This window comes from Fundulus heteroclitus, chromosome 20 (genome assembly GCF_011125445.2).
Source record: "Fundulus heteroclitus isolate FHET01 chromosome 20, MU-UCD_Fhet_4.1, whole genome shotgun sequence".
NCBI classification, from domain to species: domain Eukaryota; kingdom Metazoa; phylum Chordata; class Actinopteri; order Cyprinodontiformes; family Fundulidae; genus Fundulus; species Fundulus heteroclitus.
In genome coordinates, this window is record NC_046380.1 from 21,925,378 (window position 1) to 22,209,329 (window position 283,952).

The following is a 283,952-nucleotide window of genomic DNA, read 5'->3' on the forward strand; positions in this document are numbered from 1 at the left end:
TTTGCCTCTGTTGCTGCAGGGCGACAAAGCCGACTGTTTCTACATCGTGGAGTCAGGGGAGGTGAAGATACTGATCAAGAGCAAGGTGAATGTTCTCTGATAATCTCAGCAGGAACAGACCTGTTTTCGGTCTCTTTTAGCAGTCTGACTCACGTGTTTCTCTGCGTCTGCTGCAGACCAAGGCGGGCCGGCAGGACAACGCAGAGGTGGAAGTGGCTCGCTGCTCCAGAGGGCAGTATTTCGGAGAGCTGGCGCTGGTCACCAATAAACCTCGAGCAGCCTCTGTCTACGCCGTGGGAGAGACCAAATGTTTAGGTGTGTTAAACGTCCACCTTTTTTTTATTTTTATTTATTTATTTATTATTATTTTATTTTTATTTTTTTAATCATAATGCATGAATGGATCTTCACCGCACTGTCAGGCATGGTAGGACGCCGCCACACCTGTGTTTCTATAATATATAGGTTTCTGGAACATCAAATTATAAATGCAGGGGTATGAAAATTTAACACAAATAGTTCATCCGTTCCCAAAAAAATAAATACATTTTGAAGGTGGATTTTGAGAAAACTTAAATTTTTTTAGACAAAAAACTAAAAAGGAGCACATGTGTTAGCACTGTAAGTGGATTCAAGCTGCCAACTCGGCCCATCAATGATGAAACTTTTTATATTAGCTCCCTTTAAAGCCCCAGACTTTGGTTTCTCAGGGTGAAACAAAGTCTGGGGCTTTTTGGGCTGTCGTGTTTTCATTTGCTTAATGAACCGCTGAGCTTAACTTTTAGACCCAATGAATCGGCTCCGTTTCTGCATCTTGTGCTTTTCGCTGCGTGGTGGAGTGTTAACGCTGAGCTGTGATTTCCAGAAGGAGCCTCCTAGAAAGAGAATGGTTGGTTGGTTGCAGGAGATGTGGAGAGTGTTACAGCAGAGTTAGGTTATAAAACAATATTCCAAGCTTTTCCACATTCAGTAAAGGTTGAACTGCTACAGACCCATCAAGACACGGCCCCCCACCAGAGCTGACGAGCTGGACAAGTCGCCAGTGGTAATGCTGGAGGAGCTGCAGAGGTCCTCTGCTCACAGGAGACCTTTTTAGTCTTTTACTTTAAAATCCTGTTGTTAGCCTTCAATTCTCAGTGAGATCAAGCTTCAAATTACATCTCTGACCTGTTAAAGCTGCACAAATCACCAGCACCTCAGACCAGCTACCCTGAGACTAATGTTAGTTCCTCAAACCCTTGGAAATTTCAGCGGAAAACACAGAGACACACCGGAAACAAACAACCACACTCACGCACGCCTACGGGCAATTTGGAGACCTAACAATCCTGTTTTTGGAAGCCTGTGTACCCAGAAAGTACACGCAAACTGCATGTAGAAAACTCTTCAACTCCAAACGCAACAGTGCTGCTAACTGCGCCACTTAGTTAATGGGAAGGGAGGGCTGAAAACTGATGAATACTGGGAGAAAACCTGCAAAAGGAGACTTGAGACTGGAGCAGAGGTTCACCTTCCAGCAGGACAGCAACCCCAGACATAGAGCTAGAGCAACTATGGCTTAGATCAGCACACATTCACGTGTTAGAGTGGCCCAATCAAAGAGACTCAAGAACTGATCTCCACACATGCTCTTTAAATCTGTCTGAGATTAGCTAGTTTGAAAACAACAATGAGCCAAAAATATAGATAATCTGGTAGAAACGTACCAAAAAAAAAAAAGACTTGCAGCTGAAACTGAAAAGCAGCTGTACAATCAACTGAGTCTGGACAGCTAGATACAAATCACACAGATTATCTGTTGATCCATCACATATAATCCCAATAAATTATACAATTTTCAAGGCTATTTTTATCAAATCGGAGGTTATTTTCATGCTGATGTTCAAACTCTAAACCGGCGGCCCTTTTCGCTCGTCACATAACTGAATTTCATCCATAAAACTGAATGGGGGGGGGGGGGGCTCTACTGTCCTACAAATCAATGTTTCAACAGGCAACAAGGTCAAAATCTAGCACAGCCACTACCATCCAACCCGACCGGACGCTTTCATAGCAAAGCCAGGGTTAGTGTTGTGACATCGTGTTTTAAAAGGTAACATTTCAGCACCTTCACTCTATTTCAACTCAAGGCAGGTACAGAAATACAAAAAGAGAAAATCCTCCTATTTTAAATAAACAAAAGGTCAAAAATAGAAAAGGTTACATCTTTTTTTCTCTCTTATTTCAAAAAGTTGAAACTCATGATTTCACACAGTGACACCTCTCTTATCCTACAATTTTAAAGATTATGGCTTAGATATAATGAAAATTTAATGTCCTAGAAAATTAAAACATTACAAAAGTTTAATGAAAAGGATATTTTACACAGAAATGTCAGGCTTCTGAAAAGTATGTTCATCTCTATGCTCTCCATACTTGGTTGGGATCTCCTCTTGCATGAGTTACTGCATCAATATGGCATTAATGGCTAATTAAGGCTGAGTAACATGTTGGTCGTTGAGGCAGTGTTTGGTACCTCTGTCGGTAAAAGATTATGAATCGACATGAGTTTCAGGGTCTGAAATCACTCACAATATTGATCTTTATCATGATTATTCTAGATTATTTTTATGTTTAAATGTATCTGTACTCAATATGACCATAGTTTGATGTCTTTGTTTTGCTAGTAGGTTTTCTAAATGGACAGAATCAGGTATTGTTTGAAGAAAAACACGGCAGCTGCACAAATCTGATTTAAAAATCAAATCCAATTCTCTTCCAGTGATCGACATCCAGGCGTTTGAGCGCCTCTTGGGGCCCTGCATGGACATCATGAAGAGGAACATCTCGCAGTACGAGGACCAGCTGGTGGCGCTGTTTGGCTGCAGTGATGATTTAAAACATCAGGACTCTGTTTCTGAACCAGCATGTGAATAATAAGCATATGGCTAAGGTGCATTCAATGCACCAAATGTTTTAAACTGTATGCTGACATACACAGCAAGGCCGTAAGTCTGCGTATGCATCTGTCAACCCAAAGTTTTACGGAGATCCTCTTGTTGATATAAAACTTAGTGTGAAACCAAGGTTGTGGTGAAGAAAACGAAGTGATTCAGGAGTTACCATGAGTGTGAACTCATGGTAAAAGCTCATACATTGTAACTATTCAGATAATAAGGCTGGGATTTTATTTAATTTTAAACATTTATTGTTTTTGCTTCTTTCATTTTATGTTAGAGCTGCCTTTGAAGCAAATACTTAACATGAAGCAGGGCAAAGAGAATGATTTTGAGATTTTTCAAGAAGACGCCACTGTTGAGGTTTCTTTTTTTCTTTTTTTTTTTTAGAAATCCGTTTTTAGGGTATAGTTAAAAAACCGACAACACATATGGACTCATCTCAGTTGGAGGATGCTTCGCTCTTCTTTTTTTGCAAACCACTCATATGACACAAAGCAATATTATTCAATATAACACCTGAGCATTCCACCTTTGTAGATCAGTGTCCAACATGTGGCCCGCGGGCCATATGCTGCCCTTTAGTACTCTTTTGTGGTACAAACAACGGCAGTTATGTCTTTATTAACATTGGTTTATAATCTATTTTGATTTTATAGTAATTAGGAGCACAAACCTTTAACCAGAAGAAGCCTTTCACCCTACATACAGTAATGGTTATAGAAAGATTGGCCTGTTCTTGTTGATGAGAATGGGCTAAAAGGTTTCTACACTTGGGTCACAAAAAAAAACAAAAAAAAAAAAACAGTCATTGCTGGATAGCTGCAGCAAATACTGCCAATCACTCCTATTAAGGTAAATTACTGGCTCACAAACTAACCAGCTGATGTCAGCTGGATAAACAAATGTTAGTCTCCAACAAACATTGTGCAGAATATGCTCATGAAAACTGGTCCTAAATTAAGCAGGTGGTTGTTTTAATCCATATTTTAGCTTGTGTCAAAAGTCAAAATCTTACAGAAACCATGTAAAGTCAATATGTAATATTATTTTAGCATCAGTATTAACTGTACTCTTTCTGTTTCCAATGAAAACCATTAGATCATGTTATAGATGTCTGTGCTGAAGGTTATCAGACTCAACACAACCAAGAGCTGCTTTCCTGTAACTTGTAATGATTTTTTTTTTCTCCAACACAACTAAATCAAAGTAGCGTCTCATTTCCAGACCTCTGCAGAGTAGAATAACAGCAGAAGAGGAAATCCAGCCCTTTGATTCAGGTGTGTTGGACAAGAGATGCATCTAAGAGATGCAGGAGAGGAGCTCTGTAGGACTGGGCTTGATCACCACAGTCTGTGTGCAACACCCACGCCCCCTTGTGGGAGGAAGTAGAACCTGCAGTTTGAATGGCAGTCAATGCAACTTCTGGGGTGCTTTTCTTGCCTTTTTTTGGAAAGAGTAAGGCTGTATGTTGTAATTCATTAAATCTGAGTTAATCGTTGATTTATTTTAAATTGTTGCATAAAATAAAATCAGATATGATACAATGGTCTTCTTGCTGAGGGTGTTTATCCTGATTACATTGAATAGCATTTTTTTTTCACCCCATCCAAATGTTTTTCATTAGTGTTGAAAATCAATGAATTAAAAGCAATGTCTCGTTATTGTTCAACTTATCTGCATCGTAATCTCTTAAAACATGTTTTCCTGCTTACTTTAGGGAGTTCAAATGACAGGCTTTCCTTTCCCCCACAAAAAAAAAAAAAAAACACCACCGCCAGACCAACTACCCAGATTACTTAAGATACTTAAAGTATCTGTTATTCTCTTAAATGTACCATGAAGCCAGAGGTTGTGAGAAACGACTCAAAGGAGCTTCACAGCAGTTTCCCTGGGTCTGAGCAACATGATGCAACTACATTCCTCAGCTGAATCAGGGTGTATCGTGCTAAACAACACTATGAGTTTACCTTGGAGTTCCCCAGACAGCAGACAGGTTTTATTATCTAAATCAGTGGTTCTCAACCCTGGTGCCGCTTTAGATTCAAACGATCACCTCCTCAGCACGCCAAGTTAATCATGAAGGTATTTACATTAGGTGCAGCAAGCAGGGAAACGCGGAAAACATGCAGGACCAGAGCTGAGAAACACCAATCTAAAGGTTTCCCCAAAATAAAATAATGGGAAGCTGAAGGTGGATTCTGATTGGATTTTAAAAAAAGCAGTTTTTTTTTTTGTCATGTGACCATAGATCAGAGGTGATTTAAAATCTCTCGACACCTTTATTCTTGCAGTGTGGCTTCTTGGCATCTGAACTGAACCCACTGTAATAAGATTAAAACCAGACATCTATTTCAAACTCTGATTTAAAGACTAGAGGCCAGAAAAGGTTGTTAAATTGTTATTTTGTTTGTTAATGGTTGCTGTCAGCCAGAGACTTAAAGAAAAAATAAACACAGGGCGAAGAGATTTAAGCAAAATTGTGATGAGGCTATTCCAAGAAAGTGCATTTCTAAAAAGGTTCACTGAAAAAAAGCCAAAATTTTGAACTTTTTAAATAATTAACGAACTCCCTTTTTTCTGCAAACTAATCCAGAACCAAAATGTGAAAGCAGACTGTTCTAAACTCTGTAAAAAAAAAACCCTCATGATAAATAAACCTTGATTTTGGTTAAAACACAAAAGAATGCAACGGTGAGATAAAAACAACAAAACTAAAAGCTTAATCTTAAAATCATGTTTTCTGGAGGTTGTTTTTATTTGAGTTACAAAATATGAAGTGCCATCAGCAGACTCCACACAAGAGTTTGCCAATTTTCTTTGTGTTACAAGTATTTACATCAGAACAAAAAAAAAAAAAAAAAAAAAAGTAAAGATCCATCTAAGTTTCCACACTCTGCGTTCTCGTATGTCCCGGAAGGGTAAAGTCTCTGTTAAGTCGTCATTTTGTCCACTGACGTTTAAATATTTAAAATATTTACAATGTTCTGTACTGAAAAGAAAACTCCTAATGAAGCGTGTTCAAGGTGAGGGCCCCGTGCCAAAAAAAAAAGTGTGACCGCCTCAGTAGTGAGAACAATGAGCAGAGATGGTGGGTGAGAAGTCGCTGTTAAATGAAGGTGGTCCTCATCAGGGTCTCCGTAGATTTACAAGTCCATACTTCCTCTGATAAAAGGCCGAGCGAGGAAGTCTGTACATGATTTATTTTTAAAAAAATAATAGTAATCACACCATGAAATGTCCTGCCAGCCGCCGCTAGGTTCAACAGCTTTTAACGATCCGCCTGTGAAGAAAAGAGCCAAAACAACACCAACAAAAGACGGCAGCCAGATAATCACCTGTTCTTATTTTACCATCGGGTTTTTTTTTTTCTTCTTCTTCTTCTTCTTCTTCGGTGCATCTCCAAAACATTAGAATAAAACTTCAATAAATATAAATACAGCAGAAAAAAAAAATGGTCAAGTAAGACTCGTTCTGGTTTGATCCATCCCTGAGTTTTTTTTTTTGTTGTTTTTTTTTTCATTTGTTTGTTTTTTTGAGAAGGACAAATATACCAGACAGGAGTGACAAAAGAAAAATCTGATGTTAAAAAAAAAAAAAAAAGAAAATGTTTATAAAGGTACATCCAACCCAACCCTCTCCCCTTCTCCCTAAACTGTATCCAGGAACAAAAACTTGGTTGAAGATCCTCTGGTCTCCTGAGGCTGGTGGGCCAGAGCGTCCCAGCGGGGGGGGGGGGGGGGGGGGGGGGTCCCAGCAGCAACGGCAGCGCTTACACAGAGGTGATGACAATCATGAGGTGTGGCGAGATGCTGGAGATCCTGTTCAGAAGGTCGGGGGCAAGCTGTGACAAGTGGCTCTCGGAAAACTCACAGGGCGGGAAAATCTGGAGCACATAGGCGGGCTGAAATAATAATAATAAAAAAAAAAACAAGGATTCAGACAGTTTATACTTGAAGAAATTAGGGCTGGGCGACATGGATTAAAAAATAAATCATACCAAATCTGATTAATTGATTTTTTTCCCCTCCTTTTTGTTTCATAAAAAGAAATTAAAGAAATTATTTTAAAACCTTGCTTTTTATGTCAAGTATTTTGTCAGGGAGTTGACCTGAATTCAAAGTGCAACTAAAACAAGCTGTGAAACATGCTTGTAAAACAAGATGGCAGCCGTGCCATTATAAACAATGAAAATATAACAAAACATTTGCTGCTATAGTGGTATTACACATTGAGCTAAGAACAGGCTTCACTGCACTTGTGAACTTCAAACTAAGTTAAAAAAAAAAAGTAAATAAGTAAATGAAGTACCTCGTATTATGGTAAAAAAAAAAGTTTCCACTTAATATTTTGACAATACATTTGCCTAAACATATATTCAGCATCACATGCTGTTCTCTTGATGGAAACCCAATGAGTGTATTGATTAAATAAAATCCAGATTTTCCAAAAATGAAATCTTACAAAATTGTAAATTCGAATTATTCGATTAAATCGATTTATCGCCCAGCCCTAGAAGAAATGCACTAAAACTTTGTTCACAGAACGAGCCACGCAGCGGCTTAAAATTCACAGCTTCAGAGCACAGACTGAAGCCATAACAATAAAACGATACGATAAAGGCCCAGCCCTACCACGGTTCCTCTGGTTCAATAGGGTTTTTAATGAGTCAGTAAAAATGGCCGACTGACTGAAGTTGACACGAAATTTTTGGTTATTTTCCAATAACGATTACGGTTACAAAAAACAAAAAAAACAAAACATGGAGACTCATATTGCAGTCACTCTAATTAAGGTACATTAATTTAAACTAACCGGTGCTGGCTGCTGGAGCAGAGAGCTCAGCTAACTAACCAGCCGGTCATACTGCACAGCAAAAATGGAACTAAAAATAAGTAAAATTTTCTTAAAATTAGTGTATCTGTCCTTGATTTGAAAGGGTAAATAAGATTATCTGCCAATGGAATAAGATTTCTGCACTTAAAATACGAACAATCCATCTCCATCATCTTATTTCAAGTGCAGGATATCTAATTATCTTATTTTATGGGGTCAAAATACTCATTCCGTTGGCAGATAATCTTATTTATCTGCTCAAATCTAGGACAAAAACACAAATTTTAAGAACATTTTACTCATTTTCATGTTTTTGCATTGTGGCGTTACACCAGGAAGAGCAAACGGCTAAACGGGACAATATTCTGAATAATTAAACATTTAAAGCCACAAATACTTTAGCTGGTGGTTATAATTGATAGTCTGTTTATCCAGAATAAAAAAAAAACATTAAGAATGTTAAACCATTACAGAGTCATGCCTGGCACGCATGTTGATAAAAGGACAAAGGAACCTGAAAACAATACAACGGCTGCAGCACACATACCTGTATTTAGTTTTATTTGGTGTATTTGCCTTTTACTTTTAACTTAATTGCCTCATAAAAGCTATTAAAGTTTTTTTTTTTTTTTAAAGTGCTATTTCTTCTACTGGCTCACCGTCGACTATTGAGGCATGCCCCATTTCTCCCCTATAAAAGGACATTTTATAAATAAAACCATGTTTTACCCCTCATCACTTCTTAAAAATAAATCCAAACCTTTAACGTCTCACCTGATTGGAACCCGGATTGGGGATATTGATGATACCAGCTGCTAGTTTGGCCTGCAAGTAGTTGATGAAGGCAGATTTAAGAGCTTGGGTTTGGTTTATGACATCTTCTTGATCTCGTCCGCATGGCAGAGCAAGCAGAAGACAGTAATCACTGTCGCCCTGCAGAGAGAAAGGTGACAAGATTTAGTGTCAGCATGTAGAGCGGATACTTCCTGCTTTTTTTTGGACACGCAACAGGACCTGTCTGACAACACGAAGCAGGCTAAAAGAAACCTCAAGCATCACATAGCGCCCCGATCTAAAGCAATTCAACAAGATGAGAAACAAAATCATTAATATCTTCCAGCCTGGAAAGGGTTATAAGGCCTTCCATGTTTCCATAAATGGAGAAAACATTGAATGCGCTTTAAAAAAAAAGAAGCAAAATTCAGACAAAGTACACAGGGTTCCTACATCATAAGGAAAGTTAAATTCAAGACTTTTTAATGCCACTTGAAATAAAAAGTTAAGACCAACTTCACGATAAACAAGATAAACCTGGTTGCGACAACTTCACCCAAATGTTTATTTTAACATAAACCATTACTTTCTGGCTCAGTAGACATGTTAAAAATTTTGAAAAACATTCCATATAGGAAGAAAGCTAAAAAAAACACACAAATTACAGATATATTTTTAACAACTACTGAACTGAATTCACAAACTTTGTTTTGTTCCCTACTAAAATAAACTATAAATCAGTTTTAAAAATCACAACATAACCAGCGCCAACTCTTTTTACTGTTTGGTAAGGATTACAAAAATAAAATCCTATTTATGACCTGGTAACAATTTTAAGACCTAAGAAAGACTGATTTAAGACATTTTAATGCCAATTAAGGCCTTAGTTTTATATTACAGAATTTAATGCCTTTTAAGACTTTTTAAGGATCCGCAGGAAACCCTGACACGCACCGTCATTCTTCTGGCTACGCTCTCCAACTGAGAGGCCTCCAGCCTCATCCTCTGGACGATCCTCAGCAGAGCGCCTCCTTCTTGCACCGGCAGCGATCGATGAGTCAGGGCTTGGTTGCCGCAGACAAAATGCAGCTGGACGGCGGCGGTGTCGTTCTTCAGCGCCAGGAGGCCTTGCCACACGATGGGGTACTTCTGTTTGAGGCGGGCGGAGAGAGAGGACAGCGTGTGAGACGGGAGGCCGTCCTGGATTCAGACCGGCGGGTCTGAAGGAAAGCAGGAGCGACGTTTGTCTTACCGTGAGCAGCTGCACCATGTTGGCAGGCTGGGTCATCTTGCCGTCCGGTTTAGGCTGGAGATTTGCACCCTTTAAAAAAACAGGAAGAGAATCCTTAGAGAAGCCATAAAATTAAACTGGACCGTTTGGCTGTCGCTCTCACAGCTCAGCAGGCTTACCATGCTGGGCGTGACGTTCAGCGGCGGCTGGCCGTGCCCCACGGAGGTGTCGGGGATCTGAGCGTGCATGCGGTTGGGGTACATGGAAGAGTACTCGGAGAAGGAGCCGCCGGGCTGCATCAGGGAGACCCTCTGGGGGGACGCGATCGCGGCGCCGGACTGTCGGATCCCCATCATGCCGTCCTTCGGGAGAGGAGAGTGCGGCCGCTTCGCGTCCAGCGACTTCATGTCCTTCTCGGAGACGCTTTTGGCCAGAATGTGAGGTCTCGGAGACAAAGCGGGCGGCAGGGTTTCCCCGTGCTGGTGCAGGTGCACGTGCATCTCCCTCTGAGCCATGAGGGTCTCCAACGGCACGTTCGTCCTCAAAGGTCCCCGCGTCTCCGACGGCAGGGCGGCGGAGGGCCTCGCCGCTTGGTGGAAGTGTCTGGACTCGTCCTGCTCGCCCTCGTGAGTCCGCATCGACCCGTGGTTGACTTTGAGGACCTTGTCCCTGCCGACCGCCTGCGGGGAGGAGGAACGCTGCTGCATGGAGCCGGACCAGGGGGAGGCCAGCTGCTCGCCGTGCACGTAGTTCATCACGGACAGCGGCGGCGTGTTCACCCGGACGTCCCCCTGGACGAGATGTCCCACCGGGATGGACTGGGAGACGCAGTGAGGGGACATGCGGCCCAGGCCGCCCGGCACGTTGTGAGGCGGCATGATGACGGACTGCTCCGGGTGGTGCACGCCGGAGATGTACTGCTGCATGGGGTTGAGCGCGGACGACAGCATCACGGGGATCCCCTTTGGCGACGAGGAGCCGAGGGGCGACGACACCTTGGAGAACGTCGGGTGCGGGTGGCCCGACTTACGCGGCGACCGCGGCTCTTGTTTGATGCCGCCGAGATGCGACGGCGCTCTCTCGCCGGCCGCCGTGACGAACGCCACGTGGTTGCCGGGGGGCGAGGGCAGGTGTGGGCTGATGGCCGGGCTTATGGCCGACGTCCAGGGCGGCTTGGCGCCGTCGTTGCCGTGAGGATCAACGCTCTCCATCTTCTTCTGGTGTTTTAACGACAGGTAGTCCTGGTGATAAGCCATCCCCTGCTGGTTGCCCTGCGGGAGACGCTTCACAACCCCCTGGGACTGGTAGCCTGGATCCATCTTCTCCAAACCGCTGCTCTCCTGCTTGATGGAGGACAGGGGTTTCCCCGGATGGCCGTGGTCGGCCTGCGAAGCCCCCTTCTGGTGTCCCGACTGAGCGTGGCCGTACACGTCTTGCTTAATCTGGGGGATCGACACCAGCTGCTGGGACTCGATGTCGCCCGCAGTCGCTTGAGGGATCTGGCTAATCTTGGCGCTGATCCTCAGGGGTCCCTCTGTTTTCTGGCCCGAGTGGCTCAGCACCACCACGCCCTCAGACGTGTTCACCCTGAGACCCGAGCAAGAGCCGGCGCTGAAGGCGGGCCCGCCGTCGTCTTTGCAGGGCCTGTAGGCCGTCTTCTGCACAGCCACGTCCATGGGGGGGTTCCCGCTGTTCAGCATCGCCTTCTCCTCGGACTCGGGCGGGTTGCACACGCGACTGATGACAGACGTGGCCGTGGACGCGATGACGGAGATCACAGATTTGGCCTCGGCGGGGGGCGTCCGGACGACGGGAGCCGGCGGGTGCGTCTTACCGTCGGCGGTGAGCGGGGAGCTACTCTGGATCGCAGCCGTGATGGCGGGATTGCTCTCAGAGGGATTCTGCTCTCGGAGGCCCGGCAGACTGGAGGGAGCCGAGCTGCCTCCTGGATTTGAAATGCTTTTAGGTTTCATGAGGATCTGCCTCAGGTCACTCGTGCCGTGGTCGAGCTCTTTGCTGTTGGAGTCCGCGGCGGCGGCGGCGGCCGGCTGGCCTTCCTTGGCTGCCGCTGACACTATATGAGCCGAGGGAACGCACGCATCCTTCGGCGGGTGCCGCCAGTCGGGCGGAGAAGCCGGCGCTCTACTCGTCTGAACGGCCCGCAGGTTTTGCCGGTTCGACGCCGGAGACGGAGAGGCGCAGTCAGCCGGCAGCTGCTGGGGCTTCGGGTAGACGGGGCTCTTAGCCTGGGGGGGTGCGGGTTTCACGGCCGCCGTTTGCTCCTCCACAGACGACGCCGACTCCATTTGCGCTGCCGCTTTGACCGCCGGAGGTTCAGCCTCGGGTTTCCAGGTCGTGGGAGTGATGACGGCAGCAGCCGCGGCGGACGGCGGCTTCTCACACGTCGTCTTCACGTCAGAAGCTGCGCTCTCAGCTAAGGGCGCCGGCAGCTCCTCGCTTAACGGCGGGTCTTCTTTTACGTCCTTTCTGGCGTGCTTTGGGGCTTTGGATCGTTTCGGTGTTCTGGGTCTTCCCTTGTTGCCCTTTTTGGGTGTATTAGAGAGCACCGGCTCCTCCTGCGTCGCGGTTTCGGGTTCTTCCGCCTTGCCCGGCTGGACGAACTCGTGGATCTCAGGCTGTGGGCAGAGCGGAGCCGCCGCGGGGAGCGCCTCGCCCGGATCCTCGGTCTTTATCGAGTCTATAGCGGCCATCAGCTCCGTCTCGCTGGCGGGGTTACAAGGCTTCTCCTCCTCTGGATGCCCCTTTACCTCGGCGGGAGGGACGGGCGGGGTCGACGGCTCCGTCGGGAACGCCGGCTCGGTGAGTTTGGCGATGTTCTCCACCGCCTGCTCCAACTCCCGCTCCTGTGAGAAGGAGCTCTTTGCGGGTTCTGCGTCCTGCTTCTCCTCGTCGGGGCACTCGTTGAGCTCCTCTGGCTCACCGGCTCTGGCCTCCTTCGACGAGTCCTCCTGATTGCCGAACTCCTCGTCGCCTAGTTGCAGGAGCTCTTTGACCTCGGCGATGTTTATTCTGATCTGCAGGTCTTTGAGGACCGGTGACGACCTGATCTTTCCTCTCGGGGTCTTGTCTTTCTCTGGGAGAAGTTTCTCCTCAGCGACCGGAGCGTCGGCCTCTCTCCCGTTCGATTTCCCCTCGCACGTCTTGTCGTCCTTGTCTGTGCTCGGTTCGGCGCCTAGTTTCTCCTTTTCACCTTTCTTTGCATCAGATTTCGCTGAGGAATCTTTGCCTGAATCTGAGGAATGCTGTGAGGACAAACCGTCTGCGTCCGTCGCCTTCCTCTGACTCTCATCACCGGCTTCAGCTTTGTCTCCTTTCTTGCCGCCTGGAGCTGAGGGTACTGGATTCGAGGAACCCTTCATGAGATGAGGGGATGTTTTCCCTTTAGCGACTCTTGAAATGCGTTCGCCGCTCTCCGAGTCATTCGAGTCCGCGTCCTTGTTGTCCGTTTTCATCTTCTCCGCTTTTGCGGCGGAGATCTCTTCGGGCTGCTTGCGGTTCTTCGGAGGACGGCCGCGCTGCTTCGCCGGCGCCGGAGCAGGCGCGTCCGGCTCGGTGCCGTGCGCCGCGGCTTCTTTCTCCGTGGCCCGCTTTCTGCCGGACCGCGGCGACTCGGTGACGTCCTTCCCGCGGCCCGGCGCGTCGTCGTCGACCGGCGTGGCGTAAACGGACTTCACGTTCCTTCGCGTCCGCGCCCTACTGATCGGCAGGCTCTGCTCCAGATGATCGAGCTCGGACCCGGGAGTGGGCGACTTGGCGGTGGACTTGGTTTCGGCTCTTGGGGACGAGCCGCGCTTCAGCTTGTCTTTGTCGATGCGCTCGCTCTTGCGCGTGGCTTGCTTCTCGGAAACGGAGATGGGCGTTAGAGGGACCTGAGCGGGAGACTGCCGGCCTTTTTTAGCCTTCGTCTCTTTCGTCTTGTTTTCTTTCTGGAAGGAGATCTGCTCGTCAACGGCGTCGCCAGCAACAGATGGTTGCTCTTTGCCAACTTCAACTTTCTTCTCTCCTTCTGACTCTTCGGCGGTCTGACACGTGGAGAGAGGCTCTTCCTTGGCCACGTCCGCCTCCTCGGCGAGGCGGGCCTGAATCTGACCGCTGGCTGCAGCAGGCACTTCTGGTTGCGACGCCTCTGGTTCCAGCTCTGGCTCTGGACCGCTGGCCGACTCTTCGTGAGGAACCGGGCCGTGTGTTTGTTCTGCAACCTGAGGTTTTGCCTCCTCAGCAAGAAACTCCAGCTTCTCCCCAGAAAGCTTCGTTTCAGGAACCGCTTCAGGCGCCGGTTCAGGTTTTAGGGCCTCGGTTGGTGGGTGAGGCGTCGGTGAGACGGCTTCACTTTCTTTTACCTCCTCCTTTATCTCCTCTTTTGTAAAAGACACAGGCGGGCTTACGTCGGCGGGCGGATTTGGCAACGTGCATTTTTGATCTATAGGAGGCGTGTCTTTGATCACAGACGGAGTAACAGGATTAGGAGGGAGTCTTGGCTCAGGAACAACCTGTTCGACGGGACTGACGGGTTTGATTTCTGCCTCCATGCCACATTCTGGCTTGTCGTTTGACCGTGGAGCCGGTTGTTCCGGATCGGACGGTTTTTCCTCTTTAATTTCGTCCGTGCACGCCGCGCTCGCTTTGTCCTCCTGCAGCTGCTGGCTCTTGTTTTTTTGCTGCTGCAGCTGCGTGAGCTCCAGGAAGCGACTGTGAAAGAGGACGACCGGGCCGGTCTCGGGTTCCCCCTCGGCCCCCTGCTGACCGGCCTGCTGGTTCAGCATGTGCTCCAGCTCTTCGTATTTGCGCTCCAGGTGCTGGAGCCGCCTGGAGTCCAGCTCGAACACGGCGCTGTGAAGGAACCGCGAGGCGAACAGCTCCCGGCGTTCGTGTTCCTCCGGCTTGGGCTCCTCCTTCCTGTCATCCAGCTTGTCCTCGGACCCGCTCCGTATCTTCTTCTTCTTCATGTACCAGGAGGGAGTGGGCCGCGGCGCCGACTCCACTTTCTCCGTGTCTTTCTGGCTCCGGAAGTTCACAAAGTGGGAATCGTAATCCAAGAAGGACCAGTTGTCCTCGCGAGACGACGAGAGAGACTTGGCCCGCTCGAGGAGAGCCTTCGTGTCCGGCGTGATGGTCTGGTCCAGAGCGAAGGAGTAGAACTTGTTTCTTTCGAGGTGCGCCAGCTTGGGGTCTGAGAACCTATCGAGCCTCGGCCTCTCGGAAAAAGGCACGGACGTGGAGGGAGCAGGGGAGAGAGGTTTGTTCTCTCTGTCCTCCTCGGAGTCCGACCTCACCTCCCCGGGCTCCAAGTCGTGCCAAAGGCCCAAATCCGAAGGCTTGCGGCTGTGAAGGTTTTTACTTAAGCCTCTGGGAAAGTTCAGGTTGGGCAGTAAGTCTTGTTTAACTCTGCTCTCCCACCTCCTCTGCTGATCATCCTCCACAATGTTTACAGGCGTGTTGGTTTTGTTCGCCTGCGTGTTGTGAGTCTTTTTCACCAAAAGCTCGAGCTCTGGGTGGATCTTCTGATTGTTGCGACTCAGCTCCTTCAGGGAGGCGTCGATGAAGTCCTCGTCGGCGTGCTGAGGGAAGACCTGGTGCCCCGGTGAGGGCGTGCCGCTCCAGTCGGGATCTTCGCTTTTCTGCCTCCTGTAGACGCGCTCTCTCTTTATCCCGGGCTCCACTTCGAACTGGTCGGAGAGCTTGTGGGAGGGGAAATTATCCGTGACGTCCTCGGGGGGTTTGCCCACTTCGTGCACGAGACTCCGATGTTCCAGGTCCTCCGCTTCGCTCCTTTGGAGACTTTCTGCCCGTTTGAGTTTGTCGGACTCCCGCTGCTGTTGCTGCTGCAGGTGCAGACGTCTGTTCTGCTCCATCTGCTTGCGGTAGCTCTGAGAGAGGTCGATGTCAACGTGGTCCTCCTTACCTTTGCCGCTTTTATTAGTTTCCGCATTCTGGCTGGGTTTGAACGCAGCATTTTGCTCTTGCTCTCTAGCGACGCTCTGCTCTGGATTCCCCTCCAGCGAGACCCTTCTGGACGAGGCGCCTCCTTGCTGCCGTTTTGACTCCGCCGGGTCTGCAGACCCTTCGGATTTCTCCCTTTGTCCTCTGAGATCCTCTAGTCCGTCCTTTTGAGCGGCACTTTTTTCTGCTTTGAGTCGTGCATCTCGTCGCTGAGGATCTTTGTGCTTCTCTGCGTCCGGCTCTTTCGCACAAGCGCTACTCGGCCCAAACTCCGACGTCACACTGCCGTCCTCCTCCTCGTGTCGGCTCCTTTTCTGACGAACAGTCTTGCCACCTAGATCCCCGAAGCGCCTCTTTCTCGCAGCGAGGCGGTCCGAATCCACCGATGACTCTTTCCCGTCGCTCCCAATGACAGACTTGGGGTGTTTTTTGATTTTGGGTTTTCCGTCCGGCTCTGCGACATCCCCTTTGTTTGTTTCGCCTTTAGCAGAGTCCTGCAGAGCGGCTGATAACTGGCCTCCAGGCAGACCGTCTCCTTCCACCTTACATTTCTGTTTCTCCTGAACGTCTTGGTCGGATCCCCTCCCTCGTCCAGACCCTCCGTCAAAACCGGCGTCCGGCTCCGTTTCTGGGACTTGGCTGGCCGGCGACTGAGCCTTTGCTTTCCTCGATTTACTCTTTTCGGCCTTTTCTTTGTCGGTTTTATCTTTCCGCCTCGGACGCTTGGTTTTCTCGGCCCCTGCCGGGCGATCGGGCTGCGCGCTCTTCTCGCTCTTCGCGGCGTGGTCGAGCAGGGTCTTTTCGGACTTGTCGAAATGCAGGGGCGACGTGGAGCTCACGCTGCCGCTCCTCTCGGAGGACTGGCTGTAAACGCGTCGCTCCGAGTCTCTGGTGGCACGCTCGGACGAAGACGGGGATATCGTGGGAGTGATGGCTCGCCGCGGATGAGACGGGCTCCACCTGCTGCGGTCAGCCTCGAATCGCTCCCGCTCTCGTTCTCGCTCTCTCTGAATGTAGGTGTATTTCCTGATGTCTTGCTCGAACGGGTCTCTGTAGTCCCTGTAGTCCCGTGGATCTTCGTGATAACGCGGATCAAAGTGTTCCCCCTGATAATGTTCCAGCTCGGGAAAGCGCTCTCTGCTGCGTGCAGCGTACTCCCTGCGAGCATCTTCTGGATAAAGGCCCGTGGTTCTTATGTTCTCGTAGTAAGCCCTCTCTGCTGTAAACTCGTGATAAGGAGGTCTGCGGTCCTCCCTGGAAATTGGAAAGATCATAAAATCACATTAGAAATGTTAAAAATACACTTTTTTTTCCATAAATCTAATATTATCTTATACATATATGGTTGATTCACTTCCTTAAAACTACTAATGTTGTTTTAAACAGGTTTCCCACACCTTGGTGAACATTAAATTCAAGGACCTTTTAATGACTTTCCAGGACTAATTTCCTCAAATTCAAGGACCACACGTGGCGGCATTTACCTACTGTGACCGCTGAATAGGTTATCATATTTTAATACAATGCAAATTCAATAAAAGACTAAACGGCATAGAAGTTGTTGGGTCAGAAGCAATGCAAGAAAGTGGACTTAATTTATAGCCTACATTGATATTGATCATATTCATAGCCTACATTTATATCCACAGTACATGGCTATGCCATACTACATTAAATATAAAATGTACATTAGCCTACCGTTTCATGGAATTTTATGGAAAAAAGTGCAGCATTGAGATGTTCAGAATTATATCAATTTGTTTCACTTACTTTCATCTTTGATTAAGCTAGTTTTTGACTTTGACTCTGAAAAGTCGCTAAATATAGCGACAAAGTCGCTGAGTTGGCAACGCTGCGTGAATGTAACCTATTGGACGCACGTAGGCCTAAACCGTAGCCTACCAACTAACGAAGAAGAGCGAACGTACTTTTGCAAATTAAAAGTCTGTGGAATCAACATAATTTTAAAAGATTGTGTGGTAGTAAAATAATGACACGAGTTGTCATCCGTGTGAACTTTCAACCCCACAAAAACATTCAAGGACTTTCAAGGACAAGGGTTTTTTTTTTGGCTGTTCTCAAGAACTTTCAAGGGCCTTGAATTTATTTTTTCAGATTCACAAACTTTCAAGGATTTCAAGGACCCGTGGGAACCCTGTTTAAATCCCAAAGGAAATGAGAGTAAAATTACCGCCGTTCTGTTGGAACTTCATAGAAGTCTCTGATGTCTTGACCGGAGGCCTGCATTGAGCGGTAAAATGCATTCTGGCTTTCCTGACTCGCAAAATCAACCTATAAAACGACCGGAAAATACCAATTAAGCATCAAAACACATTTAAAAACATTTAAAAAAAAATAGAAAATTATATATGTAATCTTCACCTTAATTTTATTACCGCCAATCTTCCAGCCTTTGGTCTCCCTCACAGCTGCCTGAGCAAAATCCGTGTTATTGTACAAGATGAGGGCCATTCCTTTTAGTCGATCAAATACAACCTGTGAAAAGGTATAAATCGCACAGTTACGACAAGGAGAACTAAAACCGAGAACAAAAAAAAAAAAACAAAAAAAAAAGAGGAAAAGAGGCGCTCACTTTAACTACATGCCCATAGCGCATGAAATGCCGTGTGAGATACTGCTCTGTGATGTTGGGGGCCAGACCATCCAGCCAAACGCATGTGGTTGGTATACTCTTTCCAAACCCGAGCTACACATAAAAGCAGAGAAAACATTGTATTCACAAAAACTTAAATAAGTATTAAACACAGAATAAATAGTTATGGTCTTTACTGGGAATAAAATCACTACCTTAAGTCTGTTGTTGCCCAGATATTCTGCATCCATTTTCTTTATGGCTTTGCAAACGCTGCTAATGTCAGAATACTGGACAAAGGCATACTGAGGAATCCCATTTGCTTTCTTGATGTCAATATCCTTGAAAAAGAATTTTAAAAAAATAAAAATAATTACAAGAACGCTCACTGTAAAGTGGGGAATATGTTGGACAGTAGACAACTGCGATGGGAACATACAACAATTTCTCCAAAGCGCTGAAAAATGTCAAGAAGTTGCTGATAGCTGGTGGTCTTTTCCAGATTGCCTATGAACAGCGTCCTCGTAGCCTTGGGGTGGAACTCGTCTAGGCGTCCGTCTAAAGGCCTGTAGTCGTTTTCATTCTCAGTTTCTGACGGAGGGGGGGGGGGAAAAAAGGGGGTTTACTAATACTTCAATCCTACCAGTCGATCTTAACGACTGACTCGACATCAGATCAGGTTTGTGGTAATCCAGTCGTGTCAGGCGGTCTTCATTTGCCCCCACTTACCAGGACCATTCCAGGCAGTAACCTCGATAAGCATCCCAAAGAACAGCTTCCCCTTGGAGACACTGAGGGCTTTCTCCTGATCCTCCTGCTGCCTGAAGAACACTAAGCCATAGCGGTCCTCTGATGCGCCGTGGATCTGCACCGAATTCACTTTCCCGTATTTCTTGAATTCGTGGAAGAGTCCATCTTTTAGACTTGTATCTGCAGAAGGAAAATCAAACTGTAATTGTCTAATTCAGACAAGAAATCTGCAGCAATTAAGAATACTGATTCTCCAAATATGGCACCAGTCGATCTGGAACGACCATCACCCTTTTTGTTTCACGATGCTCTTGGACACATTTTACATGATTTATTGTGTATCTAAATGATTAGCCTTTAATGGTTGTTTTCTCAAATTAAATACAGAATGTCTTTAAAAAGCAGTTCTTCTGTTTACTGGTCTGTTATCGGATATCTTTTGCTGTCATTTAGTGGCTGGGTGTGAAACGATGTGTTTGCAAACAGAAAAACGGATTACTCCTGTTTTAAAAATTCTAAGCTAAAAGACAATATGAACTGAGGAAAAAAAATGATGTGAATATTGAAAAAGTGAAAAAATGTGGAGCACCAAAAAAAAAAAAAAACCCTATAGTTTAGGGTCTCTCAAAAAAGTACTACTTTCCAACCACAGTTATATCTGGGGTAGATTTCTACAACTATCACCCTACTTCCAGCAATAATAACAAGAGTAAAAAAAAAAAATGGCCACAGGAAAAAATATATCCAGCAAAGGAAATGCTCCTTAAATTGATGCAATCTGCAATCTGAGTTTTTCCCCAGTGTTTTGTGCCACAATCTTAATGTAACGGTCAAAAATGGTACCTGAGCCTTAAAGAATAAAATAAAAATCAAGCCTCTGGCATTTTAAAACAACTAGAGAACCAGATTTTCTCTCCCTAAAAACAAATTTGAATCCAGCTGAAAATCCAAGAGCTCCTCATACAAAACTAACCTGTGGAGCGAACTGGTAAGTTTTGCACTTTTATTCCAAAGCTCCTCCGTGGCTCTTCAGAATCCATCACCATGCATGGCTGGGTCGCATGCGTCGCCGATGACTGAACGGAGCGCGCCCGGGAACCATCGCTGGAGCTGCTGTTTGAATCGCTGTCGTTTCAAAAAAATAAGGAGAGGAAAAAATAAATGAGCTGCAGAAACAGAGAAATGAAGCTAATAGGTGCAGATTTTAATGTGCATACCTGCCGCTGCCTGTGCTGCTGGTGCTGCTCACTGAGTCCGAGCTCGAAGATCTGCTGTGAGATCTCGATCTGGGGCCTCTTCCAGGGGACAAAGGCGTTCTTTTAGGAGAATGGGGCGTTTTTGAGGTCTGCCCTGCTGTCCGTTGGGGAGACGGGTGCCTCGACTGGGAGGAATGAGACGACCTGCTTCGACGGTGGTGGTGATAAGCCCGATCGACCCGCCGCCCTCTATCGTCTCTGTAGAGGTCGCGCCGTGTCGAATTGGTAAGAGTAAACGGGTCTCGTATTCTAGAGTCAAAATGTGGGTCTGCTGCCTCAAAGCTCCCTCCGATGGCACTGCTGCCGGGGCCGGCGGTGGCAAAGACGGAGCGATCGCGGTAATATTCGGCGTTGTAGTGACGTGGTCTGTCAAAAGTCCCACTGCGCTCGTGGTGGCCATATGGGCTGTGATCGTATGCACGTTCACGGCTTTCTGAGCTACTGTGAATCAAGAACAGGGTGGAGAGATTTACAAAGAAAAGGAGAATTAGTGAAATCTTAAATTAAAAAAATGGCCCATCACAAAACAACCTGCAGAGCACAGATGCAACAAAGCAACTTGTTTATAAAAGTTAGAAAACAACCAAGTACGCCACAACTACACAAACAGGCTCACTATTCATCGTCTTCAGAGCTAGCTTTACATCTAGAGCGTCTAAAGTGAAAATATATATATATATATATATATATATATATAGATATATATATATATATATATATATATATATATATATATATATATATATATATATATATATATATATATATATATATATATATATTAAACAATACCTTGCAATGATACTTAAATTTACTGCATCTTGTCATGTTAAAACCACCAACATCACTGTAATTTTGTGGGAGATTGTGATAAACTAGCACACGTTTGTGTAGCGCAATTAAAATTACAAACAATTTGTAAACTTCTTGAATACAAATCTGAAAAGTGTGACCTGAATTTGTTAAATCCTGTGTTACTAAACAATTTAATTAGTAAGTAAGAGTCTACCTGTGTATAATCACACCTGAGCATCAATACAGGTGAACCACTAACACCTTGTTGCGGAGAGCCTGAGTTTCTTTAAATCGAGATTAAAAACACATTTGTTTAAAATTGCCTTTGAATGTTCCAGTTAAACTGTTTTACTGTTTTTAATTTTCTTTTTTGTTTCTACATTCTATCCCTACTTGCTTTTATTCCTATATTTTAATCATGTAAAGCACTTTGCATTGTCTCTGTACTGAATTGTGCTATATAAAGAAATTTGCCTTGCCTTGCCGGAGAGACAGTAAACGTGCGAAAGAAGGCGCTCTCATCAGAGGAGACCAAAATTACATTTTCTGGCTTATAATGACAGTAAAACAGGGAGGTGGCAGCATTATGCTGTGGGGACGCTTTGCTTCAGCAGGCACAAGCAAGCTGGTCAAGGTCAGTCAGAAGATGGATGCCAAAAACAAGACAATACGAGAAATGAAAAAAAACGCTGGAGGGTGCAAAACACGACTATAGCCGTGTTTCCATCCAATTCTCACACGAATTTTAAGCGAAAAAAAAAAAAAATCATATCCGACCCGTTTCCAATTTACTGGTTCGTAGCGCATTAACCAGGAGACGCACGGCGTAACGTCGTCATACGTTGGCTGTAATAAACAGGAAGTAGATGTAGCTAGCTAGCACGGACTACAGATCAGTAATGGAGCGAGGCTTTAATGCCGCTGTTGCTTCCAGACCTGTTTTTGAGCGTTAGGGGGAAAATCCAAGAAGACGTTGGCAGCAGAAACAGCTAATCAGTCATGTGAGGTAAACGTTCGCTACGTCAGAACTGATTCGACAAATGTGTTTCAATCTCTTTAGCGCATCTACTGTTTTTCGAAAAAACGCAAAAAACGCCTCAAGGCAGCGTTACAGCTTTTCTTGCGAAATTTAGCGAATTAATTTGAACTTTTCCGTTTCCATAAACTCTTACTAATGCGATACTTCAAATTGTGCATTAGAAAACATTGATGAGTTGGAGGCTCAGCTTCCGGCAAAAGGGGTAAACCTGCAGCCTCTGAATGTGCAAAGACATGTTCTGAACATTTGCGGCGATAATTGCTGTGAAAGTTGCTTCAGAAAAAAAAAAACATTTTATTGTGTGGGAGGAGGGGCTAAAAATAAATGCACGCCACACTTTTCAGATTTTGAACTGCAAAAAGCAATTTGAAAGCCATTTATATATTTTTTGTTTCTTTACCGCTACTACTACACTACTTTATGCTTAAAGTATTGAGTCTTCAGGCAAGAAATATAGTGAAGTTGGTGCTTATAACATGGGATATGTGGAAAAGACTAAAGGGTAGGAATACTTTTGCAAGGCACTGTTACTAGCCATAAATTTGCTGCTTAAGCAACAACAGGCAGAGGCATCAATGGCATACGCTTTTTCTACGATGTAACTATGACAAATTACTCTGGCCTTACAAGGTGACAGAAGACCTGTTGTAACTTTTATATCTGAAGAAGAAAAAACACTTTGTGTTTCTATGTCCAGATTTCAGAGGCTGGTGAAATTTTCAACTTTAAAATCCTATGAAGACTCGAGGTGGAAGAAATTTTTCACAGGTTGTGCATGCTGTTCAGATTACATGACTTAATATGTAAATGACACACAAAAAAAAAAAACACATATTGATATGCTGGGGGGGGAAAAAACGATTCACCTCCTGCATCAAATTACACAACTTTCTCTGAAAGCAGCAGAAAACTAAACTTTCACAAAGCACTAGGGAAGCAGAAAGATAAAAAATATGGCCAGAGAAATACCAACCTTTTAGGCAAGAAGTTACCAAAATTTATCCAAATAAAATCTAGGTGGCCAGAATGTGAATGCCCCAATGAAAAATTGAAGGAGAAAAACAAAAACAAAAAAAACATCAATTGCTCCAATTAAGGGGGGAAAAAAAACACTGTATGTCCTGAATTGTACTTTGAGTTATCTTCAAGGACCAGGTCAGGATTCTTGTATATTCCAGTTTGGTATTTAGTAACTAAAATCTCTCCATAGGATGAGGACACAAAAAGGAAAAGCAAAACAATTTCAGAAATATGCTCCTTGACACATTTGAGGAAATGGAGTGGGGGGAAAAAAATAACAATAACTGGATAACATGGTAAAAAAAAAAAAAAAAATGATGATGAACTTAATCTGCATATCCAGGTCAACTAGCTAGTATGTTTGAAGGCAGGATGGCAAATATATCCAAATGGATCAGTCTTGGTGGCAAAGGTAGTATAAGGAAGAATGATGTCCCAAAAATTGAGCATTTAATTTGAGGACAAAAAAAAACGCCTAATGGATCAATAAAAAAAAAAAAATCCCAGTGGATTACATCCCTTTACTTAACTTGTGGAAGAATCAGAATAATAAATCCTTATCGAACCTTGGCATCGGATAATTCCACAGTCCAGCGATCCCATTAGGTATGTTTCCTGACAATTGTCTCGGTCGGAAAAGCACACAACTTTTTTTTTTTTTAAGACTTATCCTGTCTCCTATAACATCCTTGGAGGACTTCTTGGACGTCGCACATACAGATACAGTAAATCCACGCCTCAGTATTCCGAATAAACGGTAACAATACACCTAGCCACCGTAGGATCCACATCACCGTGTCCAGTATGACGCGTTGCACGGAGTACATCCAGGAAGTTGATCACCTCCATGCGTCTTCAGATACAGAGTTACTCCATAACCTGTTGGAGGTCGGTTGTTCGGATCCGGAGTTTTTCTGTTGCTGCCTTCTGAATATAACTTCCTTATTTTGGGCCATGCCGTACGGCATGTAGTTACACTTTTGTTCTAAAGTAACTTGGAGAACTTGGGACATACTCTTAGTCTTTCTTCTGACGCGTAATCTCTAAATTCTTCCATCCAGCTGCTTCACAGTTAAAATCCAAAAATGGGGTACATCCACATATTAGGGAGGGAGGGGGAAAAAAGTAGTCCAACAATCAAGTCTTGGGTCAAAATAATAGGCCGATGGTGGGACATTGATAACCCTCAATAAATCCTTCAGGCAAAAAAAACTTAAAATAAAAAATAAATCCTTTATATTTGGGGATTTATCTCCAGCTTCAGGCAAATCCGCGTACAAATCAGGGTTACACTCCGTGTTGATTAAAATATATCCAACAGGTAGTATCCCACACAATAAATCCACAGCTCACCAGGATATTCCTCATGGATGTAAAATCCAAACCAGATGTGAAAAAAAAAAACCTTTGAAATAGTTACCTTTGCAAATGATTAAGTGAAATTAATTTACTTAAATCCCACGGGCAAGGCGAGTCAGGTGTGATGACGAGTGGAGTGATCCCTAGATTACCCCTTTGTGTGACCCCCCTTTGAGGTACCACTCCCTGACGAATAACCCCCCCGGCTACGTGTACAGGTTTCTACGCTTAAACGACACCTAGAGCACTCTGGATTTTTTTTTTTTTTTCAGAGGGACACCGTGTCCACTTACCCATCTATTCTCCGTTCATAACGTCCCTCTCGGGTGTGTAGGGACACAGGCGGGCCAAACACTGGGCCAACTGTCCCCCTAGAGAATCCCGCAACGTCTCGGCTGCTGGAGGGGGAGCTGTCTTCGAGGCCCCGCACAGCACTGGGGACTGACCCCGGCTCATTGTAGTCAGTCCGAAGGTCTCTGTCTCCCATCTTATTGACGGCATTGTGAGCCTTCTGTGCACTTTTGATATCCACAAAATCCACAAAGGCGGCCACGCCGCCCTCTGACCCTCGCTTTCGCAGCACCTTGACGCTCTCCACACGGCCATACCTGACAGGAAATTAGAGAATAAAAAAAAACAACATAACAAAAAAAAAAAAAAAAAAAAAAAGAGGGAAGTTACATTCAGATCCAAACACAGTCTACTGTTTTTTTTTTTTTTTTTTTTTTTGTATGACATAAACTTGAGATGTAAGAGCAGAGAAGGCAACATGCTAGTAGGGAAATTGCATGAAAAAAGTTATATATTTACTTTTAGGTTACAAAAAAAATATCTGTTACAGTCAGGATCGATGGCACTTTGAGTTGTAAATACTTTTAAAACAAACTGAGCTAATCAAAACAAAAACCTTCAGTGACCAGGGCTGATTTAAGGATAATCGCAAACGGATGGGTTTGTTTGCTTTAGATTAGTTTCTCGGTGAGAATGGCCTCTTCGTTGCGATGCAAACATTAAAAAAAAAAGCTTGCTTCCAGTAACCTTAGTGATGACAAGTGGGAGAAACACGACGACTCGCAAGTCCGCAGCGCCACAATTTTAAGTAGTTTCAGTGACAGCAACCTACTCTGCAGCCAGACAACTTGCTAACATCGGCTCCATAGTGCAGAAAGCTAAATAAAATCATTCAGAGATTAGCTTTCTTTAAATATATATACTTCTAGAACGTATTAGACCGGTAGCGAAAAGAAAAGTCTAATTTGAGTGAATAATACAAGAAAAGTGCTCCACATCATGTCTTGGCTCGCACAGATCACGAAAACCCTGTCGACTTCCCACAAAATGGTTGGCTGGGTGGTAGCTCGGTGGCTAGCAGCTAACTGCCTTCTTTGCGTTAGCAAAAAGTTAGCGGAAGACTCCAAAATATCAACACGTACGGCTGGACGGCTCCGTTTCGTTCAATTGTCTTAAAACAAACGCCGACGTGTGGCAATGGAGAAACGCGCGCCGCAAAAGAAACCCCCCACGAGGAGTAAAAGTTAATAATGCTAACGTTAGCAGGGCTAGCGACGCAGAAAAGGTTAGTGCTGCAGCCAGGGCGCGTAGCTCCGCAAACACGGTCTCGTTCTTGCGTAACATACCTTTTAAAATGCTCCACGATTTTCTCCTCGCGAACATGTTCGGGTAAATTGCCCACCCAGAGGTGTCTGGTTTCCCGAACCATCTTGCGATCGTCTTTCCCCCTTCAAACACATATGATCTAGCACGTTTCTAATCCCCTGCCGGTCGGAGGTCCGCCTGAACAAAATGACCGACGGTTGATTCCGTGAACGAAGTGGGCCCGACAGCCTGCTCCCCGTGTAGCTTTAGCTGTTGTTGGCTGGCTGGCTGGGCTGCTGCGTCCTCGATCAGAGCGCGTGCACGCGCGTCAGCCTCGCTCGCTCTCGGTGGTTTCGGATCGCGAGCCGGCGGAGTTCTCGCGTGAACTGCGAGCACGCGGTTTCATGACGAAAACAAATCAACAGCCCCGGAAGCATGTTATGTAGTTCGTTATGTTGAAAGAAAACATCGCTTATCTGTAAGGACAGAAGAAGCTATCTATAAATCACTAAAAGAAGGTTTTTAAATCAAGTTTAATAAATAATTTAGATGTGTATTAAATTAATCTTAAATTTTTAATGTAGGCTACAGCATGGTTTATTGATATCAATTTAATGAGACAACTTTAGCATTAAAAGTTTCTAAGAATGAAGCAACTCCAATCACTTGTATGTATGTTAGCTTGTGGGTCAAATTTATTTTTAATATTTAATGTTTTAATACCCAAAACTTTATTTGCAGACAATATACATCGTTACACTAAATGTTGAATGCAGTTACTCTAAACCAGGGGTCACCAACATGGTGCCCACGGGCATCAGGTAGCCCCCAAGGACCACATGTTGAGCCCTCAAGCCCGTTCTAAAACTAGCAAAACGCTCCAGAGAGCTGCGTCTAAAATGTTATTCTAATCTGTTGCTCTACTCTTGTAATCACACTTGCATTTATATAGATTTAAAAATGACAATATCTAAAGAAATAAAAGACCATATGTTTATCGGTGCTGACTCTTCTAAGGTCCGTACTGGTAGCCCTTCGGTAGACCCAATACCGATGAAGTAGCTCTCAGTTTCAAAAAGGTTTGTGGTGACCCCTGCTCTAAATGGTGATGTTAATGTTTTTTATTTATTTTTTGTACTTACAGCAAACATTTTTATTTATTAATTATTAAGAAGGGATGATTTGTTGTTGCCATATCACATCAAAGGCCTAAATATGAAGTTGGTTCTATTTTTATTTATTTGGTTACATTTTTTACTAATGGAACTGAACCCCTTTTTTACACATGTTGAGTTAAAAAGGTGTGACTTCTCCTGTTTTTGTTCATGTTAACTGTGTGTTTGGACAGTCAGCTAAGATTGTAAATAAAAGAAAAATAGATGGCAGGTATTATAAAGATGTTTCAAGTTTGTACAAAACAACTAGTAATAATAATAAAAAAAATCAGAATCTGGTACAGAATCACAAATGAGTTTGCTATCTTGTTTCAGTGTAATTAGACTGAATAGAATAGAATACAACCACCTTTATTGTCCCACAGTGGGGAGAAAAACAAAAACAAGTGGACAGAAGACACAAGACTTATACACGAGATAAAAAATATGAAAAAAGCTAAATATAAAGTCAGGCAGTACAACAGAAGAGAAAGAAAACATCAGAAAGGAAGAAAATACTATGCAATTATTAATAAATAAGTCACATATACATAAAAATGTGAAAATGTTCAAGTAAAAAAAAAGCCAACAATTTACAAAACGATGGGAAAAGCTGTGCAATATGCATGACTGTAGAAACAAACACTCCTAGAGAAGTTAAAAAGTGTGCATATGGTCATTAGCATCTGAGAGACAAATATTTCACAGATGTGCACTAGTGTCAGTGAGGTGGGTCTGCGCCTGCGAAAGTCCACCACCAGCTCCTTTGCTTTCTCTGTATTTGACATTTGCTGGTTCTGCTGGCACTAGCCTACAAAACCATGAAGTCAGATTTCTTGTGCTTTATACTAGTGTTGCACCGATACCGATACCAGTATCGGACGGGGTCCCGATCCAGCGCTAAAATGGTGGTATTGGTACCGGCAAGTACCAACAAATAGGGCGCCGATACCATTTTTATGTTTGTATGTCAGTTGAACGCAGCCTTCTCTCTCCTGACTACTATTATACATGTTATAATTTCACGAATGTTGCACTATTTTGGCCTTTGAAAACCAAAAGTTTATTCAACTATTGTCACCCATTCCAGGTAGGCAATAAAAAGTTCTACTACCCTAAATAGTATGCAGTTCTTCATATATACACACACACATCAATTTCAAACAGATGGTATCTGTGTCGGCCAATACTGCACAGCCAGGTATCGGGTATCGGTATCGGGGCCAGAAAATGGCATCAGCGCAACACTACTTTATACACTGTTTGGACATTTTCAAGAAGTAGACCATCTATGCTGAGTCCCACATGGATCCGATTAAGAAAGACAGATGGACAGGTCACAATCAGAGAGGAAACCCGAGACCCCAGATGACAACATGAGAGAGCACAGCTTCAAGAGTGACTAGTAAATCCACAAGATAGTGTTCACAGTTTTCGCTGCAACATTCGCACTGGGATTATTTTATTTTGGGAAGAAATAAAGGGGTAAATAAAGTTTTAAGTCAAATGTTGGAAAATATTGAACATGAGGATCATTTCAGAACCTGAACTGACTTCTATGTACAGTGTTGCCTCTTTTTCTACTATTCAATTCTATGCAAAATCCAATAAATATTTATTATTTTCTGTTAGTTTAGTCCTTCTGAGGTAACTGGTGGGCCTAATTATATGTGGGCCCCAAAATTAAATTTTCGTTATATAATTGCAGTCTTGGCCTGTTTCCGCCTGTTAAGGTATACACTTGAATACTCACTATAATACTACTTCACATAAAAATTCAACCATCAATATTTAAGTTTGTTTGAGAAAAATTTGCTTTTTTAAATTCTTACTCATATTCTCATATACCAAGTTTTAGTTTTTGTTTACTCTCATAATAATAAACTTTAATATCTGTCTTCCTATTTGCAACTTTGTAGAGCTCAGTTTGTCTTTTATTTTGGTAGTTTGGTACATGTTCAATGCTGTGTTCTTTGTGAGATTTTGGTTTGATACTTTAAATCATTCTTGAGCTGTATTGCGCTTTGTTTTGGGTTTGTTTGCTTTTCCAAGAGCCCTATGTATTTATTTGTTTTATTAGTTGTTCTCCCTCAGCACCTCATTGTGGCATTCCTCACACATCTGCACCACACTCGCTTAATTGGACTCAAATAGCTTCCGTGCCACTAATCACCTCCCAATATTTAAGCCAGCTGTTTTCCATCAATCTTTGTCAGATCCTTCTTTTTCCCCATCCTGTCCCCATGTGCTCATCGGTGTGCTCTGCTTTACTTCTGTATCTTCTTGTGTGTCTGTATGGTTTGTTTTTCTCAATAGCTTCTCTGAAAATTCTGTGATCATGCCTGCCTTTGGGTGTTTTGCAAATAAGAGTTAACAGAATTTTAAACGTTTAAGTTATATACACACAACAAATTCTGATTTAAAAACCCTTTTCAATTCTGATTTTGGAACAGATACTAAAGAAGAGGGAAATCAAGTGACTAAAGTTACTTGTTATGCAGAAACATACTGACTATAAACTGTGACCTCAACTCAAAACATTGGGTTTAAAGTAGAGATGCATGATATATTCTTATTAACATTTGCAATGGCTAATGTTCAGGTTTCCACATATCGGTATTGGCCCAATAAGTAAAAGTGGGCTAGTAGTATTAACCAATGTTTATTTTAAAATTACAAATTACATTCATTTTGCTGTTTGTGTATGTGTTTCAGGAGGTGGCGATTGGCCATGTGGGCGTGTGACAGCGATAGTGATATACACATCAGTCATCGGCCATAACAGCAATGTTCATATTGGATGTTGATACTGACCCAAATTTCCATATTGATGCATCCCTATTTAAAAGGTACATATAAAACATACACAATTCTTGCATTTGTGAAAGCAGCACAATCAAACAAAAAACTTTGGTTCACAGGTGGTTAAGGAATCAAAACAGCAAGACAGATTTCTTAGAAAAAAGATTTTATAAGTTGTTCCAACATATTTCAACAAATCTGTAATTTACAGAAGTCATTTTGAGATATGGACTGTAAAAAATAAAGCAATTTAGTTGAAAAGCTGAAAAGTTTGACAAATCATGTTTAGTATTGCAGAAAATAATGCTGGCTCTGATGTTCACCTATTTGCCTCTAATTTTTCCTCTTTTGATTTTTTTTATTTGTGCTTTGTCATAACCAGTTATATGATTATGGCTAAATACACTTATATACCATATGTGCAACGTTTTCCAATGACTATGTGCTTTAGAATCTGATATAACAGGCTATATATATTATTTACTTATTTTTTTTTCTATAAATGCTTAAAATATGTTGATTCTATTTTGTACAAAGCTGACTAAGAGCATCTTGATCCAGATTCTACTAGTTTGATACAAATAGTTTTCGCAAAGCCAGTTGCATAAATATGTTCAATGCATTTTCGTCTAGAACGCAGAGTGCAAAATTATCAAGTATAAAAGAAAAGCTGATTCTCATTTTTCAGAAAGCCTGATATATTGGAAAGTGATTAAATGCTCTCTTGGAGGAAGCATTGTGACGCATGACCTCCTGAAAAGGCACATGTGTATCATGTATTTTTTTTTGTTCTTGCTTGCAGTTAGTACAGCTGATTTTACTGCTGCCCAGAAACCAGGTTCACGTGGCACGCTTTGCACAACAATTTCCCCTCCAAAGGATGGCATCCGTTCTCGTTTGGTTCAGGGGAGAGCTGGATGTCGCAGACCTGCACACAAGATGAAAGACATGCCAACTGCAGAATAATGTACATCATTGGGTTTACTTTTTCTTCTTTTTTTTTTTTTTACCAGTCAATCCATACAGGAGACAAGCTAAATACCCACCTCACATCTGTAGCAGTTCTCATGGTAAGAGCGCCCCAGACACTCAACAGTGTAGCTATCAGTACCATCTTCCATAGGAATGATGAGCTGGTCACAGGCGCTACACTTTGGAGCATATTTCCTGTATACATATAAAATATAAACAAAAAATATACATGTGAATTAGAGACAATGGCGTGTTCTATATGTTGAAATGCAAACAGTTAGTTCAAAAGACCAACACAAAGCTGTGCATATTTGCGACCTTTTTCAATGACCCTAAAAAGTCTGGAGCATGTTTGTGTTCAGATTCTCTCAGCTGGAAATAAAAAATAAAATCTTAATTTTATCCCAACACTAAAACTCAAGGTCCGTCAGACTGAATGTCAAACATTTTTGAACATCAGTTTTCAAGTCTTCACCGTCCTGAGTCAATACTTTGTGTAAAAACCTTTCTGGTCTTTTGGGGGTTTTCACTGCAAGCTTTTAACATCTAAAGAAAAAAAACCTTTAGCTACAAACCAAGCTCAGATGGGAAACGTTTGTGAACGTCAACTTTAAAGTCTTACCACAGATTCTCAATTGGCTTGCAGTCTGAAACTTTGACTAGGCCATGTAACACATAATTTAAAACGCTTTGATCTAAACCATCCTATTGATGTAGCTCTTGCTGTAGCTTTGTGGTTCCTGCCCTGCTAGGTGAACCTTCACCTCAGTCTGAAGCCTTTCGTAGCCTCTTACAGGTTTTCTTTCAGGATAGTCTTGTACTTAGCTTCATGCATCTTCCCATCAAATCTGAGTAGCTTCCCTGTACCTGCTGTAAAAAAAAACATGATTCTCTAGTTTCCATGTTTCTTGCTGACATGGTGTGTTATTAAAATATTCAGTTAGTTTAGTTTTTTCCCTGCTACACATAGTATGTTGCATGTGGGTCAAAAGGTCCAGTGGTTAATGTTCACACCTGACCAGAACAATTTCCTCCACATGCTTGCTGTGTCCAGCATTGGTGTAGAACGGTAAAAGGACATCCTGTGGCTTTCTTACAACGATGGCTTCTTTCCTGCTACTCGACCATAAAAGCAAGATTTATGGAGTACCAATAACAACTGTTCCACCTGAGCTGGGGATTTCTGCTTGATTAACGCTCTCCCTTCTTCAGGCTGTCACTTTAGGCGACCATTTCTTCTTAGGTTTGCATTTGTGCCGTCCTCTTTCCATTCATTGTCAAACAGTGCACCTTTAAATGTTTTCCTCTAGGTACGGTGCTTTAAAACCTTGCTTTAAACTTCTACACAACATCTTCCCAGACCTTTCTGGTGTGTTCCTTGGTCTTTAAAATGCTGTTTGTAGCGTATGCACTAGTTTGTGCTGGTCAATAAAAAAATAAAAATAAACAACAACACTAAAATTCATTATGACATTATGTAAAATTATGTTTACAGCGAATATGTTTACAGGGTACAGTTGTCAGTGTGCAATACATTTTTTGCCATCATTGGTTATACCTGTAGTAGTCCTGCAGGCAGTAAACTTCACCAACCTCCCCTTGAGCAAACGCTTGCGCTCCAATTTGCTGTTTACATGTTGTGCAGGTGAAACAGGAGGGGTGGTACGTTCGCTCTATTGCACGGATTATCTGGTCTGTGATAACCTCCCCGCACGTCCAACAGAGCTCCAAACTGGCCTAAAAAACAGAAGTGGATGAAGCACTGACTTATTTTGAAGGCCTACTGACATACTTACACTTTACCACTATTGTCATACTGCACTTGTTTGGTTATTCCTCATACCTGAAAGGCCTTCTGAACCAAATAGCAAAGATGGATATATGAGTATCTTTCTTAAAGTACAGCACTCAAAGGTTTATAATAGTCTAATAACTTTATGCTTTGTTTTCTTTTGGCATTTTAAACTCTGGATCAATAGATTAAAGGTTCTTTTAATGTTTTTCTTTTAGACTTTGGCTGCTTTTTCACATTTTCTGTTCCTGTCCTTATCTCTGACCACAACAGCATTATCACGCAGCACGAAATGTCTTAGGCCTGAAACACCGTCTACAACAGATGGAAAGAGTCTGAAAGCTATGTCATTAGGAGATAAGAAAAAAATCCAGCAAAGATTTGAAACAGGACCTGAGAGGGGCGTCACCCCTCACCCAGTCTTCTCGTATAAGCCAAGTCTCCAGCTGTGCTCTTTAGGTATCACTGTGATCAGTAGTCTGATCTATTTACACAACACAATTTAAATCCCTTGAGTTCAAAGAAAATTTTTTCTATGCCTGAAAAATTTACAGATCAGAATTAAGCTGCAAAGATGAGTTAGAAAACAGCCAAAGTCCACCCCCCCCCAGAAAAAAAAAACAACTTTGAAATATTTTCAGAAAACTTCAAAAAGCAATGTCACGATTCACAGGTTTCTTTATTGATTATTTTTCAATATTCATAAATTTTTCAGTTTTCTCATCCTTAAGTGTTTATTTTAATCAGTAAGTAGACTATATTAGTTAATTGTATTTTGTTTCTGTTAGATCTCTGTTTCCCCGTCTGCCTTTCTTCAGTCTTCCCCTTCATGTCATTTGCGTGTTAAATACTTTCACCTGCCCTCTGGTCACTTTTTGCCCATTTACCACTGAAACAGCCACGCTGCCATCCCATCCCTTACAAATTAATCCTGGTTCATTTGTAGGGCAGGCGGTGTGGCTGCAGGTGTAGAAAGTAAAAGATGACCTACCTGATAGCAGCCTTCACAAAGTGGGATTCCTGCCTTATTGTAGTACTGTTTCCCAGCCAGGGGAAGGTGGCAGGATCTGCACTGGAAGCAGCCCTCGTGGTAAATCCTGTTCAGGGCTTCAATCGCAGGCTCAGAAAGAGCCACGAGTTTCCGACAGAAGCCGCACAAGTCTGCAGTGCGCGCAAATGTTAAACGTCATGGTCAGGTGATGATGCACATTAAACAGAGAGTGTAAATAGAAATGGTGCTTACCTTTGCTCTCTGCGGTCACGTCTTGGCCGTTTCTGTGAATCCCGTTGGTTTCTTTATCGTGGGTCGAGCCTCTGGGTGAGGAGAATGCTTCTGGCTGAAAATTAAATACGTTTTAACCACAAATGGAGACAAAACCTGAACACAAAGGTTGCATAACAGGAGTCACTAACAACACAATAGGAAAATTGATAAAACAAAAGCATCAGTCAGTGGCCTTATCAAGTCAAGATGCCCTAATTTTAGACCGAACAAAGACCAAAACCAAAGCAGTGTGAAACTTTTCTCAAGGCTATTGCTGCAATCATAATGATGTAGTTGCTGCTATCGATGTTTAAAGAAAAACCTATTTGCGGTTGCTCATGAACAAGTTGACCAATAAGAGGGCTCCAGACTAATTGGTTGCACTGGGGTGCCTTACTGTCTCAGTTAGCTGCACCGCCACAACATTCGACTGAATCCAAACTAGTATGTAAGCAGAGGCTGGACTACATGCCACCTGCCCAATAAAGCATCCAGCTTAACGTTCGCTGACTCAGTATCAGCTGCAGGCAGAGAGAGTGGAGGCGACAGGAACAGATAGAGGACTCAAGTCACTTGTTCTTGCCCTCTGCATGTTGCACAAGACAGGAAAAAACATCCAAATATCTGTACTGGAAGATGTTTCTCCATTGTTTTTGCTTTCCTCTCATCATCTGGACATGAAGACATGGGAGTCTGTGTTTATATTTTACTTGGAGCTTCCCAGTAAGTTGCAAAAAAAAAAAAAAAAAGATGATGCAGATGTGAGTCTAGCAAGTCGTCGACTGAAAAAAGGAGCAATACTTCAACAATGTTGTCTTAAGACCGTATTATAGACCAGGACCAGTCTGAAGTACCAACAGTATTAATCAACTAATGATATGAATCCCCCTTTCTCCATTCTCTTTCAAATTTCCCTTTAAGTGGTTAGCTTTTATGTTTGTCTGTTTTATGCATTTACTTGGTTGATCAAAATCTTTAATCTGATTACTAATGGGTGTTTTTTATTCTTTCAGTTATTAGGTTCAATTTAGTTATTCAGTTTCCAGTTGAAGTGGTAATATTGTGATCCTGGGAATAAATATAATTTCATAATATATTTCTTCCTGAGTTGTGCAATTTAGGCTCCCTGACAAAGAGAATTTATCCTACAGACAGACAGATTTTTAAGGGTTTTATTCAACTGGACTATGTCTTTTTAGGCACTTTGGTGCTTCTCTCTGTGCTTAATGTGAACTTTAGTTCAACATATCTGTTTACTACAGACACTTCAGTTTGGTTACTTGATATATCTGCAATGCCCTGAACAACAAATCAAATCAAAATTATTCTGAATCACTGAAGAGTGATTTTATTTCAGAATCGAATCATACATTGCAAATGTTTTTTTTTTATTTTCCCTGTAAGACTTTCCAAATATAAATGACAAAAACAATGAATTCTTCTAATGTCTTGGGTCTATAAATTGTGTAAATGGTGATTTTTAGATCTTGTGCATCCATCTTAGTGTGCAGGAAAAAACCCCGACAAGAATAAAATTGCAGGAAGACTTTGAAAGAAAAACATTCTGACCAGTGAAAACAATGGATATTCTGTCACAATCCCTCCCCTGTTGATTGTCGTTTGTTTAATTTTATTGAGTTTTGACTATAATAGAACAAAGGGTTTCCTATTGAAACAGAAATAGTTTTGAATATACAATTGTAGACAATAATTTCATAATTTTTTTGTCTTTCCTTCTCAGTTTTCTGTTTCTACAGGACATTAGTTTCTCATTTAATTCAGGCTTCGCAATTTGTACAAGTCTATTCTTGAACACCATTGGTGTTGAAAACGGTAAGTTATGAGACAGGATATACCTCTTTGTTGGAAAATGACGGCAGGTCGGCACTCTGTGGATGAAGGGTAGATGGCAGGCATGGAGGAGGTGGCGGAAGGGTTGAATCTTCAGAGAATGATGAAGGTAGCATGTCAGGAGGAGGAGGAGGAGGAGGAAGAAGCTCTGTTTGAGTGAGGAAAAACTCTTTTTAGTTTGCTTTACGGATGAAACACCAAACAAAAATATATTTTTTTACCTTTTGGGCATTTTTGAGCCTTTGCAGATTTTAAATATTCACAATGTCCTTTTTGCTCTTGTTTGTATTTATGTATGTCTTTCAATCTTAAAAGGGACTTGTTATACAAAATTCACTTTTTGTGTAGTTTTGCACTTCCATTTGGGACTCTATTGCTTCTAAAACCAGTCCAAGCATGAACAATAACCATCAAGCTGTTTTTTGGCAATAAGTACATTTTGTTTGTGTCTGGAGGTTTCCAAAACCTCTGTACATGGTCCAAATCATGTTCAGCATGAACATGATTTGTCTTTTACCACCAGCAAACACTAACAATAGGCTGCTGACAGAATAGGCAGCCAAAATAGGTGGAACCGAGAAGGTGAAATCTCATTATCTGAGAAGGATTTGGTGCAAAAAAAATGTCATGAACATGTTTTTGAACATGTTCATGAGCCCACAGACTAATCTAACTTGTTTAAAAGAAAGCACAACAGGTCCCCTTTAAATATTAAAGCTTGAAACTTGAATTTTATGTTTTTTAAAGCTTATAGGGTGCTAAGACGTCTTAAAACACTGAATGACATAAATAAAAGCACCTAAGTCAAAACAGATGTGCTACACATACATTTGCATATTAATGCAGAGTTCCATAAATGTCTGCTTTTCCCCAAAATCTAAACACTGACAAGAATAAAAATCAAAGAGCTAAAAAAGAGCAAAGGCAGGTGATGAACTGAATCTAATTGGGGTTTCTGATTTATTTGCACTTTGCTTCCCTTTTCTTAGCAAACTAAATTTACTGTTTTAATGTCATTCTGTAAGCAACAAACCTGAACACATTTTTAAATTTGTTTTTAAAACGTCACATGTTTATCACGCTGCAACTCTAAACATCAAGTTGGGGATTTAATGTGATAGACCAAAGAAAAGAGGTGTATAAGTGTGAAGAGGGCGGAAGGGGTTAAACAAAAAAATGTAAATATCTAAAAAGTGTGGCATGGATTTGTATACAGCCCCACTTACTCTGAAACCTCTAAATAAAACCCTATACAATCAATTAACTTGAGATGTTACCTAATTGGTAAACAGAGTCCACCAGTGTGTGATTTAACTTCAGTATACATCCAGCTGCTCTTTGAAAGCCTCAAACGGCATCATGAAGGCGAAGGAACACAGCAGACAGATCAGAGGTAAAACTGGATAAATGTAAAGCCTTGACTGAAGCCTTGGAGTATTCAGTCAATCATCTGAATCATAATAATAGATTATTATACACCTACAATAAATGGCCCTCCGCCTAAACTGACAGGTCGGACAGTGAGAGCTATTAGGAAAGCTCCAGACATGTAAACTCTGGAGGAGCTGCAGAGATCCTCAGTCCAGGTCACAAATAATAATAAAAAAAACTACACAAAAATAACCGTTATAGAAAAGCAGTTGAAAGAAAGCAATTTGAAATCCTGTTTGCTGTGTGCCACAGGCCATGCAGGAAACCCAACAAACGTGTGGAAGAGGGTGCTCTGGTCAGCCGATACAAAAACTGTGGAGGAAAACTAACACTGCACATGACCTTGAACAAACCCTCCTCTCGGTGAAATATAGTGGTGGCAGCATCGTGCTGCGGGGGAGGCTTTTCTTCAGCGAGGGCAGGAAAGCTGTTCAGTGTTGATGGAAAGACGAATGGAGTCAAAAACAGACCGACCCTGGCAGAAAACATGCAAGAGGCTGCAAAAGACCAGAATCTGGGGCGGAGGTTGAACCATCCTGCAGGAAAACAGTCCTGTCCCACAGCCAGAGACACCAGGGAATGGGTTAGATCAGAACGTACTCATGAGCTAGCATGGCTTTTTCAAAGTCCAGACCTAAATCCAAAACACTTGCAGCTATATAACAGCAGTGAAAGGTGCTTTTGATTCAGCGGGGCTGAATGCTATAAGCACGCCACACTCTTTAGATTTTTATATATGCAAAAACTGCATACGCATCTTTGCCTTCTACATGACAATTATGCAACCCTTTGTGTTGGTCTGTCACAGACAGTCCCAAAAAAAAATACACTGCAGTTCACAGTTGTAACATAAGAAAACATGGAAAGAGTTCAGGGAGCGTGTAATAGCAAAGAGAAAGGCTAAACTTAGTGGTTTCCTCTTCATCCTCTGCTCTAACCACCTGGCTTCAGAAACCTCAACGGATACTTGATGTGATTGCTTACAGCTCCCTCTGCAGCCAAGAGTTGTTTTGGATCGAGCTTGAACATCCCTCATATTGTGATAAATGTCTGTAAAGTTAGTTTTTTTTTCTGTGGAGGACACCATTGGACTAGAAATCTCGGCATTTTAACCTGAAATTTTAAAGCAACCCGTTACATAAAAACATGGGATACAACAAAGGCCCACAGTGAGATGAGTTTAAAACAAGCTTGATCATGAATACCTGTGGAGCTCCTGTTTTTCTCCTGCACGTCTACTTTGGCGGGTCCTGCTTTGGCAGGCTGGGGTTGACTCTGAGGGTCTGACGCTGTGGCCCGGGGCCCGGCCTGAGTCCACTTTTTGCTGTTCCCAGGGCCGTGGGCGCTGGACGGCGTTCGGTCCTCCGCTTTACGCCTGAGGTTGTCACCTGCGGGGCTGACTCTGGCCGCGGCGTGCTGTCTGTCCGCAGCCGGGCCGCTCTGGGTGTGGAGGGCAGGCTGCTGCCGCTGCTGTGTCACGGTGGCTCGGTGAGGGGCCGACAGCGTGATGAAGACGGAGGAGACCATCCTTTTCTGGGGAGCCGCTGATGCCATGGTTGAGCGAAAGCCTCACACGAGCCTGACTGAAGCACAGGGGTTAACAGTTATGACAGTGAGAAATGGGTTCCTCTCCAGACTAAAAGTGTGAACGCCCTCGGTCAACATTGCGAGACGGTTCACTTTCCTCCTGAGGAGGATAATCACACACCTTCAGCTTTTATCAGCCACAATGAATGGTTCAAAGGAAGGAATCTAAATCGTCTGGTTCCTGCTTACCTGGAACAAAAGGAGGCTTTAAGTCGGGGCTTTATCTTCTTCTTTTCTTCTCGCCCCCCCCCACCCACGGGTCCGTGTGTCAGAATGTCTGTTTTATTTTCACTCCCATGAGCTGCCTCTGAGGAGAAGACTTTACTCTGGTGGAGAGGGGCGCCTATCTGCAGAAAGCCACTCCTTTTTCCTCCTCTATCTCCCTCCCCTCCCCGTCTCTGCCTGTCTACCGACCCCTCCTCCTTTCTCTGGCTGAATGACAATCCAGCCTCCCCTTCTGACCATAAAAAGTGAACAGCTAATCTCTGGCAAAATGCAGTAACAAAAAAAAAAGAGAGAGAGAGAGAGAGAGAAGAAAAAAAAAATCATGACACATTCATCCACTATGAACATTTGGCAGACGCTGCAGCTCTCATGCACCTACTCAGATGCACACACGCCCACGCAAAGTTGTGCAATGTGAGGTTACACCAACAGCGCTGTTTTTACAGTGCCATAAAGGTTTTTTTTTCACCCTGACGTGGACAAGCAGAGACATACGGCCAACTCCCATCTTGTTATCTATCTGCGTGTCATCAGGATTTGACCGTACCTGCCTTTTGTGAGCAGCTCTCCACCTCACAGCTCTGCCTTATTGTCCTGTTAACCTTATTTTCACCACCTCCCTCACAGGGTCTGCCTCCTTTTTTTCTCTCTCTCTTCTTCTCCCTCTTTCCTTCTTCCCTTCCCCCACATTATATCACTTTTGGTCTTGACTCACTATCAGTATCCTGTGGCATATAGGCTGCATTTTGGGCCCCCGCAGAGCTCCAAATTGGGACACGTCGTTTGATAACGGTGTGCGGCGGACTTTCTGGTGCGGAGGAAGTTTCTGGGGATCAGCATCTCCGCTACGGCGCGATGAATCACGGCTTTGTGACTCATTAGTTTAGGAGAAGTTGTGGAGAGTGATCAAAAAGTCCGCGGTTCTCCACCGGACCGGATCCGTCGTATCAGGCTTTCTGATCAGCAAATATTATGATTACTCTCAGGAGCCTCTGGGGTCCATTACTCTCCTTTAAAGCTATAGGAGGGACACTGGAAACCGAGCTTTCCTGATGCACATGCCAAAATGGGGCCGTGCTGAGAGGGTTAACGTGAGATGGCGATGAGGAGAGTGATGGGGGTCTCTGTTGTTCCAGCTCTGTGGAAAGGAATGCTGCAGTGATGTCACGGCTGCAGGAGGGAGCATGCCCACCGATGATACAATCCCAGGACCTACACACTCCTCCCCCTTACAGCCCAAATCCTCATTAAACCCCGTGAACCTCCTTCTTGTGCCTTCGGCTCCATGACTTTTCATTTCTGACCTACCTTCAGCACGGCGTAGCTTTTGCTTTTTTCCCCCTTTTTGCTCAACATGCACATAAAACTACAACGAAGAAAAGGAAAAAGAAAATAAGATTCCCAGGAAACACAAAAGGAGGACCTAAGATTGTTTTTGGTGGAGTTAGAAAATGTGTACGATGCAGTTAGAAAAAGTTGAGAAAAGTTGTCTTTTGAAAAAGTTCTTTGACTATTTTAACACCACTAGTGGAGGAAAAAGAGCATGGAAGAAGCAAGGAGTTTGTTTTTGGTTTCTGTTGAGGGAAAGGTTTTCCCAGTAGATTTTATTCCACAAACACAGGGACATAATTATGTCTGCGGTTCATCAAACAGAATTGAAAGCTCAGACTTACAGTAATAAAGAGAGTTTGGAAACGTTTAAAGTTGTGCCCCAGATTCTTAATTGCATTTTTCATGTGGACTTTGACTAGGCCGTGTTAAAACATGCATGTTGTGATTGCACCGTGGCTGTAGGTGCATGTTCATGCTGAAAGGTGAACCTCTGTTCCAGTCTCAGGTCTTTTGCTGCCTCTAACAGGCTTTCTTCCCTCCCTCCTAAAGGATCCACACAGCATGAGGCTGCCACTGCCATGTGTCACAGTCTAAATGCTGTGTTCAGGGTCATGTGCAGTGAAGGGTTTCTGACACACTTGTAGGTCAGAAATGTCTGTTTTGGTCTCACCTGACCGGGACAGTTTCTTCTTTGTGTTTATCGTTTGGCATGGCTTGTAGTAGACATTAAACGAGATTTTCTATTGCTTTCGTTTAAAGGTTGACTTCTTCTCGTCACTTTTTAGCCTACCAGTAATTTTCCAGTTCACTCTTTTTGCAATTTTTAATTTTTCTGTTAAGTTTTACATGTTTTCAGGGCAGTAATTAAAGTACATCTTCTCTTGTGTTATTTGTCTTCCTGAATCCTGCATTTGGCGCTGTGAGCTAAGTCTCCCAGGTTACTGTTTTAGATTTAGAGAGCATTACTGTTTTAGTTGAGGTTTTTTCTTCAGTTCAGTGACACACATCTCTAGTGACAAATATCAATATTTAGTGCCAATATAAATGAGTCAGCTCTTTCCAAATGAAAATCTTTGACATTTTTCAAACTGCTGGTCGAGTTGCATCCATCTTTCATTATAATATTGATTTGTCCAAGGAAGGTTGTTATACCTCCTTTGGATGTTTAACTCTTAGTTTCTCTCATCAAAAATCTAAACAGCCCAGCAGGACTTTATTTTAAACTCTCAAACCAAACTAAACCTTTCCATTAGATTTTGCATTAAGTACATATAAAACCAGCATAGTGCTGGAAGTTAACATTGATGAGGTCGATGACAGCTTATATGCAGATCTTAATGCTATCTCAGACTCAAATGCCTTAAGGTTCACAGATCTGCTCACTCTTTTTTATCATATATATGCATTGATGCTATATAATAGGACAACAGAGTGTAAGTAATACACTTTATTGGCTCTTTATGTCTTGTAGGTCTTCACACGTATTTGAACTTGAGTGGCTTCCCATTTTTAATCCTTAACCTCCTTTTTTTATGATGTTGACCCACCAATTGCAGCTTTAACTACTTTACCTCTTCTGGGAAGGCTTTCCTCAAGTCATAAAAAAGGTTGTATGAGAAATTTTTACCCGTTCTTTCAGAAGCCCATTTGTGGGGTCAGACATTGATGTTGGGAAGGGCTGGCTCGCTGCCTCCACAGGTATTCATTGCAATTGTTTTCGACTGGGTTGAAGTCAGGACTCGCGTGGGAGCAATAAGGAGCCATCTCCAAACTGTTACAGCAAAGTTAAGAGCATGAAATTGTCCAAAATGTCTTGCTTTGCTGAAGCAGTGAGATGTTATTTCACTACAACTGAGGGATCGAGCATGACTCCTACAACACAGAGCCACACCATTTTCCGCTCTTAACAAAACTTTACACTTGATACAGTAACCCACACTCATCTGTTGGATTAAAAGACAGAGAGGCAAACATTTTTTTTTACACGAGAGAACACGTCAGACCAATAAAGGTTGACTGTGGGATATTTAGTAACAAGTAAATTGCATATGTGGGTTTATTGCTCAGATGGCATCCTATTACTGAACCGTGCTCCTGGGTGCGACCGGTTCCTCCACAAATGTCCATTGAAGCCGCCTGCATGCTGGATTTTATGCACTTGTAGCAATGGAAGTGATTGAAACACCTGACTTCTGTGATGTGGATGGGTGACTCAGTATTTTAGGCAGAAAATTGTAGGTTCTCAGAGTATTTATTTATTTCCTCATAGACAAGATGGAGTTAGTGGTGCAACTACAGATAACCATAAGAGCTTGATCAGTTGAATAATATGATGTATATTACCTTGGATATTTATGTACATTTGTCATTTAATGCTTCTGAGTGGAAGTTTGCAATTTATTATTATTCTTCGTGTTTGTTCTTCATTTTTATTTACATATATTACTATCAAGCAGATACATTATTTTGATCAAAAATAGATTCCCACTTTGCTCAATGTGATTTTCTCATAATCTTTAGTTGATCTCAGATTCAACATGAACTCTTCGTCTGTTTAAATGTAAGAAAATTATTGTTCCTAGGAAGGTAAAGTATTAATGGCAGATCAATAATAGCTTAACTGACTGAATGAATATCCAGCAGCATAGTTTAATGCAGCGCCAACATCTGCTACTCTTAGAAAGACAGAACAAGCCTTTGAACTCTTGTTATTTTTATTGCTCTAAAACTTTAGGAAATTGTTATTTTTATGAGGAAATGTCTCGTTAGAACTCATACAAGCAACTGGGCCAAGGCTCCCTACAAGAAGCTGCATACTGTATCAGAGGAGCCTTTAAAAATGAAATAAAGGGCAAGAAGTAAGATTAAATTGTTTTCACATGAGCTCATATTGTGGAGGAAAAAACTGGTGGAGAAGCACCAAAACTGATAACACGTGGTAGCAATCAATGGACAACAGACGCTGAGTGTGGCCTCTGTGACGATCATCTTAAAAATGTCCCTTTTCTGCAGAAACATGCTAAGAGGCCTTGTGTAAGACAGCCCCAGAGTTAAATGAAATAAAGCTGCGTATTAAAGTAACAGTTACACACACTGACTCTGCCGCTTTCTAAATGCCTCTGTGATAAGAGTTTACTGTCCACTTTTAAAACGCTTTAAAAAAAAAAAAAGGATTTATTTTTAATTTTTTTTGGCCATTGGCATTGCATGAGACTTTTTGTTTTTACTCTTTTTATTGTTTTATTGATTCTATTGTTATTTTTAACCGTCTGTACTTCTTGTTCTTTCCTTGTTTTATGTTTTAGATGCTTCTTCCTTTTACATGTGCGGCACTTTGTCGCAGCTGTGGTTACTGTAAAGTGCTTTATAGATAAATAAAATGAGTAAGTAAGAAGCATTAAAAAGTATTTTATCAGTTTTTGTCTCTCCATAAGGAGACTTCTGGGACTTCTCGAAACTATGTTGACGGGGACGTAACAAATAACAGATTTGCAGCTAGTCTTTTTTCATAGCTTTGCCTTTATTCTTTGTCTCTGCATAAAACACTATTTAACAATAGCAAGGTTTGCTTTTAGCCAGCAAATACAACTCAAAACTGTTGTCCCAGCTTTACTTCTAACACCACTCACTAACATTTTCTAAAAACATCCACTCTAACCCATGACGTTTTGTTTGGATAGCATGTTAGCTGTCATCTACTTTTCTTTCCTCATCCTTGACACGTGGGAGGACTTCTGTTTGTCTTTGCCGCTTTCCTCTTCTTCCTAAAAATGCAAAACACAAGGTCGATGAGTCACTTTGACATTTCTCATGTCAAATAATCAGCTGTTTAGTTGTAACCAGAAAGGACCTGTAGCGCAGCCTGCAGCAGATCCTGAGAAGACAGCAGACAGACTCCTTCTCCCAGAAAGGCGATGAGGACATGAAGAACATCCGACCAGTATCCCACCGCCAGCATCAGCACCAGCAAGCCTCCCAGTCGCAGCGCTACGGTGCGCAGCAGGGTCTCTGTTACCGTCAGTCGATGCTGTTCCTCTGCAAATTAAAAGAAAACGGGGTTGAGATGTCAAGTTATTTTTTTGTTACCTTTAAAATACAGATTCTATATGATTTATCAACAATGTATTTTTTTCCTGAAGGAATACATTGTGTTGGCAAATTTGAAGAATCAGGTGCATCATGTTTGTTTAATCGTTTCTTTCTCTGCACAAGGGTACATTACCTCTATAGGTATTAACTATTTAGATAGGGATTTTTAGGTTTTCTGTAACATCATCATGGCCACCAGCTAATCTTTTTACTGCATAACACCATTTCTATTTTTAATTTTCAGTGTCTAACACATTCAGAAGGTCAGCTTTGAGCCAGTCAGCACTGCTAAAGTTTGACAAGGACAATGTGGCAAACTGTCCTGGGAGATGCCTGGAGCACTAAAAAAAAAAGTGTGAGCACACCTTTGTATTATACACTGTCTGCACTTTATAATGTGGAATAGCAGCAGAATTTTTAGCTGAAATTAAATAGCTGAAACTGGTTTTTGGTAAAAAGTTAAAGGATTATTTCACTTTTTCAAGAGTAGTTGTCTTACAATTGGAAGGTTGTGGCTTCACGTTTTCATTTGTTAGCATTCTAATGCCAGACATTTTTTTATAAAATGTTTTATAGATAAAAAGCTCAGCATACAAAACAAAGATGACAAAGATTTTGTCTTAAAAAGTTTGACTCCTATCTTTAAAAGCAGTCCATTTACCTTTTGCAAATGAAGCTAGCTAAGCAATAATACTATATATGCTTACTGTTATACTTTATTTTGAATAAAGCTTCCAACTGTTAGTACAGTGATAAACTTAAATTAATAACATCTAAGGTTTACTTCTTATTACATCTCATTAATCTTGTTCTCAACTAGTAATTATCCATTTCAATGGTTTTCACTGCTTTGTAGCTCCTTGAGCTTTTACTTTTTCTTTTAATATTTTGATAGCTTCAAGTCTTATCATAATTTTTTTTTTCTTAATTGACTTTTTTTGCTGGTTTAATTTTCATTGTACAACCAAGAACAGGGGTCTACCACTTTTATAATTAATAGAGTCATATTTGCTTTTGCTGCTACTACATCTAACCTATCTAGCGCTAGAAAACCTACAGGAACGTTGAAAAACATGCTTACCTAAATGTTTCTTTAATAGTTAAGTGAACCAAAGTTTTATTCCTAATTTTAGCTTTTAGAAGACAGAAGAACAGTATTTTTATTTTATTTTATAGGGAATGCATTACATTTCTCAACTAGAATATTCCATGTCTATGCAAAAGTGGAAAAAAGTGTTGTTTTAACAACCTACTGACAAAGAAAAGGACCGAATAAAAGAAAAATCCTCATACGATTGGTGTCATTCTGCTGTGGAAATTTTATGCAGGTATTGGATTATTAAAACACTTTAAAGTGTAAACTAAAACTACCCTGTTTAGATATCTTTATTTTTAAAAACACTGCTCAGCTCTACCCCATTTTTGACCGCAGCTAATGAGAGCCACTGTGAAGGGCCTAAAGAGCCACATGTGGCTCTAGAGCTGCAGATTACAGACCCAGGCTCGAGAACCACCCTGCTGTGCCTGTGATTGAAAAATCATTGCCTTAATCAGCTGCTTTGAGTATCACCTTGATTATAGGCCACCAGCATGGTGTAGCAGAGTGTCAGCGGAGTCCAGAACTTCAGAGCATCCTTCTGGGATAAGAAATGCTCGTAAACCGTGGTGGTGGAAGCCACAGCTGCTGCGGCAAAGGCCAGGATGACCACTCTTTGCAGTGAAGCCAGCATGGTGTGTCCAGAGGTCAGGAGGCCGGTGCACTTCCCGCAGTCACGCTCGGTGCTGTGCAGCGGGAACAGTGTGGCCACATGTCTCCACAGGCTGCTGCAGTAGTCCGCCACTGCCCAGCTGAGCGCAGCTGCCAGGAGCAGGCCGAAGGAGCTGTGTGGAGCCCCCTGATGGATGAAGGCCAGAGTACAGGTGAGGCTGCAGCCCAGAGAGAACTGACTCTGGATTAGGAGCAGCTCCAGGCCTCTGGGGCCATCGTCCTGTTTTCAAAGACAGAAGCAATGACTCAAAATGCATCCACAAGAGCGAAAAAAAAAAAAAAAAAACGTGAGACAAACCAAAAGCGTCACGTTCTGTTTGTGAATTTATTCCACTCACCAGGCCGGCTGAGGTGAACGCAGAAACGGCTCTGAGTGAGAACTCCAGCACAACGAGAGAGGAAACCCTCAATCCCACCAAAGAGAGGACCCCAGTCAGGAACCAGAACTGGAGACCTGCTCTCAGTTTTCTTATCAAAGGGTTTCTTGATGAGGACGACCTCTGCTCACGTCCACTTTGGGTGTCGGAATCACTGCGTGAAGGAAAAAATAAAGAATAATATTATACTAAAAACCATGCAGAGATTTCCCCCTTTTTTTATGATAAACTCACCTGCATGCTTGAAAGAAGTGGTAAACTCTCATCTGATTATACAAGACTGAAACTCCACATGCTCCTATAAGTCCTTTAAAAGACAAAACAATATTTGTAAAAACATGTTAAAAGAAAAAAAAATACACTAGAACAAAAACGGGCAATAAAATCAGAAAAAAAAATTGTTGCAAACTGACCTTTAAAAAAGCAATCAACGGGATTTGGATCAAAAGGCGTCCACTGAAAAATTTCCAGGATCCAGGAGAAAGGAGAAAAGATCGTCATTTTTGTTCCTCCTAATTGCTCAACAATTACACTCAAAATAGGGTTTTCCTCTCATGCTGCCGCCATCTGAAATCTTGTAGGACACCAACATAAAGACTGCTTTCCAGCTCGCAGCTGCAAAAACTGACACTTGTTTGGTTTTTTCCTACTGATGAGCCAAGTTTCTGACCGTTCAAAGGTCACACGAATTGACTCCAGTTGTCACTCTAGACAGTTCTCTACGAAGAAGGCAAAAAGTCCTCTGCAGAGATAAGATTGTTTTTAAGCAAATAAACCCTTTTCACAAGATATAACTTAATCTCCACATCCATTTAAATAAATATGATTAGGTCTGAATAAGAGTCGAAGATTTCATTCCACAGAGGTCTATAATTTCACCATGTCTAATGAAATCTTTTAACACTTTGAGCAAAGTTTTCCCTTATAATCTAATTTGCTTATAATGGCAACTGCACTAATATTATCAGAACTTCCACGTTCAACTTCAGGATCCAGGGTAGAGGTCAGGGGTCAATTATTTACCTCAAATGTTTTCAATACATCCACCAGGGTAAAAGCAGATTTTACGGAGGAAATTTATTTTATTCCAGAAAAAAGACCAATAGAAAGGAAGTATTTTTTTTAATGTTACATCAAACCTTCCAGGCAGAGCTTTTTGGAGGCAGGGGGCCAAGCATTTACAACTTTAAGAGTATTCTCAGCATCATTTAATTCCAGTTTAAAGCTTTTCTTTTGCTCATATAATACAGCACCTTGCAAAAGTATCAATACCTATCTAACTAAAGCAAAACATCTCACAACAACCAAAATAAATCCATTTCATTTGGATTTTATGTAAGACAAGTAATAGACCAACTGGGGTGCATATCTGTGTATTAGAGAAAAAAATACATCGTTTTATAAATTATTTTTCAAGTAAAAAACATGATTGCCCTAAATTTGTATTTCACCCTTTGAATCCAAAACATTATATATTCTGCAAAACCGGCTTCAAGGCTTTGGGGTATGACTCTATTAGCTTTGAGCATATGGAGACTAAAATTAGCACAAACATTTCAACCAATTTTTCTTGAGCTCAGACTGAATGGGGAAGCAGATAAACCATGCCGTTGTAAGCTCTGTGTAACAATGAGGCCTTTGTGGCTAGATTTACAGCGTAGTTTAGGTGTGTCCAAAGTTTTCGGTACCTGGGCCAAAATGTCAAGTCAAAGGAACTCAAGGAACTCAAAAAACGAATAGAAAAATTTTAAACCAAAAAAATGATGTTACGTTTTTTACCTTCTCTACAAAATATGATAATTTTAAATAAATTAGTCCGATCCTCTGTAGGAAACAAATGTGTTAATCACTGTAGATTCAAAGGTAAAAAAAAAAGGGGGTTTGCACATTTGTCGTATTAAAATGATGGTCATCCAGTTTGCTAATTACTTTGAATAATTTAATTTAACTCTTTAACAATAATAAACTAAGCTCCTTTTGGTCTAGGAATTAAGAACAATATTTTAAAACACTTGCCGTAATTAGCCAATTTTAATAATTGAATTCAAAGCAGATTTTAATGCACCAAAGTCTGCAATTAGGTTAACAAATGTCATTGGAGAGATTTGGTCCTATTTACTATGAAACTAAAGAGAATGTCAAAAGTGTGGTTAGTAAAAGATGAATACATTGTGTTGTACTTAACATTTTCAATTGTAAGATTTTAACTTTTCTGTTATAATTTAGCCCTAATTTAAAACTAAACTCTTCCATCTGCATTAGCCACACGTGCTAATGGACCAAATTGTTCTTGAAATTCAATTTGGGGGGGGGGGGGGGGGACCCAAAATTAGTACAGGGGCCACAAATGGCTCCCGGGCCGCACTTTTGGCATGCCTGGTGGAGATGAAGGCTGAGGTGAAGTGTGAATGGAAGCAGCAGCAGGTTATTTGTCCATGTGACACAGCTTTAAAGGACAATCTGTGGCATGTTAAGCCTTCCAACATGCAACAAAAATCTCTCTCGCCTGACATGTTGCAGCCTTAAATAGTCTCATCTGTCCAAGGACCAAACCATTATTCACTCACAGGTGAGTTTACTAAATTTCCCCATCCATCCATTAAACAAATACAAATAGATACATTTTACAATTTACTATCAAGAATTAAATAATCAGCAGCATTATGAAAACCCAAGTACAGAAGTTCCCCCCACACCTTCTCAGTACATGGCCTTTAAATAATGTATCTACATGGCATTTGACCAAACCCCCTTGGAGAGGACACAGATTAGACAGGTGAGTACTCACATCGTAACGACTTTTTCCACACACGTTTACCTCCAGAATTTACCTGCTGTTTACTTAACTGTAGATGTGATTTACTCCAAATAAGTCTTTTCTCAGAATTCCTAATGAGGAGCAGCCGTGCAGGGCCTGGAACAAAAGGCTACATGCTAACTGATAAAATACTCAATAAATATTCAAAAAGTTAATGGGAAAGAAAAACTTCCCGTTAATGGGGAGTTTTTCTTTCCACTGTCGCTCCATGCTTGCTCAGTATGAGGGATTGCTGCAAAGCCATGGACAATGCAGACGACTCTCCCTGTGGCTCTACGGTTCTCCAGGAGTGAATGCTGCTTGTCAAGACTTTGATGCAATCAACTGGTTTCCTTGTATAGGAAATAATTGACCAATCTGTATATGATTGAATTTGACTTTGTAAAGTGCCTTGAGAGGACATGTGTCATGAATTGGTGCTATATAAATAAAATTGAATTGATTAAAACTTATTGTGTGCCAAGCTGTGCCTAAAGTTCAGTTCTGAATAAAATGCTGGTTAAAGTGCTTTTAATGAAGGACAAAGGTCTTCCAGAAGCAGCGCAGTAAAAAATGGCGGCAGCAACAAAGACCTCTTCATTAAACTCTGGCTGCACATTCAGGGATGTTGTCCTGCTGGGAGGTGAACATTCATCTCAGTCTCAAGTCTTCTGAACGTATTCTTCACTCCGTTCATCTTCCCATCAACTCTAAGCAGGTTGCCTGTCCCTGCTACAGAAAAGCATCCCCGCAGCATGATGCTGCCACCACCATGTGTCACTTTGAGGGCGGGGCTTTCAGTGTCACTGGTGCTACTTGTCCACATGTAAGAATTAGCATGCAGGTCAAAAAGCTACATTTTGTTCTTCCACATGTTTGCTGTGTCTCCTACATGAGTTATTGCACACTATAAACAGGACCTCTTACTGTAAGGCTTTCTTTCTTACAGTAGTTGTCATGAGCACAATTAGAAGGTTGGGGGTTTGAATCCAGCATCCCACTGCCACATGTCAATGTGCCCCTGGGCAAGGCACTTAACCCCAATTTGCCTACTTGGGTGAATGTGGCTGTGGTGTAAAGTGCTTTCAGTGGTCATCATGACTAGAAAAGCGCTATATAAGTTCAAACCATTTCAACAAGAGCTTTCTTTCTTTTGGTTTTATTTGGGTGGTTAGGATAAACAGGGCTGAATACAAAGACACGCCACATTTGAGTTTTCACGTGTATTTGAAAACCATATATGGTTTTCTTTTCACCTAAGAACGGTGCACTACTTTGTGTTTGTCTATGACATAAAATCCCCATGAGATACCTTGAAGCTTGCGGTTGTAATGTAACAAAATAGTGAAAAAAAAAACTTACAATGACATTCATACATTGGTAAGTCACTGTATGTTACTGGTATTCGTAATAGACTTTAGTTCATCTTGGAGTAACGTTACATAGGTTTCAATAGATTCAGTGGTTCTACTGTTGTTTCTGAAAATTAACCTTATATTTTCGCTACAGGATCCTTTTTCTGTTCTCCAGAAAGTGGTAAGCTGAGGAGTAAGTTGAACAACACCGTCAGTGTCACCAGACGTAAATTTAATAATTAACACCGGCAGTCAAAATGCAAACAATAAGCCCGCATGAGGCCCAAGGTTCTGGGTAATTACATTTTTAGGGATAAATGTTGAAGTTAGCATAAATAAAACCGTTTTTGTTGCAAAGTTTATTCAAAAGACAAAACTCCAGATCATCTTTAGTCTGTATTTACAAAAAAAATATGTGTTTATTGCTATTATTTACCACAGTTAAGGGGGCTTAAAGCACCCAGTGTTAAAAAGCTTTGATAAAAAATAACCTTGAATGCAATTAGGTTCTCTGCTTTGCAGGTCAGAAAAGAGAAATAATCTCAACAGATTTTCTTTTCCTGTCATCCAAACAAAAAAGGCAAGAGCAACACACATTAAAACACGACAAATCCAGGCGTGGTTGTGGACTCTGAAAATGGAAGACAGCTTGTGTTGCTCTGTGAGCAAGCAGCTCCGCTTCGTGAAACCTGATCAACAGCTCTGCATTAAGAGGTTTAACAAAATCTCATATTAAACACAACGGTTGACACGTCCCATTCTTGTTTTATAGAGTCTGAACCTCTGAGATTCCTGACTCAGAACACATTTCATTAAAAGACAACTATCAGATTAGTCATATTTGATTCTTCGCTCCATTTTTTAAATCAAATATGAAGCTACAGCTAACAGATGCTAGTCTGAGAACGTAGAGGCTTGCAGCCCTGGTTTGTCAGATTGTCATTAGATTTTTGCCTCCCAGTGTGTTTTGTAGTGGTTGCTTAATTAGTGCAAATAGCCTGAGTATCTCAGATATTTTATCCAAGAGAGAAACTTCAGAGTCACTTGTTGCAGCCAAGCAGCTGTCATCCCTTAATTGTTGGTATCAACCTTCACTGATTACTCGAAGCCAGAATCCGAACAGGTAGATTGTTAGAAATGTCAAGTTTTGCATGAAGTTCTGAGTCATTTAGAGACACAGTCCAACTCAGATGCTTCTTTGCTTCTACTTGTCTTTGACTGCGTGTTGCCTCATCAGATCCCAGAACAGCATGCTGAGCACTGTGTGCGGGGCCAGCCGCAGGAACACAGGGCCCATGCCTTTATATAAACCCAGGGGACCTTCGGCTTGGCACACTTTCAGCAAGCAGTCTGTAAATCCGTGGTACAGGCGCCCCTGCAAAGCAGATGAAAACGAGATAAGTTCTCACACACTTTAGTCTTCAGACGGCTCCACTCTAACAAACACCTGTCTTTGAAACTCACTTTGCGAGACTCGTCCACTGGCTGGTTGTAGAGCCGCGTGCTAATCACGTCAAATGGAGTCATGGTGATGGCCACGGCTACGCCACTGATGGCGGCAGCGATCAACGCAGTGAGCCAGCCGTTGCCACTAACCCACTGCATCGGCAGAAGGAGACTGATGGTAATCTGCAGCGAAGGATTTGCAACACGTACTGGAAAAATGTTGGTTGTCCATTTCATCTACCTGAGAGTGAGACACCCGGTCCTTGGCCGAGGTGAAGGTGGCCAGCTGAGCGGCCGATCCCACCATGACTCGAGGAACGGCTCCGTTGACCCCCCTCCAGAGACCACTCAGGCCCTCTCTTCTATAGATGGTAACAAAGGCATCGGAAACACTCTGAAAACAAAAAAGAGCAACGCGTGAGCAAAAGGTAGTGCTTGGCTTGTCTTTTCATCAATTTGTTTTTTATTTGTGGAGGATATATTCTCAACTAGCCTGTGAACCCTGCAACTTGGCCTTTAGTTAGTTATTTTTGAAGTGTTGGAACAGTTCCCGTTTGTTTTTACTTTGCAGAAATGTTACAGAACGACTGAGAGAAACCAGAGAAACATTGATAGAAATAACATCTTTATAAAAACCAGTCTGAACAATGGTCTAGATCACAGGTACATGTAAAAAAAAAAAAATAGAATATAATGAAAAAGCTCAACAATGTTTGTCACTCATTTCAGAAAGTGGAACTATATATATATATATATATATATATATATATATATATATATATATATATATATATATATATATATATATATATATATATATATATATATATATATATAGTTGTCTATATATAGACTATTATATATATATATATATATATATATATATATATATAATAGAATCATTACACAAAAAGAGTGAAATATTTCAAGCCATTATTTCTTGTAATTTTGATGATTGTGGCTCACAGATATAATGAAAACCCAAAATACAATCTCAGAAATTTTTTATATTGTAAAACAGTTAAATATTGTAAAGTCATGGTGTCTCACCCCAATCAGCCAATTAACTTAAAAAAAACCTTGCAAAGGTTTCCTGAACCCATAAATGGTCTGTGAGGGTCAGTAGACGACACAATCATGGGGAGGACTGCTGACTGAACTGAAGTCACGTCAACCAGCTGAAGAAGCTGGTTGTACAGAGTGTTGCATCCAAGTATGTCCATAGAAAGTTGAGTGGAGGGAAAAAGTGTGGTAGAAAAAGGTGCACCAGCAACAAAGATAACTTCAGCCTTGAAGTGGAGGACTGTCAAGCAAACCCGATTAAAGATGGAAGACCAGATTATTTATACGTATGCTAAAAAGCTACAATGTCTTTTATTTACACCCTCAGATTTGACAGATTGTGTACTTTTATTACTTTTATTGACTGGAGGTTACCTGCAGAGCTGCAAAACAGTGACAATCCACATTCTGCCTAGCAGCTCACAGAGAAAGAAAACAGGAACTGAGTGGATTACAGATACCCAGAGCTCATAGAAAAGGGAAACATTTGTTGCATTATGAAAATTTAAGTATCCGAAGCAGGTAAAGTCCTCTACCAAGAAAAAAGCAGGTAAATCTTTTTTTAGATATTTTGCTTTCAAAATATTTTGCAGTCATACAGACTGGTCAAAAAATGTCCTATATATATATATATATAATATTATAATTATATATATAAGGGAACCCAGTTGATTGCGTCCAAGTCCCGACAAGCAGAAAAGAAACCCCAGGAAATAAAAGAACCCGGCCACAGGAATGAGGATGTACATACTCCCTTTTTCCTTGCAAAATGTCACCTCATTTATAAAGAATAATTTTACAAACAGATTATATAAACTGAAAAATGTCTAACTCTTAAAATCTGCATGAATAAAGGAGCTCCCTTCGTTCAAAAGGGTTGGCTGCATAACTTTCACCGCTCCCAATAAACCCAATGAGCTGTTTACATTCCTGCACAGGTTGCCATATAATTGTTAATAGTCTACTACTAAAAAGTACAAATTGTTCCATATTTATATTATCCTTATACACATCAAAAATTTTTTCATAAATGTAGAGTTTTCTGCATGGTAAATTTGACCTCACTGTTCAGTCAGTTTTGTTTTTATCAGACCAGAGAGCTCATTACTATCGAATGTTTTTCTTACCAGATGGTTATGTTGGTGACCAACAGCTATAGTGTCCACTGTCTGGGCTTGAAGATGAGTCTTTACCTGTGGAGGAAACACAGTTGAAAAGTCTGAGAGTTCTTTATTCTCCCATCAGGCAATACATTTATCGCTGTGCTGGCAAATTTGATTTTTTGACATAACAAGGGCTGTCATGTTTTGCAAGGACTACAGTGCAATTCTCCCAATGAGTTACACAACACGCACCTTTACAGGAAGGAAGGAGACAAGCAATCTGATGGTAAGGATGGTAAGGTAAATAAGCCCTAGACCAAAGGAAATTAAATTATTCACCGGTCTTACTTGGACAAAGCCATGGGGAATACATAATGTTAGATTTCCTGTTTGGCATGCCCTCTGCTAAGTAAACAGAAAAGACTTAGAGAGTAGATAACTTTAAAAGTCCTCGTTTGTTTATTTCTAGCAAAACACAGCATGAACTATATATATATATATATATATATCCTGTGGACCGAGAGAGAGAGAGAGAGAGAGAGAGAGAGAGAGAACTGGCCAAAAGAAAAGTCACCAACGAATAGGAAAGCTTGCATGCAAATATTTTGTTGGATCGCCTCTATTTTTAATTGCAGCACACGTTTGCTGTGGTGTTGTTTTAATAAGCTTCTACAATGTCACAAGATTTATTTAAATCAAGTGTTGGATTCATTTTACACTAACATCCTGTGCTGATGGGAGAGTCTGACCACTGTACAAAATCTTTTCAAGCACATCTCAAAGATTCTCAGTGGGATTAAGGTCTGGACTCTGTGGAGGCCACGCCATGTGTGAAAATGATGCTCCCTGAACCACTCTTTCAGCATTAGACCTCCATAAATCCTGGTATTGTCATCTTGGAACATGCCCGCGCCGTCAGGGAAGAAAAAAAAAAATCCAGTCATGGAATAACCTGGTCATTCAGTACACTCGGCTGACCTCATTCTTTGAGCACATGCTGAACCTGGACCTGACCAGCTGCAGCAACCCCAGATCAGAGCGCTGCCCCCCACAGGATGGAACAGGAGACACTAGGCATGATGGGAGCATCACTCTGGAACAGGTTATATCAGGACTCATCAGAACATATGACCTTCCTTTGCTCCAGAGTCCAATCTTTATGCTCCCTAGCAAACTGTAGCCTTTTTTCTGGTTAGCCTCACTGATTGTTGGTTTTCTTAAAGCTGCACAGCTGTTCAGTCCCAATCCCTGAGTTCTCTTCGCATTGTGCGAGTGGAAATTCTCTTACTTTCACTATTAAGTTAAGCATACCCCTCAGTTCTACTGTTTTTTTACTTCAGTTTGATTTGACCAAACGTTTAAGTGATCGCTGTTCACGATCCATCCATCCATCATCTTCTGCTTATCTGAGATCAGGTCGCGGGAGCAACTGCCTGTAACATCCAGCAGCTCATTCTGGGGAACCCCGAGGTATTCCCAGGAATTGACAGCATATATGTTCCCTCCAGAGTGTTCTGGGTTTCCCCCAGGATCTCCTCCTAGTGGGAGGGCAGGCGCCCGTGTGGCATCCTGATCAGATGCCCAAACCACCTCAACTGGCTCCTTTTGATGCAGAGAATCAGCAGCTCTACTTTGAGCTCCTCGCCTCATCTCTAAGGCTGTGTCCGGCCACCAGGAAGCTTATTTTGGCCGCTTGCATCCGGGATCTCATTCTTTCGGTCATGATCTATATCTCATGACCACAGGTGGGGGTCGGAATGTAAGCAGACCGGTATATTGAGAGCTTTGCTTTTTGCAGCATACCGGAGCAGCGTCCGCATTACTGCAGATGGAGCCGCAATCCGTCCGACCATCTCTCTTGTCCAAGACACCAAGATGCTTCAACTCCTGCGCTTGAGGCGATCACAATCACCCAGGACCTTTTTCCGAAGATGAAGGCTCCCCACCATCCTTCCGGCTTTTAATAACGTGTCAGACAGTTCCCAACCCAATTTTAGTAATTTCTGCAATCTCCGCCTACGATTTGACCCTACTTAAAAACATCCAACATGTTTGCAACAACCAAAAGATGTGTCTTTCGAACATGTTAAAGAAATGAGAAGCTTTCTCGTTGCATCAGATGGGGTTAAATATCTCGATGATCACCCATGCAGTAATTATCCAATAGGAGGCTCATACCTACTGGCTTAATTAAATCAAGTTGGTGACTTTTTTTTTTTTGGTCAGGCTGTGAATATATATATATCTCTATCTATCTATCTATCTATCTATCTATATCTATCTATATATATATATATCTATATATATATATATATATATATATATATATATATATATATATATATATATATATATATATATATATATATATATATATATATATATATAAATAAAACTTAAAGGTTATATTTAATAAAGGGATGCATGATTTCATCTCAGAATAGATTAAGTGAAAGCTGAGGCGCAGCAACAACAGAAACCCGATCGTGATGTACAGCGAATGCTTGCGCAAAGGGCAGCAGGTATAAAGGGCAGCAACATTTGAGGAAGTTGTTAATGTGGAAACAAATCATAAAACAAACATGAGGAGATTTTAAATCCAAGGATAGATGAAACGGGGGAGGTAGGTTGGATGATATGAAGAACTCTATTAAAGTAAATGTCAAAAAAGACACATCAAGCAAACACAAATACGTTCCTACAGCCCTGCTCTGCTCCGCTGAGGCAAAAATAGAACAAAGACATCTGAGATGACTTTAAACTTGATCGGACACCCCTTGTTGTGACTTCTCAGGTCAAAAGCAGATGGTTTTACGAAACCAACTTGGACAGAAGTTGTTTTGTCAGGTTTTTTTTTTCCTTTGCTAAACTTTAAAACCCTTTTTTTATCTGTTGAGCTGCAATAAAATTAGAATACACAATGGGTTTGTAATGTGTTAACCCCGTTAAAAACAATCCTTACAACAAGCCTGTTCATGCATAGACAGATATAGTTTGCATAACCAGTTTTCAAAGAATGCTTTCTAGCATTACCCTTCAAGACATGAGACACTTAATGTAACTAATCCAACAGAGAAACAAATAAGGAACATAAACTGGGCAAAATACACATTAGCTGAAATGAAAATGTTTCAGATGCAGAGTTTTATTGTTAGTGTCACGGCTTCTGATAAAAAAGAAAAAAATGTAACATTGTATTATCACAGTTAGCCACAAAAGTAGCACTCTGCTTCATGTAAACGTGTCCAAGTGTGGCCTGTGTGGTAGAAAAGGCAACAGATTAACCTCTGGTGGTTTTCTATGGATGTTTTAAATGGAAAGTTTCTACTTTTATCCTGTCCTTCTGTCTGTTATGACAAAAACATGCCCTTAAAGCACAGCATCGTGTTTTGGTCTCTGCATTTACTGATACTATTGATAAAGATGTAAAAAAAAAAATAATAGTCTGGCCAAATTAAAGAATCTCAGAAAGTTTTTAAATAAAATCCAACGTTTAATGAGGCTGCCTTTAGTCTGACAATCATCTTATGTCAGGAGATAATTGCTTTTTTTCTTTAAAAATAAAGTTTTGCGGCGTTAATTGCCTTCAGTGATGAAGGGTAGACGGGGGGAAGTTACGCAGTAAATGGACTGGTTTCAGGGAACCGTGCCCAGAACAGCTGCATCGACGAGAGCTCCACCATCTGAGCCGTGCGGCATGCAGATAACTGCTTTTAACAGAGACCGGCGCCATATTTAGTGACACCCCCTAACAATTCCTATAAAATACATGTAAGAAAATCTTTTTTCAATTATATATTTCACTGTTTTGAAGTTGATCAGTAAATTAGCCATTAGAATTATGAACTATTATTTGTAATCCATGACTTCCTGGTTCTCTAAAGCATGAATGATGTCATCCTTTTACTCTTAGTCACGCTTCAAAATTGAAAAGATTAGAGAACAGGACACTCAGGGAAGGCACATGAGGGTAGATCACCACAACTGAAGAAATGTTTACCAGAAAATACTAAACTTGCCCCATTCTAGATTTCGTACAATACTAAAACAAACATTTAAAATAACAGAAATTTTAGAAAACAGGAATTCTGTACACGTCCTGAACCTGCATGTCAATATTTGTCGACGCTGCATTTTAATCATGTCTGGGGGATAATTACCTGTGGCCTTTTTCTTATTAGCCCTCTGTTCGCTGGTTCTGCCATGTTAGTTGTTGATTAACTAATTTGGTTTTCTGTAACACGTATGTGTATGTGTGTGTGTTGAGGGTAATTTAATGATTTAGTCCGCCTCGCACATGCTTTTAACTTCCTTTCAGGGTTAATTTTTGACCTGCTGGCCTCCTTGCACAGACTGTATGTAACAGATAAGGACATAATGAGCTCACGTGCTCACAAGCGTTCAAAGGATGCACGTGAAATACTTAAAAAGAGCAGAAACCTGCCACAGTCCAACAAATAATATGTCAAATGAATATCTAAAGATTTTATAGATTTAGTAAAACTCTGACAAATCCAATAGCTTTAAAAAAATTGAGCAACATCTTAAACACACAAAAAGTGCAACTGTTTAATGAAACTTGAATTTGACATGTTAAAATTATACACATTTCAACAATTTTAATTAACTGAAGTTCCCTTTTTTTACTGCCACTTTTTTCTGACTTGTCAAATAGACCCTAACATGTGATTATTATTATTTTTTTAATCATTTTTACTTGTATCTCATTGTGTATTTTTAAGGGATTAAAACATAATCAATACTTATTTAGCAATTTGACTTTTTACTTTTGACCCTCAATAGAAACCTGCTGTACTCTGATAGGCTTTGATGCTAAAATCTCAGCCAATCCCAGAATATTATGGACGGAGAAAAAAAAAAAAAAGAATAAACTAAAGGCTATAAAACAAAACCAGAACAATTTCAAGTTTGTTGTTTGACATTTTCTCTTGTGTTCTGTTGTTTTATTGTAAAGCTCCACTAGAATAAACCCATAAAGAGATGCAGAGCAGAGCAGCAGTAAACGCACTCTTTGGAAATAAAATAAAAACACAACTCTTGGCGCTATAACAAGGATGAGCTCGACTTTACTAACCAAATAAGCAGGAGAGGCGATGAGGGCTCCCAGGGCCCCGGCCCCTGCACCTGACAGCAGGCTGCCTCCGTGAAACGCGGTGATGCCCAGAGCTTCACACCAGGAGTAAGAGCCCAGCCGCACTCCATTCATCACGCCCTGGTAGATGAGCCCCGCTGAGAGCCCCTTCTGCAGGCCCCGGAGCCCGTCTGTGCGCCCCACCACCAGGAGGGCCTGCAGGACTCCCCTGTAGTGGATCTGGTAGGATCCCCGAGCACGGAGCTCGCCCTGAAGCTGCAGACGTGTCTTCACAACCTCCAGGGGATTGGTGAACACGCAGGCTGCACAGCAGGCCAGAGCGCCCAGCGCAAAGTCCAGAGGGGGCCAGACGGCCGGAGGGGGTCCCAAAACGCTGCGGGGGACGGCGGGAGAAGCCATCCTGTGGGAATGTTTGCTGGCAGAATGGAGACTCTGTGGGTGAAGCTTTCAGCAGCAGGGCGCTGGTCATCCCCGGTTGGTGCACACAGTTTGTCTATCTGATGTATAACTTAGTGAAGAGGGGAGCGAGCGTGTGCCAGTCATCGGCTGCAGGGATGAGTCGCTGTCAGTCCTCCGTTTTAGAAAGGTACAGCGCCACTCTGCTGCCCTCTTCGTTGTGAGTGTTGTTCACTTCCGTGTCTGCGGGACAGCAGGAAGGAGCCACCGTGTCCAAGAGAAAGTGTTCATTGTCAAGTGAACACTTGCTCAGTTCTGAGTTTGGGCTTGTTTACAAAAAAAAAAAACCATTAAGGCTGAAACGACAAGAAATCAGACTTCTGCTTAGATCAGGTCACAGCACTTTCCTCTTTTTTCACTTTCTGAACATGAGCTGAACTCTGAGCCTAAAGCTCTACGACACAGCAGCTTGATCAGAGGACAAACTCACAGCAAGCGTGCATGTCTTACCTGCAGGCAGGAGACAGGAGGAGGAGAGGTTGTCTGCTTATCTCCTCAATGTGCCCGCTCTTCTCTGAAGCCCACAGTGCTGCTGTGCACCTCCATTCTGCCTCCTCTCATTGTAAACATGTGTTTCCCTCAGCACATTCATTGTTGGAGTGCCCTCCTCCTGCTCCACGTCAGAGCCAATGCAGTCCCAGAGCCGGCTGCCACCTCACCGCTGTCCTCGGCCAGCACGAATCAGGGAGCTCTGCTGCGCACTGCCCCAGATCTGCTCCTATAGGAGCTCTCTGGGTAAAAGGTTAGTGATTCTCAGAGAGCTGGGATGAGGGGGGGGGGGTCTGAGAGAAAGCAGAGCAGTCAGTGTCAGGCCAGCCGGCCACAAGAATTATAATCTGGATAATCCCAGACATAAACATTCTTTTTATCAGGCGCATTTCTTTCGATTTAGGTATTAGTTTTCCTGTTGTTGAGTATTTTCGAACAGCTTAATCTTTTTTTTCTTTCCTTGTCATGTCCAACTTCATGGCAAGCAGAATGGCGTTCTTGCTGCCACAGTGATGCCATACATATTTGCTTTAGCAAGGGAGGCTTTATACCAAGAAATTAACCCCTTGACGCCAAACCCTTTCTGATTTATTTTAATGCTGTTAAGGTATTATGGACATTCTTCTGAACCATAATGTGGACGGGACTCATAACACTGATGCTCTTTACAGGAAGGGTCAGATCAGACTCTACCTGCTGAGGAGGCTGAGGTCTTTAAGAGTGCAGGGAGCGCTCCTGAAGACCTTCTTTGACTCAGTGGTGCCATCAGCCATCTTCTGTGGAGTGGTTTGTTGGAGCAGCTGCTGATTTGTAGCTGAGAGGAAGTGGCTGAATAAACTCACGAGGAAGGCCAGATGTGTCCTGAGAAACTAAAGGACTGTAAGAAAAATATATAATTGATAGACAACATCTCCCACCACATGTATGGAGCTGTTGAGAGCCTCAGAAGAGCGTTTCCACAGGTCCTTCATCCCAGCTGTTGTTTAAAATCTCTGCTGCTCACAACAGACTCCATAGGTGTTTACAGCATGCTCATTCATGGTTGCAGGTTTCTGATCTGGTCATGAATCGTTTACACGGTCTCTCAGATGCTAATGCCCATTTGCACACGCTTTTGCTACTCTGTGTGTAACTTGTGCAATCATGCATATTACATATTTTTCTCACATCGTCGTGTAAATCAGCTGCTGTTTTTCACTCTGTTAAACTTGAACACGAACACGCCATGTTTTCAATGATTATGCAATACTTCCTCTCGTTTTTATTTATTTTTTTAACATTTGTTTTGGCCTTTCTGATAAAGCTCCTTGCAGAGGGCCGCCGCCATCCACCCAGGGTTCATAAACGAGCAGAGAGGACACAGCACACACACACAAACACTCCATTTAATCTGTGCATTTGTGTGTGAACAACTTTCTACTAAAATCCAGATTGTGGTTTGTGGATTATTTTTAACGCAAAGGCTAATTTCAAAAGATGTTTGATAGCTTTAAAGCGTTTGTAATGAAACTTGACAATGAAACTTAGATGACTCATCTTTTCCCATCTTTCCCGCAGGTCGTAAAGCAGCCACTAGATGTCGCTGTTTCCCACACACACCATACACAGACACACACTGGAGAACTTTGAGGTTCTATTTCATCCCTACTGACCGCCAGAGGCGGTGCTTAAAGCACTGAATGATCACTCTTGCGCATGCACAGGTCGAGAATCTTATACCAACATAGTCACGTGTGACCCCCGGTGACTCCGGAGCCCATATAGTCACGTGACAGCGACAGCTCAGTCCCTTTCAATCTTCTCGCATGCAGGTTGTGCAGGTGGTAAGTCACTGATTGTTGCTTGTCGCTGGTAGCCTCGAGACTACGGTCGGGGCTGCGAGGATTTTCTCGCCCTCCAGAGGCTGCGCAAGCTATTCTTATTACAACTCTTTCTTCAATTGGTAAGTTGTTTTCCTTTATTCGACGGGAAGCGGGACGCGTTCGCTCCCTGCGTCGATTTCCTTTGCCTTTTTGGCGACTCCGACCAACCTGTTGCTTGCCGTTTGGTTTTTGGTTGGTGCATATTTTGTTAATCGCTCCCGCTTTCGGGCGTGCGTTTCTTATTTACTCTACAGCCGTTTTTGCGGCTTGCCTTTATCTTGGCAAATTGCAGCCGTGTTGGCTTACATATACTGATTGAGCTTGCGTCTCATTACCGTGCAGCCGTTTTCGGGCTTGCCTCCTTCATTTACCGTGCAGCCGTTTTCGGGCTTGCCTCCTTCATTTACCGTGCAGCCGTTTTCGGGCTTGCCTCCTTCATTTACCGTGCAGCCGTTTTCGGGCTTGCCTCCTCCGTTTACCGGGCAGCCGTTTTCGGGCTTGCCTCCTCCGTTTACCGGGCAGCCGTTTTCGGGCTTGCCTCCTTCATTTACAGTGCAGCCGTTTTCGGGCTTGCCTCCTCCGTTTACCGGGCAGCCGTTTTCGGGCTTGCCTCCTCCGTTTACCGTGCAGCCGTTTTCGGGCTTGCCTCCTTTATTTGCCGGGCAGCCGTTCCCGAGCTTGCCTCATTTATTTACCGGGCAGCCGTTCCCGAGCTTGCCTCCTTCATTTACCGGGCAGCCGTTCCCGAGCTTGCCTATTAAGTTAATTGCGGCCGTTTTCGGGCTCGCCTTCTCATTGTGAGCAGCCGTGTTCGGCTTCCCTCACAGTGCTCTTTGCAGCTTTTCCACTGCTGGGGAACCCCTGGTGGCGTGTTCTGCTCGACCGGGTTTCCTGGCCTATTTGCTCGTCTGCTAGTGTCAAGAGTAGCGTTTTCAGCTCGACCTGACCTAGTCCTGCGAGCACATGATGTTGGACGTGCCGTGCTGCAGAGCTTGTTTGGCCCCTCTCCAGTTAGAGGATGGGCATGACCTCTGTCCCTCTTGTTTGGGACCGGATCACCTGAGGGAGGCCTTGACTGAAGCGGCCTGCCCTAATTGTTCTGTTCTTCCCTTGTCCCTGCGTAATGCTCGCTTAGCTGACTGTCAGGGCACCGGCCAGCCTAGGAAGCGTACGGTTCCTGAGGCTGCGGGGGCCCCCCGGAAGAGGACCAAGAGAAGCCCTACGGATTCCGAGGGCTTATCTGGGCAGGTGGCTCATCTTACTTCTGAGTTGAAGGAGATGAAAGCGCTGCTGGAGTCCCTCAGGGACGGACGTGGCACGGGCTTGGTTGAAGACCCTGACCCGGTGCAGAGCATGGGTTCAGGACTCTCTGCCTTGGAGGACGATGCTATTTCCCTAGCAGCATCGGGTACTGATTTTCAGGATCAGCTTGACTCCGGCTCGCATCTGTCGGATGCCGGTTCGCATATCTCTTCCGATTCTCGGTCGGAAGAGGACGATTCTATAGTGGGTGCGTTAAAAACTGCTTTTGCCCGGTTGCAGCTGGATGCTCCGCAGAACCAACCTGTGACTTCCAGTGCGTTCTTTCGACGTCCTCCTGCTAGGTCGTCCTTTATGGTTCCCCCATCAGCCGAATATGTTAAAGAGGTTCATACCTGTTGGGCAGACACTAAGGTCTTCTCACGGCCGACCTCTGATGGCAGGGTTCTGGCGGCCATGCAAGATGCGCCCAAGTTTGGCTTGGGCCATATGCCTTCTGTTGAGCCCGCAATAGCATCCCTCATTGTGGCGCCAGATGAGGCTTTGAGAGCTAACGCCAGGTGTCCTCGTCCTCAGTGCCGGGTGACTGATGACCTGCTGTGCAGGGCCTATGATGCGGGGTCTCGTTTAGGGCGGCTTGGTAACTCGTTGTCTCATTTGTTACTAGGTCTCTCAGCCTCCTTGGAAGGCTTTGCAATTGACGCCCCCACTCGGGGGCTGTTGGACGCATCGCTTCATGCCTTTGCCCTTTTGTCAAGGGAAATCGGCCGTGTCCTGTCCACCCTGGTTCAGGCACGCCGTCAAGTGTGGCTGGCTCAGTCTCCTTTGACTGAAGCCTGTAGACGGACCCTGATGAGCCTTCCAGTGGTTCCGGGGGAGTTGTTTGGCTCTGCTGCACTTGCAGCCTTGGAGCGGTCGGCCCAGGCTTCCCGTACCAAGCAGCAGTTGGCTGGCCTTCATCGCAGACCATCGCGGCATCCTGCTGCGGGTGCCTCGGCATCCCTTTCACGCACATATGTTGCTCGGACTACACCCCCCATGGGGCCGCCGCGACCTGCTGCGGCACCTACTGCAGCGCCTACTGCAGGACCTGCTCGGGTCGCTTCCCGACCCGGACAGTTTCCTCGGCGGCCCTCCCGCCCTCTTAAGGGCAGGGGGTCTCGGAAATGACATCACCGAGCTGGCGGTGGGACACTTTACCCCGGACCAGCTCAGTTGTTGGGCCGCTCTCGTTCCCGATCCGTGGGTGGTGTCTACAATTACCCGGGGTTATGCGCTACAGTTCCGCCGCCGCCCCCCAGTTCCTGGTCGAGTCAGGAAGACGGTGATTCACGGCCTGGAAATGGCTCAGACTCTGAGCCAAGAGATAGTCGCCTTGCTGGCCAAGGGTGCTATATTGCCTGTCGACCCCCTGCAGGATCCAGGGGGCTTTTACTCAAAATATTTTTTAGTCCCAAAAAAGACTGGCGGACTCCGCCCAATTTTGGACCTGAGAGGTCTGAATGTTTTCTTGAAGGCTATCCCCTTCCACATGTTGAGCGTCAGGGATGTGCTTCAGGCAGTCTCCCCAGGCGACTGGTTCACCTTGGTCGACTTGAAGGACGCATACTTTCATGTCCCGATTGCACCGCATCATCAGCAGTTCCTCCGCTTTGCGTTTCAGGGCAAGCATTTTCAGTTCAGAGTCCTTCCGTTCGGCCTCTCCCTGTCCCCACGTGTGTTCACGCGGTGCGTAGCTGCGGCCCTGTGTCCTCTGCAGGCCAAGGGGTTGAAGATCCTGCCCTACTTGGACGACTGGCTCATCTGTGCGCCCACAGAAGCTCAAGCCGCTGCAGACACACGCACGCTGCTCGATCATATAGAGCTGTTGGGTCTTCATGTGAACTGGCAGAAGAGCAACTTGGTTCCATCTCAGGTGGTCACGTTTCTCGGCATCACGATGGACTCCTTAACCATGACTGCTCGACCATCGCCTCAGCGTGTCGAGAGCATTCTGCAGATGCTGCCCGCTTTTCTGCCCGGCCATGCACCCCCCTTTATTCTCTATCTTCGTCTATTGGGCATGCTGACTGCGGCTGCTGCGGTAACACCCCTGGGGCTGCTGTCTCTGCGACCACTGCAAATGTGGCTCAACAGCCAGAGGCTGGACCCTTCTCTTACGCCGCACCGCCGCAAGAGGCTGCGGGTGTCCTCTTATTGCCTCGCGTCACTGGCTCAGTGGCGGGATGCAGCATTTATGACCCGGGGGGTTCCACTGGGCTCTCTGCCGTCTCGACGGGAGGTCGTCTCTACCGACGCATCCACCACAGGGTGGGGGGCGTCGTGGCAGCGGCAGATTGCCCGAGGGACATGGTCTCCGCAGGAAAAGCGGCAGCACATCAACGTCCTGGAGCTAGAGGCTGTGCGGCGGGCGTTGCAACACTTCCTCCCAGGCCTGCGCCACAGGCATGTCCTGGTGCGGTCGGACAATACTTCTGTGGTGTTTCATATCAACCATCAGGGGGGAACACGGTCGATAGCCCTGCTGAGGCTGACCCAGAAGCTCTTGACTTGGGCGGCCCCTCTTTTCACCAGCCTCAGAGCAGCCCACATTCCAGGGGTCCAGAATGTTCCGGCCGATATTCTCTCTCGGGGACGCCCACCACCGGGGGAGTGGAGGCTCCATCCGGAGGTAGTGGAGATCATTTGGCAGAGGTACGGAAGGGCGGCTGTAGATCTGTTCGCATCCAAGGAGACAACACATTGCCCCCTGTGGTTCTCCCTGGCAGACAGTGCCAGTCCCCTGGGTCAGGATGCGCTGGCACACGACTGGCCCAGGGTGCTGCTCTATGCGTTTCCGCCACTTCCCCTGATAGGCCCAACACTCCTGAGGGTCCTTCAGGAAGGGCATCAGGTCGTTCTGGTAGCCCCCCGGTGGCCGGGGAGGACCTGGTTTCCACTGCTGCACAGGCTCTGTTGCAGCTCTCCGATGCCTCTTCCCCGCAGGAAGGACCTCCTGTCACAACTGGGTGGTCAGATCCTGCATCCCAACCCCAGTCGCCTCCATCTCTGGGTTTGGCCGCTACAGGGCCCGGCGTGTCCTTCTCTGAGTATGACGGAGACATCGGGCATACAATGACTAATGCCAGGGCCCCTTCCACACGACTGGTGTACACTCATAAGTGGAAAGTTTTTAGCAGCTGGTGTCAGGCAAGACACGAGGACCCGGTGCACTGCCCTGTTTCTGTTATTTTGACCTTCCTTCAAGGACTGCTCTCCCAAGGTCGGTCTCCTTCCACTCTGAAAGTTTATGTTGCTGCCATCTCTTGCTGGCATTCAGGGATGAGTGGGGAAACGGTTGGCCGTAACAAAGATATTTCTTTGTTTCTGAGAGGCGCCCGTCGCTTGCGCCCTCCCACACGCCCTGTTGTGCCCGTGTGGGACCTCTCCCTTGTCCTCGCCGCCCTGCGATCTCCTCCATTTGAACCATTGGCGGAGGCGAGTCTTGAGTGCGTGTCAAAAAAGACAGCTTTTCTCCTCGCCATGGCTTCAGCAAAACGGGTGGGTGAGCTCCATGCGTTGTCTGTTCATGAGTCCTGTTGCCGCTGGAACCCGGCTGGTTCTGGCGTCACACTCTGGCCTGACGCTGCTTTTCTTCCCAAAGTGGCCTCTACTGCGAGCCATGCTGTGCCCCTCCAGCTTGCTCGCCTTGATGCAGGTGGGGCCGATGAGCCTCTCTGCCCTGTTCGGGCACTAGAGGCATATGTCAGACTCACAGCTTCCCTCCGGCAGTCTAATAGTCTGTTTGTTTGCTATGCTGGGCCCCGCAAGGGGCAGGCCCTTTCTAAACAGCGTCTGGCACGTTGGATTGTGGACGTGGTAGAACAAGCTTACGTTCTACAGGGCCGACAGCCCCCTGCTGGTGTACGATGCCATTCCACCAGGAGCATTAGTGTGTCATGGGCCGCCATGACTGGGGTTTCTCTGGAGGCTATTTGTGCAGCAGCCTCTTGGTCATCCCCGAATACCTTTGCTAGGTTTTACAGGGTTAACCTGGCTGCCCTTCACCCAATGGAGGCGATCCTATCCCAAGGACCACCATCATCCCAGTGAGGTGGGCATGTTTTTTTTCTGGGGTCCTCTCTTTTCCATGTGTGATTCCTCAGGACTCTGTTGGTAATCGTCATCCAGTGCTTTAAGCACCGCCTCTGGCGGTCAGTAGGGATGAAATAGAACGGAAGTTACGACTGTAACTACGGTTCTATGAATCCCGGATGACCGCCAGAGCGCTCGGTCCCTCGGAATCATCGTGTTGTTCGCGAGAAGATTAAGGGACTGAGCTGTCGCTGTCACGTGACTATATGGGCTCCGGAGTCACCGGGGGTCACACGTGACTATGTTGGTATAAGATTCTCGACCTGTGCATGCGCAAGAGTGATCATTCAGTGCTTTAAGCACCGCCTCTGGCGGTCATCCGGGATTCATAGAACCGTAGTTACAGTCGTAACTTCCGTTTTGCACGCAGTTCAGGATTTTATACCGACTTTTTATTTGTTTTTATGTAATTACACGACAGACAATGCACCTAATAAAGAACTCGACTAAATATTAAAGGGTAATATCTTATGTTGGAGTTCACCCTTTTCTCTTTAACCCTGTTTGGTGTCAAAGCTCATGAACATACGTGTATGGAACATTAAACAATAAATAAAAATAAACCGAAACATGTAACACATGAAATGTCTTTCACAAGTGTTCATTCCCTTTGAACTTTTTAGTACATTTTGCCAGGTTGCAAACAAAAAATGTGATTTTGTGCCATTTACTAACATAACTGTCTTCACATGGAGGATTTTATTAAAATAATGGATATTAAACATACATTTTAACATGTCACAAACACCCTTTTTTAAGATTCGTGCAACTTGTTTTGGTCAGCAAACATTTTTATGTATCATCTTTGCCTATAAAGATTGTTACTAATGAAATGCTAGCCCTTAATCATCATACAAAGAGGATTATTAAAAATAACGTATGCCGTGTTCCTGAATATTAACCCGTTGTCATGAGAAAAGACAATAGCATGAGATCAATAATGAGAGTTTGTCTAAAGCGAGCTCTCTTGGGACATACTCATGCTCGTGGTATTGTTTTTTATTGCTTCTACCATATTATGTTGCTGTTTTATATGTGAAGCACTTTGGTCACTCTCTTGTAATAGTGCTATAAAGATGATTTGATGCCTCTTCTGTCTTACTTTCCACTAGTAGTACTTTCTAGAATGTACCCCCAGTATAGACCCAGCATGTATAAGATGCCATGCAGATCAAGCTACATTAGGTCATGCTTTGGAAAAACTTCAAGGTCATCTCCCACGTGTGGGAGAACTTTGCCAACCTCTCCCCATGTTGCCATCTTTCCTCCAGAGGACAAAGTCTTTAAAACTCTGGCTAAAGCAACAATGTTTGCCTCATTGATAGCTTGCAGAATTGTCCTTCTCCAGCAGAAGTCTGACAACCCCCCCCCCTGCTTTTGATAAGTTGGGTCAAAGAGATGCCGTCCATGCTCCACAATGGATGTCGTGAAGAATTTACTGAGGCCTGGTCGTCAGATTATGTAAAAAAAACATTATACAATAAGAGTAATTTGTAACCTTGCTCAACTGACTGCAGACATTCATGCAATATGGAGTTACCTTCCCCATCTCTTTCTCACTTCAAACAAAGAAATACGTGTGAAAAAATCAAAAGCCTCTTCTAGGTAGAAACTCCCATTATCGTACCAAAGGTCTATACGTTTGTTTTGTGGACATTTTATTCTTTTTTTTTTTTTGTCTGCAAGCTAAATTGGAAAAAATATAAAGAAAAACATCAGATTCTTTTTTCTGTTTGCTTGTGCTTTTGGACTTATTTGGACTTTTGTCTTGCTCTTTCTGTATGTTTGTTAATGTATGAAAGAATTCCAGTCAAGGATTCATTTACCCTATTCCTGTTTTTCCAATGTATGTCTGTCCAAAAACACCAACTTTCTTTTCCTTTTTGGCCTACATGCATAATATGTGAGGTAAACTAACTCTATACACATTACTTTCAGGGTGAAACACGGTGGTGACAGCATCATGCTGTGCGGAGGGTTTTCTTCAGCCTGAGTTGGGAAGATATTTACGCTTAGAAGGTTAGGTTAGGTTCAATACCCCGCTAGTGGTGTCCTTGATAAAGCGCTGTACAAGTACAAGCCATTTCCCATGGGATTAAAGCTTGTACAAGTTTCTACTGTCAAAAGTCTAAAATGAATCCATCAAAGTTAACAGCATGGCATTTTCACAGAGGAGCAAGTCATCAAGATCTATAACAGATCTTGATAACGCTATAACCTGATTATTTTTATTAATAAAATAGTAAAGAATGCCAACTTTCCTGTATATAAACAGGAAAAACAAACATGAAATGTGGGTGAGAAAGCCTTTCTGAACGGCTTTGGATCCGCTTGTGCAACTTTGTCAACTTGTATTGCGTATAACTGAAATAAAAAAATAAAGGGAACACTTGGAGTTACATTGTGTTAAATATTCCCATTATTTATATATATATATATATATATATATATATATATATATATATATATATATATATATATATATATATATATATATATATATATATATATATTTTTTTTTTTTTTGAAGTTTTGACATGCCCTGCTTCGAGCTTAATATAATAGCAGAGTGCTTGCTCAGGGGGAGGGAGCACTGCACCTAGATAACTTTTTAACTATAAAGATTTTCTAAAATTAATGATTACAGTTTGGGTTAAATAGGATATGTAACTGGATCTGATTCTATGTTATTTAACTACACTGCACTGAACTGGACTCATCTGAACCATAGTTGATAAACCTGGATGTGAAGTGGAACCAGTCGTTGGTTTTAAAGAATGTGCCTTGAGATGAAAGCTGTCAAAAACAGGATAAAGGAAATCACGTCTCTGGTAAAGTGCACTGTGTAAAATCTAGCAGCTCAAGAAACGTAAGAAAGCAAAAAGACGGTGACGGACGGCGTCAGCCACAATCTCTCTGCTCTGGCAGACCGTCGACGATTGTCGCGGCGCCCAACAACGAGGCCGTCTGTTTGGTCGATGAACAGCTGCGTTTTCTCCCCCCCCACCAGACAAGAACAAACACCGGCACAGAGCAGACATGGAGGCCTTTATTGTTCAACTATGTTTATAGTACAGTGCCACGTCGCTCAGCCGGCGTAGCCGCCCCGACGCGCGTTAGTCAACAACTTTTCACCACCATCATGCACACAAACACACTCACGCCGTTTCTATGTAAACATTGCAGGCTTTTTAGAGAGATAGAAAAAGCAAGGTAGTCATCAATACTTCCATTTTCTCTCTTAAGAGTTCAGAAGAGGTGACACACACACACACACACACACAAATAAACGTTTTGCTAGGTTGTTCGCCTTCTGGGGGGCGGTAAAAATGTCCGGTCCTCTCTAAACATACGCGCACACAGACAACTCTCATTCGAGCAGATATTTTGTCAAAGTGTAGTTAAAGTGTTTCCTGTTCAGTAGGCAGAAGGGACAATAGTGAAATTCAAGTGAAACATCGATCTCTTCTTATAATCCTTCCTACAGGTAAAAGGCCTTGTGTGTTAGTTCCCTTATGGTGTTGGGGAGGACAGCGTCCCGTCTTCCCAGTCCAGCCTGAAGACGCATTACCTTTTAGCGCGTACAAAGTACAAAGCGTTGGTCTTAGGGTAGTACTTCGCATTCTGCTTCTTGTCCATGAGGCCCCCGAAAATGATGAGCTCCCCGCGGCCCTGCACCACGGTGTGAAGGCTGGTCTCCGGCGGGCCCGTGACTGCTGCGGGGGTCCCGTTGCCGTAAACTTTCCAGGACACGACCCCCGCGGATTTGGCCCGGGAAACGTCCAGCACGTACATCTGCATGGGCTTGCAGTTCAGCGAGTGGTACAGAGGCTTGCCCACGTTCAGGCTCTGGGGCGGGTGGTGGCCGAGGCGCCGCGCTATCGGCGGGATGGCGTGTCCGTCGGGCACGGCGGCCTGCGGGGGGCTGGACGAGGACGACGGAGGGGTTCCTGAGGGCCCGGTTCCTCCTCCGCCCCCGCCGCTGCCGCCCATAGGAGAAGCCCCCTGTGTTGGAAGGGAAGACGACGGTAAAGATGAGGAAGATCTGTTTTTCACTGCCTCCAGTCCTCGTCGTAGGGCAGCGGGGGACACCGCTCCTGGGGGCGTGAGAGGGGAGCCTGAGGGGGGGGTGTGCAGGCCATTGGTATTTGGGAGCTCTTGGTGAGGAGCGGCAGAGGGAGGAGAGTCCCACCCATAGTCTGTGGAACCAGGCAGATGAGGACGGGAGGGAGGAGAGCAGCCCTGGGCCGGGCTGGTCCGAGGAGAAGGGGAGGAGCCATTTATGAGGGAGGGAAGCGGAGGGAGAGGGGGGCTGTCGGGGCCTTGCGAAGGAGACGGCTGCTGAGACGAGGACGGGCTCCCGTCTCTGGCACTTCCTCTGGCTGAGGGCCGAGGTCTCAGCGTGCCCCATCGGCCGTTTACACACGGCGCCTCCTCGGCGGCTCCCAGGACGACACCGGCGGCCCCGCTCCGGATCGGGGACTGAGACCGCAGGGAGGGCGGCTCCGGCCCCAAGGGGGCGGGAGTGGCACTTATGGGGGAAGGTCGCGAGTTAAGACTTGGACTAAGAGGCGCGCGGCCGGACGGAGCCTGTGAGAAAACCACCACACACTGGCCCACCTAGCAGCGAAAAACACAAAGCAGGACAATCACAGATTAGAGATCAGTGAACAGAGATGGCAGGACTGACAGCTGAAGGTCATTTCACTCCTGAACCATTTCATTACCTTCATTAAGGTCGTTTTACACTGCAAAAACGCAACTAAAAATAAGTTAAATGTTCTTAAAATTAGTGTATTTGTCCTGGATTTGAACAAGTAAATAGGATGATTTGCCAATGGAATAAGATTTTTGCACTTAAAATAGGAACAATTCATCTCCATCATCCTATTTCAAATTCAGGATGTCTAATTATCTTATTTTAGGGGTCAAAATACTCGTTCCAGTGGCAGATAACCTTATTTACCTGCTCAAATCAAGGATAAATACACTAACTTTAAGGACATTTTACTTATTTTTAGATCTGTTTTTGCAGTGTATATCCAACTTTTACAGGTAAGAAATGGAGCCATCAACACAAAGATGTTTTGTACCAACCATAAACATATTTCATAGCCAACATGGCAACAGAAAATTAAGAGTAGTATACTATAACCTACTCAGAGTACAATAAAAACGCTGTCATCCAACTACGATAAGAAATATCTACCAGCAGGAGGTCACTCTGTAATTTTAGATCGAAGGTCATAGCCACAATAAATGGAAAAGTCGTCTAATTAAAGAAAATAATGAAAGCTGATTTGACCGGGAGCCTACGTAGGCGTCAAAGACTCACTTTACAAGCTGGGTGGCACCACAACTCCGGGGCCCCGTGGTCCTCATTCTCCACCTGCAGCTGCTGCCACTTCCACGCGGGGCCGTCCATGTGGAGGAGCCAGGCGTCTTTAAGAAGCTGGGATTCACAACGAGAATCAGAATCATTTTAAATATGAACCGTCAGGAGCTGAAAATAATTATTCTAATATTAACACAACGACTTAAAACCAAAAACAAGACTGCATGAAGTGATTTAACTCCTTTTGTTTAAAGCTACTATCCAGACCTTTCTGCTAAAAATCAGTGAACTTGAGTTCATTTTAATTTACACAGAACATAGCAAAGGCAAATGGGTGCATCTGTTTTGCAATTTTTGTTGCAAATCCTATTCAACCTGAGATAAAATTATTCACATTTAATTGATTGATATTTAGCATTTAGGATCTAAAGAGCTGCAACAAAATATCTGAGCCACATGTGTGAATTTCAGGAAATTTTGTAGAGAATAAAACTGCTGAAAGTGTTTTGTGAAGAAGACCGTGGCAGATCATTTCAAACCAAGTTCCAGAAAAATGCTTCCAGCAAAAACCTCGCCAGAGAAGCTATGAGATTTTTTTATATCAAGATAGAGATTTTTTTTTTTAAAGAGATAAGATGAGAGTACCATTTATATCAAGATGGTCTATGTTGCGTTAGAATTATACTTTTGTTTCTCATATTTATCTACAACTGTTTGTTAAATCATGTGCCTGCGAGAGATTTGGGATGAAGCTTTGATTCAGAGTTTCCTTTTTATAATTCATGAATACAAAAACATATCAAGATAAATATTGCATATCGGCATTCAGTCTAAAAACATCAAGATTTTTTTGCTCCATATCGCCCAGCCCTACTTAACAAGTAAATATGTTTTTTGTCGTTAAATAACCAGGCAGCTGAAAAGGACTGGACTTTCTACTCAGCTGTGAAACTTTTATAGAGTTACAGTGGAAAGCATTTTGTGTGTCATGGGAGCAGGAAGGATTTAGCACGGGTGGTGAGGACAGCACAGGGGATTGTGGGATGTCTTCTACAGCATCTGAACAGGGTTTATTCTACTCAAAGGTTGTCAGACACACAGTCGCCACCCATCCGGGAAATGCACTGTTTGACCCACTTTCACCAGGTTAACGCTTCAGAAACACCAACTCAAAAACTAAGACTCAAAAACAGCTTCTTCCCGAAAGTTGTAAGAGCCATCGCCCACTGCTGAGACTCAAACCACCAGCCCAGTACATAGTCTGTTCCATCTTAAAGCACTGCTGGTAATGTCCATTTGTACATTCTAGTTTTTCAGGGAATGTCTGGCTGGACATCCAGTTCTCTAACCTGACGGTTTAAAATTAATACACAGTATTTACTGCAGACGTGAAGGTATTAATGGAGCATTCAGGTGATTAATTCATGCAACAGCACAGTACTCTATTACGCCTGTAAAGGGGCTGCTTTCTGACTTTTTGGACTTAGATACAAGTCTTAGAGACCCTAAAGACTATTTGCACGCTTTAAGCTTTTCAGGAATTGTGTTATATGTAATCCCTGTGCTTCCTGAGCCGGTGTCTCATGAAAAATGTTATCACGGTAACACATGGTGACAATAAAGAGCCGTGATCTATACAATGACCTTTACCCAAAAGCTGCTTTTAAATCTTTTGCTAGATACTATATTTAGCCAAAAGATCATGGGCTAAATACAGCAAATGTTTTCAGACAAACACTGACCTAAATGTTTTCTCTTTATATTAATTCGAAGAAACTTACCGCATTGGGACCACCACAGCCACCCAATATCAGCAAAGTCTTTTCATCAATGACAATCTAAAAGATTAAAAAAAAGCAGTTTGTATAATTCATTAATAAAATATACACAAAAATAAATAAAAACAATAATAAACTACTGTATTTTTCGGACTATAAGGCAGATTTAAAATCCTTACATTTTCTCAAAAATTGACGGTGCGCCTAATTATCTGGTGGGCCTTATATATAATTACTGTTGTTCTTACTGACTGACTTTATATGGTATAGTGTGCTCAAAAATCTGTTAAAATGTTTAAATACGACTTTGGTAAACAACGAAGCCGCTACACTCAATGGATATTCAGAGCATTACGGTACACTGTGTCACTGCCTGATCGGACCCCTGAGTTGTCTACAAGACTGCCTGACTGTAATGTCTAAACTAGAAGTGTTCCCGGAGTTCACGTTAGCAACAATCAACCAAGTAAGTTAATTCAATATAAAAATTACGTTTATTTTGGCCTTATGTTAGAAACAGGGCAGCGTAGTCCAACTACTCTGTCCTCCCAACACCTTATGGTCCAAAAAATATGGTAAATACTAAATAAGAACCAAAAGAATAAAACTAGCATAAAAAACTCCGTACTTGTGACTGGCCTCCTCGTGGGTGAGGTGACGGACATGATGTTGCCGGTTTGGACCAGGACCACTGCTCCAGATCCAGAACCCAGACTTCATTGCTCCTGATCACAGTAAGTGAATAAATACACAACATGAAAAATATTGACTGCAAATAGTTTCATTTCCACTCATCCTGGACATTTCCTACAGGACGTTTTAAGGGCAGCTTGTGAGAGCATTTGAGAGAGCTCCCTTCTCTCTGAAATCAGCGCACTGATAAAGTCAGGATGCATCTCTGCAAAGCAACAGATGAACCAGCAGCTTTATTTCCCCACTGACGGGACAATAAGGGAGATTTCTATTCTTCTATTGTATTAGATTTATTTGCTGCCCTTTCTGTGTAAACTAGAGGTGCTATGAGGGTGGACAGAACTAAGGGTTTGTGTGTAAAACCGGTTTACACAGAACAAAAAGCAGAGCTTAATGTTATCTGGCTAATGTGATTATTTACATTTTAATGCAGCCAGATTAGTTCTTTTAAGTGGAAAAATTAGATTTACCAGGGATTCTTATTTGACTCCTAATAGTGCATCTTTATTGCTTGAGTTGAGCCATTTAGCTTGAGTTTCAACATTTCTCTCCATCCACCTCTTTTTCACTACAATTTTACCTCCGAGCTGCCTAAAACATTTAAACTAAACACAGTGTATTAGAGTAAAACCCATCAAATAATCATACATCTGACGCGCTCCCAACGATCCCCCGAACACTATCATGGTGTTCCCGATCACAGACGACGAGTGGCCCGCCATGGGTGGAGGTCCATGTGTTGTAACTATACAGTTCCACCTGCGGAAACATAAGAGGGGAAAAAACCCACAAGAGAACATAACGATGAGTATTTCAGCTAAGGTTTCAACTTTCCCGTCCTTTTGTCTGAAGCACGCCCTCTAAGGGACTCTGGAATCCATCTCACCAGTTTTTTGAGGGTGAATAGGTGTGGATTTCGTCAAAAAACCTCTCTGGTTGGTGAAGTGGATACGGGCTGGGACGCGTCCAGCCTCCAAACAGCACCAGCAGATCCTTGTGCATCACCAGAGTCGCTCCAGCTTTTGGAGACGGATAGGAGCCTGCAGAAAATAAGACGGTAACTAAAATTATCATTGCCCTCATGACGATGCGAGGCTGTAAATAGAAAATAGTACAACACATACGAATATTTCAGAAGGATACAATATGTTTGATGGGCTGCTTTTAACTTCGTTACATAGCACAATGGCAAAAACAGCTGGTACACAGTTCCTGTTCAGTCAAGTGTAAAGTTCTCACCTGAGGCTAAAGGGCGGATCCACTCTTTACTGTTTAGGTCCAGTCTCCACAGATCATTAAAGGCAGCATTGCAGCTACTCTGGGTGCACCCCCCGAAAACGTACATGGACTGATTTGAGTCGTAGTAGCACGCACCTGCATCATGCAAACACAAGAGCGTTATGCTACACAACTAAGCGATAATCAGGGAATCACTGCATACAGCTCTTTGCAAAAGTATACAAGTCCCTTTTCATAGTTTGTTAGATTACAACCATAAAGCTATATGTGATAGACCAACACAGCTTAGTGCAGAACAGGGAAGTTGAAGGAAAATGACACACGGATCTCCATCATGGGCATTTAAAAACAAAGATCAAAAATGTTAAGTGTGTGCTTTATATTCAACCGACTATACTCTGACGCCCGTAGACAAAAACCTATGCAAATAGGTGACTTCGGTGTGATTTAATGTCAGTATAAATCCAGCTGCCATGGAAGGGCCTCCAGTGTTTGTTAGAGAACATTTATGAACAAAAAAAAAAAACATCAAAAGACAAAGGAATACAGCAGGCAGGACATGGATAAGGCTGTGGGGGAGTTTAAAGCGGGGTACTTTTATAAAACAGCATCTCAAATGTTAATGTTCTGTTCAATTAGCCGAATAATAAAATAAAACTACTAAGACGGGCCGTCTACCTAAGCTGACAGGCCGGGCAAAGAGATTATTAATCAGAGAAAGAGGCGAGGGGTACATGTAGACATGTAGGGGACACAGCAAACAGGCAGAAGAAGGTGATCTGGTTGAATTAGACCAAAATGTTTTTGTTTTTTTCGGAAGCCTTACACATGTGAACACACCACCTGTCACTTAGGAGATCTTATCCCTAACAGAGACAAGGAAACTGCTCAGAGTTGACTGGAAGAAGGATGGGAAGAACAGAATAGAGATCTGCTTTTGTTGTCTCACAGTGGGGGAAATGCAGGTGTACCAGCTGTTAGGTGAAAGGCAAATGGAAGCATGCAGACACACACTAAGGTAAAAAATATAAAAACTAAATAAAATAGACTGTACAGTATCAGCAAATTTACAACATAAGAAAAATAATACTGTACAGTTAATAAAACTAGCATAACACAAAGGGCTATCCAGGGAGAAAACTTGCTGAGGCTCAAGATGCCTGAAACCAGAGTGCCTGATGGGGAGGATGAGCTCAAAGCAGATTCAGGTGTTAGATTGTCCCAGCTGTAGTCTGGACCTAAATCTAAATAGGAGAAAACCATTACACGACAATTTTCTATTACCTTCCTGGGAAATCTGAATAATCCCGGTAGCTCCTTAAATAAATATATTTTTGTCTGATTTTGACAGCGGCAGCCAGAAAGGCAATTACAACACGGTGGCTCCTTCCTGACAATTTGTCTCAAAAAGGGTACTTTTGTTAAGTTATGGAGCAAGTGGGTCAGATATATTAAACCTTTACGACCAGACTTTACTAAGGTCTCTCGTGTGTAGAAAAGAATGTTATTAAATCGACCCTATTCCCTGTTCTTATTTATGAAAATGGCTGCATTTTTACGGTTTTCGTTCTCTCTCTCCTACTGGGACATTTTGCACTGTTTGCCCCACCCTGTCTACTTTCTGTGCGGATTGTCATGTTGCATTTATCCCACTTAACTTTGTAATGTACACCACTTTTTCAAGAAAAGAAAAAAAAAAAACTTTTCCAAAAAAAAAAAAATCCCTTTGCTTTTGCTTGACAAATATAGATTACTCTATGTTGGATTATCACATGTATTCCTGAAGATAATAGACTGAGGTTTGTGGCTGTAACGTGACACAATTTGAAACAGTTCCAGGGCTATGAATAGACAATTGTCCGCTGGAAAGTCCACAAATCGACTTCAGTCTATCAAGACCATAAGTTTGTCGCGTCTTTTTGATACGGTGACCTTTGTACGCTTAATGACGAGAGGGAAGTGAGAAATAGATTTCGTGAATGACGTAAAGCAGAGTGGTGTATACTGACTGTGTGAAAAGCGCTGAGTGATGGGGGTCCCGGGATATGGATACGTCCGGCTCTCCCACTGGATATTTCCCTCCTGGACCGCTCTCAAAAAACCATGGTAACACTGATAGGCGACGCCTGTTTCAGGAAGAAAACAAAAACTGAATAAGTCAACAGAGCAAAAGAAAAGTGTCCCAACTGGCATAACACACCTTAATGACGTTTTATCAAAACTACACAAAACACTGCTAAAACGAACGACATCAAAACACATCTGTACAATATTACGTAGATCAGACGGCCGTACCTTTAATTAGGCGATACCACTGCTTGCACACCAGTGCGGCGGTCTTGTGCTCCTGGTAAGGTGAGAGGAAGGATAAAATGTATTCAAGGACTTCCTCTGGCAGCTCCACCATGGTTCTCCCCTTCCCTTTGGCACCGGTGTCCATGTTCGCTTCTTGACCACAGGACCTCATCTTCGCCTCCGCCTCGCCTCCTCAACGCAGCACCCTCTGCGCCCTCATCCTCTGTATCCATGGCAACAAAGCATCCATCCTCATTGTCGGGGGAAAGGGACATTATTTTCTGTTGAGACATTGGGAAGACACGTTGACGGCCTACGTACAAATAAATAAAGCTCCTGAAGATGACCGGCACTGACACAGATCACACCGCGATAGGTCACCTTATCAGTTGCCCTCGTGACATCGGGGGGGATTTACCTGCTTTGTTGGCTTCTTTCTACCGAATCATAATGACGATGAAGCCTCGCATGAAAGTGGAAGATATGCTATCGCTTAAAAAAAGCCTAAGGGTGCTACAAAAAAGCGCGACAAGCGACCACGTTTTGTGAAACCACAAGCATCTCTCATCAAATTATTAAAAATCCGTAACGGTCTTTCTTCATACTGTTCGGCTTCGTCCCAGTTTCATTCCGTTAGCCACGTCTAGCTAGCTATCTTTAGCCTCCACATAAATGAATCAGTGGATTGCTAAGGCTAACTCTTTCTAAACGCTACCCACCTCAATGTTTAATGTTTTTTTTTAAGTCTTAATAAGAAGAGGAGAGCTTGTTTGTGTTTCTTCGTACATAAAAACGTTATTTTAGAGTTTGAAACCGACCAGTTGACTCGACGAATGTCACGTTTGATCCGGGCTTGCTAGCACATGCTAACGCTAGCTAACCTACCAGCAACATCCTGGCTAACAGTGGTTACACGTACCAGTGCATCTTCAGCTGACACGCTTGTTTTAATCGTATCTCTTCGCCGGGTGACACTTTTCTGACAGGTTATAGAAATCTATACATTCTTCCGTGTCTTGCCGATATGACATTAACAATCAGCATCAGCTAGATTATTGTCTTCTGTTGGTAGTCTTTGCTAATATTAGCCTCACCGGAGGGACTGCGTGCTGCCGCCTTTGGTGTGTCAGGGCTCTCCGCCGGGATGTGGTTAATTTCGCAGTGGAAAAGCCCGGTTCATACCCTTGCTTCAGCTTAGGTGTCTTCGGGGTTCAGGGTATGTATATGTCCTCTCCTCCTCCACGGTTATCAGCTCTGCCGACTCCTTCGCAGTCTCCATGCAATCGCCATCTTCCGCTGTGTGATCAGCTTCCTCCCTCCGCAGCAGAGCTCCACTTCGGCACAGCCTCTGAAAGGAGCATGGGTGGGTGGGGGTGTTGGATGTGGAACCAGGGGGGATCTCTCTCTCTCACACACACACACACATATATATATATATATATATATATATATATATATATATATATATATATATATAGATATATATATATATATATATATATATATATATACATATATATATATATATATATATATATATATATATATATATATATATATATATGTGTATATATATATATATATATATATATATATATATATACATATATATATATATATATATATATATATATATATTTATATACATATAGCATACAATTTGTTTAGGAAAATAAATTGTCAAAATATTGTAAAGAGGAAATCTTTTTTTTTTTTTTACCATAATACGAGACACTTTCATTTACTATTTTTTTTTATTCAATTTGAAGTTACACAAGTGGAAAAAAAAAAAGCCTGTTCTTAGCTCATTGTTTAATACCACTAGCAGCAAACTAGCAGTTATATTATTCAATATTGTTTACAATGACAGGGCCTGCCATCTTCTTTTAGTAGCATTTTTCAAAGCTTGGATTTAGTTGCACTTTGAATGCAGGTCAACTCTCAGACGATATGTTTGACATGAAAGCAAGTTTTTAAAAATAATCGTTACGTTGTTTATGGCAAATGAAAAGGAGGGGGGTCAGATTTGGTATAATAAAATCGGAGATTTCATTTTTAAGCCATATCGCCCAGCCTAGATAGATAGATAGATAGATAGATAGATAGATAGATAGATAGATAGATAGATAGATAGATAGATAGATAGATAGATAGATAGATGAGACTTAAAATGTTACCTTAGCAATAACACTTACCAATAGCATTAAAGTTAAACGTAAAACCTTTATTGCATAGCATGTTAAACTGCTTCCATGACTAAATATTATTGGCTGATTGATAAGGAAGTCTGCCTTTTTTCTGCTAACCTTCCTCCAGGTTTCAACCAAAAGCACCACAGAGGAAGTTGGAGACTCTACATAAATCTGCTGTGAATAGTGCATCTGATTTGCAATCATACATTAGGCCTGTAAATAAAAAATAAAATAAAATAAAATAAAGTTTAAAAAAAGTTGCCAAAGAGCCTTCTGGCTTTCTGGAGCCTTCAGAGCTGATTTTGCAAAGGATGGTTCATTGAGGAGAAACATTATCCTGTTCTCAAGACAGCAGCGTTTCCTCACTCAGAGGCCTCTTCAGATCCACTGCAAAACAAATTGCAAAAGGATATTCCTCCCACCACCACTTGAGTTTTCTATGAAGACACATGGCTGACAAATTAAATCAGTAATGGAAAAAACAAGCTTATCTAATCTACAGTTAGTTCCAAATCAACAGAAAATTTTTGCCTTTCTTATCAGTAAGGCAAAAAAAGTAAAAATAAAACCAGAGTGAGAATTGCACAATTATTGATAATATGGCATATTCAGGTAAATAAAATTATTCAAGTTAAACAGAGGAAAAACAGCATCTGATTTACACAATGATGTGAGAAAAATATGCATGATTGCAAAAGTTACACCCAGAGTAGCCAAAAGAAGTTCAGAACGACATCAGCATCTGAGACACAGTGTAAACGATTCATGACCAGATGAGAGTACGTGCAACAATTATGTAACATATTGTAAACACCTATGGAGTTTGTTGTGAGGAGCAGAGATTATAAAGTCTGACAGCAGCTGGGATGAAGGGACCTGTGGAAGCGCTCCTTTGAGCATCTGGGATGCAGCAGTCTGTCACTGAAAGAGCTCTGCAGCTCTGCAAAAGTTCCATGCATGGGGTGAGACATTGAGACATTGTCCATCAATTATGTAATTTTTCTTACATTCCTTTAATCTCCCACTACTTGCATTGGGTCCAGGGGGCATCCCAGGACAGAACTAGCCCTCCTAATGAGTTTATTCAGCTGCTTCCTCTCAGCTACAGATCAGCTGCTGCTCCAACAAACCACACCGTAGAAGATGGCTGATGCCACCACAGAGTCAAAGAAGGTCTTCAGGAGCGCTCCCTGCACTATAAACAACCTCAGTCTCCTCAGCAGGTAGAGTCTGCTCTGCCCCTAAAGAGCATCATTATTATGAGTCCAGTCCAGTTTATGGTTCAGGTGAACACCCAGGTACTTAGAAGAGTCCACCATCTCCACATCAGTTCCCTGAATGTTCACCTGTGTCAGTGAGGTGCGTCTGCAAAAGTCCACCTCCAGCTCCTTCGTTTTCCCTGCATTTAACCTGAGGTGGTTCTGCTGGCACCGGTCTACAAAGCTCTCTATCCACTGTCTGTACTCTGAGTCGTCCTGATCTGTGATGAAATCAGCTGTGGCAAAGTTATCAGAGAACCTCTGAAGGTGGCAGCCTGATGAGCTGATGGAGAAGTCTGCGGTGTAGAGGGTGAACAGAAGCGGTGCCAGCACAGTTTAATGCGGTGCTCCCATAGTGCAGATCAACCTGCAAGAAACAACCCTGTGTCCTTACATACTGTGGTCGACCAGTGAGGTAATCCAGCATCTACTGTGACAGGTAGTGGTCCACTCCTGACCGCTCCAGTTTGTCCTTCAGGAGTCGTGGTTGGATGGTGCTGATAGCACGTATAGAAGGAGAACATGAAGAGGGCAGCAGGAGCTCAGCAGATGTCCCCCTCTGGAACTGTTTCACAGGTACCCAGAACAACATGCCGGAGAAGGCTACTATGAAGAAAGAATGAAAAAAAAAAAACCAGACAAAATAAATTTAAAGTTAAAATAACAGCAACAAATACAATATTGAAGAGTAGCATGAGAATGTAGCAGAGGGAATGTGGTCATTATGTCCCTCAGCAATCTAAGCCTATCTAAGCCATATAGCTTGATATAAAAGGGAAGCTAAACTAGGAGACATGTGCTCTCTCGCTTTTCATTTTTTAACTTAATTTTTTATTGCGTGAGATACAAATAAGCTGTTTATTATAAAGATATAGAATCAAATGGCCAGAGGCTGAAATCAGCAATTTGTCTTTTGTCACAATTTAAAAAAAGAAGGATTCATCAAAACTAAGCTCTAACGTCAGTTTTGGTCAGTAAAGACTTCAACTATATACTTTTAGGAACTTTTGAGTTTAATAAAATCCAGATATAAAGTCATTACAAAAATATTTCCTATTTATTAATCAAAAAAGACACATAGGGATAGGATGATGGTTTTATGTGATCTTTTTAAGTATGTTGTTTTTCATTTTACTTTTTTTTTTTTTTTTTTTACAATATAAACCAGTTTGTCTGAAATAAAGATGAATATGTAAAATGCAATTTGGCCAAATTATGCATAGTAGGGCTTCACTGTTTTATTTATTTATTTGTTCTTCTTCTTTTTCGTGTCACTTGTTGAAATACGACGCCATCTTCAATAGGTCAACGTCCGTGATGTAGCTAACCGACGTAACTGCGTCATTTCCGTTCCCCAGTCTAAACGGTTGCATTAGCTTAGCGGCGGGTCTTGTCCGGCTGAATCTGTCGGGTGTTTGGTGAATATTTCACACCTTTTCCTCGCTGATAAAATTGGCTCGGCTTCGTTTGAAAGGGGCCCTGACGCAGGGCTGAAAGCGACCGGAAGTCGGGTTGAGATTGTCACTTCGGCTGTGAGCGTCAGGCTAACAGGCTAACACGCGGCTAAAGAAAGGTTTACGGATTTGCTCCTTCTGCTTGCATCAGACCAGAAAAAAAACAAGTGAAACCCGAGTCCCCGGCAGGCCTGTCCGCTGTAGCGCCACCGTCCCATGCCCTCAGGCGGGACTGGGTACAGTTTGCCGGAGGAGCGCACAGACATCCTGCCGGAGTCCTATTAAAAACATGGAGGATGAGGAGGTCGCTGAGAGCTGGGAAGAGGCAGCGGACAGTGGGGTGAGCTGGACACGACAGCTTTCGCTAGAAAAAAAAAATGCTTTTAGACAAGTGCGCGGTTTATTTTGCTCTCCTTTCCTCATCCAGGTTTTCTGGGTCAAAGTTACATTTTTTCGTGCCCGAAACCGTCCGAGCTGAACGTGTTGTCCGGTCACTCCTGTTATATATTTTTTATTTAAAATTGTTTTTCAACATATGGCACTGAGCGAGTTGGGGTTGAAAAAACAGTTCTAAATCATATTAACTAACTTTTTGCCCCCCCCCCCCCCGAACTATGTTAGATCCGCCCATTGCGGAAATGTCAGAAACTGAAACTGTAAACAAAGCCGTCAATCATGGCTCTCTCTTCATTTATTCACTTTTCACAAACAGGTTCTCCAATACTAGGAAGCTTTACACGCAATCTCTGCCCACACCGTCTCAGTGAGGACTAGCAGACAGGGATCCTAGGCAGGCTGCAAAGTATGGGACATGGTTTTATATATTTTCCCCGTCTAGATTAGAGAAGAAAACTATAACTTCACCCCTCCATGCTGTTTTCACAGTTTCCACCATTTGAGCCTGGCCAACATAGCAATGTATGGCAACTTTCACAGTGATATGTTAAGTTCAAAAGAAATATCAAAGAAATACAAAACAAACACTAAGAGCTCTGGAAAATTGAGTCTGAAGTTCAGACATGAAATCTGCTAGTTATTTATATATATATATATATATATATATATATATATATATATATATATATATATATATATATATAAAGGAAAATTTGAATGTTACCATGAATTAATTTAGGTTTGGGTTATAAGCTGCTTTACCCAACAGCCAGTTCTTCAGACAACGGTATGATGCTAATTACTGTTCCCAATGTAAATATTTGTGACTTTGATTTTGTTGATGGATAAAAGCTTTGATCTGACCTCCATCTAATGAAAAAAAAACAGTTTTATTATAACCAAAAAATGTATTTTAACAAATTTTAGTTCAATACCTCCTATTTCCAATCCTTAAGAAAAATAAGGTTTGTTTTAAGACCCTAATTATAATTGTGAGGATGTGATTGTAACATTGTATGACCACTGGACCACTTGTGGCTAATTGAAACATCGGATCCTTTGTTTTGTTTTTTTTTGTTTTTTTTTAAGTTGTAATCCAGTATAAACCCCTTTTTGGAGAGCTTCCCAATGCTGGGACTCACTGAGGATCATTATTTTTGCCTCAACACAAAAGACCATAGAGGATGGTTTTCAAATTAAAAATCTAAAAAGTTTAGAAATAATAATACAGATGAAAAGGACTTTTATTGCATGCATGTTTCTTTTTTTTAAATTAAATGTATCCCTCATTCTAATGTATTTATGAGAAAAATAATGTTTAAAAACAAAAGTTTGAAAAGGCCAGCTCCTGTGTGATTACACTACCAATGTGCCATGTGAATATCCCTCTCACCACCCTGTTCTATGTTCTTCTTTTATTTGTTAATTTCTAGCAGCAAAATATATTAGAGATCGACCGATGCAGGTTTTCTTGAGGCAGATACCGATTATTTTCACATCAGTCAGGTCGATACCCGATACTTGCTGCCAATTTTCTGATTTTGGATTAGATTCTTGAAGCCCATATTACTTTTTCTTCCTCCATTTACATGGTAAAAAAAATAATACAATGATAACAAACATTATAAAAGGCTTGAAACTTGTGTTCAAACCAGCTAATATTAAAAGTTAGCTTCAGGCCGCGGTTTGAAAGGTACACCAAGAAAAAAACCTGCGTCACGACTCGTACGGCAGTGGTTTGCTCGCTGTTAATGAACGCGCCACAGCGAGAAAAGGACTCCTTTAGTTCAATGGGGGGAGGAGAGAAAAAACTCTGACCACCACTGCTGTGTATGGGCATTATTTTATGTAAAGTCAGAAGCTGTACACGTGATTGGTAATGCTCTATGGGAACGAACACGCGCACGGCGGTGGCAGCTCGCCAGCCGGGGATCAGGTAGAGCTGGACAAAAAAAGCAAAATCATATTGATTGATAGCGATAATTAATTAAAAACATATATTTTAGGTGCAGCCTTGGTCTTTTTATGCTGTTGCTTAATGACCTATTTTTAGATAAAGAACACACAAACACTAAATTCAAACTCAACCCTTTAGTCAACCAACTTTTTACCAAAACTACAAGTTTAAAAAAAAAAAAAAGAAAGCGTGTTCTCTGAACTCTTTGAAGGGGGCGGAGCGTTCCTGGGTCTGTGTTGTGATTGGTTGAGAGGATGTAATGACTGTAATATTTACCTACATGGCTAAAATGCATAATCAAGGAAAACCTTTATTCTATTGAACTTTTTATTGACCCTTTTTTCTATCATGGATAGACGTCTATCGATCGATATATATATTGTTATTGAATTATCGTCCAGCCCTATCAGGTGTGTTTTTTTTGTTTTTTAGATAATTGATCGGTGAACGGACGCATGTATCGGCCGGGCGATGTCAGTCGACCTCTAAAATATAAACCTACCTATTATGGCTCAGTTGTGCACAAATCTATGAATGCAGTTGTCCTGAAACCTGGGTTCTTTTTAATATGAAACCGATTTCATTTTTAATAAACGAAAACTTTGTTAGCCTGGCGTCGTTTAATCGTGTATATTCTTCTATATTTCTAAATTGTTGTTCTCTGGAAATTAAAATGATAAAACAGTGATTCATCTTTAAGTGTTCATGAATTGTATTAAAGCTAACCACGCTGTGTTTGCGATGGCCTTGGATGGAAACCTGTGTGATATAGTTTTCACTTTCCGAGAGGTGTCTCTTGACAAAAGTATTATATAAAGTAATATATTATATAAAGTAATAAATAAAGGTATTAGACGAAGTCGATGTTGCGCTGTTTGCATAACTCGAACAAAAAAAGTATGTAAATGTCTCTGCTTCATGTTTCTTAGATCATGCAGGTATTTAAATTATATTTTACAGCTCACCTAACTGTCTCTGTTTTTTTTTTTTCTCATTAGGAAATTGAGAGAAGACTTGAGGCCAAACTAAAGATAAACCAGGAAGCAAAGTAAGTAACCAGCCCCCAAAGTTCCAGATTTTTCTTTAAAAATAAAAACACTCAAGTGGCTTTATTTTTGCAGGAAGAGCAGTTTAAAGTCTGCTAGCTCCCCGGTGCGAACAGCAATTGTAGTCCAAGATGACTCTCTGCCTGCGGCTCCTCCGCCTCAAATTCGAATTTTAAAGCGTCCTTCCAATAATGGTACCACAGGGAACTCTGCGTCCTCGTCTCGTCCCTCACAGCAGATGAAGTCTTTGGCCCAACGCGAGGCAGAGTATGCAGAGGCCCGAAGGAGGATTTTGGGCAGCGCTTCATCAGAGGAAACGCCTCAGGACAATCCAAGCCAGGACCGGTAACGCGTCATATCAGTAGCAGGAAATATACACGTCTTTATTAGTAGATTTTTAAAAAAAGATACATTTATATTTTTCTGAATTTATGTCATGATTATAGCTTACAGCTAATGGAAACCTCAAACTCTTGTGTCTCTGAAATCTCCAGTATTGCACTGGAGCAATTAAAGGATTTTTAGGACAGGAATGTTGGACTAGCTCCATGTACTGTGAGGTATAAGCATTTGCCCTTTGGTCAGCGCTCATTTTCCATGAATTAGTGCATCAGTGCAGAGCGACACGGAGCTTCAGCAGCTCGTGGCTCCGCTGATGTGTTCAGGAAGTACCGGGTGCTTTAATATTAAAGTACCGGGTGCTTTAATAGCGGCCTTCAGCCCGTCTACATTGTTTGTTGTCTCTCATCTTCCTCTTGACAATAGTCCATGTGTTGTGTGTGGGATTCGGGTCAGTGTGCTGGCCAGTCAAGCACAGCAGCGCCACGGTCACCAAACCGGGCATTGGTACTTCTGACAATGTAAGCGGACTTGATAAACCCCGGAGAACCCACACCACCAGGTGACATGGCTCTCAGAGTCATCACAGACGGTGAAAACTTCACACTGAAGCTGACGCAGCGTGGATTCTGCGCCTCTCCGCTCCTCCTCCAGACTCTGGGGGCTTTGATTTCCAAATTAGATGCTACATTTCATCTGAAAGCATCAGTCTGGTAGCCTCGTGAGACCATCCAGATCTCGCGAGCTTTCAAGGTTTCACTCGCAGATCAGTCTGGCTACTTTCCGTCAAAGAAAATTTGGAGCCGTTCACCAAACGAACGTCCAATCAGCGTTGGCTTTGAGGCGGGTTGAGGTGTGACGCAACGAGAAGATTGACAGTTCAGTCTAAAGAACATGGCGGCTTCAGCCGATGAAACTAGCGTTAGCGTGGCTATCGAGCAAGTTTTATCGGAATTACAGAGTATTTCTTTGCTGAGCTAACGAGCCTTTACCTGCAGCAGCAAGAGTAGTTTGGCTTGTGGTTGGTTTATTTGGCCCATCTATCACCAACATAGGCCAATCAGCTAACCAGTATTTTCGCCCCTTCCCAAAATTACTTCAACGGAAGGTTTCCAGATTGATATGCGGAGTCAGATAATCAGTCTGGCCCAGAGAAGAAATGTCTGGTGTCTCCGCTTCAGAAGAGGTTTAACACAAGTGAAATGCGTTTGTAGCCCATGTCCTGAATCTGTCGGGCTCTGTCTCCAGGTGTCCTCCTCACCTTGTGCATCTCTCCCAAATTCCTGGTGAGAATCCACCTTCTCCCCCACATTCTCCCTCCACTCAACCTTCCAGTAATATGCTGAGAAAACACACTCTGCACTGCCCGCTTCTTTTGCTGTGAACTTTTTTTGACTCTCGCTGATACTGGAGCATTTCTGACTGTCAAGAGACCAAGAAAGTTTAGGCCCCAACGTAACTTTTATGGCAAACAAACGTTTTATCCACCCTCGGTAATAAGAACAACATAATATTGTATTTCCATTAGCTGTAAGCCACCATTATCAACACTAACCAAAATAAACACTTGAAATAGATCACCCTGTGTGAGGAATGTATAAGAGTTTCACCCTTTAGGGTTGAATTGCTCAGAGAAATGAACAAATATTTTTTTAATTTATTGGGATGCACCGGTAGAGTCATGACCAATGATGTTTTTTTTTGTCTTTCCGTGTCAACAGGGCTTCACGTATGAATGTGCAGCAACCCTCGGACGCAGTCCGTCCAAACAATCAGGTGATCCGCCAGCCCAGCGGTCCCGACGGCACCTCCGGCTTCCGCCTCTGCAGATAAGCTGAAGCCGCCCTACTGCAAGGAAAACCGCCGCTTTCTCCGGAGCGAGGCAGAGTAGGGGGAGAAATTAAAGGGGTGTTTTTTGCGTGGGGGGTTTTTAAAGAGCAGAGTGGCGGGAGGACACCAAATTTGACTAAAACAGGGAGTCAGATCTACTTGTCTACCACCTCTCTGCTCCGCACGCTCTGATTTGACCTTTGCCTTTTGCCTTGTCTTTTTTCCCCTCTGTTGAACCTTCCGAGGTGGCCGGCAGAGGTCGAGGATTTAAAAGCCCTCCGGTTCCACATTGGGAACAGGCTTTAACCGCGTACCCCCACCCCCACCCCCCCAACACACTGTGATACTCCGATGCGCTCTCCGCATTTAAAATCCGCGAAGTGCTCGTCACTTCAGGGAGAAATGAGGAGGACTTGCTTATCTGGGGGCGGGGGAGACCTGCGAGGCGTGCAAGCAGAGCCCGTTTCTCCCTGGCGTAGCGTGGGGACGTTGCCGGGTGTCCAGCGAGAGGACTTTAGCGCGTCGAGAGGAAATGTGCAGAGCGCAGTGCCAAGAACGGAGAGTTTAGCCGATTGAGGGAAAGACGGCTGAACGTGGGACCTACTCAGTGAAAGTGCACAGTGCCGAATAATGTGTCTTAGCGCTGCAGACGGCGGCCCCGAGCAGAACGTCGCACAGTCCATGGGACGCTACTGTAGGAAGGCTGGCACGCAACCTCTGGCCAAAAAAAAAAAAAAAAACACCCTCACGATCTGAACGACGGAGTCGCTTAAATCTGTTTCTACAAGCAATAACGACAAAAATCACTTCCTGGATTATTTTTCTGTGCGTGTGTGTTTTGGTTTAAAAAAATGTTAACATTGTTTCTCCCATGTTTTTTTTTTTCTCTTTTCTTTCTTTCTGTGACATTCTATTTTTTAATTAGAAGATTTGTAGGCTGTTTAGATAATAGGTCGCAATAGAAACGTTTATTCGTAATGTTGGTTTTGATCAAGTCTGCAGAAATTGTGAATTAGGATTTCCAAAGTTTCCCCCGGTTCATTGTCCCCCCTGTGTGTGCCGCATCAGCAGAAAGAGCGCTGGAGCTGAAGCTCACTGCTTGATTGTGGAAATGATCCAAAAGGTGTCAGCATCAAGCCCAAAAGGATGCCAGGCTTCAGTTTGGCAAGGAAATATCAGAGAACGTACCTTTTTTTTTTTTTTTTTTATCAGCACTCTGTGGGACGAAGCCAGATTTATCTTCCTGGTTTTGACGAATGTCTTCCTGCCGTGTTTCTTTTTAACACAACAGGGTTTTATCACATTGTCCGCTCATTTTTCCACAGACTGAAAATAAGGGGTTTACAAACTACAAAATCAATTATATCATCGGTTACAAGTACTGACGGCTGGTATCAGAGTATTAAACTTAAGTAGGTCTGAACAACTGACCGAAGTAACTTTCTGTATTGTTCTCAATGAGTACTACAAAGATATGTTATGACGCAAATAATAATAAAATATGTGTTTGGAGATCCTAATCTCTCATTTCATAAGTAAATTGGCCCAAATAGTGATAAAAAACCTTAATTGTAATAATAAGTTATAATAATAAACCATCACAGTGTTCAGAAAATATTTAGAATATTAAATTATATGTGAGATTTGAGCATTTTTTTTTGTCTATTTCATTCATGGAAACACTGATGTGTAATGTTTTGAGTACAAGCTCACGAAATGGAAGTAGGAATGGACCTGGAGGCTTTGAACCTTTTGGGACTTTATGCCTTAAATTAACCCCCGCCTGCCAACAAACACTTACTGCTGGTTATTTTTGGCTTACCTTTGAAGCTGTTTTAGTGCTTAGAGTTTTTTTTTTCTGTCAGCTGCACTCTGCAGGGTTTTTTGTTGTTGTTGTTTTTTTTTGTTGTTGTAGGAAACTCATGGCTGCACCAAGTCGTGTTTTATGTTTCTCTTGCCGTACCGCTACATGACTCTGCTTTGAGTTTATCCGAACAGTTTTCAATGTATCGATGTGAAGCCCCTTTCTGGGACTTGTTTGCGGTGTGAGATCAGCCGTGCAGCCGGCCTAGTGTCTGAAACTTCTGCATCTTAGACTTCAGGTGTCACTAAAGCCTCAGTATTTTTAGCTGCACATTTACTCTGTTAAAGGCAACGTGGATTTGGACCCATCGTCTGAAGCTCGGCATCGGGTCGTACTCTGTGACAAAGGTGTATGTTCAGTCTGGCTTTGAGACGGAAAGGATTCAGTGAGGAATTCAAGCCGATACGGCGTCTGTGCAATTAACTCATGATGCTTTATGGCAGACCTTCACAGCCAGTTGTCTAGTTTGATGCCCATTTTGATGTCATTGTTTTAAAACTTGAAGAATCCAAATGAAATTCGAATACCCTTTAATAAACGTTTAAAGACACTGCCTGGGATGTTGTTTTTTTTTGTGTGTGTTTTGCTCTGAAATAAATGAAGATCATGAGCCATTTAAAATTTGCATGAAGTCAAACATTATTTATTCACTTTGAATGCTCGGTGCAGACTTTTTGTTTTATATTACAGAGAGTAGACTGGCTGTAATTCATCACATTAGCAGATGTGAAAAGCCAAATTTGTCTTTTATTGTAGTTGCATAATGTCACCCTGGAAAATGTACCAACATCTCACCTTTATGTGAGGAAGGAAATGCCATGTACAGAAATAATCATGGTTACTGGGAGCGCAATATTTATACAACTATTTGCTAACAGGACAGCTTCAAGTTCTCTATCATAACGTTCAGTGTTGGAGTTTAGATGAAGATGAATCTTTATGAATCATAATCTTTATTGACCAGAGTCCAGGCTGGCCTGTTATGCTTCTCTTTCTTCTGGAGACTGAGGTGGACGTGGAAGGAGGGTAAACTTTGTACTTAGTGGGAACCATTTCTTCATTGGTTTGAACATGGTGGATCATTATACTGCAAAAAAGATCCAATTTAAAAAAAATTTCTGTTTACTGGACGAGTTCCCTGATTTGTATTAAGATCTCTCGGTTAATTAAGGAGTCGTGCGCTTTAAAAACCTTTGCCGGGCCTTTGAAAGAGAATAACCCCGTAAGTCCACATCATCCGTTCCAGACTACCTCTGTGGGTCCGTGAAAAGCAACACCTACTACACCCACGGTTAATCGGTCGAGCTGCGCTCCAAAGTTTCTTGCAGCCCGAGGAGAGCAGACCATCGTTCTTACAACCAGAATGCAAATCTATTTGGAGAAGATGTTGAAATGACAAATTTGCTTCCAAATGGTGCAAAAAGAGTGGTTTACCTCCATTATTTAAATAAAATAGTCAATTTAATTTTGAATATTAAAAGAAAAAATTTTTTTATCTCTATTTACACTATTTAACTTTGACAAACCTGTCCTGTTTGCGACGATTGTGGAGCTTGACGCACCGGAACGGAGCAGACAATTGGACTTGTTCCTAATTTAGACGGTGAATGGCGGAGAGTGGGTCAGCTAAAGTAGTCACAGAGAATGTGGAACCGTCCTCATTAATTAAAACAACGCAGTTGCTCCGTCTGTCGGGCGTGATCGCACATGAACGTAACGGAGCAGTCACGGAGGACGTGGAATAAGGGGGTATGGCCCACAGCATCACAGGACCTCCACCATACTCAACGGTGAGCATCTTCATCCTTTGTTTCACCACAAACCCCCTTGGGAGTGTCCATCCATCGTCTTCCTCTTATCCGGGGTCGGGTCGTGGGGTTAGCAGCTTCAGTAGGGAGGCCCAGACGTCCCTCACCCCAGCCACTTGGGCCAGCTCCTCAGGAGGAATCCCAAGGCGTTCCCAGGCCAGTCGGGAGACATAGTCCCTCCAGCGTGTCCTGGGTCTTCCTCTGGGCCTCCTCCCGGTGGGACGTGCCCGGAACACCTCACCAGGGAGGCGTCCAGGAGGCATCCTGACCAGATGCCCGAGCCACCTCAACTGGCTCCTCTCGACGTGGAGGCTCTACTCTGAGTCCTCCCCGGATGACTGAGCTCCTCACCCTATCTCTAAGGGAGAGCCCAGACACACTACGGAGAAAACTCATTTCAGCCGCTTGTATCCGGGATCTCGTTCTTTCGGTCACGACCCAAAGCTCGTGACCATAGATGAGGGTAGGAACGTAGATCGACCGGTAAATCGAGAGCTTCGTCTTTTGGCTCAGCTCTCTCTTCACCACAACGGATCGGTACAGACGCTGCACCAATCCCCCTGTCGATCTCCCGCTCCATCTTCCCCTCATTTGTGAAGTGGGAGTGTTTTGATGTTGAAAAGCTCAATATTAATCTCATCAGACTAAAGCCCACAATTCAGGTTAAAGTAAACCTGTGGATTTACAAACGTTCACGTTTGTCATGGTAGGAGAGAAAGACGCTTTTTCCTGACATCGGTTCCTTACAAGGAATATGGGTCCTCATCAAACCTAATGGCTAAAAGAGAAGAGCTATGATCAACTTAAAATAGTAAAATATAAATAAAAATGCATCGTTTAAGTTTATTTTAAATTGAATGAGGGCCTCTAAATATAACTCATTATTGATTCACCACTCCACACACTGAATAAATGTAGTCAAATTAAAGGTTTGACTTATGTTTTTCTGCCTTAAATCAATATTTACGTTTTTTTTTGTTAATCAGGCATGACCATAAATGTACCCGGCACTTAGTATAGCGTACTTCCTGCTGTAGCTTCAAATAATGGGGCCTACTGGTGTTTCATGCTTCTTGATCAAAAAAAAAAAGTGAAATAATTGGTCGTATTTGGAAGACGTGTTTGACTTTGTAATAAAGATTTACACACTTATTCTATGAAAACACGTTAAATGTTCAAATTATATAGTTAAATTACAGAAGGGGGGAATTTATGTTTTGAATTTACCTTTCAAAACATAAATTCATAGAAAGATTGAGCTTATAAAACTGAGCAACCAAGATTTACATCACATCGATCATTCAGAACTAGGATACTTGTGTGTTAAGCTGGAGAAATACATGATGATGGGCTTACCTGCTGCCTAGACATAAAACATTTGACAGGCACAAGCTTACTCCGCAGGTGGCAACATCGCTCTGAGTGATGATTATAAGGAACATCTCCAAGGAACCCTCACCTCTGTAATACCGGGCCCAGCAAATAGGTAAAATAATAATGTGTGGCATAAACTGTTTAATTGCTGAACAAATTGTTTGCATGTCTTGTTGATCGATTTTTATTCTCCATTTTTTTACAAACACATTTGCTTTTTAAACCAGTGAGAAGGAGACTTTTTATTCTGGGCTGTTTCCCCCGCAGGCACAGTGGTTACTGTCTGTCATCTGCACTTTTCCTCCTGTAGCCGTTGAGGTCTAAAATCTCACACATTGTGCAGCTTGCACATAATTCAGGGGTGGCACCGGTGTGCAAGAAACTGATAAAGCCTCATATATGGAGGATCGTTATGTTTGTCTATCTCACAATCAAATTATGTTTCATGTTAAACTAGATTCTGACCAATCTCACAATCTAGCCGAAATCATCCTGATGGACAAGTCTGTTTTCAGGCAAATGGGAGGAATATATTCTAAAACTCAAAATCACCACATAGACCAGGGATTCCCAAAGTGGGGGTCGCAAGATGATTCAAATGATGATCAAGATATACTTGTTTTAAATATAGCACATTTATGCTTTTAATCACAGAAAATATTTTTTTTGCTCAAAATTCATGACTAATTCATGACTATTCAACATAAAATAACAAAAAAGTTTCCCACAAATATGAGAAATTAATCAAAATGTTTTTGTGGAAATTTCCTCCTCTATGGCCAGCAATTAATTTTCTTTAATCAGCAATGGGCTTAATAAAATGTTTCGGGGTTTTTGGAAGGGGGAATTATGTGAATAAAGTTATAAAAGTCGTAGTACAACAATATGAGAATAAACATAGGGGTAAGACTGAGATTCTTTTGTAAAAATTTTCACAAAATGACCACTATATTATCAAAATGTTATGACTTTACGATCAAAATTTCCAAAAAGTAGAAAAAGAAAACACCGTCATCTCACCATAAGAGCGTCACGGGTCTCTGGTGCTGTTATTTTGAGGGTCACAGGCTGATAAGTGTGGGAACCCCTGGACAGAGACTAATAAAACTGAAAAAATAACATTGAAACTTGTCACTTCATCTATAGAATAAAGGGAAGGGAAGTGAGAATAACTGTTTAGAGTATCTTTGGCTGATTAAAGATTAAAGTTTCTCCCTGAAAAATAAACTTAATGTTTTTGCATTTAGTTTTAACTTGAATACCTGACTGAAGTCTGAGGGAAAGAGTGAAAGTGTGTTGCATGGTGAATTCAAAGGGAGGAAGGCCTTTGAGGGCTGCCAGGTTCAGCCTCGCTCTTGTTGTGTCATTTCTCGATAAACTCAGCTGGATCCCCGGTCCTGTGGTTCTGAACGTCCCGTTTCTCAGCTCGGCGGACGGGTTGAATCTCAGGACACGTGCTCGACCCAACCTTAAGGTCATCTCCTCGGGGAGGCGCCAGCTGTTTTCATCTGGCAACGGCGTCGGACTGGTTTGTTTCCTTTCTGTGGAATTCAGAGCAGAATCATAAACAATACCAAACTAATCTCGCTGGAAAGACTGGGCTCTGGTTGTGGTGTTCACCGGCAAATAAATAAAAATCAAACACAGCTGACTAGATTTTTAAATCATACTGTGACCAAAACACATCTGGCTTTTAACCAATGGGATTAGTCTTGATACATTCGATTGGGTCTTTTCTTTTATGGCTCTGTCCTGTGCCTCTTTAGGGTTAGGCTCTCTTCATGCATTCTTCATATCTCTCCCTGCACCCATCTGGCATTAGAGCAAACAGAAGCCAAGCCACCTCTCCGTGATGACATCAAACACTAATAGAGGAGTGCTGCCACCATCATTAGCTGTCCCGGGATCATCTTCTGAGGTATAAAAGATTATTTCAGCTCCATGTAATTTGATGATTAAGGCCTTTTGCGTTGGTCAGAGTGCAACACGTCTGCAGAGCGTCAGATCCCTGGACGTCTAGACCTACAACTTAGAGCTTAATATGCGACTACAGGGACGTGGCAGCCGTCACATGGTGCGATGAGAGCTTCCTGGATCTAAACATGTCAAAGCTAAAGAAATGGTTGTAGATTTAATGAAGTCCAGTGTCGAGCCAAGAGCAAGCACCATCTATGGTGAAGAAAGACAAATTGTACAAATGTATGAATATATGGGCGCTGTTTAGGGCCTGCCCAAGGCATAAGCAAACTAAGCAGCTGCTTGGGGCCCCCTTCTAGCATAGGTGATTCTGCACACTGTTTTTCCTCCTGCACTGTTACATCTGATCACTGCTGCACTTTATATTGTATTGTAATGCTGTCTTATTCCACCTGAAATCCCATTACACTGTCGTAAGATGTATGCAACGAAATTCTGTTGTGTATGCACTCTGTACATACAAAACGACAATAAAGTTGTCTCAGTCTAAGTCTGCATGGTGGACCCCCCAAATCAAATTCTGCTTAGGGCCCCCAAGAGTATTGGGCCGGCACTGGCGCTGTTTGATGCCCAACTAAAATTCACTCAGAACACTAAAGTGAGCAAATCAAAGAAAACATCTGTGGAGGAAACTCAGCTCCTTTGACATGCTTTACATGTTGATGTGCCCCTGAGCAAGGCACTCAATCCCAAGTTGCCTACCAACCTGCATATTAGTGTGTGAATATGTGCGCATCAGAGAGTCGGATCGAGGGAAAGTGGCTGCAGTGTAAAGCGCTTTGAGCGCTCAGCATGACTAGGAAAGCTAAATATAAATTCAGTCTATTTACCATTTAACATTGACACACAGATCCCACCACACAGTCTGCGGCACATTGAATAATTCAGGAACTGTCCTCTACTAACAAAGATGCTTGTCATGAAGGAGTTGAACAAGTTTCAGACCGCATTAGCCATGAAAAGAGACATTTTGAATTTTATTTGGAGAAACAACTTCTAACCTTAGGCAAGGCAAGAGAGACTTTAATTTCCGTGTCTGGACAGGTCTCTCTGGCCGAGGAGCCGACTAACCTGCTGCTGCGTTCTGACCCTGAAGGAGCAGTTCCACGAGACCAGCAGATGCTGAGCTCTTTATGATCCCGTTTTTGAGAATGAGTCAAACATGCTTGGAAAATCTTGAACTAAAGAAATTACTATTACTGTTCCAGTTTGTAGAAAAATATTCAGTACCAGTACCAGTAGAAAGGAGCCCTGAAAGAGGATCGTCCTGCAGGACACAACGGACAACGCCATAGGATGTCTTCACATGCAGCGTGTCTTCTGTGCTTTATTCTTGAGAATTCAAGTTATGGTCCAGGCTAGACTCCCACAGGTTTAAAAGCATAAACTGTTTATGTGCACGAAGACAGACGAGAAAATATTTTGGGGAGCTTAGTATATTATAATTGATAGTGTGATGTAAGAAAACCTGTTTGTATGATACTTCCAAAAAAAAGTTGAAAAACAAAACAACTGGACTTCGCTTCCCATCCAGAAAGCTTTCTCAATTGAGAAAGCTTTCTGGATGGGAAGCGAAACGTCTTCAAACTTCGAAAAAAAGTCCAGTTGTTATGTTTTTTTACCTTTTTTTTTGGAATGATCATGACCTGGATGACTGAGAATCTTCACTAGCTTATATGATACTTATTTGCACCAATCACCATGTCTTACTTTTTTTTTTTTTTTCGAAACATACATATTTACAAGATACATATTTCTATTTTCCTTTTTTGTATATTTGTACCAAATGCCTTCATTGAGAGCAAAGTGTAACTGGAGTAAAATCCCTTGTTGTGTATCCCAATTTGCCGATTAAAGCTAATTCTGACATTAGAAGAAGTGTGGTCAATGTGTGTCAGAACCACACTCAGTAAAACGGGGTGAAATATAAATCCTTTAGAAAATAATATCTAGTCACATGAAATTATATGAAAGATTTGAGAAATGTTATAATCAATCATCACCCAAATTATTTAAAAAAAAAACGAATTACAAGGCAAGTTTATGCAATGATTGAATTCACCAGTCAAAGGAGTGAATTGTAACGGAATCATTAAAAGACAGATTCAAAACACTTTGAATTCCATCAATCTACAATAAAAAAGACTGGAAAGTGAAAAACATCTAACCCCCAGTCGGTCGAGGCAGATGACCGTTCATACTGAGCCCGGTTCTGCTGGAGGTTTTTCCTTCCTGTTAAAGGGGAGTTTTTCTTTCCACTGTCACTTCATGCTTGCTCAGTATGAGGGATTGCTGCAAAGCCATGGACAATGCAGATGACTCTCCCTGTGGCTCTATGCTCCTTCATGAGGAGAGAATGCTGCTTGTCAAGACTTTGATGCAATCTGGCTTTCCTTAGGAATTTTTTTTTACCAATCTGTATAATCTGATTGAATTTGGCTTTGGAAAGTGCGTTGAGGTGACACGTTTCATGAATTGGCGCTATAATCGAATTTAATCTTCTCAAAAGCAGACAGTTGCCGCTATTTTCCCTGTCCAGCTCATACTAACGCAGTTCTCCCAGTCAGTGGCCGCTGTCCTGAAACATCCAGACCGGAGGGGGGCGCTGTTCGGATCCAGCTCTGCGTCTTCAACTCCAGTCGAGCAGCAGCAGCAGAGTGGAGGCCCGTCCATTGAAAGGCGGAAGTTGTCTTTTGGGTTACTGAAACTTTACAAAATGGCAGAGGACAACACTTATGAGTCGATGCTGTGCGTGAAGCCAGAGGTTCATGTTTATCGAATCCCGCCGCGGGCCTCCAACCGCGGATATCGGTAAGAAAGTTTGTCTCTGAGGACTCGGAGAAAGTGCAGCTTAGCGAGCTAATTTGTTTCTGACTGGTTCCATTATCGGACAGCCGAGCTGTCAGCGATGCTTAAAAGTAATTTTTTTCACCTGCTACTCAGTAGATTTTTACTCAAAAGTGTATACGCTGACTGCATTGGCTGTTATACGACATTACGTAGAAATTAAACAGGATGTTTTTGCTAAACTACCTGGCAAATGTGTTTTGAAGTTACAAACACTAGTTCAAGGAAATGTGACACCGACATCCTGACGTGTTTTAGCCTCCCTGCGTTCAACGACTAGTTTCATTAGAAAGCAACGTTTTCTGCGTGAGACGGTGTTTTTATTTTTCCTATTTTTTTATATTAAGTTTCTCGCCTTAAATGTTTGTCCGATAATGGGTGGAAGGAGTTCAGCGTTTGTTTTTCTGATCAAGCTGCACGACTCCGGATCTACACCTAGGAGTTGGTCTGTAGACTTGAATTAAACTTGTTTATTTTTAAATTTTTTGGCTTGTTTATAAGTTAAATTGTTTGATTAAAATACAGCTGTTTTGGGAGGGAGAAAAAAAAAGAGTTTTGAATGCATTTGCAATTTGTCGCCTTACAACGGCAAACTTCAAATACTATGATAAACCAGCAGTCGAAGGTTAAAAAAAATAAAAATACCTGATTCTCAAGTTTAAAATATTTAAAAAAAAAAATTAAATTTAGAAAATCGATTCATCCAGGTGTCCTGAGGAACCTTCAGATGTTAGTTAGAGAATGTTGGTGAACAAAAACATCCTCAAGACCGAGAAAAACACATCAGACAGGTCAGCGATAGCGTTGTGGAGAGTGTGGCGCGACTACCAAGATCTGTTTGTTCTCTTAAACCGAGAACCCAGTGTGTGATGGCATTAATTAAAGGAATTAAAAAGCTGTCAGCAGCGTCAGGACAGCTGGTTGGGTTCGACAAGAAGATGGATGAAGCAGAGGACAGGCTAGGACTTGAAGAAAAACCTGACAGAGGCATCAGAGGGCCCGGTGATCGGGGAATCACCTGCCAGCAGTTGTGCGATAATGGACTGGTCTGCATATTCATGGGTCTGTCACAGTCCAGCTATCTACTTGTTTATGGGAAACCTTGAAAGATCTGTGCCACGGTTTCAGTTCAGGGCCTGATTATCATTTTAAAGGACCCACAGATGTTCTTAATCCCCACCAGCCTGTCCTGCTGGAGTGTAAATCCCAGCGAATGGCGTTCAAATGATCCAGTAGATGGATCAAGACTGTTTCTCAAATCCGTCTGCGAGGTTACTTTGAGAATATTACTGCTAATCGAAGCCGTAAACCCTACTTGCAGATCCTAATTTCACTTCCTTCTGATGTGATCGGGTAAAGCTGCTGAAGCAGACGCTGGATCACATGAACCAGAGAAATCAGGATTACACAAACCGCTTTCCTTTTCTGACGACGAGTGTTTCCTGTGTTCTGTTTTTCCGTTTCTTTTTAGCGCCGCTGACTGGAAGCTGGATGAACCGGCATGGAGCGGAAGGCTGAAAATCACCGCCAAAGGCAAGATGGCCTTCATCAAGCTGGAGGACAGGAACACAGGCGAGTACTTTTTAACCTGACAGCACATTAGCAGGAAGGAGGAGCTCTTTACTGCTTCTTTTGATTGTAGAGCAGCCAGGATTCGTGTCGACAAAAACACGTTTAAGGGATCTTTTTTTCTTTTTTTCCGTACTAAATCACTTTGCCATTTTTCGTGTGTATACTGCAGCAATAGTTCTGCGCTTTGGACAAGAATCTGAGAATCACCGTTGGTCATTATTATCAGGGAGATTTTATGTGATGTGAATATCTGCTGCTTAGATTTTTGTTAGATTTTGCGAACCATCTTGCACAAAATTAAATGACGTAAGTCACAGTTGCTCTCTAAAAGTGATACAAGTAAAACTGTAAAAACAGTAAAATTCTGTTTTTATAATAGTATCCATCTCTATATGTATTCAGTAATAACCCATGTCCTGTACTTATGGAACCATTGTTTATCCTGCACTTGCTGCTATTGCACTTCTGGTTAGACCTAAACTGCATTTCGTTGCCTTGTACCTGTACCTGTGTAATGACAATAAATGTCATGGTAACACTGGGGGATCTGCAGACATCCACAGCTCAGGTGGAGAACCTGTTAAGTGACTTACTAGTTGTGTAAACCACAAATCAACCTTTTGCGGAAGAATGGCATTAAGAAAAACTGCTGCTGAAATGAAGCCAAAGAAGATTTTCATTTACAGTTTGCCACAAGGCATTCTGGGGGAGCAGGAAGGTTATTGCAGAAGGAACTCTGGTCAGATGAGACCTAAAGCGAACCTTTTGTCTTGTATGTGTGTGTGTGTGCGTGGAGGAAAACCAACTTTTCTCTGAACACTGTAGTCATGACAGCATCACACTGTTGGGACGCCTTTCTTGAACACAGACAGGATGGTCAGAGTTCATGAGAAGATGGATGAATGGAGTGAAATAAGGCTGGAGCAGAAGCTAGCCTTCAAGCAGAACGATGAGTCTAGACATGCAGCCAGAGCTGCAATGGAAAGGCTTAGATCAAATTGTATTCCTGTTATAACGGCCTAGTCAAAGTCCCGATCTGAACCCAATAGAGAATCTGGAACGAGACTTGAAAATCGGCGTTGAGGACATTCTCCATCTAGTCTGACGTACATTTGAGACAAACCGCTATAAGCCTTCCCTGCCGCGACTACAGTGGAAGGTGGTGTGAAGCGACCAAAAACAATTCATCCCAAAGTTGCATTTATTTTTTATTCTCCTTTTTAAATTTCCTGTTTCAATCTCGAGGAATATAATCAACAGCTTTATCCAGCCTCCTGTTCAGACATTACTTTGTTTATCTGTCGTAACCTGAAATGACCTGAAGGCTGCTTGGCATGAATGTTCCTCCTGCAGGTGAGCTGTACGCACAGGCTCCCGTCGAGCAGTATCCAGGTAGTGTGGTGGAATCGGTCGCAGACTCCAGCAGGTACTTTGTCATCCGGATAGAGGACGGAACGGGTGAGGACATCTAATTCTAGATACGGATTTAAGAAAACTAATGTAATCTAATGTAAAATCAACTCTAGCTTTAGCTCCTGTGGTTACTTTTAGAAAAAATGTATATCCCTGTGTTTCATATACAAATGTGTTAGCATCTGAAGAAGCCATGAATTTGCCTCCTTTTCTGTTCTTCAAGGACGTCACGCCTTCATCGGTCTGGGTTTTGCTGACCGTGGAGACTCGTTTGACTTCAACGTGGCTTTACAAGACCATTTTAAGTAAGAGGAGATCACAAGTAGAACCCAGAGTTATTCCCACCCTCATGCTTTTCACTGGAAGTAAAATACAAACGTCTTTTAAAATTGGTCTGTTTTGACACGACTCTGACAGGAACCCTAAAATTAGGGTGATGATGATCTGAAATTCCCTCATATATATATATATATATTTTTTTTTTTTAACGAATTCTGAGGGGGGAAAAGTTTTTCTCAGAATTTATGGTCTTTCCAGGTTATTTTATTTGATTTTGACCTTTTGGAGATGCCCATCTTCTTTCCTATCACGAAAACAAAAACCTTCTTGGTTGCATCAAAATTATAAAAAAATGATCTGAATAACTTTAAGGTTAAAATTAAATGTATTCAAATGTAAATCTAGTAAATCTCCGAAATCTGCTAACCTTGTTGTAGTATTACAAATTAAATATCAAAGACGCTTTGATGTTATCACTAAAGCTTAAGACATATATATATATATATATATATATATATATATATATATATATATATATATATATATATATATATATATATATATATATATATATATATATATATATATATATATATATATTAAAAAAAAAAAAAAAAAAAAAAAGAATCCTACTTTAGGTTTTCTGCTGCAGCGCCTGAAACAGTTTCTGTGACACCGACTCTCATGTGTAACTCCACAGGTGGGTCAAACAGGAAGGGGATCTTGCCAAACTGGAGGCGTCTCAGAGCACGGCGCCTAAACTGGACCTGAGCTTCAAAGAGGGACAGACCATCAAGATCAGCATCGGGGTGAGCATAAACAAACAAGAGCTGAACAATCACGAGGGGTTAAAGGAAAGGCGGGCGATATAAACGTGTCGAAACTGACCCGACCGCTTCAGAACATCAAGAAGAAGGACGGGTGTGGCGCCAAACCGAGACCTGGGGGCGGGGCTCTGCTCCCGCCTCCTCCAGGAGGGAAGCCAGGAGGAGTCCTGCCACCGGCTGCCGGTCTGCCGACTGTTTCAGCCCCGCAGCCCAACACCGGTATCCATCCTGTTCAAGTGCCTTAAATTCAGTAGCTGTTATATCCGTGCATCTTGTTCTAACAGCGTTTCTCCACATATTCAGCTCCTCTGTTAGAGCTGGGTTCCCCCGTCTCTGCAGCCCAGCCCAGCTCTGATATGTGGGGGGATTTCACATCTGCTGGCTCCAAGTAGGAATCTGTTTTTTTGGGTTTTTTTTAAATAATATCTGTGCCATCCCACATCTCTTTTTCTCCTTTCCATCCTCACTTTCTTCTCTCCTCCCCCACAGCTCCAACAAAGATGCCGCCAGTTCGGGATGGGTGCAGTTCAGCTGAGCCGTGCGCCGCACAAGGCGCCTCTCAGGTCCCTGACATTCCTGCGGACAGGACGATTGTCGACGTAAAGAAACTTCAAAACAGAGCCAGGGTTCGGGAGATTTCACAGTTTCGTTGCTGAAATTATTATTTTTTTTCTCTCTGTCCTGAGACCGAACGGCCCGTTGACCAACTCTAAAGGAACAAATGATTAAAGTGGATATCTTTACTGCTCCTTTTCACTCTCTGCTAAGCAGTAGTCGACGTTTTTTTTAAAAACAAGGGAAATGTCTCGTCACACTAACCGCGTCAGATATTTATTCACTGCCTTTTAGTGAATTGTTTCTTGAGTTTCCTGGTTTTGTGTAGTCATCTCACTGACGATCTCCTTCACAATCAGTTTTCCTCGTGTCTCTTTTATAACATGAGAAGGTTTATTTTTCCATCGCAGGGTGACGTCACTCGAACCTTTTCTTGAAGCGTCCCTCTTTCACTCGGCTGTAAAACAGCGTCTCTCTTCTTGTTTATGTCGCTTTTATTTGCTCCTCGTTTTAAAAGATCTCGAAAGATCTTTTTTTGATATTTGATAATCAGTTTTAGGTTTAATGTACTCTTTGTTTTAAATCATCTTTGGGGAGGAAAAGTGATTCTTTGTTTTAGCATCATGTGTTGTTGATGTGCTTTCTTTCTTTCGTTCGTGTTCGTCCAAACGCCTCATTTATCTCTGCTCTCTCTCTCTGGATTGTGCCTTTTACCCAAAACAAAATCCGTGTTTCTTTCCTTCTGAGTCTAATGAAGTGCCTTCCTGGAAAGAGACCTCCAAATATATGTAAAATGTAAATAAACTGTATATTTCACTGGTTTGTTGTCATTTTGGGGGTCCCTGTGTAGTTATAGTACCGGTCTTCTTCACAGCTCAGGCTTACAGCTGCGGCTCGGTGTGCGCCGCAGCGATCCTGCAGTCTGGTTTGATTTCAGGATTCTACCCTATGAGAAAATTAGAGTATGGAAATATATTCGTATTTCCAGATTTTACTTTCGATCCTATTTTCTAAAAAAAAAATAAATAAATCCTTGTTTCCTTCCCTATCCTGTGTACTACCTCCCTTTCTGTTGTTGTCATTCCTTTCTTTCCTCCTCCTTTGTATTTGTACTTTCTCCCTTTTTTTTAAGCCCTTCTTTCTCCCCTTCTTCCTTGGGTCTTTTCATTACTTGTTTGTTTTTTTTTTTTTTTTGTTTTTTTCTATGTACCTTTTGTCTTCCTATCATTCGGCGTCTCCTGTCCGCTGTTATGGCTTCCTTCTCTCCTTTCTCCCTTTTGTGAAATTTATTGCCTTTTTTGTGTGCTTCATTCATTGGTTCTATCTCCCTTCTTTATGTCTACCTCCTTTGTTTATTCCTTTTTTCTTTGTCGTCTTTCCTCCCCTATGTCCTTCAGTCCTTCCCTCCTTTTCCCCTTCCCCGTATCCTTTCTTCACTCCTTTCCCTCTGTGTCTTTTTTTGTTTTTTACCCTTTCTTTCCCCAGCAGCTATCCATCGTTAACTTGCTTGTTTCCAATCTTCCTATCGTCTCCCTCCTCCCGTTGTACTTTTCATTCAAAACAACTTATTTAGGAATGCATGCATGATTGTTTATACTTTAATAAAATCACTTTCCTTTTGTATTCTTCAAATAACATCTATAAAACATCAACTTTTTACTAACAGGAAGGGATTCTGAACAAAGGTGTATGATAATGCAGAACATTATAGCCACAAACTTTGGGACTTTCTCATACAACAGGGGTGTAAATACTGTTTTTAATATAAATCTGAACTTTCTTTTGATAGATTTATATTTAGCCCTCTTTACTCTAATATCCCTAATCAAAATCATCCAAAGGCCTTCAGAAGACGCCTTATTAGTTAATAATGCATCTGAGTTTAATCTCAGTATAGATGCAGCTGTTCTGTGAAGGCCTCTGGGTTTTTAGTAGTGTTATACCGATACCAGTATCAGACGGGGCCCCGATGCAGCACTAAATGGTGGTATCGGTATCAGTGAGTACCAACAAATAAGGCATCGATACCATTTTGATGTTTGTATGTCACTTGAACGCAGCCTTCTCTTTCCCAACTAGAATTATACATGTTATATAAGTTCATGAAAGTTGCACTATTTTGGCCTTTGAGAGCCAAAACTCAGGGTTTAAAAGAGATTATTCAATTATTAATGTAATTTTACTGTTGCACTACTATTATACATGTTATAAGTTCACGAATGTTGCACTATTTTAGCCTTTGAGAGCCAAAAGTCTATTCAACTATTGTCACCCATTCCAGGTAGGCAATAAAAAGTTCTACTACCCTAAGTAGTATGCAGTTCTTCACACACACACACAAATATTAAACAGTATCGGTATCGGGGCCAAAAAATGGCATCGGCGCAACACTTTTTAGAACAGTGAACAAACGGCATCATGAAAACCGAGGAGAGCAGCAGACGGGTCAGGGAAAAAGTTGTTGAAAATCTTAGGAACTAGGTCATGAAATGATTTCAACGCTTTGAACGTCTCACAAGAGGGCCGAGGTCACTGGAGGAGCTGCAGAGATCCACGGCTCAGACGGTAGGACCTGCCAGAACCGATAGTTCTGCTCCGTGAGCAAGGTGACAAAGAGGAGGAGTCCTGCTCAGCGTTTTCTACAAGCCGCGGGGAACACGGCAAACATGGATGTGCTGCTAGGCGCAAATGAAACGCCTTGGCCTACATGTAAAACACCCTGAACAAACAGTATGAATAAACATGGTGGTGGCAGCATCATGCTGTGGGGAGGCTTTAACAAGGCAGCCAGAGCTGATGGAGAGATGAACAGAACAAAATACATCCTGGAAGAAAACCTGATGGTTTCCTGATGCTGTAAATTTCACATTGTCAACAGTTTAAGGGGGGAAAGTAATTTCGCATGACATCGTAAATAAAAACATGTTTTAAAAACTGAACACTTTTCATATGAGAAAGTGGAAATGCACCTATCGTTTTAATCACTTTTTTTAGTGATGATGTGCAATATATTCTTTAATCCCATGGAAGTGTATGGGATAACTTTTAGATATCTGCTACCAAATAACCCCAGTTTTATACGGTTGAAAATTATAAATTCAACTAAAAACGGAAACGAAAGCATCCTAATTAACCTATAAACTTTAAAAAGGGCTGAGAAACGGACTGATTACCACATGCCACGGGTTTTAAGACCCAGCTAAGAGTTTTTTTATGGGTAGATGGATGTGTGGGGTCCTGTAGCAGCAGCAGCAGCAGCACACCATCATGAACTGGAAGTCCCTCCCCGGAAAAAGCATGGAGAAGATTTCGGAACTAGAAGGCAGCTCCTGGCAGCATCTGAAGGTCTGAAGCTCCTGCTGCCGCCTCTGGATCCGGGGGTCCGTCTCTGCATCTCTGGACCTCAGCAGACACCCGGAGCAACATGGAGGACAGAGCAGAGGGTCGGAGTGGATCTGTGAGAGAAGGTGAGGCTGTTTCTCAGAGAGGGAAGTGGATGTTTTTAACTGCGAGCTCCGCTGCAAATGCGACGTGATCTGGATGCACGAAGCGCTTTGGACAGAGATTTGTACCCATGGATCCCGAACAAGCCCGAGTTTCAGAGTTTATCGCTTAAAAATGATGCATTAATAGTTGTTTATTTTGAAGAAAAAACCGGATTTGTATCTGATTTTTGCAGCAGCCTCCGCGTCCCGCCTCTAACTCCTCTCCGCTTTTAGAAAACTTGGGCGTGTTTATCGTGTTGGTGGCGCTTCTGTTTGCTTTGCAGCCTGTTGGGATAAAAGGGGATGTTGTTGGTGAATCACACAGAAGCTGGCTTGGTTTCCTCTTTTATGAGAGCAAACACACACATTGTGTCAAATGAAGAGGAAGCAACTCAGCCTGACTACATGTTTTTTTTTATTTTTGGTTGTTAGTCTTTTAAAAAGATCAAAAATAATAGGCAGCTGGGCTTTCGGGAGATAAATTCATCAGCATTTCACCGTTATCAAAAAGAAGTCTGTTAAACGACGTCTGCAGTGTGATAAACAGACCACCAGGGGGCGACTGACATCAGGAAATTCAAAATTAAACTTTTGGCTCCCAGCAGACTTATGATGAACTGCTGTTTAGGACTAAAGTGTTATTTAGGTCTAGGTTAGGATTAGATTTATACTGGTAAAGGTTAGGGTTTTACCAGATAAAGGCTTTAAAATCAATGGAAGTCACTTTGTATTTTAAACAAGGATGTGTGAGTGTGTCTTATTGTCTAAGAAGGGCAGTTAAAACCCAGTGGGGGATGTCTTGTGTTGACACAATGACCCTGTTGTGTGTAACTATGACAGTCCAGTTTTCATCACCAGGAAGAATCTCTCCTGTTCCTTTACGCTTGTCACGTTTCCGTTCTGAAGCTGTGAAACGGCTGGTCCAGCCACCAAAAGTAACAAGACCTACTAAAGAGTATTGCTAAAGTATTTGGACGGCTTTCCACATTTTGTCATGTATGTTTACAACCACAAATGTGAATATATTTTGGCGGTTCAAGTGATAGTCGAACACAATGCAGTGCTTTTGGGTAATGTTCTCTACCAGCTTTGCACATCTAGAGAATTTTCTTTTTACCCCTATTGTTCTTTGCACTGTATCTCAAGCTAAATCAGATTGAATGGAGCACATCCAGGAACAATATTTTAGTAATTATTTTTGTCATAGATTCCAAATTGTATTTAGGTCTGGACTTTGACTAGACCATTCTGAGATATGAATATGCTTTGACCCGAATCGATCCTCTGGCTGTATGTCGGTAGGATCATTGTCCTGCTGAAAGATGACGCCCGCCTTGTTATAAAGACTTTTGCAGCCTCTAACATGTTTTCTTCAAGGATTTCCCTTTTTTTTAGCTCCATCCATCCATCCTCCCTTCAACTGTAACCCTGTCCATCTGAAGAATAGCATCCCTAGAGCATGACACCACCACCACCATGTGTCACTATGGGGATGCAAAACAATAGTGTTTTACCAAATATAATGTGTTGCATGTGGGCCAAAAATATACATTTTTGACCATTCCCTATGTAACTTGGGCGTTTATGTGGTATTGGCAAGAAAAAAGCCTGAGCCAACAGAAATGCATGTTGGGGACATGACTAGCTGATTTTAAGTACAAAAAAACTCTTTTTTTCTTTTCTTTACATATAAAAGTGGTTGTCCATACACATGCATGTATACATGGCCATACAACGTTCAAATCTTAATCTAAATGAGAATCTGTGGCAGGACCTGAAAATTTATTGGTACAGATGCTTTTCACCCAGCCTGACAAACCTTAAGCCACAGGTGTCAAACTCACGGCCCGCAGGCCAAACCCGGCCCATCAAGGCAATTTATCTGGCCCTTAAGAGCCAAAAAGGCATATCATGTCATAAAGCAGTAGCATATATCCTTTTAAAGTGGCTAAAACTGTGCCTCCTGTAGCAATTTTTTTTAATTGTGTAGTAACAGCATCCTGCCACTAGATGTCAGTTTTCCCACAACACATTAAAACAACCCAGAAATGTCCAAAAAGAGAAAAAGTGATGCAGAATGATGAGTTTGAAGTGTAACTCACCACAATATCAACTTTTTTTCATATAAACCTGTATAAACTGGGCCTAATGGTGCTACTTTTATGTTACTGTGCTTTTTCTTTATACTTCTATGTGCACTGGAATGAAATTATGAAATCAAAAGTATCATCTATACAGGATAAACATGGCAGTGCAGGAGGACACACATACGTAGCTGCTGCTATCACATCTGTTTTGTAGGAATCCATGATTTTATCTTTGAAAAAAGAACAGCAAGACGCGCCTTGACTAGCTTACCTTCTTCTGGTTCCGCATGACGGTGCCGCTTACGTTTGAATTTGATACCGTGATTGGCTAAAACCAGCATTTGGTAAGTGGGCACCAGGTGTCATTTCGTCCAATCAGCTCGGAGAGTTCTGTTGAAGGTCCCGCCTTTCCCCAAGCGCATTTGATTGGAGCAGACCCAGATTGATAATGTGCAGAGCGTAGAGGACTACACATTATCAATCTGGCTGGCCAGGTTACCTAATATACAGAGGCTATTAGTCCTTGGTGCAGCAGTGCATGGTTCGATTCCTGATCTTGGGACTTTTTCTGCATGTCTCCCCCATTTCTCTCTGCCCATTTCCTGTCCGAATACTGAAAATAAAGCCACTATTACCACCCAAAACCTTTCAAAAAAGGTGGTTTGACAAACTATTGCCTCAGTGGGGTTAAATAGCACAAATGGCAAACGTTCAATCAAAAATGGCAAGAAGTATATCAATACTTTATAGAGTAAGACACCTGCTTGATTATAGAGCACGACATATCCTCTACAGTTCATTAGTTCTTCTATACATTAGTTATCGCATAGAGGTTTGGGGTAATACGTACAAAAGTAATCTAGATTCACTTATCAAACTTCAGAAAAAAGCCTTACGAATCATTCATAATGTTGGATTCAGAGATCATACTAATGCACTTTTCTTAAAATCTCACATAATGAAAATCGAAGACTTAATCAAATTTAAAACTCTTGCTGTAGTGTACAAAGCAAGCCGTGATCTGCTTCCTGGCAATATACAAAAAATGTTCAGAAGTAGAGAAGAGAATTTGAGAGGAGAATTTGTGTTGAGAAGATTAAAAGTCTTAAAAGTCTGGGGCTCAGCCAATCAGACTGCCTATGTCACATGACATGAATATTGTAATTGGGGGTAGGTTCTTATAAATTCTCAGAACTTCTACCTAGTCCTTTTGAGCACTACTAAAATGTCTTAACATTTCAATGTAAATCTTACTTGTATTTTTGCTCAAAGAAACTGAAAAAAAAATACATTTGGATAAATGCCACACTTTTCAGATTTTTTGTCATAAAATGGAAAAAAATAGTAGTAAAACCATGTAAGTTGTTTTTTTCTTCCATTTCAAAACTGAACATGACTTTGTGTCGTTCCGTCAGGTAAATCCCCGTATAAAGTACCTTGAAGCTAGTGGTTGTAATGGTGTGAATATCTCTGCCAGGTGCTTTGTAATCAGTCTGTAGCTTGTTGAGGATTAACTGTGACTTCCCGCTGGTCAATTCATGACAGCGTGGTTTATTGTAAAGGAGTTTTTCCTTAAATTAGAAGCTGATACTTTGTGGTGTTAATATATTCTAAAAATTACTTCACATTCAAATTTCTTAAAAAAAAAAGAAAGTAAAAAAAGCTTTCATGATGACCTCCTGCAGCCTTTTAATGATATTTCCCCTCATATGGCTTTTGTTTCCCTTCGTTGTGTAACTAATTAGCGGTGGTGTGTGGAGGCTTTTATTTGCAAGCATTGAGAGCGTGGTGACAGTGTAAGAGGAAGAGGAGGAGGAGGAGGAGGAGGAGGAGGCCTTAAAACCTGCTAATCCCGCTGTCCTCAATCTCTGTCTGAGAGTCCCTGAGGAGGCGACAGGACGGACGCGCTCAGCTCCTCTCCTGCCAAAATCATTGTCAGCCAGTGAAGAAGCGTTAATCAGATTAAAGCTGTAAACTTTTTTTTTTCTGCGCTCGCGGCAAAGACAGCGTCGCCGTTCAGTTTTGGATTCATTTTGTCCGAGTTAATCCTATTTTCCTGGAGGATTTGAAGCAGCGGCGATGAGCGCCGAGGAAAACTCAGACCCTGACTCCAACAAGCTGGAGTGTGTGATACAGGTGAGGCTCCTGGTTTCACTCCTCAGTGCTTTCATAATGTGCTGACGGCCGCGTTGCGACGAACCAAGCTGCTCGTCTTGCGCGTTTGTGCCGCGGCCATCTCGTCGTCGTCGCATTTAACTTGTTTGTTTCTCATCTGACTCTGTGTGTTTTGTGTACCAGCGTCTGGAGGAGAGCGTCCTGTCTGAGGAGAAGAGGCTGACCGTCCGGGGCCCATCACCTGATGCCCCCCCTACGTGTCTGCCTGCGAGAGTGCGAGAGATAGTTACAAAGAACCTCAACGACAGCAGTGAGTTTTCTCTCCCTCCTCATCCTAAACAATCGTATTGTTTTTGTTGTTCCCCCCCCCCCCCCTCTCTGATGGCGTCCTTTTTGTCCTCCTTGAGCAGCAGGTGGCATGTCCTCGGTCATGTCCCTTCAGGAGGAGAACCGGGTGCTGCAGGGCGAGCTGGCCAGGCTGGAGGACCTGCTGGCCCACAGCCGAGCCGACCGGGACGAGCTCGCCATCAAGTACGGGGCCATCAGCGAGAGGGTGAGGGCCAACGAACCAGCTCTGACTGAAACAGGGAGGATGTGTTGGGATGAGGCTGAAAAAAAGCCAAATCCTCCAGGTGTTCGATCTAAACAGAGATTTAGAGGAATGCTCCTCCATGGCCCCGTTTTATGTCTTCTCGGCGTGTCTTTGTCTCAGATTTGTGGGTCTCCCAGGTGATGGGGGGCTGGAATGAAGTGGAGTGGCATGTTGCCATGGCGTCTGTCGCCCCGGGTAACCGTAAACACGGGCTTCACAGTAGGGGAGGGATGTGGTGATGGGTGTGGGGGGGCTTCATGACTGGTTTTGGGTTGAACATTAGCAGAAATAATCAAATAAACCTGAGCTCAGAGGCAAGTCTGCCCACCTTTTTTAAAAAAGTGTTAAGAAACATCCTTTCAATTCAGCATGTAAACAGAGTGCCAGCAAAAAAAACACACGCTCAATTAATTTTTGATTTATCATGATGCACTTTAACTCATTTCTCCAGTTATGAAACAATGACAAAACATTTAGCTGCAATAATAATAATAATAATAATAATAATAATAATAACAAAAAAAAAACAGCCAGCTGCACAAGTCTGCTTTTACTGTTGATACACAATCAAAATTGGGTAGATAAATACATGCACCCCCAGTAATGTTTGGTTATGTGTCCCATAACAAGTTGCAAAAAAGAAACAAACAAACAAAAAAAAATAACCTTTATCATAAATGATACAGGTCAGTTAAACTGTCTGGTTTCCCGGCTTTTGATGTTTCTTTGTGATCATTGGTCCAAGTTTCAACCGTCTGCCTGTTAGCTCTGTTATTTCCATCGAAGATCAATAACTTAGACGTAGTCGTCTTCCATCCATTTTGTATTAAAATGACCCACAGGATGATGCTACCGCCACCGTGCTGGGAACAATGTTCTTAGACCTGAGCTCCTCCAAGCCTGCTGCTTACAGCGAGGCCAAATTAATTTCATCTCAACTCGCTATAAGACCTTTCTTTCTCCAGAAGACATCTGTGGGCTTGAAGGTGGAGCAGTTCTTCTTTGTTGATCGTTACGCTTCCGGTTTCTAAAAGGCTTGAGCCAGGGTGGCCAAATGTCTTTGATCTGAAGGTGGCGGTTTGGGTTGAAACCTTTACAAAAAGGTTGGGGGTCTGCAACTTGCTAAACACCATATAAGCAGATGTATTTGAGCCTCTGTATAATTTAGACCCAAAAGCCTAAAGTGCATATTACATTAATGCCAATGGAGAGTGCATGTAAAAACCTGTATTATAAGTGAAATGTATTTATTTCTAATAGGCTGATTAATTGGTTATGGCTGTAGACAGCTGTTTTTTTTTTTTTTTTTTCATTGTGGACTGCAGAAGCTCATTCTGCTTGTGTGTGGCTGAAACCTGATGTTCCTAAGAAGTAGGATATATAGATATATAAAGAAGTATAATGAGTACAGAGTAGAGCTTTAAAATAAATCCTACGATCAAACAGGATTGTGTCCCACATCAGAGTCAGATGTTCAAAGTGACGTGCATCTGAGCAGGTTCCTGTTTTTAAGCAGCTCAGTCCGGGAATCATTTCAACATAGGAATCAAGAGAAAACAGTAAATAAACATCAGCAGAAGAATCTACAAAAGAAAAAGAATTGATAAAACAGTTTAATTAAACACAAGAGTTACTAGAAATATAATAATCCAATATGAATATAAAACAAACAGAAAATGACACAAAACTGAACCCCAAACCTGACTAAACTAAACCAGAGCGTCCACTGGTGAAGACCCGATTGGGCCCACGGATTCTGTGTTGCACTTTTGGATGTACGAGTGAAATAACCCGAATAAATACCTCGGTTCAGCTCTTTGTCGTCGCACAAGGGGAAATTTGGTGCACAGCAGCAGTCAAAGACAGTGTGCACTGCAAAAACGGATAAAAAATAAGTAAAATGTTCTTAAAGTTAGTGTATTTGATTTGAGCAGGTAAATAGGATTATCTGCCAATGGAATGAGTATTTTGACCCCTAAAATAAGACAAAATAGGAACAACTCATCTCCATCGTCTTATTTCAAGTGCAGGATGTCTAATTAAGTGCAAAAATCCTATTCCATTGGTAAATCATCTTATTTATCTGCTCAAGTCAAGGACAAATACACTCATTTTAAGAACATTTTACTTATTTTTAGTTCAGTTTTTGCAATGTGGTCTTCTGGCTTTTTTTTGTCTGAAGAAGCGATCTTAATCGACACGTCCTGTGTCAGGTCTTTGTTGGATGTCCTAAATGAACAACTTTCACATACCGATCTTCGTCTTTTAATTTGTCTTACTATTTTGTTCTCCACTTGGTCAAAAGTTAGTGACAGCGCAGCCAAACCAACGACACACCTGCCAAAAGTTTCAAACAAATGGAAAAGCAGCCAAAGTCCTAAAATACGTGTAAGACCTTCACAAAGTCTGGTGAATCCACAAAAAGTAGAACATCTGCCTCATATTTTAGACCACACCTTTTTTAAAGGAACATCCGTTTTTATTCTGCTGTCTCTCACCCTCAGCTGGAGCAGGCGCTGCGCTTCGAAACGGGCGATGGGGACCGCGATTCGCCCGAGTCCCGCAGCCTCGCTCAGCAGAACGTGGACCTGCGGCGCCGGCTGGACGAGGAGCAGGCGGCGTACAAGCGTAAACTCACCGCCTACCAGGAAGGGCAGCAGAGGCAGGCCCAGCTCGTGCAGAAGCTGCAGGCGAAGGTAGGGCCGGTCCAGCTGAGCGGTACTGACAGGGATTCACGCTGCTGACCGCTCTCTTTCTCCTTCAGGTGCTTCAGTACAAGAAGAAATGTGGCGATCTGGAGCAGATGCTTCAGGAGAAGTCGTCTGAGCTGGAGAAGCACAGTGTGTGTGTAGGTGGCCTTTACTTCTTTACTTCTGCGCCATGAAGCTGTTTTCTGTGCACAGAGCTGGTTTCTAGCAAAAAAATTGTTAATTTCAGAGCAACAGCGGAGCCTCAAACGGTCGGCATCACGACGAAGCGAGCAGCAACCTGGAGGACGCTTTGATCCGGCTAGAAGAAGAACAGCAGAGGTGACGCACCACCACCACGCGAGCATGAATATCCATTTACATCCAGATTTAAATGTGCAAAGGCAAGGCAAAAATGAATGGTTTCTGGGTTAAAACGGGTACAGTTTTCAGTCGCAGCTTTTTAAAAGCACTGGTTTTGGTTTTCATAAGCGTTCATACTGGACTTTTAAAAATGTTTTAGTCAAATTACAACTAAGAATGTTGAGGTATTTTATTGGGGCGTTGTGTAACAGACCAACATAAAGTAGTCCAGAAGTGGTAGATGGAAGCAAAGGAATGATCGCTGCTGTTTTTCTGAAGGCCTCAGGGGTTTGTTGGAGAACATTGTTGAAGAAACACAGGAGATACGTGAGGGAGAGACTTTAGGGATGGGTTAGGTTTTAAAACAACATACCAAGCACTGAACTACTCACAGAGCACCGTTCAATCGCTCATCTGAAAATACAGCGAGTACGGCACAGCTGCAACGCTACCCAGACGTGACCGCCCACTGAAACTGAAGGTCGGGCATGGAGAGCATTAATCAGAGGAGCCAGTAGGCCCGTGGTAACTCTGGAGGAACTGCAGCGCTCAGGTGGGACAATCTGTTGACAAGGCAGCTGGTTGTGAATCCACAAATGTTTCTGGGAGATAGGCAAGTAAGAAAACCCGTTGTTGGGGAAAACAGGTTGTCACAAGGGACATAGGGGCAGCAAACATGTTGAATAAGATGCTTTGGTCACATGAGACCAAAATGTAACTTTCTGGCCCACATGCAAAATGAACTGTGTAACGCAAAGCTAACCTTAACACAGTGACATCGTGGTGGCAGCGTCATGCTTTTCTGCAACAATGGCACAGAAGCTGGTCGCAGTAGATGGGGGGGTGATCACTGCAAAAACGGATCTAAAAACAAATAAAATGTTCTTAAAGTTAGTCTATTCATCCTTGATTTGAGCCAGTAAATAAGATTATCTGCCAATGGAATGAGTATTTTTGCCCCTAAAATAAGATAATTAGACATCCTGCACTTGAAATAAGATGATGGAGATGAATGGTTCCTATTTTAAGTGGAAAAATCTTATTCTATTGGCAAATCATCTTATTTACCTGCTCAAATCAAGGACAAATACACTCATTTTAAGAACATTTTACTTATTTTTAGTTCTGTTTTTGCAGTGATGGGTGGAGCTGAGAACAAGGCAACAGCTGGTAGAGATGCTGTTGAAGGCTACTTGACCTTCCTGCAGGAAAATAACACTAACATTACAGCTTGGGGGCCATAAAGGGGATTAAATGAATGCATATATTGATGCATCGGTATAGTCCAGATGTAAATCCTTTGATACATGTAAAACCAGATGTTCTCAGATGCTGTCCATCTAATATGTTTGAGCTGTTTCATAAAGAACAGTGGGTTGACATTTCATGAATCTTCTATTGTCACTTCATGTTATCGTGGTGACATTTTATTTGAGAGAGACAGTGGCTCAGGATGCACACAGACAATATATACAGGTAGAGATAATAGACATTGGCTTTTTCATCTTTGTCTTTATGGAGATTAAGTCAGTCAGCTGGCTCGATGCACTGGCCAGCCTCACTTCCTGAGAAGCCCAAGTGTGCAAAATAGTCTTTAGGGTCTGCTAAGACTTATACCGACTTCTGAAAGTCAGTCCTTTTTAAGCAATGTGATTTACTGTGTTGCATGAATTAATCAGTCAAAGATTCTTTGATGATACATTCATGCCTATGGTAAATTCTGTACAATGTTCTTAATTAAATTTCATTTATATAGCGCCAATTCATGAAACATGTCACCTCAAGGCACTTTCCAAAGACAAATTCAATCAGATTATACAGATTGGTCAAAAAAATGTCCTAAATAAGGGAACCCAGTTGATTGCATCAAACATTCCTGATAAGTTAGTGTTAAGCGGTGTTTATTGTGATGTGCAACAGACTCAGTCCTCTCAGCAGGGGGCGATAGCCCTCACAGCTTTTACCAAGAAGCTGTTTTTAAGTCTGTCACTTTTGGATTTGCTGTTCCTGAAACGTTTGCCTGATGGAAGCGGGGCAAACGGTGCGTTTCAGCCTGTAGGTGTGCAGTGGAGACGCACCTCAGAAGGCTTGCAGGGGTTTCTACACATTGTTAAATCAGGGGGCTGGAGACATGTGGATAATGCGTTTTTCAGAGGTTTTTTTTAGGTAAAAAGGTTGAAATCTAAGTATTATTTTGCTTCCACCTCACATATCGGAGTTTGTGCTGATCTGTCGCAACAGAAATTGCTTAACCAATAAAATGCATCAGAGTTGGTGGTTGTAGCCTGACAAAATCCATCCATTCATCCATTTTCTTACTCGCATTATCCCAGCCTGACAAAATGTAAAAAAAACAACTAAAAAAAACAACTTCTAGAGCTACTAAATAAGGGCTAATAATATTCTAGCAATATTTTGACTTTGACATCATTCTTCAGAATGCTCCTGCAGGATTTGTGGTTTTATTGCTCACCATTTTATGTTTTTGTTTTTGAAATTCTCCGATCACTCTTCCACATCAGCGGGCATGTCAGATGTAGTTGATGTTTTCTTTATGTTTTGTCATATAAGGCTGGATGCAGCAGGGAGTTTTTGTAAACCATTAGCTCTGATTGGGACAGCAGGGAGATATTTTAATATGAGGAAATGAGCCTTTAACCTCTACTACAGCTTTGAAAGATAATTTTCTACACTTTTTTCACCTAAATGTATCATTTTTGCACTTGACCAAACAAGACAGCGGTGATGACCCTGTTGGCGTGTTGTTGTTTGTGACGTTGCCGATGGTCGCGGCGTGTTCAGGAGCAGCAGCCTGTCCGCGGTGAACGCGATGCTGAGGGAGCAGCTGGAGCAGGCGGGCTTGGCCAACGAGGCCCTCAGCCAGGACATCCGCAGGCTCACCGTGGACTGGACCAAAGCCCGGGAGGAGCTGGAGCAGAAGGAGTCGGACTGGAGGAGAGAAGAGGAGGTGGGAGCGAGGGAATGGGCTTTTAGAGGGTTTTAAACAAACGCGCTTCACTAGTTGATGCCTTCTGCTCCCGTCTGCCTGTAAGTCTTTCCACAGCTACTTCAGCAGCGAGCACGGCCGGCTGCTGAAGCTGTGGAGGCAGGTGGTCGGCTTCAGGAGGCACGTCTGCGAGATGAAGAGCGCCACTGAAAGGTTCAAATAGAAATCTCAAACTCCTCGTATGCTCCAGAGAACGTGTCCTCGCTCGCTCCTCACCACGTGGCCGTCTCTCTCTCTCTGGCTCTCTAATCGTAGGGACCTGTCCGTCATGCGCTCTGAGCTGGCCCGGATGTCCCACTGCGCTCAGGTGTCCTGCTGCGGCCTGTCCAGCTCCGTGGACGGTCGGCTGGCGGGGGAAAAGGCTCTGAGGGTCCAGCTGGAGCAGCAGCTGAGGGAGCGGGTGGCGGAGGCGATGAACCTTCAGAGCAGAGCCGATGCGGAGAAAAGTGAGCTCAACGTCAGGTCAGTGTGTGCTGGGATGGGATTATAATGCAAAAACTAAACTAAAAATAAGTAAAATTTTCATAAAATTAGTGTATTTGTCTTTGATTTGAGCAGGTAAATAAGATGACCTGCCAATGGAAAAAGATTTGTTTTACTTTAAACAGGAACAATTCATCTCCATCATTTTATTTCAAGTGCAGGATATTCAATTGTCTTATTTTAGGAGTAAAAATACTCATTCCATTGGCAGATTATCTTATTTAACTGCTCAAATCTAGGACAAAAACACACCTTTTTAAGAACATTTTACTTATTTTTATATCCGTTTTTGCTGTGTATAATGACAAACGTAGCTCTACACTGCAAAAATAGACCTAAAATTAAGACATTATTTCTTGAAATGAAACTATTTTTTCCTTGATTTGAGCAGGTAAATAGGACTATTTGCCAATGGAATAAGATTTTTGCACTTAAAATAGGAACAATTCATCTCCGTCATCTTATTTCAAGCGCAGGATATCTAATTATCTTATTTTAGTGGTAAAAATACTCATTCCATTGGCAAATAATCTTATTTACCTGCTCAAATCAAGGGCAAATCAAGAAAATTTTACTTATTTTTAGTTCCCTTTTTGCAGTGTAATTAGGTGTATACACTGCAAAAATGGAACTAAAAATAAGTCAAATTTACTTGAAATAAGGGCATTTGTGCTTGATTTCAGCACATAAATAAGATGATCTGCCAATGGAATGAGTATTTTGATCCCTAAAATAAGATAATTGGATATAATGCACTCTAAATAAGACGATGGAGACGAGTTGTTCCTATTTTAAGTGTACAAATCTCATTCCATTGGCAGATCATCTTATTTATGAGCTCAAATCAAGGACAAATGCCCTAATTTCAAGAAGATTTGACTTATTTTTAGTTCCGTTTTTCCAGTGTATTGGTCATATTTACATTACTGTATTGTTTTTTTTTTAATTATTTGTATCATTTTAATTAGAGTTTTTGTCGCCTTCTGTTTTAAGTCTTGTATTCGTGAAGCAATTTGTGACTCTTAGCCGTGAAATGCGTTTTTCAAACAACTAAAACCAAGTCAGCGTCTCCTCCTCGGTGTCCTGTAACCCCCCTTCGGTGCTTCTAAAATCCATTTTCAAACAAAAACCTCTTTTTGTTTGAACCGTCAGGTTGTCTGATGTGGTGCGAGAATGTGAGCGACTTAAGGGCCAAATTCTGGAGCGGGACGGGGAAATCTCCGTCCTGACAAAGAGACTGGAGGTGAGCGAAAGCTGCCACGGAGGCTGCCGCAAAAAAACCCCGTAAAGGCCAGATTTGTGTTGGCCTTTAACACGTCTGCATCTGCTGTTGGTGTTTTCCCTCCAGGAGCAGAGCGGCAGCGATGAGGCCGACACGCAGCAGGTTAGAGCTCGCTCTCAGACGCTGCTGGACACGCTGCGGGACATCGCTCAGGTATGAAACGCGTTCGGCCGGCTGGTTTCTCGTCCTGCTTTGCGCCTCATGGTTGCCCGGTTTTGCAGACGGTGCTGTCAGACGGCGAGTCGTCATCAGAAGCCGATCAGGACAGCTCTGCAGCTCCGCTCCTGGCGCTGATCCGTGACTCCTCTCCACGGCGTTCCTCCTCTCCGCTGAAGCTGGCCGCTCCTCCTCAGGCCTCCTCCTCCCTGTCTCCTCTGCCTGACGCGGCTCTTGCTGCTCTCCGCTCAGCAGTCACCAACAAAACGCTGCAGCTGCAGGTGACATGTTTCTGTTTAATAATCCACAGTGAAGAACTGAAACCTAGCAAAAGATAAAAGGGTTCAAATTACACTTTATGCTTTATTGCACGCTCTTAAACGCTGCAGCACAAATATAAGGATTTTGAGAAGGGCAGCAAAGAAATAGAACCATAAATATGATATCATCATTAGATAACATCTGAGCAAAATAAAAGGTTATTTTTCATCATTTAAACCTCCATTAATAGATCTAATCTATTCTCCTACTGAAAGGAAGGTTGAGAAGTTTTATTATTTATAACTTTTCCCCAGAGGAAATCAAAATTGTAAATCTGTGTCCTGAGTGACGATACATATTTGGGATCAGAAAAGGAAAAAAAAAAAAACCTGAAATAGGACCTTTGAGTCCTGGGCTGCTTCACTGGTTTCTCTCCAGAACTGCTTTAGCAGATACACCATTAAAAGAGTAGCCTTGATTTCTGAAGAGCTTTAAATATTTTGCTCCTGTTTCACCACCGTGATCGATCTGTTTTGGTTAAGCTCTAATAGTTCTAACTTTGCACTTTGCACTGGATACTGGGTGGAGATCCTGTGGGAGAACCAGAACAAGGAGGAAGCTGTTTATCCCTTCTTAGAAGCTGTTTCCCTTCCCTTCTAAGGCAGGAGTAAAAATGGATGGATGCACTGCTTGCAGGGATGGATGGATGAATGTATGTACGGATGGATGGATGTAAGGACGAATGGATGGATGGATGCATAGACTGCATGTAAAGATGGATGGATGGATGGACATGGATGGATAGACTGCATGGATGGATGGATGGATGGATGGATGGACATGGATGGATAGACTGCATAGATGGATGGATAGACTGCATGGATGGATGGATGGATGGACGTAAGGATGGATGTAGGGATGGATGGATGGATGGACGGATGGATGGATGGATGTAAGGACGAATGGATGGATGGATGCATAGACTGCATGTAAAGATGGATGGATGGATGCATGCATGCATGCATAGACTGCATGTAAAGATGGATGGATGGATTGATGGATAGACTGCATGCAAGGATGGATGGATGGATGGATAGACTGCATGCAAGGATGGATGGATGGATAGACTGCATGCAAGGATGGATGGATGGATGCATAGACTGCATGTAAAGATGGATGGATGGATTGATGGATAGACTGCATGCAAGGATGGATGGATGGATGCATGCATGCATGCATGCATGCATAGACTGCATGTAAAGATGGATGGATGGATGGATGGATAGACTGCATGCAAGGATGGATGGATGGATGGATAGACTGCATGCAAGGATGGATGGATGGATGGATAGACTGCATGCAAGGATGGATGGATGGATAGACTGCATGCAAGGATGGATGGATGGATGCATAGACTGCATGTAAAGATGGATGGATGGATGAATGCATAGACTGCATGTAAAGATGGATGGATGGATGGATGGATGGATGGACGGATGTATGAATGGATGCATGGATGGATGGACGATGCACTGTGTGAATGTCACGGGAGTCTAAGGGCCCAACAACAATGCATTGAACCTCCAGTTTTATTTAAACTTAATTAATAATAAACATTTGACCTCGGTAAATAACAAAACCTCATTGGGTTGAATCCGTTTAATGCATTTTCTGTTTTTTTTTGTCACTAATTCCTACAGATACCGTCATCACTCTGCTCTGTCATGTTTCCAGGACGTGCGAAGCCGTCTGCTCTCTGCCCAGTCCTCTGTGCAGCAGCTCAGAAAGCAGCTTTCCGAATCCGACTTGGCCCGGCGAGACTTTGAGCAGCGACACCAGGTGCTGCAGCGCGAAAGGGACGCAGCTCAGCGAGAGAGGGAGACCAGCCAGAAGGAGAGGGACCGCCTGAAGCACGAGAGGGACATGCTGGCAAGGTCAGTATTCCCTCTTCGCCCCTCGTCGTGGCGTCCTGTGGAGGTTTTTCCGACACCAACTCCATGACTCCCACCTGCAGTGAGAAGGCGAAGCTGGAAAAGAGCTTCCTGGCTTTGGAGAGCAGCAGCCAGGTGGTGCAGATGGAGCAGGAGAAGCTGCAGCTGGCTGTGGTGGCAGCTCAGCGGGAACGAGACCACGAGAGGGAGGAGAAGGAGGCTGCAGTTCAGGAGAGAGACCGGGCCAAAGCTGAGACTCAGAGGATGTAAGCAGGATAATTAACCGTGATTAAATGAACCTGAATGTTGACTAATCCTCCGTTTCACAGCAGCCAACGCAGAGTGCAGAAGACGAGACGCAGAAATGGGCTTTTTTGCACATTTACAGACCTTTTGTTGCCTCTTTTGGTAGTGAAAGAAACAACGTTATGAGCTAAACGCACACGTTTGGCCACACTCAAAGTGACTCTGATGTAAAAAACAAACAACACTTGAGCTTTAAAACAAAAAGTAACACTGTGGACGTGCCTGGGCTCCAAACAGGCAGAAGCAGTGGGACCTGAGCGAGAATCGCGCCTCGGCGCAGCGCGGGGAGCTGTCTGCTGTGAGGGAGACCCACCAGCAGGGGGAGGTTGAGCGGCAGCTTCTGGAGCGAGAGAAGGAGCAGCTGTCTGAAGCGCTGACTCGGGTGAGGAAGGGGGGGATGCAGTGTGTTCTTCGTTCTTTTCTGTGTCTTCTGTTTGCGGCATCTGAGCGGTCCGTTTCCCCCGCAGGCCGAGAGCGGCAACACGGAGCTGTCTCTGCAGCTCAGCAAGCTGCAGTCTGAGAGCGCGGCTCTGAGGGACTCCCTGGCCAAGATGGGCGGCATGAATGAGGGCCTGGCCCAGGACAAAGTGGACCTCAACAACTACATCCTCCAGGTGAAGGGACCGCAGAGACATTCAGGAAATGCATCACGCCTAAGAGGATCTTTGTAGAAAATGCACAAAGGGAGACTTTGCGTGATTGTTTATACCCTGTTTATTACTGTTTTCTATTTTGTTACACTATGACAATTTTAAAATAATTTTACCTACGCCTCCTGAACGCACCACCGCTAACTGTGAAACATGGTGACGGCAGCATCATACTGTGTGGAGGCTTTTCTTCAGAAGACGAGTGGAACTAAATATAGGTTTACGTCAATGAATTTGAATATAATCGAAAAGTTGATTAATTTCAGTAAGGAAGAAATTAATTTTTTGATGATATTGGAATCTACGGAGAGGTGCCTGTGCCGGGCGATCCTGAAAAATAACCGTCCTGCAGGAGGATTACCCAAAACCTACACGCAAAGCTGCAATGGGCCGGTACAGATCAAAGGGTTTTCATGTGTTAAAATGGTCTAGTCAAAGCCCAGACCTGAGTCCGGGTTGAAAACCTGGGCCAGGATTTGGAGATGAATGTTCGCAGATAAGATCCATTCAATCTCTTTAGATGTGCAACGCTGGCAGAGACATGTGCCACAATGCCTGTTGCTGGAACAGCAGCTGAAGGTAATTTTTAAAATGACTGAGAGGTGCTGAATGGAAATATCAAGCCACACTTTCCAGAATTATTTCTGAGAAAAGAAAACTGCAGAATTTTAGATAACGCTAAAAAAAGCGTAGAATATCAATACAGTAAAAGATGGTTTATGGTTATAATGTCACCAAATGTTTAGAGTGTTTGAAATGTTGGCCAACAAAACATGGTTTCATGATCTTTGTCTCGTTCTTGTTGTTTGGCCCTAAGCTGGAGGAGGAGAAGGCCCTCCTGCTGGCTCAGAAGCGCGAGGCGGAGCAGGAGAAGCTGACCATCCGGGACGAGCTGGTCCGCCTGGAGCAGGACCGGCTGGAGCAGGAGTCCGGCCGCATCTCGCTGCACCGGGCGCTGCAGGACGCCGAGCAGAGCCGGGCGGGGATGGAGACGGAGCTGCAGAGTCTCAGAGCCGAGAGGCTCAGGCTGCAGGAGAAAGTGGCCCAGGTACAGAGCGGACGGTCCCTCACTGCAAAAACAGATCTAAAAATAAGTAAAATGTTCTTATAGTTAGTGTATTTGTCCTTGATTTGAGCAGTTAAATAAGATTATCTGCCAATGGAATGAGTATTTTGACCCCTAAAATAACATAATTAGACATCCTGCACTTGAAATAAGATGACGGAGATGGATTGTTCCTATTTCAAGTGCTAAAATCTTATTCCATTGGCAAATCTTCTTATGTATCTGTTCAAATCAAGGACAAATACACTAATTTTTAAGAACATTTTACTTATTTTTAGTTCCCTTTTTGCAGTGCTCAGCGATCGCGTCTCTTTTACTTAACGTGTCAAACAAGGATTCCCACAGCATGGAAAAGTCATTTTATCAGCAGATTTCCCAGATCTGGATAAGCATGGATAAGATTATGGAAAAGTACTTTTGTCGGCTCCATATTTCAGGTCCTGAATGTCACTCAAATGTAGAAATGCCTGCCATGGATTCATGGTGACTTTTAGGGTTTATTATTTTAAAACTCACATAGACTGAGAAGTCTGGAACTTCATGATCAAACTTCTCCAGGACAAACATGTGGACCGCGTTGCCAGGTTTTCACCTCGCTGTTTTGTTGACAGCTTTGTGCCGAGGTGGCCTCGCTGGGCTCGGAGCTCAGCCTGGCTCAGGGGGAGGGCCAGAAGAACGAGGCGGCGTTGGAGGAGGCCGGCCGCGGTCGGGCGGAGCTGGCCAGGGACAAAGCAGCTCTGGTGGTCCAGCTGACGGCGTCCGAAAGAGAGAACGCGGTGCTGTCAGAGGAGCTGGCTGCTTTCAGGTCAGTATTAACCGGTGATCATGTAAAAACGAAACACGCCCTGATGTGATTTTTAAGAAGGAAAGTCACAGGTGCTGCTATGAAATTCACCGATTTACATCTAACGATGCTGCCAGGCCCTTCAGGACCTTCTGTCCACACCCGCTCTATTGTTTAAGGTTTCCTCCCTGTGGACCAACAGGTCTGAGCGGGAGTCCCTGGAAACGAGTCTGTTTGAGGTGCAGCAGCAGCTGGCGCAGGTCGAGTCCCGCAGAGATCAGCTGGAGACGGAGATGCAGACCCTGAGAGTCCGCTGCGAGACGGCTGCAGGTGAGCCCACCAGGACAGCGTGCAGAGACGGAAAGCCAGCGCAACGGAGCGTGTACGTGTCTGAAGTAGGAGGATTTAGGTTCTGTGAGAATGAAACAGTTTCCCCTTTAATGGCACTTCTAGCTGAGTTGAAGCGAGCGCGCTCGGATGGCGAGAACGCCCTGGCCCAGGCGGAGAGAGAGAAGCAGACTCTGACTCAGACGCTCAGCGCCGCACAGCTGGACGCTCAGCAGGCCTTACGCAAGGCCGTCTCAGAACATCAGGAGGAGGTGGAGAGACTGGTCTCGGAGAAGGTCAGGGTCCTGGATCATCGTCTCCTCGTGCGATCTTGGTTTGGTCACTTTGTCTGTCAGAGGGGTCGTCAGTGTCCGTTCTGCTCTGCGTTGCAGGAAGTTGTGCGTCACAGCCTGCAGACGGAGCACGAAGCTGCTCTGAGGCGCTTCAGGCAGGAGATGGACGACGAGCAGCACAGAGCCAAGAGAGACCGAGAGGAGCTGCAGGAGGAGCTGAGGAGCGTGCAGCACGACCGAGACCAGAGTTTGCTGCAGGCGGAGACTGAGAAGCAGCAGGTGTGATCCGGGTGTCGCAACCAGCAGGTCTCCTGTTGGTGAGGCTCACGTTTCTGACGTGTAAAGCGTATCTCGTTGGTCTTAGTGGACTGTTAAACGCTTTGGTTTCCAGGCTCTTTCTGTGAAGGAGGCGGAGAAGGCGGCGCTGTCTGACAGAGTGTCCAGTCTGCAGGCTGAGCTGTCCGCTGCGTGTCTGGAGGCCGAGCGCATGGCCAGAGAAGCAGCTCACAGCAGAGAGCAGGAGCAGGTGAAACGTCCTGGCTTAAGCGATCTTTAGTCGCAGCGTTTGAATATCAAAGCACAGATAAAAATGTATGTTTGCTCTGTTTTTATTAATTTTCAGATCAGGGTTGGAGCTCTGACCGCTGAGATGCTGGAGCTTCGCTCTCAGCTGGACGAGGCGGCGTCGGCTCATCTAAGGGAAGTCCACGGCCTGCAAGAACTCTGCGCTGATCTGCGCTCGCGGGCCGACGCGGCTCTCAAAGAGGTACAGGATGCACCGCAGGAGAAGAAGAAGTTTTAGAGTGCCGGTCATGCAGAAACTATTTAACTTTTCAAGTCTTTATTCCTTCAAAGATATGAAAACAAAATATTTAAGTATTGTGATTCACAATTTATCTTTTTCATTCATTTTGGTCATTTGGGTATTTTGAATTTGCTGCCTTGATTTAGATTTCATTGTTGCAGCAGCAACATTTAGCAAAGTCAAGGACCATTAATTCATACCGTATAGCATCGTTAATATACTGAGTAACTCAAGGAAATAGGAAAAAAGACTGAAACAGAGACAAAACAACGGCAGACACGTATAAAAAGCATGACATTATAATTACATATAAAGAAATAAATCATATCATGACAAAATTTAAGATGACTTCTAAAGCAGTTGTTGGCTTTTATGTTTAATGTGACCTATTGCAAATAAATGGGAGGCAAAATGGCAAAAAAAAAACAAAACATGATACTGACACTTCTGTGTTTTTTACAGCGGGATTTATATTTATTTTTCTTTTGCAATAATGCCAGTTTTGATTCAGACAGAAGAAATTATTTTATCTATTCAAATTTAAACAGCAGATTTCTGTTTTCCCATTTGTTCCTCTTGCAAGTTGCAACCAGGCAGCAATGTCGGGTTTGGAAACCAGCAATCCCTCATGCCAGTTTCTCCCTCGTAATCTACAGCCATTTTAAAGATTTAGCTTTCTGAAGGTTTTATGACCATTCTTAAGGATATGTGAGACAACGGGCCTTCATTTACACATTTGTAATCACTCCAAGCTACTGCTTTCCAACATTTGTGTCACAGATTCCAGTTTTTCACACCTGTGTGTGTTTAGTTTAAGTATTGACTGACTGTTATTTTTAAAAAAGAGATTCAAATACATTTCTAAAAAGCAGCCCCCTGAGAAACCTACAACAATGGACAGGTGACTGGTTTTTATGACGGCACAATCAAGGACTCTGGTCATCGTTTCTCCCCTCCTCCAGCTGGAGAAGTGCCGAGCTTCGCTCTCAGCCGCCGAGGAGAGCAGGGATCAGGTGAGGCGGGACTTGCTGGAGGTCGAACGTCGCCTAAGCCAAACCCAGGAGGTGTCGGAGAACTGCAGGAGAGAGGCGACGGAGCTGCGCCGCAGCCTCAGCGACGTCACCAAGGAGAGGGAAGCTCTTGGCCAGTCCAACACTCAGCTGAGAGGAGCGCTGCGGAGCGCAGAGACGGAGAGGATCAGGTGAGAAAGCAGAGAGAGAGAGAGGTATGTTCACAGAGATGCTCTTTATCCCTTAAATTGTGTGTGTGTGTTAGTGTGAAACGGCAGTGTGAGGAGAAGGAGCAGAGGCTGGCCGTGCTGGAGGAGAACCTGTCGTCCTCTCAGAAGGAAGTGACGGAGCTGCGCGGCTGTCTGAGGGAGGTGGAAAGGTCCCGCCTGGAGGCGCGGCGGGAGCTGCAGGAGCTCCGCAGACAGGTCAGACTCAGTTCTGCATCGCACAGATTTTGGTTCGACAGGCTCCGTTTGCAGGATGTCCTGTAAATCACGGTTTCAGTGATGTTTTTTTTTTCTGTTTGTTTTGTTTTTTGCTCCAGCTAAAAGTTCTGGATGCAGAGAAGGAGCAAAAAGGGAGGGAGGTGGCAGAGCTGCAGACCCGTCTGGTTCTGGAGGAGCAAAGAGACGAGGAGAGAGGGAAGGAGGTCTTCTCCCTCAAACAGAAGCTCGCTGAAGCTGAAACCAGCAGAGAGTCAATCAAGAAGGAGGTGAGGGTGGTGTGTTTTACTACTTTTTAAGCTTTCTGTCTGCAGAGTGTAGAGTTCATTTCAATTTTATTTATATAGCACCAATTCATGAAACATGTCATCTTAAGGCACTTTACAAAGTCAAATTCAATCAGATTTTACAGATTGATCAAAAATGTCCTATATAAAGAAACCCAGTTGATTGCTTCAAAGTCCCGACAAGCAGCATTCACTCCGGGAGGAGGGTATCACTGCAAAAATGGATCTAAAAATAAGTCAAATTTTCTTAAAGTTAGTGTATTTATCCTTGATTTGAGTAGGTAAAATGGATTATCTGCCAATGGAATGAGTATTTTGACCCCTAAAATAAGATAATTAGACATCCTGCACTTGAAATGAGAAGATGGAGATGAATTGTTTTAAGTGCAAAAATCTTATTCCATTGGCAAATAGTCTTATTTGCCTGCTCAAAACAAGGACAAATACACTCATTTTAAGAATATTTTACTTATTTCTAGTTCTGTTTTTGCAGTGAGCCACAGGGAGAGTCGTCTGCATTGTCCATGGCTTTGCAGCAATCCCTCATACTGAGCAAGCATGAAGCGACAGTGGAAAGAAAAACTCCCCTTTAACGGGAAGTTAAACCTCCAGCAGAACCAGGCTCAGTATGAACGGTCATCTGCCTCGACCGACTGGGGGTTACAGAAGACAGAACAGAGACACAACAAGACAGACAAAAAGCACAGAAGCACACATTGATCCAGTAATCTGTTCTCCATTAGATGATAATAATGTTAATGTGTGATCCGGTGCCAGCTGTCCCTGACTCAGAGGCGTCTGATGGAGTCCGAGTCGGGCTGGCGCAGCTGTGAGCGGGAACTGACGGCTCAGCTGCAGGAGGCCCGCGGCTGCGAGAAGAAGCTCCAGGACGAAGCCAAGAACCTGTCGCTGCGCGCCCAGGCCGCCAACGATGCCGCCGCTCAGTCCGGCCTGCAGCTGAGCGAGGCGCAGGGCCGGCTGGCCGCCACCGAGGCAGAGCTGACCCGCGCCGAGGCCGCTCGCAGGGACCTGGAGTTTCGCCTGAGCAGCCTCCAGTCGGCGCTGACGCGGACGCTGGGCATCGGGGCGAGCGGCAGGGGATGCAGGGGGCGGAGCCCGGGAGGCAGCTCCCCGTCGCCCGGCAGCATGTCGCGCCACCACAGCATCTCGCCGCTGCGCTCCTCGCTGTCGCCACCTAAAGGTCCTCCTGTTTTATGAGTAGATTTGTTTTAATAAGCGTTCAGCACCGCCAGGCGAAATCACAACAACACTCATGATGTGTTAGTTAAGCAATACGCGATTCTGAGCCCCTGCTCTGTGCACGCTAATACTTAATAAATGTTGTAAGAACTGCAGTATATAATACAAAAATACAGAACAAGCCACACATATTTTGGTTATCTAACAGAAAATGTCATCTGGAATGAGACGTTTTTGTGTTCCTTGAGGTTTAGCTTGGAGAACGCTTTGCATGCGGATAGGCGAAGCTTTCAGAAAAGCTGCACTACTTATTGGAAAATGTTATTTTGAAAAGCATTTATTTATGCACCATTATTCATTTTTATATAACTTACTGCTTGTCTAATGACTTCATCTAAAGGCGGTTAAACGTTCAGCACAAGTCCAATGCAGCTCAATGATCCACTCCTTCCGCACACGATCACCCCAGTATCAATAATTAGTAAGGTCTCGTTGTAAATCTGCTTAGATGTCCAGTGTAGAAGTATGTTGAGAATTTTATCGCTGGTATTTATTTATTTAGAATATTTAGATTTATTTATTTATTTAGCTGTGGCGTCTCTGCATGTGGGGCCAGGCCCCACCAGATGTCGCTGTGGAGCTCTATGTTCACAATAATCAGACATAAAATGACCGATTTCCCCTACCAATAAAATTCTTTAGACTTTAGACAGCTTTATTTTTCATTTTGTATGCACAAAGTGCGTACAGAATGAAATTTCGTTTTCATACAGCTTGAAAAATCACAGTAAATTCCACTAATTTTCAGGATAAAGATGCAGCAGCGATTTATGTAAACAATTTAAATGTAAACAATGTAAAAAAAAATGTAACAATGTAAAAAATGCAGGGGAAATGGACAGTGTGCTATTCACGGTGTGCTATTCTGTTAGAAACATTTGTATCTATATATCTAAGTCTGCCAGAAAACTGACAAGATCAGTAGGCTAAATCCTCTTGAGGCGCCTTGATATTGGGGCCGGTCACTGAGCTATATAATACACTGGAGTGTTGATTTTGCCGAAAAACTGAAGTCACTGGCCGCCATCTTGCTACTCCCTACTCTCATATAATCCCATAGGATTTGCTTGCAATAACAAGCAGTTTTCTGGCTGTGTGAAAACGTTTTGCAGGTAATTCTACAGTCAGTGGATGTACTAACACTATTAACTACTAGGAAATTAGGTGCTGAAATATTTTACATGTTATTCATATTAAATATATGTATATGTATATATAAGTATGTGTGTGTATATATATATATATATATATGTATACACACATGTAAATATGTTTTTGTATATTGTTATTTATATATTTATAAATGTTAAACATATATATTTAAATGAATAAAATGCAAAATATTTAAGCACATGACTTTCTCAGTACTTGATATTTTTAGAACATAACATAAAACTATATGGCATTTGACATTTTAAAAGTCTTAAGCCCCCCCTGATCATGAGAAAATCCTCGTTATTCGATGCTGTAGCGCACATATTCCCTAGTTACTGGGGGGAAATAGGGAGTACTAATATGGCGGCTGGTGGCTTCAAAGCGACTAGTTCAAACAGACGGTGATTAGCACTCCAGTGTATTGTATAGCTCAGTGGGGCCGGTCCACCAACGTTTGTTTAAATAAAGAACATCTTAAATGCCCAACATGCTCTCAGTAGACAACCGTGGGGCACAAATCCTATGGCCTCAAGCTCGGATCGTCCAATCAGAAATCTGGAAATTCACACGTTACGCTTACGTTCTGCCAGCAAATCTGCGACCATCTGGTGTTGGTTGTCCTCGCTGGCTCATTGATGGATCCATGTGAATATTTTCTGTTCACTAAATTAACAATATGAGGGAGCCTTATTTGTAATTTTAGGTGTAAATATTTTATTACATCTAGCTTATATAAAATGGCATTTCTAGTGTGTTGGTTTATGCTAATTTATCTGTTTATTTCAAATTGATCAAAGTCAGGTTGAATGCATCACAGAAAAATTCATTGCTGCTAATAGGTGTTGAGTTTTTGTGCCCCACGTACGTTATCATGCCAGAGAAACCACTGAACAAGAGTCTTCCTCGGGGCAGTCGGCAAGGATGTTAACAATAAAAAAAAATGCAGCTATAGATGTTTTCAGCTCAAGGTGAAGTTAACTGTGGATCTGATTCAAGCAGAATTTCGAGGGAGCACACCAGACAACACTCTAGGTTCGGGGGCCGTTTCTCCCGAGAGAGGCGACACGCCGCTGCCTCAGTCCGAGCTGGACCCCGACTCGCTGAGGAGCGGCCTCAGGGACTTCCTCCAGGAGCTGCGAGATGCGCAGAGAGAAAGGGTGACAGACCTGCACAGCACAGCGACGGCAAAAACTCTGCAATGATTGTTTTTGGTCTCTTGTTTTTAATCTCCTTGCTGCTGATTGTGCAGGACGATGCTCGCTGCCAGCTGGGGGTCCTGCAGCGGGAGCTGGAGGAGCTGAAGGGGGAACGCGGCTCTGCCCAGAGTCGCTTCTCTCTGCTGCAGAACACCTTGCAGGAGATGCACGAAGGTTTGAACACAAATCGAATGAAATACAAACCGCCTTGCAAAAGTTTTCATACCCCTTGACCTTTTCCACATTTTGTCACATTACAGCCACAGCCTTTAATGTCATTTACTGGGTTTTCATTTGATGGACCAACACAACGTAGCGCAGATGTTGTGAAGTTGAAGGAAAACTCTGCAGAATGAATTTTTTTTTTTAAAAAGTTGACATTCATTAATGTGTAGTCAATACTTTATACAAGTACTTTATACAATAACTGAGTCAATACTTTCACAATAACTTTCTCTGCAGTGAGGGCAATAAGTGTTTTGGAGTACGCCTCTACCAGCTTTGCTCATCCAGACATCGAGGTCATCCATCCTCAATATTTTACTGAAATGAAGAAAGTAATCTGAAACATAAAACTAGTCTTCCATGTTTGCCTTTTTTAGAAGTGAGGCGTGCGATGTCCTCCACTGTCATGGGGATTGTCTTCTTTTTTTGTGAGCTAGAAAACAAATTTTAGTCTTGTATCATTAACAAGAACTAGATATGGCTCATGCTTTCTTCATACATATCAATTTTCTAGTCTTGCTTCGGGTTTTGCTTTAAACCTTAGCGCTGACCTTGTCTGCTTTGCTCCTTCTTGGTAATTATGGTGCTTTTTTTCTTCTCTAATGTTCTCCGATAAACCTCTGAGTCCTTCACAGAACTGCTGGAGGTTAAATTAAAGTGATGTTTTGAAGGGCAATTTGATTACAGCCTCCCAGTCCATTTACAGCATAACAAGAGACGTGGTGACACTATAATTACTGGATGTCTGTAAAGTTGATGTGCAGGTAAAAGTTAAAAACAAGCTTGCATCTTCGTGGTGAGCAAAATGCACATTTAGAAAAACGTATAGCAGTAAAAGCAACAGACACAATATAGGAGCTGCCGCAGAAATACAGTATTTAGTTTAGGGTATGTTTCAATAGTCTTATCACAGATTAAATATAAGATCTAGAATAGCAATTTGCTTTTGTCAGAGACATAAGATGATGGAAACCCGAGAATAAAAGTCCTTATTTTTGGCTGATGTTCAGCGTTCCTGCCGACCTGCCTTTGCCATTGCAGGACGAATCCCTCTGACACAAATCATTTTGAACATGTTTTAATTGTATGGTTGAGACTGTTCTCGGTTGGTTGTGATGGATTGAATTTTGAGGAATCAGATTAAAATTTCAGATTCTTGCTTGTTTGAAAAGTATATATTGTCTTGTCTTCATTCAGACCTATTGTTTTTAGGTGACAAAATATAAAAAAATGTAAGGTCTATGAACACTTTTACACATTTTATGTGGAAATAAAGTACTGTTTACACTAATGGTTAAAACTAAAGTCTTTATATGATCACCTATCGTTTTTATATGACTATGCCATAAAGTGAAAGTATTTCCTAATTCTGTCCGTCACGGCGATGTCTCGTTGCGTTTAGTGAAGCGTGGGCTGGATGAGCGTCTGACCACCAGTCAGATTCTGCTGCAGCAGCAGGAGGAGGCGGTGAGGAGAGGAGACAGAGAGAGGAGAGCTCTCTCGGACCGGGCGAAGGAGCTGGAACGCTCGCTGCAGGTCTCAGAGACGGAGAAAAGGCACACCCAGGTACACACGCTTCTGTTCCCGGACTTTATGCAGTCACGCTCACAGCGGGCGACGGTCGACGTGCCGCCGCCATACGGCACCGGTGGAGTCATATTTATAGAAGTGGGCTGTCGGGGATTGTAATAACAACAGATGTCACCCTCTCCTGGTGACATATATTGGCTCTGCATAGGTTGGTTTATAATGCCAACAATGACTCCCTCCTGCACCACAGGAGGAGCAGACAGAATGCACTCATGGATCACATAAACAAAGCAAACATTCAGCCGGGTAAGAACACAAAGGCGACATGACCACTGTGCGCTCCCCTCCTGCAGGAACAGCTGAACAAGCAGCGGGCCGCTGAGGTGCGTCTGGAGGCGGAGAGGAAGCGCCTGCGGGAGGCGCTAGAAGCAGCCGAAGCCCGGGCCACCAGGGTGGAGCTGGCGAGGCGCAGCCTGGAAGGGGAGCTGCAGAGGCTCAAACTGAGCCTGGGAGACCGTGAGGCCGAGAGCCAGGTGGCCCAGCAGCGCCACGACGCTCTGACCAAGCAGGTCTGCTCCACAGACCCCCAAACAGCCAGAAACAGCTTTACTAGTCTAGTGCTGTGCAAAAGCTTTAAACCATCCTGAATTTCTGTGTGCTTTCCTTCCAAGGAGAGACTCTTTCTTCTAATATTTCAAAGTGTTCTCCAATTTTTCTCTTTTTTTTTTCTCGTTGGACTTTGACTGCTTTTTACTCATTTTCTGTAAAGTTTTGTAAGCCGAAAATCCTTCTTTTGTCCTCCACTTTTGTGCATTTCCCTTATTTTATGACATATGGAACAATACCTAGATTATGTCAATTAAGGCATTAAAAAGGAGGAAACGGCAGCCAAATCCCAACACAGTTATCCAGATCATTTTATTTATTAAAGAAAGTGCAGCTGCTTGGAAGAAACTAGTACTTTTTTGAGTCAGTATGTGCAATTAAAAAATATCATCAGTTGCAACTTTTTCTTTGCTATTGTGTTTAAGCTTTTAATTTACTCTAGTTATATTAACTCTCCATGACTGACATTTCTTTAAAAAACACCAAAACTCTTTCTTCAGTGGATAACACAATTTCCACCCAAGACCAAAACGGTGAGTGCGATCGCCTGCTTCAACTTTAGTTCATAGAGTAAAATTATGATTAATGCATAACAAGGTAGATGACGAGAGAAATGTTATTTCAAAGCTGCAACTTGGTGACGTAACAAACCACCACCTTCCCCAGGGGTTTAAAAGTGCTTTGTGGAGAGTTCAGTCTGCCTACCCCGGACAAAAAGTAATCTAAAACATAAAACGTCTGGCAGCTTTCAGTTAAGATGTTGCAATTCCTGCTCCAGGTCTGACCAGCATCTATACTCTGACATGCAGAGGTATCAGGACTCCTGTTTCTCCAAACAGCTGTATCAGCAAATTAATAGTAATTATATTGAAGAATTAGGTGTTTTGTTTCTGTAAGTCTCACTTTTCTCCACATAAGCAGTCCATGTCCTGAGAACACCTGTTGCACAGTTCAAACTGTATGAGTCTACAGTTTATTTTCTCCCAACAGGTTGTTGTTTGACCCTAAAAGGTGACTTCAGACCAGCACTGCATGTCATAGATTGAAGGAAAGTTGAAATGCTGATGCTATCAAAAAACAGCTGCTGTCATTTGGCTCAGACTCAGAAAAAAGAAAAAAACAGTCGCTGCTATAGCCAAGCCAAAATAACCAAACATCTTTCCTGATAAATTTTATGCATATAGACAACACCCACAATCGGAGTCCCTGCTCCAGCTAATATGTCCTACCTATGGCTGTAGCATCCTTTGCCCTCAGTCTGGGTTGTTCCTTCATTTAAAGTCAATATTACACTTGTTAAAAATTCTTGAGCATTAAGCATTTCCAGCTAAGAAAGACTATACTGTACACAGGTTTACGTTTATGTAGTTGACCAGTATTTCCTGCATGCACATCTTAGTAGATAAAGCGCTAACTATGGTGTCAGTAAGCCGCTACACATCTATTCAACATATTCCCATTCAGTAGGTATTTTCTATATTAAAAAAATGCAGGTTGCAGAGGGAGAAGCTCGCGTCTCGCAGCTGCAGCGGGAGGTGGACCGGCTCAGCCAGGCTCTGCTGAAAGCTCAGGAAGGCGAATCTGCTCTGAAGGAAAAGGCCACGTCCCTCAGCCAGACGCTCCAGGAGGTGACGGCGTCCCACAGCAGCACGCAGAGCCGTCTGCTCGCCCTGCAGAAGACGCTCAGTACGGCCGAGCAGGACAAAAGGCTCCTACAGGTTAGTTAGTCATATTGAAGAAAGACAGCCTGCTAATAAAAAAAGGAATTGTAATTCGATGGTTGTTTGTGTTTAGGAACGACTGGATGAAGCTCGGGCAGCTCTGGCTGAAGGAAAAAGGAACACAGCTGCCGTTACTGAGCGCGTACAGAACCTGCAGAGCGAGCTGAGCCAGAGCGAGCTGCGGCGGGAGGAGCTGGAGACGGAGCTCAGCAGCACGCAGGAGGTCAGAGAGACTAAAGGCCTTCCAAACGACACAAAGTTTCTTACAGATGATGTACAACTCTGTTTTCTCCTGTCAGGCTCTGCGTCAACGATCGGCCAGTGTGGCGGAGGCTCAGCGGAGCGCTCAGTCGGCCCAGACGGAGCGTGCCGTCGTGGAGGAGCGGCTGCGCGCGCTGCAAAGAGCGGTGGCCTTGTTGGAGACAGAAAAGAAGGATGCTGAGAGGCAGGCGGTGCGGCTGGAGAAAGACAAGAACGCACTGAGGAACACGCTGGATAAGGCGCGTGCCGGTTCACTTCCTCTACAAACCTGCAAACGCCAGCGTTCGTCGTCCTACAGCTAAAGTCGAAACTATAATTTTTAATTTTTTTCAGGTTGAACGTCAAAAGCTGAAGTCCGAGGAGGGCAGCATGCGGCTTTCTGCAGAGAAGAGCCGCCTGGATCGCTCGCTGAATACGACAGAGCAGGAACTTCAGGAAGCACAACAGCAGATCCTGATGCTGCAGGTGAGGATGAGATGAGGGTGCATGGGCAGAGGCCTCATAAATTATACCGATATATATGCAGAATAAAGCCTCAATAAACTGCTGCCTAGTCCTGAGTGTAGGACTCTCAGCTTTATAAGAAAGAGAGCAACAAACGTGCATTTCCACATCAAAATCCATAGTTTTGGCTTTATATGCTTGTGTGGTATATAATTATCCACTTATAGGAAAAACCTCACATTTGGCTGTGAAAAAAAGAGAAAGTTAATGTTTAATTCCAGCAGACATCTGCAGTGAGCAAAATAAGTTTTTATGTATTTTTTTCCCCCCCTGGAAACGGTTTAATGTTGTCATTCTTAGGTCATGGTAACTTTTTTTTTTTTCTTAATCCACCACAGAAAGCCCACAATCAAGTGAATGTGAGCAGAACTGCAGCGGGTTTTACAGGAATTCTGGATCTGTTTGGTTGTTTATTTCAAGGAGGTTTAACATCTCAGAGATTTCCTTATTTAGTCAAACTGTTCCCAGTCTGCAGAAATGTTTGGGATTGGGGGGGGGGGGGGGGGGGTGCAGTTAAAGAAACCCTGTAAAGACCATTTGTCCAATTAATGTTGCACCTTTGTTCATTCCTCGAGGCAAAACACTTTCTCTGTTCAGAGGAAATAAAAAGTCTTCCCACCTCTGTGGTGAAAGAAATGAGTCTGACATTCCCGCCTCTAATACAACACAGACGATTTAAAAAAAACAACCTGTTAAAGACAATGACAAGAGTTTGAAATTTGTATGTGCCATAAATGTAAAAACATTTTATTTTTTTGCAAAAACAAGCTGCAGATTTCCTTATCTTGGGATGGTGAGGTGAATTAATAACGGCAGTCAACAATGTTAAAATAATGATATAATGAATCAGTCATCTCAAGATTATCCCGATATAAAGGGATTTAAAGACGTCATCACAAGAAAACAAGCTTGGTGTGTTTTCTTGACCATAAGAGGTCATGAAAGGCATTGTGGCAAAATTAGTTTAAATTCTCAAAATTGACTGATTGAGATAACATTATTTTGACAAGAATAAAACAGATTTCATTAGTTCAAGATAATAAGACAGGGAAGCTCTAGTCGGAACAAATAAGCTGAAACCTGTGCTACTGACATGATAATACGATTTTATGTATGATAATATTAAATATGGGTTAAAAATAGCTCTTTTATTATCTGATCTTGTGATAGTAAAAAAAGTAAACTATAATCACAGCAAAACAAGCTTAAGCTCTCATGCTCTGAAGATAACAGACCAATGAAAGCATCTTCATAATTAAACAAGCTTCAGATATTTTCTTGCCACAATGAGGTAAAGAAACTCATTTGGACCAAATGAAGGTATGTCATAACCGCACTATTATAGCGACAAACACAAGATATCGTTAACTCTACATAATGAGGCAATTAAGCTGTAATTACAAAAACCAAGCCCAGGGTATCTTGAGGTAATATCATGAAATCTCTGTCAAATCAAAGCAAAGATTGAAATCTCATTTTTACTGCGACACAACAAGATCAACAAACTGTTATTGCATCAAAGCAAGCTCAGGAAGTTATCTCGAGATAAGATACCAAACTTTTATCTAGATAATTTTTATTTGAAAAAAAAAAAAAGATTAATTGCATTTTTTTTTATCTTTAAAAAACGGAAGTGGATCCACCTAAACACCAAAATATTATTATTATTATTATTATTATTATTATTATTATTATTAGACGTTTAAACTGCATGTTAAAGTAAATGTGTTCTGAAAATTTAATGAATTATAAAGCTGTAAATATGCAGAGACCCTTTGCTGCAAATCAAATGAAATATCTTCGGTAGAGAGGAATATAATAATGAAGCTCCTTTTTTGTTCTGTTATTTCTTTTTCCTCTGTTTACGTATCATCCAAGAATGTTGCATATTTCATTTAATTTTTCCCTCACCGACAGGATAACTTGGTGTAGTTTTAAAAAGTCAACGTGGATTATTTGGATGTTTTTTTTACGAGCAAACAGACCCCAGGTTTGCTCTCCCGCCTTCCCTCTTCTCAGCTCCACGTTAGCTTGCCTGTGTTTCTCCTGGGCAGACTCAGCTGGCTGAGATGGAGCACTCTCACGGTCTGTGTGAGAGTTTGGTGCAGCAGCGGGACGAGGTCCAGCGGGAGGCGGAGAAGATGAGGAGCAGCCTCCGGGATGTGGAGCGAACGCTGGGCACCAGGGAGCGAGCTCACCGGCACCGGGTCAAAGGCCTGGAAGAACAGGTGGGCATGGTCTTACCAGGCGTTTCCTCTACCTCCACAACAGCAGAGTCATTTTCTTCCCAAACAGCTTTAAATTCTGATCCCCCACAACATTAAAACACTGATTTGTATAACTTCAGTTATTGTTCTCCATGGGAAAATTGGTGTTTATTTCGCAAACATAGACGAAAACTCATCCATTAGCGTCTGACAGGAGCTGCTTCTCCAGAAATTCAGACTTGGCAAATCTTGCCCTGGATTACGTTGTGAAACCCATCGGATTCTCAATGTTCTTTGTTGTGGAGGGAAAAATAACCTGAAACTTGCAGCTTGAAAAGCAGGACACAGAATAACCAGCTGCTCTTGTCAGTCAGACCTCAAACGCTCATATTTACAACGGAGGTGTTTACCAGACGTAGTTTCTCCTTCTTACACAAAGGATTCTGTTAATCATGAGATAACACGGGTGTGAGCCTCCAACTGGAGTTTCCCACAGACAGATGGGATGAAACTTCCCTCTAAAACGTATTTGTTCTTCAGGAGGAAAAGTTTTACCAGCATACCACATTAAAAACAATGTGTGTGATTGCTTTAGGGCAGCAACGATAAAATTTCCACTTCATCTTGCTTTGCTAACTTAATGATCTGAGGCTACCCTGCAGTTTCCTGTTTGGATGCTGAAACCTAGAAGTCTTAACGTGATCTGTAGATTATACCAGAAAGCCAATTAGTTATCATGTTCAGTTAGTAAAGGTTGCAGTAATTGTTACTTAATTGTGACTTTGCCTTTTTTTTTTAAATGACTAAAACTTGGGTTTCAGACAATAAGCAGCCAAAGCAGGAGCCTCAGAGCTGAAAGACAAAGCTAGGAAATAACTCGGTGTGGAGCTCATGATCAATGTTTCAGTTAAAAAACAACGCTGATGCCCTCCGATAACCTATTGTTTAGGATTTAATGGGGATAAATTGATTACATTAAACCCAAAACCATTTGTCTTTTCTTCTACTTTACAATTATGCACTGTTTTGTGGCGGAAGCATGATAGAATTAGGAAAACGTGAAAGAGCGATTATTACTTTTTCAAGGCACTGTATTCGCACCTCTAACACATTATCCATTATGCATTAATATTATTTATAGTGCTGTTTTACATATAAATATATTTTTTTTTAGTTAGAGAATTGTCCAACCTTCAAATACTTCGTCTAGAAATCTCTGTCATGTATTGATCTCTATTTTTCTTTATTTTCCTGAAAGTCTAATAAATGATTCTGTTTAATCTAAATGGACTTTCCAAAAGCCTGACTTCCCTCCATCATCCCCTCCAGGCTGGATTACAGATTACAATCATGCGATCGGTCATTTAAATTAAAATTTATAATCCTTGTTTCCTGTTGTCCCGGCGTCAGGTGTCCACTCTGAAGGAGCAGCTGCAGCAGGAGATGAAGCGACGGCAGCCGTCTCTCCCACCGTCGTTGATGTCCAAGTGAGAGTCGGCTCGAAGAAGAAGAAGAAGAAACGGATTCAGGGAAAACTCCTCTCAACATTGATGTTTAAACTCTTAACTCAGATTAATCTGACTCTAACTCTAAACACTGCATATTGTGGCTGTGAAAATAATAGTATTGGTGCTTCACTGTTGAGGACAATGACTCCTCAAATGAATCCCAATGGAGGGAAGCCTTAAAACCACCAGCAAACCACTAATTACTCGTTAAACATCTGTAATCTGTCCTGGCTGAACATCTTGTCAAATTTTGTTCTGTTACTTAAGAAAAAAAATCAAAATCATTACAGGATTTTATGCACTGCGTTTGGACATTGTGTGAGAAGAAAAATATCGGAGCTTCTTTACGACTTAAACAACGGTAAATATGTATTTATAAGCACAACTGAGTTAACTGTACTGTTTGTCCTCTAGGAGACAGATTGAACTAATTATCCAATTAGATGAGACTCTATTTTATAACTGAAACACTTTTTATTACACCACTGCATTAGCTTTTTTTTTTTTTTTTTAGGAGAGAATAATAACTGTACAAATGTACTTTTTCCTTGCTGTATGAACACTGACAGACTGATGACTAACTACGTCATCACATTTGTGGTGGAAATAAACATGAAAGCTATGTTTGCTGGAGAATGGAGGAAATGTGTGCACACTGGCCGGGTGAGGGGAGCGTTAATCAGAGAAGAGGCCAAGAGGTCCATGGTAACTCTGGAGGAGCTGCAGAGCTCTGGTGCAACCATCTGGTGGTAGGACAATTATTAGTCCTGCAATGCCACAAATGTTGCCTTTATTTGGAAGTTGCAGGATGAAAGGTGCTGCTGAGGGTGCAGTTTAAAGTTGCTACAGGCCACGTTAGGCTTACTACAGCATTTGGAAGCACAAAGAGCAAAGCAATATATTGTCATTCATTTGTGTTACTAAAAATGTTTAACGTGTACTTGAACCACCAGAACGTGGTTAAGGTCGATATGTCATCCCTAAATCCTAGTTCCCTGCTCACCAACCTCCACTTCACCACATCTTAAAACACAGCGTGTTTCAGGACAAATGCAAAATCAACTTTTTTTAGCCCTTGAATATATTTTTTTGAGTACTTGGAGTCTCTAGGAGTGCAGCAAAATTAAATTTAGTGCATAGATATCTTTCTATTTTTCATATTTTTATCATATTTTTTCAAACCGTTCAATTTTATGTATTATCTATTATGTTTTTTTTAACTATTACGTCGCAGTATTTGCTCCAGAAGGGCTAAACAAAGTCATGAACTTCTGGCTTACCAATTTTGCAAATCCGCCATTTTCATTTCTTGTAACAATTTTGTTGTCGAAGCTGAAGCTACAAGTGGATAGGTCATTGGTTGTTCATCACACTGTCCCCAGCATGCTACAAAAAAGGCCCAACAGGGTGAAGTGGAACCCTGGAGGGGGGCGGGGTGTGAAGTGCCTCCTTTAGATTTAAAGAGACAGCACCAAAACAAGTTGCTCTCAGACGCACCTCAGAACAAGGGGTAAAAAGTGGGGCTAAATTAAGGAGGAATTCAGACCAAATCGTTGTAGATCCACTTTATATAGACCACAACTGAATGAGTTAAATGTAAAAAGGAAATATATATATATATATATATATATATATAAACATATGTCCCCTTTAAATTGCTTCTCCGTACCACTGAAGTATCACCTCTGGTTTTTGTACCACAGTTTTGGGAGCCGAGATTTGAATCAAAGCATATGTATGTGTTAGAATGGCCTAGTCAAAGTCCAGAACCACACGCTGAGCAGCTGTAGTATAAAAGTTTTATTTTTTCAGTCTTTATAGTGACACTTTTCAGAAAGCAGTAGTACGGAGGTGGTGGTTGGACGCGCCTTTAAACCACGGGTTGCTGTTGTTCTGCCGCAGTAGCCTCACTGAGCACCTGCTTCTTCACACATCGCCCGATCTTCAACAGAGACACACAGTCGCTGCATACTAATTAGTTTTGGATCAAATCAGAGCTCCGATCATCTCAGTAATGACTGCTTTTCAACAAAAGTACAGGAACAAATCAACAAACACAAAATATGAGATTATTATGGCACAATATTAAAAAAAAACTAAAAAAAAAAAAAAAAAAGAATGAAAGGAGTTTTTCATGGTTTTATGTGCACCTCTAAACGTTTTATAGCACCAGTGACTCACACAAACGTCAGTGTTATTGATGATCCCTAATAGTACACACAGGATCTACTGGGCAGACATCAATAAAAACAAAACAAAAAAAAACTTAAACAACAAAAATATTCAAAGTGCGTTTCGCACAAGAGTAAGGAGTCATCCGGAGGAGTCGGGGGTGGGGGGGAACAGAGAGGAGGGTCAGCGTTCCTGATCAGCAGCCTCCGCAGCTTTTCCCACAGCTTCCTCCGAGCGATGCACACTGACCGCTCAGCGCCATCACGCCACAGCGAGAGAACTGATCACGACACAGATCCGCTAGAAAAACACACACAACCAGCGTTTATAAGAGCTGCTGATCTGTTTTAAAGATAGCTTAAGAAAAAAACCTTCAGAAAAAATACAAATAAAAAGACAATAGATCAGCATGTCCTCAATATTTAACAAAATCTCTGATTTTAACAGAATCATTGATTTAATCGTCTTTTTGTAATTTATTTTCCGAATAAATCAGTTAAATTTATCAAAAAGATTCCCGTAAAAGGAGTTAGCGTGTTCTCTCTGTGCATGCGTGGGTTCTCTCTGGGTACTCCGGCCAGAGGTGTCAAAAGTATTCACATTTATTATTAAAGTAGAAGTACAGATACTAGGGTTTAAAAATACTTTTGTAGAAGTATCAACTCAAACCCTTTACTCAAGTAAAAGTATAAAAGTTCCGGATATAAAACTATGACCGTATAGTATGATGTAAATAATGAAGGAAATTAGGATTGGCTGTTTCACCCACATGAGCCATTTAGTATAATGCAAATATATCAAAGATCTAAACGGGTGCAATACTGAGGTTTCATGGAGCAGGAAATCTGATGTCTTTAGAGACATATTATCATTAACTCTTTTACTTATTACTGAATGTAAATGAACATCCAAGCATAGCTACAGGAGTTAATGAGTTAATGATGTAAGATAAGACTGGACATGAAACTGAGTGCATTACCCTCTTATAACAATTACCCTTGTATGGTTGCCTGTATACAGTAGGTATTGTTGTTAAAATGAATGATTCATCCTAACAGTAAATCAAAAAACAAAGAAGAAAAAAATCCTAAAAGTGCTATGTCTTTGTCTACATTTTGTTCTCCGTTTGGCAAACGCAACATTACTGCTAAATCACTCTGCTCAGGTAACGCTTTTAATCTGAATATTTTTTTGTTCTTGTTTTTTAATGACAAGCCTGAACGAAAACGAGCTGAAATAAAATAAAAGTAATGAGACTATTTTCAAAATGTAAGGAGTAGAATTAATATAATAATTGCATGAAAATGTAAGGAGTAGAAGTAAAAAGTAGGCTAAAAAAATAATTATTCCACTGAAGTATAGACAACCAACATTTCTATTTAAGTAAGGTAACGAAATATTTGTACTTAGTTACTGAGTTAGCTGAGCGAGAACATTATTTTCAAATTTTACCACCAAAGTGAGGACTTTGATGTAAAGTGAGGATCTTTATTTTTGGTCCTCATTTTTTTAGCCAGGGTTTTGGTTTAGCACTAAGGTGTCAATCAGGTTTAGATGTCTGTGCAAATTCTCAGTTCTCCGGGTCATTTCAACAGCAAACGCGCTTAAATCGGAGGCAGCCGGACTTTCACTCAGTTATTCTGAGAACGTTTTGACGCCTATCCAGGAGTCTTCATCAGTTCTGGCGGCTGGTACTTCAGCGACTGCTGAATAGGTGTTGAAAAGTTTTCAGAAAAGCTGAGCTAAAGTCCAGTTGCCTCCGATTTAAGCCTGTTTGCTGTCAATTAAGGGTTGGTTAGGGTTAGGCTAAAGAAAGAATTGAAAATAAATACAAGCGCCACACTTTGTGATGAAAACACTGATGTGTGTTTGTTCCTGGGTGTTTGTCCTGTGATCCAGGGAGGACCCTCCCTTTAGCCCCCTGACTACTGGAGATAGGCAACCTTCCAAGGATAATCCTGTACAGAGGATGGATGGGACTTCTTTTTTTAATTTTTAATTTTAGTTTTTTCCCCGTACATATTTATTGAACTCTGCATGAACAAGATAAGTCCTGGTTAATAAGATACACTGACCACACAACTTATTCCTTAGATATAAAATAACAAACTCTACTGTAATAAAACGCTGGCTCTTCATTGATGTTTAAAAAGGGAATTTGTATATTTTGTGTTAAAATGATTTTCCTCTGACTCATTTCCCGTTGTTATATAAATGTTACTGCTGATAAACGTTCTTTGTTTCACTAACAATGGCCATTGAAGTGTTTTTGGAGCAAATAGAGCGTTTTTTTTTTTTATGATCTCGTTGCTGTTCAGTCAGTGATGTCAGGGCTTTCTGGTTTGCGGCTCCGGGCCCTGCACCCACCTCTGAGCAGCTCCTCGTGTGCGCACACGGTCCTCATGCAGATCTCCTTGTTGACGACATAAACCCGTCGCAAACTGAACAAAGACACACAGAAAGCGCTCAGAGACACACATGAACAAAAGCTGTCAGCACACTGAGAAACCTCTGCATTCCCCTCATAAACATTTATGAAAAAAAAACCACAAAAGATAAAACCTTTTAAAGGATGGATGACTAAATTTGGTAAAAAAACTATTTTAATTTCAGACCTACAGGCAAGTTTCTACTGATGATATTTTCCTTTTTTTAAACGTGTTTTACATCTTCAGTTGTGCTCAAATTAACAGCAGTGTGTTTAAGATAAAGCTTAAATAATAGGCTTATAATGGCTTTTATTTCTTTTCACAGAAATGCATTGAGAAGACTGCACTTTCTGTTCAACATCAAAATATGAAGAGAAATTGATCACATTTGTTTGTAAGAGAGTGAGGGCACACACATATATAGCAATTCATTTATTGAGTTTCTTTACAAACTCAAAGATTTCCTGCATGAACTGGAACATTACTTGAATATTCAGCTTTCCTGTGAGTCTCTGAACAAATGTTTAGTTGTGTAACCACTGTTCCTGAGAACTGCTTTACATTCTCTGTTACGCTGCAAAAACAGATCTAAAAACAAGTAAAATATTCTTAAAGTTAGTCTATTTGTCCTTGTTTGAGCCAGTAGATAAGATTATCTGCCAATGGAATGAGTATCTTTGCCTAAAATAAGATAATTAGACATCCTGCACTTGAAATAAGATGATGGAGATGAATTGTTCCTGTTTTAAGTGGAAAAATCTTATTCCATTGGCAAATCATCTTATTTACCCGTTAAAATCAAGGACAAATGCATTCATTTCAAGAAGATTTGACTTATTTTTAGTTCTGTTTTTGCAGTGTAGATGGATTGGGCCGATTTCTGGTACCTGTGAAAATGTGGCTCAGCTTTGGACGATGCTCCACAGTTTCTGATCATTTCTTGGTTCTACCTCAGAACCAGCACGTTAGATCTCACCCCACAGGTTTTGGTTTACTGGGTTAAGGTCTTGGCTGGCCGGACCGAGCCACTGTGGCTTGAATACAGTGTTTGGGGATTGTCAGACAATCCATCTGGACTAAACTGTCCAGTCAATGTCTATCCATCCATTATTTCTACCCTGGCAGGATTGATGCACCATCTCTTGCCCCAGTCATTGGGCAAGGGACAGTGAACACCCAAGACATGTTGTTGTCAGACCCCAACTGGGATTTAATCCCAGGACCTCCATGCTGCAAGACAACAATCCTATCAACTGCTCTACCTTGCAGCGAACAACTCAATGGTATCTTCTCCAATGCTTATTTTCAACAATTTAACTTCGCGGTGGCTCCTTGCTGGTAGCTTAGCTTCAAACGGGCTTCATCTCAGTAGCTGCGGTGCTCACAGGTAACTATAGACCTTATTTCATCCCCCTGGAGCCAATTATTGGCTGAGTCTTTGCTGTTTAGGCTATTTGATCCATTAAAATGGCAGTTTTCATTTTTTTTCCCCATGTGTTTCTGTTGGTTGTCATGTCTTTCAGTTCTTCCTTTAAACCTTTAAGTCGTTGTGGGCTACATGAAGTAGAACTTCAATGCTTTGCTCTGAATTCTTCATTAATTCACCCCCACGTTCCTTTTTTTTTTACCCCTGTTCTGACGTGCGTCTGTCGGCAGCTTGTATTGGTGCTGTCTCTTTAAATCTAGAGGATATTGTAGAAATATGTTGCATATTGGGAAGAAAAAAAAAGAGGGGACTGATCTGACCACTGCTGTTGGACTGCTGTTATTTGTGAGCACAGCTGCACATCATAAAAAAAAAACCTTCAGTCCCCCTGTGCCGCCACTGCACCAGGAAAAGACGTCTGATAAATAGAAACAAATGAACCCAAAATGTGGCGTTTAACAATATATCTTCGTGTTTTATGTGTGCCTGGTGTGGTGCACAGCTGGTTAGGAGCATTATGTAGGTAGATTTTTCTATGATTTCTCAAAGACAACGTTTTATAAGGTCGTATTTAGTTTAGTCGCATTTTGATTAATGCGAATGTTACAGCTGGGACTAACTTCTCATCTCTAAAGGCCGTCTGTCCTGTACCTGTAGAAGCAGAGGCTGTTCAGACACTGCTTGCATGGTTTGTGCACTGAGTAGAGTCTGGTGCAGGGATACTGCTCCTCTCTGCAGTCTGGGGATCAGACAGCAAAATAAAAATCATTGCTCCGCTCCACGGCAAACAGCTGCCAGGCCTCCCTGCTCTGCAGCTCTCTTACCCAGAGGTCCAGGCTCTGTGGGCTCCGTCTCAAAGGTGGGCTCTGGAATCCAAACGGAAAAACGGGTTTTAGACGAGAGACGCCCTGGTTTTACGGGTCAGGAAAGCCTTGCACTGCAAAACGGGAACTAAAAGTAAGTCACATTTTCTTGAAATGAATGTATTTTTCCTTGATTTAAGCAGGTAAATAAGACTATTTGCCAAAGGAGTGAGTATTGTTACCCCTAAAATAAGACAATTAGATGTCCTGCACTTGAAATAAGATGATAGAGATGAAATTATCCTATTTTAAGTGCGGAAATCTTATTCCATTGGCAAATAGTCTTATTTACCTGCTTAAATCAAGGAAAATACATAATTTCAACAAAATTTGACTTACTTTTAGTTCCCTTTTTGCAGTGTGCGGCGAAGCTGGCAGGAAGAGGATTCAGCAGGTTTACCTGAATTCTCCGGAAGGACCTCGGGCTCGACCTGGACCTGCTGCTGGTAGGATCCGGGAAAACCGTCTGGATTTTGAGATTCTGCTCCTGAGAGCCAAAGATATTTTATGACCTTTAACGCCCGAAACTCCACGCACAAAATCTGACGGGCATTGAGAGGAGTTTACCTGGAGTATAATAATCATACACCTCTGCGGAGCAGGAGAGGGGAAAACATTTATGTGAGAATGAAAGCCAAAACAGAAACGTGATATGAACAAGAGTGCGGACAAAGCATGTGGCGAGGACGTGTTGCATGACTTCATCCCCAACGTGTTTACGTTTAATACGCATGCAGAGAGGAGCGAAAACAGCTGCTGCGCGGGTGGTAAACGACGACAGGGAGGAGAGTCCCTGGAGGCTTGGTGGAAACATCAGAGGGCAGCGAGGGATCAGGAACAGATGTGGCCAGCTGCAGCAGGACAAGTCAATATTCTCTGAATAAACTCACCCGGGAAGAGAACCCGTTCCTGGTACTGGGCCTGAGCGAGCAGAACTGTTTCAGACAAAAAATCAGAAATTATAAAGCACTTCTCCCTGCCCTTGTCATTTACTTTTTCCTGATGTTTGTTTACACAGGGCACGCTCTCTCCTGTCGTTATGCAGTGAACACGGTTTCTAGCTGTTCACGGTGACGCACGCAGAATCAGTTTGGGGTACAGCGAAGACTTCAAACAAGTAGGAACATATCTGACGTCTTTTTATATAACAAAGACCGATTTAATTAGAAGCAGATCAGGATCAAGCTGGAGAATAAACCGGGAATCCCATGGAGACTGAGTCTGTCGAAGAAAAAGTTGGAGAGGTCTTCGTCGTCCTGTAAGATGATGAGTTCACGTTTTAAGAAGAAAATAAGCTGCTAATTATGTTGCCTACAGCTCATAATGATTTCTAATAGATGGGAAAAATCACGGCAACCTAATTACCACCTAAAAGATTTCCTCTGGCTTTTTTTTCTTTTTTGTTACACTCTGTCAAATTTGAATAACATACAAAGGTAGTCCGAATAAAAAGATGAAGCAGCTTTTTAATATGAATTATATAATAATAAAGCTATTCAGACCAACCTGGCCTTGTGTTAATTAATCAATAATTGTCTCTGAACCAAAGAACTTGTCGCGTCACTCTCGGTGGCAGCATCTGCGGTCAAGTGTTTGCAATAACTGGAAAAATAAATCTTCCTCACCACTGTGTGATTTAAGACCAGATTTTAACTAAATTACTTCAAAATATTCAACCCTTTTTAACCTTTATGACTTTCTAGTGGTAAGCAGATTTTATAACGTCATCAGTTACTGCAGGGGAACCAGCTCCTGAAAAGCAGCAGACCATCACACTACCGCCACCGTGTTTGGCTGTTAGTATAATCTTTATTTTACTTGATGATGTGTTAGTTTTGCACCCGATGTTATGCAACAAACACACTCCATCCAAAAGGTTAGACCTTAGCCTCATGAGTTTGCTGAGTATTTTCCCAAAAGTCTTGGGGCTCATCGAGACGATTAATGCCAAGCAGTGGTTTTGTCTTTACAACTCTCCACCGGTGCCATTTTTGCAAACTCCACTTACTGCTGAATCATGAACTCTGACTTTAACCTGAAGCAAATCCTCAGCAACGGCTGTGCGACCATTTCCAGACTTGATAAATTATAGTGAGCTCTGTTCTTGAATTTCTTTTAGATTAGAATGTGTTGCCTTTTGACTTTTGAATCACCACTTTTTTGTTCTTTTTTTCTATATACATTTTATTCCTACTTGCTTTTATTCTGTTTTATTTTGCTATAGTTTAATCATGTAAAGCACTTTGCATTGCCTTTGTATTGAATTGTGCTATATAAATAAATTTGCCTTGCCTTGCCTTGCCTTTGACATCGTTTAGCCGACCTCATGTTGTCAGACCGGTTGCAATTAAGTGGTAAATTTTTATCTAATTTACACAACATTTTCTATTTACCAAAGCATGCAAAAATGTGCACAAATTCAGAAATGTGCAAGCATTGGGGTTACGTGCCATGTCCAAGGGCACATTAATAAGTGGCATGAGGAATCTGGAATCTAACCTGCAACTTTTCGGATTGCAAGGATTGATTACTCTTCCCATTAATGTCCACAAGGATTTTTTTTATCATACAGGTCAAGCAATAATCAGACCTGAGTGAGCTGTTCACAAATATAGGTAAATACAGTGTATTGCTTAATAAACAGGAGGGGCGGTTATATGTTTACAAAAGGCCGTGTTGGTTTGAATAGCTTTTGTTGCTTTGTAAATAAAATAATTGACAGCTTTTCGTGTCCACTCTGGTTATCTGTGTCGGATGTTAAAATATGGGACCTAAAAGCAAAAACAGAAAAATGTGTAAAGGGGGGCCACCACTTTGTCATGAGCTGTGTCTCACTTTGGTCAGGCGATATAAATGACATATATGCAGAGACGCTTTCTGCAGATTCGTGAAGAAAACTATTACAGTTTTTCTTTAGTTTGTGCAAAAACTCAACAAAAAAACGCATCTACCGTGTTCATTTATTTAAACTTACAGGCATAATGCAGTTACCTGGCATGCAGATGAGTAGGAGGACTTTCATGGTCGCTCTGGGAGGTAGACTGACTTCGACACTGTGGAGAAGACGGAAACCGAACAGCATGAGGAGAAGAAAGTTTTCTTTTTGTCTCCTGAAATCTTTCCTTCTCTCCCACTTCTCCCCCGCCCTCTGTCACCTTTCCTAGCCCCCTGCTGCTCTCTCCCCTCTCTGTGCCCTCCTTCGCCCGTCATCCTCCCCTCACCGGCCTCAAACGGACACGGTGAGCAATAGAGACAGAAAAAAAAAAAAAAAACTCACAGCGAGTTTTCTTTTCCTTCTTTTTCCTCGCTGCAGCAGACACTGTCAAAGCTGCATTCCAAGAAAAGAAACAGAAGACCCCCTTAAATCCCACCCCCGCATCTCTCTGTGAGTTTTCTTCATCCCTCCCTCCCTTTCTTCCTCTCTCCGTCTCTACATCCTTCATTTCCCCTTCTGTCACACTCACTGGTCATTTCCTTGAACCCTCCCCCCTCCTCTTGCTCTTTTCTTTCTTCTTTCCTCCTGCAAACTAAATAAAACCCAAAATGGGAGCCAGCAGCACCCTTGGAAGAGTACAGAGCATTTAAATCTTTGTTTCAGTGCATTAAACGTCCTACTCTTGATTTCCTGACTAAAACTACTTCATTGAAAGCAGGATTTCTTTCCCCTCAGCTCCAGATTTGCACATTTAGCTGTGGTCATCCCTTCCTGCGGTAAATCTGTGTCTTTGTGCACCAGCATAACTCAGAAAAGCACAAACCCAGTACTTCTCCTGCATCACGGTGGCTATCAGGAACCATATGTTTTCTCAGCACACATCTGGGAGCGATTAGCCCCCCTCTTTCCACACTTTAGCCCTCCACTTTCAAGCTGCAGAGACCCCCACTCTCCCCCCACCCTTCATCCTCCACAGACCGAGGACAGCAACAGGAGATGCTCGGCTGGTATCTATTTGTATTTGAGTTTTTGGAGTCCATTTATGGTTACGGACAAAGAAAGGCAACACATTTTCAACTTGTCGTGCGTCCTCATTGACCCCCGTAAAAGCAGCTTTTTTTTTTTTTTTTGGTTTAGTTTTCTCTCCAGCACCTCTGCCCCTCCTGCTCTCCTCTGGTAAAAACACAGCACACATGTCAACTTTAAAACACACATTATAAACAGAACGCGCTATAATTTAACTCAGTCTATCTCAATAAGGTGTTTTAAGCCAGATAAATGATGCACATAATCATTTCATGTTTCTAAACTGTTTAAATCAACTTTTCCGGGCTAATTAACTTCATCAGTGCTGGAGAAAAAAAAGCAAGCGGACACTGAGATGCATTCCCGAGCTTCATCTCTGCTTCCTTACCTTGCTGTGGTTCAGTTATCTTCAACCTCTGCTGGCGCTGATGCCTCCTGTGAAAGCAGGAGGATCCTGCAGCTCCACATTTTACCCGGCAATCTCCTCCTCCTCCAATAACCCCCCCACCCCCAGACTCCTGCAGCTCCCACCCCTAGTCCCAGTCCAGAGACAAGTCCCCAACATACTGGCTAACAGGCATTTCCATTTTAAGCAGGAGTCCACGAGGGACAGAACATGAGCACAATGTTTCATATTAAACTATAAGGCTATAATTTAAAGGTATAGTTCTTAGTTAGGCTTTCAAACTCTGGGAACTCTTAGTCCAAACTGCTGCAAACAATTAAGTCTGCGGAGACGACCATCAGAGGGGACCGTCCCTCCATTTAGCACTCGTACAGATTTGACAAAAAATGGCGGCTAACATCTCTGCAGACCCCACACATCCTGCACACAAGTTGGTCAGGCTTTTACCTTCAGGTCAGCGCTACATAGCAGTATTTCCTAAAACCTTCCGCTACAGAGGAAGCTTCCTCCCCAAGGCTGTCAGTCTGAAGGACATTTAACACACTGCAAAAAGGGAACTAAAAGTAAGTTAACATTTCTTGAATTGAGTGTATTCACCCTTGATTTGAGCAGGTAAACAAGATCATCTGCCGATAGAATAAGATATCTGCACTTAAAATAGGAACAACTCATCTCCATTATCCTATTTCAAGTGCAGTATATCTAATTATTTTGTTTTAGGGGTAAAAATACTCATTTATTTGGCAGATAATCTAATTTACCTGCTCAAATCACGGACAAAAACACTCAGTTGAAGAAGATTTACTTACTTTTAGCACCCTTTTTGCTGTGCAGTCAGTGTCCCCAGATCAATACGCTGCTTATTTGCACCAACACAACCATGCCTCCCTCTGTTGTGCTGAGCTTTAACTTTGAGTTAATTATCAGTTAAATTCAGTTCAATTTAATTTTATTTATATAGCGGCAATTCACAACTCTCAAGGCACTTTACAAAGTCAAATTCAATCAATCAAATCATACAGTTTATGAGGGTTGGCCCCATTTGTTTAATCCTTTTTCGCTTCAAAACAAAGTTTTTGATTAATGTTTGATAGTAAACAATAACTAAAATATCACTAAGATTGACACTTGATAGCAAATTTATATTATTGGCAGAAATAGCGGGCCTCAAAAACAAATTTTTCTTACGGCCCGATGGAGGTTAGAGCCGGCTCTGCCCTGTAAACATAAATATTTACAAACTAACTTTAATTTTTCTTTCCCTTCTTTTGTATTTATATTTAAAATGTTTCTATTGAGAGCAAAGAGTAACCAAAGTCAAATTCCCTGTTTTCGCACACAAACGTGGCAAATAAAGCTTATTCTGATGTTAACCGGCGAAGCCTCTAAAACTACAAATGCAAATGAACTCGATTAAGCAAACAAATAACATAGCTTATAGGTGCATCTCGATGAATTACAATATCAGTGAAAAGATAAATTATTTCAGTAATTCAACTAAAAACTGAAAATCCAATTATGCAGATTCAAGCGTGTATTTCAGGTAATTTTGATGCATATGGCTTACTCCTGATAAAAACACCAAATAGTTGATGAAATACATTAAGTAAGAGCAATATACATTATAAATAAAAATTTATAAAAATGAATCCAGATATGTTATGTTGTGACCTTCTTTTGGCCTCCAGAATCATGGAGAAGACGTGACATTTGTTCAGCCTTGAGACATTGAACGCCGTGGCAATGAATCTGGATCTTTACCGAAAGCTGTGTTCAAGCAAATTAATGGAAAGTTAAGTGGAAGAGAAAACTATGAGGTAAGAATTGTAAAACCAACTGTTTTGGGAAGATTTGCTGGGTGAGAATATCGGCTAGAGTCAGAGCTTCAGGAGCCACCATGCCCAGATGTATCCAGGAAATCAAGGTCCCCCATGAACAGCATCCGTGTTGATTCATCATGTTACCTTTTTTCTCTGCTAAAACCGTATATTTTTCCATCTGCTGACATAGCATCTGCATGTCCTTGACTAAACATTAAAAAGTATACACCAGGACATCTGCTCTACACAGATAACTTTCATTATAGACCGTGGAACTTTATATGATCATGACAGCTAAGTGTTTATGAAAATACACCAGAGGGCCTCTGTGGGTGATTTGTTCAAATATTGCATCAAAAGAAGTAAGACATGGAAATAGAGGTGTTCAGGATAGCCCCCAAACAAAAAGTGGTTCCTAAAGTTGGGGTCAGAACCCCCTATGGGTGTGGATGTTGAGGCCTGCAGCTCCCCCATGTGGGGGGAAAAGATTAAACAGCAGCATTTGTTTAAAAAAATAAAAAAAGCTAACTAAGATGTTAACCTGCAGCGCAAAATAACACTGCTGAAAAAAAATCTCCAAGGGATACTGTAGAGAGCTAGTGTTAGATCTACTGGGGACTTTTTGTGTTTCAGGATCCAGGGATAATGATTCTGGCTGCAGGTCCTATTTAACCGTTCACTTTCCTGCAGTTTGCTTTTTGCCATGGAATTAAAGATGCCATCATACACCTGCTTCAACAAACCTACTGTTATTTAGACGAGGCAGACAGCTCTGTGAGGAGTATGTTCTTTAATTTCTCCAGTGCGTTTAACACAATTCAGTCTGATTTATTAATTAGTCCCAGGCCAATTAATAACTACAATTCTTTTGAACATTTAACCCTCCGTTTTCCTCATCCAAACTGCAAAACAATAAAACCTCTTCTCTGTTTGTTGTTTTGTATCCTCCACCAGGCCCTTACTCTCAGTTCTCAAACTTATCTGATTTAGTGTTAAACATTGACAAGGTTATTATAGTGGGGGATTTTAACATTCTTGTTGACACATTATAACCTTAATGTAGCCTTTAAAACTATCCTAGATTCAATTGATTTTGCTCAAAATGTGCATAAACCTACGCACTCTTGCCTTCATACTCTGGACCTCGTGCTGATACATGGCATTGATTATGAAGAATTAACAGTATTTCCTCACAACCCTGTCCTATCTGATCATTTTTAATAACCTCTGAGTTCAATTTAACTGAGTTTTCGATCCCCAAAAGAAGGTTTCATTATAGTAGATCTTTATCAGATGCTGTATCAAACTTTAAAGAGTCTGTCCCCCTTCCAATTCCCTTAGTATCACAGAAAAACACAACAGAAGGCAGCAATGTTGTTTCTTCCCCTTTACAAATTGATGATTTTGTTGACGGTGTGACTTCCTCGTTGCGTTTTGCATTAGATAACGAAAAGAAGGTGATTATTCACAGGAAGCTGGCTCTCTGGTTTAATTTAGAGCTGCGTTCTTTGAAGCACAATGTTAGGAAATTGGAGAGAAAATGGCGCTCTTCACAGCAAGAGGAATCCTACCTAATCTGGAAAAACAGTCTACTGTTGTATCAAAAGACGCTTCGCAAAGTTAGTGCAGCATATTTTTCATCAATAGAGGAGAATGAAAATAATCATAGATTTCTCTTTAGTACAGTTGCCAAACTTAGTCATAGCTCTGTTGATCCATCCATTCCCTCAGCTGTAATGACTTTGATTCTTTATTTGATTCTATTAAAAATAAAACAATTGGCATCCTTCCAAACATGATTACCTCATCCTCAGTAAGTGAGGCAGCATCGGATGAATCTTTAAAACTTGATCGTGTGTGAACTGCTTAGACCCAATAGAGCTTTGTGAGCTAAAATTTTAGCTTTACCTAAACATTCAACCTGTACATTAGACCCAATCAAGTAATTTAAGGAAGTATTTCCTTTTATTAATGTCCCCATTTTAGACAATCTATCATTAGTAAATGGATATGTACCACAAGCTTTTAAAGTAGCTGTTATTAAACCTTTACTCAAGAAACCATGTTTTGATCAACATGATTTAATAAATAACACACCTACTGTATATCTAATCTTATTTTCTTATCTAAAATTCTTCAGAAAGTAGTTGCTAATCAAGATTTAACTCTAGTACGAGCATTAAATGTGTTGTTATGTGCACTTTATTGAAGCACCTGTGAGGTTAACAACTAATCCTCACCATACAGAGACACAATGACAGTAAATCTTCCATCTATTATGCTGAGCCTGCAAAGACTATACCAAACTTATCTTATTAGGTTGTTTTAGATTTTCCCGATCACAAGTATTTGACAACACTGTGCAAAGGTCTTTGGATAATCTGTAAGGTTTCCTCCAGACAGGATGGGCGCCTCACCTCTTTAAAATAATAGGATTGTAAATTAATTCAGAACTCACTAAAATTCACATAGTATAGATTTACCAATAATGTTTGAGAGAATTTAAAGATGACCGTAGTAGCACTGACAGAACAACACACAAGAGCCGAGTTGCTGCCACTGAAACTATTTATTTTCCATCAGAAACAAAGAGTGCTGTTGGTTAGGAGGGAACAACTGTATGCCTTCACACGAGTGCAAAACTGAAAGCCCAAAAAACGGAGGAGTTTGGTTAGACATAAGAAAAAGCCTTGGTTCTCCCACTTTAATGTGAAGCAAAATGTCTCCCACGTACACAAACATCCACACAGTAGGGTTGGAGATAAAATCATCTGCTAGGACTCAGACACCCATTCTCTCCAGCATTCATACCGTACTTGTGCGTCTGTGTAACACCAAGTCCTCCAGCCAGACAGGCGGAGATGACCGATGTTCAGGCTCGTCGAACCTCAAAGAGCGTTTTAGAATCAATAATTTAATAATCAAGATGTAGAAAAGGAGAGCTGAAGTTTCAAACAGCCACTGCCTTCTTCTCCTTGTATGTGGCCATCATCTTCTTGATCTCAGCGATTGCTTTTCCTGGGTTCAGGCCCTGCCAAGGAAAAAAAAAAGGAATGGGCGTCACATACGCAGGTAAACATTCATCTTTCATCAAGAAGAAAAGGAGCAGAAATACAGTGAAAAGGGAAAATAGTACAAAACAAATCTTGAGTCTAACATTTACATTTCTACATACTTTTTGTGACATAATTATCCAGAGTTCCGAAACAGATTTTTTGGTGCCATTTTAAAAGTGTGAAAAGAAGAGTTCAGGATTAAGGTACAAAATATATTTCCATCAAGTTTAAACTTTAAATACAAAACTAGCAAACCTGACGAAGGGAGCCAGTAAATAATAGATAAATAAAATCATGTCTAAAATCTGCCGTTCATAGAAATAATCCCTCAAATCTGACTCGATGGAAAGGAGCACCGTTTCAAGGCACAGATCAGCCAAGTAACGTGGAAAATCAAATCAGTATTCTGCTATAAAACCAGCTGCCTCTTTTAACACTGAGCTGCATTACATTTTCTGATGTAAAATGGCAAAATGAAAACAAAACAAAAAAAAACTCACATAAAAAGAAACCCTTAAGAACAGTTTCTGCAAATATATTTCAATAAAAATGATTTCCCGTGTTGGATTCCGTTTTCTTTTGGAAATTGTGAGAACAAAGTCATAATAATACGACAATAAAGGTAATAAAATTACGAAAATAAAGGCTTATTTTATAAGAACCTTTACAAAAAAAGTGCAGGAAATAGTAAATCTTTTTCTCTATTTTTACTTTATATTTATTACAATGCAATTCTTACTTGAATATTTAGTCATGAACAATTAGAAAAAATGTTCTATGTTGAGTCTTTTTTGAACATTTGTGCAACGTTTAGATGAATGCAGCACAGAAACTGTAATTAGTGGTAAATAAAAAATATTGAGAAACCAAGCAGTGATGCTTATAGAATGGATCATTATCTGAAAACACCCTGATAAACTGTGATTTAACGATCACGCGGAGAAAATTAAACGCGGTCTGCTCACGGAGCAGAGAGCGGTTACCTTCGGGCAGGTCTTGGTGCAGTTCATGATGGTGTGGCAGCGATAGAGCGAGAAGGGATCCTGCAGCTTGGACAGACGCTCCTCTGTGAATTCGTCTCGCGAGTCGATCATCCAGCGGTACGCCTGAGACAAAGTGGCATTAATGACTCGCATACAAGGTGGTTTTGTAAGCGGATTAGGACTAAAATAAACCAAAGTGAAACCCGTACCTGCATGAGCACAGCCGGCCCCAGGTACTTGTCTCCGTTCCACCAGTAGCTCGGGCAGCTCGTGCTGCAGCAGGCGCACAGAATGCATTCATACAGCCCGTCCTGCACACAGGAAACATCCATATTTACTCGCCTGCCAGCACAGCAAAGGTTTTGTTTTTGCTAAGCCGAAAAGACGGTGCTTTACCAGCTTCTGTCTGTCCTCCACAGACTGCAGGTACTGCTCCTTCCCTTCCTTTGAGTCGTCCTTCTTCTTAAGGTACGGCTCGATGGACTTGTACTGAGCGTAGAAGTTACTCATGTCCTGCAAACAGAACGAAAAAGGTCCGGCGTGTTTTTCTCTATCTGGCCCATGAGCAGCAGAATCCAATTTATTTAACTTATCCAAGCTGGATCGGTAAAAATATGGATTATTATCCAGACAGTGATTTAAAGTGGTTCATTAAAACAAGTAGGTGTGAATTATGCTGAGAAAAACACTAGTTTAGTTTTAACCGTAGAACAAACACAACTGTACTCATTCATGGTGAGTGGGCTTCCTAAACCGGGACGTTTTACTCACAGGTACCAGGTCCTTGACCACATACATGTGTGGAAGTGGGTAAATCTTGCTGGGCTTGCTGAGGTTGGTGTCGATCTTGTTGAGACAGGCGAGCGTGTTTCCTCCGTTTATGTTCATCGCACAGGATCCACAAATTCCTGATTCACGGCAAATAAACAATGAAAAAAATAAATAAATGGTTTTCAGTTGATTCTTAAAGCAGTCTGAGGACCAAAACACCGCAATGAAAACAATCATTGAACCAATCCATGTTTACCTTCTCTGCAGGAGCGGCGGAAGGTCAGCGTCGGATCCATCTCGTTTTTTATCTTGATCAGAGCGTCGAGAACCATCGGGCCGCAACTGGATGAAGAAACTCAAGATAGTCAGATGACTGGACCTCTTTCATCGCCGTCAAAGAGACAGCCCAGAGTCTGATAAATATTAACATGTGCCTATCTAAACTGTTTTGTTCGAAAGAATCCATCTCGTGTGCCTGTTTTCGCCGTTTACAAATGATCACACAGACCCTCGTTCATCTACTGGGTTTCCTTCGATCAGAGGAAAAGGCTGGAGGACTCACCTGTTGAGGTCGATCTCATACGTCTGCATGCGGGGTTTGTCTCCAGGTGTGTCTGGATCCCATCTGTACACCTGGAACTTCTTTATCCTGGGCTGAACAGCTGGAGCTGCTGCTGTCTGGGCATACCGCACCGCCTGGACACGAGCACACGGAGAGAGACGCTTTTAAAAACGTTTCAACACCAGCACTCTTACCTGGAGAAATCTACGAAGCAGCTACTACTAACTATATATTCTCTCTATACCAGATTTCACAGGCACAGAGCTTATCTGTGTTAGCTTCCTTCGCTCTTGGACAGAGCCTTCATAAATGGCAGTGCTGTTGCCAACACTCTACTTTTGCTTTAACATAACCCATAGCCAGGAGTTGCCAGGTTTGCTTATTATAAGCGACTTCAGGCTTCTTTTTCTCTAATGTCATGTCGCTGGCAAATCTTGTGAGTAGCATTTTTTTTGGGCTTGTTAATGAACATGAAGTCGCTTATTTGGGCTTGGCTCACTTTTCTGGTTATTGTCCCACCCAACAAGAGCCATTAGGTGTCGTGGTTGTGTTGCAAGCCGGCTAAAATATCTGTCAGCACCCCGCACAAACATACATATATTTATGCTGATTAGAAGTGGCCTCTGAATTACATTTGCTAGTTTGTCTCTCATGATCTGGCAACACTACCCGTAGTCAGTAGCGACAGGTGGCTGCTCATGCTGAACCCGGTTCTGATGGAGCCTGCTTCCTGGCAAAAGGGAGTTGTTCCTTTCCACTGTCGCCACATGATTGCTCAACCTCGGCTATATAAGCTGAATTTTAATGGAGAATTTTAGGGACACTGTATGTAACTGACTGTGAGTCTGAATGAGCGTCATTACATGGATTTGACTACATTTTCAGAGGCACTGATTTACATGTGATTTTCAGAAATGACTGTTGTCATGTATTGGTACTGGTTTAAATTAACACTGAACCTGACGGGGATTTGTTAACCATAAGCTAACATGCTAAAGTGTTTACCTTCAGCTCTTTGAGAGGACGTGGCTTTACGTCGGAAGTTAAAACTACACAAGAAGTGTTATAAAACACGTCCAAGCTTCAACCTTTCGTTTAAAACAATCAACTATCACCTTAGAGTGCGCTAGCTAACCGCTAACAGCTAAACTAAACACAACGTAAACCGGAAACCAGAACATAGACGGAGCCTTCGGAGATGGAAGGCGGCGGCGTTACGCTTGCAAAACTAGCAAAGCAAGCCGACGGCTTCCAACAACGGTGGCTGAAAATGTCATGTTTCCTCCGCCGACTGACGGCTTACCAGCAGTCCGGCAGGAGAGCGGAAAGCCAAAGCCCCACAGCGGCTCAAGGACGTGAAACTAGCAGCCGACATTTTTTCCTGATCCAAGTTTCTCTTCTCTGACCTCCACCGGCTAACGCGAAGCAGCGTCAACTGCGGCTGCGCCAAACTGCATCGCTGGAGCGCGTGTTTTGTTGCCCGCTGTCTCCCGGTTATTATAAAGCGCTGTTGTTTGGTTGACAACAAAAACACATGTAGGTTTCTATTGTCTGTATTGTTTAGCGTCAACTTTGTTTTTCTCTACCCCTGGTGCTGATATAAAAAAAAAATCAATTTACAACCACTGTTCTAACAGCTGAGACTCTTCACCGACTCTCCTCCCTCTCCTTTCGCTGCCCTGTTAACAAACGCACCTCTCTGCAGCGTGAGCCAGTCGCGACTCGCGTTGCTGCTACTTTCTGGTTGAACTCATAACACCGGAGTCTGTGCCCCAGGAGGCGCAAAGTTGAGGTCATTTCAATCCGCCGTTTTATTTCTCAGCAAAGGAGAGCGAAGCGGACCGAGCTGACGGAAGACTGTAATGGTGTTTCTAACGCTGCCCTGCTGGATCCGCAGCCGTGGACCCGACAGGTTCTGGAAAGTCCAGGAACTGCTTAAACATGCGCGGGTGAGGCTCAGTCTACTTCCTGGAGCGAGGATGCTGCATGGCTACAGTTTACTAATAAGATGCCCAGCTCTCGCTTTAATTGCCTGCACATGTGCCACGTTTAACTGTCAGCTGCCTGTTTTTTTTTTCTTTTCTTAATTGATGGTGGTTCTTGAGCAGGTGGGTCTAATAAACTGTCTCCGTCTTTCTCGCTGTTCGTCCTCCAGCACTTCAAAGGGAGGAGGAACCGCTGCTACAAGCTGGCGGTGCTGGCTGTCAGGAGGGCTTTCGTTTACTCCACTAAAGCTCGGAAGTTCAAGAAGCGCAACATGAGGACGGTGAGAGCCAAACACTCTTTGTTTGGATAAAAAAATTTAAATAAAAAAAACAACAACACACTGGCTGGTATACAAGCCAAGGTCAAATCCTCATTACCATGGATACCAGCCCAGATTTTAGTGAAATCAGTAAAACTCACTGTTGATATAGTTTGTCACTGACGTGTCCTGATCGGTTGTTCTGTTCTGTTTATTTTTGCTGTAAAATGTTTCTTAAAATCAAGTTTCCTAAAACGAAGCTTCCTTGCGCACATCATTCCCTCTGATGACGTCACATAAGGCAAGACAAAACCGATCAGAGTGGTTTTTAATCTCTTCAAGTGTTTGTTTATTTTTGGTTAAATTCCTCCTCAAAATCTGCTTTAATATATTCTCTGTGGCTGCTGCCAGTGGCACTTCTTGCCAAAGGGGTTCCTGGGCGAGCGCCTCCCTTTACCATCCCATGTCAGGTCAAAAAGCAGGATCGCCTCCCCGTTCTTTTGGTCCCAGAAGCAAGAAGGGGACGCCTGATCCCTATCGAGTTCTTGTGTGTATCCTAGTCTGCCTCAAATGTAATTTCCCCGTGGTGAAACATGGTGACAATAAAAGATTCTTGAGGTGCAAAAAAGCACAGATGACAAGTTATGTTTAGTGCTTTTGTGCTGATGAACCCACCCACTCAACCTCCACTCTTTCTAGTGCAATCTATTTGGCCCATAAAAAAATAAATAAGTATAAAAAGCGGCGCTAGTGGCAGCAATACGTTTGAAACATATTTAACAGCTAAGCATTTCTGGAATATTTGGCCACAATGAATGAACGCATGGAAGCAGTTTATGAGAAGGACTGGGTTGAGCATATTTCTTTGTTGGACATCTTTAGCGATTATTTTGACGCATGAGACTATTAAAAAAAATCATATAATCTTGTCCATACCTTCCAATCAGGTTGATTTCCAGTCCAAAAGACCTTTCTTGCTGAACTGCTGCTTGCTTCCACCACCAAGGTGATACAAGCTAAATACTGCAGCCAGATGGAAGGAGGGAAAAAATAGGACAACCACCATCAACTTCAGGCTCACCATCTGCGTCAGGAGCAGCTGAGAAGCTCCTGAAGGCCTCAGGTTCATCAAAAATCAAACGCGTAAACTAGGGCTGAACAATTAATTGCATTTTCAATATAATCGCGATTTAAAAAAACGCAATTTCCAAATCGCAGAGTCTGCAATTTTTGGCTATGTAACAATTAGTGAATCAGACGCGTTCATTAGGTGTTGGTAAAATGTTTAAAGTGGGTTTGCTCCATATGGAAGGGAAGACAGTTGCAGCAGTGAGATAATCTAATTTTATTACTTGTTTTAGAGTTTATATGATAATACATAGCATTAAGTACAGGTCAATCAGTTTAATACATAGACTTGTTTGTTGGTTGCACTTTATGTTCAACAAGGATTGAGGTCCAAATCAATTAAAAGCTGTTCTCTTGAATAATATTCTGATTAATAGAAACATTAAAAGTTCTTGTTTTAAATAGTCCGTGTTTACAAACCTTGTTTCAAAATTGCAATTTTGGTTGAAATATATCGTAGGCAGAACGCGATCATTTCTGCTCTGAGTTTAGATGCTGCGGGTCTTTTAGCAACTAATCTGCACAGCGAGGAAACAAAATTATTTGTTTTTTGTATATGTTTAAAAAGACATGATAAATTAAACTGGAAAAAAGAATTAAATCGCAATATTAAGAAAAAAAATCGCAATTCGATTATTTTCCAAAATTGTTCAGCCCTAGCGTAAACATAGAAAGCCTCGACACTCGAATGCAGCTGGATCCTTGAACGATTCAGAAGCTACGCTGAAATCTTTCCTCGTTGTTCTTCAGCCGTCACGTCTCACTAACGGCAGCTCACCGGCTCGACTCTCGTGATGCCGTCGTCCTGAATGTACAACAAACCAGACGTGTTTTGTCTCAGTATAAAAAGACTTTGCAGCCGATCGGAACAGAACGTGGAAATTATTCTTGTTTTTATATATCCGCTTTCAAACTAAATGCACATTAATGTGTTCCTTATGTGTTGCCTCCCTGTTGTCAGCTGTGGATCACACGCATTGCAGCAGCAACACGAGAGCACGGCATGAAGTATCCTGCCCTCATACACAACCTCACCAAGGTCTGTTGAACGTGCCTCTGCCCTCCTCCAGTCTCTGTTTTTTCTGCTTCCAGCTTACTCCTTTCTTTCTTTACAGTGCAGCGTCCAGCTCAACCGTCGAGTAATGAGCGACCTGGCCGTCACGGAGCCTCGGACCTTCCAGTCGCTGGCCAAGCTGGCCCGAGCTCGGCAACAGGAAGGTTTCCGGGCGGCGCTGGGAGACGGCACCGAGCCTCCCGGTGTCCTCTCCAGAGTTATGCTGCAGTAAAAGGGACTCACTGCAATCGAGGATCCGAGGAGCAGCGCTCCTGCCTCGACTGTGTTGTTCAGAGACATCCACTTCACTGTTGTCGTCATGTCAATGTACTTAAAGGGTAAAATATTCTGAAAAATTGTATTCATCGGGGAGCTAGAAGCCAGAGTCCTGGTGTGTGTAAGATGTCTCACTTGTTGATGAGCGGTCTGCAGTCACGCAGGAAGCTCTGCTGTGATGGGACACCTTCCATTTATAAGCAGTACATCATAGACAGAGAAGCAAAGAAGAGCCCTCCTGTTCGTTATTGGGAGAGGGTGAAGCATGTTCCACGAAGAAAAGCGTCCACATGGAGACGATGTTTATTTAAGAGACATAAATATAGCAAACACGTTCAAACATGCAGTCCTGTGTGATGGAGAACATGTTCATGTCTGCAAGCTCTGATCTGAAGCTACTTGGAGCTTTTGTTTCTGTGTGAATAAACATGTTGCTGTTTCTTGTTGGTGAGGATGCCTAAATGTTCAATAAACATTTTGATATGCAATCATTGGATTTGTTTTTTTTTTGTAAATTATGCTGTAACTTTAGTAACATTATGGGCATGTTGCTCTTTGTCAGACTGACAAAGTCTGCATGGGCCAAATGTTATTTTATACTTTTTATTTTATCAATGATGGAGCTTAAGCTTGGTGTGCAGGTTTACTTTGACAGTTTGCCATTTTGAAGCTTTTTATGGGCCTACACCCAGTCTGGTGTGTTTATTTGTTTATTTTTATTTTTTTGTATCTAGGATGCGTTTATTGTATCCTACATCAAACTAGGGGACACGAAAACAAGTCTGAATAAACTTTAGCATTTTTTAAATTTTATTTATTATCCATAACTGTGCCCTACACCTATCCTTCCAATCATCAGATTTCCCATCATCCCACTTCTGTAGTCATCTGTGCTGGACTCAGTCCAGCACAGATGACTACAGATACTCAAGTATCTACTTTTTCAGTGAAAGATGTGTGGGAGCCTCCCTTCTTTCTTTATGCATCCAGATGGCAGACACATCCTGACTCCATCTCAGCATATCCTTAGCCAACTCCTCTCTAACACCAACCATCCACATGTCCCCTACATGCATGAACTTTCTGTGGAGTCTTCCTCCTCAGACAGATCCGCTGTTCCTCCTCAAGGTACAAGCACACTTTCCATCTTCAGCTCTGAAGCCTCCAGATCTGCCTCCACCCCATTTTTACTGCTGTTGTCTCCAGGCCGTGCAATCATCACGCCTTTTGCAACCCGTTTTTGTTTAGTTGCCATCTTTCTGTTGCAAACCCGCTTGCAAACTGGTCTCCATCCTCTCCTCCCTGTCTGAACCCCTGGTTTAGATGGCTGAGCCCAGATACTGAAACACATCTGCTTTCCTTCATTTTTCAGAAAATACACCCAAAGTGTAAATTATGTGGATTAAATAGTAAATAAACTATTAATTAAACGTTGCAGACAAATCAAACCCAATGATGTTTTTTGTTTTTGTTTTTTTGGAGTTTGATATAAATGTGCATAATTTTTCCAGTCATCTTGTAGCCTGATGCAACCAAAGGGAAGCAGAATGACCCTCGGTGCATGCCGTACACCTTTGTGGGTAGGACTTGGGAGGATGACCTCCGCAGTCCGCTCCCCTACTACACCCAATCGCAACGCAACATACTCCCGCGGAGCCAATCGCCGCCGCCGTTGTTCACCTGGACGCGCCGCGCAGCGCACATGCGCAGACCGTCGCGGCGTGTCACGCGTGTGGAGGAGGTGCAGGCGGTGCCAGAGCTGTAAATCCTTCCACGGAACCGGCAGAAACTGCGCTCTAATTCCCACTCGGCACCATGTCGTGGCTGTTCGGACTGAACCGGGGCCAGCCGGAGCCCCCTCCCGGTGGACCGGCCATGCCTCCGCCGCCTCCTCCGCCGGCCGGAGGCTCCGGCGGCGGGGGAGATAAACCCAAGGACAAATGGAGCAACTTCGATCCCACCGGGCTGGAGCGGGCTGCCAATGCGGCGAAGGAGCTCGACAAGTCCCGTAAGTGTCCCGGGCGGGTCTCGGCGTGGGTCAGCAGAACGAGGGCGTGGATTGATCACGTCAGTAATGTGGTTAGAAGGCGAAAATCTGCACATCTGGGTCCCGATCCGTTCATCCACGCTGCTGTGATGCAACCGCTTTGATAATGATGTTTCACACCAAGCTGCGTTAGAACAACCTGTTCTCGGCTTAATGGTTGAATTTAACCACTAAAACAAAACATAAAAACTCCAGAAGGAAGCGGACATGACATCCACGCGTGTTCAGAGAGGGTGCAAAGGTCACAACCTTGCAGTGGAGGTTGCTGGAGATGCAGTGCAGTGAAAACGGATGCATGCTCTCCTTGCATTTCCTGTCTTTTATCAACACAACATGATGCAATACTTGTAAGGCGAAGGAAAACTATTTAGAAATAAAATCTGCATTAATATTCAGCCTTCTTTACTCTGGTACCCCTGAATAAAAACCCAGTGCAAACTGCTGCTTCCAGAAGAACAGAGTCAGCCTGTGTGTAAAATAAAATGCAGGTGTACTGTAAAGGCTTAAGCGGTTTGGTAGAGAACATTAATGGTAAATGTTTTGTACTCGTATAGCACTTCACACTACAGTCAGCCATTCACACCCTGATGGTGGTGAGCTGTGTTAGCTGCCACAGCTGCCCTGGGGCTGCCGTACAGCTGACCATCGCCAGTAGGTAAGGTGGGTGAAGTGTGTTGCCCAAGGACACAACAACTGAGACAGTCGGAGTGGGGGATCGAACCGGCAACCCGCCAATTGCAAGACGAACTTCCTAACATTAGGGAGTTCCAATGGTAGAGAGCATTAGTGAAAAAGCAGCATCATGCGGACCAAAGAAGTGTAAAGCGTGGATAGGTTCCATGTTTCTCTTCCCAAATCTTCTTTTCTTTGAACAGCAGCTGCAGCCACAGGGGAACAAATGTGGATGTTTTCGCCTCCATATCACTGCTGCCATTCTCATGGTGAAGCAATGCATCGTTCTGTGGGGTTTCTCTTTCTTCATTAGGGATAAGGAAGGTTGGCTTCATGGGAATCACATCCCACCTTTTAGATTTTATTCACTGAAATCCGCATATGTGTCCTTCCCCCTAGCACTGATGCTTTATTTGATCCATCATAGGGATGGGCCGCCCTGGTCCGCCACCGTGTCTTAGAAGATTCCCAATTAGGAGACACGTGGGTTAAATGGCCGCTTTCTAACCAGGTTGCTGCAGAAACGCGCTGAGGAGATAATTCATTGTCATGAATTGGGGGGGGGCAAAAGCAAAGACGCATCTACAGCAGGCAACACAGTGAAATTTGGGACAAAATGTGAAAACTGCAAAGAGCATGAATTATTTTGAAAGGTGCTGTAAAAAAGTGGTGTTTCTATTACCCGCCCTAAAAAAATTAGGAAAAAATAAGAAATTTGTCTTTTATTTATTTCCCAGATCTAAAAGAGGAAAATTAACTGTTGTGAAATAAACAAGTGATCCGAGGCACTTCTTTTTTATTGTTACTCTTAAAAAATAAAATAAAGATCAGGCTCTATTTTTTTTCTTTGAAATTCAGATACCCAGAATACCACCTTTTAGTTCAACATTAAAACATCAGTCTGTGTTTTTAGGCTTTCAAAAGGTCAGATTTGTGTTTTTATATATATTTTGTCTTGCATATAAAACAAACGTGAATGATAAAGGTGTTTTATACAATAATACAGCAAGTTATTGACACCATCTCTGGGAGAGACCGGTTTATTTCCTCTGAAGGCAGAGATGTAATTTTGGGTCACTGGATTTTACATTTTGAACGAAATCCAGCGCATTTGTTCGGTTTATAGTTCATCTGAAGGAACAACAAGTGGAGCTGGAAATGTGCCGAATAGATTTGTGTTGATAGTCAGAAACACAGCAAGCATCCTGTGAACGCTCTGTTGTTTCCTTCTGCCAGGACACGCCAAAGAAGCTCTGGAGTTGGCCCGAATGCAGGAGCAGAGCACTCAGCTGGAGCACCAGAGCAAAATGAAGGTACGGCGACACATTTAAAGAGCGATTAATTTAGATTAAAGGTTCAACAGATCTAAACAGGGCGAGCATCATTCATTCAACCCAGGATTCAAAGAGTTTTCTGAGAAGGACCAAAGGAACGTCTGATCATTTGTAAATGATCTTTGGCAGCATTATTTGGGCGTCTCACAGTAATCTTTTTACTATCAGGCCAGGAAGCAACACACTGCAAAAACAGACCTAAAAATAAGTTAAAATCTTCTTGAAATGAGTGTATTTGTACTTTATTAGAGCAGGTAAATAAGATCATCTCCCAATGGAATAAGATTTTTGCACTTAAAATAGGAAGAACTCATCTGCATCAACTTATTTCAAGTGCATTATATCTAAATATCTTATTTTAGGGGTAAAATTACTGATTCCATTGGCAGATAATCGTATTTACCTGCTCAGATGAAGTACAAATACACTCATTTCAAGAAAATTGTTACTTATTTTTAATTCTGTTTTTGCAGTGCAACGAATTCTTTAGTTTTCGTGTGTTTCTAAAGATTTTTTGTTTGGGTTTTAACTCGAACAGGAGTATGAGGCGGCGGTCGAGCAGCTCAAAGGTGACCAGATACGCATCCAGGCTGAGGAGAGGAGGAAGACTCTGAATGAGGAGACCAAGCAGCATCAAGCGGTGAGAACAAAGCGCTTTAATTAATTAATTTATTTAATTTTTTTTGTTTGCCTTCCAGACATCTGCAGCTGTACAATCAGCTAATTGAAGATGTTTTGTTACCCTTTTAACAGAGAGCTCAGTACCAGGATAAGCTGGCCAGGCAGCGATATGAGGAGCAGCTGAGGCAACAGGTGAGGCCCTCGTCTCTGAGATCAGGTTGAAATAGGGCCACACGATACGAGGAAAAGTTGTGATGACGATATAGCTTGTGATAAACACAGAAGAAATGAAAGTCTCTAAGATCTGACCAGTTTCCTTACCGGGTTCACAGCAAATCCTGAATGAGGAGAACCTTCGCAAACAGGAGGAATCCGTTCAGAAACAGGAGGCCATGAGGAAAGGTGAGCGCCTCGCCGCTGTGGGCGTCCGCAGCTCGCTGAGCTCGGCCTGATCGTGTCGTTGCCGTTTTTTTTTTTTTTTTTTTCACAGCCACAATCGAGCACGAGATGGAGCTGAGGCACAAGAACGAGCTGATGCGCATAGAGGCAGAGGCGAAAGCTCGGGCCCGCGTGGAGAGGGAGAACGCCGACATCATCCGAGAGCAGATCCGCCTGAAGGCGGCCGAGCACAGGCAGACCGTCCTGGAGTCCATAAAGTGAGTCTGGCTCCCCTACCTGAGAACGATGAGGGTTTTTACGACGCTACATGATCCCAGCGCATGTCTGCCTGCACAGAAACAGAAAGCTGGAGCTTGTTCAGGTGCACTGACAGGTGTTTGCATGCAGGACTGCCGGCGCCGTGTTTGGAGAAGGATTCAGGGCCTTCGTGTCCGACTGGGACAAAGTTACTGCCACGGTAAGATCTCTGACTTTAGTGTGAAAAACTCAATTAAAACAACAACAGCAAAGCATTTTATTACATTTACTTACAGATAGACTTGCAGAAGTATTCATACGTTTTCACAGAAACATTCTCAGACTTTTATGTATTTTATTGGGATTTTAAGTGATCAACGAAAAGTAGCTCTTAATAGTCTACAATGTAGACTACAATAGCTTATAGACTACCAGTTATTGGCTGAACCATGGGCTGAGCCAATAGCTTGTAGACTTAATTTTTTTATAAGCTGCAAGTCTTTGGGGTATTGTCTCCATCAGCTTCACATAATTTGCAGATTCTTTGCAAAAATAACCACGATTCAATGAGATGGGACGGAGATTTTCATTGAACAGCAAGTTTCAAGCCTGGACTTTGACTGGCTGCTTCTAACACATGAATCCCCACAGCATGATGCTGCCACCACCATGTGTGACTGTCACAACACACGCAGTGTTAGTTTTTCTCCACGCATTGGTGTTTTTGGCCTTTGATTGAGGCACATTTCTCTACATGGCTTGTGGCAAACAGAGAACGTCACATCTGGTAGGGTTCTCGCTCTCCCACTACGACCGGCTCAGTTTAGCTTTTAGATATGAACTTCTCTGATTAACGCCGACCTTGTCCAGCCCGTCGGTTTACGTAGAGATCTCTGAGGCCTTCACAGAACAACTGGATTAATGCTGAGGTTAAATTGCTCTATTTAATAATTGGGGGTTTCAGAGTAAGGGGTGGATGTTGAATACAAATGCAGGCCACACCCTTCAGGTTCATGGTTTTTTGGGGGTAAAAAGTTGTTAAAACCATCTATGCTTTTCCTTCCACTTATTTATTTTGGCCCACCACAAAAAAACAAGAAAATAATTAAAAGTTTGCGGCTGTAACGAAACAGGAAAACGTTCAGGGGTAACAATACTTTTGGAAGGCAATGTAGATTTACTGAAAGTGTATTTTGGTATTTTCTGCCAAAATACCAAATATGTTTAAACAGTAAATAAATCCAGGTTCCTGTTTAATATAATTAATACTGTGAAAATCTCTCTGTTGCCTGTTTTAGGCACTTTTATCTGTTCCATAAACTTGGCTCCTTTAGGGGGTCCTTCAACTTTTACCTTTTTGCCCAGGCAGTAATAAAAATCTAAGTGAAAATATGACTTTGTAGGTACCTTTTAGTATACAAGCAAAGCTCGACAGGGAATTAAAGAGAGTTGTAATCAGTTGGTGAAGGTTCAAACCTCCATGGACTTATTTTATATCCTAACTTCCCTCCATTTGCCTCCCTGTGCATTTTAGAGTTCATTTTAAGATTGTTTTATTGGTTTTTATAAGTTTCCATGGTCTTACCTGAGTTCTGGAATGTTCTGCCGTTTCATATGAGAAGTGTCCCTTTATTATCCACATTTAAAACTCACCTTAAGACACATCTTTATTCCCTGGCCGTTAATACTTTTGCTCTTACTCCTTTTTAGATTTCTATTGTAATTTTTAGTTTTTTCCCCCATTTTAAATGTTTGATTATTGTCTGTACAGCACTTTGTTACAGCTGCTGTTGTTTTATAGTGTTTTATAAAGTAGTTTTCTTGTGCTATTTATCTATCTTATCCTAAATAACCTCTCCGCTTGTCTCCACTAGGTGGCAGGGCTGACCCTGTTAGCCGTAGGCGTGTATTCAGCCCGAAACGCAACAGCGGTGGCCGGGCGCTACATTGAGGCCAGGCTCGGAAAGCCGTCTCTGGTGCGGGAGACGTCCCGATTCAGCGTGGGAGAAGCCATCAAGCATCCCGTCAAGGTGCTCTGCGTACACGCCAGCTGTTGTTAATTAGCGCCGCAGGCCGGCGGGTGCTGATCAAAAGTCATTCTGACCCTTTATTTCTCTGCTTAGACGGTGAAGCGACTGAAGAGTAAACCTCAGGATGCTCTCGAGGGAGTGGTGCTCAATGTAAGTGGACTGCACGGGTAAACCGATGCTGATTTTAAAAACGTTCTTGTGACACGGCTGCGTCCGTCTCTCTCTCCGTTAGCCTTCCCTGGAGGAACGTGTGCGCGACATCGCTATCGCCACGAGGAACACGAGGCAGAACAACGGCCTGTACAGGAACATCCTGATGTACGGCCCTCCTGGGACGGGAAAAACCCTGTTTGCCAAGGTACGGCTGAGACCCGATGGCAGGAAAACGCCAGGCTGGATCTAAAGCAGGGGCGTGCGCACTTCAGACCAGCTGTTGTTGTTTGTGTTGAGCAGAAACTGGCAGTGCATTCTGGGATGGATTACGCTATAATGACCGGCGGCGATGTAGCACCCATGGGTCGGGACGGCGTGACGGCTATGCATAAAGTGTTCGACTGGGCCAACACAAGCAGACGCGGGTAAGTTCCTAAACAGATCCTGGTCATGGTCGTTGGGGTTTGGTGTCATGAAGAATAAAATCGTCCACCGTCTGTGTCTTTGACAGGCTGCTGCTTTTCGTTGACGAGGCCGATGCATTCCTTCGCAAAAGGGCCACTGTAAGTCTGCAGGCATGGTGGCATGTAAAGTATTCCCACCCCTAGAACCTTTCTGCATTTTGTCATGTCAAAAGGATAAAACTCCTGCGTCTTTGTATCGGGATGTTAATAATTTCATTAGCCAGACTATACGGCCCCCCGTGGTGTAGTGGCAGCATCATGCTGTAGGGATGCTGCTGTTCTCAGGCCTTCAAAAGACCATGGGTTCTCCTTTGTTGGAGGATAACAACCCTAAGCATAAAGCAAGAGCTACAGTGGATCAAAGCATATTTATGAGTTGGAATGGCCTAGTCAAAGTCCAGACCTAAGTTGCATTAAGAGTCTGTGACTTGAACATTGATGCTCAAAGAGACTCTCCATAAGCTCGAGCTTAAAATTGACAAAAATGTCGTATTTCTTGATGTGAAGATTTTTATTCATAAAAAAAATCCTGTATCTTGTGTATTCACTGAAAGTCTCTTGAAAATATTGAAGTTTGTCTTGTAACGTCAAAAAGCGAACAGGTTAAAGGGGTGTGAACGCCTTAACGTTGGGAGATTCCTCCTCCTATTAGCAGGCTGCGGCGACGATTCAACGCGCTCCTCTTGTCTTTTGCAGGAGAAGATCAGCGAAGACCTCAGGGCCACTCTGAACGCCTTCTTGTATCGCACCGGCGAGCAGAGCAACAAGTAAAGCTGCGTCTCTGTCCCACGGGTTGAGCCTCCTCCCGGCGCGTTAACCTAAAACGACTAACGCTGAATCTCTCTCGCCCCGTAGGTTCATGCTGGTGTTGGCCAGTAACCAGCCCGAGCAGTTCGACTGGGCCATCAACGACCGAATAGACGAAATAGTGAACTTCGCTCTGCCCGGCCTCGAGGAGCGGGAGCGCCTGGTGCGATTGTACTTCGACAAATACGTGCTGGAGCCGGCCACCGGAGGGCGACAGTGAGTACCGTCAGGAAGCGGCGCGGCTCAGTGGTAATCGCACTGAGCTATATTATACACTGGAGTGCTAATCGCCCGCTATTAGAACGAGTCGCTTTGAAGCCGCCATATTGGTACTCCCTATTTCCCTCCAGTAACTAGGGAATATGTGCGCTACAGCATCGAATAACGAGGATTTTCTCATGTTCAGGGGGGGCTTAAAACAATTAAATGTCAAATGCCATATAGTTTTATGTTCTAAAAATATCAAGTACTGAGAAAGTCATGTGCTGAAATATTTAGCATTTTATTTATTTAAATATAAATAACATTTATAAATATATAAATAACAATATACAAAAACATATTTACACATATATATATATATATATATATATATATATATATATATATATATATATATATATATATATATATATATATATATATATATATATATGAATAACATGTAAAATATTTCAGCACCTAATTTCCTAGTAGTTGATAGTGTTAGTACATCCACTGACTGTAGAATTACCTGTGAAACGTTTTCACTCAGCCAGAAAACTGCTTGTTGTTGCAACCAAATCCTATGGGATTCTGTGAGAGTAGGGAGTAGCAAGATGGCGGCCAGTGACTTCAGTTTTTCGGCAAAATCAGCACTCCAGTGTATAATATAGCTCAGTGGGTAATTGGTCGGGTTTTCTTCGCCTGTATTACATCGGTGCGTGTTTTTGTTGTCGCCGTGAAGGAGGCTGAAGCTCGCACAGTTCGATTACGGCAAGAAATGCTCGGAGATCGCCAAGAGGACGGAGGGCATGTCGGGAAGAGAGATCTCCAAGCTGGGCGTGGCCTGGCAGGTACGTTTCCTTCAATCATTTTGCATCGTTTACCTTATAAAACACGTCATGTTCTGAAAACCTCCCCAATCCCCCCTCCACACCGCAGGCTGCAGCGTACTCCTCCGAGGACGGCGTCCTGACGGAGGCCATGATCGACGCTCGGGTCGACGACGCCATCAAGCAGCACCATCAGAAGATGGACTGGCTGCGTGCGGAGGTGGAGGCAGCCAAGAGCCTCACGCCTCCTCCTGCCGGGGCGGGAGCCATCGCAGGAAAAATGGGTTTCACTCTCCCTCTGAAGGACGCGCCTCAAGCTCAGGAGTCGATTGCCGCAGTCCTCGAAGTAAACGCACGACCCGAATCGGCGGAGAAACGGGCCAGCCAAGTTCTACCAGACTGTGCAGATGCTGCTAAACCAGAAGCTGAGGCCACAGGCGAAGGTGTAGCTGAGCCCGACAGCGAAAGCAAGCCAGGAAAACAGGAGAAGACTGCCTCCTCTCCTCCGAAGGACGGGACTCCAGTCTGAGTTTTAGCAGAGCTGTCGTCGTTGGAGAGATTAGCGTCGTGCCGTCTTAGCTAACTGGTCTGAAGGTTCATGTCAAAGCTGGTCAGACTGTCTACACGACACAAGATCAGCCGACGGTTGGGAGAGATATTTAACGTTTCGTAACACGACTGATGCCTGAATCTTTCAGTTTTCATTCTATCAAATGTATACACTGTAAACATGCAGTTTACATAGAAACAAGACAATGTTTGTCATTACACTATTATAAATGTTGTGCAAAGTCTCTGTAAGGAAATATTAAAAACTTTTCTAACAAGGAAACATTTTTTTTTCATGTGCAAATATTCATTTTGTGCTACAAAAATCAGCTGTTTGGAGAATAATCTCCCGTTTGTCGAGCAGTGATTGGCCGGATATCTGATCATCTAAAGCTAAAGCAGTATTTTGTTCTTTCAAATAGAGGAGATGGCATCAGAACCGAGATTTTGGCTCATTTTTGGTGTCCACCAGGGTTGAGTGTTGGGGACCAGGCTTGTTTATTTTAAATTGATAATAAATACAAAGTGTCAAACATGTTGAAATCGGTACTTACTGCTGACTTTATGCTTTTACTGTTCCAGGGAGGGATCATTTGTGGCAATTATTGGATGAAATGAGTAAAGTGAATGTTTGGCTTTATTTGAAAACAAGCCTGATTAAATCTGAATAAAACCAAAATTCCGTTTATTTGAAAATTGAGAACACATACCAATATTTAAATAAATTAAGTTAAATAAATATTGAAACACTCAAGAGATTTTTTTGGGGAATCATAGATGAAAAAGTTAATTTACAAGAACATTAAATGTAATCATTCTGATTTCTCAGCAAACATTGCAGTATTAACCCATAGCACATATTACATTTCATCACTTTATAATGTCTACTGTTTAACTGGTTACACCTCTATTATAGAGGGCTGGGGAAATTACTACTAAAGTAGATAAAATTGAACAGAAATTTAAATTTTAACAAAAATAGGGCCTGTGTTTGGACTTGGGGTGTCTCGGCCACTTTATGAAGCCGTCAGCCACAAATCTTGGTTTCAAAATAGACGACAGGTTCCTATCTGACAGTCAGATCAAGGCTTTCGTCAAATACGCACACTGATGCACTTTACATTGGTGTTGGTGGGTCTTTAACCACATGTCTTCAGACAGTACAAAAATTCTGCATCTCGTTTTTTAACTAACAAGTTTGATCAGATTTCACCTGTTATGAGTTCACTTCACTGGCTGCCCATCAGCACTCTGGCCTGTTTATGATTTAAGTGCTTTATAAATAAAGTTAGATGGGATTGGAAAGTGCTGTATGCTCATTGTTATATAAAAAAAGATGATTACTTAGCATGCATACGGAAGAGGATTAGGGCCATTCAAAAAATAAAAATAAAAGTCTATTCAATTCTGACTTTAATCTCAGAATTCTGAGAATAAAGTCAGAATTGAATACTTTTTTTTTGAATGGCCCTAATCCTCTTCCGTAGAATTAGATATTTTCTGTAAAGAATATAATTTAAAAGTTGTATGTTACTCTAAAACTACTCATATGTGCATCATTAGAGAAGGTTTAGGTGTTCCTGTGGGTGGAGTCAAACTCCGAGATTGTTTGAGACTGGAGTTAAAGGAAAGTCAAAATATAAATCCGCTTAAAACACCTCAGAAGATTAAAGAAATGCAAAGAGGTGTGATTGCGTTTAGCTTTATTAATCTGATTTTATAGGTCAAAATATGACTTAAATGTGACAATTTTCCATTGATTTGTTCAAAATAGTGAACTGCAGGTCTGATGAATAAAGGCTAAAATTCTGAATTATTTTGTTGGGTTTTGTAAAAAATCAGATTAAGACTCATTCCAACTAAATTCAATTATTCACAACACTCGTCATCTCAAGGCAAAGTCATTTCATTAAATTAATTCAGATAGATTGGTTTGAAAGTTTTTATAAGGAAATCCAGCAGAGTGCCTCAAATCATTTTCTTCCTGCATTCATTCCTGCTGGATGAGCATGTAGCAGCAGTGGACAATAGTCTGCATTGTGTCAATTGGCTTTGCAGCAATTCCTCATCCCGAGCATGCATGTGGCGACGGTAGAGAGGAAAACTCCCCTTTAACAGGATGAAAGCTGTTTCTATGGCAGAACCAGGTTTAGCTGAGCGTCATCTGCTAGAACTGATTGGGGGTTTGAGAAGACAGAAAAAACCCAAAGCAAACAGAACCAGTGACCCAGGAGTACTTTCTAGAGAAAGAACTCATTTCTGTTAGAGAAATGGATCCAAAAAAAAAAAAAAAAAATTACACTAATATTATCCATATATTAGTAGATAATATCCATATTTAAAAACATTTGTTGATTATTTATCCTTTTCAACCAAAATTATCAAAAGATTTTGTGGTCTATCCAATGATCCACCTGTGGCTCTGGAACCTCAGGTTGCAGAACCCTGGTTCAAAGGAAGTAAATATCTGTTCTGTACAACACGTCGCACCTTATATGAGATTGTTTCCAGATTGCAGCATTTATCTCCTCGGGATAATCTTGACCAGTTATTTTATAGTAAACATTGTTTCCTAAATGTTAGTGGGAAACTACTAAATGTAAAATAAAAAAATACTGCATGAAGGTACAGTTAATACTAATGTCAATTAGCTGATAGTAACCAGCAAAAAGCAAATGAAAGGACTGAACCTTGTTAAAAGTAATGTAAATATGTTGCAGTTGTTCATTGGCCTAAAGCCTAAATAACATCTGACCAGCACTATATATTTGGACAAAGGCAGCAGAACCTGAGTGGCTGGTGCTGGTTTAGTTTTAGGTTAAATTAAATAATTAACCTCGTATGAGGACTGTATAAACAGTCTCTTCCATGTGTTTTGTTTCCTGAAAACGTCTAAAACAACTTATTCTTTATGAAGTGATTTTTCCCTCACTACTTTTAAAGACACACACACAAAAGAGTAAATAATGTAAATTATAAACATCATCCATAGGTTTGGATACAGAAAAAAAGTTAATCCAGAAATGTGACCTCACCATTCCTCTACTTATGTGTAGATATGTTACCATGAGTTTTTTCTTTTAAAGGGCAACTTTTTTTTGTTCTCCCCCCCCCCCCAATGTTGCTGCACAACTAAATCAGAGATGAAGGAAAACTGTTTAGCTGGTCATATACGGACTCTGATATCCAGATAGCAACAAAAGCAGCTCACATTGACTTTACAGCTGCAGGAGAAAAAGTCAAAATGATTGAGTGGTGGAAAAAAAACCCTGAAATTATTAGAAATAAAACCAGGAAAATTTGAGACAAATCTTGCATTTTATATGTGCAATATATTTTACAGCTTTGCTTCAAAACCGTTTGCTTACGAGGCCAAAAAAAAAAAAAAAAAAAAAAAGCTTTGAACTGGTTTTAGGCAGATTTCTTTCCTGCAGCACTTGATGCTGAAACATGGTCTGCTCTTATTGCTAAAGCTCGCCGAGGATCAAGAACATTTTAAGGTGAAGGGTCTCTAATTTTACTCTTCCACAAAGTATTTCATAAATAAAACCTGATCTTTGCAAGAGTAAAAGGATGCACAGATGTCAAATTGCTTAAAATAAAACACCAATTAAAAACACAGACAAAGGCAAGAAACTTCAATAGGTGCTTTATCCATAGATTCAGGATTTTTTGTTGAAGAAAAACCTCTCTAAAAACAAAAATAAGGTAAAAATCTAAGAGTCGCCACCGCCTAAGTGTGCGTTGCATTTTACCACGTCTGCTTTAGCGAATAATCGGATAAACCGCTTGGTTTAAAAATGCTCCTCAGTTATCTTGTGTAACAAGTGAAAGATGCAGCTCAGATCTAAGCAGAGATGCATCTAAAAGTTGCAGGACACGGGGCCCCCGGAGTTTGACGGGCCCCTGATTTAAAGGGAAGAAAGCTCAACGCTTGGCCCTGTTCACGTATGGAGGATGGCGATAAGGCTAACAAGCTAAGAAACAAATGTAGCTACACACAGATCATGTCTTTCTTTACAAAAAAAAAAACATGCTAATCTAGCAAAAAAAAAAAAAAAAAAAAAAAAAACACTTTGATCCCAATGTTTGCTTAATCTATGAGCACAAACCTTGATAAACTGGAGAAAGGAATGAAACCAAGTCAGTAAAAGGTCTTAGATATCCGTCTCCTTTAGTAGATTCATATATACATACAGAAAAAACGAGGCACTCAAGAGATGAACTTGCAGTTTGAAAATAATTACAACGCTTCAATTCTTAAACATTTACGAAAAAATACTATGCCCTGAAAGACAGCATTTCAGAGTTTAAATATAAATCAGTACATTATATCTGAAACACACAGGAGGAGCACCTCTGAGATGTCTCTCGTTTGGTTGTTCATCACTAAGCCCACCCTCTTTAACTTAAATCAGACGTATCTACAAAACACGGCCGCACAAATAATATATATACATACACACAACTCAAGGTTCCTCCTCCGTGTAAAACACACGTACAGCGTCTCATAACGACCCAAATAGGGAAAAAAAACAACCATTAAGCAAAAATGAAATTAAAAATTAAACTGAGCACAAATGTGCCGCACTCAAAATTAAAACACTAGAGAGGGGGGCTGTAGGGGAGCGTTGTGGCATGGCTCTCCCTGAGGAGATGTGGTCGAGTGATTTCATTGGACTGGGGTCAGGGGAGGACTGCGGCCTAGCCCTGATCTAGAGGAATAAAGGCATAATAATGAGAGCAGCGAGTCCATCCTAAACCATTGCTTCCAGCAGGTCTCAGTCTTTAGGTCCTGACCCAGAGCGACGAGCTCCTGAGCATAAACTCTGCATGTGAGTCTGTGGGACGTACAGCCTGCCTGTCTGCGTTCTATTGTTTTGATTGCTGGGGGGGTGGGCCTGGGCGTGTGTTTATTGCAAACGTGTGTCATGTATCAGTAGAAGCAGACGGTGTGGAGAAAAGGCCGGTTGCTCTTGTCCTCAAACTCTTGCAGGAGCTCGTCGATTTCGTTCTCCATGTCGTCCGTGTGCTGGATCTGCAGCGATGGGAGAGGGACGGCACTTAGAAACCAGGCTCTGATAACCCGAGGCTCATTAAAAAAAATAACATTCTGTCTATAGCCCCGCAGGAAGAATCACTTTTTTTTTTATTTTAGATAACTGTATATTTTATAGTGGGAAAAAAAACCCTGATTCAGATACTTACACACTGACACAGCTCACAGATGAGGAAAGCCCCCAGCGTGGCCTCCTCGTGGTTATCCTGAATATCTACATTGATTACATGCACTGGTTGCAATGTCTCCTGCTCTCTGGAGCTCAAATCTAGAAAGAAAGAAAGCAAAAAAAAAAAAAAAAAAAATAAATAAAAAAAAAATGTTCAAGCAAGAAAATAATCTAGCCTTTATCGATCCCAGATTGGTTTACTAGATTAAAACCTCACCCTCCAGCACTTGGTCATAGACCCTCTCTTCGCAGGTGATGACCAGGTCAAACTTATCCTTGCACAGTTGAAAACGCTCGGGCTTCGCTTTGATGCGCTTGTTGCGGTCCAGCATGTGCAAGATGCCGTTCTGCGTGTATCTGGTAGGTGAGGAGGTCAAGGCCAAAAAAGCAGCAGAACACAGACCCCCCCCTCCTCCCACAGTTTGAGACAGACACACAGCAAAGGAGGACTGGATGGCATTCACAGGGTTAAATGAGTCTGGCATGTTTAATGAGGGGAGAGTCAGTGACGAAGCTTTCAGTTTAAAGAACGAACAGCGCCCTCTAGTGGCGTCATCAATAATGACAGGTCACTATGGGAGAAAAAAAACAAAAAAAAAAAACACCAAATGGACTTCCTGTGAAATAGCTAAGTTTAGACATCTAGGTCCCCACTAAGAGGTCATCACAATCTTAGACAGTTTTCCTTCTCAATATTAGGGCAGCCAAGAGTTTCTTCTGGGTCTGAGATTTCCAATTATTTCCCAATCATCCAACTGCATTGCAAACAGGGCATTTGTCCGGTTGCAAAGAGCATTATGGGATGTGTGAGCACCTTCTACCCCCCTCCAGTTGTTCAAATATCAGGTAACACTAGAAGGTTATATAATATATAGTTTTAAATAACCAATAGATTCATTTAATTTCTACACGATAAAATGTGATGCATTTTAGATGGAGAACTGGCATTATGGATTATACATGAGTAAAATAAAACCTCTTCTGGTGCAATACATCTTAAGAACCCTTTATTTTGTTTCTTCTGATCTTTTATAACTTTTATAATGTTACGCCACTTTCTCCAAGTGCATTTAAGGTACTATTACCAGAGATTTTCCTTTCTAGGATAAATAAAGAGTCCCTCCAGCAATCTAATTACTTATTTTTAATATTAGGGATGCTGGGTACGATTTTAGTGGTGCCATAGAGCTTAAACTACACTTTCTAATGACAGATTAAATATGTACACCAAATTTATGTCAGCATTTTAAAATTTGGTACATTGAATTATGCAGGTGTTAACTTGGCAAAAAATCCATTTGGCTGCAAAAAATAAACAGTGAGGCAGTTTTTAAGGTGTACTAAAGACCTAGGATTACTGAACACCTTAAGAGTTAATTTTTACTCCAAAGACTCACTTAATTACACCAACACTATAGCTTTAAGCTACTTGATTTTGTTGGGGTAACTTTTAAACTAAAGTTTTGATTTTTCAGCATTGCATCTCTTATTCACAGGTTTTTTTTTTTGTTTTAGTTTTTTCACCCACCAAAATAAAATCTACTCACCAGACTGTGCATGATGCAAGGAACGAGCAACTGATCATGGTGCAATATAACAAAAAAATAAATGCAAAACAGTACCAAAACAAATTAAAGTAAAACAGAAAAGGTGACCAACCAGATATCATCTCCCACAAAATCCACTTACTGTTCTAATGCCACTGTTGACTGCAGGGTCATTTTCACACCTCATTTTACAGACATTTGAAACTATTCAGACCGATTCTCCCTCTGATCAGCTCCCATTCTTTGTGCTATTCCAACACCAGCGCCTTAACTAACCCTGCAACAAACAATGCCATCCATGTCAGAAACCTGAAGACCGGTCATTTTTACTTAGGCAATGTGTGTGTGTGTGTGTGTGAGAGAGAAAGAGAGAAAAGGGGGGACAAACAAGTGCGAAGGGGATACAGCTCCTTGTCCTTTCGGACCAAGTCGTTGTACATCTGTTCATAAGTTGTTTTGAAGTCATACACATTAGGTTTATCCGGAGATGGACCAGGTAGCTTCACATGAGACCCGGTCCCAAATGATCGCACGTCAAATCCACGTTTGCTGCAAAAAAAGAGGGGAAAAGGACAAGAAAATAAATATAACAGTACAAAAAAAATGAATATGAAATGCATAATTTCTCTTAAATACAAGTGATCATCCTGTTTCTCGTTAGAAAGTTATAAACTGGTTGAATATAGGAAGTTTTTCAGTTCTAATGCGCCTTTTATTTACAAAAAAAAAAAAAAAAAAAGCTAAACAAATGGCGTTCACTGAGAACGCAAACTAGTCCCCTTCAAAACATAATTAAGGACAGGAAACTCCTCAGATGATGTTATGCAAGAGCTGAACGACAGGAGTTGCACAACTGCAGTTCCTCTTCTGGAAGATTTCCGCCCAGGGGGCGCTGTTGTCACCAGGCCTGGAGTGGCTGTGTGGGGTGGGGGGGTCGACCTTATAACTAAAAGGCCTCCATATCAAAATCCTTTCATCTGTTTAACAAAAATCTGTGCGGCCGTCTCCTCTAAGCAGCCAAGTTAAAGCCGTGTATAAAAAGGCTGTGTTCGGGTCGAGCTACACCCTCGGCGGCCATTGTTAAAGAGCGATAAGGCCTGGCGGGCTGACGCCGCGTCGACGCGGCCGGCGACCGGGCTGGGAACCCCCCCACTGCCTCGACACAGCACGGATCTGGTTGGCTTGATGTCGGGTTTGTTGTTTTCGGTCTCGTCCTCCTGGCGGGTCGTCTTTACCTGAGGATATTGTGCGCTTCCATACTGCGGTTCTGGTTGCTCGAGCAAACAACCGCTACACGCAGCGGCTGGCTCGGCATTGCGACTCTCCCGGCTGAGACTAACTAACACCAGCTGCCAGAAACCTAAAAAGTGGTGGTTGCTCTGGTTCCTGTGAAGGAAAAAAAAACACACCGATAACCCCCTATAGTAAGTTAAATGGTACGGCGTTTTTCTCTTTTCTTTTCTTTTTTTGTTTTTTTTCTTTGGACTAAGAACACCGTGTCTATCGCTGTTGTTCTTTCGAAGCAGGAAGTTAAAATGGCGGAAGCAAACGCTGCAAACGGCTTTATAAGGTGACGTCATAGAGGGGCGGGGTTTCGCCATACGCCTGGAAAATGAAAGGTTTTTAGATGAAAAAACAAAACAAAAGCAGGCGAAACATAACAAGAGTTTATTCAGTTGTTCAGCTGAAAAAGTCAAACTCCTTAACTAGACCCAATACACTCAAAACTATTTATTTATATGAATTTCTATGTTTATTTCTTTTAATTTTGATTACTTGTGGCTTCTGACTTGATTTAATTTCTCAGAAACTTCATTTATTGCAGTTTTTTGGTATTGAATTCAAATAAAAAAAAACATTTTAATGCTGAAATGTCAATCTAACAAATTTGCAATAGCCGGCCTGAGGCGCGGCTGGGTTGCCATAAAATTCAATTCAATTTTATTTTATTTATATAGCGCCAATTCATGAAACATGTCATCTCAAAGCACTCTCCAAAGTCAAATTCAATCAGATTATACAGATTGGGTCAGATTATACAGATTGGTCAAAATATTCCTATATATGGGAACCAGTTGATTGCATCAAGTCTTGACAAGCAGCATTCATTCCTGGAGAAGCGTAGAGCCACAGGGAGAGTCGTCTGCATTGTCCATGGCTTTGCAGCAATCCCTCATACTGAGCATGCATGAAGCAACAGTGGAAAGAAAATCTCCCCATTAACGGGAAAGAAAGACTGGGTCCTTTAACAGTGGCCTTCAGCCCATCTGCATTGACTGGTTTCTCTCATCTCCTGAACGCAGTGTGATGGTTTCTCAAAGTTCTGTTAGCAAACCTTGTTCTGCAAGGTTTGCTTGTCATCCATGTGGACAGTACTGTGACTCATATGTTACTGATTCATGAAGATAGTATTTCCTGATGGTTGTGGTCTCTTTCAGCCAGATATTTGTGTCTGCCACAAAGCCAGATTGGTTCAGGAATGGTTTGAGGAGCACAAGCAGGAGTTTAGGGAAGTAATTTTGTATCCAAATTCCTCCTATCTTTTTTATATTGAACACATGCGGGATGAACTGGAATAATAAGAGCAATCTAGAATACAGGTTCTAACTTCCAGGACGTAAAGATTCAACCGCTAACATTTTGGTGCCAGATACCACAGTATACCTCCAGGGCTAGAGTCTATGAAGGATATAGGTCAAGGCAATTCTAGCAGCAAAATGATGCTGAACAATGAATTTTTATACCGTTATTTGGTCCCAATATCAAACCTGATTGGTAGATTGGTAGGGGTTGCACCTGCAACACGAAAGACATTAAAGGTTGTCTGCTGGCAGCAGTATAGAAGTTTCCAGAAACTACAGAGTAAATTCCAGTTCCAGCTCTCGAGTTGCTCTCTCTTGCAGGTACTGGCTCACATCCCACAGCTTGCAGGCCCTTGTGCGCAGATATTTTTAGTTCTTTAACAGATATGACCTGGATAGCACAAAGCGTTATCACATGCATACACCCAAACACACAAAGGGAACAATAAAGACAGCTGTACGATGTGAAAAAGGACCCCACGGTTCTTTATTTGCAGTCAGCAGGACACAAAAGGTATTCTAGCTAAAAAAAAAACGTTTGGCACATTATTCAGAAATTGTACACAGTTTTCTATTGCCCTTCACAGATTGTACAAACACTGTATGCAGACCTACAAGCAAAAGACCAGAGATGACTGAGGAAATCCAACTTATATAAGTAATGTTTTGTTCTTTCCCAACACTGAAAATCTCAGATTTACTAAAACACTTTTGTTTTGTACCCTAAGCCATTTATTGAGGCTTTTTGTATTGCTGTAGAAACTCTGCCTGGCGGCAGACCAGAGACGATCTCAACAACATAACACAACAATGTAGTGTACTAAACACAGTTTGTCAGTAATTTTGGTTCAGTGCACCATGGCAGAGGTTTAAAAGGCATGTTATTCGCAGAGCCACAGCAGATTGTGCTTTGATTCGGTCATACAAGGATGAACATACAGGTGCATCTTAATACATTAGATCATTATTGATATTTAGTCATTTCAGTAATTCAAACTCATATGTAGATTCATTACACATGGTGGGTCAAAAGTATTTAGCTCTGTTTACTTTAACGATGACGGCTTACAGCAAATGAAAATCCAAATTTGAATTTCAAAGTTTAAACGTTACATATTACAAAAACTGGGGATTTTTAATAACAAAATCTCGACTTACTAAAAAGTATACCCATGTGCTGCGCATGCAATCAATAATTGGTCAGGACTTCTTCTGCATGAATCACTCAGTATCAATGTGATTGCCAATCTTCCCCAAACTCTTGCATGGGCCGAGTTTCACAATCCTCTGAAGTCCGAAGTGATTACTGTTGTTTGTGCACCTTTTTTTTCCTCCAGTTTTTCCTTCTACCAAACTTTCCATTGATATTCTCGGATACACCACTCACTGAACAGCGTGGCTGTTTAGCAACAAACTCGCGAGGCTCGTCTCCAACGATCGAGTCAGAGACCTCGTGTAATTTTCTCTTTTTCTGACAAACCTGAGTTGTTTTTATAGCTCTACGCCATGATCACCAACATTGGTTTCAATAATTTTTTATTGAATTGCTGAAACGAAGTAGTTTTTCTAATTTATTGAGAAGCACCTGTGCTCAATACTGGAAAATAACTATCTCTGTGACAATGACTGCGGGACATGTTGCTGCGTAATTAGTCCATCAGTGACGCGAATGAGTGCGGTAGGAGTAGGAGTGTTGCGTAGCGGGGGTCATGATGTTTTCCGTGATGTAGGCCACCAGCAGACAAATGATCACCAGCATCACGCAGATAGCGCCCCCTACCGCCGTCATGGCGATCACAATGTCCTGCATGCCCGACGGCGGCAGCGTGAACTCCACGCAGTCCCGCTGCTCCGCTTTCCGATCCGGGCCGGACCGGGCCAGGGGCCGCAGGCAGATCCGGTACGGGATGTTCTCGTGCAGCTCGGGCAGCATGTAGTCCCGGCAGCCCGACGCCAGCTGCACGCCGGCGCACTCGAACTGGGTGTAGCTGCCGTTCCACCAGCAGCTCAGCTCGAAGCCTGCGCGCTGGTGGCGCCGCTCCCCGAAAACCGGCGGCGGCGGCGGAGACGTTCCTGCCCCAGAGGCGCGCGGCTGCTCGGGAAGGCCCCCGTTAGTCTCGTTGCCCCCCTGGTGGGTCCACTGTAACAGCACGCTGCCGTTGAGGAGCAGGTTTGCCACCAGGTTGCCCGACGTCACCTGCGTCCTGCAGTCCTCCTTGGTGCACCTGTACCCGAGCAGCGCGCGTCGAAAACACAGCGGCCCCCAAATGCCCGACTCCACCACCCTGTAGGCGCAGATGGGTGACGCCTCTTCGCGTGGCTTCAGTCCCAGCTTCTCGGAGGTGTTAGTGCGTCTGCTGCTCACATGGCCTGTTACCTCCTTGAGCTGAGCTGATGGCCTGCTGTCCCGACTCCGGTTATCTGACTCCGCGCCGCGCGCCTCTGGCGCTGCCGCGGAGCCCGCTTGGTGTCTGGAGGTGACGAGCAGCAGGAGCGCCGACAGGCCGAGCAGCGATGCTCGGCGGCGGCTTGTCATCTCCCGTCCTCTCGTTGAATTATTTTCGCTCACAGTGGGCCGCTGCACGGGCGACGGCGCAACCGCACGGGCTGATGTCTGCCATGGAGATCAGCTCCTCTCCCTCCTCCTCCTCTCAGAGATAGCGTTTGGTCATGGTGCCTGCGAACCGGCACGGCGCGAATAATAACTGGACCACGGATCAGAGTGACCTCGGGTGTGCAGAGCGTGTTCCTGCAGGGTAGAGGAGCCGCTTTCTCCTTCCTGTCTGGCCCTGACGTAAACGGCTTTGGTGCCCCGCTGTGAGAGAGGGAGTTCACGTGAAGGAGCGCGCGCGGCAGCTCGCCGGAGAGCGTGGGCGCGTGCGCGGGAATAAAAAAAAAATATATATATTTGTAGTCATCATCAGCAGGTTGATAGTGAGTCATCATCCCACTCAGTGCTCCAGGTGTGGGTCACTGTGGGCCAGAGGGGAGCAGAGTCCTGAACACGCAGCTGGGTGGAGGTTTGTCCTCCTGCACAGGGCTGAGCACGTTAATCTGAGATTAATAGTAACTTTAAGAAGAAAATATGCATCTTTTTAATATTGTCTTGCTTGCGATACCATGTAGGTTAAATCAAGAATGCCAACAGGGGATAAGTATGTATAAATCAAAGGCAGATTTTTTATTTTTATTTATTTACAGAATTTTTGCGACTTTCCTTTTCAGCCCCCCTCCCTGGTTCAGCCATCTTTTGCTGCGTATTCAGCTGCAGGTCTTTCCGCTCTCACATTTATGCTCGTTCATTTTGGAGAACATCTACAAGCGTCGATTTTGAGGTGCACGGCACAAAATCCGGACACGTTTTGGACTGGACTTTAACTGAACCGTCCTACATATGATTGTTCAGGTTCCCTGAACCTCTGGCCCCTGCCTGTCCTTTAACATTTTTTTCCACCCCAGTCTTGCCCTGTATTTAGCTCTGTCCATCTTCCCACCATCACCTCTGACCAGCTACCCTGTGTCACTGCTGGAGAAAAGCTTCCCAGAGCATGATGCCACCTCCACCATGTTTCATTGTGGTCATCCTGTGTTCATGTGTGCAAGTATAGGTCAGAAAGAAGAGTGCCTTCTTACACACACCTGCTGTATGCGTATGGCTGGTCGCAAGCAAATAACATGAACACAAAATAAAATATTATGAAGTTTGTCCCTGGTATGAAACTTTTTTTTTTTATCATATTTTTATTGTTGCTAAAACAGATGTACAATGCCATTCAGATTGTAGTGTTAAGCAGTTATTACAATTTCCTTTGACCGTGTACAATATAACAAGAACCACACAGCAATTCAACATTTTTATATTTTTATAAACCCCATCCAACCCCAACTATCCCTGTGCCGGCAAAGAGAAAAAAAATGTATTTGGGAGGAATAAATATATAAAAATAAAAGGGGGGGGGGGGGGAGGTTACTATCCCAAAATGGAAACACTCTACATTCGGACTTGTTTACTAGTGAGAAGGGAGCGTTACAAGTTTATCAAAATAACCCAATAAAGGGCCCCATACTATATAACATTTTTGGTCGATCCTTTCAGAAAGTATTTCACTTTTTCAATTTTTAGGAACATCATAATATCGGAAAGCCACATTGATGCCTTAGGTGGAAATTGGGATTTCCATTCTAAAAGTATTCTCCTTCGAGCGATCAGAGTTGCAAAAGCAATAACATTTGCCTTGCTAGAAATCCCTGCATCAACCCCAAAAATGGCCATTAAAGGACTAGGTTTTAGATATAGGCCAAACGCAACGTTCAAATTCCTAAATGTTGATTTCCAAAACTCTTCCAGCTTAGAGCACGACCAGAACATATGAGCTAAGTCTGCGTTGGTGGCTCTACAGTGATCACACGTTCCATCTATTTCAGGGTATATTTTGGCAAGTCTGACTTTACTATAGTGAGTACGATGGAGAATTTTAAACTGAATCAGGTTGAGACGTACAAGAAGTAGTCCCATCCACAAGGTTAAGAGCTCTAACCCACATCTCTTCTGAAATGACTGTCCCTAATTCTTCCTCCCATTTTGTCTTGATGTTATCTGTTGATAAGCTACTAAATGACGTAATTGAGTTATATAAATTAGAGATTTGGCTCTTTAAAGCTATGGGGGTCTTTTAGTATAACATCCAGTTTTGAATCCTCAGGTAATTGAGGAAATGATGGGTTATACATTTGAATAAAGTGGCAGATCACATGAAACTTTTAATACTTTTGTCACAACATGCCTTCGAAAGAGAAGAAATCTATTGCTCATTAATGATCACCACCAATGGGAAAATTTATATTGTGGTGTGACACTTCAACGCTCTTTGCTGTGTAGTGCTTAGTTAGGATTGTTCCACCATGTCACCACCTTGTCCCACCGGAGGCTCAGTAAATAATTAGTACCCAGGGAAAGAATAAAGGTTTGATTAAAATATGAAAAAGTGCTGCGTCGTTTGTTCTCTTTTTTTTAATCTGTGTTGTAAGGAGCATTGTGTGCATAACTATCTGGTTGCCTCTGTCTTTACCCTTAAGCTGAATAAATGGATAAACGTTTAAGATAAATATAGGAAAATGACTCCGTACAGAGGTAATAGACGTGATGGAAAGCGCTGACTTGGCAGTTATTCAGCAGGTCCAGAGAGTTGGTCTGTGACCCAGGATGAAAACATGGAACATGCTGAGGTGTCGGATTAAACCGACTGTGAGCGTGGTCAGCACAGATTTGCTCATGTGCGATGAATTTAATCATTTGTCTGTATGAACACGTATAAAACACGCCGACAGTCTGTACCTGCTGTGAAGCTTCCCGGCCGTCCCTCTGGTTCAGGCCCGTCAACAACGGAGCGCCAACGCACGGCGCCGTGCAGAGGATGACGCCATGTCAGAGATTCTCACCGTAGACGCTATTTTGTTTGGGCTCTTGGTTTTTTCTGGGATTTTGGGAAACATCTTGGTCATCCATGTGGTGAGACAACAACGCAGTCGTTTAATTTTTCTTTTTTACCACATGAGTGGGAGGTTTTTGTGGTAGTGACCTGCAGCCTGCTCTGTTTCTCCACTCAGGTGTTTCAATCCGCTTTGGAGAGCCCGTCTCGGAGACTCCCTCCCTCCGACACCATCTTAGTCCACCTATCTCTGGCCAACCTGCTCACCTCCCTTTTCCGCACGGTGCCCATATTCGTGTCGGACCTGGGCCTGGACGTGTCCCTGTCTGCGGGCTGGTGCAGGCTCTTCATGCTGCTGTGGGTGTGGTGGCGCGCCGTGGGCTGCTGGGTGACGCTGACCCTCAGCTTCTTCCACTGCGCCACCCTGAGGCGACACCACGTGAGCCTCGGGCCTCTGACGCTGCAGAGGGAGAGGCGGCGGGTGTGGGTGGTCCTGGCACTGGTGTGGGGGGCTAACCTAGCCTTCTCTGTCCCGGCGCTGCTGTACACCACCCATGTTGAAAGCAACGCCACCGTGGAGCTGATGGTGATAAGCTGCACCACGCGGCCTCTGCTGGGCTGCGTCTGGGAGTTCCCCAGCAGCCAGCAGGGCTCGGCCTTCGCCTCCGCCTCCCTCGCGCTCAACGAGGTGCTGCCGTTGGTTCTGATGGTCTGCACCAACCTGGCAACCCTTCACTCTCTGGCCAAGCACATCCGGGCCGTCACCGACTCGGGAAGCCACGGGGAGCTGGACAAGCACGTGTCCACTGAGCGCAAGGCCGCCCATGTGATCATGTCGCTGGTGTCGCTCTTCGTGGTGTGCTGGGTTCTGCAGGTGGCCGCGGTGACGTACTACAACCACGACAGGGGACATCATGCAGAGGGGCTGCTGACTGTGGCCCACTTCTCTGCTTCGCTCTTTGTGGGGTTCAGTCCCCTCGTGGTGGCTCTGGGACACGGGAAGCTGAGGAGGAAGATCAAGAGCATGATTCTGATGTGGACCGACGCTCCTCGCGGTCCGGAGAGCCGAAGTGTGAGCGCATCACCCACGACCAAAGGAAAACAAACCTGCTTCGTAGCTCAAAGGGAGATTCAGGTCATAAAGGTGAAAGCCAAGGTTAAATCGCAGAGATAATGAAGGTAAAATATTTCTTTAACTGAAAAGAATCACGCACTGTTTTTTTTTTATCCTTTGAGTTTTATTTCACTCATATACTGCAACTCATTGTTCGTCCCGTGGATGCACAAAATACGGAACAACATGAGCAATCCCAACAATAAAAAGCTGTTCATTTCACGTTTTCTGTTGCTGTGCTGCACACCCAGTCACTGAGAAGTCGGCTTCTCATAGTTTTGTACGCCGAGTAATCACCTGCTGCGTACAACCTCAATGTCAGAGTGTTAAAAAAAAAAATGAATTCAGACAAATTGCATGTTAAAAAGTTATTGCTTTTCTCATAATGGGTACTGTTAGGTGTGTGTGATGTTTCTCTGCTGTTTGTCTGGTGTGTGTGGGTCAGCACGGGGTTGGCCAGCAAAAGGAAGCTGCTGTTAATTTATTAAACTGCACTTTTCCAGCAGTTCAAACCTAGCTGGCTCTCTTTAAATAACCTATAAAACCTACAGAATGAATAGTAAATGAAATGACTAAAAAGACGTTCGAGACGCTTTGCTTTCATCTGTGCTTTATTTAAAGTGTGTTGTTGAGCAGGAACAGTATTTTTTTTACTTGTTCATTTATCTATTTTGTAAGATATTTGTGACTCCTTTGTAATCAGCCCAGCCACAAAATGAGTTAAAATTAAATGGTAATTCTTTAAAGATCCGCTTATTTCCGCGAGTCAAACCCATGGAGTGCCTTATATTGGTATTCATGTGCTTTTTAACCCACTGAGTAAATACCTCGCAGAACCGTCTTTCGCTGGATTGAACTGTAGTCTTCCCCCACCTCGCTTCCCCATGGCGATGGGGAGTTTAGGATGTTGGGCAGAGTTAGTTTTGCGTCACACAATAATAGTAATATCATCTTTATTGTCATCGAAACATACATTACAACAGAATTTTTTCTCTGCTTTTAACTCTAGGGGAGCAGTAGGCTGCCATGTGCGGCACCCAGGGAGCGTTCTGGGGTTAAGGGTCTTGCTCAGGGACCCAGAGTGCAGGCTGTGGGGATCGAACCGGGTACTTGCATCCTTCTCTGAGTGCAAGTGCGCTGCTCTAACCACTCGGCCAACACTCCCCATACACCGAGACGCAACTCAGTAGGCAATTTGGGGTTAAGTGCCTTGCCCAGGGGCACATCAACATGTGGCAAGGGGAAGCTGGAATCAAACCCACAACCTTCTGATTGCCAGACAACTACTCAACCCATCAAGCCACAGTTGTCCTCTCACAAAACATATGGCATGTAGGTCTCATCTGAACAGAGCATCTTCATCCACACAGTTCCTCTGTCCTGTGTGACAAACCTTAAACGTGACTTTTCATGACTCTCTTTCAACAGTCATTATCCTTTTAGCCACTCTTCCATGAAGGTCAGATTTTATCGGTGCAACAAATGTCTCACCTGTCAACAGATCGACAGATCGTCTTCTCTCTGTGCCGTGGGTCTCTGCCCTTGGCCTGCATCTCTTATTAACCCTCTCTGCTCATTTATATTGAGGTTAAATGGCACACTGGTGGACTTTATTTATTATTTAAGTGACTTCTGAAGACAATTGGTTGCATTGTATTGTATTTATGAGTAAAGAGGGGACAAAGCACACACTGTTCAGATCTTTATCTTTAAAAAAAGTGACAAAAACATGACGGACTTTGTGAAAATTGAAGTGGTATGAATACTTTAGTGAGGCACCACTCTAATAAACACCTACGAGTTGATGGAGGATATGCTAAGGGTCCATGACTGCGTCTGCTTTTTTTTAGCTAAAGCACAAAGCACTGATCTTCACCCAGAAACTTTCAGTCAGAGACAGAAGACTTCATGCAGGAACGAAGGCGACGGTGGCCGAACGCCAGAACAACAGGCGACATGGCGATGAAGATGATGTTTGCAAAGCGAGCGATGACCAGAAGATACTCGGCCGAGGAGCCCCGGTTGTAGTTGAAGTAGTTGACGGAGATGATGCTGGTTCCCCAGGATACGATGAAGAGCATGACAAGAGCGAGAATCACCTGCAAAAGGCGAAGAATTTCATTTACGGAAGAACCAAGAAAACATTTTGAATGAAGTGTGGATATTTTCTGTGCCAGACTCTTTCGTGTACATCTCTTCAGAGTTGTCTAACCTTGGCAGCCCGCCTCTCTGCCGGCACACGCTTGATAACAGGGGCGTCTTGAACAGAGCTCCGCGACCGGCCGTGGGTGTAGAGTGTGTAGAGTGAGGTCATGTTGGTGACCGCCATCAAGATAATTGGAAATATTTCATGGATCGCCATGGACGTGGTGGCATAGGCCAGGCCGGAGTAGTTTGATGGGAAGTTCCACACACAGCCCAGCAGGGGGCGCGTTGTGCTGCTCACCAACATCAGAGTCTGAGAATAGAGGCGAAGAACAAAGGAATGGAAATTACGGAAATTTTGTATTATATGTTTTTATTACAGTATCTCTCTCTCTCTCTCTCTCTCACCCTATATATATATATATATATATATATATATATATATATATCTATCTATCTATCTATCTATCTATCTATCTATCTATCTATCTATCTATCTATCTATCTATCTATCTATCTATCTATCTATCTATCTATCTATCTATCTATCTATCTATCTATCTTCTTCAACATTAAGATGTCCAGAATTATTCTAAGTTGGGTACAGAGTGATATGTTTTATTTTGCCTTTTGGTGAGTGGCGGGTCGAATAGTATAAAAATATTGCTTAAGTTCAATTAAATAAATATTAAAGTCTAGCTTTTTCTTTAGACATTTAAATTAATGCAAGTGAAATTTGGCTAAGATAATTAAGAGATCGATAAGTAAAGTTTTGGGAGACATTTTACTTTGCAGCTGAAAACCAAATAGAATGTTTTCCCATCGAAGCTGAAAATCTTTTACAATATTTGAATCCACATAGTTACAAAGGTGTTGCCAGAAAGTCTTAGAGTATGGACGCAACCAGAACAAATGTGCAACAGATTCTGGAAGAAGATCACAAAAAGTGCAGTTCACAATAATATCAGATTTGAACTTTTTTAGCTAGTCTTTGACAGGATAAATCCTGTGAATGAGTTTGAATGAAACTTCCTTCGCCTTGTTTTACGGAAATTACGGAAATGAAAACCATTCACTCACCCAGACATCCACAGATTGTCTACCTATGGTCATGTAACTGTGCAGGCATGTGGGGTGGTGCCTTTCTCCAGGGGGGAGAGGCGGGGTGAACCCTGGACAGGATTCTAGTCTATTACAGGGTAATACAGACGGATACAGGACGAGCAACAATTACACACACGCTCACACTTAAGGGCAATTTAGAGATATCAATTATCCTAAAAGTCATGTCTTTGAACTGTGGGAGGAAGCTGGAGTACCAGGGGAGCAGCCACGCATGCACAGGGAGAACATGCAAACTCCATGTTAGTCTCACCTCTGTGGTGTTTTCATTGCCACTAGTGGAAAAAATATGGGCAGGAATGGAGTAAAGAAGGTTTAAAATCCAGATAACTCCCAGGCTCAGCAGCAGGGTCCTGTAGGTGCTCCACGGCCCCTGAATGTTTCCAATTGTCGGGGCCACGCGTTTCAGAGTGTGCAGGTGGAAAGCACTGAGGAAGAACGTTGACCACACGTTGACCGACCGCAACCAGACCCAGACTCCCATCAGGAACTGACACCACCCTTTGGATGAGTACATCTGAAAAATAGATTTTGTTTCATTGGGTGAGTTTTAGACACTCAACAAATTAAAATCCTGTCCTTCTGCTTTAAATGGCTCTAATTTTCAAGATTCAACACAACAGCCCACGTCCAAGGCTGTAAAGAAGGGAGGATTGTAATTTGCGTGTTCATTTAAACTAAACTGTTCACACAGAAATCCTGTGTAGGTTCACTGTATTATTGACGTTTCTGCAGGCCTGTGCTCAGTGGAAAGAATGTTGAGGAAATCTTAACAATAAAATTAAAAACAAACAACATTCAGTGCAATTTCATGGAAACAACTAGACATCAATTATAGCTACAGGGAACTGGAAACTATCACCGGCCATTTCTGTAATGACTTGCAGACATCAAAATGTAACAAATTCATAAATGAATATGGGATAAAACAAACATTTTGTTTATAAGAAAAAAAAAGCAATTAGCAATCGCAATCATAATTGAGTAGTTTTTTAGTAGGAAAAAGGAATAAAAGAAAATGATTGAAAATGATCATGATAGAAAGAATTCCTTTATTGTCCCACAATGGGGAAATTCGGGAAATATTTTTCTTGTCATAAAAAGGTAAATCCATATGGGGGAGCGGCAATTTGTAATCAGGGTGGATTATGATGGAGGAAGTGATAATACGGGATACAGATTTTTGGAATGATATTGAGTTTTTTTATTTGTAGTCTCTTATTTCACAATTTTTTCCCCTGGCACTTGATTTTTTTTTGGTATTTCTTTGATCCTGTGTTTATTATTTTGACCTTATATAGATAGAAGAAATTCCAAGTAAAATGAAACTTATATATCCTATAATGTTGCTTATCATTTGTTGATGTTTCTTTGCTCTATAATCAGTCAACCCTGGAAAAAGAGTGGTTCAAATAAGCTATTTATAGACCAAAAATAACTGCCTTTTTAACAACATTGAGTGGACTTCTGACCTCAATTTGATACACAAAAGAAGAGTTGGTTCAACAAGTACTCATCTTTTATGGCTTGGTTATTATGCATACCTTACTTTCTCTTTTTTTTTTGCGATATTATGGATGTATATTTAAATTCCTACCTGAATACCCAGGTCCGAAACGATAAGCAGCACGTTCCTCACAACTGACACCATGAAGTTAGACACAGCCAAATTAATGATAATGATGTCCGAGTTATGTCCCCCGCCGTGGTCCACCATCACGCTCTTCCCAATGACTCCTATCACAATAGCGTTACCTACAATTCCCAGAGCCACTAAAATGATGTAAAAGGCGCTCTGTGCAGGGGACACAGGGGTCCGAAGTCCCATCCCCACAAGTTTGGTGGTCGTCTCTTGCTCCATATCTTCAGTCATTGTGTCAAAATTTGAAATGTTGGAACCCATGTTACCGTCTCACTCCAAAGTAAAACTCCAGCTTCGTTGTGAACGTCTACTGACAAAGTACAAATTGGCTCTGCCTTCCGAGAATACCGCAAATATGTACAAACTCAAGAAGATCCTTCCAGTGACATCATAGCAAAAAATTGACTTCCTGGTTCCACCTACTGATGCCTTAACCGCCATATGGGACATAGGAAGCCACAAAGCATTGCAAAGTTCTCAACCTTAGGGAGATTAAGGTGTGTGTTAATGAAACACAAGAGATTAATCAACTTCCCAGTGCAAAATGTGCTTTCCTTGCAACTTTATTACTCCCTGCGCCTGGATTCTGAAGGAAGTGAGGACCCTTTTGTTGGTGCATGCATGCCCGTGCAGTGGATATTCTACCATTCGTTGGATTTTAGTTTCAGAAATAATCAACCAAGTTTATAACTGAATCGTTCTAATACTTGAACTTATTGTGGTCGGAGTGTGCAAACTATTTTTTATTAATCCCGGGTCATGAAAAAAAAAAAATTTCTTCAACATGGGAAAGACCATAGAACATGCCAGTTAACTAATGAAGGTCTCTGTTCATCCTTCCAAGACAAGTAAAGGCTACAATAAAACTCACCTAACCTTATCGATATTTATAGATTGTTTTAAAAAAAGGCTTGAAAGGATCCCAGGTTTATCTTGTCACCATGCACAATGACCCGTTCTGATCAGGAAGTCGCGTTTGACCAAGGTTACTGGTGGGGGAGTCTTGAGGTAATTTTTAGAAATAAAGTTAAGCCTGAAAAACATTTGCTGCAACATTTGTTTTGCCACAAATAAACAAAAGTTTTGAATTGCTAAGCAGTCCAGGGAGAGGGACGTCCAGTTTGTCTAAAGGAAGTTCTGGAAAACCATTCAAGAGAGAGAGAGAGGAAACAGGAAACATCCCAGGTTGTCTCTGTTGTGGTGGGTGGGGTTGTGGGTGGAGACTGTGGACCCAGGATGAGGATATCTTCAGGTGGTGGAGCTCTTCTCAATCCAATCACCTTGTCTTCTGTGGAGGAGGGGGACTCTGAGGACTTGGGGGGAATGCAGATCCATCTCCATGACTGAGGTGGTTAAAAAGCTGGGTGCCAGTACAGAGAGATTTGCTGTGAGGTGCTAAAGGCACAATTGGTTGACACATCTCATCCAGGCACATGGAGGACTGGGAAGGCACCTGTGGAGTGGCAGATCGGGATGGTGGTCCAAATCTCTAAGGACGGGAACTGAGATTGTATTCAAGCTATCAAGGGATCACGCTTCAAAAGATCTTTACTCTTGAGGAGTAGCTGAGGGGGTTGTAGTAGTTCAGTTGTCTGGTCCGAATGTGTTCTGTGGTTCTGAAAAAGGCTTACGACCGTGTACCTCGAGGTACACATGTAGAAACAAAGCAGAGGTTGTGTCCACGTTGTTGACACAAAGTCAAGCTTGGACTTGATCAGCTTTGTTTCAATCCAGAGCAATGTAAAACTCTCTGGTCTTTAAAAAAGTAACATTGCTGTTTCAGCAGCTTTCTGATTGGCTTTAACCTGGTTGATTTTGGGTTCCTTTAATACAAAAGTGTCAAGGCTCAAAATGATCTCTAAAAACTAAACACTGGCTTTTGAATCAACAAAACTCAATTTCTATTTTTTATGTATTGCACATTTAAAAACAACAAAAGTTTTCTTCTAATTTACATGAACTCTACCAGATGAGATAATAAAATTGGACCAATTCCCATCCACTAATACGCCAGAAGCTTGTTGATAGGGTTGGTTCTGGTGCAACTTGTTATGGAAAATTTAATTCAATATAAAGAGCATTCAATATATTTATTTGAGCTTCCTCAAATAAATACGTATAATTATAAATATATATATATATTTTACCTTATTTGTATTAGAGATAATTCCCAATGAAATTAAAATTTTTTGTATCCAATTATTGTTTTTAAAAATTGTTGCCAAAAATAATTTATATTTATACAAACTGTGAGTGGACCTGAATCTCTAACATCACCTGTACTGTATGTGCAAAATGAGAACTAGCTCAACAAATAAAACTGTTTGCTGATACCTTACTTTTTATTTTATAGAAATATATTGGATGTTCATTTAACCTGTGTTGTGGTGGTCATACTTTGGTAAGTCATCCAGTGTTCGTGGATCTGGTGGACCCTCTGGATTCTCATGAATACGTTTTAGTTGTTTTTAGCTGTATACCAAAAGTTTTTTTTAAGCAGTTCCTACCTTGTATCCCAGGTCCGAAATGATAAGCGGCCCGTTCCTCACAAATGACACCATGAGGTTGGACACAGCTAAATTAACAATGATGATGTCCGAGCCGTGTCCCCTGCCGTGGCTCGCCATCACACTCTTCCCAATGACTGTAAACACAATGGCATTACCAACGATCCCCAGAGTCACGACAATGATATAAAATGCACTCTGCACAGGTGATAAAGGTGTGCGAAGTCCCATCCCCACATATTTAGTGGTTGTCTCTGGCTCCATATCTTCAGTCACTGTCAAAACTGTGAATGTTTGAACCTCCGTCACCATCTGGCCCCAAACAAAGCTCCACCTTCATTGTGAACATCAACTGACAAGACACGCACGCCTCACCTTTCCAAGAATACTGCAAATATGTTAGGCACCAGGGAATCAGTCAGCTTGGGGTTTTTCTCTCTCTTGTGATACATGTTCATCTTATTGCTGCAGCACAACCGCAGGAAGATCCTTCCAGTGACATTACAGCAGAAAATTTACTGCTAGGCACAAACCAAAATTTTTTTAACCTCCGTATGGGCTGCGAAAAGCCATAAAACATAAAAATCCTTTCATCCTCAGGGAGATAAAGGTGTTTGTTAATGAAACACCAGAGATTAATCAACCCTCCTGAGCAAAACGTGCCTGCTTTGCAATTTTATTCCGTGCACCATCACCCTGAAGGAAGCACGGACCATTGTGTTTGCATGTGTGCACGCACTTGCAGCAATGAGACATCATATTTTTAACCTTATTTTATGTCCGAATTCAGTACGAGTAAAAGCAAAACCAATACAACAATACTTGATAATGTTATCAGCAATAGGATGATAGACATATTTAGAACAGTCATTGAATCTTTTCCCCAAAAAGATACAACTTGAAGAATCCAAGATCGTGTGTCTCAATTGCTGATGTACAACGGGTTCCACATTTATTGACATCGCTGGTAAATGGCATGTTAAATAAATCTATCACTGTATCAATGGGAATTTTAGAGCAAGATTCAATTAATAATGTAATTTAATCTGAAAAAAAAAAAAAACAACAGCAACTGGTTGACAAAAGTGGGATCAACTCCCATTTTTGGCTCAGGACGTGGCGTTTAGTCGAGCCAGGGGTTGGAAGGGTTTGTGGTAATTTCTAGAAATAGAGTTAAGCCTGAATAATATTTGCATTAACACAGAAACAAAAGTTTTGGGAATACGAGTCCACGGAGCTGGACGTCCAGTTGGTCTAAAGGAAGTTCTGGAAAACCATTTGAGAAAGCGAGAGGAAACAGGAAGCATTCCAATTGTGTGGTAGGTGGAGACTGTGGACCCAGGATGAGGATATCTTCAGGTGGTGGAGCTTTTCTCAATGCAATCACCTTGTCTTCTGTGGAGGAGGGGGACTCTGAGGACTTGGAATGCAATTTGAATTTAAATTTGAATGCAAATCCATCACCATTACTGAAGTGGTTAAAAATTGGACCAACATCCATCCAGATTTACGGCAGAAGCTTGTTGATAGGGTTGGTTCTGGTGTAACTTGTTAAAGAATGTTTAACTCAATATAAAGAGCACTGAATGTATTTATCTGAGCTTGTATGTATAACTTTCTACCTTATTTGGATCAGAGAAAATTCCCAATGAAATTAAACTTTTGCTTCTAAAAATTGTTGATGTGCCAAAAATAACTTAACATTTATACAAACTGTGAGTGGACCTGATACTCTAACATCACCTGTATGTGCAAAATGTTCAACATGTAAAACTGTTTTGCTTATGATACTTTTCTTTTTAGGTTATTTTTATAGAAATATGTCGGATGTTCATTTAACCTGTATGTGGTGCTCATATTTTGATAAGTCAGTGAGTGTGCATGGGTCTGGTGGACCCTCTGCATTGTATTGCTTGAAATTCAACTCAAGCAAACAATTTTACACTAAGATACAGAACAAATGTTTACGTCACTACAACTACATCAATATAAACAACATACATGGTGGAAGTAATAAAAAAAAAAATCACCTCTATAAGTTCTTCCTTAATAAATAAAGCACAAAACAGGTCCCACAGGACACCATATAAGCATTAAGCAGTTCCTACCTTGTATCCCAGGTCCGAAATGATAAGCGGCCCGCTCCTCACAAATGACACCATGAGGTTGGACACAGCTAAATTAACAATGATGATGTCCGAGCCGTGTCCCCTGCCGTGGCTCGCCAACACACTCTTCCCAATGACTGTAAACACAATGGCATTACCAACGATCCCCAGAGTCACCAGAATGATGTGAAAGATGCTCTGTACCGGGGACAAATGTGTGTGAAGTCCCATCCCCACATTTTTAGTGGTTGTCTCTTGCTCCATGTCTTCAGTCACTTTGTCAAAATTGTGAATGTTTGAACCTCTGTTACCACCTGGCCCCAAACAAAGCTCCACCTTCATGTAAACGGAACCGTGAACTGACAAAGCATATATCGGCTCACCCTTTCCAAGAATGCTGCAAATATATTAAGAAGCAGGGAACTAGTCAGCTTGGGGTTTTTCTCTCTCTTGTGACACCTGTTCATCTCTCTGCTGCAGCACAACCTGAGGAAGATCCTCACAGTGACATTACAGCAGAAAATTGACTTCAAGAGACAAAACAATTATTTTTACCTCCGTATGGGCCGCAGAAAGCCATAAAACATCCAAATCCTTTCATCCTCAGGGAGATAAAGGTGTTTGTTAATGAAACACCTGAGATTAATGAACTCCCCTGAGCAAAACGTGCCTGCTTTGCAATTTTACACCTTGCACCGTCACGCTGAAGGAAGCGCGGACCATTGTGTTTCCGTGTGTGCATGCGCTTGCAGCAATGAGACATCATATTTTTAACCTTAGTAATGTTCGAATTCAGTACCAGTAAAAACAAAAACAATACAAAATGCCCAAATTCAGCACTAAAAAGGGCTAATAGGCATATTTAGAGCAGTTATTGAACCTTTTTCCCAAAATAGATACAGCCTGTACTTGATGTCCCAAAGGTCTCACTTCAGGGAAGGTGGCCCAGCTAGAATTCACACTCGGCATCAGAAGTATTAGAAAAGAAACATAATTACAAAAAGACTTGACGATGGCATCTTTTTCATGTTTTTCGTTTAATCTTAATGTGTTATGTGTCTGAGCAATGCAAAGACAAACGTTACTGAGAACTGCCTGTAAAGGACGGTCGAACTAAAAAGAGAGTACAGCCCATTAAAAAGTCATGGTCTAGGGGGTTAGAGCAGGGCGTTTGCCTTCTAGTGAGGCCACAATTTCTCAGGTTCGAATCCCACAGACTGCAACCCTGGATCCCTGAGCAAGACCCTGAGCCCCTGAATGCTACCTGGGCGCCACACAGAGGCCGCCCGCTGCTCCCTAAGTGACTGCAGAGGACATATTTCATAGGAATTTGTCATGTTGCAATGACAAATATTTTATGATAAATTTGAATTTGTGTTTTTCTGAAGCTTGCTTGTCAAACTAAAATAGTCTTTTGAAAATAACTACTTTTCAGCAGATATTAAATATACAGTACTTTTCATTAAGCTCATATTTCCATATGAGTTATCTTGTATTGGTCTGATTGACTATTATCTTTCCGCTGTCGCTTCATGCTTGCTCAGTATGAGGGATTGTTGCAAAGCCATGGACAATGCAGACGACTCTCCCTGTGGCTCTACGGTTCTTTAGGAGGAGTGAATGCTGCTTGTCAAGACTTGATGATTAACTGGGTTCCCTTGTATAGGACCAATCTGTATAATCTGATTGAATTTGGCTTTGTAAAGTGCCTTGAGATGACATGTTTCATGAATTGGTGCTATATAAATAAAATTGAATTGAATTGAATATTATAGCCTGTAAGTGCAAAATAATCATGTTTACCAGAAATAAAGCTTGAAAACATTCTGTGGCTAAATAACTGTCTGTCTGTCTTTTGCATGAGTTAGGGATTAACGGGTTAAATGTGTTCTTTATGTTGTAAATAACAGCATGATGCAATCTGTTATTTTGTACACTTGGAGTTATATTTTAATCATTTTTCAAACTTCCGAAAATCGGATATTTATAGATTAAAGTCTGGATTTGAAAAGAGGGCGTACTTACTCTTTACCACGATTCTACATGATCCCACCACTAGATGGCAATACATGTGTAAGAAAACACACACCAATTCAACTCGTGTGTTGACCAGAACACGGGGTTATTCTTAGTCTTGTGTTAAATTCAATTATGGATTCATTTACAGATAATTACAGATAATTACCAATAATTAAGACTAGTTTCATATGACTATAAAAGAGAGTGCAGTTACTGTATCTTCTAGAGAAAATTGTACAATAATTAGAAAATAAATCTAAAGGTCACATTTGTATAATTTGAATCTAAAAGCCATTTTTGGGTTGGCAATAATTAAAAACACTTATCTTGAACCAATTCTAAGAAATTCTTAGCTACAGAATATGGATATTTAAGAACAGGAGACCATCACTGAAAACAGGGTGTATGTTTGTTCCAGGTTTTAGTTTCTTTTATATTCTGGATGTGAGCGGTGGAGTAGAAAAGAGACTTTGCCTGCATTAAACTATCCTAGCGCTGAATATAGAGGGAAACAATTACATTAATCAGCTCAGTCACACTGATTGTCGTTTAAGTGTCCCACATAAGTATTCACACCCTGTGACATTTTTAAATATTTTTTCATGTCATGACAACAAACCTCAACATATATTCTTGCGATTTCATGGGAGAGACAAACACAAAACGGTGCATAATTGTAAAGTGGAAGAAAGAGTGCTTTTTTTTTTTTTTAAAAAAACAATTTCTGGCAAAAAGACAAAAACACATTGAAATGTGGTTTATAATTGCACTTGGTTACTATCCAAAAAAAAGGTTAAAAAATCTAATAACTGGACTTCTATTCTGAAACTGAAGACGTTTCGCCTCACATCCAAGAAGCTTTCTCAATTCAAAATGTTTTCAGCTTCAGGGTAAAATTCCAATGGTTTTATTTTTTAACCTTTTTTTTTAGATTGATGATGACCTGGATGACTGAGAATCTTCACCAACATATGTACTTAGTTCCCATTTCCTGACTCCATAGTTGCAGCAGCAAGGCTCTGCAAGCTCTGCACATCTAACAATAATAACAATCATCTTTATTTGTTGTTGCTGCATGCATTATAATAAAAGTTGTCCTCTTCATTTAACCCATCCCTTAAAGAGTAGTGGGCTGCCACTCTGCAGTGCCGGAGGACCATTCTGGGGCTGAGGATCTTGCTCAGGGACCTGGAGGGGTAGTACAGATTTGAACCTGGGAACCTGTGTCCTCTTTATGACTTAAGCACTCTGCTCTAACCACGAGGCCTCTACCTCAAGCTTAGTAAGATTTAATGAACAATATCTCTGAATACTAATTTTCAGTTTTTGGCATATATTGTCCGTTGATTATGGTCAGGACTTTGAATGAGCCATCCAAATATATAAATATACTTTAATGTATATATGTTCCCTGAAGGTTGCATGATCATGGTTGTTCTAAAAGAAGGTAAAACCTCCCAAGTCTTTTTCAGCTCCTAACAGTTTTTATTTATTTATTTTTGCAGTATTGCCATGCCATTGGTCCCATCCATCTTCTCATCCACTTTTACCACCTTCCCTGTCTCTACAGAGGATAAGTGTCCCCATAACATAGCACTGCTGCATCACTGTGTTTTTTTTTTTCTTAAGATAATGTGCAGCGTTAGTTTTCTGCAGCACAGAACATCTTGCACGCAGGAAAAGAAAGGTCGGTCTTGTCTGATACGGACAATATCTTCCACTTCCACTGCAAAAGGGACTTCTTGTTGCTTTCTTTCAGTAATGGCTCTCTTCTCACCAGGACATATTTGTCCAGTCAAAATGTTCTTTGCAACTCCTCCAGAGATACCTTGGGCCTCTTGCCTGCTTCTCGGATTTATGCCCCCCCGAACATATTGAAGACACAGAAATGTGTTATTTCCATAACGTATGTCAAAAAGTGTTCGGTGAATGTGAATACCTTTGCATGGCAAATATGTATTGCCTTTACGTATGTAAATGATTAGAATGAAATCAGTACAAAAGTGTCATGGTTTAGGTTTTTTGTTTGTTTATTTTGAACTTGTCTTGGATCAGCCTTCACCTCTCAGCCACTAGCCAATCAGCTCAGTGTCCTTCCAGCCAACACCTTGCTCTTAATCAGATCCACCTGCTGCACTAATTAGTCAACTCTGTCCACCTGTCTTCACATATACCTGCCTCAGCCAGAACCTTTCTTCTCCTCTGGTCTGGTGTGATGTACCCTGTCTCTACCGGATCCTGTGTGCTCAGCCACTTGGACTCTTCAGATAAAGATAGCCTGTGTCTGCCTGCTGCAGTTCTGCCTGTTTCCCTGTGAGTTCCAGCTGCTTGCTCTGCCCGCTCTGGTGTTTTCCCCTGGTCCACATCACCTGTTCTGGTCTTTCACTACTTCCATCCTCTGGTTTCCTGTTCATCCCTGCGTGCCTGCATCATCTGCCATAACTCATCTGTTTCAAGTCTGGTTCTGCTTGTCTGCCTCACCCTCCACTATTCATCCCTCACAATAAACCTTTTACAGAAAAGTAACTCTGTGTCCGGCTGAATATCGGGTAACAGCTTCATTTATTGCACGAAAGTCCAGTAGCCTCCGGTTTAAGCCTGTTTGCTGTTAACCTAACTCTCGCCAGACGGATTTTATTATGCCGAGCTCCACGCGTCTCCACACATCCATCTGGACCCGCTGATATTGGGAGGGATTTTAATACCACATAAAATGGACGAGCCAATCAGGATTGCCGGTTGGGATTTTTGTAGCTGTGACGTATCGGAGAAGTGACTGTTTGGATTCAGACAACAATGGCGGCTCACAGCGTGGAAGCCAGCAGTAACATTGATGCTATTTCATCAGTGTTGTCCAATGTACTGAACATTATTTCTTCAAAAGTACATCAGAGAACTATGAAAAACGACGTTTGTGCCCTTCTCCCGACCGGGTTTGGCAAGAGCTTGTAGCACATCAGTAAAGATGACAGACAAGTGGTTTATCCAATGTTATGCAAGGATTTTTGATAAGGCCCATCTTTCTGACATACATCTCCAATGGAGCGATCCCAGATGGATGTGTGGAGCTCTGCAGAATGAAATCCATCTGTTGAGAGTCGGGTTAGCTTGTTGTTGCGATGACCCGAGAACTGAGAATTTGCACAGACATAATCACTTATTCGTTTAATGGCATGAATTGAGTTTTGTCCTAAATCTTCTGTAACAATGTTTCCTTTTGCAATAAACCTTTAGAAAATAAGATTGAAAATTTTAGACGCATCTGTTACGTCTGAAGATGCTCGGTTTAATTTCCTACTCATTTTGTGCCCTTACAGTCTGATTATTTCAGATTTGAGTCTTTTTTTTCCCAATCTGCCTGAAACATTCTCGAGAAAGAAATGAGGAAAATTAGACTCCATTAAGTGCCCAACAACTTATGAATTTAATTGCACTAATTAGATGAACGGAGCCCGTCAGTGCCTCTAATGACCGCCTGTCTTGGCAGTGCAGCAGATGCCTTCTCCTCGACCCGAGCTGTAGACCGGAGACACACACACCCGGCTGTTTGGAGCAAGGTGGGTGAGTCGGATTGAAGGGGTGGAGGGGGGGAGGTAAGCGGAGGAAGGGGAGCTTTCTGACTGGGAGCTCCGGGAATCTTTTCTCTCCCAGCTCACCCAGTAACCTTTCAGTCCGTCTGTGTCGGCCTGCCAGGATGCTTGTACCTCGTTGCCCTCCCATCGATCCATCAGGGCCAGCTGAAGGTCGGTGAGGGCAGGCCGAGCTGCTGCAGGAAAAACAGACAGGAAAGGCATCGACATCCATACTGCCCGGTCGAATGCAGGTAAAACGGCTTCAACAAGTATGAATGTTGGGTAAATAGGACAAATAAAACACTTTAAAACAGACAAAAATGTCTAATTAACTTAATGAGATGGACTGATCCTGGTGCACCAACCTTCCTGAGTGCAGCTCCTCACAGACATGGCTCTTTGTCTTCCGTCCGCATGCAGAGCGCTGACTGTGATCAGGTACTGAGTGCCCGGCTCCAGGTCCCTCAGTATCACAGAGCTTCTCTGGTTGCTTACAGTCACAGTTTGAACATGTCCACTTGGAAAAGCTCCGTACTCCACAACGTATCTTTGTACCCGAGCTGGCTGCAGGGGCCCCCAGCTGACACGGATCTGACGGGGACCAGAGTCCGACACGGTGACCTCAGCTGGACTTAAAACGTCTGTGGGAGCGTGAAAAGAAGGGACGCTGGTGAGAAGTAGTCAATTTCTAATTTAATTTTTTTTACAAAGATCAGTTTGGATCACAAACATTTGAAGGGTTTCCAAAATCAGAATGGGAGGCCATTCCTACGATCATCAGGCTCCTCTCTTCTTCTGTCCATCAGGGCAGAAACCCCATCTTATCTGTGCACTCTATTCTCTTCCCTTTCCCATTGAAGGTACACCTGGTCGCACACTTCAGTGTTTGGCTGTATCTATATTATGGATGAGAACATGAACGAAGCTTGGGATCGTGCTTCTGGGTGTAGCTGTACTTGAATCCTCGATGGCGTTACAGGCAGAATAATCCCCACCTCCCATTTAATGCAATGAACACTCCTGGCTCAGTGTTTCTGTTTTTAGCTGTGTCTGTTTATTGGCTCCTGAGCTTTAGTCATTTTTTTTTTACTTTCTTTACTCTTATGTTTTCTTTCCCATATAAAGTAATTCTGGCACAGTGCACACGTTTTACTCCGTGAACAAACCTACTGCGGACAAACTTTAAGTGGCCATTTTTTTTCTCCTTCTGGAAGGAGCCACTGTTATGTTTACTGTTGCTTGAGTCGAGTTGGTACATTCCTTGTTTTTTGTTCCCATAAAAAGCATGCGCTGCATCCAGCTCTGTCTGTGTGCTGGATGAACTAATTATTAATCTATTAGCTATTCTTTAAACATTTCATGCTCAACCGAATCTGAGATGTTTGGCAAAAAAACAAAACAAAAAAAACAAGCTGAATTCAAACTAACCTATTGATTCAGAGTAAAGGTCACAGTTAATATATATAAAAAAAACTGTACAAACGAAAACAATACTCAGGACATTACTGAAATGGACCAATCGTGATGCAAGGGAGCATGACAAGAAGGGACACTGGTGAGGGAAAGTTTTTTTGTTCTTTTACATAATTAAAAAATGTAATTGCCCTTCCTACCAGGAAGCGTGGTGAAATTCACAGAGAGTGTGCTGAACAGCCTCTGGTTGGAATCCGGGTGGAGGGAAGCGGTGTAGGTGGTGTCAGGCTGCAGTTTGGTCAGCTCCACTCGGCTGGAGGTGCTTGGGAGAACCGTCCTGTTCTCATCCTGGAGTTTACCCACAGGTTTATACGTCAGTACATAGTAACCGCCGTCAGCAGCCAGAACAGGACTCCATTGCAGCACAGCACTATGGGAGGTCAAGTTAACCACGCTCAGTCGTTCTGCACAAATAATTTCTACGGGAATGAGGGGGAAAAAAAACATTAAAGGGGATAGAAGGAAGTAAACCAGATGGATTGATGTCCTGTAAATGCTCAAAAGCACTTTCCAACCATACACACACACATACTGATGATGGCCTCCCTCAGGTTCTCTACGATGATGTCGATGCTCTCTATGTCCACAAAGTGTAGGTGGGACTCCAAAGGAGGCGTCGCCACACGCCGTAACACCCTGTAGTCGCCATGAATGGTAGAAACAATCAACACGCGAACCCCCCGAGCCTTCAGCTCAGACATCGGCCCCTCCACGTCTCCAGGCTGGACGCCGTCTGTCACCCACAGCAGCACCTTCGGCACGTCCCCCTCCGCCTCCAGCAGCAGCAGCCGCCGCGCCAGTCCCACAGCCGCCTCCGTGTTGGTGTCCCCCTGCAGCTGGCGGACGCTCTGCAGGGCTCTCAGCAGGCTCTCCTGGTCGCCGTGAACATCCAGGTCAAACTCCAGGTGAGGCTCGGTGCCCACCAGCACCAGAGCCACTCTGACGTGGCCCCGGCCCAGGGAGAACGGGTGAAGGAGGTTGGCGACGAAGATCAAAAAGCGAGAGAAGTCTAAGGTGGTCACACTTCCGGAGGAGTCCAGCAACAGGAGAATGTCGCCTTCACAGCGGTCCAGCTCTGAGGAGGACAAGAAAATGAGCAAATGAGACACCTTTCCTTTTAGTCATACCACACACTGGCAAAAACGATAAGATATAGCATTACAACTATATTAGGGTCTTTAGCATATGTATACAAAACAGATTTTATTACTTTCAGAGGGGCCTTTACTTTCCCTAAGGAGGGATTCGTGTAACAATAAGATCCATTAACAGGAAAATGAGCCAATATTATCAACGCATCAGAAAATACTCCACTTCATTTGAATTTAATGGAGCTGCAAGCAAGCCCTTGTTGTAACGTAATGAGGAACAACGGGAACTGATTACAAAAGTTGATTTATCGCGTAAAATGTGGAGGGAAACTGTGGTAGAGTCTGCAGGAAAACAAGATGCAGATGCTATCATATCAACAGAGAGTCCAGGTTTCTTTATGTCTCAACCCAGCGTTTGATTTCCTCAGTAAAAGTTATATTTGACTGGATTTGGGGAATTTGATCAAATTGTAACCCATGCAGTTTAAACCGCATGTTTACACGCACTGTTGGAAAAGACAAGCATTTTTAATGTCACAGACCAAACTAAATCAGACCGAACTTTTCTTCTCTTTTAAGTTATTTTTGTTTGTTACATGTTGGAATAATAAGAGACGTCAACATTAATGAACATTTTTATCACATTTTTAAAAACGTAAATGTTACATAAAGTCACACTCAAATTTATTTATACTTCTAGCAGATTCAGGTGTGAAGTAATCTTCTAATCTTGCCAACATGTTTCTTCTGACTGGAAACGCTCCAACCTGACTCGAATCAGATAGAGAATCTGTGAATGGATCTAAAGATTAGGGTGATGACCTTTAAACAGTTTGGGAAAAGCCAAATGATGATGCAACGGCCTTGTCAGCTTCTGATTGGTTACTTTACAACATGTGAGTTGAATGGAGGAACTTGTGTGAATGTTTTAAAATAGCACCCCAAACAACCTGTGTCCTCCTGAAGCACGATGGAAAAATCTAAATAAATCGGTCCACACCTCTGAACCCGATGTGTGGACCTCTTCAAGTCTGGTTCAACCTTGGGTGTAATTATCAGGTGAAAGAAAGACATTATTACCCCCAAAGTAACATAAAAAGCCAGATTACAGTTAGCAAAGATCCACATTTGTTGGAGGTATTTTTTTCAACCTAATTGCTGAAACTATACTTGCTAACTTGTTAGGTTTCAGTCTGCCTAATTCTTATAGCGCCACTTCCATTCCACCTTCAAATTAAAAGTATTATGTAATTTATAATAATTTTTATCCTGTTTATCTTATGCTTTTTGTATTAGTTATTTATATCGGCTTGTTTTTTTTCATTAGTAGAATTTATTAGAATAAACTCTCCTTGGGGGTGTTTAAAAATGTAAAATACACTTCAGAAAAAAAGCAGTTTTAAAAGCCTCAGTGAAGTAAAATATCTGTGGAAATGGCCAAGCAGGGGGAATGAGCTTTCACATCGCTTTCATCCAATTACAGTTGTTGATATACATGCAGAGCAATTTCCTGCTTTCTGCACTCTTTGAAGAAAGATGCAGGGGAATGTGTTCTTGTTTGAGAGATGCTGAGGATGGCATCTGTCATATAATTGGCGTCAACTGGTGCCAGGGCCATATGCCACAGAAGCCAGCCACAAAGATCAATGAAAAATATGTTAATGCGTCATGTGGAGTTCAGTGGGTCTCCATTTAAAATGTGCCAACATCAAACACACAGATGGTAAACCACTCTGTCTATTTATGATACAAATCATCAAGGACTCTGTAGCGGACTTGGTGACTTTTGTTTCGCTTGATCTAATTATCTTATTTTAGGGGGCAAAATGCAGATAATCCTATTTACCTGCTCAAATCAAGGACAAATACATTACTTTCAAGAAAATCGTACTTACTTTTAGTTCCCTTTTTGCAGCGTGTAGACAAATACAAGATGTGTGACAAGCCACGCCTCTCTCTTTCCACTCCAGCTGCAACCCAATCCCCCCTTTCCCATTCTCACCCGTTGCCTTGCTTGCACATATTTTCAAAAATATACAGACACAGCAAAACACCACCTTTCAGAGGAACGTGTCTAGTGAGGAAGGAAGTAACTCATAACCCTATAATGCTGCTAGCAAAAGAACATTTCAATCCGCTGGGCCATGTTGCTCCACTGCTGCGCTGCTCTGACGGTGGCGTTCTACGGCCAGGGTGGGGCTAAGCCCTGAGTGGCAGCTGTTCACATGCACGTACATGCACATATAGCCGGCTTTGTAAACAATAGACTGGAGAATAACACGGCGAGATGGTGTGTGACGTCCTAACGTAGTCCATCTAAAAAGATAGCTTTAGTTCTTCACATCATGATGTTTAAGTTCTTTCCTGTGGCGTCTCTGCATTTGTGGCCAGTGGGGCACCAGATGTCGCTGTGGAGCTCTAAGTTCGCAATAATCAGTGAGACATGATCGTTCTTTATAGAACAATATTATAAAAAAAGGCAGATTCCTATGCCAATAAAATTCTGTTATAAGCAAAAATATCTCAGTCTGCCAGAATACTAACAGGCTCAGTAGGCACCACCAACGTTTGTTTAAATAACGAGCATCTGAAATCGCAGTGCACATACACGGTCTCAGTAGACAGCCGCGGGGCACAAATCCTGCGGCCTCCAGTTCAGATCGTCCAATCAAAATACTGGAAACGTTACGTTTACGTTCTGCCAGATAGTGTTCTGCCATCTCGGCAAGGCAAATTTATTTGCATATCACATTTCAGTTCAAGGACAATGCAAAGTGCTTTACATGATTAAAACATATGAAAAATAAAAACAGAATAATGGCAAGTAAAAAAACAGTTGAAATAAAATGTAGAAACATTTAAACAAAGTTTAACAGGAAAATGTAAACTAAAAGCAAATATTAATCTAGTGTTGGTTGTCCTTGCTGGCTCATTGAAGGATCAATGTGAATCTTTTCTGTTCAATAAATGAACATTATGAGTGAGCCTTTATTTGTAATTTTATGCATAAAACATTAAACTTATATAAAATGGCATTTCTAGTGTGTTGGCTTATGCTAATTTGTCTGTTAAATTTAAAGTCAGGTTGTATGCATCACAAAAAAAGTTGCTGCTAGTGTTGAGTTTTTGTGCCCCAAATAAGTTATCATGCCAGAGACGCCTCTGATTCCTTCTATCTAAGATAAAGACATTTTGCTTACTGCTCCTAGTTAGTTTGCTTGCATGGCAGTGAGAGGGTTAGGAACCTTTGGGTCCATCTAAAATTAATAGCAGATCTTATTCTTAAATACTTAAAATTGTTATGCTTTCTCTTCTTTTTTTTTTGCTAAAAATAGTTACCCTGTTTGATTTCAAGCTAGCTCATCCAGTGGACGTTGCCATGTATTTAATTTAAACAGCTCCCTTCATTGGACTACACGGGGTGACTTCCATCTTCAGGCTTTGAACTACGTCCAAGTCGTGCATACTTCCTTCACTAAATCTCATTCTCTATCCACAGGTTTTAAAGTTGAATACTGCATACACCACAGCTGAGTGACGTTCTAGTAACCGGTTCTTTTGGAAATAACACGAAGAAAATCAGTTTATGCAAGCAAAAAAGGAGCAGTCAATGTTTAACTTGTACCATTAATGTGGTCTGGTTCCAACGATACATTTTAAAGAGCATCCATACATCTTGTTTTAAACTATTTTAGGCTTTCGCTGTTTAATTATTACATATTTACATTTTCAAACCCAAATCTTCAAAGGACACACACTACATATCTGTTATTAAAAACAGAGCTTTTAGGTCTAAAATGTGGTTAAAGAGATCTTTAGTTTAGAGTTCTTTGTAGTTTTTCTACCATAAACATCTTCTCCACGAAAGAAAAAAACAATCTGCAACACCCTGCAGCGACTTCACGTCATTATAATTATTAATGATAATTTCACTGATTAGATCAGAAACTGCCCTCTTTAATTGAAGCCCATTTAACACTGTTATGCACTGAAGCGTCCCATCTGAGCTCTGAGTAAAGCGCCGTCCAAGTAAAAACTTGCCCAAACCAGACTGTGATGAAACGACCCCGGCTTGTTGTTTCTCAAGACTTGGAGATCTTTAACCTGCATTGCATGCAAGGCATCCCTGTGCAGGCTCATCACTCAACAGTCTCTAAATATTTGACTTGCTAAACTAGAGAACATTTGGGTGTTGCTTTCCAATTTTCAGTCTCTCAACAGGCATATAAAAATGATGCACATTGTATAGAAACTTAAATATTTTATGATGTGCCTTTAGTCGGCTTAGGTATGTTCCACCTTTACATATTATATACTGATATTTTCAATCCTTTATAACTAATGAAAATACGATTCTCATTTGAACTTAGGTCTGTAGTTTGCCTTTTCTAACACTTGAATCTGGTTTAATCTAAAAACTATTCCATAGTAGCTCGGGAAATAATCCAGTTTTTACATTCCATCTCTCAAAAAGATAAAAGAGTGACATTTTTCGCCGGGATGATTAGTCAGTGTGTTACTTACAGGCATGCAGCCTCATTCTGACATGTTTTTCTTTCGCCACCTCTGTTTAAATAAACTGGAGACTGCATATGAACTCACCTGTGTCAGGTAAAGCACCCGTCTGGCTAAAGCTCCGCTGCAGCGTCGCGAAGATCAAAACGCAGAGAAGCAAAAAGCTTTTCATTGTTTTTCTTCCCCTGAAACCTTTGAACGCAGCCGGGACTTTGGTTAGGACCTTCTCATCCAGGTGAGACGACAAACACCAGATCTTGGTATCATTATATCGCTTCCCATCGCTCAGCTCGTAGTCTCAGACAGTTTTGTCAGCTGACTTTCTGCTACTGACACTAATGTTTCCCTGCTTTCACTCTTAATGACTGAAGTGAACTTTCCTGCCTCGCTCACTCCTCCTCCTCCTCCCGTTCCAGGTCCAGGAAATGTTTTTTTTTTTTTTTACTTTATTTTTTTTTTTTTGAGAGTTTCATTTTTGATGGGAGTAAATAATTCCCAGATGACTCCCCGCCTCCTCCTGCGCTGCAGCTCGCTTTAATCCAAAGGTCATGGCGTTCATCTCTGCACAGATGAGCTCTGGTGTTAAACTGCACCACAGTTAGAACCCTGATAGTGCAGCGAGAAGGGAATCATTTCCACAGGAATCTGAGACAGAGCCTGTAGTTTTTCAAGAGAGAAACATTGAAAGCAGCCAGATAACGTTTATTAAAGGAACGTTTTCACATATATTTATTACTGCTGAAGACTGCTTGTTCCTTGTCTCTGCCTTTCTGTTTCAAATATGGAAGATGACGACTGTGGTCATCTACTCAGGTGAAAGCATCAAGTGTCACGTTGGAGTTTGTCTTCCCATGCTTGAAAATATTGCTGGCAATAAAAATGAGCTTAAAACTGTTCAGAGTTGTAATGATTTAGGACGTAGGATCCAGTATTTTGCCAGACAAGCAGAGGTTCAATACAGGCTTTTTATGAACAAAAATCTAAATCGGCAAAAAGCGAACATGACCGTCGCACCAAAAAGACGGCAGAAAAATAAACAAACCGTCCAACAGGGCAGGAAAAAGCAGGTAACAGGCAGAACAGGATGGCTCAGATCACTGGAGGGAACAGGGTCAAAATCCATAAGCAAAAACAGAAACAGAACATTTGCTGGAGAAGACTCACCCGTAAACTCAACAAGACGACCTGGCACTGATGTCTGCTCTGAACGCAGCTTTTATGGTGGTGGGAGCAGGTGTGAGGCGTAAGTAATCAGACCCGGCGTCAGAGCTGAGACCCAAACATAAACTCAGGAGCAGGCCAGAGACAGAATGTAAACAATAACTGGACAAAACAGGAAAAGAACTCAAAACAGAGCAAACTAAACAGTGGGAAGAGTAGTTTGTTTTGAATGTTTAGGTTTAGACTTGCTGTGGTCAGGGTGGCCATGGCAGCACCATACACAAGCAGAGATCATGTGTAAAACATGGAATGCATGCAGCTGGTTCTGAGATGTAGCAATGGCTGCTAAATTAACACACAATCTAAACGATTTACCTTGAAAGGTGTTATATAGACCCATTAGATACATCGAGTATACAACATATACTGAAAAACCCTCAGAATGGGCAAAATATTACAAAAGTCAATTTGTAATATTACAAAATATTATAAAAAGTCTTTACATATCAGTGGCTGGATCTTGACCAGGCTGTTAGTTGAGCCTAAAAAAAAAGCAAAAAGAAAACATCTTGGTCCAGTACCAATGTCGATTTTTGTAAAACGTCCTTGTCACCCATGCCTAAACGGTTTCTCAGCCTGGGGTTTCTGACTCACCGGAGCTCCATGAGGGGGTCCAGGAGGACCTGCCTCTTCTCAAGCTCCATGAGGGGGTCCAGGAGGACCTGCCTCTTCACAAGCCCCAAGAAGGGGTCCTGGAGGACCTGCCCTCAATCCCAGCCCCAGTGCCTGCTCCCCGCAGCTTAAAGACTGAGTGTCCAGTGCCAGCTCCTCGTAGCTTTAGCGCACTGTCTCCAGTGCCAGCTCCTCGTAGCTTTAGAGCACTGTCTCCAGTGCCAGCTCCTCGTAGCTTTAGCGCACTGTCTCCAGTGCCAGCTCCTCATAGCTTTAGCGCACTGTCTCCAGTGCCAGCTCCTCGTAGCTTTAGAGCACTGTCTCCAGTGCCAGCTCCTCGTAGCTTTAGCGCACTGTCTCCAGTGCCAGCTCCTCGTAGCTTTAGCGCACTGTCTCCAGTGCCAGCTCCTCGTAGCTTTAGCGCACTGTCTCCAGTGCCAGCTCCTCGTAGCTTTAGCGCACTGTCTCCAGTGCCAGCTCCTCGTAGCTTTAGAGCACTGTTGCCCGTAGCCTGTAGCCAGGCCCTGCCCGAAGCCTGTAGCCAGGCCCTGCCCGAAGCCTGTAGCCAGGCCCTGCCCGAAGCCTGTAGCCAGGCCCTGCCCGAAGCCTGTAGCCAGGCTCCCGCACCAGTCGCCTGTAGCCAGGCGCCCCCTGTAGCCGGTAGTCCGGCGCCGTTCCCAGCTTTTAGTACAGCGTCGTCCTTAGCGTTTAGTCGGACGCCAGGGTCTGTTTTCTCCCTCTCCAGGCGAAGGCCTCCGAAAGCCCTGCTCCGCCGGCGTTCTCTGGGAGGTCCGCCGGAGAACCTGACACGCCGGGGCCGTGCTCCGAGACGTCCGCCGGAGAACCCGACACGCCGGGGCCGTCCTTCGGGACGCCCACCAGACATCCTGTCTCGCCTGGGTCATCCTCCGGGACGCCCACCAGACTCTTGTTTTGTTCTGTTCTCTGATTGTTTCTGTTTTCGCCCTGTGGTTGGTTTGTGTTTGGGCATTTGTTTGATTCTGACCCTCCGTCCTGAAACCCCCTCCACCCGCCCGGTCCAGTCTGTTTTCTTTCTTTTCATTAAGGTCGTCTGGAATCCGCCCTTGAGGGAGGGGCTCTGTCATGATTTGGGTTTGGTTATGTGTTTTGTTTGTTGATTAATTACTTTACTCTCCTGCCTTAAGTTCAGTTTCTAATTTTGGTTCTGTCTTAGTGTTTTTTGTTTTAGGTTATAAGTTTATCTGGCCTGCTCAGACCATTTATGTCACCAGTCTAAGTTCAGTTCACCTGCCAGCATTCTTTTGTCTTCCTGTCACTCCCCTTCACCAGTCACCATCCAATCGGCTTCAGTTTACTCCCAAGCACTTCCCTGTTCCCGATTAGCTCCACCCATGTCAGTAATTAGTTTCACTCCATTCACCTGATCACCCCCTTACTTATACCTGCCTCTGCCCCCTGCAATCTGCCACATCATTGTTTGTTTCTGCCATGTCCATGGGTGAGTTTTGCCAGCATTCCCTGTACTGTGTTTTTCCTCCCTTATCAAATTGCCTGCTTTTTTGCCTTGGACTGTTTGTTACCACAAGCTTTGTTTTTGTCCTGCCCTTCATTTTTGCCTGCCTGTCTTGGTTTCTGCTCACATCTGTTTTTGGAAAAATAAACCTTCTTTAACCTAACCTCTGCTTGTCTGGTTGAATACTGGGTCCTCCTGTCTCTGGTTCGTGACAGAATGATGTGGCCCTAACCGGACCCATCGCCAGACAATTACGTTGGTTTTTTTTTTTCTCTCCTCTTTTTCTTTTTTCCCACCATGACCCGACCACAGGAGGATCAGGCTCTATGGGAGAGGGTTTTTGCTCAGGTGGAATTCCTTCGAAGGCTGAGCAGAAAGCCTGAGAGGTTGGACATGGAGGCGATCAGGGCGGAGATCCCGTTCATCCTCCGTGAAGGACTTCATCCCCTGCCTATTCCCCGCCTGGTCCCTGCCTCACAACTTCGCCTAGCAGCGCCCAGCCGGGTTTCCCCTGTGCCACCCAGCAGTAGTCCAGCAGCTGCATCACACGCCACGGCCCAAGTCTGCGTGGGTGTGGAGCACGCTGCGCCGCCGGGCACAGAGGTTCCTGCCGCGCACGCCACGGCCCAGGTCTGCGTGGGTGCGCGCACTGCTGCTGCCTGTGCGGAGACGGTGCATGTCGGAGCATTGGGCACAGAGGTTCCTGTTGCACACGCCACGGCCCGAGTCTGCGTGGGTGTGCATGCTTCAAGACCTCTGGCCTTCGCCGATGTCCCATCTCAGCCTGGGGTTTCTGACTCACCGGAGCTCCATGAGGGGGTCCAGGAGGACCTGCCTCTTCTCAAGCTCCATGAGGGGGTCCAGGAGGACCTGCCTCTTCACAAGCCCCAAGAAGGGGTCCTGGAGGACCTGCCCTCAATCCCAGCCCCAGTGCCTGCTCCCCGCAGCTTAAAGACTGAGTGTCCAGTGCCAGCTCCTCGTAGCTTTAGCGCACTGTCTCCAGTGCCAGCTCCTCGTAGCTTTAGAGCACTGTCTCCAGTGCCAGCTCCTCGTAGCTTTAGCGCACTGTCTCCAGTGCCAGCTCCTCATAGCTTTAGCGCACTGTCTCCAGTGCCAGCTCCTCGTAGCTTTAGAGCACTGTCTCCAGTGCCAGCTCCTCGTAGCTTTAGCGCACTGTCTCCAGTGCCAGCTCCTCGTAGCTTTAGCGCACTGTCTCCAGTGCCAGCTCCTCGTAGCTTTAGCGCACTGTCTCCAGTGCCAGCTCCTCGTAGCTTTAGCGCACTGTCTCCAGTGCCAGCTCCTCGTAGCTTTAGAGCACTGTTGCCCGTAGCCTGTAGCCAGGCCCTGCCCGAAGCCTGTAGCCAGGCCCTGCCCGAAGCCTGTAGCCAGGCCCTGCCCGAAGCCTGTAGCCAGGCCCTGCCCGAAGCCTGTAGCCAGGCTCCCGCACCAGTCGCCTGTAGCCAGGCGCCCCCTGTAGCCGGTAGTCCGGCGCCGTTCCCAGCTTTTAGTACAGCGTCGTCCTTAGCGTTTAGTCGGACGCCAGGGTCTGTTTTCTCCCTCTCCAGGCGAAGGCCTCCGAAAGCCCTGCTCCGCCGGCGTTCTCTGGGAGGTCCGCCGGAGAACCTGACACGCCGGGGCCGTGCTCCGAGACGTCCGCCGGAGAACCCGACACGCCGGGGCCGTCCTTCGGGACGCCCACCAGACATCCTGTCTCGCCTGGGTCATCCTCCGGGACGCCCACCAGACTCTTGTTTTGTTCTGTTCTCTGATTGTTTCTGTTTTCGCCCTGTGGTTGGTTTGTGTTTGGGCATTTGTTTGATTCTGACCCTCCGTCCTGAAACCCCCTCCACCCGCCCGGTCCAGTCTGTTTTCTTTCTTTTCATTAAGGTCGTCTGGAATCCGCCCTTGAGGGAGGGGCTCTGTCATGATTTGGGTTTGGTTATGTGTTTTGTTTGTTGATTAATTACTTTACTCTCCTGCCTTAAGTTCAGTTTCTAATTTTGGTTCTGTCTTAGTGTTTTTTGTTTTAGGTTATAAGTTTATCTGGCCTGCTCAGACCATTTATGTCACCAGTCTAAGTTCAGTTCACCTGCCAGCATTCTTTTGTCTTCCTGTCACTCCCCTTCACCAGTCACCATCCAATCGGCTTCAGTTTACTCCCAAGCACTTCCCTGTTCCCGATTAGCTCCACCCATGTCAGTAATTAGTTTCACTCCATTCACCTGATCACCCCCTTACTTATACCTGCCTCTGCCCCCTGCAATCTGCCACATCATTGTTTGTTTCTGCCATGTCCATGGGTGAGTTTTGCCAGCATTCCCTGTACTGTGTTTTTCCTCCCTTATCAAATTGCCTGCTTTTTTGCCTTGGACTGTTTGTTACCACAAGCTTTGTTTTTGTCCTGCCCTTCATTTTTGCCTGCCTGTCTTGGTTTCTGCTCACATCTGTTTTTGGAAAAATAAACCTTCTTTAACCTAACCTCTGCTTGTCTGGTTGAATACTGGGTCCTCCTGTCTCTGGTTCGTGACAACATTTTGATATCGACAGTAGCAAGAGTCTGTTGTAAGTGTCGTGATAACATTTTAGGGTTCCTGGAGCCTTCTTTTAGCATCCTGCGGTCTGCTCTCAGGGTGAAATTGCTTGAGCACCCAGGCCTCGGTATGTTGGTAGTCATTTTAAATCTTCTCCCATCATAGACTGTTATTTTTAAATTCCTCTTTAAATACCATCCTGGACTCAAACAGCTTTCTGTCTTACCAAAGTGTTCAGTCTCATTTCAACTTTCAGGATCCCAAACTGATCATCTAAAGGTTTAAATAGTGAAAACCATGAAAACTCACGTGCTCCTGAAGTGATATGCCTGTGTGTAATTTAGCCATTTTAATCGGGAATAAAATGTGCAGGTCTCCTCACCATAAATCACATTTTTGAATGACTTTGTGCAGGAAATTTTAATGGTCTGTTCCTGTGTCTGTGAGTGTGGAATCCATCTGTTCAAGCAGCTTCGTGAAAGCCAACTGGGCCCTGAATAAAAAGACAAGTTCAGTTCATTTCCCAGCTCTCCGTCCGCTTGATAAAATAAGCGCTGTGTTGTAGAGTGCTGTTAAACATCCTCTTAATTAACAAAGTGTCGATAAGGGCTGCCTGCACAAAAGAGTCTAACTTATTAACTTTAGATAAATGTGCCACCTCCTTAGTATCGATCACAAAGGACAGACATTAAGCTGCATCAGTTTTACCTGAGAGGATTTTATCGTCAGGCTCTTTGATGACGAGCAGCTCTTATGATGTACAGGTTAAACACCGGTAGCACAAAAAGGCTTAAAAGATGAGGTTTAACAAAAAAACAAACAAAACAATCTATTTCATAGGAGGCAGAGCAAATGTGAATCTTTTACGAGTATTGATCAGACGGAGAATTAGCCAGGACAGAGGGTTTGTTCCTCTGTTCTCATCCGGCATCTGGTGCGTGTCTGGGCCTGCAGCATCATCAGGGCGCCGCGACCGCCGCAGGCCTGGAATTTCCCATCAAGGAGAATTTGGAAAGGCAGATTTCGGTTCACAAACAAACACACCCATTAGCATAAGATGCGGTGCGTTCACAAGTTTTAACAGCAGTGAAAGGGTTTGGATGGAGAGACCCTTTTAGCCCAGAGGGTGTTTCATCAAGTATGTGGGCAATTTCTGCCCACATACTTGATATAAATCAAGTATAGCTCCACAATTATAATGTCTAAAGGCAAACTTTTGGTATCTGTAGGAAGGTAAGGCATAAAATAACATGTTGCCATTGGAACCATCCTTGCAACTGTCTCTATGTCGGATTTATAGGGGATAAACCAAAGAAAAGAACACACTGTTTTGAGCCTCACCAAAATTTTTTTCTCTTCAAAGTAAACAGTAAAATACCATGAAAACCCTTTTGAAAATGTAGGAGAAGCCTCAGATTTTGTAGATCCACATCTTGATTATAATTTCAACAAATTTGGACAGAATCAGCAGAAGCATATTTGTTCCACAAAAGGCGAATACTCAGACAGGCTGTACAGTACATTTATTGCACAATAAAATGTGTTCTTTCAGATAAAAAAATAGAAGAAGCAAAAATAATCTGAAGAATAATGATAATAATACAGAATTGACACTGGGGACATTTTTTTTGTCCTTATTCATGCCTTTGGTGTTTTTAGAGGGAAAATTCAACAACCAAAGACTAACATAAAGCAAAAGGTTAAAACTTTTAGGTCCAGTTTGACTCGACTGCTATTTAGTACACAGTGGGAGCACTAAAATATCATAAATAATCATTGCTTTGTTTAGCAACCTTGTTATTCTTCAGGGTCGTTTATGTAACGGTTCACTCATTTGTTCTTAGTTACTTTTTACGTTTGTTTGCTGTAAGATGTGTTGTCTTGTCTGTTTATGGTATCACACCAAACCAAATTACATCCTTTAAATCCAACATTGCCATAGCTGGTGGTGGCAGCATCATGCTGTGGGGATGCTTAAACATACGGCCAGTGCTATAATGAAATGTTTTATACTAAAGCATATTTATTTGGCAGAATTCAACATCCAGACATAAGTTGACAGAGAGAATGTAAGATGAGACTTAAAAATTGATGCTCACAGACAAGCTCCAACCAATCTGTCTGTGCTGTTTTAGTTAATTTGTGAAGAAGAATGGGGATAAATTTCAGCTCTACAGATGAGAAGCTGGAAGACATACCCCAGACTACCTACATCTGTAAATACAGTCTAAGCTGGTTGTTCTACAAAGTAGTAGAATCTAATTTTGCTTTAAATATTAATAAAATATGATTTAGTTGTTCAGGTTATAACAGGACTAAATTTAAAAACGTTCCAAAGGTATTAAGGCAAGACACTGTATCTGCTGTGAAATATGACACAGTAGAGTAAACCTGAGTCCATTATTATAGCAACTGTGGACCAGACCAATGTGAAACCTTAGCACTAATCTATACACTTTAGTTTCAAGCCAGATTATTTACAGATTCAGGGCCTAAAACTGGTTAAATGTATAGTTTTACAAACTAGAAGAGGGCCGTTAGACAGAAAACAAAGCAGATTGAAAAAAATTACACTCATCAAGGCATTGAATAGCATAACAAAATAAACAATCAAACCATAATATCTGTGAATGTCTTTCTAATGTCCCGTAATGACGAATCTTCCTCAGAGAGAAAGGATTTCAATATTCAGTATTCTAGAAAGACCCATTTTTATTCTCCAAGTAATTTTAGTTATTCACTTAAAACCAGAAACTAGAAAAATTTTAAAATTGGCTGTTACATTGGGTGGCCTTTATTTATATGATTTGAATTTATAGCGTTAGCTGAGGGGTATCACGACATTTTGATAGAGAATGAGTCTCTCAACCACTTGAGTCTTGATTAATTACTTTCTTCCCGAAGAATGAAAAAAACAATCAGGCTCTTAATGTTTCTGGGTTGGGGCAGGAATAAAATAATTGTACATGCACCAAAGTGGTTGCTCAGATTTAAAGTATTTTGAATACTAATGTGAAAGCACATCAACTAGATGGTGAAAAGTGGTCAGATGTTCCTCCAGGCATCGGCATGCTTTTAGTCGGCTGTCTCTGAATTCCCTCCCCAGCTGAATTAAGCCCGAGGCTCGAAAAACCAAAGTCTCTGATTTACTGTGCTTCATAGGGAGCTCGATAATGATGGTCTCCCTCTATGCCGGATTTATAATCAACACTATTTCATTATAATCCCCATCTGACTGATCACAGAGGGGGAAGCCATTAGCTACCTGCAGACACGGATAAGCAGATACTGTCATTGCCGAGAGCGTTAAAAAAAACGCAGCAGCTCATATCGCACAGATACTCTGACACCTCTCACCGATGTGAAGAAAAGCTGCAGAGAAAAACCTAAAATTTACCTGTAAAACAACAACAAAATCAATACCATGCTACAAATCGGACTTCCATGGCTGTGCTGCTGCTCCTGTGGGAAAAGGCCTTTGATTAAACTTTCTCCATATCGATGTGCAGGAACTGACAGAGAGGAAATGTGGTGCAGCAGAAATTGGCCTAGTTTGAGATGAAACCAATCAATTAATCAGATTTAATCACAGCTATTTAGTCCTGAAAGGCTGTCAGGAATCTCAGCGCTTGCCATTTAGTGGCGTCTAGCACTTACACGGTTTATTAATTTAGTTAATTATTTAGAAATTTCATAGAAAGAGCACGCCTCTAGAAGGGATCTGCAACCTGCAAGTGGCTCTTTGGACCTTCCACAGTGACTCTAACTAACTAACTAACTAACTAACTAACTAACTAACTAACTAACTAACTAACTAACTAACTAACTAAATCAACAGATCAATAAATAAATCAACAGATCAATAAATAAATCAACAAATAAATAAATAAATCCACAAATAAATAAATAAATGAATTAATAAATGATTCTCATCTAATAAACTCTTAGAACTTTTCCAATGTAAAGTGAGCAAATTTTGCCAAATCAAATTGTGGGATGCAGACAGATGCTATCAAACCAGGAGCTTCATTACAATACATATTCATTTAGGGATGTCCACACCTGTGCAGCCAGGATTTTGCACCCTTTTTAAATTTTATTAATATTTTTCCTTCTAAACAGACTTTTTTCTGGTAGAAGTGTAGAGATTACACAACAGGTGATGGGGCGACAGTGGCGCAGGAGCTAGGAAGCTTATCCTGTAACCGTCTCAGTCGTTGTGTCCTTGATGCTTCACCTGCTTTTCCTGCTGGCGCTGGTCAGAGGGCCCGGTGGCGGCTTCACCTCTGTCAGTCTGCCCCAGGGCAGCTGTGGCTACAAAGGTACTCACCACCGTCTATGGGGGGATGACTGAATGCAGCAAAAAGCGCTATGGGGTCCTCTGGACTTGATAAAGCGCTATACAAGTAAAGGCCATTTACCACACACTTGTAAAAAGAAAACTTATCATGGTCTAATGCTTTATATTTTTATATAAAAAGATGTAATTTTAACACCAGGGTATGCACATTGTTGATGAATTAGATGAACTAAAAGCCAGAAATGTCATATTTTTTTCATTCAGACACTGGTGGGCGACTTGTTTTCTTCAGACGTTGTCTGTTTCAAGGGGATTATGTTGAAAAATGATACCGGCCTCCTGTTGTGGTTGGTTATTACTGTTTCAGCTTTCTGGCTGACCTTTCTTGTCGTTTAACCTCCAAACTCTTATCACAGTGTCTTTCACCATGTACACTTTCACTTCAATGTCTCTTCTTCATCAGTCTGCCTTTCATCTGCTCTGTGATGGATTAAAACGAGGGAGTCTTGATCCGCTCCGCCGAACGTCACAGCGGCCAGTCCATCAGCAGGAAGTAGTCTGATCCCTTTAGAAAGCGTCTCCATCTGTCTTCCTTCGATGTCAGCGCTAGTGTGTATTTATGCAGCGGCTTTAAACAATACGGAAGTAAGCAAATGTTGCATTTAACAACAAAACAAAAAGCTCAACTTGAGAGTAAAACCAAGAAAAAAAGTTTACCTTACAAAAAAGTAAATTTCATACCTTGTGTTTATTTCATTTATAGCTCTATACTTTCTAGAAAAAGCTTTTCCTGCTGGTGTGTGGCTAGGATCAGTTAAATAAGATGGGGGAGAGCGTTTAAAATATGACAAACAAGCAACTGAGTCTGAATAATTGTTTTGGAAACAGACAGGAAGCCTGTGGAGTAACGCTGACACTCATAGGCTGTTTCTCAATATGCATACTTGAGCGTTCTCGTGCGCTCGTGACACGTCATCCGCCTCAGCACTGTTCCAATTACCAAGAACACCGAGGCAAGGCAAGGCAAGGCAAGGCAAATTTATTTATATAGCACATTTAAGTAGAGAGACAATGCAAAGTGCTTTACATGATTAAAATATAGGAATAAAAGCAAGTAGGAATAAAATGTAGAAATAAAATAGAACATGGGAAAATAGAGACTAAAAGCAAACATTAAAAACAGTTGGACTACAAAGTTGAACTAATGATGTTTCAGTAACAGTTTAACTAGAACAGCCGAAGGCAGTCCTAAACAAATGTGTTTTTAACCTTTGTTTAAAAGAACTCAGGCTTTCCGCACCTTTACAGTTTTCTGGAAGTTTGTTCCAGATAAGTGGAGCATAGGAACTAAATGCTGCTTCTCCGTGTTTGGTTCTGGTTCTAGGTATGCAGAGCAGGCTGGAGCCAGAAGACCTTAGTGGTCTGGATGGTTGATACACTGATAACAAGTCTGTGATGTATTTAGGTGCTAAGCTATTCAGGGATTTATAGACTAACAGAAGTATTTCAAAGTCTATTCTCTGAGATACAGGGAGCCAGTGAAGGGATTTTAGAACTGGGGTGATGTTCTCTACACCAGACCGAGAATGGACCAAATCCCTGGATTTTGTTCTCGCCTCTTTATTGAGCCTGCATCAGAGCGGACTTGCGCATTCTTCAGGCTGACCGATTTCCCATAATGCACCACGTTTTGTTAAGCTGCTTTAGATCTTAAAAATATTATTGTTTTAAAAATGTTTTCAGTAGAATGTGGTGTAGTGTAATAGTTTTGTATGTTAAAAAAAAGCTGAAAAACTCATAATTTATTTAACACAAAGTATTACCTCTCACATTCAAAAAAGAATACATTATTCATGCAATCATTTAATTTTATGATCAATATAAGTAACACTTTATTATCATCTAAAGACTACTAATAACAGGAGGTGAAATGCCAGCCCAGACGAGCTGTGCGTGTGGTGATGTCACGAGTAGACGAGTACGCTTCTGTTCAGAGATCCGTTCTGCGTGCTCAAGTCCGTACTTCCTGTGTTCTTACCAAGAACAGATTTGACTTGCGTTCTTGTCAATTGAGAAACGGCCATAATTTCATTCAGGCTGGCTTCAGGTCAGTTTGCCCTGTAAACCACATTTGTACCCAATCACTCCCAGTGTGACCCTTCCTGCTTCTCTTTTGTACATGAAAAACAAACCATCTTTCACTCAAGCCATGGTCTTCTATTTATTTTACAGCTAAGTGCTTTGTGGATGTTTGGGGGTAACAAAGCAACACTCAACCTGCTATCAAAGCTACAGAAAATGTTTGTCGATCTGGTCAAATACAAACCGGCACAAACTATGTGCAAATTAAGACACTATCACCTGCCTGCAAACATACAGAAGATGTTTTCAGACCCAGACGGAGGCTATAATCTCAGAAGAACAATAATTTTGAGATTATCAGTGTGAGAAGAGCAGTGGAATATTTTTTGTGTTTCTACCTGCTGAGTGAAACTGTGGGATCGTCTCAGTGTAGAAATACAGGAATGTTTAAACATCACCCAATTTGAAAAAAAAGATTCCAACATATTTCACTAAAACTGTGTTTATTCTGTCCAGGATAAACCCCGCCTCTTGCTCAATGACTGATGAAGATTGCCCCCCCCCCCCCACCCTGCATGCATTAGCAGTAGATGATGGATGTATGTTTCCTGTACGTGTGAAAAATAATAATGCAACTTAATGATAAATATATTTCAACATAAGGTAAAGACGACTGTTGACTGTTTAAAAACAAGTACATTGCCTGATGGCTACAGACGGATCCATCGACATGATGAGAGAAGGTTAGCTTTGGTTTGAGGTGCTGGGGGTAAATTAAATTACTTTATACAATCTAGCTTCCCCATTCAGAACATAGCAACGAGGTGTTATGCTTTGAAATACCTGTTGATTATATGTGTGCTCATATTTTTCTGTTTGTTTTACTCTTATTTTCCAATCATGTATGAAATAAACTATTAAACTAGTTAAGCGTTGTCATAATAGTCATATGAATACCAAAATCCTCACATACACATTAATGCAATACTATACTGTAATCTGAAGACTTTGTTTTACAAATTTTTATCTTAATATGTCATACTTAGTTTCTTGTTTATTTTTATTTTTTGCTTTTCTGGTGAGCTCTTTTTCTGTTGCTTTTAGACCATAATTTTAGATTTATCTTGTTTTTCATTACTGATCAAGAGTGTAACTATGTCTGTGTTTTTGCTACTGGCACGCCCGAATTTCCCCTTTGTGGTGCAATAAAGGTATTTCTTACGTTATCTTATGGTGTTTCCATAAATTTAGGTTCTGATCCCGGTCTGGGTCCATTGGTTCTTATGTGGCAGATTACAGCCCCCAGACAACTCTGAAGAATAAAATGGTAAATAGCATCATCTTTGGAAAGGTTTGAAGGTTACTTCATGGTTTCTACATCCACTTGTGCACAAGGTTAATGCTTTCATTAACAGCCAGCTACGTGAAGCACAAACATATCCGACTATAATTTGAGGAAGCTTCAGGCTCATTTATCAAAGACTGGGATAGAAACACAACCAAGGATGAAGGAGGAAAGCAGTGGAAGCACAGCAAAGACACAGAGCCTTCCTTGATGAATACCAGGATTAGATGCAACAATTTAGCTGAAATTATGTGTTTACACAGAAACCTTTACTTAACCTCATTTGTAGTGTGAAAAGAGTGTGTACATGTCCTCGTAATACGAACCCCTTCACACTTGCAGATGTGGTAACAACGAGTCAGTCTGAAGACGGCACAAACGGTTTGACTTGAGAAGATTTAAAAAAATACCTGTAAATTTAAAACACTATGCAGCTTTAAAAGTTAAGACAATACAGTACCCTGAAAATGCATTTCTCAAAATATTTATCTACAGCATGCTGGTGATCTATCCTCTAGTCGCCACATTCCCTCATCAGTAATTAGTCCCTTAGCGCTGCAGAGGCCTGTTAATGAGATATTCGCTTAATTCAGTACTTGACTGGACCTGGGCACCCCTGTGTAAAGTGTTACTCGCCCACATGTAAATGTGAAAAATTCATCAAAGTGAGCGGAGATACGCGGGAAAGAGAGAGGAGGGGTCTGTGTTCAGGATGGGGGGAAAGCAGCCGCTCTTCTGAATCATGGAGAGTGAGCAGAGTTATGCTGGTAGTTACGCCACGATTCGGTCTCTTTTTACCCTCATCACTGTCGGTTGAAGGAAGATTTGGACAGGATCAGTCCATCTATTTAACATATTTATTTCCTGCTTTGTAATCTAGACGAGATCACAGGCAGCTTTGCTCATGAAAGATTAATTTGCAACGTAGAAACTGAGTGAGGTTGATTTCTCTGCTCTCTTTTCTCTGACTGGCTGAAGGCGGGTTTCAGGATGAGGCAGGAGATGTCTAACCGAGAGACAGTATTATGGCAAGACGATTAACATTTAATCGCAAGACTGGATATTAATTACCGATATTTGCAACATAACTTTGCTTATGTTGCAGATATCTTATCTTAAATCAAATGTCCACTGTAGCCACAGTGACATTATGACAATTCAAAATTACGTTATAGAAATCTATAATGGTAATCCTAGATCATTAAACTTCCTGATTAAATGTTAAAACGACTTGCTATGCTCCCACAGCGGCAAGGCTACTTACGTCAGTTTCTCCAAATTACGTCACAAAAACTTTTGAACAAATAGCAATAGTGATTACAAAGTCGGTGCAAGACTACCATGTGATTTCCTGCTGCTGCAATCCCGGAGTAAGACTCACCTTCACCAGCCTGTCCACCCTCCAGCGATCAGCTGCTCCATAAGTAGGGTTGAGAATTGATAAGATTTTCACAATTCCGATTCCCTTATCGATTCTGTGAAACGATTCGATTCCTTTTCGATTCCAATTTGGGGAAAAAAGGAGAACAAACAGTTTGATGATGAGCATCAACTTTGTTTACTTAACTATCACACGACCTTACAAACTAACAAGGTCAAGTGTCAAGAATCAGAAACAGAGGACCCTGAATTCAGCCAGACAAGCAAAAGGTTGTAATAAAAAGGTGATTTATAGTGATGTTACGTTATGTGCCGAGGCTTCGAGGCGTGTGTCGAGCAATGGAGGGGGCGTTTCCGTGAAGCGCGTATCGAGGCTTGCTTCATTTAGGGGAGGAGCCGAAAACGATGACGGCTTCGACAGCTTTTAGAAAGCCCACAGGCTCCATTCAAAATGTGGGTTGTTGTAGGCGAGTTGCGGTCAGTTGAGAGAGTGGATAGAGTTTTGATAGTTTGGATAGCAGAGTTTGGATAGTGGTTATTTAGTTTTAGACAGTTAGTTTGGTGTTTGGAGAGTTTAGGAGAGAGATAGAGAGATAGGAGATCAGTGCTCTCAACTATCACGCATTGACCGTCACTGACTTCACACGGTCACACGCAAACATGGCATTTTTCACGCATAAAAATCCCAACGCCCATCTGGGCAGCGGACGATAAAAACTCCGCCTTCTGCTGAGATGTTTCAGCTTCTTTCACAGCTTGTGGCCATCATTCCTGCTGCAGTTCATGTTAACAGAGCAGCAGGAGGAGCGATCAGAGTTATGAATAATTTTAGTCTTAACCAGCGGTTGAAAGTGTGCCGGTAAGGTCCTGTACTACGTACGCAGGAGGGGAGGGGGGCGGGGGAAGAGAGCTGCTGCCAGATATTGCCTTCATTCAGAACCAGTGATGGCTGCACTCTGGGTCATAAAACAGTTCTGCTCACCAGATGCAGTTTAAAACGCTACGTCTGGTTATAAGTTGTTTTTATTAATTCTGCATTTTTTAACTACATGCACCGTATTTCTGTGCCTCAGCGCTTCGGTGCGCTGCTGCCGTGCGCTTTTTTCAGGTGCACAAAATTACGTTACTTGTAATTTGGGTGCGCGCTTTCATTTTAAAGAACTTGTAACATCAGGAGGCTGATCTCAGACCGGTCAGCTCCTATGATCACTGTATAGGAGCCCTTTACAGTTTTTATTTATGCATTTCCACCCTGTTTATCCCTCGCACGCAGCGCACCATCGGGTAAAATCCTCCCACCTCACCGCCCAGAGCGCACTGAGGAGAGCAATAGAGATTTGTCTGGTCGACTGAGATGAGAAACCTGTTGCTGTGAAAGGTGATATAGGTTATAAACTGTTACTGTCTAGAATTGCATTGAGCTGAAAAGAGAGGAGACATCAGCAGCTGGATCGTGCGTAAAGACGCAGCGGGAACCTCTGTGTGCTTCAGTGTTGCTGCTGAGGGGAAACTGTGGGACCGTATAGTACTGGGCTAATCATCGGTCACTGTACCCCAATCTGTACATACTTGCACTTATTTATTTATGCACCCCGGCATCATCTGTGCCATGTGAGCGTGTCTTTTCAAAGGTTGGAGAAGTAGTATCAAAAAAGAGAAATCATTTGAAACCAAAAACTGTGGAGAAATTGTTGTTTCTTAATAAAAATGCATGAAATCATCCAAGTTACACAAGCATTAGCCTATTCACTACCCCCTGCCTAGTTCCACGAGCACTTTCATTGTCCTCTGCCTGATTAAGCCCATGCCATTTTTCTAGAGTCACAGAAAAACATTATTACACAACATGCCATATCATGTCACTACTATTTTGGGAATAATTACACACAGAGAATACATTCAAACAATATTTTATTATACACATGTGTTTACAAAATTTATGTAGACAAATGATTTCGTCCTACACCTTCTGTGAAGTCATTCCCAAGAGCCATAATAGACAAAAATGATATGCATCACACGTGTTAAGATACAGCTGGCTGTGATTATACAACTTGCCAGTAGGTGGTGCTGTGTGCAGATGAACCGTCAAGAAATGAACCTTTTCTCGAACCAGTTGGCTGAGTGGTTCAATGCCTCATGAGGCTTCATCTCGCCATCACTAGTGATTTATTAACAAAGCCAAAAAACCAAAAGAGGGCACCAAGCCAAAAAGCAAAGAGGCAGTGTCCAAAAAACTTAAACAGTCCACAGCCAACAACCTAAAATAAACTGGTCAGAAGTCAGGCTGGTCTATAAACAAAAAGAGCAGAACAGGTCAAATAATCCAGGTAAAAACTAACAGAATCAGGTTGGGTACATGCGGACAGGATCAGACTTACCCCAGGCAGGAAACACAAACACAATGATCGGGCAGAGTGCAAGGAACAGAGGCAGGCATAAGTAGGGGAGTGAGCAGGTGAAAGGAATCAAACTAATTACCAGACTAAGTGGAGCTGATCAGGGAAGTGGCTGGAGGTGGAACTGAACTGACTGAATAACTGCCATTTGAAAACAGGTTAAACTAAAACAGTTCAAGAACCAATCTGAAACACAAAATAAATTACAAGACCCAACCAAAGATGGAACTCAAACCAAGACTGAAACAGGACACAAGCTAAAATAGAAAACAATAACCTAAAAACAGAAATTAAAACTAAGGCAGGAACTCAAACTATGACACAAGAGCACAGCAAATGTGCAACTAGAGTATTTATCTTTGTTTAAATAAAAAGAGGAATATAAGAACAAACTTAAATACAGTAGATGAGTTGTTTAGAATACAAGAAAATGTAAATTTGTTGTGACAGTTGCTTATTAATCTCTCTTTAGATAACCTCAGTCATCTAAATCTAATGGAGAAGCCATCCGTTTAATGAAATAGCATTACTGTACAATTTTGGGAAATAAACTCCCCCTGATTTAAATAAACGAGTGTCACCTTTCTCTCGCTCCCTGAACTGCAGAGCAACTTTATAGCGTGTTTCGTTACATCCATTGCAATAGCTAGAATCATGTAAGAATTCCAGTTACCAGTAGTTCTAATTAAACATGCTACCATTGAAGGGCTGGATTAACGATAAAGGCACGGAAAACAGAGAACCCCGACACTTATAAAGGAAAGTTTGCTGTTTAATATATAGGGTAGGGCAAGTAAAGTTACAGTAACTACAATTACAATACTGTAGCTATCATAAAACTATATTTAGCAGTATTACATAAGAAAACTATGTATATACTTTATACAGCCGATAGACTAAAGCCAAGTGCATATTTAGGTACATATGGCTGTCTCTGCAGGAATCTGTAGTGAGCTAAACTAAAACATCACCAATGGTGTTGGGCTCTGTTGATCCTCTGTAGAGAACAGAGCAAAGAAGAGGAGTTTTTAAATGATCCCAGTATGGATTATTTATCTCTTGTGTTACAGCAGAACTATAAAAAAAACATCCTTTTGAAATTAATTTTCTTTTTTTTTTTTCTTCAACAGAAAGGGCTCTCTGTAAGTGAACCTCAGACTAATGAACCCAGTTTCTAAACAGAATAGTGATTCAGAGCAAGCTTTGTCCATCAGGTGGATACAGCTAGATCCTCATAACTAGCATGCAAACTAAGCAAAATTAATAAATTTTCTCTTCCTCTGCATGGCTCATAAATAGAGTTCATGGGAAACATCCCCTCACGTTTATTTGAATATTCAAATAATGATAGTTTCTAAAGTAGCTGAGAATCAGCGATCTGCGTTGGAAAAACTTCATTATTTGACTGAGGAGCATTCTCAGCAGAGCATCCAGATAAAACATTCAATTCAATTATTTCAAAAGGAAGCAATAGGTTAGTTTTAACTGTTTTTATGTGGACTTAGTTATGGAATTTTTGAAAGCATATTATATCAGAAAATGTAATTATGCGAGAATTATGTTTTTTTCTGTTTGCTCAGTTTGGCTTCAGTTCCTCTGTTCAAACCTTGATATGAAATGTTATTCTTCATCCAGCAGAGAATACTTGTAGGAGTGAAATAATCCATCTGACAGCAAAGATGCAGTGGAGTCTGGTTCTGCTCTTCCTGATGGGTAAGGATTTCTGTTACATTACTGGAAAAAAATAACATTTCATGGCAGCTAATATCCCATGTGAAAGGACATTTTAATTATGTAAAAACTGAAATACCTGCATGTCTTTTATTGACAGCTCAGTGTTGTTTCATTGACTGTCATCTCTATGAGTATCACTACATCAAAGAGGAAAAGACCTGGACTGAAGCTCAGCAGTACTGCAGAGAGAAACACACTGACCTGGCCACGGTGTCTAACATGACAGACATGGAGAGACTCCTCAGTAACTCACCAGGAGATATGAGGGAAGCTTGGATTGGTCTGTTCAGTAAACCAGAATTTAGCAGAGAATGGCACTGGCCTCTGCCTGGAGAGGAGTTGAATGAAAATGAGGAAGATCGGAACACAAGAGAACCATATGATACAGAAAATAGAACAACTGAGAATTGCAGGCATTTGAGAGAAACTCTTACATGGCACAGTTGTGGTTGCCAATGCTGGACATATTTCCTCTGTTATGATGGTGAAAATTTTGAATTTCTTTTCTTTACTTAAAATCTTCATAAATACTTAAAATCTTTATTATTTAGCTGGTGTATGTTGAGCCTTTCTTTAAGTAAAAAAAAACAACATGTAAATAAATGTAATGTGAGGTTATCTGTTTACTCCATAGAGACTAACACAAGAGAAAAATATCACTTGAATATAAAGCAGAATATCTGGCAGACAGCTCAGAGTTACTGCGGAGAGAATCACACAGACCTGGTCAGAGTACTGAAGCATTTACGGGATGTAGAGCTGAAGGAGGAGATGGATTCTGGGAAAGAAAGTCCATATCAGTACTACATATACTTTTTCATGTTCATAGACACCTGGAGGTGGTCAGATGGAAACAGTTTCTCTTTCAGACACTGGAACAAAGAGTTGACCAATATACAATCCAACAGTGATCTATGTGCCATGACTGTGTTTGATGATGAAGGCAGATGGAAGAATGACAGCTGTGACGTTAAAAAACCCTTCATCTGTTATGATGGTGAGTTGTTCTTCCTAAGAAATGTTCCCACATGAAACACTGCAAAAATGGATCTAAAAAATAAGTAAAATGTTCTTAAAGTTAGTGTATTTATCCTTGATTTGAGTGGGTAAAATGGATTATTTGCCAATGGAATGAGTATTTTGACCCCTAAAATAAGATAATTAGACATCCTGCACTTGAAATAAGATGATGGAGATGAGTTGTTCCTATTTTAAGTGCCAAAATCTTATTCCATTGGCAAATCATCTTATTTACCTGCTCAAATCAAGGACAAACACACTCATTCTAAGAACATTTTACTTATTTCTAGTTCTGTTTTTGCAGTGAAGCAAGAAAAGTCATGTTTGGGGGGGGGTTCTTATCTATTTATTTATTTTCTCAAGTTGGCGTAGTTTTGTCCATTTTTCAAAGTATTTTAATACTCATTTTAAACTTTCAAAGACATTTTCTCAATTTATTCATGTAAATAAAAATAACTTGAATTTTAAAAGATTTTCTGAAGCTAACACATTTTTCTTGCTCCATAGTGTGTTTTGTAGTTCTTATTCCTGAGAAAAAACGTGAGCATAGAGGATTTTATATGTGATTTTGTTTTTATCCATCACCACCACCACAGATAAACTGATCCTGATCAAAGAAAATAAAACCTGGATGGAAGCCTTGTACTACTGCAGAGATCACCACCATGACCTGGTCACCATCACCAACCTGGATGACCTGAGAAGGGTCCAGGAGAAAGCCAAGGATGCCTCGACTCCTTTTGTCTGGCTGGGACTGCGCTTTAACTGCTCTCTGAAATTCTGGTTCTGGGTCTGTAAGGAGCATTCGGTCAGCAATACGAGCCAGGCCTCAGGACAGATGACTGACTGTGACACGTCTGGAGCCATGGAAGCAGGAGGACAGCATAGGTGGTTCCAAAGAAATGACAAAGAGGAGTTGAATTTCATTTGTTCCCAGGTTTAAAGCACATCTGCTCTCTGGTAACATGGGTTTTTTCTTTAATTTACATAAATTTTAGTTTTTTTTTTTTTTTTGGCTAGGAGTTTCATAAATAAAACAAAATGAATAACTTTAAACATGAAACAATACTGATATCGGGGGAAATAATATTCATACTTGGATAAACTGGAACTGCAGTCAATGTTCTGAAATATTGCTAGACCAAAGGTTACCCTAAAACATAGACACACCAGAAAAAATGTTTCCATCCGATGTGGTTTAAATTAAAGAAATATGTTTGCTATTTGTAGAACCTTTAGTTTCTTGGTTGTTTAATAAATGGATTATTTGCAGAATGGTGTCCCACATTTTAATGAAAGATACAGCTAAGCTTTTTGGTCCAAGAAGAACTCATGAGAGGAAAAGGAGTTTCTGATGCTGTTTAGAACTTGTTGGCCATTGATATCAACCTGGCGAGCAACACCAGCTATGAATACACCAGTCATGTTTCATGATAAAGGATGGAGACAGATTCATTTTATTGATTTATTCCATGATTTCTAACATACGGTATATAGTGTTACTGTCAACAGCCTTCATGATTAAACTATATTGATAATCCAAAATTTCAAGTTCAAGATGAATTTCTCTAGTTTGTTTCTTTGACTATAAAGCACAAATGAATAAATAATGTTTGCTGCTAAAAACAAAACAAAAAACAACATTAGCAGATTAAACCTCATTGATCGGGGTCATCCTTAGTTCCGTCTGTTTTCTTTCAGTTCTTAAAGGGCAGATCTTTATCTCTGGAGGGCAAAACGCGGACCAGTTGTGTCTTGCATCTATCACTCAGAGACAGGAAGCACCTACCTGGCAAGCATGAACAAACCCAGAGCTCATCACAGCATGGAGACCCTGGGGGAACACCTCTACGTAGCAGGAGGAATCACCACTAACGATAACGTGACTGTTGTTGATCAGCGTACCTGTGAAATGTACAGCCCAGCCACCAACTCTTGGACTGCGTTCACATCTCTGCAAGTGCCACATGTTGGAGCAGGAAGTGCGATTTTGGAGGCGAAAGTCTTACTTACTGGGTGGATACAGCCAGGAGGACTGCAGTGAGACGAACACGGTCAATCGCTATGACGGCGCCACACAGAAATGGGAGAACATTGGACAAATTCCAGGGTCTAATAATGAAATACGAGCATGTGTGCTGTGTCTACCACAACATTTGCGTATGTAAAACACAGTCAAATGATCAGCGATTTCAAAAAGAATCTTTCTTGGAATGACGAGTATCTCCCGGTATCTGAAATAGGATTTTTGCTAGAAGAAACTCACACACACATATTAACAATCCCAGTCTTTCTAAGCCTGACGATCTTTCTAAATGTAAAAAAACAATAGGGTTATCCCTTCATACATTCTCTATACCGCCAGAATCCCGTTAGGGTCACTGGGGAACAGGAACTTACAGGACTGTATCAGAAAATTAGAATATTGTGATAAGGTTCTTTATTTTCTGTAATGCAATTAAAAAACATGAAATGTCATACATTCTGGATTCATTACAAATCAACTGAAATATCGCAAGCCTTTTATTGTTTTAATATCGCTGATTATGAAGAAAACTCAAAAATCCTATCTCAAAATATTAGAATATCGTGAAAAACTATACTAGTAGTATACTAGTCAAGTGATTCAACTAATCACTTGAATTGTCTAATTAACTGGAAACACTGCAGGGTTTCCTGAGCCCTGAAAAACACTCAGCTTGGTTCAGTAAACTAAATCACAAGTATGGTAGTGGTTAAGAGACGACATAAGATTCTCACAGTAACTGGTGTACTGACCATGGCATTACTGTCCTTGATTGGCCTGCCAATTCCCCTGACCTGAACCCCATAGAGAATTTGTGGGGTATTGTGAAGAAGAAGCTGAAAGACACCAGAGCCAACAATGCAAATGAGCTAAAGGCCGCTATTGAAGCATCCTGGGCATCCATAACACCTCAGCAATGCCACAGGCTGATTGCCTCCATGCCACGCCGCATTGATGCAGTAATCTGTGCAAAAGGATTTCCCAACCAAGTACTGAGTGCATTAATGGACATTTTCAAATGTTTGATTTTGTTTTGCTGTTATAACTTTTTTTTTTTACTTGGTCTGAGGAAATATTCAAATATTTTGAGATAGGATTTTTAAGTTTTCTTCAGCTGTACGCCACAATCAGCGATATTAAAACAATAAAAGGCTTGCAATATTTTAGTTGATTTGTAATGAATCCAGAATGTATGACATTTCATGTTTTTTAATTGCATTACAGAAAATAAAGAACTTTATCACAATATTCTAATTTTCTGAGACAGTCCTGTACATGACGTGGTGGCAGAGAACACTCTGGACAGCTCTGGAGTCCATTACAGGGTGAACACAAACCCCCAAATTCCACATCCTCCGTGACCGCTCCGTTCCATTCACAAAACGTACATGTACGTCCGACAGAGCAACTGTGTGGTTATTTTAGTTCATGTGAACCACTGCTTGTCCTCCATGACTTCTCCGTTCACTGTCGGACTCCAGCCAGGTCAGGCTCCACAATTGCAATCGTATCAAACAGGAAAAAGAATGCCAACAACATCCAGTTTGTCAAAGTAAAATAGGGTAACGACAGATCGGAACTACAAGTTAAAACATTTTTGTTAAGTATTTCATATAAAGCGAACTGTTTTATTTAAACATTGGATGCAAACTACTGGTGTCTCACTGAACAAGGAAGCAGATTTGTCATTTAACGTATGTATAGGCTTTGTATACAAATACAAAAACATATAAGTTACTTGATGGAAGTAAAAAATATGGCTAGTCGATGTATAATCAGCTGCAGAGAACTTTTCCGACACTGTTAAATGGATGAATGAAAAGTTTTGTTTTGTTTCCGGCTCCTTTATATCCACTTTTTTATTGCGTGAACTCCTACACTGCAAAAACCGACCTAAAAATAAGTAAAATGTTCTTCAAATTTGGGTTTTTCTCCTTGATTTGAGCAGGTAAATGATATCTGCCAATGGAACAAGTATTTTGACCCCTAAAATAAGATCATTAGACATCCTGCACTTGAAATAAGATGATGGAGATGATTTGTCTCTATTTTAAGTGCAAAAATCTTATTCCATTGGCAGATAGTCTTATTTCCCTGCTCAAATCAAGGACAGATACACTAATTTTAAGAAAATTTTGCTTATTTTTAGTTGCGTTTTTGCAGTGTGTACCTCTCGCACATGCTCTCCAAGGAACTCAGAGCAGAGAAACACAGAGTAACTGCGGAGGCTGCGTTGCTTTTCACAGACTCGCGGACACGTTCAGGAGTTGAGGATATGGTGATTTGGGGGTTAGAGGGAGAACTTTTAATGTCAACTCTCACATCTCAGGAGGTCATAGATTTCCAATTATATTAATCACACGCACGTTTTTGACCACAGAGGAAAAAAAACTACAGCGCTCCGAGACAACCCTTCCATGCACAGGAACAACATTTACACTACATCAACAAGGACCTAAACTGCTATTTGAGGCTGCAGTGCTGTGAAACATGACCATCTTTGAAAAAGCAATTATCTACAAATAGTTATTCATAAATAACGCATGTTATAAGGAGTTCTGTGACCCTGTGGTTAATACTGTTTTTTTACGGCTACATGGTCAGCTCTTCAAATCTCTGCTGCAACCTTTTTTTTTCTCCCATTTAGACCAACAACGGTGGAGGTCTAAACGTAAGAAACAAAGAGCATTTGTAGAACACTTTGTCGCCTGCAAAGTATGTGTGCTGCTTCTGATGCACCTGCATTTCTACAGCAAGTGTGGTTGTATTGGAACACAATGTGATAAATTTGCAGTGGTCTACTGTTATAGGAAGGGGTAAAGTATAGTTCCCATAACACTATTGCTTTTATATATTCCTTCTTTGCTTAATGATGAGTAGGTGAAAACTATATACCCTGTACCACACATGGGTCAGCAGCCTTTCCAACCCTAGGAGCCAGGTTTGCATGTTGTCAAGATAAACACAATTTATTAAAAACCATGTAAAAGACATGACTATGTAAGAAAAGCACACAGTTTGCAACCTATTGACTAACAAATTAATTTTATAAAAAATAATATTTCTCACCCCAGAAGTTCCCCAAACCTTTTGTGCCACAAACTAGTTTAATGACAATATCAAAGGCCTTTAAGTTGTGGTAATAAAATAAATAAAAAATACAAGATAAAATTAAATAACTAGCATATAAACTGTGGTATTTTCTAAATACAATAATAATATTAATAACCCCAAAGAGAGGTAGGAAATTGGTTTATTTCCAGAGATGGCATATGATTTACTAGGAACCACATTAGGCACAGCCAGTGATGTAAAACTAGCTACTTACCACCAGAGTTGCCTTCCATGCTGGTCGTAACTTTAGCTTCTGTCCGGTAAGAATCAAAAACATGGCATTCGTTAAATTGTATGCCATGTTGTGTGCGCAGGTGTTTCTGCCGGTTGGATCTATTTCCTCCCGCGGATGTAATTGCCACTTTGCAATGATTGCAAAGCGCCTCGTTGCCATCTTTCTCTTCCTTAAAATGAAGTCAAACTTTACCTCCTCCTTGGATTACCAGATCCTCACATTGAAAGCCAGACCAGTCTCAGCCTGGACCGTCACCGTGTTACACTTTTCTAAATAAATCTCTTGAACTTTCCCCTGCGCCTGTGACTGTCGCTGCTTATGAGTCTCCGTTAAGCATGACAGATATCTTTTGACGTTCACTTCAGAAAATGTTAAGATTCAGGATTTTAAACCATATACAGCTTTAACAAAGAGCAGGTACTTTTTAATAAAGGAGAAAATATCAAATAATTTAGTCAGAGAGATCTCCCTCAGAGGCCCGTCATTCCCCACAAGTGTAAAAAAGCTCAGTAGTATAATCTTATTTTAACTTGCAGTGTTTACCAGCTTGATCATTGTTCAGCTTTGACATTTATTTTGTTCACTCACATCACTAGACTACATGGAGCACTCTTTATTCTGCTGGCCACTTCGTCCTAACCCACAGATGCTCCCATGGTCTGGCCCCAGCAGGCCTCAGCACGCCGCTGTTTGTAGCTGTCATCGTCCAATCAGCACTGGCATCACGCCGGAGACGCCGACTGCCTCTTATCAGCTCTGATTAACAAGGCAACACTCAGGGTGCCAGAGCTGACCAGTACTGCTGCACAGCACAGTCCAGACATATAACAGCAGCCTCACGTTTTGATTCGGCTATTTCACGCAGATTTTAATGCAGTGCTTTGCTGATTCGCACTACTTGAACTTGTTCCTATTCTTTGAATTTATTGGGTTTTTTATATGGTAGACCAACATGAAGTAGCACTTAATAATGAATTGTAAAGATGTAGTCATAGATGTTACACATATAACTATTTTTTACAAAAGTATGACCTAAGGCAATATTAAGCCCCTTTATTAAGTGCCTTAAGCAAGATTAAGGAACAGATGCTTCTAAATGAAGCCTTCAGAAGTCGCCTCCTTTGTGTATGGATTTTATCCTCTGTAAAAATGTTCCTTGAAGCTCTTAGAGGTTTGCTAGGGAACATTGATGAGCAAATAGCATCATGAAGGCCATGTAACATAGCAGATATGTCAGGGTTTGGTTATCCCTCTGTGTTTTGTTCAATCGGTTATCTAAAAATGGAAAGAGGACGGCACAAGGGCAAACCTACCAAGCCACGTAACGGACGCAGCAAACACGTGGAAGAAGGGGCTCTGGGAAGATGAGAACAAAATTATGGCTTTCAAGCACAGCCGTATGCAGCAGAAAACCATCGAAAACCAAACTGGTCAGAGGTGATGGGAAGATGGATGGAGCTGATTACACCAGAATCCTAAAATAAATCTTATTTAAGGCTACAAAAGACTTGTGTCAGGATCCCCAGGTCTTTGACTATTTATAAGTTCCTGGGGATCGTGCAGTTCTGTTTGTGTTTTCACATTTTTGGTGTTAGTCTGATTGGGTTCTTCCCTGTCCTCATTTTGTGTTATTATTTAGTTGCTTAGTCTTGTTCCAGTTAAATACATACAAACTTTCCTGCCTTGATGTATTCAGTTTAGTTAGCAGGCTTTAATAAGTCATATTCTGTTCACTTATCATGGTTTGGGTCTGCTGTCCGCCTGTCCCAGTCATGTCATTGCTCTCTCTCTCTCTCTCTCTCTCTCTCTCTCTCTCTCTCTTTCACTCTCTCTCTCATATCCTCCACCTGCCTTTTCCTCTGCCTCCTCTCCTGATTATTCACCCAGCTCTCTCACACTCGTTGTCAGGTCCTCTGCTAAGCTACCCGTGAGTCTTTTCAGCTTCACATTCTGTCCCTGGTCATTATCTCCACCAACTCAGCCTGAAAATCTCTTTTTTTTGGGATTAAATAAATCCTCATTCACACTAACATTCAGCTCCTTAGCTCTTGTCTGCATTCTGGTCCTGCAACAATCACACAGAACCTCAAAAACTTGAGACTGAAGCAGAAGTTTCCTTTACAGCAGGACAACAACCTTAAGCATGGAGGCAGAGTGGGTTACATCAAAGCACATGAATGGGTGAAATGGCCTAGTCAAAGTCCAATGTTGGCTGAGTATCACATATGATATCCTGCCTTTATTTCATCCTTCACTTTTGATGTTGCCTGTGCTTATTTTCCCTTTTCTGTGTTAAATTGGAATCGTCTCTCTCCGTATCTCCTCTGTTCACCCAAGCTCCATCTTTCCTTCATTCGTTTGTTTCTTTTGTAGTTTCTCATCCATTGATATGTCTCCTTCATGTTTCATAGGTTTGTCACAATTTCTTTACATAAATCACCTAAAAACCAAATAAAAACTATAAATTGTCAATTAAAAGCATATAAGGTGCTGATATACCTAAAAAGTGCACACTAATTGTGCACTTTGTACAATAATTGTTGTTATGACCTCAATAATGATGTCATAACAACATGTTAAAATGCATAACTTTAAGATTAAAACAAAACCTAATTGAAAGATGGCAATGGCATTTTTTTAAAACAAAATAAAGTTGCTATCAGTAGTGAAAAACAGGATCCTCATAGACAAAGTTTGACAGTTTCTGTCTTTAGATACCGATATACTTTAAGAGTGTCGCACTTGTAAATACAGCAAAATGAGGTCCTCCAAACTACTGAATCAGAGGGGTCAAAAACAAATTAGCGGCACATTTTCCAGATCTACTAAAACTGTATTAAACTCTGGATCGTTTTTCTTCCACTTTAAAATTGTGCACTTCTTTGTGTTGTTCTTTCCGAAAGGAATACAGTGAAGGTTTGTTCTTATGAAATGACACAATGTGACAAAGTCTTTTGGTTTAGGCTAATTATGTTCATTTTTATTTTAAGCTCCCTAAATGCATCAGAATGGCTGCCACAGAGCTTATCATTAAATGACCAAAATCAGTCGACATCGTCGTCATAGTCTAAAGATTAATGATAAAATACTCAAAAGCTTTTGTTGCTTCATCTCTAAGAAACAGAACAAACATGACTGTGTCATGAACTAGAGTGGAGATGAACCCAGTATTCAATCAGACACTTAAAGTAATGCTTGACATGATTTATTGAATCATGATGAGGATGGATCAGGCAGGTGTACAGAAAAATAGTCCAGAGCCGAGTTCAAAGCGGTAATCCAAGCAAAAAAACAAAAATATAAACAGGGTGCAGGCAGACTCAAAAAAACAGAATAGGATCAGGTAATCAGGCAAAACACAGAATGCTGGATGGTTCTTACCGCAGGGAAACAGGAGGCATGAGCAATGAGACATGTGTGAAGTTCCAGCAACAAACAGAAAACTGAGGAGGGTTTAAATAGGCAGCAGGACAGGTGAAACCAAGTGGCTCTAATTAACTAGGACATGTGACAGTGATCAAAGAAGGGGAAGTGACTGAGAGAAACACAAGCTTTAATAAAAACTAATAGAGAAGACCAGATAACTAAAACAGTAAACAAGCTAAACATGATTCCAACACAATAAAAAACTAGAAACAGAACTAACCCTTAAAGCAGGAAAGCTAACTTAACCAAAATATCAACAAGAACCAGAACAGAACATTACAGACTGTAGTAAAGTGAAATGCAAGCAGATCACCCGTATTATTTCAGACTTTAAGCACATTCCCAAATGCAAAGACAAACAGAAAGAGAAATCCTGCTGGGCTGATGACAGATGTGCTGCAGAAGCAGGTAAAACCCAGATGAACACAGAGTATTCTCAGACACATGGAACCCTGAACGATCAGCCCTCAGCTAGGGAGGACACGAGGAAGGAGGGAGGATGGTTGTCTTCTGCTTTCCACTGAGGTTTTCTTATTCTAAGTGCTGGCCCCATACTGATCTCCCATTGATGTCTCAGTGATGTAACCAGATCAATAATCCACCTCACCAACAACATCATTACATTAAAAAAAAAAAAAAAAAAACTTCAAATGTTGCACTCAAATGGTTACCGCAGTCTGTGGGTACTGTTTAATTTCACCTTTCTCTAGTTGGGTTAATGCAGAAAATCTGAGTTGATGTGAATCTGGGTGTCCTCAGTCGCCTGTCGTATACGCCCAGAGAGAAACCTGACGTGTCTCTGTTCTGTTCTGTCGATGCATTGACCGTACGGCCCTTGCTGCTGCCAGAGTGTTGCAGCAGTGACCAGGGCAAGTTCCCTTCAAATTTACACAACCTCTAACCCAAACAGGTTTTAAATAAAGAGCTGCATGAATAATTTCACCCACAGATGGAGCATTGGGAGCAGCCTACAGTACAAAGGTCACAATTATAAAACACAAAGCTAACGTCAGATTAGTCCATATTTTTTTTTAAAGTTTTTAAATATCTCTGACAAAGCAAATTAAAAAGTTGGCGAGGCTTACCTGGTAAACTGATTGGTACTTAATATTCAGTTAACAAAAAAAAACCCAAAAAAAACAGCGCAGGCCACATTTATTGCCACCTCTGGGTAAGATTAAGGTTAAAAGTGTAAAAATATGTCTTTAACTGCAGTACAACAATCCAAACCACATTTACAAAAATGCACTTGTGTCAGGGGACATTTAAAATATGACTAGCAGTCATATTTTAAAGTCTAAATAGTTGTTTTGGAAACAGACAGGAAGCCTGAGTATTTGGGAGATTCAAATAAAAAAAAGCATGATTTCTGTGTTCCAGGGGCATGATTAATGCATGACAGAAAGGCCCGTTTCTCTTAAAACTGGCCACTTGGCTGGACGGGGACATATATTTATTTTGCCATCGCACACTGTAGGAAACATGGTAAGCGAGGTAAAAATATACAAACTGTTGTAATGTTGGAGTCTCCAGTTCTTCCTAACCAACATTAGACTCTATGTACTTGCCTAACATTGGTTGGAGAGTGATACTGTCTTTCTCTAAACAAGGACTTTTTTTAAAAAAAAAGCATGTTTTAAAAAAAAAAAAAAGGAAATAAAAATATTGTTATTAAAAGAAATAAAATAATTTTTTGGCTAAGAAGTACTTGCAAGAGGTAAAAGGTTTGGACACGGCTGCTATAGATGCTCCATTAACACCAACAGGACATTTAGCTTCCCTGCTGCTGGAACAGCTGGTTTCCTGCTGCTTCAGCCGGTCTGTTTGCTAAACCGTGTGACATGGTACACTGAGAGGATTGTTCGGTAGACAAGGCTTTGATTTTGATTTAAGCTCATCAGAGGACAGAGACGAACACTAATCGGTAAAACGCAGATGCCATGTGGCACATAGAAACTCCGCTGTTTGCCTGTTTATAAACCGTTTAAACTGAGTGATATTGTTCATGCAGTGACCAATAAAAAGATGAAATGTCCATGACAGTTTTTAACTTGATATTAACAGATATTTATGGGTTAAGGGGAAATATGTAATGTGGAATAATGTCACACAATTTACCATGAGGTGATGGTTTTGAATTACCTTTGCTGTGCGTCCTGGTTTGACGTCGCATGACTCAGCAGCTGCTTCCAGTCAGAACTATTATCTGTCCTACTGCCGTCCTTCCAGATATGATATTTCCCATATGTTAAATATTAAAGTGAGTCTTGGAGAAAAAAACTTTCTCTAATTCTTGCTCCTGTTGTCTTTTGGTTTGTTTCTACACAGGAAAAGATATTTTGTCTTACAATTAAAAACCTTGAGCAGGTATTATACAACCCCAGCTTGTTGCCACACTTGACATCTGTCAAGAATAAAACGACTGATTTTCACTTTTTTTGTATAGTTCAAAAATATAGCCTCAAATTGCTTTGTTGGTACATGGAAACCAGAACATCCTCTCTCTTTTGTGTTTTTTTATTATTGTGGTGTCAACATTACTCTTAACATAGAACATCAATTCACCACCCACGCAAGCAGTGCAGGAGTCAAAAAGCAGCAAACAGCCCAACAATCTGTTATTTGCAGCCCAGGTGATCAGTTTCTGTCCTTCCTGGTTTTATAACAGGTTTGTAAGGGCGTATGGAAAGTAACAACTGGGCCTATAATTATGCTGCCGTTTGTCAAACATTTAGGAGTTCCAGGTAAAAACAATCAGGTTATTGATAACTGGGATTTAGGTAGGCTGAGGATTCGAAAATGTTACTGAGATGGATTTAGTCATACATGTGTGGGGCTCCTCTGAAAACACCGCAGAGGCAGCAGAGGTAAAGAAGAAGGAATATTCAATGCTTTTATGGCAGAGATGCCCTTATTACTGCAGCTGAACTGCATGTTAATCCAAAGAGACTGTTCTGCTTTAGGCGCAAAAGACTAAGCAGTCTGTTTTTCAGTGAGTGAAAAGAGTCAATTTATGCCTGTCACCAGTACATCTATCCTAGCAACATTTGATTTTATAGCTCTCTAAAGTGCAATCATATTAGGTTATTGGGAATATAAGGTTCGATGAAACTCAGATCGGATCAAAATTACCTTTTGAAAACGAAAACCCCTATTTAAATGTATAATGGACAATTTTGTTCCCCAAAAAATTAGGTTAGAAACAGCCAAGTCCATAGGGGGTTTAAAAAACAGTTCACAAAGTATAATAAAAACAACAACACAATAAAACACCATAAAAGCAAAATTGAAACCATAAGTATTACTGCTCCCCAATGGACATGGGTTAAAAGCAGAGAACAAATTTCATTGTAATGTATGTTTCATTATATGTTTCAATGACAATAAAGATGATATTACTATTACTATTACTAAAAGGTGAATTTAGTAACATGAATAAACTTAATTCACTAAATTAAGTTTATGACATTCTAATAAATTAAAGATTTTTTTATTGGAAAGCTTTTTTGGTTTCAACTTGTTTCTTTCTAACTTAATGTGTTACAAATGTTTTATATACTGTAAAGCAATTAGACTGAAAAAACATTTGCGTTTTGCTTTGTTAATCTACTTTTTGATTTCTGTCAGTTTTCTTTGCCAGGAAGAATCTTATCAGCAAGATATTTTTTTTTCGGAGTTACTTTAAAAGAAATTAACGGATTGAACAGATTGAGAAATATGATCCAAATAGAATATAAAGATATAGTACGCAGCACCTAGAGAGACTAAATCAGCCTTTCTGCACTCCTTGAGACTCCAGGTACACAACAAAATGTATTTAAGGGCTAAAAAAGCAGATTTGCATAATATTTCCCGTATTAAGCATCTAACCAAACAGCATGTTCGATCGTATCAAATGCCTTTTAAAAAAAACAAGAAGCAAAATCAGGCTATCATTGTCAGTAAAGTCCAAATAATCTAACTTATTAAATGGCAATCTAATATGTGAGCTAGTGTTTTATAATCAGTGCAAAGCACAGTGAGGTATTTAAAGTGATTACCCCTTGTTTCATAAGAGAGATTTTTCAAAAAGCTTTGAATGACATCTCTAACATCTTCACAAAGGAACCCTATAAAATTCAGCAGTTAACCCGTCCGAGCCAAACATCCTGGTCTCTGCTGCTGTGTAGACAGAAAATGTTCACTCTTCCTGTATGGTGTAGTGTTGTGTTGTTCAAAAGAGTGAATCATTTGTCTGAACTAAGTGAATCGAATCCTTTCAATAACTTATCTGTTACTTTCTCAGTCCAGTTACAGTCAGAGCGAGCCGGCCGGGAGTGGAACTTCCTCGTTTTGTCACTCACACAACGGCATCTGTAACTCCAAGCTACCTTACAAAGTTTCATTATTGCAGTCTAAATAAATCAGTTGCCTCAAAAACCATTTGATGAAACAAGATGTTGCTTTATTGATCCCCACGGGGAAATGTGGGTGTTAAAGCGGCACAAATGCAAGTAAATTACTGATAAAGTAATACAAATTTTGAAGTGCAATAATGGAATAGTTGTTTTAACAGGAAACATTCACACATTTCATGTGCATCACAGGTTGCACTAATTCATTAACCACAAAAAGATTTTGCAAAAGTATTGTGGAAATTATTTATAGTGATTACACACAGCTTTGTTAATTTGTCATCCCACTGTCTAACAGTAATGTCTTGCCACCTCTGCACTGATACGTCCTGAGGGCTGCAGCCTTCTCACAGAGGATGAAATTGGTGCTCACGAAAAGCCGATGTTGATTTTTTTTTTCTGCAGCTACAAGGCAGATGGGAAATAGACTTGTGATGAGGCGGCAGTGTAACATAGAAAATGGATTTTAATTTTCTGAGAATAGGAAGAGGAGGGCAGCAGTACGGCTATGAGCATAAAGGAAGGTAATGAGAGGGAAGGTGGAGAAGAGAAGGATAATGTCTGGTAGCGGGAACCCTTTTTTGTCCTCTAAGGCGGGGGGTAATGAGAGGCGGTTTGAAGATGACACAAGGCCAAAGATGCTGTGGTCACGGTTCAAATCTGGGGAAAAAGAAAATTCTCTAAAACAAATGTTTAAAGTTTAGATTTAAAGAAACATGATTTAAAATAGATGTAGACCTTTAAAAATAAATAAGGTTAAACCGACTAGCCAGACCTGTATGTGTATAAAACTTGCTTTAGACATACTGCATCTTTGTTTTGTTTTTTTACATTTTGTCATATCACAGCTACTTACTTTGATGTGCTTTATTGGGATTTTATGTGTTAGAGTTCAGTATCCCTTAATTGTAATGTGAATGGAAAATAAGAAATAATTTTGAAGTAGGTGGTGCGTTCGCATAAAGCCCCTTAGAGTGATTGCTTATAAAACCACTTTTTGCCACAATTACAGGCTGCACATGTTGGCCAGCCATGGTCATGCTTAACTTTTAGGTTTGTCACTTCATTCTTTGTTTGTAATAAAATATACATTTTAAATATATAACATGACAACTGGAGTAAGTCAACCAATCAGAGTATTTCCATTTATGTCTTATTGCAGTTGTCCCCAGCCCTGGTCCTTAGGGCCCACTGTCCTGCCTGTTTTAGGTGTTTTTCTGCTGCTACATGCATGATGACAGATTAACAGGCCTTTGCAGCACTTGAAGGCATGTAGAGGAGGTAATGCAATCTTTCAATCAGGTGTGCTGGAGCAATGGCTTATATAAAACATGCAGGACTTTGGGCTCTGAGGACTAGAGTTGGAAACCATGGCCTTTTTGTCATTTTCTCAGGGATTTTAATCCTATTCTTCCTTAACTGGTTCCATATGAGTGGAGCTACATCCCTGGGTCACGCATGACAACACTATAAGGATTTCATAATAACTTGGCAACATTAAAACACACAAACACAGTAAAAAAAAAAAAAGAAGAAGAAGAAGGTGGAACAAACTGGAACAAACAAATTTCATTGTGGAGGAGTTAATTTGATGAAGGAGTCTGTGTAAACCCTGCGATGGATTGGGGCCCTGCCCAGAGAAAAGCACTGGTCCCTCCTGCTTCTTTTCCAGCTGTGGTTCTTCTGAGTTCCAGTCCAGATTTTCAGGAATGCAAACAAGCACTGATGAAAAGTAATCCAGTTTCTCAACATGATCAGTGTTGAGAAACAATGCATGCATCTGCAGGGCCATCATTTCTGTCTGTGCCAGAGGGAAAAACGTAAGAAAAAAATATGTTCCCCTGCAAACTGAAAAACAGAGGGGGGTTGGGTCACTGGTTTTGTGCATCCTGCACATTCTTCACATGTTCATCACATAAATTTGCATGTATTACTAAATTTACAGACACTGATTGATCAAAGACAATAAATGTTTTTGTCATCGTTTGCTTCAGCTTTGCCAGCCATGACAGCATCCTTGTTCTGGAGTTTATCAGAGTTAAACTCTGGCTTGGCAAAAAAAAATGTTGTTTGAACAACAACAATAAAATGTAAGGTTTGAACAACAGCAAAAACATGTAGGTTTGAACAAAAAACAAAAACATGTAGGGTTAAACAACAACAAAAAATTGGAGCTTTGAAAAACAACAAAACCATGTAGAGTTGAACAACAACAAAAATGTGTGGGTTTGAACAACAACAAAAACATCTAGTGTTGAATATCAACAAAAACATGTAGAGTTTAACAACAACAAAAAAGTGTAGGGTTGAACAACAACAAAAATGTGTGGGTTTGAACAACAACAAAAACATCTAGTGTTGAATATCAACAAAAACATGTAGAGTTTAACAACAACAAAAAAGTGTAGGGTTGAACAACAGCAAAAATGTGTGGGTTTGAAAAACAAAAAAAACATCTAGGGTTGAACAACAGCAAAAACATGTAGAGTTAAACAACAACAAAACATGTAGAGTTGAACAACAACAAAACATGTAGGGTTGAACAACAACAAAAACATGTAGGGTTGAACAACAACAAAAACATGTAGGGTTTGAACAACAACAAAAACATGTAGGTTTGAACAACAACAAAAACATGTAGGGTTTGAACAACAACAAAAAAGTGTAGGGTTGAACAACAGCAAAAATGTGTGGGTTTGAAAAACAAAAAAAACATCTAGGGTTGAACATCAGCAAAAACATGTAGAGTTAAACAACAACAAAACATGTAGAGTTGAACAACAACAAAACATGTAGGGTTGAACAACAACAAAAACATGTAGGGTTGAACAACAGCAAAAACATGTAGGGTTGAACAACAACAAAAACATGTAGGGTTTGAACAACAGCAAAAACATGTAGAGTTGAACAACAGCAAAAACATGTAGAGTTGAACAACAACAAAAACATGTAGGGTTGAACAACAACAAAAACATGTAGGATTTGAACAACAGCAAAAACATGTAGGGTTGAACAACAACAAAAACATGTAGGGTTTGAACAACAGCAAAAACATGTAGAGTTGAACAACAACAAAACATGTAGAGTTGAACATTTCTCTCAGGCGCTTATGCCGGCGCACTGAGAGAAAGTGGAAAAAAGACAAGCTTCATGTCTCTAAAGAAGTCCTTCGTGAAAACCTGTCCATCTATCAGAATGCTGTTAGAGTTGCAAAAATTGAATATTTTTCCAGTCTTGTCTCTTGTAATAGTAAGAAGCCCCAAGTCCTTTTTAATATTTTTAACTCTCTTGTAAATCCTTGTGATAACTCCCCAGTTGTACCTTCGCTTACCCTTTGTGAGAGTTTTTTAAAAAATTTTATTGATAAAGTATCTGCTCTTAGGCCACCTGCCTTCTCTTCCGTAGGCCCTAGCCTTGACCTCACCGTTCCTCCTCCAAATGCTGTTTTTGATCAGTTTGAACCTGTGTGTCTCTCCTCACTGGCCAGAATAGTTCAGCATCTCCGACCTACAAACTGTCCCTCAGACAGCATCCCCTCTCGTCTTTTTAAAGAGGTATTTACTACGGTGGGCTATGTCATACTTTTATTTGTTAATTCCTCTCTTAGTACCGGATGTGTCCCAACTGCTCTTAAACATGCTGTTGTACAACCTCTGATCAAAAAGAAAAATCTAGATCCCTCTGTGTTGTCCAACTTTAGGCCTATCTCTAAATTGCCGTTTTTATCTAAAATTTTAGAGAAAGTGGTTTTTATCCAGATTCAATCATTATTAGTGGCCAATGATATAAATGAGAAGTTTCAATCTGGCTTCAAACCTTTTCATAGCACTGAGACAGCACTGATGAGAGTTTTTAATGACTTATTGGTGACTGTTAACTCAGGAAATTCTGCTATGCTAGTGCTCCTTGATCTAACAGCTGCCTTTGACACTGTGGACCATGGGATCCTCTTAACGCGACTTGAGCAGTGGGTGGGCATTACAGGATCTGCTCTCTCATGGTTCCAGTCTTATTTGACTGATCGGAGCTTTTCAGTGCAGCTAGGTGAATTCACCTCATCTTCAGTTCCTTTGAGTTCTGGGGTTCCCCAAGGCTCCATTCTTGGACCTATTCTTTTTCTTCTATATATGTTACCATTAGGATCAATTTTCAGGAAACATAATTTTTCTTTTCATTGTTATGCTGATGATGTTCAGATCTACTTTCCTTTAGTATCAAAATCCAACAACCCTGTACAGTCATTTTCTGACTGCTTAAACGATGTTAAATCTTGGATGACCTCAAACTTCCTCAATCTAAATGAAAATAAGACCGAAATTATTATGTTTGGTTGTAGTCCAGCAGTTTTTCCTCCTGGCTCCTTGGGCCCTCTTACACCTAACATTCGATCATCAGTAAAAAATCTTGGTGTAATATTTGATGATAGGTTGAAATTCGATCGCCAGGTTAGTTCGGTCGTAAAAAACAGTTTTTACCAGTTAAGAATTTTATCAAAAGTGAAAGGGTACCTGCCACGCAGAGATCTGGAGACTGTAATCCATGCTTTTATTAATACAAGATTAGATTACTGTAATTCATTATATGCTGGCTTGGACCACTCACTTTTACACCGTCTGCAGTTGGTACAAAATGCAGCTGCCCGTCTCCTTACTGGCACACGTAAACGTGACCACATATCACCCGTTCTAGCCTCGCTGCATTGGCTTCCGGTTGTTTTTAGAATAGATTTTAAAATTTTATTGTTTGTTTTTAAAGCTCATAATGGTCTAGCCCCCCAGTATTTGACTGAGCTTCTCAGAATCCATGTCCCGGCCAGAACACTGAGATCCTCTAATCAGTTGCTACTGGCCATGCCTAAAACCAGACTTAAAACCAAAGGTGACCATGCCTTTATGGCAGCGGCACCGAGACTCTGGAATAACTTGCCTTGGCATATTCGATCGGCAGGCTCCTTGGAGGTTTTTAAATCCTCTCTAAAGACACATTTCTTTTCCCTGGCTTTTAATTAAGTCTAGGTGGACATTTGGCAAATTATAATTTATTTAAATATTTTATTTAAATTGAAACATTTATCCTATTATATTTTTATCTGCATTCAATTTTTCTTTTTGCATTGTGTTTATGTATTTTAGCATTCAGTTTTTATCTTTTATCTGTACAACACTTTGGTCAACCCCGGTTGTTTTAAATGTGCTTTATAAATAAAGTTTGAGTTGAGTTGAGTTGAGTTGAACAACAACAAAACATGTAGAGTTGAACTACAACAAAACATGTAGGGTTGAACAACAACAAAACATGTAGGGTTGAACAACAACAAAAACATGTAGGGATGAACAACAACAAAAACATGTAGGATTGAACAACAACAAAAACATGTAGGGTTGAACAACAACAAAAACATGTAGGGTTTGAACAACAGCAAAAACATGTAGGGTTGAACAACAACAAAAACATGTATGGTTGAACAACAACAAAAACATGTAGGTTTGAACAACAGCAAAAACATGTAGGGTTGAACAACAACAAAAACATGTAGGGTGGAACAACAACAAAAACATGTAGGGTTGAACAACAACAAAAACATGTAGGGTTTGAACAACAGCAAAAACATGTTGGGTTGAACAACAACAAAAACATGTATGGTTGAACAACAACAAAAACATGTAGGGTTGAACAATAACAAAAACATGTAGGGTTGAACAACAACAACAACAAAATGTAGGGTTTGAACAACAACAAAAACATGTAGGGTTGAACAACAACTAAAACATGTAGGGTTGAACAACAACAAAAACATGTAGGGTTGAACAACAACAAAAACATGTATGGTTGAACAACAACAAAAACATGTAGGGATGAACAACAACAAAAACATGTAGGGTTGAACAACAACAAAAAACATGTAGGGTTGAACAACAGCAAAAACATGTAGGGTTGAACAACAACAAAAACATGTAGGTTTGAACAACAACAAAAACATGTAGGGTTGAACAACAACTAAAACATGTAGGTTTGAACAACAGCAAAAACATGTAGGGTTGAACAACAACAACAACAACAAAATGTAGGGTTTGAACAACAGGGGTCCGTTCTTCGTACGTCGCTAACTCAGTTAGCAGGATTTCATTGTTGACGATTTGGCATGATCTTGGATCGTTTGGTTCTACGAAAGACATCCTGCACTTGTCATAGCAACATGTGCGCCGGCTTAAGCCTGCTCCAGAGCAGGCTTATTTCATGTAAACAAGATTAGATCGCAGCTTTATAAGCGGAGGAGATAGGGAAGTCTGCCGTAGCCATGTCCATTTTTACGACTGCAACCTGTTGCGGAAGGTGCAAGAATAATTTGCAGAGTTTTTCGAATTAATCGTGCATTGCGCAATAGACAGGATCCATTAGCGCAGCGCAACAGTGTAGAGAGATTTTTTCTTGGTGGCTGTTATAAACAGACAAACACATCATTTAACAGTGGCTTTTAAAGAGGAAAAGTGGTGTTAGAGCCATAAATCTAAAATATTTAAGTTATTTGTATGATAGTTTGCTGTTTATTTTTTATCATATTCAGTAAGAAGATTTGTTCGGCCCATTTTATTGTGAAGTTTAGTTTACTTTGAAAGGCTTGCTTCCTGTCGAGCCGTATATTGTATTAGAAAAAATTATGGATGGATTATCTAGACACGGAGCAATACAGTTTTACCGTGTAAACTGTGGATGACTTGGAAAAGGAAGATTTTCATTTTTTATGGATAAAGATTTTTTTTTATTAAAATTCCCAGTTTGCACATGTCCTTTTCTTCCCATCTCTAAGGAATGACACTGAAATTTGGATCTCTTGACATAACAAGTGCCTTTTTAAAATAAAGTGTAATAATTAAAGGCTACCATTTTGTAGAATATTCTTGTACTTCACTTTTACTTGTTCCCATGTTCTAGTGGGTCCCGTGGAGGCTCTGATATAAAAGAACAAAGTAAATATGAGATTATTAAAATGCAAAAATTCATGCTGTAGAATGTGATAGAAACATCTAACATGGAAAATATTTACGCATTAATTTGTCTGCTGCTTTTTGCCAGCCCTTTCTCCTGGCTTTAACAGATTTTGAGGTGTTTTAATTAATGACTCAAATTCGGCATAACCTTCCAAGCTCGTGTTCTGCTTGGGAGAAAAACTGTGGGCGTTCTTTGGCCATGCTGAACAGCCAATAGCAGCGTTGCTGATCAATGTTTCTACTATCGATACATTTCCCCTTTTAAACAAACGCATGAACACGCAGTTTTCTCAGATAACTCAATCCAGCCATACTAATCGTAAACAACAGGTGTGTTGGAAGAACCCAATTAGCCGGATCATGATTAGCCGGATGAAATCATCTTGGATGTCACATTTGATCTTGGATGTTTTAAGCAACGTACGAAGAACGGACCCCAGCAAAAACATGTAGGGTTTGAACAACAACAAAACATGTAGGTTTGAACAACAACAACAACAAAAACATGTAGGGTTGAACAACAACAACAACAAAATGTAGGGTTTGAACAACAACAAAACATGTAGGTTTGAACAACAACAACAACAAAATGTGTGGGTTTGAACAACAGCAAAAACATGTAGGTTTGAATAATAATACTTGACACTCATCTTAATTTTAGCTGAAAAGTCTGACAGACTAAATAACAGTGATTTCAAATCTGCAATTAAATCTTGGAAACTAGCTTTTCTTACTTTAACTGGGCCAAATTTAAATCTGCTTTGATGTGAACATTGTCTATCTGGCTGGACGTTTCGGGTTGTTGTCCTGCTGAATGGGGAACCTTTGCCCCAGTCTCAAGCATTTTGCAGCCTTTAATAGGTTTTTTCTCCAATAAGTGCTTCGTGGTTTTGCTCCATTTATCCTTCCTTACATCCATTTTGACCAGTTTCTCTGTCCCTGCTGAACAAAATGCATCCCCTCAACATGATGCTGCCATCATCATGTTTCACTGTAGGGATAGTTTGTCAGTGTAGTGTCAGTCTCCCTCCAGATATTGCATTTTGCATGCAGGTCAGCATCCTTTGTGGTGCTGTTGATCATTAGAGAGACTCGAACACAAACTTGCATGACGAGACTAATCACAACGGTCGCTCTGTCAGATCTGCACCATATTTTTCAACTTTGTTGTAAAGCTTGACAGACTAGAATGAAAAATAAAATGTTTCACAATCAATGTCAGAATATTTAAAAGGTTGCTCATCTCCCCCAAGGCAACCTAGTTTACCTTGATACACTTAGTGCATAGAAGGGTTTTGGACGATGCGTTTATTAAAGAATTAGTGTTTTACTTAAAATCCAGTGGTGAAAATACAATAACAAGTGTACGGTTGTTACTGGAGGCAAAATCTTTAATTTGTGTCTTGTTCTTGGAAGCCATCTTGGCAGTAGAATGAGTGACTGGATCTTTATCAGATGTTGGGGATTGACAGTGGGCATAAGGAACATCTAACCAAATCTAATATGCAATACTTGGCAAACAGTTCAAAGGAGAGAACAAATATTTGGGAAACCTTAAGAGTCTGAGGAAGAAGACATTGTCCTTTATTTTATGAAAACAAGATGACGAGAACACACAGCATGTGAGGGACAGGAAGCAGTAGAAGGAGACGTGGTACAAGGAAATGCAATTTTCTGTCGCAGGAAAGTAAGGCTGACTGTGCACAAGAGTACGAGTAGAAAATGGAGTGAGAGAGCAATGGCTCAAAGGATTGGTTGTTTTTATAAGGGTGTTTCAGAAAGAAGCTAAAGGGAAATAACCAAGAGAGATAGAAAGAAACGACATGTTGAAAAATCATTATATTTGGGTTTATAATGCCTGGGAATGTGTTTCCTTTCTTCTATTGTTTTAGAGCAATGGCAAATTTTTTTGCTATCAGTTTAGAGCTGTGCTACCAAGATTTTCAATTCGAGGAAAAAATAAGCAAAGAGAATTTCCTCCTCCATGATTGCCTGCGATGGTGAGGCCGTTCTGTGATACGAGGCTCTAAGCAGTGAGCATCATCAGCTAGGATTACCATGAAAACCTAAAAACGACTTAGGTCTCTCTCATCGTACCCAGCAATAAGAAATCAGACGTTGTATTTAACGGGTCCTCTTACAAAAATCGTACGGGATCAGTGGGAGAACACCCGACATGAACAGCAACCCAGGCACAGATGTGACCCATGTGGTGTTGGACTTCTGCTGTCCGTCCGTCCGTCTTCTTCCGCTTATCCGGGGTCGGGTCGCGGGGGTAGCAGCTTCAGTAGGGAGGCCCAGACGTCCCTCTCCCCGGCCACTTGGGCCAACTCCTCAGGAGGAATCCCAAGGCGTTCCCAGGCCAGCCGGGAGACATAGTCCCTCCAGCGTGTCCTGGGTCTTCCCCTGGGCCTCCTCCCGGTGGGACGTGCCCGGAACACCTCACCAGGGAGGCGTCCAGGAGGCATCCTGACCAGATGCCCGAGCCACCTCAACTGGCTCCTCTCGACGTGGAGGAGCAGCGGCCCTACTCTGAGTCCTCCCCGGATGACTGAGCTCCTCACCCTATCTCTAAGGGAGAGCCCAGACACACTACGGAGAAAACTCATTTCAGCCGCTTGTATCCGGGATCTCGTTCTTTTGGTCACGACCCAAAGCTCGTGACCATAGATGAGGGTAGGAACGTAGATCGACCGGTAAATCGAGAGCTTCGCCTTTTGGCTCAGCTCTCTCTTCACCACAACGGATGGACGGACTTCTGCTGGCATCTTTACAAATTTAACCCGTCACCAGTTCTGTCACTTGGAATTTAGAACATTTGATTCATTTCTGAAATAAATAGCGGTAAAAATGTCTAGATTTACCACTAAATATTAAATATCTTTATGTCCCTTTCACAAAACACTTAAAACCTGAACAGATTTTTGTCAACGGTGCAAAAATGTGTCTGAAACCCACACACAGCAATGTTTAATATGAAGCTGAAGGAAAACATTTATCTTTAAACAAATGAAAATCTTAAAAATGCAGCCCCCTGATTCCATAAAGACAATCCAGATAACCTTCAGAAGCCTGCATGTTTTCCTGTTGTCTCTGTGTGTTTTCTGTAAGAATCATTTGCACAAAATTCTTCGATTGGACTGAAATGTGTTTGGATTAAAAAAGAAAAAAATCAGACATCAGAGAATCAGACATTTTTTGTTTTTTAAAACTTTATTGACCAATCAATTACAAACAAATGCAGAATTGTGTTTGTTCTGTCTTGTGATCAGGTTCTAAGAGCAGTGAAGACATTACTGCACTCATTAATAAAGCTACAGGTTTAGCAACACATAATGCCGGTCTTCCTGCGTTACAGAATGAGACCTCACATGCGCATTAAGGGCAGTTTGCCAAAACCCGAATCACATGATCGGAAAGAGTGTTTAGATGGACGCTGTTTGCATTAACGATCGGCATAAATCACACGTCTCAATCAGAATAAAATTTAATTCCGATTGAGTTTACATTGATCACAATATTCTGATTACCATGTCTGATTACCAAGGATGAGCAGGTAAGCAACAAACAGGTCACAACACGAACAGGCCGTTTTATATATATATATATATATACATATATATATATATATATATATATATATATATATATATATATATATATACACTTTTACACCTCATCTTACTTCTCCTCAGGAGCCCAGGAGGATTTCCATATTACTTATGAGGCAGAAGATAATTGGCTTAGTGCTTTTTAAATGAAGCCTTTAGGAGAAAAGGCTAATTGCACTAATTAAAGGGCTTCCTCTCCTCCTACTCCCACCCAGCACTGAAACTGTCGTTTCCTCTGACAGCCGGCTGCTGTAGGTGCGTCGCCTCGCTGCCAGTTAGTAATTATCCCCCGGTATTCCTGTGTTTTATCTCCGGCGTTGGCCGCAACAGGAGGCGCTCAGAAAATAAGGAGCGTGAACGTGTTTGTGCCGGCGAACATCTCTCCACAAACACAGCGGTTAGCCGCTCGGTCAGTCGTGTCCACAGCAGACACTCAGTGGGTACAGTTCCACCACATATAATCCTATTGAGTCGGATACAATGCCTCTTATTAAGCCGCTGAACACACATTCAACAAACACATGCGGCCGCTGAGTATGATTAGGTGCTCTGGGTGCATCATGAAGCTATTATGAATTGAATCTAGCCTTTTCAGTGGCTGAGCCCAGGAAAGCAGCATGCTCCTATTTGAACCTCCCCAAACACAGAGATGATGAGGGTTTAGCAGGGAGCAGTGTTTAGGTACGGGGATAATTGGCAACAGTAGTGCAGAGGAAGGAGGGCTGCTGATAAACTCACTGCTACCTATTTAGCATATTCCAAATGGAAAACAAACCCGAACTAAAGAGGACTCATTTTGATACTGGGAAGTTTTCGCCACACGGTTTGAGAGGACACTATAGTGAAAATGAAAGGGATTGTGAGCTCGGCGACTCGCACCTTTAATCAAATTTTCTTTCTCTTCAGGGAACAAAAACACCTTTTGCCTCCAGTGTTGATGAACTACAAACTTGATTGTATAAAGCAGTTGTTCCCAAACCTTTCATCTTATGACTCACAGTGAAAGGCCTTCATCTAATTCTACAAAGTGTGTTAAAAACAGGAGCACCCTAAAACAAACCACATCAACCAAACCAATACTTCTTTTATTTTTAAGCAAAGCTTTTAATCTCTTTCAACAAAATACATTGTGTGTATGCTTTACCATAATAGTTTTTTTTTTATTAATTCACTTTCTTTAGAGCATAATAATGCTCCACACTTGTTGATTCATGACTTCAAGTGGGGTCCAGACCCCAACTTTGGCAATTAAGGCTTTAAAAAGCAGAAGCCCTGGTTCAGAAACAAAGAAGTTTTCTCCCAAACCTGAATTAAAAAAAAACATACTTCAGTACTTATTATACAGTTGCATGTGGTACATACTGAATACGTCTCAATACATGTGACCTGGACATCGTATTGTTTATTCATAGTGTCTTAAAATTACCTTTGTGACATTTCTCTAGTTTTTCTGTTTTTACCTTGTTGACCGGGAGGTTAATCAATAGTAATCAAACTTGTAATACACTTTTTTCACAGATGGTTGCTGATTTCCCTCGACCTCCCTCTGATACACGACAGATTTCATGGTGGATACATGATGGTGAACAGGACAGCTCCTGCTGCAGCAACGCCTCCCCATATGATGACGCTTCCACCTCCATGCTTCACTGCTGGTATGAAGCTGTTTTCCTGCAGTGCCGTAGTTGGTTTGTACCTTATAGATCCTCTGTTCTGGTGTGGAAATACTTACATTTTAGACTCATCTGCCCAAAGAACCCCTCCCACCCCCATCATGAACTGTTCTCCCTGCTGCCCTCTGGTAAAAGGTTCAACAGCTTTAAATGCAGAATTCATACAAAACTAGTCACTTTACATGGAGACTGTGAACTCCATTAATTGATCATTTGGTGTCCATCGCTCCAATACATCCTCCTGCTATGAATACTTGCTCTATTCATTTTGTCTTACACATGTTTTTTTCTGTACATATAAAATGTTTTTTTTGGTTTGACAAATGAAAAATACTTACATTTAGGATGTTTCTCTTTTCTGTTGTTACTTGGAGTCTTTCAACATAATTTTGCTTAGGTTCACATTGTGAACGTGCAGCACTGCAAAAAGGTAAGTAAGTAAAATTCAGTTGAAATTAGTGTATTGTCCTTTATTTGAGCAGGCAAATGTAAATGATCTGCCAATGGAATAACAAGAAAATAACTCATATCCATCATCTTATTTCAAGTTCAGTAAATCTAAACATCTTATTTTAGGGATCTAAATACTCACTCCATTTGGCAGATAATCTTATTTACCCACTCAAATCAAGGACAAATACACAATTAGAATATTTGGCTTATTTTCAGTTCCCTTTTTGCCATGAGTTGAATGGCAATAAAGTCTGGATGTCTATAAAAGTCCAAAATACTTCATATAAAATGGCAGCATAACATGATCTTAATATCTTTAATAACACATTTATGTGTAAACACAATGATTGTGTACTTTTTCTAATTAAGAGTCGAGATTCTGTTTTCATTTTTATAAACATAATTTTTTTTAAAAATAATCTACTTCAATTCTTACTTTAACCCCATTTCCTTGCAGCAGATTGTGAGAAGAACATAAAAAGCAGGGCAAAACGTCCTCATGATGGGTACCACCTTAAATTGCTTAATTTAAGAATTTTCACTTCATAACTATAAAGTCTTATTTTTGTTTGGATATTTATTAAGACATTTGTAACATATTTTTAAAGGGGACTTTAAGGTCAACCTCGTATAACAAATAGCCTTTAATTATAAGGGGCTTCTGTCTCATGAGTGGACAAAACAGTGTCATAATTATTTTAATAAGAAGTGAAACTTCACAGTTTATTTTTTAAATTATCTATTTTATCCTTTGGATTGAGTCTAGGAAATATATCATTGGGTTTAAGCAGCCAACAGAGAGGACTGAGTTAAGTTGAATGTCAATCTTTTTTTCTTTTTTTTTTACTGCAATTAACTGTGGGGCCATTTTGTCTTTGGAGAGGCTTTTGTTCTGTTTGCTGCAGAAGTCTGAAGGAAATGGACCCATTTTATTGTTTTGGAACTTTTTCTTTTCATTTTCCAGAGTTTTAAATTATACATAATCATATTTCTCTCTAATAATGTCATTATCAGAAAAAAAAAACTATTGCAATAGAGACACATCAGTATAGGTCTACGTGAAATTATAGCAGTGATAATGAGATGGTAATTTTCTCCAGAAGCTATAAAATCTCTGCCACAAAGACCTCTTGGAAACGCTGCACTGATGTGTAACTAGTTCAGTAGATACCAAGAAATTCTTCTAAGAAAAACTCACTGTAACAACCTCTTAGTCTGTGGCTCATTGCGATCTTTCATCCTAGATGAACCTTGCCTTTGTATTTGATTTGAAAGTTAAAGAGTGAAGTGGTTATTAGCATGATCCTCAGAGAACGGTGGTCCTGGGTTTGTGTGCCAGCTGCAATTTCTGCGTAGAGCTTACACGTTCTCTTTATACTCACATGGACTTTATTTGTGTGTTTCTTTTTCAGTCCAAAAATAAGCATGTTTAGATAACTGGACACTAAAGAATTTGTGGCAGGACTTGACAATGACGTTCATTGACACTCCCCATGTAATCTGACTGATCTTAAATTGATTAGCACAGAAGAATTGTCTCTGTAGTTGTACTGCTAAAGGATTAGGCCCGTGGAGGTCACTACCTTCATGTTCTTGGTCTTCTCATAGCCCCTCTCAGCTTTCGTAGATCAGACTGATCCAGGTTACTCAGAAAACTACGTATTCAGGTTCCTTCCTGTGTAAGGGACGTTCTCCTTCCTACCGTCACCATATATAAGCTCAGGAGGAGGGATTGCTGCAAAATCAGACAATTGATGCGATCAGCTGGGTTGAACTTGACCGCATTGTTTTAGAACTAGGCTTAAAACATTCGGTGTGGTGGGGTTTCAGTTGTTTGTTTGTTTTCAGAGCTGCCATAGGTTTTCTTCCCCATGTCCTGTATGTGGCTCAACTTCCAAGCACTTCAAACATTTGCAGCAACACAGACACAAATGATTATCCAACACTCCCTCTGGAGAAAAAAAAATACATCCATTAAGGCCGTCCTGTCCTTGCTTCGGTACGGCCTGAGCATTTTGAAGTTACCAGTGGACATGCTGAACATCAACTCAAAGCCTCCCTGGTGTGAGTCATCCGAAGTGAAGGATGCACAACAAGGTAAGATGATGTTGATGTTGTGTCTGTTCAGAATTGGGCAATGTTTCCCAGGGGCGTTGTGTGGTGAGTGGCGGGGTTGTTGCAGGGTGGATCTGGCTGGTATCCATCCTGGGTAAGAGCCAAGGTCCGTAAGGATAATGTATGAATATTTAACAAGCTAACGTGTGTGTTTTTGCGTGATGTGAAGAAGAAGATGTGAGAACCCACTTATGCATAGCAAGTAAAACCAGGATCTTTTTTTCTGTGTGGCAGCAGCACAAATCAGTCGTATATTTTTTACAATTCACTTTGGTTTGATTATATGTGCGATTCAAATTAAACGTCTAATCATGGACTTAAAGAAGCTATCCCTTAATTTATTTTTGTCTGGTTAGGAAAAATGCTTATTTTATAATTTATTATGAGTTAAAAGACTAAATTTGATAACAATTGACTAATTTATTGCGTGATTGTGCAAATCCAGGCTTTTTCCATTAAGAATATGCTGTGAACCGTCTTCTCTAACCTCCAGTCGGTCGAGGCAGATGGTCGTTCACACTAAGCCTGGTTCTGCTGGAGGTTTTTCCTTCCTGTTAAAAGGGAGTTTTCCTCTCCACTGTCGCTTCATGCATGTTCAGTATGAGGGTTTGCTGCAAAGCCATCAACAATGCAGACGACTGTCCCTGTTGCTCTACGCTCTTTATGAGGACTGAATGTTGCTTGCCAGGATGCAATGCAATCTGCTGTGTTTCCTTAGATAGGAAACTTTTTGACCAATCAGTATGATTTTATTGAATTTGACTTTGTAAAGTGCCTTGAGAGGACGTGTGTTGTGAATTTCCGCTATATAAATAAAATTTTATTGAACTGAATTTAAAATGTTGAGTAAGACATTGCTAGAGGTTTATGTTGTTGTTGTTGTTGTTTTTTTAAATAATTGGTTTGGCCCTTGGGCACAAAAACAAGTAAATCCCAGTTTTTCTGACCTGGTAATTGAAAACAGTGCTGAGGATAACGCCATTCAGATTGTTTGCTTCCAAGGTAACTTGAATGCAGGATAAACAGACTCAAAATATTTATTACATTTGTGCTGTTGCATCTTTGCATCTTAAAATTTTTATAAAATTTTTACTAACCGTATTTAGGAGTGTTATTTTTATTTTTAACCAGTGACACATCATTGTCTTTACATGAAGCACAGCTCAAAAACCCTTTTTAAACCCTTGTTTTCTTTTTATTTAACACCAAACATTTCCTCTTAGTTTAATGCTCAGCTAAAAGTTGTTAAAAGTGCAACAGATTTGAAACCAACTAAAGACAACAAACAACTAAAGGTGTTTAACATCCACCTTTCTACCCTTTTACGCACCTCTGGTGACTCCTCACATAGCTGTTTCCCTTTTTAACTAGAGATTTCTGCAGGCTTTCTCTCATTTTCACATGCAGCTAATGGTGCAGATTTAATGCTATTTTGTTGCTTTCTCTTTTTATGATCAAATATATGTGCTGATAAATCAGATGCACCTCATTCATATTCACTTCATTTTATAATCTTGATTTTTTTTTAGAACAAAAATGAGTAAACAAGCTGTCAGTCAGCTGTCAGATAAGCAGTTGAATGTAAAAGAAATACTGTGCTGACAAAGAAATTGAGGCATTTAGAGAACGGAAGGCCTTGCTTTCAAATCTCAGCAACCTGATGATGGTTAGATGCAGACAATAGCAGGGATAATTATGATGTTCATCTCCCTTTTTTCAGCTCAACAGCATCCAATGAGCACATGATGTATCTGGAACTGATAGGAAAGTAGATATCATTTTTCATGACGATTCTTCAACTGCACGCTCCATTGAGATGATTTACTGGAGATGTAACGCCTCAGTAGAGATCATTACTCTATTTCTTTGTAAAAAAAAAATCAAAAAACAATTAAGATCCTATATCGAGGCTCAGTGCCCTGTTAAATGTATTTTTCTGTCGAGTCCAATCATTTAAATAATGAGCAGCATCCTGCTGCAAACTCCCTGTTGATGCATCTATAAAAGCTTAACTGCAATTAGTCGATCAGTTAATCAATCAAGCTTTATTTATAGAGCGCTTTGCACATCCGAAGTGACCACAATACTGTACAGATATATAGAATAAAAGAAATAAAAAAGATATGAGACAAGTAATACAGCATTTACTTAAAAACGAATTAAATAAGAGCAATTAAAACCATACAAACATAAGAAAAGACTATTAACACAACCAGGCTGATACTCGTGCTCAGCTGGAGTTAAAAGCCAAGTCTTTGAAAGAGATTTAAAATCATCCGAGGTGTCGGCCATCCTTCCAGTGAGCGGAAGATCGTTCCAAAGTTCGGGAGCCGCAACAGAGGGAGCGCCGTCTCCTCGGCTCACAAGACGAGTCCGAGGAGCATCGAAAAGCAGCAGGCCAGCTGACCTCAGGGCGCTGCTGGGAGATAAGCCTGACCCTTTAAACATTACAAAACCAGAAAGGAAATCCTACAAACAGTGATGAACAGATCAGAGCAACATTTCCTGCTGATTTGACTTGTTTTGAAACTGTCTCACGTTGTTTTCTAGGGAGGAACAGTCCAAAATAGATGGGTTACATCATCATTAAAACTCTTCAGAGAGAGGCCACAATAAAGAAGAGACATGATGAGACAGTTGGTCTTTTTATTGATGGAGGGAAGGTCAGAATATGTTTTCTTTTTAATTGATAACCCTGAACTTAAATATTGAGCACAGAACAGGAACTACATTGAGGCGCTGTATCCTTCCCCGCAGTAAAACCACAGTAAGCCTAATAAAACATTATTAGGATTTTCATTAGCGGAGCAGACAATGTTCAAAGCATTAAATTAGATTAGGAAAAATAGGTGAATGAAAACCGATCAACATTTAGATTAATGTTGAGACATGAACAGAAGCACAAGAGAGAAAGAGTAGGAACTAAAATAGCCAAAATGTAAAAGGAAGAAATGAAATGTCTACAAAGTGATGACAATACACAATAAGCTTTTAGGATTTATTCAAAACCTACTGAACAGCTTTTTTAATCAAAGTGTTGCTTTTATAACAAGGACTGTTATTTACTTCCAGCAATATACAGATATGACTGTAAAGAAAGAGGATTTTACATTTTGTCTTTGACAATGTTTACACGTTGTTTTCTTTGACCTTTAGATAGACTCTTTCAAACACCAATATGTGACTTTAGCCATAATAATGACAATATATCATGACCGTAGCATGTAATCAGGTCATTGAATAAAACTCACAAACACGCTGCACTGCAATCTGATCAAACCAGGGCTCTCGTGTAAATAAACTCTCAATGAGGCAACCTGTACAAATGAAGGTAAAAACTTCACAACATACATTCTTAAAGTTTGACACCATCAACAAGCGATGTTTGAATTTACAGTTAAATTTCTTCCTGGATTTCTGACTTTGACAAGCTTAGATCAATATATGGATAAAACTCTTCTCAGTCTCGTCTAAGTGGAGCGTTTAGCTGAACAAATGAGGCAAGGCTAGCCAGGTTATAAACTATAAGCTCAAAGAGTTTGCTTTGATTGGATCTAATGTGGAAAGTTCTGCAAAAAGTGCATCCAGTGGGGCAAAGTTCACATCAATTAATCAATTTAAATGTCTAGAAAAATTATTGTGAAACACATTTTTCATATGTTAAATTGTCAAGTTTAAACTTCATATAAAATAACTTCCTTCAATATCCCTGGAGGAACATTTAACTTTGTACACAAAAATGTAAAACAACTATGGCTGAAACAACTTTGCTGTAGTTGTGACAATATGTTGTTAAAACTGATTCTCCCTCATATTTGCCATCTTTTGTCAACGTTTTCAAGCATAAAAACCTATTTTCATTTGATGAAGGAAGCAAATATCAACCATCTCTCTGTTAGGTGGACACTGCTTGTACTTGGAGTCACTTCAAACACTTTAAATATGTTCAGGGAAACCCAGCAACAATGAAAAAGTTATTCAGAACAGATATATGTCAGGCCGGCACTGTGTGTCACTGCACATTATTTGTCACTGAATGTAATAAGTGACGGATATTTAATTAAATCTGTCTGTAAGCGAGTTGTTTCTCCTACTTATGTAGGAGCTGCTGCAGTAAACTTACAAACATTCCTGGTTTTTAATAAATCACACAATGACTTAACATGTACAGAGGTATCAAAATCAATGTAAACAATGTTCATTATGTAATTTATCAGAACGGTAAGGGGAAAAAAATGAATGAATGGACAGAGCACTTTGTCCTAAAGGTTCAAAATAAACATGGCTTTGCCCTTGCACAAACCAGCTAAAGTACCTGGGAAAGCTGCAAAGATACCTTCAGATAAACATGATTTTATTCTGCTACATATACGATTATGTAGAAAGGTTTGTTGGACTGATTTGACATGAAAAGAATTGTTTCAAAATCCCTGTGGAAGCTGGAAAAGGTCAGAAACATATTTTTGTTTCACTTTTTTCTAAATATTTTTTAATTTAAGACAAATTTGGTGTAATTCAGCGCCTTGAAAAATACTTTTAATAAGAAACAAATACAATACAAAAAAGGCTGTTCTGTGACGGACACACTGAGGTGCTCTGGTCAGATGAGAACAAAATTGGACCATCTGGTCAGCGGTGGAAGCTTAAGCTACACTAAACATCCCCCTGAACGCACCGTTCCCATTGTGACACATGGTGGTGGCAGCATCATGCTGTGGGAAGCTACTTATTCAGCAGTGACAGGTAAGCAGTAGTGGATGGGGAGAGGGATGTGAGTGTGAGGGTCTGTGAAGGAGTTTGATCCAGGCTCGGGTAGGAGGACAGGTGTGTCATGTTTCTGCAGAGGAGGGTAAATCCAACTTCACAAAGTAAAAATCATGCCTAGTTTTTTAGATGGCCGGCACACATGAATCAAATGCCTAAACGACTGGAGACCCAGAGGGTCTGACATAAAGTGAAGGAAATTAAAAGGCTTATAGCTGCTGGGGAGGCGATCAGTGTAATGAGAGTCTGACTAACAGAATGCAAAAAAAGGTAACAAACACAGAACCAAAAAAGAGTAACTTAAAGGAGCAATAACCTATTTTTCACCCGGAGGTTGGGCTTGAGCACTGTCTGTAGCCCAAAACAAGACGTGTATCAAGTCACGCCTCTGTCTACCTTGCTCCAGCTGCAACGATCCTCTCACTCATCGCCTCGTCTGCACATATTTGCAAAGGATGAAATCACAACTGAACAGCATCACCTCTCAGAGGAACATGTCTAGTGAAGAAGTAAGTAACTCATAACTTTATAATGCTGTTAGCGAGAGAACGTTTTGGTCCGATGGGCGTGCTCTCCGCCATTTTGTGCCTGGCGGTGGCATTTAAATACGCAGGGAGTGGGTAAGCCCTGAGTGGCAGCTGTTCGCGTGCACGCACGTGCTGCCGGCCCGGCAATGTAAACCAGAGATTGGAGAACAACACGGAGAGATGGTGTATAATGTCATACCATGGTCCATCTAACAAGATACCTTTAGTTCATCACAAAACTATTTTTTAGTTTGTCTATCTAAAATAAGGAACTTTCACTCATTGCTCCTTTAAAGCAGAATCTAAACACTTTGAGCACAAGACACACATAAATAAAAGCTAAAACCAATGGGAAGAAAACACCTTAATAAAATAAGTATTCAAAATTCAGAGAGCAGATGAAGCAACCGGTTTGGATCAAAGCACATCCATGTGCTAGAATGGCCTAGTCAAAGTCCAAATCTTAATCTAATTCAGAATCGGCGGCAAGACTGAAAAATGTATGTTGACGGACACTTTCCATCCAATCGGACTGAGCTTGAGCTATTTTGTTTGCTACACTTTTCAGATTTTTATTTGCAAAAATCATTTTGAAAGCAGGCATCATTCTCCTTCCACTCAACAATCATGCACCACTCAGTCCCAATGACGTACGCATGAATTTCACGTCACAGCGAAAGTCTGGCTTTAGAACCCCTTGGACAATTTCAGGTTAAAAAAAGAGGAATCGGGTCCGGATGTTAGCGAACGATCCAACAAAAACTCATATCGCTGCACACTTGGCAGCAGCTGCAAGGCATCAACAAGTAAATGCCTTGTTTGGCTTGTAATCACCGTTTCTGGAGCCAAAACATTTTCACATAACAGGTAGGTTACACATTTATTTCATATAATCATATTTATGTATGTGTTCTTTTTGTTTTTTTAGAAATAGGACTAAACTATTGTAATTTAGAGGCAGACTTTGATGGAGATTTCTAGCTTGTAATTGATACACTAACAGCTTATTTTACATTTTTAGCAGGGTTTACCATCCCTAACCATACAGCTACCCTTGGATAGAGCTCCTTTCAGCCACAATGCCAAATTGTACAGCCATTTAAAGTTTGCTTCACAGGCAAAAACACTGCAAAATAACATAAAAAGTTAATACAAATAGAAATAAAAGAACTGATTGCCCAGTTAGAGCAGAATTTTCTAATCACCGTTTTGTTTAAGCTTCCAACTGAATGTTTTATTGGGTCCTCTGGATCACCCTTTTTTTTTACCTTTCTACCTCTCCCTCTCCTCCCAGCCTTGTGAACCCTGAAGCCCTCGCCTCACACCCAGGCGTGGACGTCGCCCACCCAGTCGAGCAGCCTCCCTCTGTACCGGGCCCTGGAGATCGGCTGAATGAACAGAAGGAGGCGAAACTTTCTCAGGAGCCCACAGAAGACCGCCGCTGCCACCACTACGAGGGGCGACATCATCACAAAGCCCAGGATGATGAGGGCGGAGCAGCTGTTGTCATCGAGGTAGCGGCAGATAGCTGAGGGAGAATCGAGGACCTGGAAGGACGGAGTGAGAGGATAGGTAGTTATGTGGTTTAGTCTGTGGATGTTGGTGCAGAGCTGGGTCTTATTTCTGTCTTTTTTTTGTTTTTTAAGTGTTTTCAGCAATGTGAGCTAGACTGGGGATATTCTCTGTTTTTTTTAAGTCTGTGAGAATCAAAAACTACAGTCATGTTAAAAGAAGGTGCACCCTCTGTAAACCTGCAGGTTTAAAACCACACATCAGGCAACAAAGTCTCATTTATTGATCAATTAAGTGGCCAAATGTTAATTATGACAAATTATACACCAGAACAGCAGTCTGCAACTCCAGTCATTGAGTGCTACTGTCCAGCACTTTCTGGATGCATTTCAGCACCTATACCTGAATCAAAAGACTCAATTACCCCCTTGGCCTGTCAGCAGGTTCTCACAAAGGTCAGGTCACCTGCCGTTCATTTGGTACAGGTGCGCCGGAGCTGGGACGCATCCTGAAGTGTCAGGACGGCGGCACTCAAAGACTGGCGTTGTAGACCCCTCCTGAATTTATGAGACCGCTTTCTTTCTTTTTTTTATCATTATTACCCTGCAAACAACATTAGTGTAACTCTCTTCTAGCAATAATCTCCAAGGCCATCATTATTGGATTATACCACACACCCCCTGGAATAAAAAAACTGTTTTCCTGCATGCTGGTTAGCAAATGAGAGGAGAAACAGGAGGAAGCTACAGAGTGGAACAAACAGAGAGGGAAGCAATGAAAATCAGGACGTTTTTAGAGGTAATTGGTAGAGATGCAGTATTCTGCACGATTCTCATTCAGTACAGAGATGATCGTATAAATCCAACCTACACATGCAGCCAAAGCAACCTGCCTACTGCTTGATAATTTCCTTTTCTAAGTTCTTTTTTTCTCTCCAACAGCAGCTTTAACTCAAGTAAATACGCCATGGCAAACCGTTGTCTCACATCCCCCGTTCTCTAAAATGCACTCTGTGCTTTTGGGAAGCGCATTCCCCACCTGTCTGAGCTCAGCTGCTGCTGGCAGCAAATCAGAGAGCTCTGTCTTCTCACTGACTCGGTCTCTTGATGCGGAGTCTGTCAACAGAACGAAGGGGGCTGCAGACCAGCGGTGTCTGCAAATGTTTGCTTTAGTTTAAACAGACATTCGTCTCCTCTTTAATAACAAATCCAGTCACTTCGCCTGAAAGTGTACACCCTCACAGGCCTTAGTAGCCTGCACAAATATTCATACCTCCCAATATTTTAACTGGTATTTATGTGCCATTTTTACACGCCAAGATAAAGTAACAAGAAGACTAATTCGGTATTATAATTGGCCCCCATTCAATTTGATATGGCAAAATAAATCCTTCAGGAGCCAACCAGTTAGTACACAGAGCCCACCTGTGTGTCCTTCAAACTCAGCATAAAGGCCTCGGATGTTTATTAGAGCTGGTTTAGACCATGAAACAATATCCCATCCATCATCTCAAAACGCAAAGAGTGACACAACAGCAAAACTACCAAAGCAGGGTTCACCTAAACTGAGAAGGTAACTCTGGAGGAGCCGCAGACATCCTCAGCTCAGGTGGGAGAATCTTTTGACAGGTTGACCATCAGTTCTCCACGAATTTAGCTTTTTATTGATGGGTCGCAAAAAGAGAACCACTGTTGATGAAATCACAGCAAGTTCAATTGAAAGTTTGCCACAAGGCCAGAAAATGATACAGTAAAGATATAGAAAGAGATACAAAGCATTATATGCAGTAGAAAACTAACACTGCCCATCATCCTGAGCTCTCTGGTTCCGTAGTGAAACATGGTGGCGGCAGCATCATGTTGGGAAACAGCTCAAAGTTGATGGAAATATGTGTGGAGCTAAATGCAGGTCAGTCCTAGATGGAAAGCTGTTTGACATGGAAAAATAAAAACATATTTATCATTGCAACTTTGTGGATTCCAAACATATTTGGCCTCTGCATTTAAGCCATTAGGGAGCAGTGGGCTGCCATTAGGGAGCAGTGGGCTGCCACTGTGCGGCGCCCCGGAGGCACTCAGGGTCTCGGTCAGGGGAAAATAGCGGCTTTCTGTGGGATTCAAACAGGCGGACTTGCAGTTTTCCCAGGATCCAAGCACCTTGCTCTAAGTCAGGGGTGTCCAGACACTGCAGCTCGTGGGCCAAAACTGTCAAGTGAAAAGCACTCAAGGGCCAAAAACTGAATTAAAAAAATAACATAACCAAACAATTGCAACATTTTTTTTACCTGCTCTACGAAATATGATAATTTTAAATAAACAAATTATATTATCTGTATTTAGCCAATTTTAATAAGTACATTCCAATCAGATTTTAGTGCACCAAAGTCAGCATTTAAGTTAAAGTCGCTGGATAGATGTAGACCTACTTAAAATTTAAAGAGAATGTGTGGTTAATAAAAGACAAATGTTTGTTTGTGTTGTACCCAACATTTGGCAGTAATATTTTAAGTTGTCTGTATTATTATTATTAGTAATAAAATGTTGGTTGGCCAAATTTTCTTGAAATGCAATTGGGGGAGGGGGGGGGGGGGGGTAAGGACAACAACCCCGGACAATGAGCCAGATCTACAACGAAGTGATTTAGATCAAAGCGTCTGGTCACAGATCAGACCTAAATCCAACTAACAATTAGCGGCGAGAATTGAAAACGTATTTTCAATCACTCTGCCTTACCAAGCTGATTGAGCTTGAGCTATTTTGCAAAGAACTATGGGCTCAAATGGAGGAAAGTGGGTGAATATCAGCGCTCCTCAAATTTCTGATGGTTGAAGTTTGTGCCAGAATGTGTTGAAAGGGTATCTTGTTTTCATTCAGATGTTCTGCTTCTGATCAAAGCCAGAAAGTGCAAACAATAAGTTCAAGCACCCTCTCAGACAAGGTGCCACATTCAGGTTTATATCCCGCTCTGCCAAGAACCGTCTCCCCGAAGGCAAACCGTCTGCTGGCACAAAGTCCTCCCGTTCTCCAAGGGTTGCAAGGGCTTACATGTCTACACTTCCTGTTAGGTTAAACAAGTCAGAGTGTGTACGGACAGAGAAGATTCCTCCTGGTAAATGATTTGTGAACATTTCTGCAGCTGCATGCAAATCTTTGGACAATTTGGGGAAAGCATGTCATTGATTGTGCAAGTGAGGAGAAGTGACTATAACACGTGAAGCGAGCAGGAAAATAAAGTTAAGCAGTGAGCTTGTGATTCATATCTCTGCTCCACCTTGAAAAATTAAACTGCAATTGGACATGCAAAGGTTAGAAAAGTCAGTCTTTAGATTCAGCTGAGAGGTTTTCCTCTCAGGAGTTTGAACAACTGTTTGCTCAAATCAACAAAGGTTTAGTTTGCAGAGTTTGTAGAGAATAAAAATCTGGTGTTAAAGGTGTTAACAGCCTAGCTGTTGTTAGGTCTGTCTGTTCTCTGAGTCGAATCATTTCTGTGTTATTCCACTGACCTAGAAAAGCACAGAGATGTTCCATCTTTGATCTCGTAGCACAAATGACAGCCGGTCCCAAAATCCAAAGGTTTGTTTTGCTCTCATCACAACCTTCGGTGCCGTTCGGTGAACAGCAAAGGAACGTGTCAACGGTTGACCTTTAAAATGAACCAACAGCTTTGTATCCCACGGCTGCATTGTAGGGCTGAATTATTCACACCCTTTGCAGGTTTAAATCCAATGTCATTTTTTATTTTCTCAGCATGTTTCTTCTGACTTAAAGTAGTGTTAAAGTTTTGAAGAGGCCCAGCCGGAATCAGGACTCTGATCCAATTCAAACTGATTAGGGTGATGGTGAGGAGGCCTTTTAGCCTCTAAGACTTTCTAAGGTTTTCCACAAAAGAGGGTCAAAAATACCAACAGGAACATGTAAAAAGCTGGCAGACGTAAGAAGGATACGAATGCTTTAGAATAATTAGTAAAGTGATGAATCCATGCCCTTAGTTGTTACAATGTAAAGAGTTTATTTATTTATTATTGATGCCCCTTGAACATTGTTTTTTTTAAATCTTTGTCAGGAAACACGTGTCTCATTTCCTACCAGAAACAAATTACATTAAATGAACTAAACAAATGTTTAAATTTAAACATAATGCCTCCTTGGTACTTTTTCTGTATAATCGTGTGTAAGATTTCAACGCACTCATTCACCTTACTTTTAGATTATTGCTTAAAAGAAGTCTGAAGGCCTTTGTTGGGCAATGATATAAAGTTTGGAACTCCACACTACTCCAGACATTTTTAATTAAGAAAGCTTTCTGTATAGGAAGCGAAACGTCTTCAAACTTCGTAAAAAGGTCGAGTTGTTTTGTTTTTTTAACTTTTTCTGGAATGACCATGACCTGGATGACTGAGAATCTTCACCAGGATTTAGTTTCAAGTAGAAAGCTGTTGTTGTTTGCACTTCTGAGAGTTTTCGTGTCTCTAATGGTCTGGCAGTAAATACTTTTGGTATTAGCATGCAGTGCTAAAAGTAGTCTGCTGCACAGCAATCCAACTGGTTTCCCAACTTGCAGTAAGAACGCGTTCAACTCGGATGTTACTTTGTTCCCAGATCAGAGCTTAAAGAAAAATCGATCGCAGCTTAGGCATTACCCCTCAGAGATCTTTTGAAAAGACTTGTTAGAGGGTCATGGTTTTCTGTTCATTGTCATGTTACAAATCTAATATGTAGAAGGCTTCTAAATAAAATGTACAAAATGTATAAACGTACATATTTGAGGCTTGAAAAGTTCTAAATCGATATTTATTTTAAATTTATCTTTACTCTCTTTTTGAGCTAAGCTAATATCAGCTCACCGCAGATTTCTGCACACAGAGATCGTCAATGTTTTAACGCTGGAGCTCTTTGTTTTCAAATTCCAGGCCAGGTTCAGACGTGTGCGGATGGATCTGAGATCCATCACTGCCAGAACATCTGTCCTGGCTGGAGTTGAACCTGCGAGTAAGAAATGGTTTCAAAAGAGAGGAGAGGTGTGTGGTTTTCTGACCACTAAGCTTTCAGCATCTTCTAGATTTATATATTAAAAATAACATGATGTAATATTATTTTATGCAACATTTGTTTCAAAAGTTGATATTTCTTTTTTTAATATGTTGTCATTTTGAAAAATGAGAAAAACCCTATTCAATATTCTAAGAAGAAACTCTTCACAAATTGGTCCCTAATCTATTGTTTTTTACCTCTGGAAAACAAAGTGATTTTATTGTTGAGATGAATCCGAATTTCTTGCTAGTGTTGAACCCTTTTTACGTCATCCTCATGATGCAGGATCCCGTTCTGCTTCAGCTCTCATCTTTCCAACAGATGGTCTCACTTTTCCTCAAAGCCTTCGAAATAAGCTGTGCTTTTCTTTTAATGTAAAAAAACGGTTAGTGGCATCCACTTTTTTAACTGTGCTGGATTATGGTGATATATTATATATGCATTCATCTGCTAAATGCCTTTAGATGATTGACGCAGCCCATCACGCATCGTTGAGATTTATTACTAATTGTAAAGCTCGCACTCATCACTGTGATCTGTATTCTCGTGTAGGGTGGTCTGCTTTGGCTACACGGAGGCTTTGCCATTGGCATACATTTATATATAAGGCTATTCTTGGTGCGCTTCCATCTTATTTATGTTCACTTCTTATGAAAAAAAAGTACTGGTCATTACTCTCTCCGTTCTCAGGCTGTTGTCTTGTTTTCTGTCCCACGTGTCAGTACTGAGCTGGGTAAAAAGGCCTTTGCTTACTCTGCTCCCTCTACGTGGAATTTGCTGCAAAACAACTTGAAACTTAGTAAATTGATTACTTTGAGTATTCCTCTGTGATACATGGTATAAATCATGGTGGAGTCTGTAATGGTGGAGTAGAGAGGTCGTGCTGCAACAGAACATCACCAAACCATGACACCTACACCACCGCACTTCAGAATTGGTATGAAGTTTCTATCCTGGAATGTTGCATTTGTTTTACGCCAAGCTTCTGTTCTCAGGTCTAAGTAATTCAGTTTTAGGCTACTCTTTCTAAAAACCAATATTTCAGCAGTACTGGTCTTTCCCTACGTTTCCTCTGGTAAACTTGAACGGGTTAATCTTGAACGGGTCTCTGAGTGTACAGACATGATGCACTTTCATTTTAACTGTAGACACAGCCTGGTTGTTGGTCCCATAATGGCTTCTTAGGGCTTTCGGAGCCTTCTTCTGACAAATGAAGTTGCCTGAGCAGCCAGACTTGGGTATGTTGCAGTTATGATACTGTTCCCTCTTAATCCAACAGGAGCAAACTAAACAAATGTCTGTAGTTTAAGTTGGGAAAACCTCCATCAAAATACTCAGTACATTATTATGACTATGTGTACCTGATGGGACATGGTTATGCATAATCTTAGCTGTTTCAAGTGAGAATAAAAGTTGTTTTTTTTCTCACCAGAAACTGCATCAATCTATCCATGATCTATACTTATCCTTGCAGGGTCGTGGAGGGGCTGGTGCCCATCTCCAGCGGTCAATGAGCGAGAGGCGGGGGACATCCTGGACTTGTCCGTCACAGGGCAACTCAGAGATACACAGGACCGACATCTATCCAAACACGCTCATACCCAAAGGCAATTTAGAGCAAACAGTCCGACCGAGAGAACCCACACATGCATTGAGGCTTGCCAAGGTTTTAAAAAGGGAGGATTTTAAAAACAAACATTTCATGTCGTACCATTTTTAGGGATTAATGTTGTCTAAATGAGATGTTGTCCGTCTGTTTAGCATAAAAGCAGCACAGCCCCTCGGCCACCTGTTTCTGCACACTGCTGGTCAGCCGTCTGAAAGAAAAAAAATTCTCCTTCTTTCCCAAGTGACAAATTGGACTTTTTCAAAAATACAAAGAGTTGCAGACACATAGATGGTCATGGGGGTGGAAACTACAGCAGTATCACCCATCACTCTTGTAACACTGTCTTGAAAACGCAGCGGGCAAGCAAAGAGCGTCATTAGATCATCGTGCACGCACATATTCAAACCCGAGGATGTTTTGGTTGCAAAACGCATCACCAAAGATTTAAGTATTCCTGAGGCTTCTTCAGCAAAACAAGAAAACTCCTCAAGCCTTCCTGTACCGGTTTCTACACCTGTCTTCCACCCTCTAGTGGAAAAGTGTTACAGGTGAAATGTTCCCGTTTTGCTCAAGGGCCGAAGATGACGGCACACGCCTTCTGATAAATTCAGCTTTCCTGGCATACAATGTCTGCTTCATGGAAGGTAATAGTTAGTTAAACGTAAAAACTAGAAGCAAGACATATAATAAATAAATATACCATTAAATGTTTTTAGAAAGCCTCTGGTGAAAGTGTGTATCAATTGTGATACTACTGCTATTCGCCAATATTTGATAGTTCATTCCATTGGTTGTTTTTAATTAATTTCTTAACGTTACTACATTAGATAAGAAATAGGAAATAAGAACTCAGCATGTTTATGACTTAATTTAGGCTTGATTATTCTAAAATGTATTTTTCTGATTACAATTTGATGCTGTTTTAAATTGTCAACAAACAATGTATCAGTCCAATAATGTGACAATGTGTTGAACTCAAAAGCATAAAGTAAATTTTAGAGCAGTTTTTATTTCCTTTTTTAATTGGACAGTGGGAGGAAAACAAATTAGCTGGAGAAAACAGGGAGAGCAGCATGCACACTGCTCTCAGGTCCTGCCCAGGATTTGAACCCTACTGCTTCATGCAGACCTGGAGACTTTGCACATTTAGCTGGAAGGGAATAGAATTTCATTAGAAACTCCAAAAGACTTGTTAACGTCACAAGATCAAACCTGGGTGAATGGAAACAAAGTGTTTTCCAGGCCGTGACATATCAGGTTTTGTTGTTTTATGCCTAAAGGACTGTGATGAAGGGATCCTTTGCCTCTGGAAAACTCTCATAAAGTCTGGAATTTTATTTTAGTATGAAGAAAGTCTGGAAAAAGAAAACAATCACTTGTGTTTGTGGACTTCTTTCTTTCCTTGCGTCCTTCCTTCCTTGCTTGCAGCATGTATTGTATGTGAAGCTAGTCCCATCACAGCAGCGCAATGTCTTCATTTCAGCAGAAACAGCATATTTCAACTGCATGATCACACATTACTCTGTGTCTTTGTGCGAGGGATCGCTAATGAAAACCCTTTGTCAAATTTCTCAGAGGAAATGTGTTTGCAGAAAACCCAGCAGTACAAATCTAACTATGAGCCTAAAATCCTTTCAGTTCCTTCCAAATATCATCCTGATATCGACGGAGAGGTTTTATGAGCCTTAGCAATTTCAGTTGGATATTATGGGAACCAAAGCGTGAGAGCTTTCTCCTTCTACACAGAAATAAGCAATACATTATCTGTAGGGTTAGACTGCTCAGCAGCAGAGGACTCACCCTGGAGTGGCAGAGGAAACCAACGTAGAGCAGCAGGGCTGCAGGCAGCAGCACCACAGAGAAGACCACAGCCAGCAGCAGAGCACTGGCTGAGACCACGCACAGGTTCCAGAGCAGGAGGGCCGCCCCGCAGGCCACAAAGCCACACGAGCCCCGCCGGCTGCCCCACGCGCTGCCGTCGCTGTGGGCCACGGGTGGCGGCAGGATGTTCACCGCATCCCCGACCCAGAACTCCTCCTCCTTCTCCTCCTCAGCTGAGCCTTCATCATCCAGGTCCACATCCACACCGCACATTCTGGGAGACAAAGCAATGTGGTTTTGAGTTTGCTAGAAGGTCCAGCGTCTCGAGAAAATGTTCTCACACCCCTTACACCAGAAACTCCTTGAGATTTTATGATAGGCCAACACAAAGTAATGCGTAATTGTGAGGCGGAATAAAAAAATATGCATGCTTTTTCAACCTTCTTAACAACACAGGACAACCCAGTGCATATTCATGTGTTAGAATGGCCTAGTCAAAGTCCGGTTGTCAGAAAATTGCTTTTTGCAGATGCTTTCATTCCAACCTGTGTGAGCATGAGCTATAAACAGAGACACGCTTTAGTCGCTAGCTGTGCAGAGCTGGTAGACACATCCTAGAAGACTTGTAGCTGCACTGCAGCGAAAGGTGCCTCTACAAAGTATTGACTCAAATGACAGTTTTGTTTTAACCTTAAAGCTACGCGCTACTTTGCGTCGTTCAATATCATAAAATTCATCCAAATAAAAAGTAGAAAAAACATTTAAAAAAATTCCAAACATTGTGAATACTTTTGCAGTTTTATTTTAAAAAAAAATAATTCTGAATATAAAATTGGCTAACCCTAAACCAAATACTTTCACTTTGTATCTTGTAATAGTTTTTACATATTTCATCAACATAATTCTGTAGTTTTAATAACTATAAAATGGACTCCAAACTAGATAGACATTTCCAGTTGTACTGCTCAGACACAAATAGCAAAAAGCAAAATGTATAGTCATGTAAATGTGGAAGGATGTTTTCTTTAATCCGGATTTCTTCTAAGTAGCCAGTTTCCGTTTCCAGCTGAATCATCATAGTGACAACCGGACGCTTAAATAAAGGCTGAAGTCGCTCACCTCGTTGTCTGGACCCGAGTCTCTCCTCCACTGATCGTCGTTTAATCCTCTGTGGAGAATGAACCAGCCACTTGTCTCTGGCTCGGCTTTGACCAAACTGCGCCTCCTGTGACTTGAACCCTGCGCGGATGGACTGATGCGGCGGTCTGCTCACATCCGCCGCGCGTCCCCGGGAGCGACGCTTCAGAGAGCGCGTGCACCAGCCCGCACGCTTCCACGGCGTTCAAGCCTCATGTTCGAAAGTAACGCGTGTTTTTGCGTTAGGGCTCGGTGGCGCCGTTTTAGGGATTTCTGCACAGTTTGGAAATCATCTGGAAACACAGAACACGATAAAGACTTTATAGCAGGGGTGGAAAAGCTGCGGTTCGGGTGCCTTTTCCGGCCATTGGAAGGATTTCATGCAGACGGTGACCTAAATTCAAAGATGGTACACATTTGACCCTCCGGCACAGGAAGCTGATGCAGATGGAGACTTTCAGGAAAAGATTTTCCATGGCAAGTGCTTGTCCTACACAAAGTATTAATCGTTAATGCACTGCGTTGTTTTTCTTCCTTTGCTTTAATTACATTTTCCTAATGCAGCAAACATTTTTGCATAAGGAGCAATTCATATCCAGTTCTTGTTGCCATGAATAGAGTGAAGAAAAACATTTTAGACCAAGCAAGTAGAAAGCAATTGACAACAAAACATTTAGGAAATGGTTTGCCTTTATTCGAATAAAGATACAAAGCCCATTTTTTGTGTTTAATATAGTTTGCTTATTCTCTTTTCAAAGATATACTAATTTGTTCATATAACTAAAATATTGTGTTTAGTTTAATGTGAGCCGGATTAAAATATATTTTCAAAATTAAATAACATTTTATTGGTTGGGTTTTTTAATTCAAATATTTATGTAGCCTTAAGTGTGTACGTTCAACTCAGTCATTTGGCCCAAACTGGCAAGAGACCACTCGTTCCTCTGAGGTCTGAGGTCTTTCCTCAAAATTGAAAAATGTATAAGAAACACTGTCTCATTTTTTTTTTTTATATTCCTGGATAAGCACCTAATTCTGCTACCAGGCCATGATGTGACTGTAGGGGCGCTGTTTCTCCAGAGGTGCTGTGTCCAGCAAATCTTTTTACCCAAAAACAACAAGAACATGCAAAGTAAACATTCCTCTAAAACGTTGGAGGAGGACAATTCAAACAAGAAAATTATTCTGCTGCGCGAACCGAGAGTCAAACGCTCTCATCCTTACCATATATGGGCAATGACATCACAGGGTGGTGCATTGTTGGAGCAAGTGGAGGTTAAGATGTTGGACCAAAATGCACAAAGTTTTCTGCTTTTGTTGTAATTTTAAACATTTGAATTAGAAGCAAATTTTAAAAATGTGCTCATCCATCTTTGACCACTGAGAAGAAAATTTTCTCTTTTGAATTTTATAAAGGGAATAAGAAAAACCTTTGATTTATTTCCATTATTAGTTTCTAATTTAAAAAAAATTAAGTAACCTTCATTGATTCTTTTGTTCTCAAAAGAAATGGTAAATCTCAAATAAATCTTATTAGGAGCCCAGCAGCATATGGGTAACTGCACTGCTGAAACTTACTGAAATAGTTTCTTTTGTGCCTCCAGTCTTTTATGAAATGACAACTTTGTACAAAGCAATATTTTGGAGAGCTTTGTGTGCAATGCTTTACAATCCACTGAAAATTGAAGCATTAATGCTTTCAGAGGTTGACCAAAGAGGTGAGGGACGGTTCATCTGGTTGAAGAAGCTTTTATAGTGAAAAGTAAATCTTGGTTAACATCACTTTACTTCTTAAAGTACAGTCATGACCACAGGATCGCAAAAAAAAATAAAAAATAAAAGAAAAACAAAGGTTTCTTACAATCAGGCATTGTGGACTGAGTCAAATTCTGCCTGATGGGGACTTAGTCCTGCTTTTTCAGTGCTTAAAGTTTGTCACAATATTCTTTCTATAACTGATTTTCATGGACTGACCACAAATCCCCAGAAAAATAAGTTATGGTTGGTTTCCTGCCAATGGACTCAAAAATTAAAAACATTTGAATCTTTTAGCCACTAAGTTATAACTTGATACTGTGTTTCATTGCCATGAAAAAGAGAGTTTGTTGCCACATTTCTCCTGGATTGTTGATAAAGATACCACTGAAAGTAGCTTTGATCCAATCCTTTAGCCATGGTCAAATTGTGAGTGAGGCGACTTCTTTGGACAAGAAGCAGCTCGGCACATGAATGGATTCTGAATGCAATTTTGTTGTCACAACAATAGTTTCACCTTTTCTTCTCCGGATAGTCTACTATTAAAGACGTCTGAAGGAAGCATTGATGAAGAAAATAGCTTTAACCCAAATCTTGTCTAGTCCTGGTATTCCATAAAGAAATTCAGTTTGTCTTCGATGCTTTCATGGAGAGAAATGGTTGCTTTGTAGCTTTGCTGTCTGCTGCCTTTCCCAAACAAGCTCTGCTCCGGCGGCAACACATTCCCTTTGTTTAATCCTCTTTGGGAGATGATCCCAGAAATTGCTGGACTCTTTACTGCGGCTTTCTTTACAACTGTCCTTCTCTATGTCGCTAAACTTATTGAGGATTCCCCAATTCTACTTCAAGTGCAGAAGTCTATGTGTTTGGTATATGCTAATTAATAAAAAGAAGTCATTTAAAATGTAATGGTACACTTTCATCTTCTACAGATTTACAGAGATCTGTGAGGGAGAGAAAGAGCAGATTGAAGGGTAAAGGTGAATTTAGTAGTCTATAAACCAGATGAAACATGAAAAAATTGTGTTCTTAATTTCCCCCTCTGCACTCTGCCCCTCGCCGGCCTGAAAACATTGTCAACATGTGCTGCTGTGAGATAACAGCGTGATCGATTTGCTTGGCAGCGCAGACAGACAGCCAACCTTTTGCTGATCAAATTTAATTACACAGGAGAGGAGACACACAGGAGAGGCCGAGGAGGCAGAATTATGAGAATAGACGTGCCCTGAACCTGGAGACAGGAACAAAAGATTGTAAGATGAGGAAAAAGACTAGATGTTGTAGAAAAATCTTATTGAAGGGAAGGTAAAATACCCACCTGAGACTGCATATCTGCTGACATCTGCTGGATAAGATGGGAACTTTTCAAAACAAATAGATTGAAGGAGTTTATTCATTGCTGATCCCTTGTCTTTTTCTTACTGAGGTGAATTTTGAGTGATGTTTAGCTTGAATATCAATATTATTATGTGGCTCCGGCTGCTCTGAGACCTTGTGTTCATCTGCCTTTGACTTTGTCACTCTGCCTCAAGCCATGCATTAGCTGCACAACATCCTGTCGCTGTGGTAATTTCATTCAGGCCAGTGACAAGAAAGACAAGCAGTGCAGAGCATTTAAAGGAACATATCCATCCGTTTATCATGGTTTACGATAAAGAACAAATAATATTTGTATTGACATAAGTAAATAATATTATATAATAAAAAATACCATAGACAGTATAAATTCATGGGGTTAGCCATTCCCTGCCTCACGTTGGATCATCCTCCCGTCACGCCACAGCATGATGCTGTCACCACCATGTTTGACTGAAGGGACGATGTGGTTAGGGAAATCACCAGTGCAGGTTTTTTTTAATCAGTTTGTGTTTTGCTTGTAGTCGAAATATTTTAAGATGCAACAAGAAATTCTTTCCTGTCCCACAGTGGGGATAATGGGCGTGACAGTGGCAAAGACACAGACAGAGTTACACACAATATTTAGCAATGAAAAGTGAACAAGCTAATGTAAAGTTCGTTCTATAGAAACGGCAAGATTGAAAAAAAAAATTAACACCATAGCAAATTTTGCACAATTATTGATAATATGGCATACTCAGGTAAAAAAAATATTAAATATTAAACAGTGGAAAAAAAACTCCAGCTAATTTATTGAACTAAGATAATCCATCCATTTTCCGTCACGCTTGTCCCTCATGGGGTTGTGAGGGGTTGCTGGTGCCTATCTCCAGCTGTCAATGGGCGAAAGGCGGTGTACACCCTGGACAGGTCAACTAAGATAATTTAATATGCAATATGCATGATAGTGCAGCAGCATTTCAAAGCAGCTAAGGTGTCTGCAAGTTTACCTTAATATCTGATAGACAGTGTAAACAATTCATGATCAGATTTGAACCTGGGGAACCATTAGCATGTTGTAAACAATGATTGAGTTTGTTGTGAGCAGCAGAGTTCATGAAGTCTAACAGAAGCTGGGAGGAAGGACCAGTGGAAGCGCTCCTTTGAGCATCTTGGATGCAGCAGTCTGTTACTGAAAGAACTCTCCAGCTCTGCAACAGCTCCATGCATGGAGTGGGAGATATTGTCATTTAAGTTATTTTTCCTGTACAGTCCTTCTGTCTCCCATTAACCTACACAGGGTCCAGGGGGCATCCCAGGACATTGCTGGCCCTCCTAATGAGCTTATCCAGACGTTTAAAGACCGTGTTTCATCTACCTTTCTTTAACCAATGGTCTTCTTGCCGCTCTTTCATAAAGAGCAGATTTGAGGAGAGCTGATGAGCCTCCTATCAACACTTTCTCCGACCAGTTGATCTCTGCATCTCCTCCAGATTTACCTTGGAGCTTTTGATCGCATCTCCAATGTGTCCTCTCCCAATTTCGGTCCTCGAGGTCCGGTGTCCTGGGACCTTTAGCTGTGTCCATGATCCAACATGCCTTAATCAAATAATCAGCTCATTAGCGGGACTCTGGAGAACTTAACTGCATAATGAGGAGGAAATTCAGCCATTGGATTCAGGTGTGATGGACCAGCTACACATCCAAAGGTTCCAGGACACCGGACCTCGAGGATCAGACCTGAGGATCACTGGTTTGCAGTTGTGCTGGATCCTTTTAATTTTGAGATTAGATGTTTAAAGCTTGGGATAGTATTTTATAACCTAATTCTGCTTTAAACTTCTCCACGGCTTTCTCCCTGACCTGCTCTGTTGTGTTCCTTGTTCTACCTGATGCTATTTGTTCACTAATGTCCTCTGACAAACCTCTGAGACCTCCACAGAACAGCTTAATACATACAGGGACTAAACTACTCATAAATGGACTCTGTGCTTGTAAAGAAGGTGACTTCTGAAGGCAGTTAATTACACTGGACTTTTATTTATGTTTTATTTGTAAAAACTTTGAAAATAACTTTTCTGTTTTATTTTCCTTCCAGTAATACATTATCTTTTTGTTGGTCCATCGCACAAAACAACCAACACATGTTTGTTTGTGAGACAAGACCTGAAGAAATTCAAAGGGGCTGATAAACCCAGCAACTGAGGATATTCTTGTTTAACACAAAACTCGTTAATATACAACAGGCATGAAGGAACTTTGGAGACAGAAACTTTTTAAAAAGCCCCTTAAATTAAGTTCCATAAATAAAAGTGGATAAACAGCCAGACACAGGGGGAAAAGTCTTGGCCACAGAGCGTGGGACTTACCTTTGAGGCAGAGTGAGATCAGATTCAAACAAATGAAGCAGCAAACAGCTCGGTTCTTTCCCATCATGCAGCTCCTCTCCGGACCACTAAACAGCACCGGCATCTATAAAATGTTTGCCTGTGGCTCGAGTTTTCTTGACCAAAGGGATTGAAACTGGAGAGTTGTGGGTAAACCTTCAAGAGAACATATTCATCAGGCTTCTTTTACACATTGTTCAATTCAAAACTACAGTTAAACCCAACATTTAGATTAATAGTATTGAGATTAAAATTTAAAGTAACCTTTTAATTTTACTAACATGTTTTTTTTTTTTTTGTCTGACTGAGAATGGCCCCTCCAGAGTGCCAACTTGAATCTGAATGAGGGAGCTAAAGATGAGGTTGATGGAGACGAGGAGACCTTCTAACCTCAAAATCTAAGTTTATAGATAAAAAATAAATACCAAAACAGCAGTAGAGACGAGCAAATAGCTCGGTTTTATTGTTGTACAGCTAAAAAGATTTTTTAATTGATTATTGGAAATGGTGAAAAGTATTTTTGGCATTAAATTGTTTTTCATTCAAAAGAAAACAAAAACAGCTACGAATGTTTTTTTCAAAACGTATATTCCTTTTATGTTGTTCAATTATCTTTTGAGAGATCCAAGCCTAATCTCCCAACAGAAACTAACATAATTTAAAATCAAAGTTTAATAAGAGTGAGAAAGAAAGAAAGAATTATATTCTGAACTGTTATTCTTTTTTCTCACTTATGGAGACCGGGAAAGCCCAGAACTCTCCGTCCAGATTGGAAAGGACCCCTGGTTCATTTATATGAATGCAACACAAGAGACGGTGACCACAAACGCTGCATTTATTACATTCAAAGCAGAATAAAAGCCCTTCAGTATATCAACAGGCTATAGTCATAGGGCATCTGCAGGGATCAATAAAAAATAGGGTGCGTAGTGTTTACGTGAGCTCACACTGATAAAACGGCTCTGTGGATGTAAGCCTTCAAAGGAGGATTCAAAGTGCCATAACAATACAGATTGATACAGAAGAAGCAGTGTGGAGGAGGGTGAAGAGATCAGCAAAGATGAGCAGAGTCATTATCGTGGACAAACAGGGCGATGGTTCTAACCCCCGTCTGATGTGTGGGGCAGCGTGTGATGGTGGTCTGCATGAGAGTGGGCTTTTTTGTCAGAGAGGGTATCTGAGTGGGACAGAGTGTGGGACGGATCTGCGATGAGGGGGTCGGATAGAGACTGATCTGAATCCAGGGTGTTGTCAGCTGGGTACAGCTGCATCACCGTTCCCTCCTGGGCGCTTTCCTTGCTGCATGACTGGCAGCTGCAATGGAGGATCCTCTCCACCAGCTTGTCCACCCGCGGAGAATCCTCGCTGCCGGGGCACTCCAGAGTCACCTGGATGAACGCACAAACACAGAAATGCAAATAAATACATGAATGAATGAAAACTTTATTGTCATTGTCACAAGAATGACGAAATTTAAAAAGTGACATTGATCTGTGCATATGTTTAAAAAAACTAAAAAACTAAAAATAAATAAA

The 283,952-nt window shown here is 41.8% G+C and overlaps 20 protein-coding genes across 26 annotated transcripts in view; 7 read left to right on the top strand and 13 right to left on the bottom strand.

The window, feature by feature from the left end:
- prkar2ab (protein kinase, cAMP-dependent, regulatory, type II, alpha, B) overlaps positions 1-3,413 on the top strand; it is an 8,788-nt gene extending 5,375 nt beyond the window's left edge. For both annotated transcript variants that reach the window (XM_036151231.1, XM_036151230.1), the window contains exons 8-10: positions 20-85; positions 177-315; positions 2,762-3,413. In XM_036151231.1, coding sequence (XP_036007124.1) covers positions 20-85; positions 177-315; positions 2,762-2,916 — 360 coding nt within the window. In that variant the 3' untranslated portion in view covers positions 2,917-3,413. The remainder of the gene's footprint in view (positions 1-19; positions 86-176; positions 316-2,761) is intronic.
- Positions 3,414-5,658: 2,245 nt separating this feature from the next.
- si:ch1073-335m2.2 (msx2-interacting protein) lies at positions 5,659-26,497 on the bottom strand. Of its 4 annotated transcripts, none has more exons than XM_021317124.2 (15): positions 26,188-26,497; positions 24,844-25,158; positions 20,299-20,775; positions 20,055-20,206; positions 19,061-19,261; positions 18,771-18,922; positions 18,547-18,672; positions 18,332-18,445; positions 18,121-18,234; positions 17,930-18,030; positions 9,957-16,992; positions 9,799-9,867; positions 9,501-9,695; positions 8,547-8,705; positions 5,659-6,840 (listed from the first exon to the last, which is right to left on the bottom strand). In XM_021317124.2, the coding sequence occupies exons 1-15, from the start codon at positions 26,268-26,270 to the stop codon at positions 6,709-6,711; spliced, it is 9,426 nt and encodes a 3,141-aa protein (XP_021172799.2). In that variant the 5' UTR covers positions 26,271-26,497; the 3' UTR covers positions 5,659-6,708. The 4 variants fall into 4 exon arrangements, with proteins under 4 accessions (XP_021172799.2, XP_012719218.2, XP_036007127.1 ...); XM_012863764.3 differs by having other exon boundaries at positions 20,299-20,778; XM_036151234.1 differs by lacking the exons at positions 24,844-25,158; positions 26,188-26,497 and adding an exon at positions 23,145-24,824.
- A 3,750-nt stretch (positions 26,498-30,247) lies between these two features.
- On the bottom strand, positions 30,248-39,368 carry fblim1 (filamin binding LIM protein 1). 2 transcript variants are annotated; one of them, XM_036151235.1, is made up of 8 exons: positions 39,189-39,368; positions 38,618-38,991; positions 35,987-36,129; positions 34,110-34,203; positions 33,858-34,027; positions 32,633-32,811; positions 31,149-31,269; positions 30,248-31,030 (listed from the first exon to the last, which is right to left on the bottom strand). In XM_036151235.1, exons 2-8 carry the CDS (start codon positions 38,964-38,966, stop codon positions 30,920-30,922), a joined length of 1,167 nt encoding a protein of 388 aa, XP_036007128.1. In that variant the 5' UTR covers positions 38,967-38,991; positions 39,189-39,368; the 3' UTR covers positions 30,248-30,919. The 2 variants fall into 2 exon arrangements, with proteins under 2 accessions (XP_036007128.1, XP_012719315.2); XM_012863861.3 differs by having other exon boundaries at positions 38,618-38,995; positions 39,189-39,367.
- Positions 39,369-44,055: 4,687 nt separating this feature from the next.
- LOC105927103 (transmembrane protein 82) lies at positions 44,056-47,406 on the bottom strand. Its single transcript, XM_021317123.2, has 6 exons — positions 47,204-47,406; positions 47,025-47,097; positions 46,752-46,944; positions 46,216-46,633; positions 44,407-44,591; positions 44,056-44,320 (listed from the first exon to the last, which is right to left on the bottom strand). Exons 1-6 carry the CDS (start codon positions 47,289-47,291, stop codon positions 44,252-44,254), a joined length of 1,026 nt encoding a protein of 341 aa, XP_021172798.2. The 5' UTR covers positions 47,292-47,406; the 3' UTR covers positions 44,056-44,251.
- Positions 47,407-51,150: 3,744 nt separating this feature from the next.
- slc25a34 (solute carrier family 25 member 34) lies at positions 51,151-60,726 on the bottom strand. Its single transcript, XM_012863792.3, has 6 exons — positions 60,573-60,726; positions 59,649-60,418; positions 54,578-54,643; positions 52,630-52,782; positions 52,407-52,541; positions 51,151-52,317 (listed from the first exon to the last, which is right to left on the bottom strand). The coding sequence occupies exons 2-6, from the start codon at positions 60,063-60,065 to the stop codon at positions 52,147-52,149; spliced, it is 942 nt and encodes a 313-aa protein (XP_012719246.3). The 5' UTR covers positions 60,066-60,418; positions 60,573-60,726; the 3' UTR covers positions 51,151-52,146.
- A 10,170-nt stretch (positions 60,727-70,896) lies between these two features.
- fbxo42 (F-box protein 42) lies at positions 70,897-79,483 on the bottom strand. The gene is given in 10 exon segments (XM_036151236.1): positions 70,897-72,487; positions 73,203-73,319; positions 74,984-75,040; positions 75,609-75,705; positions 76,322-76,432; positions 76,560-76,713; positions 76,913-77,047; positions 78,922-79,038; positions 79,208-79,397; positions 79,399-79,483. Coding segments are annotated over 10 exon segments (2,115 nt in total). The 5' UTR covers position 79,483; the 3' UTR covers positions 70,897-71,434.
- A 4,500-nt stretch (positions 79,484-83,983) lies between these two features.
- Positions 83,984-92,097, top strand: LOC105927180 (SUZ domain-containing protein 1). The gene is made up of 4 exons (XM_012863821.3): positions 83,984-84,452; positions 87,464-87,513; positions 87,587-87,856; positions 89,572-92,097. The coding sequence occupies exons 1-4, from the start codon at positions 84,402-84,404 to the stop codon at positions 89,681-89,683; spliced, it is 483 nt and encodes a 160-aa protein (XP_012719275.2). The 5' UTR covers positions 83,984-84,401; the 3' UTR covers positions 89,684-92,097.
- Positions 92,098-99,347: 7,250 nt separating this feature from the next.
- Positions 99,348-105,012, top strand: necap2 (NECAP endocytosis associated 2). Its single transcript, XM_012863845.3, has 8 exons — positions 99,348-99,514; positions 101,022-101,122; positions 102,476-102,580; positions 102,759-102,840; positions 103,515-103,623; positions 103,716-103,860; positions 103,945-104,029; positions 104,131-105,012. Exons 1-8 carry the CDS (start codon positions 99,420-99,422, stop codon positions 104,174-104,176), a joined length of 768 nt encoding a protein of 255 aa, XP_012719299.2. The 5' UTR covers positions 99,348-99,419; the 3' UTR covers positions 104,177-105,012.
- Positions 105,013-111,450: 6,438 nt separating this feature from the next.
- LOC105927160 (rootletin) lies at positions 111,451-141,422 on the top strand. The gene is made up of 37 exons (XM_012863798.3): positions 111,451-111,904; positions 112,067-112,193; positions 112,294-112,436; positions 114,980-115,171; positions 115,240-115,323; positions 115,413-115,504; positions 118,328-118,493; positions 118,579-118,685; positions 118,788-118,994; positions 120,168-120,258; positions 120,364-120,450; positions 120,519-120,734; positions 122,449-122,648; positions 122,729-122,911; positions 123,189-123,333; positions 123,419-123,565; positions 124,419-124,649; positions 125,279-125,472; positions 125,654-125,781; positions 125,905-126,074; positions 126,171-126,350; positions 126,463-126,597; positions 126,694-126,837; positions 127,839-128,077; positions 128,152-128,311; positions 128,431-128,598; positions 129,394-129,817; positions 132,031-132,188; positions 132,281-132,401; positions 133,855-134,018; positions 134,336-134,551; positions 136,082-136,306; positions 136,383-136,532; positions 136,609-136,809; positions 136,904-137,035; positions 139,129-139,302; positions 140,692-141,422. Exons 1-37 carry the CDS (start codon positions 111,848-111,850, stop codon positions 140,770-140,772), a joined length of 6,039 nt encoding a protein of 2,012 aa, XP_012719252.2. The 5' UTR covers positions 111,451-111,847; the 3' UTR covers positions 140,773-141,422.
- A 1,152-nt stretch (positions 141,423-142,574) lies between these two features.
- mfap2 (microfibril associated protein 2) lies at positions 142,575-152,135 on the bottom strand. Of its 2 annotated transcripts, none has more exons than XM_021317114.2 (9): positions 152,029-152,135; positions 150,671-150,732; positions 148,570-148,614; positions 148,247-148,270; positions 148,080-148,166; positions 147,641-147,682; positions 147,468-147,555; positions 145,329-145,402; positions 142,575-143,261 (listed from the first exon to the last, which is right to left on the bottom strand). In XM_021317114.2, exons 2-9 carry the CDS (start codon positions 150,699-150,701, stop codon positions 143,158-143,160), a joined length of 495 nt encoding a protein of 164 aa, XP_021172789.1. In that variant the 5' UTR covers positions 150,702-150,732; positions 152,029-152,135; the 3' UTR covers positions 142,575-143,157. The 2 variants fall into 2 exon arrangements, with proteins under 2 accessions (XP_021172789.1, XP_036007131.1); XM_036151238.1 differs by lacking the exon at positions 152,029-152,135 and adding an exon at positions 150,957-150,981.
- Positions 152,136-156,416: 4,281 nt separating this feature from the next.
- On the bottom strand, positions 156,417-160,682 carry sdhb (succinate dehydrogenase complex, subunit B, iron sulfur (Ip)). Its single transcript, XM_012863775.3, has 8 exons — positions 160,542-160,682; positions 159,239-159,372; positions 158,933-159,018; positions 158,677-158,813; positions 158,302-158,418; positions 158,115-158,216; positions 157,906-158,028; positions 156,417-156,897 (listed from the first exon to the last, which is right to left on the bottom strand). Exons 1-8 carry the CDS (start codon positions 160,611-160,613, stop codon positions 156,817-156,819), a joined length of 852 nt encoding a protein of 283 aa, XP_012719229.2. The 5' UTR covers positions 160,614-160,682; the 3' UTR covers positions 156,417-156,816.
- Positions 160,683-160,960: 278 nt separating this feature from the next.
- Positions 160,961-164,129, top strand: mrpl20 (mitochondrial ribosomal protein L20). Its single transcript, XM_012863776.3, has 4 exons — positions 160,961-161,187; positions 161,394-161,504; positions 163,573-163,650; positions 163,727-164,129. Exons 1-4 carry the CDS (start codon positions 161,101-161,103, stop codon positions 163,895-163,897), a joined length of 447 nt encoding a protein of 148 aa, XP_012719230.2. The 5' UTR covers positions 160,961-161,100; the 3' UTR covers positions 163,898-164,129.
- Positions 164,130-165,636: 1,507 nt separating this feature from the next.
- atad3 (ATPase family AAA domain containing 3) lies at positions 165,637-174,823 on the top strand. The gene is made up of 16 exons (XM_012863773.3): positions 165,637-165,949; positions 167,897-167,973; positions 168,533-168,634; positions 168,748-168,807; positions 168,948-169,017; positions 169,106-169,271; positions 169,402-169,471; positions 171,126-171,281; positions 171,375-171,431; positions 171,514-171,639; positions 171,735-171,859; positions 171,946-171,997; positions 172,595-172,665; positions 172,754-172,921; positions 173,652-173,760; positions 173,849-174,823. The coding sequence occupies exons 1-16, from the start codon at positions 165,757-165,759 to the stop codon at positions 174,266-174,268; spliced, it is 2,022 nt and encodes a 673-aa protein (XP_012719227.2). The 5' UTR covers positions 165,637-165,756; the 3' UTR covers positions 174,269-174,823.
- Positions 174,824-178,438: 3,615 nt separating this feature from the next.
- On the bottom strand, positions 178,439-182,602 carry ssu72 (SSU72 homolog, RNA polymerase II CTD phosphatase). The gene is made up of 5 exons (XM_012863836.3): positions 182,299-182,602; positions 181,469-181,612; positions 179,734-179,873; positions 179,497-179,615; positions 178,439-179,326 (listed from the first exon to the last, which is right to left on the bottom strand). Exons 1-5 carry the CDS (start codon positions 182,376-182,378, stop codon positions 179,225-179,227), a joined length of 585 nt encoding a protein of 194 aa, XP_012719290.1. The 5' UTR covers positions 182,379-182,602; the 3' UTR covers positions 178,439-179,224.
- A 2,583-nt stretch (positions 182,603-185,185) lies between these two features.
- Positions 185,186-186,487, bottom strand: fndc10 (fibronectin type III domain containing 10). The gene has a single exon (XM_012863705.3). It carries the CDS (start codon positions 186,179-186,181, stop codon positions 185,303-185,305), a length of 879 nt encoding a protein of 292 aa, XP_012719159.2. The 5' UTR covers positions 186,182-186,487; the 3' UTR covers positions 185,186-185,302.
- Positions 186,488-189,067: 2,580 nt separating this feature from the next.
- On the top strand, positions 189,068-190,248 carry LOC105927084 (olfactory receptor class A-like protein 4). The gene is made up of 2 exons (XM_012863686.3): positions 189,068-189,154; positions 189,253-190,248. The coding sequence occupies exons 1-2, from the start codon at positions 189,068-189,070 to the stop codon at positions 190,246-190,248; spliced, it is 1,083 nt and encodes a 360-aa protein (XP_012719140.2).
- Positions 190,249-191,531: 1,283 nt separating this feature from the next.
- LOC105927085 (olfactory receptor class A-like protein 4) lies at positions 191,532-195,352 on the bottom strand. Its single transcript, XM_012863687.3, has 4 exons — positions 195,053-195,352; positions 193,709-193,972; positions 192,401-192,646; positions 191,532-192,287 (listed from the first exon to the last, which is right to left on the bottom strand). Exons 1-4 carry the CDS (start codon positions 195,326-195,328, stop codon positions 192,075-192,077), a joined length of 999 nt encoding a protein of 332 aa, XP_012719141.2. The 5' UTR covers positions 195,329-195,352; the 3' UTR covers positions 191,532-192,074.
- Positions 195,353-205,131: 9,779 nt separating this feature from the next.
- LOC105927083 (von Willebrand factor A domain-containing protein 1) lies at positions 205,132-212,770 on the bottom strand. The gene is made up of 5 exons (XM_012863685.3): positions 212,470-212,770; positions 207,309-207,851; positions 206,917-207,195; positions 205,669-205,944; positions 205,132-205,497 (listed from the first exon to the last, which is right to left on the bottom strand). Exons 1-5 carry the CDS (start codon positions 212,552-212,554, stop codon positions 205,196-205,198), a joined length of 1,485 nt encoding a protein of 494 aa, XP_012719139.2. The 5' UTR covers positions 212,555-212,770; the 3' UTR covers positions 205,132-205,195.
- Positions 212,771-263,521: 50,751 nt separating this feature from the next.
- LOC105927092 (transmembrane protein 88) lies at positions 263,522-277,100 on the bottom strand. Its single transcript, XM_012863693.3, has 3 exons — positions 276,920-277,100; positions 275,780-276,074; positions 263,522-267,375 (listed from the first exon to the last, which is right to left on the bottom strand). The coding sequence occupies exons 2-3, from the start codon at positions 276,071-276,073 to the stop codon at positions 267,148-267,150; spliced, it is 522 nt and encodes a 173-aa protein (XP_012719147.2). The 5' UTR covers position 276,074; positions 276,920-277,100; the 3' UTR covers positions 263,522-267,147.
- A 6,129-nt stretch (positions 277,101-283,229) lies between these two features.
- Positions 283,230-283,952, bottom strand: part of nbl1 (NBL1, DAN family BMP antagonist) — a 10,754-nt gene continuing 10,031 nt past the window's right edge. The window contains exon 4 of the mRNA XM_012863688.3: positions 283,230-283,805. Coding sequence (XP_012719142.2) covers positions 283,518-283,805 — 288 coding nt within the window. The 3' untranslated portion in view covers positions 283,230-283,517. The remainder of the gene's footprint in view (positions 283,806-283,952) is intronic.

Coding starts and splice junctions, on each gene's coding strand:
- fndc10 (XM_012863705.3), bottom strand. CDS start 186,181: ATGACAAGCCGCCGCCGAGCATCGCTGCTCGGCCTGTCGGCGCTCCTG.
- LOC105927160 (XM_012863798.3), top strand. CDS start 111,848: ATGAGCGCCGAGGAAAACTCAGACCCTGACTCCAACAAGCTGGAGTGT. Junction 120,451..120,518: donor CGCTGCGGGACATCGCTCAG/GTATGAAACGCG, acceptor CCGGTTTTGCAG/ACGGTGCTGTCAGACGGCGA. Junction 122,649..122,728: donor GAGAGGGACATGCTGGCAAG/GTCAGTATTCCC, acceptor TCCCACCTGCAG/TGAGAAGGCGAAGCTGGAAA.
- LOC105927103 (XM_021317123.2), bottom strand. CDS start 47,291: ATGACGATCTTTTCTCCTTTCTCCTGGATCCTGGAAATTTTTCAGTGG. Junction 46,634..46,751: donor CGTTCACCTCAGCCGGCCTG/GTGAGTGGAATA, acceptor CTTTGAAAACAG/GACGATGGCCCCAGAGGCCT. Junction 44,592..46,215: donor GCTGGTGGCCTATAATCAAG/GTGATACTCAAA, acceptor TTTAATTTGCAG/AGGAACAGCATCGACTGACG.
- mfap2 (XM_021317114.2), bottom strand. CDS start 150,701: ATGAAAGTCCTCCTACTCATCTGCATGCCAG. Junction 145,403..147,467: donor AACAGCCTCTGCTTCTACAG/GTACAGGACAGA, acceptor GTCTTTGTTCAG/TTTGCGACGGGTTTATGTCG. Junction 143,262..145,328: donor ACACGAGGAGCTGCTCAGAG/GTGGGTGCAGGG, acceptor GTGTTTTTCTAG/CGGATCTGTGTCGTGATCAG.
- si:ch1073-335m2.2 (XM_012863764.3), bottom strand. CDS start 26,270: ATGGTTCGGGAAACCAGACACCTCTGGGTGGGCAATTTACCCGAACAT. Junction 18,031..18,120: donor TTGGCGGTAATAAAATTAAG/GTGAAGATTACA, acceptor GTCGTTTTATAG/GTTGATTTTGCGAGTCAGGA. Junction 9,696..9,798: donor ACATGGTGCAGCTGCTCACG/GTAAGACAAACG, acceptor CGCCTCAAACAG/AAGTACCCCATCGTGTGGCA.
- mrpl20 (XM_012863776.3), top strand. CDS start 161,101: ATGGTGTTTCTAACGCTGCCCTGCTGGATCCGCAGCCGTGGACCCGAC. Junction 161,188..161,393: donor AACTGCTTAAACATGCGCGG/GTGAGGCTCAGT, acceptor TTCGTCCTCCAG/CACTTCAAAGGGAGGAGGAA. Junction 161,505..163,572: donor AGAAGCGCAACATGAGGACG/GTGAGAGCCAAA, acceptor CCCTGTTGTCAG/CTGTGGATCACACGCATTGC.
- LOC105927180 (XM_012863821.3), top strand. CDS start 84,402: ATGGAGGATGAGGAGGTCGCTGAGAGCTGGGAAGAGGCAGCGGACAGT. Junction 87,514..87,586: donor AAGATAAACCAGGAAGCAAA/GTAAGTAACCAG, acceptor TTATTTTTGCAG/GAAGAGCAGTTTAAAGTCTG. Junction 87,857..89,571: donor GACAATCCAAGCCAGGACCG/GTAACGCGTCAT, acceptor CCGTGTCAACAG/GGCTTCACGTATGAATGTGC.
- LOC105927083 (XM_012863685.3), bottom strand. CDS start 212,554: ATGAAAAGCTTTTTGCTTCTCTGCGTTTTGATCTTCGCGACGCTGCAG. Junction 207,196..207,308: donor CCTGAGGGAGGCCATCATCA/GTATGTGTGTGT, acceptor TCATTCCCGTAG/AAATTATTTGTGCAGAACGA. Junction 205,498..205,668: donor GAGGAGCTGCACTCAGGAAG/GTTGGTGCACCA, acceptor TTTTTCCTGCAG/CAGCTCGGCCTGCCCTCACC.
- ssu72 (XM_012863836.3), bottom strand. CDS start 182,378: ATGCCGAGCCAGCCGCTGCGTGTAGCGGTTGTTTGCTCGAGCAACCAG. Junction 179,874..181,468: donor GTCCGAAAGGACAAGGAGCT/GTATCCCCTTCG, acceptor CTCACCTACCAG/ATACACGCAGAACGGCATCT. Junction 179,616..179,733: donor CTATGACCAAGTGCTGGAGG/GTGAGGTTTTAA, acceptor CTTTCTTTCTAG/ATTTGAGCTCCAGAGAGCAG.
- LOC105927092 (XM_012863693.3), bottom strand. CDS start 276,073: ATGTGCGGTGTGGATGTGGACCTGGATGATGAAGGCTCAGCTGAGGAG. Junction 267,376..275,779: donor GTTTCCTCTGCCACTCCAGG/GTGAGTCCTCTG, acceptor CCGTCCTTCCAG/GTCCTCGATTCTCCCTCAGC.
- LOC105927085 (XM_012863687.3), bottom strand. CDS start 195,328: ATGACTGAAGATATGGAGCAAGAGACGACCACCAAACTTGTGGGGATG. Junction 193,973..195,052: donor TTTCGGACCTGGGTATTCAG/GTAGGAATTTAA, acceptor TCTATTTTTCAG/ATGTACTCATCCAAAGGGTG. Junction 192,647..193,708: donor GCAATGAAAACACCACAGAG/GTGAGACTAACA, acceptor CTCTATTCTCAG/ACTCTGATGTTGGTGAGCAG.
- fblim1 (XM_036151235.1), bottom strand. CDS start 38,966: ATGGCATCAGCGGCTCCCCAGAAAAGGATGGTCTCCTCCGTCTTCATC. Junction 36,130..38,617: donor GAAAAACAGGAGCTCCACAG/GTATTCATGATC, acceptor TCACTCAAACAG/AGCTTCTTCCTCCTCCTCCT. Junction 31,031..31,148: donor AGAACTGCTACAGATGTGAG/GTGGGTATTTAG, acceptor TCTTGTGTGCAG/GTCTGCGACATCCAGCTCTC.
- atad3 (XM_012863773.3), top strand. CDS start 165,757: ATGTCGTGGCTGTTCGGACTGAACCGGGGCCAGCCGGAGCCCCCTCCC. Junction 168,635..168,747: donor AGACCAAGCAGCATCAAGCG/GTGAGAACAAAG, acceptor CCCTTTTAACAG/AGAGCTCAGTACCAGGATAA. Junction 171,432..171,513: donor TCGAGGGAGTGGTGCTCAAT/GTAAGTGGACTG, acceptor TCTCTCCGTTAG/CCTTCCCTGGAGGAACGTGT.
- slc25a34 (XM_012863792.3), bottom strand. CDS start 60,065: ATGGCTTCTCCCGCCGTCCCCCGCAGCGTTTTGGGACCCCCTCCGGCC. Junction 54,644..59,648: donor TCGCCTCTCCTGCTTATTTG/GTTAGTAAAGTC, acceptor TTTCCTCCACAG/GTAAAGACTCATCTTCAAGC. Junction 52,783..54,577: donor GTCACCAACATAACCATCTG/GTAAGAAAAACA, acceptor TTTTGTTTTCAG/AGTGTTTCCGATGCCTTTGT.
- necap2 (XM_012863845.3), top strand. CDS start 99,420: ATGGCAGAGGACAACACTTATGAGTCGATGCTGTGCGTGAAGCCAGAG. Junction 102,581..102,758: donor CCGGATAGAGGACGGAACGG/GTGAGGACATCT, acceptor CTGTTCTTCAAG/GACGTCACGCCTTCATCGGT. Junction 103,624..103,715: donor CCATCAAGATCAGCATCGGG/GTGAGCATAAAC, acceptor CGACCGCTTCAG/AACATCAAGAAGAAGGACGG.
- LOC105927084 (XM_012863686.3), top strand. CDS start 189,068: ATGTCAGAGATTCTCACCGTAGACGCTATTTTGTTTGGGCTCTTGGTT. Junction 189,155..189,252: donor ACATCTTGGTCATCCATGTG/GTGAGACAACAA, acceptor TTCTCCACTCAG/GTGTTTCAATCCGCTTTGGA.
- sdhb (XM_012863775.3), bottom strand. CDS start 160,613: ATGTCGGCTGCTAGTTTCACGTCCTTGAGCCGCTGTGGGGCTTTGGCT. Junction 159,373..160,541: donor GCTCTCCTGCCGGACTGCTG/GTAAGCCGTCAG, acceptor GCTCGTGTCCAG/GCGGTGCGGTATGCCCAGAC. Junction 159,019..159,238: donor TATGAGATCGACCTCAACAG/GTGAGTCCTCCA, acceptor TTCTTCATCCAG/TTGCGGCCCGATGGTTCTCG.